Below are 262,336 nucleotides of genomic sequence, written 5' to 3'. Positions count from 1 at the left end.
CTATAGGGTTGAAAAGAATCAGACACGACTGAGTGTCTAAGCACATGTAAATAAAAGCTGAAAACATGTGGGGAGAGGTGAGATAGGGGCTGATTCTTGGGATACAAACATAGAAAAAAATGTCATAGAAAGTAGGATTCTCGTGCCCACAAAATGCCAGATAAATGGACTAAGGATTACTGGGAGGCCCTATGGCCAGCCAGCTCCCCAAGCCTTCAAAGAGGTAAACTTCAGGCCCCTACACACACAGATTCCCTTGGCGGGCATGCTGGCAGTGCCCCAGCTTGACAGCTGACTACGAACTGAATGCAGAGGTTTCACTCCATGGCATAAGCTTTGTCAAGGTCCCAGTAGGGCCTTTGGCCACCACCCAGAGTAATGAGGGTGCTAGCTTAAGAAAAAGCCACATTCCGTGCTCTACTCTGACATGTAGTGATGGCTACCCTTTCCTTTCCCAACACCTGAAAAGACAAAATAAAAAAGAAGAAAAAAAAATTCTTAAATGATGCATTTTAGCTACCTTACTGGATTGATTATTTACCCATAGTCTCTCAATCCCAAAGTGACCCTTTCATAGCTTCTGTAATGATGCCAGAACTAGAACTTTGTGAATTCCCAGACTCCTTTGCCAGCCGGCTGCTAAATTCTGCCAGTAGGAGGCGCTAGAATGAGACTAGAAGGTGGGAGAAAGAAAAGGAGACTGCTTTCCTGACTTCTTTTTTTCCTGTTCTTGGCTGTGCTAACCTAGCTTCTTTCAGCACCCTCAGCTTTCCGGTCCCCTCAGAGGTAGCCGGGCTTCCCAGATGGCTCAGTGGTAAAGAAGCTGCCTGCCAACACAGGAGACACAAGAGATGTGGGTTCAGTCCCTGAGTTGGGAAGAGAAGGAAATGGCAACCTACTCCAGTGTTCTTGCCTGGAGAATCCCATGGACAGAGGAGCTTGGCGGGCTACAGTCCATGGGGTCCCAGAGAGCTGGACACATGAGAGACTGAGTGCGTGCACACACACACACACATATACAGAGCTAGCCAGGCAGCATGCACTTCTCAGATGCTGGATCCCCAGTTCTAGAGGGACCCTTTCTCCTGGGAGGTGAATGGTAATCCCAATAGCCTCCCTTCTGTCTCCCCTGACCCATAGGCAATTGCTGCCTCTACTGTCAGCTCTGGGTATCTCCATCTGTGAAATTTCCTAGTGTTTTTCTTTTATCTTTCTTTCCCTAACTGGACTCCGACTGATACAATACCAAGCGCTGCTAGCTGTAACATGAAGAGCCACCCAACTCTTCCTTTACAAAGATATGGAAAGACTGAACTGAAAAAGAAAAGGAAAACTGGCAAGTTTCGTTCCTTCAGTTGCTCAACCTACATCATTTTCCTCCTTAAGTTTTGAATTCATCTCAGTTTGAACATGCCCTATATGTTTTTTCAACATGTATACCACCTAAACAGCTTCCACTGCTAGTGAATGAATTCCCATATAAACATTTGAGCTTCTTTTCCTTAGAGTATGTCACACATTTTTATAAAACTAAAATTTATTTTAGCAGTACATCATTTCCATTGCATCTGTAGAGCTAAAGGTCACTTAGTAATATATTTCCATGCGATTCCCCAGATCAAAGTAAGAGACTACCAAATTCTCATCATCAGTCATCTCTTCTAAATCAAAACAGCTTTTCTCATGGCAAGACTTTCAACCCTTCCTGTTACACTTTTAAGTAGTAACAGGAAGTCTCCTTTCACCTGGAGACTTGGTAGAATTTCCTTGAGGCATTATCTGCCCTCCTCCTTCTCTGACTAAGGTCTACTGGAGAAGAGCAGAATAAAGCTAATGGATAGTATTTCTTCAAAAATGGGTACTTCAGAAAATTCCATAGATACTTTGTGCCTGTGACCGATTCACTGCCTCTCAGCTCCAAATTCACATTTCGTTGCCTGTGCTGGTGCTCAGTCCTGTCCAACTCTTTGTGACCCCACCAGGCTCCTCTGTTCATGTGATTAACAGAGGCAAGGATACTGGAGTGGGTTGCCATATGCGCCTCTATGATAATGAAGCTGGACTTCCTCGTTTGTCAGTAGTGGGGGCTGGAAGAACACTGGAGCAGAAAAGAGTTTCTCTTGCTGGTTGCAGCATAGTCTTGTCCTCAGGCTCCCCGAGTGGTCATCAGCACCCAGGAACATTAGCATTTGGCACCTCCCTAGGAGCGGCTTCTCATGGTACCTGTTGGGTGACCTTGCAGCAGAGTGCTGAAGGCAAGGTGTTTCCCCATGAACAAGTTCTCCTGGAAATTCCAGGGGTAGGTTTCCAACAAGTTTCACCAGTATGGCACTTTTTTTAACTTTGTCATCTGATGAGCGAAGGTCATGCTATTTCCAAAGAAGTCGATGTCAGTGGCTTCCCTGGTGGCTCAGCAGTGAAAAATCGCCTGCCAATACAGGAGATGTTGGTTCCATCTCTGGATCAGGAAGATCCCCTGGAGAAGAAAATGGCAAACCACTCTCATATTCTTGCCTGGGGAGTCCCATGGACAGAGGAGCCTGGTGGGCTACAGTCCATGCAAAGAGACAGACACAACTGAAGTGACTGAGTATGCACACACACACATATATTAGAAGGGGGAGTGAAATTTTTAAAAGACTTGATTCATGTTAGTGTAGATTTTTAGCCATTGTCCTATCCCATTCCTGCTTCAACCTGACACAGACTTAGCTAGTTTTTTATTTTTTTTAATTTTTTTAATTTAAAAAAATCCCTGACCAGGGACCAGGCCCATATCCCCTGCATTGGAAGATGGAGTCTTAATCACTGGACCGCTAGGGAGGTCCCTTTAGCTAGCATTTAAACACCAGCTTTTGTGTTGCACATTGCAGTTTTCTGTCTGTCCTGCAACTGCTGCTGTCTCATTTTGGAAAATTATTTCTCTGGTGGGTCTGCTCCCTCCCATTTCTATCCACTGTTCTAAATGTATGATTCTAAGGAGGCAGGCAGTATACACCCTGTTAGAGGATTGGGTACAGAACACAAACCAGAGACTTTGCTTGGTATTTTCCTGAATTAGAAGTTAAGGAAAAGGGACTTCCCTGGTGGTCCAGTGGTTGAGAATCTGCCTTCCAATGCAGCAGATGCAGGATTGATTCCTAGTTGGGGAACTCAGATTCCCACGTGTCCTGAGGCAACTAAGCCCTTTTACCACAACTATTGAGCCTGTATGCCACAACTGCTGCTAAGTCGCTTCAGTCGTGTCCGACTCTGTGCGACCCCATAGACGGCAGCCCACCAGGCCCCGCCGTCCCTGGGATTCTCCAGGCAAGAACACTGGTGTGGGTTGCCATTTCCTTCTCCAGTGCATGAAAGTGAAAAGTGAAAGTGAAGTCGCTCAGTCGTGTCTGACTCTAGCGACCCCATGGACTGCAGCCCACCAGGCTTCTCCGTCCATGGGATTTTCCAGGCAAAAGTACTGGAGTGGGGTGCCATTGCCTTCTCCGTAACTACTGAGCCCAAATTCTGAAACTAGAGAAGCCCATGTGCTGCAATGAAGACCAGAAACAGCCAAATAAATATTTAGAAAAGAAGAAGCAGTTAAAGAATAAAGTCATTTTCTCTTTGGTCAAGGTGGGAAGATGTAAACTGGGAGATAGCAATAACTATGGGGCCAGCCTTATGGAAAAAGTCAATCTAAGAAAATGAAGTTGATATACAGAAAAAATATATATAAAGAAAAAAAATTTTATTGGCCTTTAAGCGCTTGGTTTTTGTATTATCAGAGGCACAAATGTGCCCGTGTCCTTCCCACAATTCAGTTAGTTTTTCCTAAGCTACTTTGAGTTAGGTTTTTATCACTTATAATTGAGTTCTAAAGTATTATCTTTTCTTAAGACCTCTGGTTACATTCTTACGTCCATTCCTTAATTCCTTCAGCGCACTTTATCTGTACTATTTACTGTACTACTTTATACTGTGCTTTTCCCCTAACTGCCCATATGGTGCAACTTAATATTTAGCTTTAGTACATGAGACCATATTTGTGTATATATATTCTGCTCTCACCAGTTAGATGGTAATCTTCATATGTTTTACAGTGCCATGCCAATGGGTTTGCTAATTAGCTGATGGATGGGAATTCCCTGGAGCTATACATGCAGTTATCTGTCTCTCATTTGGGATCTTGTTTAACTGCATATGTAACTGTGTATGTACCATATGTAAACAGTCCCTGGTGGCTCAGATAGTAAAGAATCTGCCATCAATGCAGGAGACCTGGGTTCGATCCCTGGGTCAGGAAGATCCCCTGGAGAAGGGAATGGCAACCCACTCCAGTATTCTTGCCTGGAGAATTCCATGGGCAGAGGAGTCTGGTGGGCTACAGTCAATAGGGTTGCAAAGAGTCAGACATGAATGAACGACCAACACTTTCAACTTTTCATGGTAAATGGTGCCTAGGATATATTCAGATAGCATACTGTGATAACAATAATCTCATTTATGTATTTTTTAAATTTACATGTTTTATTTATATATATATTTTGAGATATAGTTTATTTATGATATTAGTTTCAGGTGTGCAATTTATTGATTCAAAATTTTTATAGCTTCTATTCCATTTACAGTTACAGTAAAATATTGGCTATATTCTTTGTCTTATACAATATATGCTTTTAGGTTATCTATTTTATATATAGTAGTTTTTACCTCTTAATCCTCTAGTGCGTGCACGCATGCATGCTAAGTCACTTCAGTCATTTCCGACTCTTTACGATGCTATGGACTGTGGCCCACCAGGTTCCTCTGTCCATGGGATTCTCCAGGCAAATATACTGCAGTGGGTTGCATGCACTCCTCCAAGGAATCTTCCCAAACCAGAGATCAAACCCTGGTCTCTTATATCTCCTACACTGGCAGGCAGGTTCTTTACCACTAGAGCCACCTGGGAAGCCCTAATCCCTTCTGTACAGGATCTTCTAAAAGATGATCCTAAAAGATGATGCTGTGAAAGTGCTGTACTCAATATGCCAGCAAATTTGGAAAACTCAGCAGTGGTCACAGGACTGGAAATGGTCAGTTTTCATTCCAATCCCTAAGAAAGGCAATGCCAAAGAACGCTCAAACTACTGCACAATTGCACTCATCTCACACGCTAGTAAAGTAATGCTCAAAATTCTCCAAGCCAGGCTTCAGCAATTTGTGAACCATGAACTTCCAGATGTTCAAACTGGGCAGAGGAACCAGAGATCAAATTGCTAATGTCCTCTGGATCATTGAAAAAGCAAGAGAGTTCCAGAAAAACATCTATTTCTGCTTTATTGACTATGCCAAAGCCTTTGACTGCGTGCATCACAATAAACTGTGGAAAATTCTGAAACAGATGGGAATACCAGAGCACCTGATCTGCCTCTTGAGAAATCTGTATGCAGGTCAGGAAGCAATATTTAGAACTGGACATGGAACAACAGACTGGTTCCAAATAGGAAAAGGAGTACGTCAAGGCTGTATATTGTCACCCTGCTTATTTAACTTCTATGCAAAGTACATCATGAGAAATGCTGGGCTGGAAGAAGCACAAGCTGGAATCAAGATTACTGGGAGAAATATCAATAATCTCAGATATGCAGATGACACCACCTTTATGGCAGAAAGTGAAGAGGAACTAAAAAGCCTCTTGATGAAAGAGGAGAGTGAAAAAGTTGGCTTAAAGCTCACAGGGAAATAGATGGGGAAACAGTGGAAACAGTATCAGACTTTATTTTTGGGGGCTCCAAAATCACTGCAGATGGTGATTGCAGCCATGAAATTAAAAGACGCTTACTCCTTGGGAGGAAAGTTATGACCAACCTAGATAGCATATTCAAAAGCAGAGACATTACTTTGCCAATGAAGGTCCATCTAATCAAGGCTACGGTTTTTCCAGTGGTCATGTATGGATGTGAGAGTTGGACTGTGAAGAAAGCTGAGCGCTGAAGAATTGATGCTTTTGAACTGTGGTGTTGAGAAGACTCTTGAGAGTCCCTTGGACTGCAAGGAGATCCAACCAGTCCATTCTAAAGGAAATCAGTCCAGGGTGTTCTTTGGAAGGACTGATGCTAAAGCTGAAACTCCAATACTTTGGCCACCTCATGTGAAGAGTTGACTCATTGGAAGACTCTGATGCTGGGAAGGATTGGGGGCAGGAGGAGAAGAGGATGACAGAGGATGAGGTGGCTGGATGGCATTACTGACTCGTTAGATGTGAGTTTGAGTGAACTCCGGGAGCTAATGATGGACAGGGAGGCCTGGCGTGGTGCGATTCATGGGGTCGCAGAGAGTCAGACACGACTGAGCGACTGAACTGAACTGAACTGATGGTAACCCTGTTTTAGTATTTAACAGAATCTCCATACTGTTCTCCTAGCAGCTGCACCAACTTGCATTCCCACCAACAGTGTAGGAGGGTTCTCTTTCTTTATACACTCTCCAGCATTTATTGCTTATAGATTTTTTTTAATGATGGCCATTCTAACTAGTGTGAGGTGGTACCTCACTGCCACTTTGATTTGCATTTCTCTAATTATTAAGGATGTTGAGGATCTTTTCATGGGCCTCTTGCCCACCCGTATGTCTTCTTCAGAGAAATATCTCTTTAGATTTTCCATCTATATTGTGATTGCGTTCTTTTTGAGCTACATGAGTTACTTGCATATTTTAGAGATTAATCCTTTATCCATTGCTTCATTTGCAAATATTTTCTCCCATTCTGGGGGTTTTCTTTTTGTTTTTTTTGATGGTTTCCTTTGCTATGCAAAAGCTTTTAAGTTTAATTAGGTCCTCGGTTTGTTTGTTTTTGTTTTTATTTTTACTACTCTTGAAAGTGCATCAAAAGATCTTGCTGTGATTTATATCAGAGAGTGTTCTGCCCATGTTTTTTTCATTTTATTTACTCATTTCTTCTCTGTTTGCTGTGGTAGGACTTCCAAACCTATGTTGGTTAAAATTGGAGAGAGTGGAATGATCTTAGAAGAAACGCTTTCTGTGTTACACTATATTTTAAAAGAAAGATCTTTAGCTATATATTTTTACCTTTAGCTATAGGAAATGGTTTAGGAAGAATAATCGTTTAGGTGGAGTGCAATGTACCAAATAATCATTACTAAACATTGGACAACATAAAGACAACTTTTATTTTTTCCTTTAAAATTCCAAATCTACTCAAGATAGGGATTCTCTTTATTGGCCTATTTAATGACATATACATAATGAGATGGGGGCATTGTTAGGAATGTGGTCTTATCTGCCTGATTTGCCCTGAATGTTGCTCTGTTTTGCAGTAAAGAGAAGCCCTGATTACAGTCTTCAAATGACACTAGTGACCATTTAAAGCTAATTTTTTTCTTCTGAGAAATATAAAACAGATACACACAAATAGGCCTGTAGTTGTCTAATGTCTAATATCCACTGAACGAATTGCCTTCTCTTATTTTTGTTGAAATTTTTCTTCATATATAGAAGGAGATAACTTCAAGTATAGAAAATTTATATGCTTCAAATTTTATATCAAATTAAGTTTATACATTGATTAAGATATTCAGAGCAGCATTTTCTCAAGTAATTAGCACTTTTTTGGGGTGTGGGGTTATTAAAGTTTAAGTCATAAGTCAAAATTACTTTCAGTTTCAAGGATTTTTTTTTTGGTGAGTTGACTCAGCTAATTCCCTTTTTTCCTAAGCTACTTTGAGTGATTATTCACAATAATGTAGTAATACTTGCTGGAGTTTTTATTGCTAGTATTTTTTTAAGAGGACTATTGTTGATATAAATAAAGTAATCGCTAATTGCAATTCATTGCTGTAGTTCACATTTCAGCTTTACATCTGTTCCCGGGGAGAAGCCTGAAAAGATTGGAGGAGCGGTATTGACTATTTGCAGTCAGAAAATGTTTCAGTAGCTCTATTTACCATGTCAAAACAGAAGAAAAGCAACACATTTGTTACATCAGTCGCTTTTGTTCTCAAGTGTGGCTGGCAAATAACAACTTTGTGTTATTATCACACAATAGACTAGGGTTCTGCTTTTATTTTTCTCTTTTTTAACTGAAATTACAAGTCATCCAGAGTTCAGAGGCTAATTTTGTACCAATTACCAAGCAGCAAGGATAAAAGTTTCCCTCTGAAAGGCATCATAAAGCTGCAGTGGGTTAAATCAGGCCTCACTTAATACTGAATCTGACTTTACAAACAACACTGTTAAAGGCAATTCTAATGAGAGCGTAAAGCCTTAGAAGCTTTTCAGATACAATCCTATGGTTTGGCCTGTATGCAGAAGACGGTTAATCTACAGACAGGCACACATTCGTGATGGACTGCTCAGGGTTGCAAACACACACATTCAATCAAAACCTTTCTGCAAATGGGCAGATTTTCACATGTGAACTCCAAGTGACAGGAACACACACTTAACACGCCTCTCTGATGCTTCTGAAAGGATATCTTAAAGGAACTTTTCCCCTGTGACTAATAACACTAAGGAATTGTACACGGATTTACTTCTGCTCTGTGAGATTTTCCAATAGCTCAGTTGAATTTTTTTTTTTCCCGATCACTGCTGAAATTAAAAAGAAATTCAGACAAGCAGACAGACTTTTGTCCTTGAAAAACACTCTTTATTATAATCTTAACTCTTGAAAAGTATTTAAGTCATGAGGGCCACACCAGAAAACAGAGAACTTTTCTGCTCAGAGGGCCTGAAAATTAAGGTCAAATCTCTAAGTTCCCCACTCCCACCTTCCATGTTCTGCCAATAAAGAAAACAAACCAGTCTCTTTCTCAAAAGCTGGAGGGCAGCACTGCAGAGAGCCTCAGAGACCAGAAAAACACCTGCCAAAAGACACCAAGAAAAGGTCTAAACTCAACAAATCCCCGGGCCCGTGAAGCAGTGTGTGCTCCACTGTTTCCCTATGTGGAGGTTTCTTATCTCTTTCCTATTTAAAACATGGAGTGGGAAGAATGTTTTAATCCAGAGTTTTTACTGTTGTAACCTAGGAACAATAATTTGAGGTTTCTAAGTATGTAAGTGTCACCATGGAGACAAAAAGAAACCTCTCTGAGATACACTCTGCCTGGAGCTTATCTCTTAAAAAAAAAAAAAAGAAAGGACATCAAATTCAAAGTATATGTAGACTTATGGACTGTTGAGCTAGGTGAATCTTTGGTCTTTTACTAGCCCTGAAAATGGATTTTAAAATTTTTATTTATTGAAGTAACAGTGGTTTATGGGCTTCCCAGATGGCGCTAGTGGTAAAGAAGCTGCCTGCCAATGCAGGAGATGTAAGAGACACGGGTTCAGTCCCTGGGTGGGGAAGATCCCCCGGAGGAGGGCACTGCAACCCACTGCAGTATTCTTGCCTGGAGAATCCCATGGACAGAGGAGCCCATAGCCCATAAGTGACTGAAGTGACTTAGCACACACACAGCACATAATACTAGCTTATAATGAAAACAGATTTTTTTAAATGTCCAGATAATTGTTAGTTGGTTACAAAGTGCTATAACCGCTATTGGGAACAATTTACAAATCATCCTCAAAATTACAATTACACATACTCTTTGACCTAGCAGGACTTCTTTTAGGAATTTATCCTACAGATGTATTATAGTATATATTATAGTGTATATATATATATATAATATATATAGTATACTACATATATTATAGGATGACATTCCTATTAATAGGGCACTGGTTAAAATAAAGTATGGAGTACTATGCAGACATACTGATATGGGATCATATATAAGCTATACTGTGAAAGGTTGAAAGCAAAAGGAGAAGGGGACAGCAGAGGATGAGATGGTTAGATAGCATCACTAACTCAATGGACATGAATTTGAGCAAACTCCTGGAGAGAGTGAAGGACAAGGAAGCCTAGTGTGCTGCAGTCCCCAGGGCTGCAAAGTTCGGGACACAACTTAGCAACTGAACAACTACAGCAACCTACTATAAAGCAAAACTAGCAGGTTTTCCCTGGTGGCTAAGACTATGCTCCCAGTGTAGGAGGCTTGGGTTCGATCCCTGGTCAGGGACTTGGAATCCACATGCTGCAACTAAGTTCACAAGCTGCAACTGAATTCGAATGCCACAATTAAGACCCAGCACAGTCAAATAAACAAATATTCTAAAATAAACAAAAATAGCAAGTACAGTGTACAGTACACTACTATTTATGCGTGAGGGATGACTTTGTTATTTGTTTGTATATGTGTAATATACCTTTGTACAGATTCACCAGAGAGTGCTAATATTGGTTTCCTCATGACACATGGAGCTTAGTAATTGGGGGGAGGGGGGTGGGGGGTGCGGGTACAGGGAATGGGAGGGAGTCCCTTCACTCTATACCTTTTGCTGCTGCTGCTGCTAAGTCGCTTCAATCGTGTCTGACTCTGTGCAACCCCAGAGACGGCAGCCCACCAGGCTCCCCTGTCCCTGGGATTCTCCAGGCAAGAACACTGGAGTGGGTTGCCATTTCCTTCTCCAATGCATGAAAGTGAAAAGTGAAAGTGCAGTCGCGCAGTCGTGTCCGACTCTTGGCGACCCCATGGACTGCAGCCTACCAGACTCCTCCGTCCATGGGATTTTCCAGGCAGGAGTACTGGAGTGGGGTGCCACTGCCTTCTCTGTACCTTTTAGTACCTTTTAAATTTGAACCATGAAAAATGTACTATTTGAAAAAAAAAGTAAATGTAAACTATGTGTGTGCACGCATGTGTGTGTAATTTTTACTTTATATAAAACAGTAAATTTAAACAATGCGTGTGTGCTAAGTCTCTTCAGTCATGTCCGACTCTTGGCAACCTATGGACTGTAGCCTACCGGCTCCTCTGTCCATGGGATTCTCCAGGCAAGAGCACCGGAGTGAACTGCCGTGCCCTCCTCCCGGGTCTCCTGACCCAGGGATCGAACCTGAGTCAGGTGAGACAGAACTGTTCACTGACCTATAGAAGTTTCATTAGTTCTACCCACATTCAGGAATGTCTTAACATTTCTGTTTTTCATCTTGTATAAAAAGATTTTCTCTCGTGGAAAAAGTGTATCTGGAAAATGTATTAAAATAGTCATAGCTAATTGAACATATGCTATGCGCCAGGCAGGGTACGCATCGCCTCACATATGTGTTCTCAGTTAATCTCAACTCCATGAGATGGCCACTCTTCTTCCCTTCACGTTACAGAAGATGACACTGATACATCACAGCTACAATTCACACCCAATTCTTACTCACTCAAAAGCTTGTGTTTAGTCATTCTGCCATGCTATCGGTCTTAACTTCTTTCAATATACTTAAATTCGTCAAGGAATTTTGGCTGTATATCAACTCAATAAAATTGGATAAGTAGAAAAAAATGTCTAGGTATTATCTGGCAACTGGTTATCTCATTTGATCAGTATAAAAAAGAAAAAAATTGTTCCAGAATAAGGCCAAATATGTTGGCTGCGTTCTTGCATGCCGATGTGGTGTAATCTTGAGGCCATCTGGTCAAAATCTTAAGTCATTAAATATAATTTGTGATTAAATAGGAACTTTCAACAAGGATAGAACGAACCATTAGGAAAAAAAAAACAAAACAACCCACTCTTCTTTGGTGGCTTGGTATCAAGAGCCAGATGTGAAAACATCAGTTAGCTTTGGGTTGGTGCAGATTTAAAATTTCTTAGGTTCATTGGACTTTAGTCTTGTGTGGTTCAAGTTTCACTTAGCATTGGAAGTATGAAATTTTGGTCTTCAAAGGATAAAGATATTTGAAAAGCATCACAGGACTTCAAAAGTTTTATACCAAACAATGCTGATTACTTAAATATAAACAAATCAGTACCATCTGGATTATCTGCAAGTTCACATAGAATCTTAAAGGGAAAAAATTTAATGCCTGGAAGAATACACTGAGGGCTTGGTCAAATGTAAAAGTTGGAAAATAGATTTCTCTGGGTAGGTTTGTGGACTCTCCTCCACTCAAAAAATTATCTATATTCATTGTGTAAATCAGAAGACTAAAATTTAAAGGGTCATTTCTTTGCCATATTACCAAAAAAATTCAACAACATTCAAATATTCATGTAAAAAAATAACACCACCTACCTTTAAGAGCTTTGTTGTTTACAAAAGGACAAAGCTTTTTTCTTTTACATGGATACCTGTGACTTTTGAAAGAGATCATTGTGATACATCTTCAAGTACTTAGATGGCACTAATATCTTTTTTTAAACTCTTATTTACATCCCCCAAAGCTTGAGATAGTTTCTAATGAAATACATATATTGTTTCTATCAGAGTCCAGGCAAGAAAACAGAAACCACTCAAAGTCTTTCACAGAGGGAATTTTAATTCAGTGAATGACATGGTCACAAAAAAGTGATGGAAAAGCTGAGAAGGTAAGCATACGACACTGAGGCAACCCAGGAATGAGCAACACAGGACCTATAACCAGCCTAGATCAGGCAACCAGAGGAGGCAGAGTGATCAAATCTAGAAAACAGGCTAGAGTGGGCAGCCCGTTCCACTGAGCTGTCATTAGCCAGTGTCTGCCAGCCAGGAGGTGCTGCCCGGCAGAAACTGAAACCAAAAATGTGATGCAACCACTCCTGTAGGAGCTGCCTGGGACAGAGTTACAAATAACTTGCCTTCTCCCATCCTCTACTGCAGTCTTCTGCCAGTGCCTCTCATCAGCTAAACCTACCTGGAAGCCAGGGAAAGAAGGAACTGGGACAATAATTCCCTTTGATGTACAGAAGCGCATAGCAAGAGCAGAGAATGGATCCCAGAGTGTAGCCTTTTTGCTGGTGGCTCAGAGGTTAACTCGTCTGCCTGGAATGCGGGAGACCTGGGTTCGATCCCTGGGTTGGGAAGATTCCCTGGAGAAGGAAATGGCAATCCATTCCAGTACTCTTGCCTGGAGAATCCCATGGAGGGAGGAGCCTGGTGGGCTACAATCCATGGGGTTGCAAAGAGTCAGACACGACTGAGTGACTTTCACTTCACTAGACCAACTCAAGAGAGACTTCTACCTAATGTGAGTGCACTATCCCTCACGCAAGCAAGGATGCTGATGTCTTCAGGAGACACAAAGTCCTAGCAGCCATTGTGTCCATCTCAAGGTTCTCCGAGTGGTACATAATCCTTCCTCCCTCGGTGTGGCTCCCTGTGGTCCTGGTGACCTATGAACTCAATTGCAAAATTAAGCACTACCAACTCTCATTTGGGCTTCCCAGGTGGTACCAGTAGTAAAGAATTCGCTGGCCAAGGCAGGAGAAATAAGGCTTGAGTCTGATCCCTGGGTCTGGAAGATCCCCTGGAGGAGGGCATGACAACCCACTCTAGTATTCTCACCCAGAGAACCCCATGGACAGAGGAGCTTGGCGGGCTACTGTCCATGAGGTCGAAAAAACTAGAGCAACTTAGCACGAAACTCTTATTCAATGTAATGGGGAAGAGAAAAGGGAAAAAATCTGAAAGATAGAGAAAAAATATGGTGTATGTATATACGAATTTTATATACATAAATATAACTTAGGTGTGTGTCTGTGTATTTTTTAAAGGCACAGTTGCTACAGTCACTGTTTCTGTTAACTATTACAAGGTCAAGGGTGGTATTTATTACTTCCTTCACCACCCATTTTATAATCCTCTCGTTCGCATCCCTCACCTTGACTGGTTGGGATTCCTTACTTGATTGGAGGACTAAAACCTTATCCCACGATAGTCCATCCTTTATTGGGTTGTTTTGGCTTAGAGCTGTCTCCTCCTGGATCACACCTTGCTATTTCCTCCCTTGGGCATGATGGCATCTGCTTCCAGTTATGGACCAGGAAGCAAAGCTAGATGAACGACAGGAAAGGATTGGTAATTAAGCCATGCAGCATGGCTGTTCCTTCTCCAGCTAACAGTTCCTCTCTCTGTTGCTGGAAGACTTGAGAGCAAGGTCCTAGGTCTTGTTTGGCCTGTTCCTCTACCCCTCAACTGCAGCCACAAGTGCTGGCCTTATTTTATATTCCACACCAGGCAATCCTAAAGGAAATCAACCCTCAATATTCATTGGAAGGACTGATACTGAAGCTGATGCTTCAATACTTTGGGCACTTGATGTGAAGAGCCGACTCACTGGAAAAGACCCTGATGCTGGGTAAGACTGAAGGCAGGAGGAGAAGGGGATGACAGAGGATAAGATGGTTGGATGGCATCATCAACTTAATGGACATGAGTTTGAGCAAACTCCAGGAGATAGTGAAGGACCGGGAAGCCTGGTGTGCTGCAGTCCATGGGGCTGCAAAGAGTCGGACACGACTCAGCAACTGGAAAACAACAACTGAACAACTGGATCAGGTAGGCCTCTCAGGCTATTCTCACACATGGCCTCTTTCTACTTTGAGAACATATCATCTGTACACTGAGGTTCACACTGGGACGTTCTAGTTACCTCAAGTGTCTCCTACAAAGTCAATGACCAGCCTTACTACATGTGTGGTTGAAACAGAAATGGAACACAGAAATCAAATTTGGGAATCATAACTGTTGGGGATAGGCACAAAGAGGAAAGGGTTAACCTGCAGAAGAAGACTTGCAGAACAGTCTTCCAGAAAGAGTTGGCTTTCTGCAAAGTTCCACTGAAACTGATTACAGTTTTGTCATAAAGACACCGGCTAATGACAAGTGTTGGACCCAGACTCCCTCATCCTGATCATAGCAAGGAAGGGAATGGTGCTTCTTCAGCTGTGGCTGTAAAGGAGCTGAGTCATGCAACCGACTCACCACATTCAAGGCTTGACCTTTACTCCCCATTTCATGGCAGGAGATAAGGGAACCATGCTGAACTAGCAGGATAGAGCCAGAACCAAGTTTCATTTTGCTGTGTTATCCCAGGCTCTGATCATGCCCAGTGGTTGAGTAAGAAGGCTGACGCATTTCTAATAATGCAGCTTGAAAGCTTCATAACCCAAGGATGGGGGTCCATCTCCCATAGGCTAATTCAACTGGAAGTCTCTGCGCTGCCCTAGAACAGATGGGCTATGAGAGAATCTGTAGTCCTGAGACTTCTGGGGTCTGGGTTCTTCTCTTATAAATGTAACTATTTGTGTGTGCTGTGTGGTCAATTTCCTTGTTGGCTCTACACCCATCTTGAGGCCTCTGTTCTCATTTGCATATTGTTTCATTAGGGTTATTTCTCAAGTACTTTTCTCAGATTCAACACAGGAGTGATATATTCCTGGAATCTTAGATTATAACTTTCTTTCTCAGTCAGTTTTTAAAAAATCTATGTAAAGTATTGCAGAGTTTCAGTTCTTTATATAATAATACATAGATGTTATTCTACTAATTTCTAGCTTCTGATATTATAGATTTGAAGTCAGATAGCAGTTTGTCTTTCTTTGTCAGTAAAATCTTTCTTCTGGGCTTTCCTGGTGGCTCAGCGGTAAAGAATCTGCCTGCGATCCAGAAAAGGCAGGAGAGATGTGGGTTTGATCCCCGGGTCAGGAAGATCCCCTGGAGAAGACCACAGCAACCTACTCCAGTATTCTTGCTTGGAGAATCCCATGGACAGGAGCCTGGTGGGCTACAGTCCACAGTGTCGCAGAGTCAGACGCGACTGAGCATGCAGGCACATAAAATCTTTTTTCTACCTGGAAGCTTTTATGATTTTCTTAAAATCTTTGGAGTTTTTAGTTTACCACAATATGCCTAGTAATGTATCTTTCCTTATTAAGACCATCTGAAATTCAACAAGCCAGTTCAGTTTGCCACTTTTTAGCTCAAGGAAATTGTTCTTGTTAGGTTTAATTATTCCCTTTTTTCTATTTATTCTATTATTTCTTTTTGTTCCACTAAGGAATGCCTATTATTCATATATTGGGTCTTCTGGACCTAACTTTCAAATCTCTTATCATTTCCCTAATGATTTGCATCTCTTTCATTTTTGTTTTATGTTTTGAGATCTTTTACTTGAACTTTAGACCAGTAATTACTGCCGTTCATTTGCTCAGTTGTGTCTGACTCTTTGTGACGCCATGGACTGCAGCACACAGGGTTTCCCTGTCCTTCGCCATCTCTCCGAGTTTGCCCAAGTTTATTTCCATTGAATCAGTGATGCCTTCCAACCACCTCATCCTCTGTTGCCCTCTTCGCCTTCTGCCTTCAATCTTTCCCAGGATCAGGGTCTGCTCAAGTGAGTTGGCTATAGACCAGTAATTTGGGTCTTAACTTCAAACACCTTCTCTTTGTAATAGTATGTTGATTCCCAGTTATTTTGTGCAGTTCATGAAACTCTTTTAACGAGTTTTCATTATACTTTTAATTCTCTCCTGGTTCTCTTTGAATAAGGAATTATTCTGAGTATCCTGTTTATGCATCTTCTCTCTGGCTGCTGGACCTAGTTATATTGACCTTCTCCCCTTTAAGAATTGGAACTACAGATTTCAGATGCTAGCATCAGTATTTTCTAGTGTTGGTCTAGAGAGATTAATGAGAGATTAATCTCTCATCTGGCTCAGAAACGAGAAGGGCCTGCAGCCACTCCCTCCCAACCAGAGGTTATGTTCACTATTGGCTCCACACCTCCACTCCTCCCTATATGACCCTGTAACATGGAGGTTGGAGAAGGAAATGGCAACCCACTCCGGTATTCTTGCCTAGAGAATCCTATGAACAGAGGAGCCTGGTGGGCTGCTGTCCATAGGGTCACAGAGTTGGACACGACTGAAGCAACTTAGCAGCAGCAGCAGCAACATGGCGGTACCTTTCCATACTGGATGGGATTTTCTGCCTAAGTCATGTGACTTGATGTGACCAATGGGACGCTTGTAAGCAGAGGCTTGAAAAAGTATGAGCACATTTCCATTTGCTATGTGTTTCCTTTGCCTTCACCCCAGGAATGCCTCTGGGCTAACATGTAGAAGGATAAGACACATGGAACAGAATTATATCATCCAGTTGACCCTCCAAACACCACCTCATCTCATTCTGGTCTGCTTATAAAGCTAATAACATAGGCTAATATAGATAATGCTATCAAAGATATCTTTAAATTGTAAAAAATAAAATAATATAAATAGTTATTTATGTTTCCAGGCTTCACAGGCATTTATGTCCATTAGAAGTCAAAGTTCTTATAATGATCTCCAAGGAGGCCTTAGACTAGCATCTACTTTCTCCACCTCCCTGACCTCTGAAAATCTCTGATTTTCCTTCTTGTTCCCTCTGTTCCAGGCACACTGGCCTCCTCGATTTTCTTCCTTGGGTGAGGGTTAGGGGTGGGGGTGCTCTCCTGCCTCAGGGCCTTGGCATGTGTCTGGAACGCCCTCCACCTTTTTACCCAAATAGCCAAATACACGGCTTACTCCCTCGACCTTCCTATCTCCTCTGAGGTCACCTTCCCTCATTGCCCATTGATTACCTCCCACACTCTATTTTTTTTCTGTTTATTTTTCTCCATAGCACTTGTCATAATCTAACATACACTACATTTTACTTATTTTGCTAGTGTGCTCCCTTCCTCACTAGATTGAGGGCAAGGATTTTTGTTTTGTTTTGTTCTCTGCTACATCTAATATCTAGGCAATGCTTAGTAAATACTCATTGAATTGAGTAAAGCAATCAATACTTTAAAACATTATCTTTGGGAACTTCCATGGTGGTCCAGTGGCTAAGACCCCACGCTCCCAATACAGGGATCCTGGTCAGGGAACTAGATTCACACGCCACAGCCAAAGATCCCACACGCTGCAACATCGAAGACCGAAGATTCTGCATGTCACAACTAAAATCTGCTGCATCCAAATACAAATGAATAAAAACCATTTTTTTAAAAGAAAAGAAAAAGAAGAGGGTAAAATTAACACAAATAAATAAAACATTATCTTTGGCCTAGAGCCAAATGCTTATTTTTATTGTAACAGAACAAGCATTCTGTTAGTCGCAAAGTGGCATCATGTCATTTAAGTTCAAGCAAAATCTAATGGTGGCTGAAGAGAGATGGTCATTTTAGATACAGTTTATTTAATCTATTAAGGGCCTATCACTGTTCTCATTGTGGTAGATATGATGTGAATTTTTAATAAATTTGAATGTCCAGATAATTTTTTTCTCCGAAATAAAGGGCTAATTATGTCTCCACAAAAGCCTTAAAAATTCTTAAACACTCTCAACAGATTTCTCATCAAGTTAAAACAGAATATAGCTTTGGTCATTAGTGAGATGTGACATGAGTTATGCAGAAGCTTGGCTTAGATAAGTGAAAGTCGCTCTGCTGCTGCTGCTGCTAAGTCGCTTCAGTCGTGTCCGACTCTGTGCGACTCCATAGATGGCAGCCCCCCAGGCTCCCCCGTCCCTGGGATTCTCCAGGCAAGAATACTGGAGTGGGTTGCCATTTCCTTCTCCAATGCATGAGTCGTGTCCAATTCTTTGCAACCCCATGGACTATATAGTCCATGGGATTCTCCAGGCCAGAATACTGGAGTGGGTCGCTGTTCCCTTCTCCAGGGGATCTTTGCAATCCAGGGATCAAATCCAGGTCTCCCGCTTTGCAGGCGGATTCTTTACCAGCTGAACCACCAGGGAAGCTTAGATAAAATAACCTCATAATGTATTTCAAATAGAGAATTCAGCTTTTCCATGTTCACAAATTGTTGACACACAGGCTTTTTCCCCCAATTAATAGTGAGAAATGCTTATAATAGAATACTTATAAAATACACAAAAATAAACAAGAATCTCCCTTTTTCCATTTAATTCTGCATATTATTATGTATTCTTCATAAATGTGTTTATAATTGCAACAACCCAATCTATATGCTGCTGCTGCTGCTAAGTCACTTCAGTCGTGTCCAACTCTGTGTGACCCCATAGATGGCAGCCCACCAGGCTCCCCTGTCCCTGGGATTCTCCAGGTAAGAACACTGGAGTGGGCTGCCATTTCCTTCTCCAGTGCATCAAAGTGAAAAGTGAAAATGAAGTTGCTCAGTCGTGTCCAACTCTTAGCGACCCCATGGACTGCAGCCTACCAGGCTCCTCGGTCCATGGGATTTTCCAGGCAAGAGTACTGGAGTAGGTTGCCATTGCCTTTTCTGTATCTGTATGGGTCCTCCATAATTTATCTATTACCCTGTTATAGAATTTGTAAGCTGTTTTCTATTTTTCTTTATTATAAATAAAGCCTTGATGATCATCCTTGTACATAATTCTTTGAATGTATCTGTTATATGTATTTTGGATAAAGTCACAGATATAGAACTAATAAATCAACATTTAAAAATTTGTTGCTACATATTGTCTTACTATTTTCCAGAAATACTACATCACTTTTTACTTCCATCAGCAGTGAGTTAATGCATCTCATCCCTCTCCCACCAGCACTGAATTTTTTTCTATTGTGGTAAAATATATATAACATAAAATTGACCATTCCAACCATTTTTAAAGTGTACAGTTCTGTGGCAATCAGTATTCTTACATTGCTATGCAACCATCACCACATTCCTTTTCAAAACTTTCATCTTCCCAAAATGAATTCTGTACCAAATAAACAATAATTTCCTCTCTCCCCTCTCCTCAGCCTCCAGCAACCACCATTCCATTTTCTATATCTCTGAATTTAACTACTCTAGGTACATCATGTAAGTAGAATCACACAATGTTGTCCTAATGTGACTGGCTTGTTTTGCTTAACATAATGTCCTCAAAGGTCATCCATGTTGTAGCATGCATCAGAATTTCCTTCATTTTTAAAGCTGAATAATATCCCATCGCAAAGCTGACCATGGATAAACATTATCCATTCATCTGTCAATGGATACTTGGTTTCCTTCCATCTTTTGGCTATACAGCATTATATTTTAAAGACTTCTCCCTATATAGTTTTAATTATATTTATTTACTTTATTGTGATGCTAAATGTCATAGTCTGTGTGCGAGTCAGAAAAGAATTTCCAGACATGAGGCAGAATAGAGTTTATTAGAGTGGGAGATGCTGTTAGCACAGCAGGCCACCTAGTTGCCAATTTTGAGAAAAGTAAAACAGAAGAGTGAAAAAGCTGGCTTAAAACTCAGCATTCAAAAAACTAAGATCATGGCTCTGGTCCCATCACTTCAAGGCAAATAGATGGGGAAACAATGGAAACAGTGACAAACTTTATTTTCTTGGGCTACAAAAGAAATTTTGTGGCTGTCCAGGAAATTAAAAGATGCTTGCTCTTTGGAAGTAAAGCTATGACACACCTAGACAGTGTATTAAAAAGCAGAGGCATCCTTTTGCCAACAATGATCCATGTAGTCGAAGATAATGGTTTTTCTGGTAGTCATGTATGGATGTGAGAGTTGTACCATAAAGAAGGCTGAGCTCCAAAGAATTTATGCTTTTGAACTGTGGTGCTGGAGAAGATTCTTGAGAGTTCCTTGGACAGCAAGGAGATCAAACCAGTCAATCCTAAAGGAAATCAATCCTGAATATTGACTGGAAGAACTGATGTTGAAGCTCAAGCTCCAATACTTTGGTCACCTGATGAGAAGAGCCAACTTATTGGAAAAGACCCTGATGCTGAGAAAGACTGAGGGCAGGAAAAGAAGGGGACGACAGAGAATAAGATGGTTGGATTGCATCGCCAATGCAATGGACGAGAGTTTGAGCAAACTCTGGGAGATGGTGAAGGACAGGGAAGCCTGTATGCTGTAGTCCATGGGGTCGCAAAGGGTCAGATATGGCTTAGTGACAGAACAACAGCAGCCAATTTTTATAACCTCAAGAGAGAGAAAATTCCTACTGGAAGGGTGGCATTAGGTGATTGGTTAGGATGCTGAAGAGTGGGTAACAGTGTGGGTATTTTAACTAGTATGGGGCCAGGGAACTGGCCAATTTAGATTCAGAGACTCACATCAACAGTTGCTATGGGGCTTGATTTGTTCCAGAGATTTTTGTCCTGTGACCTTGGTACAGTACTCCACACTAAACACATAGACATTTTTTTCCCCTCTTGATTAGTTTCCTGGATTTTAAATTTGCTTATGCTGGATTTTGGGAGAAGAGCTTCACGTACTTTAATAAGTATTACAAAAAATCAACACAGGAATATGTTAAGCTAAGAACATCTCATGTATGTTTGTATCCAGAGTGAAAAGTTCTAATATTTAATCATGTGGGTTTTGTTTTTTTTTTTTTTGCAATTTGCCATAGCTGCCTTTAGATGGCATTAGATCCTTGGGGATGTGTTGTGGAGGTTTTTGGATACTGTATGGAAATGGGTATGTTTTGACAAGCATGGTGGATTTTAAATCTGGCCCAAATATTATTTGGGACCTAGAATACAGGAGAAATCAATATAGAAGCTGCACACCTGGAGGTCATATTCTGGCTATATTCTAAACAAGTCCTGGCCTTTCGCTTTTTCCTAACAGCAGATTTGTCCAGGTCTTCACCTTGGATTGCAATGTGGGAGACCTGGGTTTGATCCCTGGGTCGGGAAGATCCCCTGGAGAAGGAAATGGCAACCCACTCCAGTATTCTTGCCAACCTACTCCAGTATTCTTGCCTGGAGAATCCCATGGATGGAGGAGCCTGGTGGGCTACAGTCCATGGGGTCTCAATGAGTCGGACACGACTGAGCGACTTCACTTTCTTTCTTTCACTTTCACCTTGGATTAGTTTTAGAACAAAAATCTTAAAAATGTTTTGAGTTTTTTTCAATGTGAGTTCCTAAGCAAAGCAGAGACTATCCTCTCTCCCCACACATGGTACAAGTTTGGGCAGAAAGGGATTTTTTTTTTTTCATACACGTAAGTGTCAGAGGAAGCACACTGATTGAAACCACGCCGTCCAGGCACCATAGTAACTATTTGCATACGTTTACAACAGGAGGTCCTGGTGAGGAACATGGAACTAATAAGCCTCCACCAACTGGAAGAGTTTGGGAAAGGTCAAAAGGAGATACCACCTGTTCGATCACCTCCCAGAATCCTTCTCTCTGGCATCCATCTTGGCTGAACAAGGCATGCACCACCAGGAAGGACTCTGAGTCAGAATGATTGGCTAAAGACAATCCGGAAACTAATCCCATTTTGGTAAAACCCAAGAGTGTGAGCCACGTGGCAGAGCAGTTCTCCTGGGTTCCCTTACCCTACTGCTCTCTGCCCTGGTGCCCTTACCCAATAAAATCTCTTGCTTTGTCAGCACATGTGTCTCCTCAGAAAATTCATTTCTGAACTCTGTTAGAATTCAGATTCAATTCTGTTAGACAAGAGCCTGCTTTCGGTCCATGGAAGGGGTCCCCCTTCCTGCAACAAAAGGAATCCCTAACGTTCATTTTTCTGAATCAGCACTTCAGACAGCAGAGGTTCTCCTTGGTAGAATAGGAGCTTAAACCAAATACCTTGCAATGAAGGATGAAGGGAGCTGCTGTCTCCATGATTGTGATGTTTGGATTTTGATATTAAATAATGATGTTTGTATTCCTACTTTCTGCTACTACTTTCAGAGCTTGTTTTGCTGAAAGAGACTTTTTATTCTAATTTTCAAGTTGCTATAGTTTCCTGAAAAGATGCTTTACTCTCAGCAAAAGGGAACCTGACTGTAACACATTTCCCTTTTTTGGCATGGATGTGAAGGGCTAGTGGTAAAGAACTGACCTGCAAATGCAGGAGACTAAGAGATGTGGGTTTGATCCCTAGGTCTGGAAGATCCCCTGGAGGAGGGCCTGGCAACTCACTCCAGTATTCTTGCCTGGAGAAAGAATCCCATGAACAGAGGAGCCTGGCGGGCTACACTTCATGGTGCTTCACAGAGCTGGACACGACTGACTGAATGAGCATGCATTCACGCACACATGCAGGAGATCAAGGGACTCTCCCAGGGCTTCAGGTTGGTGGCTTTGTGGCCAGCCTTTCCTCCAGTGTGGGAACTGGCTGGCTCCAAGATCTTGGTTAAGTGGAGCCCCTAGACCATACTGTCTTCCAAATGAAACCAAAGTGCTGCTGAAAGCTGGAAGGAAACCTTTCAAACACACTAGATTGTTTGCACAAAGACTTCTTTTAAGGCAAGGGGGGTTGGGTGGAGACAATAAGAACAAGCAACAATATGTTGCTTTTTCATAAGCAAGTGCCTTGGCTCACCTCTACCTCTTAAACCATTAGCTGTTTCTTTAGTAAATTATTGCTAATAACACAGGGCCTGTTTGTGTTATTAGCAACAACCTACATCACATATGTGATAGTACTTTGAACCCTTTTAAAGAAAAAAGGGTATTTCCATTATAACTCTGGTGGAGAGCTAACAAATTTTGAAAACCTATTATGTACCAAGTGCCTCATATTTCCTAGTTAAAATATTATGTACAACAACCCACAATAACTTCACAATAAGTATGACTGTCTCCATTTTATTAATAAAGAACTGAAAGTTGGAGAGCTTAAAGAAAAAATATGCTCACAGCCACTATGGAAAACAGCATAGAGGTTCCTCAAAAAACTGAAAATAGATTTGACGTATGATCCAGAAATTTTCCTGCTGGGTATACACTCAGACAAGGCTATAAAGCAAAAAAAGACATGCACTCAATCTTCATAGCAGTACTGTTTACAATAGCCAGGGCATGAAATTGACTTAAATGTTCAATGAATGGATAAAGAAGATGTAGTACATATATACAATGGAATATTACTGAGCTATAAAAAGAATGGGATAATGCTATTTGCCACAACATAGACTAGAGATTATCATGTTAAGTGAAGTCAGAAGGAGAAAGACAAATGTCATTTGATATCACTTATTTGTGGAATCTAAAATATGACACAAATGAAATTATCTATGGAACCATAAACAGACTCACAAAGAGAACAGATAAATGGTTGCCAAGTGGGAGGAGAGGTAGGGAAGGGAAGGATTGGGAGTTTGAGATTCAGTTCAGTCGCTCAGTTGTGTCTGACTCTTTGCAACCCCATGGATTGCAGCACGCCAGGCTTCCTGCGCATCACCAACTCCCGGAGCTTACTCAAATTCATGTTCATTGAGTCGGTAATGCCATCCAACAATCTCATTCTCTGTGGTCCCCTTCTCCCGCCTTCAATCTTTCCCAGCATCAGGATCTTTTCCAATGAGTCAGCTCTTCATATCAGGTGGCCAAAGTATTGGAATTTCAGCTTCAGCATCAGTCCTTTCAATGAATATTCAGGACTGATTTCCTTTAGGATGGACTGGTTGGATCTCCTTGCAGTCCAAGGGACTCTCAAGAGTCTTCTCCAACACCACAGTTCAAAAGCATCAATTCTTTGGCACTCAACTTTCTTTATAGTCCAACTCTCACAGCCATGCATGACTACTAGAAAAACCATAGCTTTGACTAGATGGACCTTTGTTGGCAAAGTAATATCTCTTCTTTTTAATATGCTGTCTAGGTTGGTCATAGCTTTTCTTCCAAGGAGCAAGCATCTTTTAATTTCATGGCTTCAGTCACCATCTGCAGTGATTTTGGAGCCCAAGAAAATAAAGTCTCTCACTGTTTCCATTGTTTCCCCATCTATTTCCCATGAAGTGATGGGACCAGATGCCATGATCTCAGTGTTTTGAATGTTGAGTTTTAACCCAACTTTTTCACTTTCCTCTTTCACTTTCATCAAGAGGCTCAACTATACATCAGTAAAATTTAAAAAAATCTTGCTCAAGTTCATATAATTATCAGTGACAAAACCAAGATCATGGTTCATCAGACTGAATATATGGTGGATACAGAAACAATTTATTTAAACTTGAAACATAATTGGCTGTGTCGACTGAAAAAAAATGCACAGCTTAAAAGTTGGGAATTATGTTTTATTCAGCAGACTTCCTGAGGACTATAGCCCAGGATGGCAGCCTTTCAGATAGCTCTGAGGGACTGTTTCAGAGAGGTAAGGTAGGAGTCACAATGTATAGCAAGTTTTTGCAACAAAGACCAGACAGTTGGAACTTCAAAGAGTATTGTTAAATAAAGAGAACTAGACATCTGCTGGGAGGGATTGGGCAGGAGGAGAAGGGGGCGACAGGGGATGAGATGGCTGGATGGCATCACCGACTTGATGGACGTGCTTTTGAGTGAACTCCAGGAGTTGATGATGGACAGGGAGGCCTGGTGTGCTGCAATTCATGGGATCGCAGAGTCAGACACGACTGAGTGACTGAACTGAACTGAACTGAGACATCTCAAGTTAAGTAACTTAGTGCTTTTCTATCTATTGGAAGGTGCAAGAGTCTGGGCTTATTGAAATTATCCCTTTGATAAGCATCTTAACTCTCTAGCCAGTATCCTGGTTTTCTTTTTTCCCATCCTTAATTCCCCTCAGGGTGTACCGACAGGGTCCAGTGCAGTGGCTGATGGCTTTATGGTCACAATATCCTTTGTTTACTGAAGCAGCCGTCGACATTTTTTGTCCACACCTGCTTAGCCCAAATTGACATCTTTTGAATCTTTGTAAAATTTTCATACCTTTTCTCTCTTTAATAATCTCTGATCATGATAAACTGTAGATATATTTCACAATTCTTCTTTCTGTAGTTATATCTTAACCATAATTGACAGCATTTTACCTTTTATTCATTGAATTTGTAGTTAGTCTAGTCGAGGTTTGATCAATGGAAAGGATGACCAAGACAGACAGCAACACACACGTTTTACTGAGTAGTGCTTGAATAAGGATACAAGAGAGGTGACATCTGTCGAAGCAGGTGACCATCCAGAGGCTAACCACAGCGGCTATCGGCTGGAAGATGAAGGGTAGTTAGGCACCAGCTATCGGCTGGAAGAGGAAGGGTAGTTAGGCAAGGGAACTCCCAGGGGAGGGAGGGATGAAAGAAGGAGCTTACATGGAGCCTCTGGTGAGGCAGCTCCAAGGGCAGCATCAGCTTCGGGTCTTTTTATTGCAAGGCTGTCTTATCAATAGGTAACAACAGTTGGGCGATGTTTTAGAGGTATATGCAAAGCAAGTAGGCACTGAGTTGCTAACATTTGAATTGTTTAGGCTATTTTAAAAATAACTGGGGACTTGCCTGGTAGTACAATGGGTAAGAATCCACCTGCTAATGTAGGAGACACGGGTTTGGTCCCTGGTCTGGAAGATTCCACATGCCGCAGAGAAACTAAGTTTGTGTGCCACACTACTGAAGTCTGTGCTCTGCAACAAGATAAGTCACCACAATGAGAAACCCACACGCCACAACAGAGAGTAGCCCCCACTTGCCACAACTAGAGAAAGCCCATGCACAGCAAACGAAGACCTAGTGCAACTAAGAAGAAGTAAACAATTTTTTTGATAATTGGAAGTGTAAGAACTTGAGTTTGGTGCCAATGGGCTTTTTTTTTTTTAAGACATTTAATTAATTAATTTATTTGACTGGGCCAGGCCTTAGTCGCGGCGTGCAGTATCTTTAGTTGCAGCATGCGAACTCCTAGTTGCCACCTGTGGGGTCTAGTTCCCTCACCAGGGATGGAACCCAGGTCCCCTGCGTTGGGAGCCCGGAGTCCTGCCAATGGGCTTTTGAGCTAATGGAGCTCAGCCTGCGGGGAAGAAATAAAGAACCTGGGGGCCAGTATGCAGAGGCCATCTTTGCTTTGTTTATGTAACAATCTATCTCAAGGCACCAGATGCGCTTACTCGTTCTGGGAACACAGAATAGCTTCTTTTGATCATAGAAAGTATCTAATCCAAGTAAACTAACAGTTTATGAGTTCAATGATATTACCTATGCCTTTATTTACCTATACTTGTATAGAGAAAAAACATTATTTGTGCTAAGTAAAAGTAGGTGACTCTAGCTTCAGATATAGTTGCATTTTGAATTTGAATTTCTTATGATTACAAAGGACTTCCCTGGTGGCTCAAATGGTAAAGAATCTGCCTGCAATGCAGGAGACCCAGGTTCGATCCCTGGGGGAAGATCCTCTGGAGAAGCGAATGGCTACCCACTCCAGTATTCTTGCCTGGAGAATTCCATGGACAGAGGAGCCTGGTGGGCTACAATCCATAGAGTTGCAAAGAGTTGGGCACTACTGGGCTTTCTTTCACTTTCTTTCATGATTACAAATTTTGGTATCACTTTGGAACATTCAAATATTTCTGCCTCCAGCTAGAACCACCTAAGGATTTATGTTTAATTGCTTCTTATCCATATATATAAACTACATACACATGGATGAGAAGTCCAATGAAACTCTAAACTCCCCTTCCACCTTGTAGATGCGTATATATCTATCTTTAGTTTGTAAGGCAGTTCTTATTCTGATATGTTACTAGCTTTATTGTAACTCAGAATATTTACAACTGGAGTATACGTTGACTGCAGGTTTTCTCCTCTTGGCCTTGGCATTGCTGGCAGCTCCAGCCAGCCTCCTCTGCTCAAGTTCATTGAGGCACCAGCACCATTCTTTGCCCTCAAACTCCAGGGGACATATGACAAGCCTTCCTAAGAATTCTTAGTCTCTATACGTTGTATTGCAGCCTTGGGTCTACACAGCTGCCGTGCTATCTGCTCTCAAGATTTCCATGAAGGGAAATCTCGACGGAATCCCTAGGCTCTTAGTGGATGCTGGATGTTGGATGAGTTTAGTGATGTTGAACTAGACAGTTCCTTATTAGTGGTGAGCATCTTGTTTAGTACAACAGACCTTAATTGCACCCTTCTCTGGGCTTCCCTGGTGGCTCAGTGGTCAAGAGTTAACTTGCCAGTGCAGGAGATATGAATTCAATCCCCGACCGGGGAAGATCCCACATGCCTCGGAGCAACTAAGCCCGTGTCACACAACTAGTGAGCCTGTACTCTAGAGCCCACGTGCCGCAACTACTGAAGCCCAAACTCCTAGAGCCTGTGCTCCACAAGAGAAGTCACGGCAACGAGAAGTTTGCACATCCAGAGAGCAGCCCCTGCTCACCACCGCAACGGGAGGAAAGCCCACCCAGCAACACAGACTCTGCACAGCCAAAAAACAAATATAAATAAACTAGAAGAAACTGTGACTTCACTTCCTGTATATAACCATACACATATGTTCAGTGAAAGCCATAAATCGCAAAGTTGTTTGTCTTGCATTGTCTACATTTTTAAGCTGCTTTATTCAGATATAATTGACCTATGATAAATTGCATATTTTAAGGTATATACATTGGTAAATTAAAAAAAATTTTTATTTTATTTTGAAGTATAGTTGATTTACAATGTTGTATTAGTTTCAGATGCACAGCAAAGTGATTCAGTTATCCATATACATGAATCTATTCTTTTTCAAATTCTTTTCCCATTTAGGTTTTACAGAATATTGACCTGAATTCCCTGCGCTATACAGTAGGTCCTTGTTGGTCATACGCTTTGATAAATTTTATACCTATGAACTCATCGCCACAATCAAGACAATGAAAATCTCCATCACCCTCAAACATTTCCCTGTATACCTTGATAATATTTCTCGCGCCTCTCTCTCCCACTCAATAATCGACTTTATGTCACTAGAGATTAGTTTATATTTTCTAGAGCTTTAAGAAAATCAAAACTTTTAATATAGTCTCTTTTTGTCTGGCTTCTTTCACTCAGCATTTTGTTCATCTGTGTTGTTGACTGTATCAGTAAATCATTCCTTTCTATTATTGACTAGTATCATTGTAGAGATACAGTACATTTTGTTTATCCATTCACTTCTTGATGGACATTTGGATTGCTTCCAGTTTTAGGTTATTAAAAAAATCTTCTATGAACATCTGTCTTTGTTTGAACATATGTTTTCATTTCTTTTGGGTAAACACTCAAGGTTGGAATGATTGGATCACAGGGCAGGTATATGTTTAACTTTTTAAGGAACTGTCAAATTATTTTCCAAAGTGACTGTACCATTTTACATGCTATCAGAGGTCTATGAGAGTTTCAATTTTTGAATGAATTTTGGCCCACACTTTGCATGGTCAGTCTTTTTAATTTTAATCATTCTAGTAGGTGTGCGGCAGTATCTCCTTAGTAGTTTTAATTTCCTTTTCCCTAATGACTAATGCTGTTGAGCGTCTTTTCGTATGCTTATTTTCCATCCATATCTGTTCAAATCTTTGGCTCATTTTAAAAAATTTAGTCCTTATTTTTCAAAAATAAAAAGAAATAAAATAATATTGGTTAGAAGATCATTTCCTGAAGCAAAAAAGTAGATATCTGTGGATATCAGAATCAAAGGAAAATTTTAAATTTTAAAGTTATGCATTTCTGAATTTTTTTGCAGTGAGCATGTATTACTTATTAGGAAAAAATGATTTATCTTTCTTTCTTTTGCAAATGTACATTTAAGCCAATCTTTATAGATTTGATCATTTGGTGAAGAGGATCCAGAGAATCACCTTGGAATAATGAGAACTGAATTATATATAGCTGCTGTTACCGCCTCTCAGATAGCATTATAATGAACAGTACATCTGGGAACAGCTGGCGGAAGAAGGGTATCGCTAGAGACAGTGCTAGAAAGGAAGTTCTTTGATTAGTCTTTGTTTTGCTCTGCAAGCATGGGGGATTGGGAAAGAGGCTGAGCTACGCCTCTAGAAAGACAGGTGAGTCCTCTACAAAGATGTGTGCTCAGATGCTCTGCCGTGTCTGACTCTTTGGGAGGATGAGCAGTCTGCCCTCAGGGAAGAACTTTGGGAAGAGATGTCAAAGAAGGAGTATTTAGGCAAAATTGTCCTGTGCAAGGGTGATATAACCTTCTTCTTCATCTGTCCAGGAAAACATCTTTAAAACCAACATTATTCATTAATGCTTTCTGGAGTTCGACTTACATTTTCTGGGGAATCTCCAGGTTGATACGGAAAGAGGGCAGGGTGTGGACCAAGGAGTAACTTTATGACCTTCAGCTCACAAAACAGATTGAGAGGAGAAAGTGGTCCAAGAAAAGAGTGTTGAACAAGGACAAATTGAGTCTTTTTTTCTTTTAAGATTTATTTATTTTGTTTTTGGCTGCACTGGATCTTCACGGCTGTGCATGGGCTTTCTCTAGTTGCAGCAAGTGGGGCCTGCTCTTCGTTGTGGGGCACAGGCTTCTCTTTGTAGGTGGCTTCTCTCGTTGCAGAGCATGGGTTCTGGGGCACAAGGGCTTCAGTAGTTACCGATCCTGAGCTCTAGAGCACAGGCTCAAGAGTTGTGGCGCACAGGCTTAGTTGCTCTGAGGCAGCTGGGATCTTCCCAGGCCAGGGATCAAAACCATGTCACCCGAATTGGCAGGTGGACTCTCAACCACTAGACTACCAGGAAAGCACCACACATTTAGTCTTAAATCACTTAAAATAAATTTAAAAATTGTAAAGATAATTTTTAAGAGCAATTTTTGGTAGCTCTCAACAAAATTGAGAGGGAGGTACAGAGGTTTTCCACACACCGCTTTTCTCACACATGCACAGCTTTCCCCTTTATCAACTACAGTCTCCAGAATGGTATAGATTCTTACCAAAGATGAGCTTACACTGACACATCACTGTTACCCAAAGGTTATCATTTACTTTAGGGTTCACTCTTGGTATTGTCCTTTCTATGCTGCTGCTGCTGCTAAGTCACGTCAGTTGTGTCCAACTCTGTGTGACCCCATAGACGGCAGCCCACCAGGCTCCCCTGTCCCTGGGATTCTCCAGGCAAGAACACTGGAGTGGGTTGCCATTTCCTTCTCCAATGCATGAAAGTGAAAAGTGAAAGTGAAGTCGCTCAGTCGTGCCCGACTCTTAGCGACCCCATGGACTGCAGCCCATCAGGCTCCTCCGTCCATGGGATTTTCCAGGCAAGAGTACTGGAGTGGGGTGCCATTGCCTTCTCCTGTCCTTTCTATGAGTTTGGACAAATGTATAATGAAACGTATCTATCATTATAACACCATATACAGAATTTCACTGCCTTAAAAACAGCTCTGCTCTGCCTATTCATCTCTTTCCTCTCTCTACCCTGGCAACCACTAATAATTTCAATTGTCTCCAGAGCTTTGTCTTTTCCAGAGTGTCCTGTACTTGTAATCATGCAGTATGTAGCCTTTTAGGACTGGCTTCTTTCCCTGAGGAATATGCATTTAAGGTCCTCATGTTGCTTCATGGCTTGATAGCTAATTTCTTTTTTAGCACTGAAAAATATTCCATTTCCTGGACGTACCTCAGTTTGTTTATCCATTTACCTGTTGAAGGACATCTTGGTTGTTTTTATGTTTTGGCAATTATAAATAAAGCTGCTATAAACATCCATACACAAGTGTTTTACAGAATCAAGTTTCAGCTCCTTTGAGTAAATACTGGGGAACATGACTGCTGGATCCTATAAGAAGAGTATGTGTAGTTTTGTATGAAGTTGCTAAACTGTGTTCCTAAATAACTCTACCATTGTACTTTCCCACCAGCACTGTATGAATGTCTCAATTGGTCCATATTCTTGCCAGCATTCGGTGCTGTCAATGTTCTGAATTTTGGCTGTTCTAATGAGCTTGTAGTGGTATTTCATTGTTGTTTTAAATTGCATTTCCCTGGTGATATATAATGTAGAGCATCTTTTCATATGCTTATTTACCATCTGTTTATCTTCGTTGGTGAAGTGTCTGTGAAAATCTTTGGGTCATTTTTAAATTGGGTTCTCTTAAAAGAGATGGGAATACCAGACCACCTGACCTGCCTCTTGAGAAACCTGTATGCAGGTCAGGAAGCAACAGTTAGAACTGGACATGGAACAACAGACTGGTTCCAAATAGGAAAAGGAGTACATCAAGGCTGTAATATTGTCACCTGCTTATTTAACTTATATGCAGAGTACATCATGAGAAACGCTGGGCTGGAAGAAGCACAAGCTGGAATCAAGATTGCCAGGAGAAATATCAATAACCTTAGATATGCAGATGACACCACCCTTATGGCAGAAAGTGAAGAGGAACTCAAAAGCCTGTTGATGAAAGTGAAAGAGGAGAGTGAAAAAGTTGGCTTAAAGCTCAACGTTCAGAAAACGAAGATCATGGCATCTGGTCCCATCACTTCATGGGAAATAGATGGGGAAACAGTGGAAACAGTGTCAGACTTTCTTTTTCTGGGCTCCAAAATCACTGCAGATGGTGACTGCAGCCATGAAATTAAAAGAAGCTTACTCCTTTGAAGGAAAGTTATGACCAACCTAGATAGCATATTCAAAAGCAAAGACATTACTTTGCCAACAAAGGTCCGTCTAGTCAAGGCAATGGTTTTTCCTGTGGTCATGTATGGATGTGAGAGTTGGACTGTGAAGGAAGCTGAGCACCGAAGAATTGATGCTTTTGAACTGTGGTGTTGGAGAAGACTCCTGAGAGTCCCTTGGACTGCAAGGAGATCCAACCAGTCCATCCTAAAGGAGATCAGTCCTGGGTGTTCTTTGGGAGGACTGGTGCTAAAGCTGAAACTCCAGTACTTTGGCCACCTGATGAGAAGAGTTGACTCATTGGAAAAGATTCTGATGCTGGGAGGGATTGGGGGCAGGAGGAGAAGGGGACGACAGAGGATGAGATGGCTGGATGGCATCACCAACTCGATGGACATGAGTTTGAGTGAACTCCAGGAGTTGGTGATGAACAGGGAGGCCTGGCGTGCTGTGATTCATGGGGTCGCAAAGAGTCGGACACGACTGAGCGACTGAACTGACTGACTGACTGACTGCTACTATTGAGTTTTAAGAATTCTTCGTATGTTTTAGTGGCCCAGTGATTAAGAAGCACTCCAGCACTCCCAACGCAGGGAGCACAGGTTCAATCCCCAGTTGGGGAACTAAGATCCTGCAAGCTGTCTGGTGCGGCCAAAAAAAAAAGGAATTCTTTGTGTATTTTGGATGTGTGTGTGTTAGTCACTATGTCATGTCTGACTCTTTGTGACCCCATGGACTATGGCCCACCAGGCTTCTCTGCCCATGGAATTCGTCAGGCAAGAATACTGGACTGGGTAGCTATTCCCTTCTCCAGGGGATCTTCCCAACCCAAGGATCGAACTTGGGTCTCCCACACCGCAGGTGGATTCTTTCCCATCTGAGCCATGATGGAAGCCCATATTTTGGATAACAGTCCTTTATCAGATGCCTTGCAAATATTTCCTTCCATTCTGTGACTTGTGTTCTCATTTTCTTGACATTGTCTTTTGCAGAGCAAAAGTTTTAAATTTTAATGAAGTTCAATTTATTAATTATTTCCTTCATAAATCAGGTCTTCAGTGGCAAATCTCACTTAAAAAAAAAAAAAAAACCATTTAGAAATTCACGCTTCCAAGACAGGGCACCAGGGTTTGATCCCTGGTCAGGGAACTAGACCCCACACACTGAAACCAAGACCAGGCACAGCCAAATAAATAAATAATTTAAAGAAATAAAGTCCTCTTGATCAGGCAAAGTGAAAGAAGAGAGGCAGCATGCATCCATCAGAGTCCTAACAGAAAACACAGTCATAAAGTCACTGAGAAGATTATAATGAAGATACTACTTACCGAGATGTGGTCAGGGTTACGGGAAATATAAGATGATGACTGAGTTTCTGGAAGCAGTTGCCAGTCATAGACCCAAAGGGGCCACGGGAAGGGGCAGCTCCTAGATGCTAACGGAGAGGGGCTGCTGGACAGGAGTGTGGCCCTAAGTAGAGGAACCATCAGGGAGCCAGAAAGCAGGGGAGCCGTGATGTATTCTGCACAGATCAGTGGCCAGAGGTTCAAAGAAGAGCTGGGATGGACAGTGAAACTGGACGTGCCCATCCTCACACAGAGTCCCAGTGAAACCCCACTCTGTCCATCCATTCACTCCTTACCCCAGTCACTTCCAGCTAGAAAGTAAGAAGAATGGTTTCAACCTAGAGACTGGTGATTCCTAATTTCTTTTGGCTCACAGACTCCAAAAAGCACATTAAAGCACCTTCATAAATTTACATATTATACAATACTTTTTCTCCTTACAGACAGGGAGCCTTTATTAAACAAGTAGATTTTCCCTACTGATATTCTTGAATGAAAAAAAAAATGTGGCCAATATCTGAAAATCTTTTTGAAATAAATCCAGGTTGAATATTTAAAATTAGAATTCAATAGGAAATTTTTGCTCAAAAGGAAATTTCAAAAGTATGTGGCTTTTTTTTTTCTTTGCTTCAATAAGAATAATTTCCTTTGGAATGGTCAGTGGCATGCTGAAATGTCATCTTTGACATGTTCACATGTCAATTCTGACAGGTCTAAGTTATGAAATCCCTGATAACAAAGGTAGGTACTGCAGATGGAATGACAATTCCCATTTCTTGCTTTGAAAGAGAAAAAAGTCAGAATTCTCAAACAAGCTGTGAGTTGGATTCCTTTTGTATCATTTCTTTGTCCTCCAGTCTCAGAGGTCATTTTTGCTTTTGTTTTTTTGGCCAATGCAGCACAGCATTTGGGATCTTAGTTCCCCGACCAGAGAATGAACCCTTGCCCCCTGAGTGGAAGCACTGAGTCTTACCACGGGACTGCCAGGGCAATCCCCAGGTCATCTTTTCCAAGATCTGCTCCACTGATACTACTTAGTATTTTGAACAGAGGTAACATCCAGAACTCTGCAATGCTTCCCCGTTCTAGAGGTTTCTTCCTGAGGAGAACTTGCCACCCTGGATTCCAGCTGGCAGAAAAAACTTTCCCAGATCTATACTTTCCTTAGCTGTCTACCTCCAGTCTTCACTTCCAGAGAGTAGTCTCATCCAGAGAGTAGGTAGTTTTCTAGAAACTTCCCTCATAATAAGGGACTTTGATCAAGTGTGTGTGTCCCAAATTTAGACTGTTTGAAGCTGGAACCACCCTTTAAAACCTTGGGGACTTAGCCAAGTGACTTGTTTCTGTATGCCTCAATTTCCTCATCAGCAGATAATAACCACCTATTTGATAAGACTGTTGTGAGGATTAGATTAATTTAGATAAAACTTTACAATAGGGGCAGCCACCATTTTGGTATTATTCTAATATCCACATACCTTTGGAGAGTGAGTGTTAGTCACTTAGTCGTGTCTGACTCTTTACGACCCTACGGACTATAGCCCGCCAGGCTCCTCTGTCCATGAAATTCTCCAGGCAAGAATCCTGGAGTGAGGTGCCATGCTCTCTTCCAGGGGATTTTCTTAACCCAGGGTCAAACCCTAGTCTCCTGCATCACAGGCAGATTCTTTACCACCTGAGCCCTACCTCTGGAAGGCTGTGGAAAGGCTCTTCCCTGTACTCACTCTTCATTCATTCATTCATGTGTTTCTGAATATTTACTGAGATCAGCACTGTGCTCTGTGCTAGAGACATGATGATCAACTAAAACAGAATTAATCTCTGACCTCCTCGAACCCACAGTCTAGTAAGGAACGACTTATATGAATCAAAGAATCATAACTGCAAATATAAAATTACTATAGAAGAAAGGTAGTTTTATGAGAACCAATAATGGAGAGATATGACCCTAAAGAAGTGTGGTTTAATCTGAGATCTTAAGGCCAAGAAGGCGTTCTCTACCTTGAATTCAGTTAAGTGCTGTGAGATTTGCTTTTCAGACAGCTGAGATTTTCTGTATAGCAGAGGAGAACTTCATTCTGGTTTCCTAGCAAAACTTCAGAAAAGACAGAAGTTCAAGGTTCTGACATTGGATAGGTCGATGACTTTTGGGGTAGTAAACAATTTTAACCAGAGTTTGTCTTTGACATGAATGCAAAACAGTCTACAGTGGAATGAGTCTCGGTGATGTGTGGAATTTCTTTTTTCACCAAGCTAGAAAGCTCAGAGGTGCTGCCCAGTATGGCTGGGTCTCCAACCGTGCAGTGTCTGAGCTGAAGCTTTGTTCGGCAGATAAAGTTTTTACAATTTCAAAACCACAGGAAATCTCTGAACTTTCCAAAAGGATTCCCAACATAGGAATCCTCCTTTGATACTGACTTTGTACAAACAACATGCAAAATAGGACTTGGCTATGCTAAGAGGTGTCAATACTTTCATGAAGAGAAATGGTCCCCAGTGTTCACAGTGGCTCTATTCACAATAGACATGATGTCAAAATATCCATTGACAGAGGAATAGATGAAGATATGATAAATACATATATGTATACATGTATTAAGAAAGTTGAGCGCTGAAGAATTGATGCTTTTGAACTGTGGTATTGGAGAAGACTCTAGAGAGTCCCTTGGACTGCAAGGAGATCCAACCAGTCCATTCTAAAGGAAATCAGTCCTGAATATTCATTGGAAGGACTGATGCTGAAGCTGAAAATCCAATACTTTGGCCACTTGATGCGAAGAACTGACTCATTGGAAAAGACCCTGATGCCGGGAAAGATTGAAGGCAGAAGGAGAATGGGACGACAGAGGATGAGATGGTTGGATGGCATCACCGACTCAATGGACATGAGTTTGAGTAAGCTCCAGGAATTGGTGATGGACAGGGAAGCCTGGCGTGCTGGAGTCCATGGGGTCGCAAAGAGTCAGACATGACTGAGCAACTGAACTGAACTGAACTGAAACACATCTACACACACATATGTATATTCATACATACATAAAATGAAATACTACTTCATCCATGAAAAGACTGAAATAATGCCATTTGCAGTAACAGGAATGGATCTAGAGATTATCATACTAAGTGAACTAAGTCAGAGGGAGAAAGATAAATAGCATAAGTTATCACTTATGTGTGAAATCTTAAAAATCATGCAAATGAACTTATTTACAAAATAGAAACAGATACACAGATACAGAAAACCAAACAATACAAATACAGAAAACAAAACAGAAACACAGATACAGAGTTACCAAAGGGGTAAGATTGGGGGGGGAGGGCAATGAATTAGTAGGAGTATGGGATTAACAGATACACACTACTAGGTAAAAAATTGATAAACAACAAGCACCTACTGTCTAGCACAGGGAACTATATTCAATATCTTTTAATAACCTTTAATGGAAAAGAATCTGAAAAGATGTAGATAATACATATATATATTTAAGTGATATATAAAAAGAGAGGGAGAGAGAAAGGCAATTCCTCAATGATCTGCTCAAAATAGATTTTAGTGATTCTGCAATGGATGAGAATATTTGACACAGCATTGCCTGAGTTTAAATTTTCCTCCAAGGCATAAATAAGCTTAACCATTTCCAAGACATATTGCTTCATCAAAGTCCTTTGTCTGGTAACAGATAAAACTACAGTAAGCAGTTTTCTAGGATGACTGAAGACAACATTCTTTGGGTTGAAGCAAATCCAATTTTGGTGAAATTTTAATGTTTTTCAACTGAGCCTGTCCCTTGGGCAAAAAAGCAGACTGGGTGATAAATTCTCAGGATGGATGGACCACTTCGGCTCTGTGTTTTCCTACTTCCATAGGTAAGCATCTTGCCACACAAGACGCCTTCTGACTTTTGTTTTGTGTGCAAGCTCAGTCATTTCAGTCGTGTCTGACTCTTTGCAACCCTCTGGACGATAGCCTGACAGTCTCTTCTCTCCATGGGATTCTCCAGGCAAGAATACTAGAGTGGGTTGCCGTGCTCTCCTCCAGCGGATCTTCCCATCCCAGGGATTGAATTGGCATTTTCTGCTTTGTAGGAGGATTCTTTACCACTGAGCCACTGGGGGAGCCCCAACTTTCGTGTTCCATTGATACAAACAAACTAAACTATATATATGGTGATATTTCCTAGCCTAAGTTGGTTTCAAGGTATAGATAGATAGATAATAGATATTCATAGTCAATGACATGAAACGTTTGCAATTCATATTAAAGGAAGGCCTGATAAATATTATCACTGGTCAATGATGACAGTTATAAACGACCAAACAGTACTTTGCTTTACAGGTTTTCTTTTTACTTTAGTGTGAAATAAATGTTTTAGTTTAAAAAAAAAGCTATGCAAAAAGTTTTGCTCCCATAACTATAACTTTAAATATTGGAGAAGACATAAAAGAAAAATATATTTTCCCATAGGTTGGATCTTCGGTCAGAAAGCTCAGACTAACCTGGACTTTAAACCCCACCTGGGTAGTGTTTAATCTTACAGTACTAACCTCTCTCTGGTTTCTTTTCCTCTCTGTTTAATTTCAATTTCACCTTTACAGTACTTTATATATTAGACATAACTGTCTGAAGTGAGATACAGCATCATCTTAATAATTCAGAGCAGCAATTTATAAACTATGGTACAAATGCCACTGAAGCCCAGTAAGAAACCGCCTCACTTTCCCACCCTGGCCCAGCCTTTGCACTGTCAGTCCTTCTGCACCTCCTCCCCTCTCCTCAGACTTCTTTTATCCCCAATAAGTTTCTCAAGAGTTGTGTTCGTGAGTTTTTTTTTTTTTTTTAATATCAGGACTGATCATGTGTGTGCATGTCTCAGAGAATATTCTCTTCTCCTGGCAAGGTTTTTCGATCTATGTAGGATCTGAGAAGTCTTAGGGGATTCAGAGATGTCCTTTAAAGGAAGGGGTCTGGAGCCAAAACCTCCACATTCATTACTCTATTTGGAGTTGCATGTATCACAATTCTTTTCTTCCTATGACTATTTTTTCCTAACCTCACTCTTATTTTTCCAGAAGACTCGTTACTTTGGACCATCCACTCATCATCACTTTTTCTTGTATTCTTTTTCTTTCCTCATTCTATATCCTTATCCACTTAAGTTTCTGAGTTTGCAGCCTCCCAGTTAATGGCACCCCACTCCAGTACTCTTGCCTGGAAAATCCCATGGATGGAGGAGCCTGGTAGGCTGCAGTCCATGGGGTCGCTAAGAGTCGGACACGACTGAGCGACTTCACTTTCACTTTTCACTTTCATGCATTTGAGAAGGAAATGGCAACCCACTCCAGTGTTCTTGCCTGGAGAATCCCAGGGACGGGGGAGCCTGGTGGGCTGCAGTCCATGGGGTCGCACAGAGTCAGACACGACTGAAGTGACTTAGCAGCAGCAGCAGCAGTTACCCTAAATGTGGCCTTGTATGGAGCGTCCTTCACTTCATGTCCCCAGCAGGGGTCAGCCTAGTTCCTTCCCAGAGAGCCATATAGTTCAATTACCCATGATCAAGTTCAAAAGTTCCAGTTTCCACATAACATTATAAATACCTAAGAGTCAATATTCACATTGTACTCTTCTCTATTCTTATTTAATACTGGCTAGTGCTTTAAGCCTTTTTTGAAGCTAGTACTTTTATTTCAGAATTGTATTTATTTTTGCTATAATTCCTACAGGAAAGGCCAAATCATGCCTTAAGTATATTACAGAGTAAAATTACTGCACTTTTCTCTTTTTCTTCAATTCACGCTTTATCCTAATAAACTGGGAATTTTTTTTTCTATGAATGAATGAATTAATTAGCTGTGTTGAGTCTTAGTTGCAGCACACGGGATCTTCAATTTTGTTGTGGCATGCAAACTCTTAGTTCCAGCACGTGGGATCTAGTTCCCTGACCAGAGATTGAACCATTGGGAGCATGGAGTCTTAGTCACTGACCACCAGCGAAGTCCCACTGGAGAATTTTGTATGTATGTAATTGAAGCACTTAGCATCTAAACAATATAACAAAAATATAATTGAATTAGGATATATTTTGTTTAATCAAGCATTCTCTTTAAAATTCTTTTCTTTAAAATTATTCACTTTCTTTAAAATTATTTATGCCATTAAAAATGCATTGAGTTTATTATCTAAATAAAAAAGAATCAGGAAAAATTAGCAACATAATAGCTAGTTATGAAAACATAATAAAGTACCAATTAAAGTAATTATTAGAGTTGAGCTCAGGGAACAACTTGATTTAAACAGAAATATCACACCGATGATTCTATCAATACCTTTTCATTCTTGCTTCATTAAATTAGATCATTCCCTCAAGCATCAAACATGCTGTTGTTTTTCTCCTCTTAAAACATAAGCTTTTTTTGAGCCTTCTTCTCCAGCCATTATCCTGATTTTCTGCTCTTTGAAACAAAACTATGACTGAGTTGGTTGTATTTTCCGTCGTTCTCTCCTTTCATTCTGCCTTAAGTCCATTCAAGTCAGGCTTTCCCCAACACTCCTCTGAACTTGGCTTGTCCAGGTCACCAGTGACCTTGATGTTGCTAACTTCAATGGTCAAGTCCTGGTTCTTATCCTGTTTGACCTAGGAGCAGCATTTGACAATCACGCTTCTTACTTCAAACGTTTTCTTCACTGGCTCCCAGGATGCCACAAGACCTGATGTTCCTGCTACCTTGCTGATCCTTCACTGTCAGTCTCTCTTCCTAGACTCCCTGCCTCCTTCTCTGGATGCTGCAGTCCCATAGCTCTGTCTGTTGCATAATCTTCTGGCCTATAACTTCATTCATTTCCTAGATTATCTCTTCCAGATCTATGGCTTTAAATTCCATCTGTTCCCTAACGAATCAAGTTCCCCTGCTGATGACTGAGATTAATGACGATAGCTTACACCCAGAAGAGTTAGTTCACTCTCTCACCTACCAGGAGTCAGAAGGAGCCAGAAGGACCCAGTCCACAGCTGATGTGGCAGATCCACGAAGTCATCAGGGACTCAGGCTACTGTTAATTTTCTGCTCCGTCATCCTAGCATGGGACTTATATTCTCAGGTCCACCTCGTGATTTGAGATGGCTAAGTTAGCTCTAGACATCATCTACACACATCAGGAGGAAGGAAAAGAGAAAGGGGAGCTACCCAGCAGACCAGTTCTTCTAAAGAAGACTCTTTTCTGGAAGCCCCACCCCCCAACACATATATACATTTGCAAGTTTGTCTCAGTTCAATGGCTAGATTCAGTCATGTGCTTACCTCTCGCTACAAGGGAAACTGGTAGTTGTGGCCTTTATCCCAGGTAGCAATATGCTCAGCTAAAATTGAAGTTCTGTACTAAGGAGGAAGAGAAGAAAGAATATTTGATAAGCACCTAGTAATCTCTGCTGGGCTTCCTAGGTGGCTCGGTGGTAAAGAATCTGCCAACAATTCAGGAGACACAGGAGATGTGGGTTTGATCCCTGGGTCGGGAAGATCCCCTGGAGGAGGAAATGGCAACACTCCAGTGTTCTTGCCTGGAGAATCCCATGGACAGAGGAGCCTAGGGGGCCACAAAGAGCTGGACATGATTGAGCATGCAACAACAATCTCTGCTATAATATCAATATGTTGAAGGATCCCATGTAAATATCTCCCACCCTATACTCTTCTCTGAGCCTCAAGACTTACTTGTTAGCTCTGCTTTAATTTCTATGTAGCAACTCAACATGAGCAAAGTATTCCCTTTACAATGTAGTCTCAGGCATGAATGCCTGGTTGGGATGAGTTGAGGAAAGGAGGAATGAGAAAGAAAAGAGCATGAATATGGAGAATCCTTTCAAGGAATTTTGGTATTAAAAGGAGCAGAGGGGAAATAATTGCAGTAATGAAGTCCTCAAGAAGATAAAAGTGGGAATTCTCTGATGGTCCTGTGATTAGGACTCTGAACTCTCACTGCTGAGGGCTCGGGTTTGATCCCTGATGGGAGAACTGCCACATAGAATGGCCAAAAAAATAAAATAAAATAAAATAAAGAAGGCAGGGTGGATGAAATGCAGCGTGTAAGTGAGGAGACTGGCTTTTGATGGAAACAAGAGTTTACAGGTCCAGCTTTTAGTCAAGACAGCTCACTAAATTGAAGCTTTGATAACCTACCCTGCACCAAATAAATGGCAATAATATGTCAAACCTAAAGACAGAAAACAATCAGTATAAATCCTGGTTAAAAAAAAAAACAAGACAAACATTTCCTAGGTGGAAATAGAGCAAGTACGTCAAAGCAAGTAGGCTGAAGCCACAGACTTTATAGGAAATCCAGAAAGCGCAGAGCTCTGGCCAGAGGCATAGCGGACACTAAAACTGCTCCATGAGAAATCAGATTCAACTTTATAGCTTAAAAACTCCCTTCTCAGAAGTGAGAAAATATAAAAAAATGTTATATATTTATATTAAGTAAAAATACTGAAAAAGATCAAAACTCTAGATAACTTAAACTTGGAAAGGTGGCTTTTATAAAGCTACAGAACTAGGGAGATGGGGGTACCCAGATACAATTAAAAAATTGAGCCAAGCTGCCTAATTGCCCTGTGACCAGATCTGCAGAATCTACAATATTACCTTGGGTCAGGAATTCCAAGTTACTACTATAAGACTTGGCTTTTGATCAAGGGTCTGCTGACAGAGAGGGGTGAGCTCATGGTTGAAGGCATGGGGAAGGATAGAAAAATGTTAAAAGCTTTCAAATGCTTCAGCATGCGACTGTAACCTCAAATTCCAAAACATGTGGATGAGTTTAACACTGAGAAAGAAGGCCAACAAAATCAACAATTAGAATGTGAGTTGACTACAGATAAAATCAGTTTCATCTCTGGAGTAGTTTGATAAGATTTTAATATAAATATGATTGAAATGATCAAAGATTTAAAGGCATAGCTTTTACCAAAAAGAACAAGAGATTGTGGAATAAAAATGAACAAAGATGAAACATGAAGGAGATGATCAAAAATTTGTACATAAAAAATACAGTTGTTGAATCCAAAAGGGAGGGGGTATATGTATAGATCTAGCTGATTCATTTTGCTGTGCTGTACCAGCTAACACAACATCGTAAAGCAACTGTACTCCAATGAAAATTAATAAAAAATACAGTCATTGGAGTACCAATGTATTCGATTCGAATTCCAATACAGTCAAAGGGAAAATTAGTGACTTGCAAGACTGTCAAAAGGAATAGCCCAGAACTCAGAAAAGGGAGCAAAGAGAGAGGACAAGGTTATGGACAGAGGTAAGACGGTGTATTTGGTGGTGGGAGACCAGGCCAATCTTTTTGTATGACTTTATTTTCTCAGTAAAATTAGAGGTGAGGTATTCAGCCCTGGAGAAGGAAATGGCAACCCACTCCGGTACTCTTGCCTGGAAAATCCCATGGACAGAGAAGCCTGGCAGGCTACAGTCCCTGGGGTCGCAAAGAGTCAGACACGACTGAGCGACTTCACTTTCCCTTTCATTTTCATTCAGCTGAGGCGGAGGAGGATGTGCTGAATGTCAGAAGAGAAAGTGTAGCAAGTGACACTCCTTGTAGAGATTGGGGAGTAAATTAAGGAAATATGGAAGGATTGCCAGGAAGTACTGGTGGTCCTCTCCAGCCTGTGAGGAGTTTTAGGAGACCCCCTAAAAAGATCTGTTGCCAATGGGACAAATTCTGGGCAAAGGGCAAGAAGTAAATCAAGTGGAAAGACAAATGTTAGGAATATACTGAATTCATTCTGATTATTTACTTTCATACTTTTCATTGAGTGAAAAGGTTGATTCTGTCTATAAAAAGCCAGATTTTCAAATGAAAGTATAGAGAAAAGTGGAAATAGGTGACCTAAGAGGAAAGAAGAGCAAAGAGAGGGGAGAAAGAAGAAAGCAATAGAGATAAGTTACAGTCACGTGTAGCAGAAGCAGGTATAGTGACACGCTGCTGCTGCTGCTAAGTCACTTCAGTCATGTCCGACTCTGTGCGACCCCGTAGACAGCAGCCCACCAGGCTCTCCTGTCCCTGGGATTCTCCAGGCAAGAACACTGGAGTGGGTTGCCATTTCCTTCTCCAGTGCATGAAAGTGAAAAGTCAAAGTGAAGTCGCTCAGTCTTGTCCGACTCTTAGTGACCCCATGGACTGCAGCCCACCAGGCTCCTCCGTCCATGGGATTTTCCAGACAAGAGTACTGGAGTGGGGTGCCATTGCCTTCTCCAAGTGACACGCTATTATATATGAAATAGACAACCAACAAAGATAACCAACAGGGACCTACTGTATAGCACCAGGAACCAGCCTCAACATTTTGTAATCATTTATAAGGGAAAATAATCTGAAAAAGAATGTATGTGTATATACATACATGTATATACATACACATCTATATATGAATTGGGCTTCCCTGGTGGCTCAGACAGTAAAAAAAATCTGCCTGCAATGTGTGAGACCTGGATTTGATCCCTGGGTCAGGAAGATCCCCTGGAAAAAGGGATCACTACCCATTCCAGTATCCTTGCCTGGAGAATTCCATCGACCGAGGAACCTGGCAGGCTACGGTCCACGGGGTCACAAAGAGTTGGACACGACTGAGTGGCTAACACTTTCGTTCCATGGTATGGATAGATGTACTACTACATACACAAATCTCTGTGCTTACACCTGAAATTCCAACACTTATACATCACTTGTTACCCATGGTTGTTAACAAGCATCATAGAGATTGAAAGAAGTAATTCATGGACTTGTTGGCTATCTTAATAATGACACTAATCATTTCCTTGTTTTGATAATCATTTTCTTTTACTTGCTGGTTATTAATATACCTAAGGATATCCACAAAGCACAAAGTAACTTCATTAGTTCATATTCGTATGAAGCATAGTTTTTTTTACACATTGAAAGTGGAAGCTATTTCATTCTTTAATAGAAGACACATTTCTTTTGGTCAGGAGTTTAAAATTCACATTTCTAGCAGTCCCTTTGCAGTGAAAATCTAAGTACTATTCTTGCTTCATATCATTTTAGTCATTGTCTTCCTCATCCTTTCTCTCTTCTGTTTCACATTGAAGATCTGTGAAATTTGTGATGTTTATTCTTTTGCCATATGGTGTCATATGAAAATAAATTCTTAATATGTTTTTTTCTCAAATACTTGTATTATTTACGTTAAAGGTGGGAAGTTGCTGGCACTTTCTATGAAGTTACATTAAGCACTTGCCTAGAGTTTGGCGTTGCTATGGTTTGGCCATTGTCAGCCTCCCTATACGTTTGTCTAAGAAGGAAGGTCCTGGAACCTCCTTGGTGGTCCAGTGGATAGGACTCCGAGCTCCCAGAGCAGGGAGCCCAGGTTTGATACCTGGTCGGGGAACTAGATCCCATATGCTGCCACTAAGTGTTCTCATGTGGCAACTTAAAGACCCCACATGTCACAGCCAAGACCCACTGCAGCCAAATAAATAAAATAAACATGAAAAAAAGAAGGAAGGTCCTTTTCTGTTCAGGAAGATGGATGGGACCTTTGATGTACTGGTGGAGACGTGTATCAAACTTCAGACCTACAGGAGCCTGGAAAGGCGGTGAATGAATCTACATACGGATATAAGATGTCTCTGCTGAACAGGCAGGAGAGAGGGGAAGAAAATTGTGGGGATAGGAGCTGCCGTGTGATGTGGGGCTGAGGAAACACCGAGGTGTGTTACGTACAGTAAATTCTCTTAGCTGTTCCTTGAGAACACCTGTGAAGATCTACATTTTTCTTCAAGGCTCTTAGAGTTGAATTTGTATATATTTCAGATCTGTCACTGTGGGTCCTAGGAGCACAGCAATCTGATATTTGTATTATGCTGCTGCTGTTGCTGTTAAGTTGCTTCAGTCGTGTCTGACTCTGTGCAACCCCAGAGATGGCAGCCCACCAGGCTCCCCAGTCCCTGGGATTCTCCAGGCAAGAATACTGGAGTGGGTTGCCATTTCCTTCTACAAAATTTAATTAAACACATATTTATATACGGCCCTCTTCTAGGTGCTTACGTAAGAAAAAAAATTGTGTTTTGATGACAATGCAGAAATGTTCAGAACCTGCACGCTAAGGGGTTCCTTTTAAAGACCGACTGAACAGAATATGGACCAATTTTTAAAGATTATCTAGAAACTGCTAAAATGTTGTTAGTAGTCTTGAAAACTAGACGAATGAGCTTCTCTGGAAAAGTAATCAGTATCATAAATGTCACAGACTATGGGCTTTAGTTTAGAAATTTATTCACAAAGGTTCTTAGTTTTTCTGGAAATGAGATAGTAGCATTGTTTCAGCAGTTTTCCTGAAGTGTCTATGTGGTTGGCTTTACCACCCTGTTCGCTAGAAAGAGTTGGCCTGTAGTTCTCCCAAGTTAGCAGAATCGGTGAAATTTAGTACAAAGCTGTCATTTTTTCCAGTTAACCAATTTTGCTGTCAAGTGAGTGACTCTTTGCTGATTGGCTCCACCACAGACTTATGATTTCCAGCCTCAATTGGGTCTTCAGTGCTGTTAGGCAGTCATTCCTGTGGCAGAGACCATGGATGAGTTCTGCAAAATAATCCCTTATCTTCATCTATAACTGGAGCTAGAAAACAAGAGTCCTGTATTTCCCAGAGTCCTTTGCTGCTAAGAGGTGGCCACATAACATCGTTCTGGCCAATGAAGTAAAGGGCTTCTCTCTGCAAACAGAAAGGAAATGCTCTCGGGGACAATTTTTTTCCTTTAGACCATCTTTTCCTCCTTTATTTTTTCAGCATTGAACTTGTATGGGATGCCTGGAAGTGCAGCGGCCATCTTTTGGCCATGAGGTAATAATCATGAGAAAGGAATCCAAGTTCCAATCAGTGAGCCACTACACCAACATTTGATGGACTCATTGTGTTTCATTGAATGAAATAAATACCACCACTTCCCTTCCCCCCCAACTGCTGTCCATTTGCTCCATGTTAGGCTCTTGTTGATCAATTACAGTTTGGACTAAACCATTCCTTAGACTCAGTTGGCATCTCTCTTTTTTCACAGTGGCAGTTCTTAGTGGCCCCTCCAAACATCCCACAAAATTCTAATTTTTTTTTTCCAGAATATATGTGGTTTATGGGAAGCCATTCCCTTCCTGTATCTAGGGATGAAGCACTCAACCTAAGCTAAGCCAATTGATACATTTCATATTCCAGCCATAATGTTTGGCTCACTATTGATTATATGACCTAAGATAGTCCAATCCAATCGAGTTTCAGGGCTTTTACTGGAAACTCTGAAACATCGTCCCTCCCTTTCTCCAGCAAACATGGCGCACAGAGGCAATGCCAGGAACTGTGGCAGTCATTTTGCCACCATGTGGCAAGGCAGCCTGAGCACACAACTGTCACACTGAGAAGGACAAATCTTACACCCTCACAGCCAGCCTTCTGATTGGACCTGAAGCCTGTCCCATAAATCCTCTTCATTGTTTAATCATCTCAGGTGAGCTGAAGTCTTACTGATGCGCAGTTCTAGTGTGGCCGCTAACTCTTGGCAAGAAACGTCATGTCCAGGCTATCTTCCACTTTCGCCTCCAGATTCACTCTACCCACTTTCCTGTTCTGTGCCTCATGAAGCCGAACTGTTTTGACCACATCAGTTGGTATCCTTACCTCTGACTTCTAGTTGGATTTGACCAACAGGAAGTACCAGCAGGTGATCAGAGGTAAGCGGGGGGGTGGATTAAAATCAAGGTATCTAATTTCCTGGACCCCTCCTTGTGGGGTCACTGCAGACTGGCTGGGCCCCTTGGCTGAAGGCCAGGGCTCTGGTCAACCGGTCTCTCTGCACAGAGTATTCTCTCTTCCTGTTTAATAACCACATCCTCCTCTTGCCTTTCAGTCTTATGTGGGTATGGGTCCTCCGCGATGCAAACTAGAGGACTGCCCCATGTCTGCGGTTTCCCTGCACTCTGAGCAATTGAACCATGTCATCCGCTTCCTGCTGAGGCCCTGACTGACACATCTTATTCTCTACTTCACCAACAAAAAAGAGGTCACACCTCCCCACATCTTCAGTCATCACCTGGAGTCCCCACACATACTTCAGCTCTGTGCTTCCGAGATTGCTAGGGAAGATGCAACAGGTTCATGTCTCTGTTCTTTCTCATGGGCATAGCAATAACCATGCTTTTCCTGCATGTCTTACCAGGAGTATTCTAAGAATCAGATGGATGTAAATGTACTTAGAAGAGCTGAAAGTGAAAGTGAAGTCGCTCAGTCGTGTCCGACTCTTTGCGACCCCATGGACTGTAGCCTACCAGGCTCCTCCCTCCATGGGATTCTCCAGGCAAGAGTACTGGAGTGGGTTGCCATTTCCTTCTCCAGGGGATCTTCCCGACCCAGGGATTGAACCTGGGTCTCCCACATTCCAGGCAGACGCTTTAAGCTCTGAGCCACCAGGGAAGCCTAGAGGAGCTGAGTACTGTACATACATGAAGCATTGTTACCATTACTGTTGCTAGTACAGAGATAGATCAACCCAAGTTCTAACTGTGGTTCTAGTGAAAGATGTTTGCATGCTCTCTCTTTTTCTTTCTCTCAGTTTAGCTACTACCTAAGCACATACAGGCTTCTCTGGTGACTCAGCGGTAAAGAATCCACCTGCAAAGTAGGAGATGCAAGAGATAATGGGTTCGATCCCTGGGTCAGGAAGATCCACTGGAGGAGGGCATGGCAACCCATTCTGGTATTCTTGCCTGGAGAATCTCATGGACAGAGAAGCCTAGTGGGCTACAGTCCATGGAGTTGCAAAAAGAGTCGGACACGACTGAGTGACTAAACCACGTCAACAAATACATACGTGTGTTTTAGCAACAGCTGCAGATCTCTCTAATTCCTGGCCATGTACTCCAATCAACCACCATTTTCGTACAAATCATACTCGTCCTTCATGTCCTTTCTTCCATGGCTGGTTGTGCGATGGGATGAGCATAAACTTTGGAGCCTTCCGGATTTAGCTTCAGGTTCTGTTCTATCATTTACTCATTCTTGGTTAGCAGGGAAATCACCTAGTCTCTCTGAACCTTAGTTTTTTGTCAATGAAATGATGATGATGGAAAGCTTGGATTATTAAAATAATGTCTATAGAGGGCCTGCACTGATGTTCTTCCCTCTTCCTTACCTGGCTCCAGGAAAAGATGTTGAGCAATGGTGCAGCTCATGTTTCTTGGACCCGAACCAGCAGGCCGTGGCTTATCTTATGTATGAGGGACAGGAAACTAGAATGCCAAGAGATGGACTTTGTGCTGATTGTGGCAAAAGGCCTGGGAGATGACAGCATGTTCAGGTCAGGGAGGGGACACTCCCTTTGACTGAAGCTTACTGGAAATCACACACTGTGGGTGGGACTAACTGCCTATGGGAACCCTTCCCAGAAGTAATCCATGTGATCTGAGGATACTTTACTGATGAGATTAAGATGCCATCATGAAGCAGCCAACCTAAAGCACAATTAATGTCTAACCAGCTATAAACTTGGAAATTGTAATATTCTGTGGGTGTCGATGGAAGTGATGATATTGCGATGATGGAAATACTAGAATTTTCAGAACATCTACATTGGGCCTGGTCCCTTATATATGTTATCACATACATTATCACACTGAAGTCTCATATTAAGCCCATACAATGGACATTAAGATGTTTATTCCACTTGACTGATGGGAAACTTGGCATTCCAATAGCACATAGCGTGTAAGTATGGACCAACTTCTCAAACTCACAGGAGGCTGAAGTATGTAATATGCATGGTGGGTGTGACTCTTGCTGTTGTTCAGCCACCGAGTGCTGGACTGGAGCATGCCAGGCCTCCCTGTCCCTCACCGTCTCCCAGAGTTTGCCCAAGTTCATGTCCATTGAATCAGTGATGCCATCTAACTGTCTCATCCCCTGTTGCCTCTTCTACTTCTGCCTTCAGTCTTTCCCAGCATCAGGGTCTTTTCCAATTAAAAAAAGGGGTATGACTCTAAGGCCAAAAATTTAGGTGAACAAGATACATACCAACTTTATTCTTAAGTAACTTAGTTAAATTTCTATTCTGAGTCACCATTCCATAAGGATGGCAGACTCTTAATCTCTGCCAGTTTGGACTCTTGCCTCCTCCCTTATACATGGCATTTCCCCTGAGTACTGACTTGATCTGGCTTATGTAATTTTATTGGTTATATGGATTATATGGTTCCAAAGCATTGGTGGCAGCAGTTACGGTTGAAAGAAATTCAGTCTTCATTGAGGTGGGGGTCAGGGAGGAGTCTCTTCCTCCCTGAACGGTCCATGCAGGTTGTCATGGAGAGACAACTTTTGTTTTCATCTCTTCAACCCTTCAAATCTAGTGAGTTCCTCTCAACTATTCCTTTGCCTCCTTTGGATGCATGAGACTCAGTCTGTTACTGCCCCATCACGATAGCTTAGACACGGAGGCTATCTGCCTGCATAGATCACAGAGCTATTTAACCTCTGATATTATGGTACCTCCCAGGATTCTGCCCAGTTTCTTGGCCTCAGGTCTCTTCTGCTATTGGATTCCATCATCCCAGCTGGGGGTTTGGCCCTGGCTCATGTCCCGGTGCCCAACCTGGAGGGCAAGGCACAGACAACCACCTATCTTGGGTCATACTGCTGTCAAAACTCATCATTTCCCCTTCAGTTCTGTTCTTTCGCCAGATGTAGTGAATCCTTTTTTGTGGGGGGGGGGGGGGGCAGGATTCCCAGGAGGCGCTAGTGGTAAAGAACCCACCTGCCAATGCAGGAGATGTAAGACACAGGTTCCCTGAGTCGGGAAGATCCCCTGGAAGAGGAAATGGCAACCTACTCCAGTATTCTTGCTAGAGAATCCCATTGACAGAGGAGCCTGGCGGGCTACAGTCCGTAGGGTCACAAAGAGTCAGAAATGACTGAAGTGACTGAGCACACACACACAGTGAATCCTTTTTTAATTGCTAAGAAAGGTGGTCAGAGAAGGCCTGTTCTTCACTGCTCTCAAACCTTGCCATCATTGTTTTTTTATTCTAAGGAGCTAGTTTTTGAAACACAAACCTAAAAGACTTTCCATCTTTTTCCTATTTTCTGCTAGCACGTGTCTTCCCTGAGCTGATGAATTTCTAATGGTTCAGCTGCTTTCTGTGTTTTTTGTTTTTCTGTCTGTGCTGCTTGGCTTGCAGGATCCCCGCTCCGGGATTGAACCTGGGCCCCCAGCAGTGAAAGCACAGAATCTTAACCACTGAACCACCAGAGAATTCTCTAGCTGCCTTAATAGAAGGAAATGCTAGGAGTTTCAAAACTATTATCTTGTCTCTGTACAAATGACTTCATGTTTTAATTTAAATACAAGAAGAAATAGAACTGCAGAGTGGATCAGAATCACACCTTAGTCAGTTTTCCCTCTGCTGACTGAGACATGTTTCTCTGTGGGCAAGCCAAATGATCATTAGATTTGCTGTCAGAGTAATTAGAGACAAGTGGAGAATGGGCTGAAATGCCTCCTTGCTGCTGCTGCTGCTGCTAAGTCGCTTCAGTCCTGTCCAACTCTGTGTGACCCCATAGATGGCAGCCCACCAGGCTTCCCCGTCCCTGGGATTCTCCAGGCAAGAACACTGGAGTGGGTTGCCATTTCCTTCTCCAGTGCATGAAAGTGAGAAGAGAAAGTGAAGTCGCTCAGTCGTGTCCGACTCTTAGCGACCCCATGGACTGCAGCTTACCAGGCTCTTCCGTCCATGGGAGTTTCCAGGCAAGAGTACTGGAGTGGGGTGCCATTGCCTTCTCTGAATGCCTCCTTGAGAAAGATCTAAATGGGACAGAGACTTATATACTGACCTTGGGAGCTGGCCCTCAGGTGGGGCTAAATTCTTGATTTCCAAACCACACTTCCCTTGGCTCCACCATGCCCATCTCTCTCTCAGTTTTCCCATCACTCTTTCCTTGCCTCTCATTTTGGCCCTCAGGTCTCTCTAGGCAGGGCATGGTAGAGCTGTGTAGACCTTAATTTTCTGAAAGTTGTACATCTATTTCCTGCCTGCTAAAGAGAGACTGCATACAAGATAGCCTAGCTGAGCTTGGGTGTGCCCCAGACACCTGAGTCTTGCAATTCTGGGCAACCTTGTGTATTCTCGGTGTGTTTTGAAATGAAAATACGTGCACATGGTTAAAACACACACACACACACACACACACACACACACAGGCAGAAAGAGAAGAGAGCATAGCATCAAAGTCTGTTCTTCACCTTTGATCTCCCCACTGAACTTCAACTTAGTGCTTCCAATTTCTCGGAAGCAATCATTCTTGTTTGTTTTTATTTGGGTTTCTTGTTTGTTTGTTTTAATTTTTTAAACTGAAGTATAGTTGATTTAAATATTGTCTTAGTCTCTGCTGTACAGCAAAGTGACTCAATTAGACACATACATTCTTTTTTAGCATTCTTTTATAGTTTATCATAGGATATTCAAGATAGTTCCCTGTGCTATACATCAGGACATTGCTGTTTATCCATCCTAAATGTCATACGTTTGCATATATCAACTCCAAACTCCCCCTCTGCCCCTCTCCCTCTCCCCTTCCCTTGGCAGCCACAAGCCTGATAGGGTCATTTGTGCCAGATTTTATTTTTATTTTTTGTGCCGTATTTTAGATTCCACATATAAGTGATATGATTTTTTTTCTCTTTCTGTCTTACTTCACTTAGTATGATCATCTTTAGCTGATCCATGTTGCTGCAAATGGCATTATTTCATTCTTTTTATGGCTGAGTAGTATTCCATTGTATATAAGATTCCTCAAGAAAGAACTGAATCCCATATAAAACGGAACACTAGGTTTGTAAAGAATCTGCCTGCAACGCAGGAGACTTGGATTCGATCCCTGGCTCAGGAAGATTCCCTGGAGAATGGAATGGCAACCTACTCCAGGGTTCTTGCCTGGGAAACTCCATGGCCAGAGGAGCCTGGCAGGCTACAGTCCATATGGCCGCAAAGAGTCGGACATGACTTGGTGACTAGCCCTTTCATATACCAACCACATCTCCTTTACCCATTCATCTGCCGATGGACATTTAGGTTGTTCTCATATTCAGGCTATTGGGAATAGTGCTCTATAAACATAGGGGCGCATGTACTTTTTTGAATTAGAGTTTTGACCAGGTACAATCCCAGGAGTGGGTTTGCTGAATCACATGGTAATTCTGTTTTCAGTTTCCTGAGGAACCTCCACACTGTTCTCCATAGTGGCTGCAGCAATTTACATTCCCATCAACATGCATGAGGGTTCTCTTTTCTCCACATCCTCTTCAGCATTTATTTGTAGATGATATTTGTTATTTTAATAATGGCCATTCTGACTGTTTTAGGTAGTACGTCATTACAGCTTTGATATACATTTAATAATCAGTGATGTTGAGCATCATTTTATGTGTCTACTGGCCATTTGTATGTTTTCTTTGGAGAAATGTCTATTAAGGTCTTCTGCTCAATTTCAATTATGTTATTTTGTTTTTTTGTTGAGTTGTATGTATATTTTGGAGATGGAGCCCTTGTCTATTGCATCATTTACAAATATTTTCTCCCATTTCATAGGCTGTCTTCTCAATTTGGGGTGGTTTCCTTTGCTGTGCAGAACTTGTAAGTTTGTGTAGGTCCCATTTGTTTATTTTTGTTTTTATTTCTATTGACTTGGGAGACTGGCTGAAGAAAACATTGCTATGATTTATATCAGCGAATGTTTTTCTTATACACAGAGGCAATCATTCTTCCTAGTTTCTTGTGAGTCTTTCTAGAGACATTTATATCACACATGGGCTTCCCAGGAGGCACTAGTGGTAAAGAACTTGCTTGCCAATGCAGAAGACACAAGAGTTGTGGGTTCGATCCTTGGGTTAGGAAGATCCCTTGGAGAAGGACATGGCAAACCATTTCAGTATTCTTGCTTGGAGAGTCCTGTGAACAGAGAAGCCTGGAGGGCTACAAAGGGTAGCCTTAGGGTCACAAAGAGTCGGACGTGACTGAAGCGACTTAGTAGCAGCAGCAAATCTTATACGCTCCACAAATTGTAATATATTCTGTTCCCTGCTCTGCTCCCTGCCTTTTTCACGTCATAGCATATCTACCTACTATGTTTTGAGTGTCTCACTCTCAGTCCTACTGTTTGAAACTACTCCACAATCGCTACATATCTAATTGTCGCTCCTAACCTTCTCTTTACCCTCCATTCATCATTATATCCTTCTTCAGAGGAAGTTATCTTCCTTCCTATTTGAAGTCACCATTGTTTGAGGACAAACCACTTGATACAGGCCATTAACAAATCACTTGAAAAAGCTCCCATAAAACTTAACAGTACCACAAACATGCGGCTATTTACAAAATATCTTCTTAATGATGAACAGAGCATAAAGGCACTCACATCTCTTGAAAAGATAGAGACCTATCTTTGTCTCGTGTTTTTATTCCTGTGAAAAGTGAAAGTGAAAGTTGCTCAGTCATGTCCGACTCTTTGCAACCCCATGGACTATACAGTCCATGGAATTCTCCAGCCAGAATACTGGAGTGGGCAGCCTTTCCCTTCTTCAGGGTATCTTCCCAACCCAGGGATCGAACCCAGGTCTCCTGCATTGCAGGCGGATTCTTTTCCAGCTGAGCCACCAAGAAAGGCCAAGAATACTGGAATGGGTAGCCTATCCCTTCTCCAGAGGATCTTCCCTACCCAGGAATTGAACCGGGGTCTCCTGCATTGCAGATGGATTCTTTACCAGCTGAGCTACCAGGGAAGCTCTTTTATTCCTCTACCTATAATCTATGACCATGTCTAAGACCAAAATAATGTCCTTTAATGTGCTATGACTAGAAAATTTGACAGTCCCAAGTTCTGAAAATGGATGCTGAAGTGGCTTACTCTTTATATTTAAACTATTTCTACTCTAATAATATGAATTGTTTGTAAACCTACGCATCAAGATGGAAGACTCTGCTTAAAAAGAGACATTTCTTTTTAAGAAATATCATGGACTGTGCTTTATGGCATAGAAAGAAAGAGATCTAATTGTCTGGAAAGAACCTTTGAATTCCTGATTTCTCATGCTAGAGACACTATGGGACAGGGTGGTCCTCGGGGAGGGTTGTCTGGAATAATTGCCATATCTCCTTGCTGGACAAGAGAACCAACTGCTCTGTGGGCCCTTGGTACCTCCTTAGCTATTGGTGAAAAAGCCAGGCTTGAAAGATTCTGCTGTGCTTCTGCAAATCTACGCACACTTTACATGAGAAAACCTTGTTCTTGAGAACTTTATGTGAAGATTGATTACTTCCTCCTTCATGTCCTGCTCTATTTCACTCTAAACTTGGCCTTTGGGGTCCAGACAGACCTGAATTTGGATATCAGTTTTGCCACCAATAACTGTAAAACTGTATAAATTTGGACATGTTACTCAACCTTTCTTAGGCTTGGTCTGAATATCCATGATAATGGCATTAATGATATCGACCTCCCAGGAAATTTGTAGCACTGAATGAGATAATATACATACAGTTATTAACAGATAGCCTCAATACCTACTCAGTGTTTAGTAGTTCTTCTCAACACATATTCGTTGAGAGGATAGTATATGTCAGAAACATATTTCAGGAGGAAGCTGAACTTTGCATTATAAATAAAGACTAGGCACTGAAGGTGGATGGCAGGGCCCCGGAAGCAGGGTGAGAAGTGTTCTTCCAAACAGAGGGAACAGTGAGTGCAGATTACAGAACACGAGTGAGGTTTGCATTCTAGGAGTGGAAAGGGGACGGGGATGATTGACCAAGAAATGCAAGATAGGAGACGGCCAGGGTGAAGCTGGAGATCTTCACAGAGGATTTATAGGTCAGGCTAAGATAGTTCTATTTTATATATGTAATATAAAATATTTATAATATATTTAATATACTGTCTTTGGCTGGGCTGGGTCTTCATTGCAGTGTACGGGTTCTTTGTGGTGGTGTGTAGGCTTCTCTCATTATGGCATGTGGGCTGGGCCTCCCTGTGGCATGTGGCATCTTATTTCCCCAACTAGGGATCAAAGACATGGCCCCTGCACTGGAAAAAGAGATTCTTAACCACTGGACTACCAGAGAAGTCCCTGTGTTGTTTACTAAAAGCTGTAGCTAACCCTTATTAAGCCTATTCTTCAAGTGGAGAAAGAGATCCAGAGGAAAATATTTGCCTACAGCAAAATAATTAGTGCGTGGCAGAGCACCGAAGTGTTTTAAGTAAAAAGTGACGTGATCAGATTCTGCTTTAGGAGTAGCATGAAGGCAGCAGAGTGGAGTCTGCGTGTGTGGAGGGCCGTGGCGGTGGGTAGGAAGGCTGAGAGGCAGGGAGGCTGTGGAAGTAACAGACATGAAACACAATGAGATGAGACCCTAGGAATCAGAGAATGGGGGCGAGTCTGAAGTGTGCCTTCTTCCCCATGGGGCATGGCGATCCTGGATCCCTCACTGGTGACACATCCCTCAGCGTCCCAGGCTTCAGGGACTTGGGTGTGGACTGATGGATTCAAAGCAAGGGCAAGGCATGGGAATGACAAGGTGAGGAGAGGGAAAGACGAAGCCAGATACACCCTGTGGCAGGTCAAGCAGGAGGTGGGAAACAAGGGAAGGAAAACATCAAACTCCAAACACGTAACCATCTCCCTCGGGGGATGGGAAGCTGTTTTCAGGTGTGTGTGTACTTGTTTAACATAAAGCCACCGAAAAGGAAAGTCAACTCTACTTGTCCATGCAGAGGCTAAGGAGAGGCCACTTAGGCTAGCTGCCTTGAGTCAGGGACTTGGGAGGTTGCATTTTTGTTTGTATTTGATCTCGGCCGGTCCCCTTATTTCACTGCTCTCAATTTTCTTATCTCCACAATAAGTCTACTGAGTGCCTGTGTGTGCCAGATATTTTACATGTGTCTATGCATTTGCACAAATGAATCTCCTGTAAGGTAGATATATCATCTCCATTTTACAGAAAAAGGAAACTGTAAAATGTTTGTGGAGAGAGTAGATGGTTTTGATATGTATAATTATACCAGGAGAAATTCTATTACTTTATTGCATTGGAGAAGACCTTCCTAAGCAAAATTAAAACCCACAAGCTTATGGATAACCAACAAGGACCTACTGTATAGCAAAGGGAACTCTGCTTAATATCTATGTAACAATCTAAACAGAAAATGTATCCATTACAGCACAATGAATCACTCTGCTATGTACCTGAAACTATCACAACATTGTTAATAAACTCCAATACAAAATAAAAAGTTAAAACCCCACACACTTTTAAGAAAATAATTACAAATTATTCTCTATACAAATTTTAATTGCTGACATTTGAAAGACACATTCAGAAAATGAAGATCATGGCATCCAGTCCCATCACTTCATGGGAAGTAGATGGGAAAACAGTGGAAACAGTGTCAGACTTTATTTTTTGGGGTTCCAAAATCACTGCAGATGGTGACTGCAGCCATGAAATGAAAAGATGCTTACTCCTTGGAAGGAAAGTTATGACCAGCCTAGATAGCATATTCAAAAGCAGAGACATTACTTTGCCAACAAAGGTTCGTCTAGTCAAGGCTATGGTTTCTCCTGTGGTCATGTATGGATGTGAGAGTTGGACTGTGAAGAAGGTTGAGCGCTGAAGAATTGATGCTTTTGAACTGTGGTGTTGGAGAAGACTCTTGAGAGTCCCTTGGACTGCAAGGAGATCCAACCAGTCCATTCTGAAGGAGATCAGCCCTGGGATTTCTTTGGAAGGAATGATGCTAAAGCTGAAACTCCAGTACTTTGGCCACCTCATGCAAAGAGTTGACTCATTGGAAAAGACTCTGATGCTGGGAGGGATTGGGGGCAGGAGGAGAAGGGGACGCCAGAGGATGAGATGGCTGGATGGCATCACTGACTCGATGGACGTGAGTCTGGGTGAACTCCGCGAGTTGGTGATGGACAGGGAGGCCTGGCGTGCTGTGATTCATGGGGTTTCAAAGAGTCGGACACGACTGAGCGACTGAACTGAAGACAAGTTAAATGTCAAGTGACAGGCTGAGAGAAATCATCTGCTCATATATAACAAGCAAAGTGTCAGTATACAAAGAGCACTCACAAATAAATAAGAAAAATCACAAATGACTCAAGAGGAAAAAGTGAGCAAAAAATATAAACAGGCAGTTCAAAGAAAGAGTTATAAATAGTAAAAAACAAACAAACAAACAAACAAACCATGAAAAGATGTTCAACATAACTAAAAATCAAGGGAAAAATCTTATTTTTAATATTAAAATAGCTGTAATACTTTAAATTTAGATAGTCACATTTTAAATTTCCAAGAACAGTAACTGATTCTTTTTCACAGCCACCTATTCTAATAGGTGCAATATCTAGAACATTTCTCTTCTTCTAAATTAAACCAAGCTTCAAACTTAGGCCCACCTTTGAAAATGTATCTCTAGGGAAGGCTTTTCCCTAAACCCTCTAGATTACGTTAGGTTTCTTCAATGTATACCTTTGTCTTATGATTCAATGATTTGTCAAGTTTGCGTTCATAGTTGGGAATTGTTTTAAGGTTTATTTTATGTATATTTATTTATTTGCCTATTTACTTAGCTGCATAAGGTGTTGGTTGCAGCAGGAGGGATCTAGTTCCCCAGAGATGGAACCCAGGACCCCTGCATTGGGAGCACAGAGTCTCAGCCACTCGACCACCAGGGAAGTACCAAGAAGTTTTTTAAATGAGGTAATAGTGGAAGAAAATAATAAATTCCTTTTCAAAACAAGGAGACTCAAAACTCTGAAACTGCAATGGGCTGAGCTCAGCGTTTGAGCCGGCGCCTCTGTCATCACCTCATCGGACTTGCTCAGTTAGGCCTAAGTGAGCTTCTCCAAGAGGCAGCAGTCTTCCCGGAGACTGGAGGGGTTATCATGGGCACCTTCTTGTGGAGAGGGAAGGCTCATGTCTTGCCTCAGCGATTACTATTTCCTTTACTTAACTCTTCAATTTCATGGGGGGGTGGTGGGCAAGTAGGAAAAGCCTTTAGAGAAATGGTTAATACAAAATACAAAAAAAAAAAACCCCAAAATTACAAAAAACTGAACTGATCTTTCCTTTATGGAATTTTGAGTAAAATTGATGTTGCCTTTTAAATTATTTTTTAACTTAACTTTTTACAATTGAAGTATAATTTATTTACAATGCGTTCATTTCTGCTGTACAATAATGTGAGTCAGCTGTATGTATACATATATCCCCTCCCTCTTGAGCCTTCCTCGCACCCCTACCCCGTCCCACCCCTCTAGGTCATCACAGAGGACTGAGCTGAGATCCCTGTGCTATAGCCATCTATTTTACACATGGTAGTGTATGACTTTTTAATTATAATTGGTAATTATTTTACTATCACGATCATACCTTGAACAGCAGCATTAGGATTGAAACTATTATTACTCGTATAATGTTACTATTAAGATAAACCAATGTCTATATTACAGTGGGACCAAAGAAAGGATGCTTTCTCTCACATCAATTAGGTTTGAGTTTTAGAAACTTGAACTTGAAAGGTTTTCTCTAGCATGTAGAAACTTGAACAAATTATCTGAGTCACTAAGTTAAAATTGCTGAGAGTCATTTAATGATACCTCACTTACCTGATGAAGAATCTCCAAGTATGAGCATAAAACGTCAGAAAGTTTACTTGAAATGCATTGAAAGCATAGGTTTTGTGGTCCTCTGGATCAAATTGTACTTCCTGAGGTGGGGGGAGGGTGAAATTAGCAGTTTGGGATTAACAGATACACACTGCTCTGAATAAGCACAAGACCTACTATACAGCAGAGGCACCTATACTCAATATTTTGTAATAACTATAAGGGAAAATAATCTGGAAAAGGGGGTGTGTGTGTGTGTGCATACATATATATACACGTGTGTATATACGTGTATACATATATACACACACACACACATATATATAAACTGAATCATTTTGTGGTATGCCTAAAACTAACACAACACTGCATATCAACTATATTTCAATAAAAATTCTACCTCCTGTGTACATAGCAATATTGACCAAAATACTAAAATTACAGCCATTTATCACATAACGAGTCATGAGCTGACTGCTATTTAGCTTTTACCAACACTTGAGTTGAAAAGCTTGTTATCTGAGAGTAACAATCAAAGGGGGGATGTACTAGCTTCTATTTCTCTTGCTCTCCATGCTCTATCCCTGAGGAAAATTATATTCCCCAGGAAGCAATATAACTAGACTATATAATCTTACGGAGAAGGCAGTGGCACCCCACTCCAGTACCTCTTGCTTGGAAAATCCCATGGACGGAGGAGCCTGTTAGGCTGCAGTCCATGAGGTCGCTAAGAGTCGGATATGACTGACCGACTTCACTTTCACTTTTCACTTTCATGCACTGGAGAAAGAAATGGCAGCCCACTCCAGTGTTCTTGCCTGGAGAATCCCAGGGACGGGGGAGCCTGGTGGGCTGCCGTCTATGGGGTCGCACAGAGTCGGAAACGACTGAAGTGATTTAGCATATAATCTTAGCTTCCCATGGAAATAGCTTTCTGAGATACAATAATTTTACTCTCTCAACTTTTATAGAAGTTTGCTATACAAAGAACTTTTTTTTCCTTTTTTTAACTTTATTTTTTTAATTTAAATTTATTTATTTTAATTAGAGGCTAATTACTTTACAATATTGTATTGGTTTTGCCATACATCAACATGAATCCGCCACGGGTGTACACATGTTCCCAATCCTGAACCCCCCTCCCACCTCCCTCCCCGTACCATCCCTGTGGGTCATCCCAGTGCACCAGCCCCAAGCGTCCTGTATCCTGCATCGAACCTGGACTGGTGATTCATTTCTTATATTATACATGTTTCAATGCCATTCTCCCAAATCATCCCCCCCGCCTCTTAATAAGACCCTAATGTTAAAATATAGTCTAGATTGTACCTAATGTCCTTTATGAAAAATTTTTTATATTTAGTGAAAGGAAATTTCTGTCTTTAATACACTTTTTTTGGTATATGAAAGTTTATTACTACCATGTTTGAATCATCAAAACTTTTCATCTTAGTCTTTTCTTCTAGCTTTTGCATAAGGCCAAGAGAGACACTGGCTACTTTGACAACTTTAAAGTGGACTCTAGGAACGTCACCAAGAGCATGCTATTTTGCAATCAAATCCAGCAGTGGAAACGTCACTGTTTTTTGCAGTAAAGTTCAAGCAATCATCATTGGGTAAGAAACTGTTGAGTTTCTTGCTCTTATTGATCAGTTGGCCCCTGAAATACTTCCCAAAGCTAGAATTTACCTGTTTGGCTTCAACTCTGACATTTTCTAGCAAAATTCCCTTTGCATGTGAAGTGCCTCCAAAGGGGCTGATCTTCAGGGCTGGCCCAAACGGGCTTTCTTGTATCATTTATCATGCCACTTCTGGTCCTGATGGTGGCTGCAGAGTTTCCTGGCAATATGAAGATCTTGACACTTGCCCATCCCATTGATGCTGCAGGCCTAAGGAGAAAATCTAATATACATTTTTTTCCCCAATTGTGGTAAAAGGTCAGATCAGATCAGTCGCTCAGTCGTGTCCGACTCTTTGCGACCCCTTGAATTCCAGCACGCCAGGCCTCCCTGTCCATCACCAACTTCCCGGAGTTCACTCAGACTCACGTCCATCGAGTCAGTGATGCCATCCAGCCATCTCATCCTCGGTCATCCCCTTCTCCTCTTGCCCCCAATCCCTCCCAGCATCAGAGTCTTTTCCAAGGAGTCAACTCTTCGCATGAGGTGGCCAAAGTACTGGAGTTTCAGCTTTAGCATCATTCCTTCCAAAGAAATCCCAGGGCTGATCTCCTTCAGAATGGACTGGTTGGATCTCCTTGCAGTCCAGGGGACTCTCAAGAGTCTTCTCCAACACCACAGTTCAAAAGCATCAATTCTTCAGCGCTCAGCTTTCTTCACAGTCCAACTCTCACATCCATACGTGACCACTGGAAAAACCATAGCCTTGACTAGACGGACCTTTGTTGGCAAAGTAATGTCTCTGCTTTTGAATATGCCATCTAGGTTGGTCATAACTTTCCTTCCAAGGAGTAAGCATCTTTTCATTTCATGGCTGCAGTCACCATCTGCAGTGATTTTGGAGTCCAGAAAAATAAAGTCTGACAATTGACCATCTTAACCATCTTACAGTTCAGTAGTGGCAAGTGTATTCACACTGATATGCAATCAAGCTCCAGAATCTTTCATGCTACAGTCCCAGAATTCCATACACATTGTACTGGTATAGTATGGTATTTTATGCACCAATTTTTATGTGATGGTATTTTATGTGTCAACTTGAGCAAGCACAGAGCCTAACTATGTGATAAAACATTCTGGATGTTTCTTTGAGGGTGTTTTTGGATGAGACTTACATTTAAATTTGTAGACTGTGCCCAAGCAGACTGCTCTCCATAATGTGGGTGGGCCTCATCTAAGCAGTTGAAGGGCTACATGCAACAAAACATCGACCTCCCTCAAGAAAGAAGGAATACCTTCAGAAGACAGTCTTCAGATTTAAACTGAAATACTGGCTTTTCCCTGGGTCTCCAGCCTGATGGCCTACCCTGCAGATTTTGGACTTCCCAGCCTCCATAATCTCATGAGCCAGTTCCTTCAAATAGATCTCTGTTATAAACATCATATTGGTTCTGTTTCTATGGAGAACATAATACTCCCATTGAACAATAACTACCCCTTTCTGCCTCCTCCTAGCTCCTGGCAACACCATTCTACTTTCTGTAACTATGAATCTGACTACTCCAGATACCTTATATGAGTGGAATCATACAATATTTTCCTTTTTGCGACTGGCTTATTTCATTTAGCATTATGCCCCCAAAGTTCATGCTTTTGCCATGTGCCAGAATTTGCTTCCTTTTTAATGCTGAATATCATTCCACTGTGTGTATATACCTCATTTTATCCATCTGTCAATGGACACCTTGACTACTTCCATCTTTTGGCTGTTGTGAATAACACTGCTACGAACATGGGTGTATAAATATCTCCTAGAGACTCTGCTTTCCATTCTTCTGGGTATATATATATTCAGAAGTGGAATTGCTGGATCATATGATATTTCTATTTTTAATTTTTTGAGGAATCATCATACTGTTTGCATAGCGGCTGCATCATTTTACATTCCCACCAACAGTGTTCGAGGATTCCAATTTCTCCACATCCTTGCCAACCACTTGTTATTTCCAGCAATAATAATCCTGCAGGAACCCAAAATAACCCTCAGTAGGGGTCATTTTTGTTACAGGATGGTATTTTGTATGTGGGTGGTGGGGGGAATACTGATATAGATTTGATCTTAGAAACTATGATGTTAAGACTTGATTCCTACATAATTTAGGCAGAATCTACATGATACGAAAAGAAGTATTTAAACGTGAAAGATTGTGTCAACAAGTTACTTTGCCCTGTGGTACTAAATGATCAAAATGGCAGGTTTTCTTGTTTGGGATTTGCATTCAAGCAGCCTTACTCAAGGTTTTTCTTTAGAAAAGGTACATAGATAATTATAAATGTCACTGAGTCATTCTGAGTGGTAAGCATTTTTAAACTCAGGGAGAGTTTCTAATGTAAAGCAAAAAGGTGAGCCAAATCAGGCCTGCAGACTTATTTGACTTGGCCTGCACATTTGTTGGCCCACACATTGTTTTTAAAAATTTTGAATTAGTTGACAACTTTTTAAATGGAGCGAGTTAAGGCAAAAAATCTTGATTCCTCGCTTCTTGGGAAAAAACGAGCTGACCTGGCAAGATGGGGCCCTTCATTCCCACATGGCAACAGTTGGCTGAGGTTTCGCAGCAGCTGCCCTTCCGCCTGAGCCTCTACTCTCCAGTTCTGCACAGTCCCCACCCACCCTGAGACAGGAGAGTGTGTGGACACCCGGCCGCAGACTGTCAGTTCTGTCAGGAAGCGCTCATAACCTCCTGTAACGTCTAGTGGGACATGAGACCCCCGGTGGGTGCTCAGTGGTTATTCACTAGCTTATTCACTGAATCGGTTTCTTCATGTGCTAAAATTATTTAGGACCTTTTGCTTTCTATCTTGGTGGACAAAGAGACAGTAAGATGATGGCTTTAAATAAAGGGAATACAAAAGGAAAGGGACTTAGATAATGAGAGACAGAGAAACATGTGAAAAGAAAATAATCACGCGAATGTAACTTTTTTACTAAGGAATTCGTCTTTGAATTCTTTTTCCCATGAAGGAAACGGCACCCAGGAAATGATTCAGGCGAAGCCCTCTGTTTAATACAAGACAGAAGCAAGGGGCAGAAGTTTACTCAGCTGCCTTACAGTGGCAGAATTCCGGAGTTAACATAAATAGAAAGAGATACAGAAAACGAGGACCATATGGTTGGCTAGATCAGCTACGCTCAAGGCCACCCACGGAGAAAAATATTCAACTCATTGTGTCTTAGCACATTAACTCCTCCTTTTTAATTACTGAGGCACTTGGAGAAGTTCTTTTACACTTTCAGGTGATAGCAAATGAAAAAGGTGTTAAAGAAAAATGCAAGCAGCACTTCTCTGTCTTTGGTGATTGTGTGGACTGGGAGAAAATGAAAGTCTTATGGAAGATGTGCCCTAATCTCCAACTCGAAATATTGACCCAAGAAAACCGTCATTTGGAGACTTTCCTGGCGGTTCAGTGGGTAGGACTTCATCTTCCAATGCAAGGGGGTGTGGGTTTGATCCCTGGTCGGGGAGCTGAGATCCCACATGTTGCTGTTGGTGATTAGTTGCTAAGTCATGTCTGACTGTTTTGCAACCCCATGGACTGTGGCCCACCAGGCTCCCCTGTCCATGGTATTTCCCGGGCAACAATACTGGAGTGGGTTGCCATTTCCTCCTTCAAGGGATCTTCCTGACCAGGGGATTGAACCGTGTCTCCTGCACTGGCAGGCAGATTCTTTACCACTGAGCCACCAGGGAAATCCAGATCCCATATGCCTTGTGGCCAAAACCCCAAACATAAAATGGAAGCAATATTGTAATGAATTCAACAAAGACTTTAAAAAATGATCCACATTAAAAAAAAAAATCTTAAAAAAATAAATTAATTATTTAAATTTCCTCTTGCTATTATTCCACGGGCCAGAATAAGTCATACAGCCAACTCAGAGTTAGCCTGGAAAGGGACTATCTCAGGGTGTGGATCTAGCAGGGTGTGCTTTCAAGACCAAGGACCTGTTCTAGAATGGAAAAATAGAAGCTGGGTCAGCTCCCAGTCTGAAGAAACATAGTAGTTGACCCTTATTAAAATTAAGTTTTAATATTTTTATTCTTTCTGTTAAAGATAATGTTCACTTAAAACATTCAAGAAATATAGAAACTACCAAGAGGAAAGATAAAAACCACCCAAAGCCCACAATCTAATTAAAGTTATTCTTAAAAGGTGGTGTACGTGACTCCCGGAACCTCTCTGCCTATCTACCTCTCCACCTAGAAGTGGTTCTGACTCACTCACAAGCACCTCCAGAGACAGTAGAGAATAGTAGCCTGGACTGAACTTAAATCATCTTTTATTCTCCTAGAACAATTATTTTTAAAAAAATTTATTGATTTATTAGATAATAACTATTGGGCTTCCCTGGAGGCTCAGATGGTAAAGAATCTGCCTGCAATTCAGGAGACCCAGGTTCAATCCCTGGGTCAGAAAGATCCCCTAGAGAAGGGAATAGCTACCCGCCTCCAGAATTCCATGGACAGAGGGGCCTGATGGGCTATGGTCCATGGGGCTGCAAAAGAATCAGACACGACCAAGCAACTCAGCACGCAAACTGTATTGGTTATTTCCTATAAGCCAGGAACTGGGCTAAGAGCTTTCTGAATAGCAGCAGTTCACTAAACCCTGACAGTAACCACATTAGTCCATGTTTCTGTTAAGGGAATTGGAACTTAGAGAGGTTAAGAAGGTTGCCAGAGGTCACACAGCTAGAGAGTGGCAGAGTCAGAATTTGCTGAACTCAAACAGCCAGACTCTAGATGTTGCACTGTGTTGTACTGCCAGAGAGGAAACCAAATTTTTAATTTTAATTTTCAAAGAAATCCTTCCCTCCGTCCACTCTGGGTTTCAGCCACAGAGGCATTCCCTTAGTAGAACAGTGTTTTTTTTTAATAAAAAAATTTTAATTGTCATACAGTTGATTTATATTATATTAATTTAATGTGTATAGCATAATGATTCAGTATTTCTACAGATTATACTCCATTAAAAGTTATTACAAGAATAGCTGTAATTCCCTGTGCTGTACAATATGTCATTGTTGCTTGTCTACTCAGTTCTTGAACTCTGTCAGTTAGTACGCCTTGGCTCGCCAGAGTTGGGAACCTATGGAGAGAAGGGAAAGAGACGACCTGTACCCGTTGAAAATATTAGCAATAAAGAAAAAGAGAGAAGAAAGGAACAACAAAAGCAGTCAAGGATGGAGAAGTCTGATACATCAGTGGAGATTTTTCGATGTAAGCAGGGCTAACTTATCAAACAGGCACAGTTACTGAGGGCTCTTCGCTACTTTTAGAGCCCATGAAAATCTTTTCATTCCTTTAACGTCAGGAGAAAAATAAACTCTTAGGTCAAGGAAAATAGTTCAACTTAAAATGTTAATGTATTTATCATTATATCAATGCAATCATAAAATATATCTTATAAATGTCTTTTTATAAAGGAAGGGCCACGAAGGCAAATGTGCCTAGGGTCCACACAAAAGTCACACACAGCCCTGGATCCAGTGGCATGTCCTAACCTATTCAAATTTACTCAACATGTGTGTGCCATGCATTCTAGGATTTTTTTTTGCCACTAATGATATTATTATTCCAATTATAGAAATGAAGATTTCAAAACCTGGGAAGAAGTCAGGACACAGAAAGTGATGGAGTTGGGAACTGCTCCAGAAATCCTGATTTTCAGTTCAGGTCTCTGCACAAATGTCTCATAGGAAGGGACAGATGTGGGGTGGAGATCAATACAGGAAAGAATGCAATAAAAATTAAAAATATAAGAGGTTTTATCATTGGCCAAGTATTTCCTCAGGCATCAAACTTCCTTTCTGATGTGACATTTAGGTGCCAAAAAGAAGATTAGGCAGCTCAAGAGGGCGTGCGGGAAAGTGAGTGGACACTGCTGGGTGCCCAACCAAAACCAGTTTCATTGACAACCTATTAAAACGAGAGGAAATATTTGCAACTCATATATATGACAACATCCAAAATATATAAAGACCTCATAAAACTCAATAGCAAAACAAACAATCCTATTAAAAATGGGCAGAGGATCCGGACAGACATTTTCCCAAAGAAGATATACAGATGGCCAGTAGGAACATGAAAAGATGCTCAGCATCACTGATAATCAGGGAAATGCAAATCAAAACCACAGTGCGATATCACTTCACGCCTGTAAGAACGGCTTTAATCCAAATGAAAGGAGACAACAGATGCTGACAAGGATGTAGAGAAAAGGGAACCTTTGTGCTCTGTGGAGGGGAATGTAAATTGGTATAGCCACTATGGAAAACAGTACGGAGGTTCCTCAAAATATTAAAAGTAGAACTGCCACCACATGATCCAGCAATTCCACTACCAGATATTTATCAGAGAAAATGAAAACACTAACTCAAAAAGATATATGCTGCTGCTAAGTTACTTCAGTCGTGTCCGACTCTATACGACCCCATAGACGGCAGCCCACCAGGCTCCCCCATCTCTGGGATTCTCCAGGCAGGAACACTGGAGTGGGTTGCCATTTCCTTCTCCAAGGCGTGAAAAGTGAAAGTGAAGCCGCTCAGTCATGTCCGACTCTTAGCGACCCCATGGACTGCAGCCTACCAGGCTCCTCCCATGGGATTTTCCAGGCAAGAGTACTGGAGTGGGTTGCCATTGCCTTCTCCTCAAAAAGATATATGCATCCTCCATATTCATAGTAGTCTTATTCACAACAGCCAAACATGGAAAGGACCTAAGTGTCTGCTGACAGATGAATGGATACAGAAGATACGGTATGTACACACACACACACACACACACACAATGGAGCATGATTTAGCCACAAAGAGAATGAAGTCTTGCCATTTGTGATAATACAGATACACCTGGAGGGCACAATGCTGAACGACTTAAGTCAGACAGAGAAAGACAAATACCATATGATCTTATGATACGTGGAATTTAAAAACAACAGTAACAACAAAACACCAGGTTCACAGATACAGAGAACAGATTGATGGTTGCCAGAGTTGGGGTGGGGATAAGTGAAATCAGTGAAAAGAGTCAAAAGGTACAAACTTCCAGTTATAAGATAAACAAGTCCTAGGGATGTAATGTACAGTATGGTGACTGGAGGTAACAACACTGTATTGATTGCACATTTGGAAGTTGAGAACAGATCTTAAAAGTTCTCAAGAAAAGGAATTCTGCAACTATGCATGAAGACAGGTTAATTATACAGAGTGAAGTAAGCCAGAAGGAAAAACATAAATACAGTATACTAACGCATATATATGGAATTTAGAAAGATGGTAACAATAACCCGGTGTACGAGACAGCAAAAGAGACACTGATGTATAGAACAGTCTTATGGACTCTGTGGGAGAGGGAGAGGGTGGGAAGATTTGGGAGAATGGCAATGAAACATGTAAAATATCATGTAGGAAACGAGTTGCCAGTCCAGGTTCGATGCATGATGCTGGATGCTTGGGGCTGGTGCACTGGGACGGCCCAGAGGGATGGTATGGGGAGGGAGGAGGGAGGAGGGTTCGGGATGGGGAACACATGTATACCTGTGGCGGATTCATTTTGATATTTGGCAAAACTAATACAATTATGTAAAGTTTAAAAATAAAATAAAATTAGAGGAAAAAAAAAAAAAAAGACAGGTTAATTAGACTTACTGTCTAACATGTATCTCAAGATAATGATTTGATACTTGTATATATTGTCAAATGATTTGCAATACATATGAATATATACCTGAAACTGATATAATGATGTATGTCAATTATACTTCAATAAAAAAATAATTGAAAAAAAATTTTAAAAAAGGGAAAGAAACTTTGCCAAGTGGTTTACTATTAGACGTTTCACTTTCCTTTGGAATCATGTTCTCTAAAGATAAATAAGACACTAGAAAAACAGGATTGGTTTAGGCCTTTTGCAGAAGTTAAAGCTTTCTCATGAAATTTACTAATATTGCGTGCTGCTATTACCATATTTAAAGAAAGGTTGCAATAAAATGTAGTAATGGGTTAAGGTTCTTCACTGATAAATGTGTGGTTTCTAAAAATAGCTTCCCCATAAAGATTGCTTTTGTTTTTTATAAAACATATATACACAAATATCTGTATGTCTGCTATATACGTATAAATATGTATATACACATATACCCTTTTGCTGTTTATAAGTTAATTTTACCCTGAACCTGGACTTGTGATTAGATAGGTAGCACCACATGAGTCATGCAAACAAAAAAAGACATGATCTCATAAGCATTATTTAAAAGTTTACCCTATTATTCTAAAGTCTTCATGATTCTAGAAGCAGCAGTCTCTGCCTCCCAAACGGCCAACTAAGGGAAATGAGATAACTACCCTTGCAAAAGCGTAAGGAGAGGATAGTACCCCTGGGAGTCAAGATCTGATAATCACACCCCCAAAGTCATGATGGTCGAATCTGAGACAAAGCCCATACCCAAATCTAACCCTCCAATGTCAATGATCAGGTCCATATTAATTCAGACTGGGGTTTGCCTGAGGTTCACTTTATGTAGATCTGAGAAAGCTGTAACAGGACTTAGAAGAGACACAGAAGCATATTTTCCTTGTTAGCTGCAGGGGAGAATAATGTACAGGAAAAGGTGACGTAGTGATTGTCTCCCTTATTCTCTCCCAAATGAATAGCCTTGCACACCAAGGATGAGCTCACTCACTGTTAGTGGAACAACATCTGGTGAGCAAGAGCCCCCAGCCGAACATGCTGTTGGTTTGGGACTATATTTAACAGACAGAAACCTAACTATTGTTGCATGTATCACATATGCAGTCCAATTATACTGTGAAAAAAAAATCTCAAGTGGTAAGGAAATACTCCTGAAAGTATTTTAACATACAAGATTTTTCCTTATGAAGCAAGGCATTAACCTGTTCCAAAAGAGATCCTAGGCTATTATTAGAGGAGAATATCTTAGACATGTGACAGGGGCCTTCTCCTCTTTGGCTGAGGCATGGATGCCTGCCATAGCTATCTAAGTTTAAATTTCAAATCATGGATAGGAATCTCTCTCCTTCAATTTCCCTTCCCATTCTTAATTTCCAGGCAGGCCTGCCACACTGACGATGGTGAATTCTGCAATGTAATTTATCTAATAGATTTACTGTAAATGATGAATCACCCTAGTATTTAAATCTAATGAGTAATGCTGTAAGTCAATTTTGGTTTTTTAAAAATGCAACATAGCTAAGGTCATCAGTTAAATGTGCAAATACAGAGTAATGTGTTCGGAACACGCACAGTTGGTCCTAACAGTCATAAGGCTGGAATACTCTGGAATCTGCTGTATGCCAAAGCTTTTAGGGGAGATTGCTCATTTAAAATCATGACATTTGGAATAAGAGATAACAATTTTATTCCATCAGGACTTGGGAAACTCCCTCAAGTTTAGGCATCTCTCATAGTTTTGCCCTGTGAGATGTAGTAACATTTTGCTGTGAAGAGGCTACTAATAAGCTATTATTATTTGCATATAAAAGACTGATTATAAAAAGAAGGTCTATTTACTGAAGAAAATGTGAGAAATTCACAAAAGCACAAAGAAAATACAATTCATTCTGATTCCAATCACCCAGCCCTTTTTGTGTACGTCAGTCTTTTTCATTTGAGTATATGTAAGCGTTTTCTTATGTTATTAACAATTTTTCTACAATCTCATTCTAAATAGCCATGTTAATATTACATCATATGGCTATACCATAATTTATCAAATCAGTTCCCTATTGGACACTTGGCACACTTCTAATTCCTGTTGTTATACTAGAATGGGTTGCCATGTCCTCCTCCAGGGGATCTTCCCAACCCAGGGACTGGGAAGTTTCCCGCACTGCAGGCACATTCTTTACCCACTGAGCCACCAGGAAAGCCCCAAAACGCTATTATAAAGAAGACTGTGGTAAAGATCTATGCCACTAAATCTGTGCACACAGAGGTGATCATTTCCTTAGGATAAATCTGCAGAGATTAAACTGCTGAGTCAAAGTGAATGTTTTTAAGGGTTTTGATTCCTGTTGAGAAAGGCTTTATGAGAGAATAAGAGATTTGTTTCCTTCTTTGCACAGGGTATCCCCAAGACCGGATGCTCAGATCTTCTTCTTCAGTCTGCCTCTGGTTCCTCAACTACAATACAAAAAGGAAAACAATGATGCTTATTCCACTTAAGGACTTATATTTAGTTCCTTATTTAATCTGCGCAAGCATCCTGTGAGATGGGTCCAGAGAAGCCAGAACTTGAACCTGAATTTCCTGTCTCAGAAGTCCATGCTCTAAAACCACTAAGCTACAGAGTTTCTTCCACGTGTATCACTTATCCATTTGTATTTTGTTTAATTCAACAGACTGCACAAGACCTCCTGTTCTGGTATAGGAGATACGGTGGTGAACTGAATGAAGTCTTTGACCTCAGGGACTTTCTAAGCGAGGAGACAGATGTTAAGTTATAATATCAGGTAAATTCTATAAAGAAAGATAAGGCAGGGAAGAGGGATAAAGCATGACAGGAAAGCTGTTTTAGATAAGGTGATCAGAGAAAGCCTTTTGGAGTGGATGAAATGATGAAGGGAGGTCATGGGGGTATAAGGAGGACAAGCTCTCCAGAGAAGCAGCAGTACCAAGACTCATGCCTTGGGTGTGTGGGGGAACCACACAGAGACTGTTGGGGCTGGAGCACAGTAAGATGCTGGGGAGACTGTTTATACTGAATCTATGAGTTCAGGCTCAGCAGATTAGGGGCTGGGAGGTGTTAGAGATCAGAGACGCAGCTGAGAGACACAGTCGAGCTCCCAAGGCTAGGGGAGTTGACTGACATTGCCTCAACGGTTCTGAGGGAAAAACAGCCAACTACACATTATTCTTTTATTCTTGAATTGCTTTAGGTAGCTGGGTGTTTAGGCCACAGTATTAAAACTCTAGCCCTCTATGCATAAGAGCAACCCATGTGATCATATTCCTGGACTCAAAGGAAAATTTTAAACCTACGAATCATTCTGCCATATTTATTACCCCTCCTCTCCAGGCAAGGGTGATGCCTGCTCTCTATACCACTGCCTATAGAAAAGAAACAATCATTTTGACTTGAATGACCTTGCAGAATTAGGAAAACAGCCATTCTGACATTCCAAATGATGTGGTTATTAATCACTTTAGAGGATAAACACATCTATCTGGAGACCAGCTGTTTCCTGATGTCATTTAGCTTCTTCAGTTCCCCCTGTTCTGCTGCAGGAAGGAATCTAACTTCCTTTCCATTCTCGGGAATGTGTCTTTTGAAAATTAATTTGGGATTCAATTAATGTATTATGCATTATTAAAAATCCAAGTGTTCTTACAGACAAATTTCTAAGTGTATAGTGACAATATTATTGGTTAGCGGGACTTACCTGCAGCAAAGGAACTGGGTAACACAAGGCTCTCAGACGCAAGAGACGGGGAGTAAGTTGAGAGCTTTCATGGTTCCAATGTAAAAACCCAAGAGACGTAGTGCATGAAAAGAGCTAGAGTCCCTTAGAATCATCCAGCTTCAAAATTTAATTCATTCTGTGTATGCTATAGGGAAAAACCTTAACAGTGGGGTGAGAATCTGCTTTAGGGAAACACTCCATAAGTTACTTGGGTGGCAGGTGCATCCTGAGAGCCCAGGTACCTGGAGACAAAGAAAGAACAGTCCTAGCTATAGTTCTGTACAATAAACACCTACAGGTGGAGAAAACTGAACAGATAGGGAAAATGGGAGAGCGAAGGTGGAGAAATACAGGGATGTATCTTAAAATCTCTTAAGATGCAGACTATGCAGTGTTCTGTTTTATGACCTTTTTATTTCTGTGATGTAGATCCTACCTTTACCATCCAATCTTTAGTGAGTTCTGTTCTATACATAAATGCCTTGTGAGAATGCAGTGTATGTGTGAGACTGTGTTTTGTGGGAATATACGGACTGAGCTCCCCATTAGGGTTGATGTGGTGCAGAATAGGCAAAGTGTGTGCCACATGGCAAGATAATCTGTCAATTACACTAATCAGCAGAGGCAGGATTCAGAGCTAGAAACAACAATGAGAGTGACAGTCCCCCAGGAGTTTTCAGAAATTTGGGGTTGGGCACTGGGCTTTGGAAAAAATATGAAATGGGAGTTTGAATCGTCTTAAGAGGCAAAGGGACTCATCTAACATCTGGGTTACAAGGTAAGAAGTCATTTTGCTTTTGAAGTCTATGGCTGTAGTTAAGATATAAAATTTAGACACTGAAGTTTCTCATTTAACAACTTGGGTCTTGGGCTGAGTCTCTAGAAGTTACACAGCTCTGTTTTCAGTTCAGTTCAGTTGCTCAGTTGTGTCCGACTCTTTGCAACCCCATGGACTGCAGCATGTCAGGCTTCCCTGTCCATCACCAACTCCCAGAGCTTACTCACACTCAAGTCCATTGAGTTGGTGATACCATCCAACCATCTCATCCTCTGTCATCCCTTTCTCCTCCTACTTTCAATCTTTTCTAGCATCAGGGTCTTTTCCAATGAGTCAGGTAGCCAAAGTATTAAGAGTTTCAGCTTCAGATCAGTCCTTCCAATGAATATTCAGGACTGATCTCCTTTAGGATGGACTGGTTGGATCTCCTTGCAGTCCCGGGGACTCTCAAGAGTCTTCTCCAATACCACGGTTCAAAAGCATCAATTCTTCGGCACTCAGCTTTCTTTATAGTCCAATTCTCACATCCATAATGACTACTGGAAAAACGATAGCCTTGACTAGATGGACCTTTCTTGGCAAAGTAATGTCTCTGTTTTTTAATATGCTATCTAGGTTTGTCATAGCTTTTCTTCCAAGGAGCAAGTGTCTTTTAATTGCATGGCTGCAGTCACCATCTGCAGTGATTTTGGAGCCCAAGAAAATAGTCTGTCACTGTTTCCATTGTTTCCCCATCTATTTGTCATAAAGTGATGGGACTGGATGCCATGATCTTAGTTTTCTGAATGTTGAGTTTTAAGCCAACTTTTTCACTCTCCTCTTTCACTTTCATCAAGAGGATCTTTAGTTATTCTTTGCTTTCTGCCATAATGGTGGTGTCATCTGCATATCTGAGGTTATTGATATTTCTCCCAGCAATCTTGATTCCAGCTTGTGCTCTGCTTTAGCTATTGGTAAAAACTGCACCAAATTCTACATTTCCCAGTATTTCCTGATTTCTGTGACCTTAAAGTAGTTCTTCATAGGGTCAGAGACTTTGTCAATTGACACATGAATCTTACAGAAGTTACACGCAGTTGTAATATTCCTCCCTGCTCCACAAAAAAAAAAACAAAAAAAAAAAACCTACAGCAAAGCCTCAGGAAGTATCAGGCTGGGAGATTTGTGGAATGCGGTTCCTTGAATCTCCCCAGTTCTTCACAGGAGACCGGCCTAGTGTAGTGGCAATGACATGCTACATGACCATGGCCGTCCTCTCAGATAACAGGAAGCCCCAACTAGAGACCTACACAACTTCTCATCAAGCACCCAACTCTAAAACTTGATCCTAGGGTCTTTCTTGGTGGTCAAGACTCTGTGCTTCCCCCTGCTGGGGGCATGGGTTTAATCCTTGGTTGCGGGACTAAAATCCCACATGCTGTGTGATGCAGCCAAAATAACAAACAGAAAAACCCTCTATCCTACTTTTCATAAAGTTATAAGCAGATCTTTCTGGTGGTGATGATCTCCCAACAAGAACATGCCTCTCACAAAGGTTGTCCTTCATCCCTCTCCAGAGGAGAAGAGGAAACACAAGAAGAGGCGCCTGGCACAGAGCCCCAGTTCCTATTTCATGAGTGTGAAAGGCCCAGGATAGTGCACAATCACCACCATCTCCAGCCACACACAAATAGTAGTTTTGTGTATTGGCTGTTCTACTGTCCTCTGCCAGCCTACAGGAGGCAAAGCTTACAGAAGGATGCTCCTTCAGGCCGGAAGCCGCACTAAAAGTATCCTGTATCAAGATGGGTGGGAAACTATCCCCATAAACACAGTTTGGACACACACACAAAAAAACAGTTATAAGAAGAGAAAAAGCCTTCAGCAAGCTCTATCACTCGGCTAAAATAGATTCCAAGCACAGTTCTCAGTACGCCACATCACCTTTGCCCCACTGAGCAAAGGTTGCTGAATAATTACTAGACACCACATGTGTGGTTGCTTCGCAGTTACATCCTGAAGACAAGCACAAATTAAATCGCTTCAGTACTTGGGAGGGGATGAGCCCAGCAGGACTGGTCAGGGCCTCCCACAGAGCTCTAGTTAACAACCGGTTGATTGGGATATACAGGACCTGTGATACTATGCTAGCATGGTCAGACATCCTTTACCAAAGGGTTGCACTGGGCTCTCTGTAGAATAATGCTGTGAGCCAGAGAAGGACTTTCTGATTTCATATGTAGGATTTTCTTATGTTCACTGAAAGAGTAACTTTTCCTATCTTAACTCCTACCTTTAGAGAAATCAATTTGGTCTGGACAGGGTACAATCTCAGGAACATTTTGCTTGCAATTTGAACTCAATTCAATCCAATTTAAGTAAAATCGGAACAAAATTAAAAGAACTTTGAACACTTAAAAAAAAAAAAGAATACTGAAATATCTCAGAGAGTTGAGGCATGATTCTTAGGATTTATAGCAGTTCTGAAGACCTCAGTGACTGGAACCAGGCACTTAAACACTCAACACTGTCTGCGGTTCTTCTGGATCTCATTCTGCTACCTTGAGCATATTGATTTTATTCTGTTTTACTATAGAAAGTAGGCTCTTTCTTTGTGGTGGGAAACAAAGTTTTAGCCAGTCCTGGGCTTTCATCACGCCTGAAGGAAAAGGGGCTTCTCTTATCCACTACAAGGTTAAAAAAAATCCTGGGGCAGGACTCTGATGGGTTGGGTTTAAATCATGTTTCCAATCCTTGGATGAATTCTTGCAGCTGAAAATAAGAACCATGATTGGCTCAGACTGGTTGCAGGTCCACCCCTGAGGTTAAGGGGGTAGATTCCGTTACCCTAAAGAAGGGTGTGGGGTCACTGTGCTCCAGGCAGCTACAGTCCAGTGTGTGCTAAGTACTGTCTGACTCTTTGTGACCCTATGGACTGTAGCCTGCCAGATTTCTTTGTCCATGGGATTCTCCAGGCAAGAATACTGGAGTGGCTTGCCATGCCCTCCTCCAGGGGATCTTCTGTACTCAGGGACCAAACCCACACGTCTTACATGTCCTGCATCGGCAGGCAGGTTCTGTACCACCAGTGCCACCTGGGCTTCCCGGGCACCTATACCAGTTTGTACCATTCCCCCCATTCCATTGTCTCCTTTACTCTAACATAATTCCTTTAGCGGGAAAGGACTACCCATGAAGTCAACCTGGCCCAAAGAAAGAACTCTGAAAGCTTCCTCTTCATCTTGCTGTAGCTAATGTTGGCCATCAGGATGGATGGTCTTGTTGCTTTGTGAGGTACTATGGTAGGTTTTATGTCTGAAGCATAGGTAGGCTTCTGGAAATTACCTGAAGGTAAGAAAAAGAAATCAAAACTTCTTGGAAAACTGTAAAGTGCTATTTCCATTGTGATCAGGGGAATACATATAGGCAGACAGCCTCACATTTAGAAAAAGCTTGTCATCTTTAACATAAATTTAGAGGGCACTATCTTTGAAAAGTATTGTTTCTACCAGAAAAGGAACATGGGACATGTTTAATCCCACAGTTATCCACTGGGAAACTGCAAGAATGATGAGGGTGCAGAGGTTCACATTAGCCTGGCATGGAGACTTCAAATGAGTGATTGGACCTGTAGTGCAAAGCTCATCTTGGCTGCCCTTGAAGTCTCCCAATTAAAAGAGTGGATTGCCATAGCTATTGTGTCCTTGAGTTATCCATGCAGGGTTCAAGGACAAAGGATGGGGTGAGGTAGCAGTAAGGATTTGGCTTTGAAAGACTAAAGAACTAAGCCATTCTTAGAAGTGGCAAGAGGAGACTGAAGTTCAAGCAATGGAGCAAAGTTAGGAACTAAGATATTTTCACAAGAGGACACTTACAGAGGACTTACAATGTTTTCCCTTGGGCTGTGGGAAAATGATAATTTGTCTTCCCATTTTTCCTCTCCTCCTGTATTATAAACCTCCCTAGTTTTCACTGGATGCTTCCCAGGTGGCACAGAGGTAAAGAATCTGCTTGCCAATGCAGGAGACGCAAGAGACATGGGTTTGATCCCAGGGTGGGGAAGATCCCCTGGAGAAGGAAATGGCAACCCATTCCAGTATTCTTGCCTGGAGAATCCCATGGACAAAGGAGCCTGGCAGGCTGCGGTCCATGGGGTTGCAAAGAGTCAGACACAACTTCGTGACTGAGCATGCTAGTTTTCACCAGCCATTTAATTAAGCATATGAGATACACACAAGTTCTGCATTGGTATTATGGGGAATCAAAAAGAAGAGCCACAGAAGGAAGTGTGATTTTATATCCTTCCATGGAAACCATCGTCATTTCATGAGAAAAGGAATCCTAGATCATTCAGGTGGGAACCAGGATGAGAATCAAAGCAGAGCTGGGGGCCATGGGAAGCAGCAAGTGACTCACAGAAGCAGCTGCAGAGGGTGACTCAGGAGCAAATGCGAGGCAAACATCCTTTCTCTGAAAGAGTCTAGGGGAAGGTGACTCGGGTTGAGAAATGGGAATGGCGGGGGTGGGGAGGGAAATACTGATTTTATTCTCTGCTATTATATTAATAGATCCTTTCCTCCTCTTCCATACCTCCCACTCTCTTCCTCAACAGTTATTGAATTAATTCCTCCTCCAAAGATGGCCCAAATGCACTTTGCTTATACAAGTATTATAGAATTTGTTTTCTTATACCATGGATTTTTATTACTTATATCTGTTGTTCCCATTAGATTGCAATGGCAGAGACAATGATCTGTTCATGAGGGAGGAAAGTATCTGAGACAGTGCTCTGCATACTGTAGGTGCTTAATAAATGCTTCTAACTTGATTTGAAAGTGGTTTGCTGAGTTGATTTCCTTTTCTGCAAGAACCAATCAACTTCAGGTCTAATCCTATCTGCAAACTTAAGTTTCCATTTTATCTATAATATTTTAACAATTTCTGCTATTTTGAAATAATATTAACTTGAATGAATCTCTTGGTTAGCTTCTCAAGGAAGCAAAATCACAAATTTTTCAGGTGTCAGAAAATCAGAGGTACACATTGTTCTTCCATGAAGGGAAAAATAACACCAGGGTGTTTGCACTTCAGCAAAATTCCTGATGGTTTTAAAATGATCTCAACTTCCCCTTAGGAAGTTCGGCTGCTTAGGAAAAGAGTAATTGTTGGGTCAAAGGGGAGCCAGGTTTTCTAGTGATCCAAGCAGAAGGGTCAAATACTGAACAATTGATACTTTAAAAATTTCTGCTCGACAAATAGTCTGCAACCCCAGCCTTTTGTTTATGAAATTTTTTCAGTTTATTAAGATATACCTGATATATGACATCATGGGATTTTAAGTTATAAAATGTGGTGATCTGATATGTGTATATGTTGAAAATATACCACAATAAGTTTAATTAACACATCTATCATCTCATGTAGTTATGATTTGTGTATGTGTTAAGAATTTCTATGATCTACTGTCTCAGCAACTTTCATACACATGGTACAGTGTTATCAAATATACATAAAATACATTACATCCCCAGAAATTATTTATCTTATAACTGGAAATTTATGTATCCTTTAATCACTTTTAATTGGGGTATAGGTAGCTCAGCTGGTAAAGAATCTGCCAGCCTGCAATGCAAGAGATCCCAGTTTGATCCCTGGGTCGGGAAGATCTGCTGGAGAAGGGATAGGCTACCCACTCCAGTATTCTTGGACTTCTCTTGTGGCTCACATGGTAAAGAATCCACCTGCAATGCAGGACACCTGAGTTCAATCACTGGGTTAGGAAGATCCCCTGCAGAAGGGAATGGCTACCTAATCTAGTATTCTGGCTGGCAGAATTCTATGGACAGAGGAGCCTAGCAGGCCACAGTCCATGGAGTCTCAAAGAGTCAGACACACCTCAGTTACTTTCACTTTTTCATAATTGACAAAACACTGTATTAATTTTAAGTGTACAACATAATGATCTTATATTTGTATTTATTGAAAAGTAATCACAAGTTTAGTTAGCATCTGTTGCCTACATGTTTACAAAATTTTTTTTCTTCTGATGAGAAATTTTAAGATTACTCTGTTAGTAATGTTTAAGTATGCAAGGCAGTATGATCAACTACAGCCACCATGCTAAACATTATATCCCCGTGACTTATAACTGGAAGTTTGTACCTTTTGATTTCCTTCACCTACCCCCTATCCACTCCCACCTCCACCTATCAGTTCAGTTCAGTCGCTCAGTCGTGTCCGACTCTATGCGACCCCACGAATTGCAGCACACCAGGCCTCCCTGTCCATCATCAGCTCCCCGAGTTCACTCAAACTCATGTCCATTGAGCCGGTGATGCCATTCAGCCATCTCATCCTCTGTCGTCCCCTTCTCCTCCTGCCCTCAATCCCTCCCAGCATAAGGGTCTTTTCCAATGAGCCAACTCTTCACATAAGGTGGCCAAAGTATTGGAGTTTTAACTTCAGCATCAGTCCTTCCGATGAACACCCAGGACTAATCTCCTTTAGAATGGACTGGTTGGATTTCCTTGCAGTCCAAGGGACTCTCAAGAGTCTTCTCCAACACCACAGTTCAAAAGCATCAATTCTTCGGCGCTCAGCTTTCTTCACAGTCCAACTCTCACAGATACATGACCACTGGAAAAACCATTGCCTTGACTAGACGGACCTTTGTTGGCAAAGTAACGTCTCTGCTTTTGAATATGCTATCTAGGTTGGTCATAACTTTCCTTCCAAGGAGTAAGCGTCTTTTCATTTCATGGCTGCAATCACCATCTGCAGTGATTTTGGAGCCCCCAAAAATAAAGTCTGACACTGTTTCCACTGTTTCCCCATCTATTTCCCATGAAGTGATGGGACTGGATGCCATGATCTTCGTTTTCTAAATGTTGAGCTTTAAGCCAACTTTTTCACTCTGCTCTTTCACTTTCATCAAGAGGCTTTTGAGTTCCTCTTCACTTTCTGTCATAAGGGTGGTGTCATCTGCATATATGAGGTTATTGATGTTTCTCCCGGCAATCTTGATTCCAGCTTGTGCTTCCTCCAGCCCAGCGTTTCTCATGATGTACTCTGCATATAAGTTAAATAAGCAGGGTGACAATATACAGCCTTGACGTACTCCTTTTCTTATTTGGAACCAGTCTGTTGTTCCAGGTCCAGGTCTAACTGTTGCTTCCTGATCTGCATATAGGTTTCTCAAGAGGCAGGTCAGGTGGTCTGGTATTCTCATCTCTTTCAGAATTTTCCAGAGTTTATTGTGATCCACACAGTCAAAGGCTTTGGCATAGTCAATAAAGCAGAAATAGATGTTTTTCTGAAACTCTCTTGGTTTTTCAATGATCCAGAGGACATTAGCAATTTGATGTCTGGTTCCTCTGCCTTTTCTAAAACCAGCTTGAACATCAGGAAGTTCATAGTTCACATATTGCTGAAGCCTGGCTTGGAGAATTTTGAGCATTACTTTACTAGCATGTGAGATGAGTGCAATTGTGCAGTAGTTTGAGCATTCTTTGGCATTGCCTTTCTTTGGGATTGGAATGAAAACTGACCTTTTCCAGTCCTGTGGCCACTGCTGAGTTTTCCAAATTTGCTGGCATATTGAGTGCAGCACTTTCACAGCATCATCTTTCAGGATTTGGAATAGCTCAACTGGAATTCCATCACCTCCACTAGCTTTGTTCATAGTGATGCTTTCTAAGGCCCACTGACTTCACGTTCCAGGATGTCTGGCTCTAGGTCAGTGATCACACCATCGTGATTATCTTGGTCATGAAGATCTTTTTTGTACAGTTCTTCTGTGTATTCTTGCCATCTCTTCTTAATATCTTCTGCTTCCGTTAGGGCCATTCCATTTCTGTCTTTTATCGAGCCCATCTTTGCATGAAATGTTCCCTTGGTATCTCTAATTTTCTTGAAGAGATCTCTAGTGTTTCCCCTTCTGTTGTTTTCCTCTATTTCTTTGCATTGATCGCTGAGGAAGGCTTTCTTATCTCTCCTTGCTATTCTTTGGAACTCTGCATTCAGATGCTTATATCTTTCCTTTCCTCCTTTGCTTTTCGCTTCTCTTCTTTTCACAGCTATTTGTAGGGCTCCTCTAGCAACCTCCACCTCTAGCAACCACCAATCTGTTCTCTGAATCTATGAGCTTGGTTTTTTTTTTTTTGTTTTCCACACGTAACTGAGATAGTACAGTATTTGTCTTTGTCTCACTTACTTCACTTAGCATAATGTCCTCAAGGTCCATCCACGTTGTTGCAAATGGCACAGTTTCATTCTTTTTATAGCTGAATAATATTCCATTGTGTGTGTGTATATACACAGACACACAATGAAATATGTAAGCCACATTTTCTTTATCCATCCATCCATCAATATATACTTGTTTCCATACCTTGACTATTGTAAATAATATTGAAATGAACATGGAGATGCATGTGTCACTTTGAGTTAGTGTTTTTGTTTTCTTTGGGTAGACAACCAGAAGTGGAGTTGCTGGATCATATGATGCTAAAGCTGAAACTCCAGTACTTTGGCCACCTGATGAGAAGAGTTGACTCCTTGGAAAAGACTCTGATGCTGGGAGGGCTTGGGGGCAGGAGGAGAAGGGGACGACAGAGGATGAGATGGCTGGATGGCATTACTAACTCGATGGACGTTGAGTCTCAGTGAACTCCGGAAGTTGGTGATGGACAGGGAGGCCTGGCGTGCTGCAATTCATGGGGTCGCAAAGAATCGGACATGACTGAGCGACTGATCTGATCTGATCTGATCTGATGGTAGCTCTATTTTTAATAGTTTGAGGAACCTCCATAATGTTCTCCATAGTGGCTGTACCAATTTACATTCCCCCAACAGTGTACAAGCATTCCCTTTTTTTCCGCACCTTCAACAACAAATGTTATCTCTTGTCATTTGGATAACAGACATTCTAACAGGTATGAGGTGATATCTTATTGTGGTTTTGATTTGCATTTCCCTGATAATTAGTAACAGTAAAATATTTTCATGTACCTGCTGGCCACCTGTATGTATTCTTTAGAAAAATATCTGGTCAGATCATCTGTCCATTTTTTAATCTATTGAATTGTGAATTCTTTATGTATTTTGGATATTAATCCCTCATCAAATATATGATTTGCAAATATTTTCTCCCATCCAGTAGGCTACCTTTTGATTTTGTTGATTATTTCTTTTTTTGCAGAAGCTCTTTAGTTTGATATAGTTCTACCTATTTAATTTTGTTTTTGTTGCCAGTACTTTTGATGTTATATCCAAAAAATCAAGCCAAAGCTAGTGTGAAGGAGCTTTTCTTCTAGAAGTTTTATGGTTTCAGATCTTACATTTAAGTCTTTAATACATTTTGAGTTAATTTTTATGAATGATGTAAGGTAGAGCCCAGTTTTATTCTTTTGTGTGTAACATCCAATTTTCCCAGCACCATTTACTGAAGAGACTATCTTTTACCTATTGAGTATTTAGGCTCTCTTGCCAAATATTGGGCTTCCCTGGTGGCTCAACTGATAAAGAATCTGCTTGCAATGCAGGAGACCTGGGTTCAATCCCTAGGTTGGGAAGATCCCCTGGAGAAGGGAAAGGCTACCCACTCCAGTATCCTGGCCTGGAGAATTCTATGGACTGTATAGTCCATGGGTCTCAAAGAGTCAGACGTAACTGAGTGACTTTCACTTTTACTTTGGGGCTTCCCTGGTAGCTCAGCTGGTAAAGAATGTAGGAGACCTCGGTTTGAGTATTGAGTATTTTTGGCTCCCCTGTCAAATATTAGCTGACCATAGATGTATGGTTTTTTGGTGGTGGGGAGGGGAGCCAAATAGCCACATTTGAAGGAATGACACTAAAGAAAGAACTGAAGGATCATGGTATATGAACCTTTTAATGAAGAGAAGCAAAAAGCAAAGGAGAAAAGGAAAGATATAAACATCTGAATACAGAGTTCCAAAGAATAGCAAGAAGAGATAAGAAAGCCTTCTTCAGCGATCAGTGCAAAGAAATAGAGGAAAACAACAGAAGGGGAAAGACTAGGGATCTCTTCAAGAAAATCAGAGATACCAAAGGAACATTTCATGCAAAGATGGGCTCAATAAAGGACAGAAATGGAATGGACCTAACAGAAGCAGAAGATATTAAGAAGAGATGGCAAGAATACACAGAAGAACTGTACAAAAAAGATCTTCACGACCAAGATAATCACAATGGTGTGATCACTGACCTAGAGCCAGACATCCTGGAATGTGAAGTCAAGTGGGCCTTAGAAAGCCTCACTACAAACAAAGCTAGTGGAGGTGATGGAATTCCAGTTGAGCTCTTTCAAATCCTGAAAGATGATGCTGTGAAAGTGCTGCACTCAATATGCCAGCAAATTTGGAAAACTCAGCAGTGGCCACAGGACTGGAAAAGGTCAGTTTTCATTCCAATCCCAAAGAAAGGCAATGCCAAAGAATGCTCAAACTACTGCACAATTGCACTCATCTCACATGCTAGTAAAGTAATGCTCAAAATTCTCCAAGCCAGGCTTCAGCAATACATGAACCGTGAATTTCCTGATGTTCAAGCTGGTTTTAGAAAAGGCAGAGGAACCAGACATCAAATTGCCAATATCCGCTGGATCATTGAAAAGGCAAGAGAGTTTCAGAAAAACATCTATTTCTGCTTTATTGACTATGCCAAAGCCTTTGACTGTGTGGAACACAATAAACTGTGGAAAATTCTGAAAGAGATGAGAATACCAGCCCACCTGACCTGCCTCTTGAGAAATTTGTATGCAGGTCAGGAAGCAACAGTTAGAACTGGACCTGGAACAACAGACTGGTTCCAAATAAGAAAAGGAGTACGTCAAGGCTGTATATTGTCACCCTGTTTATTTAACTTATATGCAGAGTACATCATGAGAAACGCTGGGCTGGAAGAAACACAAGCTGGAATCAAGATTGCCGGGAGAAATATCAATAACCTCAGATATGCAGATGACACCACCCTTATGGCAGAAAGTGAAGAGGAACTCAAAAGCCTCTTGATGAATGTGAAAGAGCAGAGTGAAAAAGTTGGCTTAAAGCTCAACATCAGAAAACGAAGATCATGGCATCCGGTCCCATCACTTCATGGGAAATAGATGGGGAAACAGTGGAAACAGTGTCAGACTTTATTTTTGGGGGCTCCAAAATCACTGCAGATGGTGATTGCAGCCATGAAATGAAAAGACGCTTACTCCTTGGAAGGAAAGTTATGACCAAGCTAGACAGCATATTCAAAAGCAGAGACATTATTTTGCCAACAAAGGTTCCTCTGGTCAAGGCTATGGTTTTTCCTGTGGTCATGTATGGATGTGAGAGTTGGACTGTGAAGAAGGCTGAGCACCGAAGAATTGATGCTTTTGAACTGTGGTGTTGGAGAAGACTCTTGAGAGTCCCTTGGACTGCAAGGAGATCCAACCAGTCCATTCTGAAGGAGATCAGCCCTGGGATTTCTTTGGAAGGAATGATGCTAAAGCTGAAACTGCAATACTTTGGCCACCTTATGTGAAGAGTTGACTCATTGGAAAAGACTCTGATGCTGGGAGGGATTGGGGGCAGGAGGAGAAGGGGACGACAGAGGATGAGATGGCTGGATGGCATCACTGACTCAATGGACGTGAGTCTGAGTGAACTCCGGGAGTTGGTGATGGACAGGGAGGCCTGGTGTGCTGCGATTCATGGGGTCGCAAAGAGTCGGACACAACTGAGCGACTTATCTGATCTGATCTGAATGTGTTGTTGAATTCAATTTTCTAGGATATGTTGAGAATTTTCACATCTCTAGTCATTAGAGTTATTGGCCTATAGTTCTCCTTTCTTGTTGTGTCCTTATCTGGCTTTGGCATCAGAGTAATGCTGGCTTTGTAAAAGAAGTTTGGGAGTGTTCCCTTTCTCTTCAGTTTTGGGGAACAGTTTAAGGAATTTAAATCTTCTTCTTTAAACATTTGGTAGAATTCACCTGTGAAGCCACTGGGTCCTGTGCTTTCTTCATTGGGAGGTGTTCGATTACTGATTCAATCTCCTTACTTGTCATGGGCCTGTTAAAATTTTTATATTTCTTTATCACTCACAATTGGTAGGTTACTGCTGTCATTTTGTTAGTTGTTTTCTATATATAACATGTAGCATTTTTGTCTCATTTACTGCATTACTGTCTTCTGTTTTGTTTAGTGGATTTTTTTTTATAGTGAAATGTTTAAATTACTACAGCAGGGCTAGGCAGGCTCTGCAGCTCAGTGGTACTGTGGATTGCCCAGGGTCACTGTGTAGCCTCCCGGGTTATGGGGAGTCAGATGCATGCTCAATAATGTCGCCAGTGTGCTGGCTTGGCCCCTGCTCTACTGGGGCTGTAGGCTGGGCTCCGTGACTGCCCAGGTTCTCTGACCAGGCATCCTGGACTGGCGGGGACTGCAGGCTTTGCTCAGCAGTTGAGCAGGACTGCACATTTGCTTCAATGTCTGGGCTGGGTGGCATGACAGGCTCCAAGGCCAGTACAACTCCTTGACTGGAAACCCTAATCAAATGAGCTCCCTGACCAGATACAGCTACCAGCTCAGCCCTGCAGATGGGCAGATCCTCTGTCTGGAATCTCTGTTGAGGAGCCACTGCAAGCAGGATGGTGGTTTGTCAAGATCTGAGCAGTGGCTGCTGTAAGCTCCACCCTTTCTATATCTCTATTTGATCCCCAAGGGGTCGAGCCTGCAGATTCCCTCAGTGATCTCTGAGATCTGAAGCTTGAGTCAGCTTCCTAGGAAGCATCCTGCAATTGCTGGGGAAGCTGGATGTTCACTTTGGGCTCTCTTTACTGACTGGAGAAACCAGAGGCCAAAGGGGAATGTTTCCATGCATCACTGGGCTGACCTGGGAGAGAAGCGATGCAGTTGGTATATAGCCACTTCCTCTTACTTTATAAGTGGCCCTTCCCTGACTCTGTGGTCCAGGGTGCTTCAGCCTTACCCCTGGGCTCTGGGATGCTCACAGTGGTGTTCTGTCTATGGATAGTTGCTAGTTTGGTCCTCTTGTGAGGGGAATAAAGTTGGGAGTGACCCATGTCACTTATCATGACAGCGTCACTACCTTCAATCTTCTGTAATCACTATATACTGTGGATACAACAGTCACATAAAAAGAGAATCTCAAAAAAAAATTTTTTTTTTTGCCTTGTACATTCTGAGTGATTTTATTTTCTGTTTTAAAATAAATAACTGAAGATAATTTCATTCTGGATAATGGTTGTGATATGGGAAATGAAAATAACAGAGTGCAAAGTAACACCTTCACTGTGATTGCAGCTATCAAAAATATTGATACCCATGGAAAACAATATTACAGAAATGAAAGAGTTGTGCTGGGAAAGAACAAGAAAAAGAGAGAAGCTGTATTATCTGGGATAGACAAACCTGCTGTAAGAGAGACCCCTGGCAATACAGTGGTTTAGTTTTCTTCACATCAGTCCAGGGCAGCAAGGCAGACACCTCTGCTCTACGTGGCCATGTGGGGACCCAGGCCCCTTTGCCTTATTCCCGTACCATTCCCATGCCCTCACTGGCTGGGTTGCCCTCATGCCTCTGTTCAGCTCAAAGAAAAGAGGCAGCATGGAGGCATTTCTGCAGTGTCATTGGGTCCAGGCTTAGAAACAGCCCTCATTATTTCTGCTCTTGTTCCTCTGGTGAATATTGCTATGTGGCTAGACCTAACTGCAAAGAAGGTTGGGAAATGGAATCAAGGAGGGCAGCCTCATACCGTGAGCAAGGTAGAGAATGGATTTTGGTTGATAATCTTTTGCTATTGTAGTTATCAGTCAATGAGAACTGTGCTTGATGATTTACAAATACTGCCTCATTTAATCCACACAAGCCTCAGGCCCCCTCACCTGTAACAGTCATCAACCGTGTCTCCTCGCGTTGCACCTACTGTCATTAAAATATTTTAATGCTGTTATACAACAATTCCAGCCTAAAGAATCCATATGTCATTATCTCTGAAGCTCCTTTTGGCTTCAAAGTATCCCTTTTTCATTTCCGACAAAAAAGAAATATGACAGTACCTTATATTATCCATATGACAATTATATGGATCACTCACTGCAGTTGAATTACGAAAGAGGAGTAAAGACTCTGAAAGAAATTATGAGATGAAAATAACTGAGAGTGACTGATTCATGCCTTACGACTTTTATACTCTACATATTTTTATTTCATCCCCATCAATATCTACAGTAAATTTGCTTTTCACATACAAAAAATTCAGTAAGTTCCTATAACAGAAATGTGATTAGGGTCAGAACTCATATTTATTAAATAAGAGTATGGATTTGGAACATCAGAGAATCCACAATTTTTATCACGTTTCCTAGTGTTTAACCTATAAGAACACCTTCTCACATCACACACCAGCTAAGCAAAGTGTAAGTTTTAGAGTCATCCGTGGGTGACTGCTAAATCTGGTAATTCATCAGGTGCTGTCAATTTGACTCCTAAGTGTGTCTTTTTGTTCCTTTTCCTCTACTTCTCCCTCCCATAGCGTATGACGATAGACTTCTGCTTTCTTCATGTCTGGTCCTGCTTTGTTCTAATGCATTCTGCCACAGTGATATTTTCTTTTTTTAAAAATATATACACGTGTTTATTCGCTGTGCTGGGTCTTAGTTGCAGCACGTAAGATCTTCAGTCTTCACTGCGGCACGCAGACTTTAGTTTCAGTGTGCAAATTCTTATTAACAGTTGCAGCATGTGGGATCTAGTTCTCTGACCACGGGTTGAGCCTGGGCCCCTGGCACTGGGAGCTCAGACACAGTCTTAGCTACTAGACCACCAGGAAAGTCTCTAGAAAGATAGTTTCTAAAGCACAGACCTGATCAAGTAACTGCCTGGTGCTTCCAGTGGCTCCCCAATGTGTTCAGTGTGTAGACCACATTTTGTTTGTACTGACATTCCTCTACCTCACACTCCACCTTTACAAACTCTGTGCAGCTCTCAAAATACGTTTTGCATGCTTCTGCTTTGGGGCCTTTGTATATGCTGTTCTGTCTCACCTGGCTAACTCCCAGTGCACCCTCAGGTCTAAATTTTGATAACCAGTTTAATCAGAACTTCACCTTGATTGCCCCAAAAGAGTCTGTTGCCTTTTGTGCTTCCCTGGCAGTCTGTGCTTAAACCTCTCAGCATTTATCAATATTTTGGGTATCTTGTGGTTACCAGTTGACTTCTCGATCTTTCTACCTAAACTGTGCATGCCTTCTAAGTTGCTCCAGTTGTGTGTCTGACTCTTTGTGATGTTGTGGGTTGTAGCCCACCAGGCTCCTCTGTCCATGGGATTCTCCAGGCAAGAATACTGGAGTGGGTTGCCATGCCCTCCTCCAGGGGATCTTCCAAGCCCAGGGATCGAAGCTGAGTCTCTAACATCTCCTGCATTGATAGGCAAGTTCTTTACCAACTGGGCACCACACGGGAAGCCCAACTGTAGGCTCCTTGAACGTAGGGGCTACATCTGATTTGTCTAATCTTCAGTGCCTGGCATCAGTCTGACACCAGATAGGCACTCAATCAATATTGTTTGGAGAAAGGATGGAAGGATGACAAGCCCTGACATCAACTTTGCCCTTCTAGAAGTGATGAGGACTCTCTGTTTACTCTGACATCAGCCTTTACTAGGCCCGCTGAGTAATAAAGTGAACGATTCAGGGCTCTCTGACTAACAGAGATGATGGGAGTAATTGCTTGCCCCCACTGCAGGAGCCCATAAATAAATTGAATGAATCATGGCTAGGTTCCAGGTATGGATGCCACAAAAATGGCCTGAGAACGCGTGGCAAGACTCTCAAAACGAAGACAAATTTCAGAGTTGGCTGCTCAAAGTGCTTTCTGGCGTTTATGTTTCCGAGCAGCACACCTGGCAGAAAGACGGTCCCATAAAAGTGACCCTGACGGTGTTGGACAAGTCAGCTGTGCTTCTGGTAATTTAAGCATAGAAGCTGCCTTTCCAGGCTCTTCCTTTGAGGTATGTAGTGGTGACTAACGAAGACATATCTGAGATGGGTGTGAGTCGAGGGTAAGGTTAGAGCCTAAATTTGGCTGCTGAATACATGGCCAGTGACCTTTTCAATATCTGGCAAACTCTATTTTGAAAACAGATTCGATCTTTAAATTATGACTAGAAAAATCTTAGCCAGGCACAGGTTCCCACCCATTGCTCCACTCCCAAATAAGACAATAATGGTCTCTGTCTTTAAAAAAATTACAAACTATGCTCTGAATAGGTAGGCTCCACATGACAGATACTTTTTTAATTGCCAGAGCCTTCACTTAGAAATAATTGTGTAAGTTAGGGAATGAGTTCTGTTGTGAATACAAAAATCTCTGAATACACAGAGGCTTAGACCCATGGGGGCTTTATTTTCCTCATGAGTTCAGAGGGAGAAAATCCAGAGCCGGTGAAACAGCTCCAGAATGCCATTGGGACTGGTGTGGGTTGAATTATGTCTCCCCAAAGATGCTGAAGTCCTAATTTGTGACGGTGACCTTATTTGGAAAAAGAGTCTTTGCAGATGTTGTCAAGCTGAGGTCATTAAGATGGACCCTATCCAATGTGACTGGTGCTCTTACAAGAAGGATACGTAGGTAGAGGCACAGAGGAAGATGGTCATATGAAGATGAAGGCCCAGAGGGAATTGATGCTGTCATAAGCTAAGGAACACCTGGGGCCACCAGAAGCTAAAAGAGGTAAGGAAGGCTCCCCTAGGGGCTCTGAAGGGAGCATGGCCTCTTGAAATCTTGATTTCAGACCTCTAATTTACAGAGCAGTGAGAGAATAAGTTTCCATTGTTTTAAGCCACTTAGTCTGAGATTCTTTGTTATGGGAGCCCTAGGAAACCAACAGAGGGGCCCAGGCTTCTTACACTTTTCTGCTCAGCGGTGCTTATTGCCTTGTTTTCACATGATGGCTGCTCCACACCTAATATCCTGCTCCAGTTGCAGGCGGGAAGAAAAGAAAAGGCCAGTGAATGAAAGAAACTGCTGGGGAAGTCTACCCATTTTGAAAGAGCTTTGCTGGAAGCCTCGCCGAGCAACTTCTGCTTCCGTTTTGTCCTCTCCCCATCAACAATGACATCTGAAAACCCAGTATTTTAGCTGGATGCAATGTTGTCATACATTCAATCCGACTTCTTTTGGTGAGGAAGAGGGAAAACGGACGTCCACTGGACAGTAATGTTGCAAACTCTCCTTTACTAAATTAGAGGTTTATAAATAAATTGAAGATGGGGTAAAACTAAGAGATCCGAAATTAATAGACTCTGCTGTGCTTCCGTTAAAAAAATTAAAAATTACAGACTCTAAGAGCTAGAAGTGCATTTAAAGGCTGTCTAATCAACCCCCCTCGTTTTATGTATGAAGAAGAAGTGTCTGAGATATGTAAGAAGCACAGCCAGAGTTTACAAAGATAGTGGTAGCAGAGTCCTTGATCTTCATATGAGCTTTGGCCATTATACTTGCTTTAATAATTAACACAGTCACGCAGTTAGTTCTTCGGTAGGAGGTAAGACCCTAATAATCTCTTTACCAGGCTAAATGCTAATATTCTACCAGGCACACACACAGACACACACACACTGACCCTAATAGCTAAGTATGGCATCGACTCATTTTGCTTTTTAGGTCTTATTTCGTCGAAGCAGAAAATGACAGGTTTTCAGCTCTAAAACCACGGGGGCAGCAACCTTGATGCTGACCAACATTTGTGTAAAAAATCCAAAAACCAACAATAGTTTTCATGTGAATCAGTCTACTCAACTTTGTCTAATCCATGATTTGATTTCTAGACCAAGAAATGTAAGATGTAAACGTTCAGCTTTTTTCAGACCCTGCAGAAGGGTGTGGAGAGTAATTTAGTTGCATCTTTCCAGGAAAACTGTTTGTTAAAATTCAGTCATTTGGAGAACCCCACAGAAGGCCTTTGGATTGCTATACTTAGTGGCTCAGATGGTGAAGAATCTGCCTGCAGTGTGGGAAACCTGGGTTCAGTCCCTGAGTTGGCAAGATCACCTGGAAAAGGAGATAGCTACCCACTCCAGTATTCTCACCTGGAGAATTACATGGACAATACAGTCCATGGGGTCATAAAGAATCAGACACGATTGAGCCACTAACACTCTACATCCTTGAACTTGGTGTCTGAGTATTAGAAGTTCAGATGACTTTCTGATTACTGTATAGGAAGTACACTGCAAAGTTAATGGAGCTAGGCTGAAATGGCATGAAATTTTAGGTAAAATGTTTGTCATTCAGGTAAGATAAGATATGCTCATTTCATTAATGAAAGTTACTCCCACAATATACATGGTGGTCACATGATGAAATCTAACCTTCTCACTCAGTACCAGGATATAAACCTATCAGTTACTTTAGGAAAACAGGCCACAATCCTAAATCAGACGTTAATAGCAGTTTGCAGACCCAGTGAAACTTGCATGGAAAAACTTGCTTCAGAATGATATATGCACTAATGCTCAGGGGTACTATTCTCTGAGTCATTCTAATATTGGCTTATATTTTGCTGAATTAAGCATTGCCTCAGAATGAGCGGTCATGAGACAATCTGAGACCAGCAGGAGATCAGAACAGGCAGACTCCAGGAGAAAATAATCAGTAGCTTGTCTTCGGCGCAAGTCACTTCCTCTGCACATCTGCCAGGGCAGTTTAATAACTTTTGTTCTAGTTATGAATAGACAACACATTTCAAAAAAATGTGTTGTCTATTAATAACATGTATCTTTCTTGACGCTGAAAGATACAAAAGAGGAAGAAGCAGGGCAGAATCCCCTGGTATTCCTGTTCACAACCACCCTCTTTCTTAAGACAACTGATATCATCAATTTTAATGTATCGTCATTAGATCGCATTGATATACTTGTATATTTATTTCTGTATGTGCTTGTTCTTTATTATGCAAAACTTCTAACACATTAGAGTCAAGAGAACAGTAAAATGAATAGTCATCCTCCATTTATGATCACTTCTTATTCCTCCACTGGATTACAGTGAAGTGAATCTCAGACATCATATTTCATCGATAAATATTTTGCTATATATCCATGGAAATAAGAACTCTTTCTTTAAAAGCTAACTGTAATACCAATTTTGTATCCCCCCAATTCACAATAATTCCTTAATGCTGCTGCTGCTAAGTCGCTTCAGTCATGTCTGACTCTGTGCGACCCCATAGACAGCAGCCCACCAGGCTCCCCCATCCCTGGGATTCTCCAGGCAAGAACACTGGAGTGGGTTGCCATTTCCTTCTCCAAAGCATGAAAGTGAAAAGTGAAAGTGAAGTCGCTCAGTCGTCTCCGACTCTTAGTGACCCCATGGACTGCAGCCTACCAGGCTCCTCTGTCCATGGGATTTTCCAGGCAAGAGTACTGGAGTGGGGTGCCAGTGCCTTCTCCAATTCCTTAGTAATTCCTCACAATAGTTATCAAATGACTACTTATCAAAGAAAGCAACGTTTCCATTGCTCTGTCTCATATATTTTTTCTGTTTTACAGTTGGATCCAAACAGGGTCTACACATTGCATATGACTGATATGTCTCTTAAGTATCTTTTAATCTATGGGTTAACCAGCACCGTTTGTTCTTCTTCTTATTTATTTATTGAAGAACTTGGATTTTTCATCCTGTGGTATTGCTCACATTTTGGATTTAGCTGATTGCATCTTTCTAGAGAATCTTTTATATTTCAAAATCAAAGCAACTTATTACCTGAATTTTTCACTTCTGGATTTAAGTATTCACTATGTTTTGTCTTGTCTAGATAAAAATAATTAATTGGTAACAATAAAGGCAAGAATACCAATACTTCCAAATTGGTGATAAAAGAATATCTTTAAGTGAAAGACAAAGGGATGTTGCGGGGGGGAAAAGTGAGTATAAAATTGAAGTAGAGTTTTCACTGGTGATTTCCAAAATGAAAAGTTCATATAACAAGGCTTTCCAAAGGCTTCTTTTGTTGTCAGGATAAATATTCATAAGCCTCGTCTTCCTTCTGGCCCTCATCTAGAATAGTGGCAGCGGAACCAAACTAATAGCATTTGTCCCCTGTGAGCATGCTTCAATTAAGGCAAATGGAAGGACTTCACAGGTGGCACAGCGGTAAAGAATCTGCCTACGATGGAGGAGACACGGGTTCAGTACCTGGGTTGGGAAGATCCCCTCGAGTAGGAAATGGCAACCCACTCCAGTATTCTTGCCTGGAATATTCCATGGACAGAGGAGCCTTGTAGGCTACAGTCCATGGGGTCTCAGAGAGTCAGACTTGACTGAGAGACTGAGTGTTCGTGCACACAGATCACATTAGTCCTCTGCTCAGGACCTTCCAAGATGTCTTCCTTTACTTAGAGAAAAGCTGAAGTCCTTACAAGACCTGCAAATCCTTTTATGATTGGCTGACTATGTCTCTTTTACCTTATTCACCAGCTCTGCTTTCACTGTCTCTCACTCTGCAGCCACACTGGCCTCTGTTTCCTTAAATGCATCAGCCGCACTCCTAGCCCACTAGTTCTTCCCTTTGCCTGCAACCCTCCTTCACCAGATCCCCCTATGTCTTGCCCTCTTGTGGCCTTCAACTCCTTGTTTAACTGTTACTTTCTAAGTGTAGCCTCCCTGACCACCCCATTAAAAATTTCAGCCCCTGCTCCAACCCCATTCCCCATTCATCTTACCCTGTCTTGTTTTTCTTCATAATGCTTGACACCTACTAAATTACTATATGACTTGTCTATTTCAAATTTTTCCTGTCTCCCTCCAATAGAATATACTCTTCATGAGTTCAGAGATTTGTGTCCATCTTGTTCAGTTTGGCTCTATCCTCAGTGATCAAAACCAAAACATTTGTTAAATGGATAAATTTCAGACACTCAAGGAAACCTTCCTACTTTCTTCTGCATACAAAGTTTCTCCTAAATTATCCCGGTTCAGAACATGTTCAGACCAAAGCTTTTAGTTCTTGAGAGCTGGCTTACATTTATAATCACTCTGTCTATTCTTACTGTCATTCTTTAGACAGAAGTTGCTGAAGTGTCCCTTGACAGATGGATGGATAAAAACAATATGGTACATATACACGATGGAATATTACTAAGCCATAAAAAAGAATAAAACAATGTCATTTGCAGCATGGATGCACCTAGAAAGCATCATACTAAGTGAAGTAAGTCAATAGAGAAAAATAAATATCATACGATACCACTCACCTGTGGAATCTAAAACAAGATATAAACGAGCATATTTATAAAACAGAAATAGACTCGGAGACATAGAAAACAAATTTATGGTTACCAACAGGAAGGACTGGGGATAAATGAGGAGTTTGGGATTAACGTATACATACCATTATATATAAAGCAGATAATGAGCAAGGACCTACTGTGTATCACAAGGAGCTATGTTCAATATCCTGCAATAGTCTATAATGGAAAAGAGTCTGAAAAAGAAGACATATATATGTACATATGTACGCCTATATACGAAGAATATGTATATGTATAACAGAATCACTTTGCTGTACACCAGAAACAAACGCAGTACTTCAAATTAACTGTCTATTAAAAATGATTTAAAGATAATAAAATTTCAAAAAGAAGTAAAGTTGTTCTATTTTTGGGGCAAAGTGAACTGTTCTGGAAATATGACCACTAAGGACCTGTTGTAGATTGAACTGTGCGTCCTCAAAATTCACACATTGAGGTTCTAACCTGCAGCACCTCATGTGGCAATAGGATTGTTGTAGAGGTAATTATCGATAGTTAAGACCAGGTCAAACAGAAGTAGGGTGCATCCCTAATTGTATATGACTACTGTCTTTATGAAAAGGGGAGATGTGGACACAGACACACATCCGGGGAACATGCCATGTTAAGATGAAGGCCGAGATCTACAAGCCAAAGGCAGTTAAAGACGGTCAGCGAACCAGGAGAAGTTAGGAGAGAGGCATGGAGCAGAGGCTCCCTCAGAAGAAACTGACCTTGCCAACACTTTGATCGGAAATTTCTGGCCTCCATAGCTGCAAGACATTACATTTCTGTTGTTGAAGTCACTCAGCTTGTGGTGCGCTGTTCTGGGAACCCTGGGAGACTAACACAAGACACACGGAACCATAGCATCTCTGTTTGGATTTGCAAGTGGTTCACATAACTGGTGCAGATCAAGCACTCAACACATATATTTGAATGAGAAATGGGACAGTGATGCCATGAGACTGCTTCAAGGAGGGCAAGGAAGATGAAAGATAGACAATCATCACCAGATGGTAATTCCCACCAAGGCAGTGGTCATGTCATCTAATTATTCACTTCCTAGCATAAAACCTGCTTCTTGATACACATTTGTTGAACCAAATTGAAAAGTGGGCAGAAAAGGTGGATCACTTATGCCACCAAATGATCTTAGGTGGGAGAGGTTTGTGTGGGCTGATGCATTCACAAAGTTTAACCAACCATCCTGATTTCACACTGTCAGGAGTCTCAGTGTTGATAGATTAGCATGGTTCTGATTGCTACTTTATTTCACTGTATTTGGTATATAGTACGTGGTCTTTGAACTGTGGTGTTGGAGAAGACTCTTGAGAGTCCCTTGGACTGCAAGGAGATCCAAGGAGATCAGCCCTGGGATTTCTTTGGAAGGAATGATGCTAAAGCTAAAACCCCAGTACTTTGGCCACCTCATGCGAAGAGTTGACTCATTGGAAAAGACTCTGATGCTGGGAGGGATTGGGGGCAGGAGGAGAAGGGGACAACAGAGGATGAGATGGCTGGATGGCATCACTGACTCGATGGACGTGAGTCTCAGTGAACTCCGGGAGTTGGTGATGGACAGGGAGGCCTGGTGTGCTGCAATTCATGGGGTCGCAAAGAGTCAGACATGACTGAGCGACTGATCTGATCTGATCTGATCTGATGTGGTCTTTAAGATATATCTCTAGGACTATTGGTAGACACATTTATTTTATCTTAAATCAGGTGGTTCAAGCATTTCTTCAAACTTAGATGTGTTATTCTGTTGACAAATTACTATGATGTGCTTCATGATTTTTTTAATGCCCCCAAATTTCAAATGTCTCCATTATTCACCTGTAGTTGACTAAAAAGAGCCACGGATTCCTTGATACTCTGCCCTTTGAGAGATGTGATCTGGTTTCCCTCCCTTGACCTTGGGCTGAGCAGAGATGCTGAGCCAGTCTTGGGTCTAGGCATTAGGAGTCTACAAGCTTTGGTCTGGTCCTCTTGGACTCTCAGTTTTCATGGAAGAAGTCTGACAGCCCTGAGGCTAACACTCAGTAGCCTCATGGAGAAGGGACAGGTTAAGAGAGAGAAAGAAATCAAGGGAAGAGAGAGAGATGCCTAGGCTGCCCCCTACCCATCTCTTCCAGCTGCGGCCTTTTGAGTCATCTCAGCTGACTCCCCGGACACTGTGGAGCAGAGACAAGCTGTTCCCACTGTGTCTTGTCTAAATTCTTGACCCACAGAAGAGTGAGACATACTAGGAATAAATTGTTGTTTTAAAACACTAAAGTTTGGAATAGTTTGTTATGCGTAAGTCAGTAATTGAAACATCACCTTTCATGCATGTATAGACAGTTTCAGGTATATCTTGTAACTTTTTAGGTGTTCTTTCTATGGCATCTAATAATACCTCCAAATCTTCAAAATTCCTTCTTTAGTCATATTTCAGTATGTACCAGCAATCATCTGCTCAAACCATTATCACTCAGCAGCCATCTGTTCAAACCAGAGTGCCATTTACTTGGGGCAAAAGGTGCCAAAGCACACTTCTGTGCCCTTTTTTTCTTGGCATAGCATGTACAATTAGGCTCACTAAATTATTTAGAAGAAAGAACTTGTGACTCTGCTCATGGAGATTTTCTTTAATTGATATCAGGAAAAAGCAGACTTCTTGTTAGCACCAACAAAATATTAAAAACATTGATGCTGGCTTCCAAGAAGTACAAAATAATATGTGTTTTGATAACTGATTAATGACTGGACTCGTTACTCTCCTTTGTGTGGCTACTGGAGACTATATAATGTGCCTTTAAATTGGCATACTAAATTTTCAGTGAGTACTATTTATCAGCACCCCTCCTTTAAAAAATATTTTTGCTGCTAGGTCATATTAATACCTTTGGAAACCTAATGCCAATTAAAACTATAGTCTATCATACACATATATTAATATGACCTTAACAAAACAATTGCTTTCAGATCAGATCAGTTGCTCAGCCGTGTCCGACTCTTTGAAACCCCATGAATCGCAGCACGCCAGGCCTCCCTGTCCATCACCGACTCCCGAAGTTCACCCAGACTCACGCCCATCGAGTCAGTGATGCCATCCAGCCATCTCATCCTCTGGCGTCCCCTTCTCCTCCTGCCCCCAATCCCTCCCAGCATCAGAGTCTTTTCCAGTGAGTCAACTCTTCGCATGAGGTGGCCAAAGTACTGGAGTTTCAGCTTCAGCATCATTCCCTCCAAAGAAATCCCAGGGCTGATCTCCTTCAGAATGGACTGGTTGGATCTCCTTGCAGTCCAAGGGACTCTCAAGAGTCTTCTCCAACACCACAGTTCAAAAGCATCAATTCTTCGGCGCTCAGCCTTCTTCACAGTCCAACTCTCACATCCATACATGACCACTGGAAAAACCATAGCCTTGACTAGACGGACCTTTGTTGGCAAAGTAATGTCTCTGCTTTTGAAGATGCTCTCTAGGTTGGTCATAACTTTCCTTCCAAGGAGTAAGCGTCTTTTCATTTCATGGCTGCATTCACCATCTGTAGTAATTTTGGAGCCCAGAAAAATAAAGTCTGACACTGTTTCCACTGTTTCCCCATCTCTTTCCCATGAAGTGGTGGGACCGGATGCCATGATCTTCCTTTTCTGAATGTTGAGCTTTAAGCCAACTTTTTCACTCTCCACTTTCACTTTCATCAAGAGGCTTTTTAGTTCCTCTTCACTTTCTGCCATAAGGGTGGTGTCATCTGCATATCTGAGGTTATTGATATTTCTGGCTAGCAATTAAGGAGAAACTGGAAGCACAGCAGATTATTGGTAAGGGATTTGCAAAGTTCCTCCAGAAATTTGCATTTAAATGCCTTGTATTAGAAGCTTCCATTGAAGGCAGTTCATTTTCCTTTTAAAAGAGATTTATTTAGCACATGAAATTGAATTTATTTTTAAAATTCACTCTCTATCCCCAGAATTATGCCAGACATATGGTCATAGTTGTTTAATGTGCCAACAAACTAGGGTGTTTGTTTGTATTTAGTATAAACAAACTACAAACATCCACATGAATATGTGAAAAAATTCTCTTTGGATGAAGTCAATCATGCTTTATATGTTAAGGGTCCCTTTTATTAAATGAATCTCTGATGCTTTGACAAAACAAAGGGTGAGGAAATTCCACACAAGGAAAATTGCTTTTAACGTGAATATAAATTGTGTGGTAAAAGAATACCAAATTATTCCACGTCTCTTAAAATGGTATAATGAAGGACTTACACATACTTCATGTCTCAAGCAAAAAGAAGTTCATAGCTATAATTTCAGCTGCATTTATTTTCAATCACAAAACCACTACAGGCTTCAGCACAACTTATAATACTGGACAGCCAAGACGAAGCTCCAATACTTTGGCTACCTTATGCAAAGAGCCAACTCATTGGAAAAGACCCTGATGCTGGGAAAGACTGAAGGCAAGAGGAGAAGGGGACGACAGAGGATGAGATGGTTGGATGGCATCACCGACTCAGTGGACATGAATTTAGCAAACTCCAGGAGACAATGAAGGACAGGGAAGCCTGGCTGCAGTCCATGGGGGCTCAAAGAGTCAAACATGCTGCTGCTAAGTCACTTCAGTCGTGTCCAACTCTGTGTGACCCCCTAGACGGCAGCCCACCAGGCTCCCCCATCCCTGCGGTTCTCCAGGCAAGAACACTGGAGTGGGTTGCCATTTCCTTCTCCAATGCATGAAAGTGAAAAGTGAAAGTGAAGTCGCTCAGTCGTGTCCGACCCTCAACGACCCCATTCGACCCTCAGCCTTCCAGGCTCCTCCATCCATGGGATTTTCCAGGCAAGAGTACTGGAGTAGGGTGCCATTGCCTTCTCCGAGTCAAACATGACTTAGCGACTGAACTGACCTGAAAAGGAAGTTCAGGATTGGCATCCTGGCTAGGCTAAGAGGCAGGTGTAGTTGCTGGAAGCCTTCACGGGGCTTTGCATCATATGTGACTCAAATGATGCTACAAGTCACAAAATTTATACTCACAAATGACTGTGGGACTTTGAGTAGCAACAGAAAGGGTTTCATGGGAATTTACAGTAGTTCTCTAAGCTTGCTCAAACTTTGATTCTGTTTACAACATAAACTAAGTCAAGACCCCAAGGAAACATGGCTGTGGAGTGTGTCAGGCTTTCAGTACAAAGGTAACAAGCTCACTTTGTCACTGGCGAGCTCAAAGGAAATTTATGGAGATATTTCTTCCATTCTTTGTCTTCTATTTCTGAGACAAAACAATTGGCCCAAGTTCCTGTAAATACCTCTGACCTGGAGACACACCACTGTTAACTATCTAGAGATGCTATTGGAATGACACTCATTCCACAGATTTTATATCATGCTATTTACATGAGTGCGCAAAGCAGTGTATATAACTGCAAAGCCATCTAGAAAGTGACCCAGGAAATTTGATTCACAGTGGGGGCAGCTGATCTAAATCACATTTTGTTCCTCATCTTAAAGCCTGCCTCATAAAATCTACATAGTTTGGCCAAGCTCTTCAGATAGACTTTTAGCCACCACATGAGTTAGGTTCCTGCCTCTGTGACTTGACTGAGGGCTCAGCCACGGCTACGTGGGTGGCTTCAGAGTTGCACTGAGCGCTTTTCTGTGGTTTTCTTGGGCTATTTCAACTGCCTTGCCCTTCTGGGTAGCATCTCCAATTTGACTGGCTCTGATGAACACATCTTTTAGTTATTTAAGAGAAACTTAGGGAAAATTATTTGTGATAGAAATACAAATTTGTCTCCCTTTCCCAGCATGGAAAGTTTTCTGCCTCAGAAAACTGCAGAACATTTGGAAGAATTTGATTGTCTCATTTTAATGAATAAGAAGCCAACAAAAACATCATCATCCTTGCTGCATTCAAGCCTCTAAAAGTTTGATGAACGGGAAGATAAAAGTTAAAGAAGGCAAGAAATTCTGTTTGCATCTGCTGTGTCACCTGACCATGACTAAGCATGTGGTTTATCCAAGGCCACAGTAGACAGTTCAGTCTTATTTGCCAAGTATTTATTGGGCATCTCTTCTGTTCCAGGAGCTATACAAGGTAATCCAGTTACAAAAATGAATAAAACATGGGTTGCAAGTGGAGTTCTCTGGAGTGCAGTGACTGAGATGGAGTGAGGAATGCAAAAAAAGAGGGGACACATGTATATGTACAGCTGATTCATTTTGCCATATAGTAGAAAATAACAACGTTGGAAAGGAACTATACTCTAATAAAAATTAATTAAAAAAATAGTACAGACCTTTTTTTTGCAGGAAAGTCAGCCCTGGAAGGAGACGTGGAAGAGGCAGGACTGAAAGAAAAGGGTTATCAGACACAGTGAAGATCTGACAATGTCTTGGCCAGCCCAGCAGAAAGTTCCAGAGCAGATCCCTGTTGGAGGAGTGTGTGCAAAGGTGTGCAAAGCTCCAATACTTTGGCTACCTTATGCAAAGAGCCAACTCATTGGAAAAGACCCTGATGCTGGGAAAGACTGAAGGAAGGAGGAGAAGGGGACAACAGAGGATGAGATGGTTGGATAGCGTTACTGACTCAATGGACATGAGTTTGAGGAAACTCACAGGAGACAATGAAGGACAGGGAAGCCTGGCTGCAGTCCATGGGCTGGGGGCCACTTCATGGATGCTCTGACCTCTTGTTCCCCTGCCTTTGCTCAGTCATTCACTGGGGACTTCTCAGAGGAGAGAGCATGAATGCCACTTAAATGCTCAGGGAAATCCCAAAGAAGCCAACAGTTTGGAACCTGTCAGGTAATCACCTTCGTCCTCCTGGTCATCAAGTCCCTTCTTAAAGGAGAGCTGAGTCCCACATCTCCATGCCTGCCCTCATCCACCCCATGTGCCACACAGATCTATGTCTCCATGATATATGGAGACAGCTCCTCATGGGCTCTGATGGACCTCACTTCCTGGAGGGAAACATGGGTAGAAGGAGGTTTGTGTAACAAAATAGAGCCCTCATCTTTGCAGTTAACTCAGCGTCACAACTGGCACCCATTATCTCCCTCCTCCTTGCTCCATTCTAAATTCCCTCCACCCTCAGCTACCACCCAGATTGGTCTTGATCTTGGTAGTTTTTCCAAAGAACCTGGCTCCGTATGAAATACAAGCTCCTCCTGCCAGGCTTCTTGCATGTTTCCATTCACGTGGGTGAAGAGTACCAGGAGGTGCTCCCACTGGGTCACCTAAGCCCACACATTCTTCCTTGTCTCCACTGGGTATCAGAAGGCTTCCTCCTCATGGTGTTCAGGGTCAGTTACTTTTGACAAGATGATGATTCCTCTTTCTGTTTGCCGGTCCCTGCACATGAGAATCCCAAAGGGCTCAGGGGGAAGCTGTAGCCTGAACTTCAGTGAGACCCTCGCTGTGTCCCCTGGTGACAGCCTGCCCACTCTGGGAAAAGGGGCTTCTTATCTTGCAAGGCCCAGAATTGTGGAGACAGGAATCCACAGAATACCCAAGTAGGTCACTGAGGGTAATAGGAAGCAGGGCCAATTCTACTTCTATCGCTTGGTTCCAGATCCATGGATTCTTCCTGATGGGAACACAGCATCACTGAGAGATTTCTGATCTAGCGAATGTACTGCTTCCTGATGGATGGGCGATATCTTACAAGGCATTGCCTCTGAACTAGTGTTTCATCTGCCCCTTCGGCAGGCTGCTTATTACTCTAACAGCCTGGTGACTTCTGGGTGATATGGGTAAAATCATACATGATATGACTAGTCAATCCTATGGTCCTCTTGTTCAGTCACTAAGTCATGTCTGACTCTTTGTGACCCCGTGGACTGCAGCACGCCACGCCTCTCTGTCCCTCATCATCTTCCAGAGTTTGCCCAAGTTCATGTCCATTGAATCAGTGATGCCATCCAAGCATCTCATCCTCTGCTGCCCTCTTCTCCTTTTGCCTTCAATCTGTCCCAGCATCAGGGTCTTTTCCAGTGAGTCAGCTGTTTGAATCAGGTGGCCAAAGTATTGGTCGTATGCCTACTTTTTTGCTCCACTATTCATGATAAAATGATGTCTGCGGGGTCAAATGGCCCTGCTGCAGAGCCCTGTCCTGCTCCTGATCCTACTCAAATATGGCAGCATTCTGTGTCACCTAGTTAATAGACTAAAGTACACCTAGGTGTGGAATGTGGTGCCCTGGAACCCAAAGAAGCCTAGTAAGCGCTGACTCCTTTGCAATAGGAGATATTAGATTAGTTTAGAGGAATAACACAGAATATCCCTGACCACTGGATCTCCTAAAGATTCTCCTCAAATGGTAGGCCCCTCAATCTTCATGGGGCTTATTTCCATCCTCCAGAGCATATGGATCATAGCAAAGCCTCCAGTGTGCTCATCACGCTTTGTTCATTTTGCTCCATCAGCATGATGTCACTGACATAATGGACAGATACGATGCTCTGTAAAGAGGTCCAAAATGGTCCAGATCACGCCAGATTATATTATGACTAAGGCTTGGAGAGTTCACATAGTCTTTGGGGCAAAACTCTATATTGTTGTCCTTTCCGTGTTAATGTAATGTGTTTCTGATTCTCTTTCCTGAATGGGATATAAAAAAAACAAGTTTTCCAAGCAAATAATTGCATAACATGTTCCTGTGGCCATATTAACCTACTTAAGTGGAGACACCACAGCTGGCATAGCAGCTGCAATTGGAGCTGAGACTTAGTGGAGCATGCAGCAGTCTCTAGCCACTTTCCAGAATCCATCCAGTTTCTGCAGGGATGACAGTGGCAACTTAATCTGAGATATGGTAGGATTCACCATCCTGGAATCCTTTAGATCTTTAATGGTATCATTAACCCTCAGTGTCCCCCCCCCACCCCAGAATGCAACATTGGTTCTGATCCACTCTCTTGGCTGCAGGGAGGTTCAAGTGGGATTGCAGGGATTTGCACTTGGCCTTCCCCTCTAGATTTACCCCACAGGCCAGAGACCCAGTAGAGCCGGGCTTCCAACTGCCAGGTGTGTCAGTCACAATAATACATCCAGAGACAGGAGAATTAATTTAGACTTCATTTATTAACTACCAGATCCTCATTTATGAACTCGCCCCATTTGCCCCCACACTAACAGGATGATGATGCTTCAGGTTTCTGAGCATCAGTGTCAACTTGGACTCTACGTCCCATGGATCTTAAAAAGTCTGAATCTATTTCATTTCCACAGTGTATAGCCCCTAAGGTATTGGGTGGGCCAAAAACTTCTGTAAGATGTTACAGAAAAACCTGAACAAACTTTTTGACCAATCGAATACATGGCTGAAGGTTGCTTTGAGGGTGGACCCAGGGAATCTATATGGGACACTCTTGCCATGGTGTAGCAGGGCATTTCTTCCTAAAGATCTAGACACTCCTTCAGTCAAAGGGTTGCAGATCTGAAAACTGGCTCAGGTAGGAAACTGAGCAAAGGATTGTGAATTTTTATTTGGACAGCTATCCCCATCTTCTTGCTTCTCCATTCTGCTTTCTTTTTACTACGAATGTTAAGCAACCCTTTTGTTGGGTACCTATTTTGCCCCTTGGGACACCATCTTCAATTAGCCATCTCTACAACTCTGAGAGTCAAAGGCTCCTGGCTGCCTCTCTTACCTAGCTTCCATCTAAGTGCCATCACACGGCCTCTACTGTTATGAAGGAGTCCTGCCGGGTGACCACCTACTGGCCTACATAGAGAGCCGTCACTGAACCTCCTAGTGATGCTGGTGTTCCTCCCTCGCCAGCACATTCTGGATTGTCTAGGTGAACGGTGTGTCCTCTGATGTTCTTTGGACCCCACTAAATATATCCATTCCAGCATATTTCATCCCTTCCTCTATTGCTTCTCCTAGAAGCTCAGGCATTTCAACTTTGCTCAGGGTGGGCAACTGCTTCCTTCAGTCACTAGAGGCCACATTAGCAGTGAGTTTGCCCCCTAGGTATATACTATATGCAGGTTTGATCCCTGGGTCAGGAGGATCCTTGGAGGAGGAAATGGCAATCCGCTCCAGTATTCCTGCCTGGAAAAGCCCATGGACAGAGGAGCCTGGAGGGCTACAGCCCATGGAATTGCAGAGCCAGACACAACTGAGCATACACACATGAGCATCATTATCATTGCTCCTAGGGTCCTTTCAAGGGTATCAAATTCTTCCATATCCTGAGAAAGTGCCCCAGGTCTCTGAATTGTTACTAATACACTCTTCAGATCAATAAAAACAGTACTCAAGGATCTGCTTTCAGGGAACTGCCCCTGAGAATCTTAAGCGCACCTGGTTCTGATTTAGATGGGCTCTGAGCCTGACTCCTAAAGGCATGCGACTTTGGGAAGTCCTGGGGAGAGTGTCAATTGTATTTTGTATGTCAGAAAAATGGGAATAACTGTAAATAATAATACTGAGGCCAAAGGGCAGGCTTTGACAGTTTTGAAATATGCCTGGAAATGTTACAATAGTCTTCCCATCAAATGGTGGGATCGATGTCCTCTACTCTTACACTGGGTGGGCCTCGGGGCTGCCTTGGCTTATTGATGCTATGGGACATCCAAGACTTAGTCATAAAAGGCCTGACCACTACCTTCTCAGCTTCTGATGATCTCAGACACCATATTGTGAGGAAGCCCAAACTAGCCCATAGGGAGAGACTGAACAGAGTGGCCCCTATAGGACTTCTGAATGAAAGATCAGCTGAGGTTTCAGTCAATGCTGGTAGCAAGCGTTAGAATGAAGGCACCTCCAGATAATTCCAGCCCTTGCTGTCTGTCAAGTCACCAGCAGCCATGAAGTCTTCTTAGCTGAGGTTCCAGACATCGAGAAGCAGAGATAAACCAAACTGTTCTTTGTCAAAATTTCTGACCCATACAGTCCATGAGCAGAATAAAGTGGTTGTCTTATGCCACTAAGTTTCCAGTGGCTTATTTCCCAGCAATAGTAAATAGAGCAAAGATCAAAGGGACAGATATCAAGTATGCTTCTTTCTTTCAAGAGCAACTAACTAGAAAATATAATGTGAAATAAAGCATCCAGAATAGCAAGAAAGAAACTAGGGTAGAACCTAACAATGACTGCAAAAGACCTTTATAGGAAAAAAAGTTACCTTTAATAGGGGACATATAAATTAGATCCAAATTAACCTGATTTAAAAGCAAAAATTAAGCAGCCAAAGGTCACGGATTTGACAATGTAAAATTAAAGATTTCTGTTCAGAGAACTACATTGGACAAAGTGAACGGGCAGATAATAGACTGGGATAAACATTTGTGAAGTCTAAAATTGACTAAGGTTTAATATTTATATTCTACAGCTAACTTCTGTAAGTCAGCAGTTTAAACATAGAGAACACAGCTGAAAAAAATAAGTAAAGGAGATATACTGGCAAGAACATGAAGTCTGCATGAGTGATAAACTTATGAAGAAAACTATAACGCTCTAAGAATCAAGGGAAAAGCAAATTAAAACCAAGATGATGGACTTGCCTGGCGGGTCAGTGGGTAAGACTTCACCTTTCAATGCAGGTCCCATCCCTGGTCAGGGAACAAAGACTCCACATACTTTGCCACCAAAAAACCAAAACATAAAACAGAAGCAATACTGTAACAAATTCAATAAAGACTTTAAAAATGGTCCATATTAAAAAAATCTTTAAAAAAAAGATGAAATAGCACATTATGGCCCCCAAATTAAGACAGTGCTGCTGCTGCTGCTACTAAGTCGCTTCAGTTGTGTCTGACTCTGTGCGACCCCAGAGACGGCAGCCCGCCAGGCTCCCCCGTCCCTGGGATTCTCCAGGCAAGAACACTGGAGTGGGTTGTCATTTCCTTCTCCAATGCATGAAAGTGAAAAGTGAAAGTGAAGTCGCTCAGTTGTGTCCGACTCCTAGCGACCCCATGGACTGCAGCCTACCAGGCTCCTCCATCCATGGGATTTTCCAGGCAAGAGTACTGGAGTGGGGTGCCATCGCCTTCTCCGATCAAATATTGATAAGACTGCAACAAGCTGGGGCCTCTCATGCACTGAGGGAGTAGAAGTATGAAAGCCATGATGGTAAAAACTGTAGAAGTATTTTTGAAGAATTAGGGCAGCAGAGGATGAGATGTTTAGATAGCATCACTGACTCAATGGACATAAGATTCACCAAACTCCAGGAGATAGTAAAGGACAGGGAAGCCTGGTGTGCTGCAGTCCATGGTATAACAAAGAGTTGGAAAAGACTTAGTGACCCTACAACAACAACATCCTATAAACCAAAGATCCCACCCCTCTCTCTATAAGGACTGCGCAAGGAGGTAGATGATGAATCAGGCAGAATCCAAACAAGAAAATAAAAATTCTGCTAGCATTGCAAGTGGGATATTTAACACAGGGAGTTGATTAAACAGGTGTAGGAAGGATAAAAGAGGTCAGAAGACGCTGGGGTAACTCAGAGATTAGTAACTGGGGGTAGCAGCTGCCATTTCTAGAACTAGGGGGACAAAAGGAAAAGGCGGTATGACATCAACATAGGGGCTTTGTGGAAGGGCTCCTGGGGTTGGTACTGAGACCTCCGAGGGGAAGCTGCCATAGAAAGGTGTGTGGACCACTTAAGAGGTAGCCAGCTACCGCTCAGAGCAGTCCCAGGACGTGTGATGCTTCTGCTGCTTAAACCTCCAAGAAGAGCGCTGGGCTGGAGCCCTAGCTGCCGGCTGTTGATGGAAGAATGCCAGGAGGAGCTGTAAGCGAGCAGAGGGGCCTCTTTCCCTTCCTCATGCTTTGTGTGATCTTCTGCCAATACCTTCCATGGGAAGAACAGAACCAGAAGGCAGCTGGCAAGGGAGTCTGGGAAATGCAGCTTATAGAACCCAAGCTTCAGGACGGTTGGCTAGAGTGAAAGGCAATAAGCGAAAGATTTACACCCCAGTGGTTCCCCAAAGGCTCAGTGGGAAAGAATCTGCCTGCAATGCAGGAATGGCAGAGACTTGAGTTCGATCCCTGGGTAGAGACAATCTCCTGGAGGAGGGCATGGTAACCCCCTCCACTATTCTTGTGTGGAGAATCTCATAGGCATAGGAGTCTGGTGGCTACAGTCCACAGGGTCACAAAGAGACACGACTAAAGTGACTGAGCATGCACACACGTCACTGTGGTAGCAGGAGACTGCAGCCAAAGTAGGTGGCCATGGCTAGAAGGGTATTAAATCAAATGTCATGGGTGCATACAAATGTCATGGGTAGCTGTGAAGAGCAGACAAATACATGTGAGTAAGCAATATGGATATACCCCAAGAACACCGCTGAGAGGAAAAAAGCAAGGAAAAAGCATGAGATTTAAAGCATTCCAGCATATATGTAGGGCTTCTCTGGTAGCTCAGGAGGTAAAGAATTTGCCTGCAATGCAGGAGACCTAGGTTTGATACCTGGGTTAGAAAGACTCCCTGGAGAAGAAAATGGCAACCCACTCCAATATTCTTGCCTGGAAAATCCCATGGACAGAAGAGCCTGGCTGGCTACAGTCCCTGGGGTTGCAATGAGCTGGACACGACTGAGCAACTAACACTCACTCACCATGTATGTACATTTAAAGTCGTAACAGAAGCTTCTAGGTTGGGGGGCACAGGAACGTGCTGTGAGGATGGGACGCCTGCAGAAGGCATGGAGCCCGTAGAGCCCCGCCCTGAACCGTGCCCACTGCGTCCCTTCCATCTGGCTGTTCCTGAGTTACATCCTTTTATAATAAAGTAGGAATCTAGTAAACAGATTAATTTAAAAAACCATAACAAAACCATATTATATATCTAAGAAGTTGAACACATATTTGAAGATATGGGAGTGGCAGGATGGGACAGAAGGAGAGATACTGAGATGGAAATTACAGAGTCAAGCTGCCAGTAGGGGAGCAGTAGTTAGTCGGTCAGTCGTGTCCAACTCTTTGCAACTTCATGGACTATAACCCGCCAGGCTCCTCTGTCCATGGAATTTTCCAGGCAAGAATACTGAAGTGGATAGCCATTCTCTTCTCCAGGGGATCTTCCTGACCCAGGGATCAAACCCGAGTTTTCAACATCACAGGAAGATTTTTTACCGCCTGAGCCACCAGGGAAGCCCCCTTTGAAGATATAGATGTTACATATTAAATGGGAGCCACAGCTGCTGCATAAAGCCCAATTCCTGGAATTATGCAATACAGTTGCTCTGGTGGTGGCCTATGCTATGGAGAGAAACAGAAGTGGCACTTAAAAAGAAGGGCAAGAAAATAAGTAAAATCAGAGAGGTTCATTAATAGACGGGGGAAAATAAAGTGCTATGAATCAAGGGACATAACAAATCTCTATCCTTGAACATTTTAAAGAAAGCTTTATTAATCATATTTATTGCAGATTTTTTTTTTCTAACTTTGCCCTTTATTTTATCGTTTTACAAGGCATCTGACATTCAGAGGTTTTTTCCTGTCATTTTAGCAATTGATCTTTTCCTTCCTTATTTCTGCTAGTGATGGATTAAAGAGGCCACTCCTACTGAGAGATGGTGTCTCCTCTTTCTGCTTCCCTTGAATCTGGGCTGGCCTTATGATTTACTCTGACATGCAGTGTACAGAATACAGGGAATGATACTATATAACTTTCAACATTGGGCCATTAGAGATTTGCAATTTCCATATAAAATAAATAAGCTACAAGGATATAATGTACAACACAGGGAGGATAGCCAATATTTTATAAAAACAACAAATGGAATATAACCTTTAAAAAATGTGAATACTGTATTGTACCCCTGAAACTTACATTGTACAGCAATGATACCTCAATAAAAATAAAAAATAAAGAGATCTGCAATGCTCATCTTCATTGGTTCCTTGGAACCCAGCTGCCACCATGTTGTGGGGTGCCCCAGCCACATGGAAAAGCCCCACTGGGGAGAACGGAGTCACTCCAGTTCACAGCCTCAGCTGACCTCCCGGCTAGCAGCCATCACCAACTGCAAGCCGTAAGAAAGAGACGCTTGGGAAGTGCTGGCACTGTGGAGCCTCCAGATTTCCTCAGGCTTAGTCAACACCACTTGGAGTGTTAGCATTCCTCAGCTGATCCCAATCAACTCGGAGACTCTCGGGTAGATTGTTTTAAGGCCTGTTTGTTAAGGAGCAATAGATAACTGAAATACTTTATCGCTTTGATACTGAGAAAATCCAGATATCAATGAAACGTCTTATCTATATTCTATTTTTCAAAAGTCACACAGGGTTTTAGCTTAGACAGTATGTTTTCAGTCAGCCCATTGACTCAGCTCCATTTGTTAGATAATCCATTTGATAGTTTATCCACTCATTTTTTTGTAATGCTTTTTTCTAAGATATTGAAAGAAGTTTTAGTCTCTTTTTTAAACACAACTTAAATATGTTTAACATATATCTGTTTTATGAAATGGAGGGAGGCAGAGCTTGTCTGCTGCAAAGACGACCCCTATTCCCACTATTACTTTTCGCACACATTTTTCTCTATATTTTTATATAAGTGCTATCACTCAATATATCTCACGTTATAGATCAAGAATACCACATACATGGTAGAGTTTATTCACTGTGCACAAGTACCCTACTGAGAAAGTAAACGGGCACTAAAGCAGGCTGCCCCACCCCAGAGGAAGAGGTGTCTTTTGCTAACAGAGATCCTACCACTTTATCAAGCCCTGTGTTCTTTTTGTTTGTTGTACTGAAATAAGTAAAGTGTTTATTAAGAGGAAAAAGGGTACGTGTAGTTCAAAGAAAGAGTGGGTTCAGAGAAAGAGTGGGTTCAAGCCCTGTGTGCTTGGGTCTGTTTTCGCTCAATGGGGGAGCCGTTTTCCGCTTTGACTCTGCTGAGGACCTGCCTGGACTGTTAATTTTAAATTTTATTTATTTAGTTAGGCTGCACTGAGTCTTCACTGCTGCACAAGGACTTCTCTTGCGGCAAGTGGGTTCTTCTCTTGGTTGCCGTGTGGGGCTTCTCACTGCAGTGGCTCCTTCTGTTGTGGAGCACAGGCTCTGGCTTGAGCAGGCTTCGTGAGTTGTGTTGCACAGGTTTAGTTGCCCTGTGGCGATTGGGATCTTCCCAGACCAGAGACTGAACCCGTGTCCCCTGCCTTGGCAGATGGATTCCTAACCTTTCGGCCACCCAGGAAGTCCCGCTCGCTCTATTTCGCTTAACACAAACCCCTGTGACAAACATCTGAGAGACATTTTGAAGAAGGCAACCACTAGATTTGGGCACAAACGGATACAGTCGTCCCTCCTCCTCTGCAGTTGCCATGGTTCCAGTCACCTGCAGTCAACCTCAGTCCAAAAACATTAAGTGGAAAATTCCAGAAATAAACAACTCATAAATTTTAAATGGTGGGCCATTTTGAGTATTGTGATGAAAATGTGCACCTTCCCTTCCGCTCTGTCCTGTGGGGACGTGAATCATCGCTTTGTCCAGATGATCCTTCCCATTCGTCACTTAGTAGCCGTCTCAGTTATCAGATCAACAGTGCTTGTGTGCAACTCACCCTTATTTTACTTAATAATGGCCTCAAAGCATAAAAGCGGTGATGCAAGCAAAGTTGAATATGCCAAAGAGAAGCCTAAAAGTGCTTCCTGTAAGTGAAGAGGTGACGGGAAAAAAATCAAATGCTGAGGTTGCTAAGGTCTATAGTCAGAATGAATCTTCTGTGAAAACGTGAAGGAAGAAAACATTTGCACTAGTTTTGCTTTCACACCTCAAACTGCAAATGTTGTTTCTACAGCGCATGATAAGTGCTTAGTTAAGACGGAAAAGACATTAAATTTGTACAATATTTTGAGAGAAGAGAGACCATATTCACATAACTCTTATTACCATATATTTTTATAACCACAGTTCTATGTTATTATCGGTTATTGTTGTTAATCTCTTACTGTGCTTAACTTAATGAACTTTATCATAGATATGTGTGTTATAGTATTTGGTAATATCTGTGGTTTCAGACATCCACTGGGGGCCTTGGTATGTATTCCCACAGATAAGGGGGGATAACTGTATATAACCAATATGGGAGGGTGAAGAGACAAAAGTGCTACCAGTGTCACCAAAAGGGAGGAAGGAGGAACTCTGTACTGGTGTAGATTAGAGTTCCCCCTGCAAATTTCTGTTCACCCAGAATGTGACCTGATTTGGGGAAAGTATCTTAAGAGGAGGTGGGCCCTAAATCCAAAGACAGGTGTCCTTCTGAGAAGAGGGGAAGACACCCAGATGCACAGAACAGCATGTGAAGATGAGGACATGGGCTGGGGCGTCCACAAGCTGAGGAGCTGCACGGATGGCAGGCAGTCCTCAGAAGTGAGCACAGACAGATGGAACAGTCTCCCTCAGAACCTCCAGAAAAAGCCATCCCTGACAGCACCTTGATTTCAGATGTCTGGCCTCCAGAGCTGTGAGAGAATAAATGTATACTGTTTTAAGCCACTGAGCTAGGAGTGGTTTCCTATGGCAGCCCTAGAAATTTATATGAGTAGCTATAACCTACTGTTTATTTACAACTTACTGTGGTAAAGAATCCGCCTGCCCGTGCAGGAGACCTAAGAGACGCAGGTTTGATCCCTGGGTCAGGAAGATCCCCTGGAGAAGAGATTGGCACCCCCCTCCAGTATTCTTCCTGGAGAATCCCATGGACAGAGGAGCCGGGTGGGCTGCAGTCCATGGGGTCTCAAAGAGTTGGAGACGACTGAAGCGACTCAGCACACACATGCCAGGTAAAGTTGGATCACAGGAAGTTGTCAACATCTGACCGTTCAACATAGTAGGTTATATATCTAGTTCACTTAATTTTCTCTGACACACATACACACTTCCTTAAATATGTTTGCAACAACCATTTAAAGTATCATTATCCATATTTTACAGATGAGGAAATTGGGGTTCAGAGACGCTAAGTAATTCACTCATGATCTTACAGAAAATAAATCACAGAAGTGGAAAATAAAACTCCAAATTGTCAGACCCTAATGTCTCAGTGGTAAAGAACCTACCTGCAAATGCAGGAGATGCAGCCTGGGTCCGTGGGTGGGGAAGATCCCCTGGAGAACAAAATGGCAACCCACTCCAGTATTCTTGCCTGGAGAATCTCATGAACAGAGGAGCCTGGTGGGCTAAGTCCATGGGGTTGCAAAAGAGTCAGACGCAACTTAGCAACTAAACAACAAAAATCCATGTAGTCTAATTCAGTGCTTCTCAAATGTCAATGTATAGGAAAATTACCTAAGTATTACCTAAAAATGTATTGATCATAATTCAGTAGGTCTGGGGTGGGGCCTGAAAGTCTGCATTTGTAGGAAGCTCCCTAATAATATGTTAGCTCTGCTCACAATTGGATCACAGTAAGTACTGAGAGCAAGCATCCTGCCTTCCTTGACACTAGATACTTGATGATATAATTTCTTTTGGAGCAATTATTATGAGTTCCTGTCAAATCCAGGTGGAGTTATAATACAGATGGTTGAAAATATGGGGCTGGACTATTTTGGAGAAATGAGTGTTGGAGGCATAGCTTTTGAGTCATTTGCAAAGGTCAGTAGTGGAAACGTGACTGGAGGAGCTGAAAGGCTGTTCTGTTTAAATTTTTTTCCATAGGTCATACTTTTTTGAAGGAACTGATAAAAAAGAAAGGAAAAACCTAGGTATTCTCTGCATAATAATTTAAGGATATTTTCTACTCATAATGGAGAAGGCAATGGCACCCCACTCCAGTACTCTTGCCTGGAAAATCCCATGGATGGAGGAGCCTGGAAGGCTGCAGTCCATGGAGTCGCTGAGGGTCGGACATGACTGAGCGACTTCACTTTCACTTTTCGCTTTCATGCATTGGAGAAGGAAATGGCAACCCACTCCAGTGTTCTTGCCTGGAGAATCCCAGGGACGGGGGAGCCTGGTGGGCTGCCGTCTATGGGGTCGCACAGAGTTGGACACAACTGAAGCGACTTAGCAGCAGCAGCAGCAGCTACTCATAATATATATTCTCAAAGTAGCACTTTAAAATGTCCTAACTGGATAGATTTAAGTGCTATAGATTAATATTGCCTCTTCAGGCCTTCCCAGGTGGCACTTGTGGTAAAGAATCCACGTGCCAACACAGAGGACACGAGACAGCTATTCAATCCCTGTGTCTGGAAGATAACTGTGGAGGAAGAAGTGGCAACCTGCTCCAGTATTCTCGCCTGGAAAACCCCATGGACTGGCGGGCTACAGTCCATGGAGTTACGAAGAGTGAGACATGACTGATCACACATGAATCCATAATGACCCACAGGCCTAATTAACGAAATTCTTAGGATCAGAAGTTTAAGTGAATGCTTAACTTACTTCTTTCACAGTAGAGTTTTGGTTTAGTGGAGCAACTAAAGGAACTGGGAAAAGGTTAAGAGTACTCACATTTTCTATGGCCATGAAGGAATCTGAGCTCAAAAGTGTCCAGATACCTGAGATGTCTCTAATATACAGCAGCCACACCACAGACCAAGAAATAAGAAAGTGGAGGGAGAAATATCTTTAAATTTTTTAAGAATTTTTTTTCTTGAACACTTGCAGAAAATTCTGGGATTAGCCTGTCTTTGTGAGTCAGTAATGAAATTCACATTAGACTCAGATCTGCTATAAAGGATTTACTTCATTTGCAATATTTTAAGGGCTAATTTGTAACATCTGCCTAAGTAAACAGAACTTACTTGGAAAGTAGAGAAGCAAAACCATGTGTCTGAAAAACTGAATACAAGTACTTGATAGATTAACTAAAATCAATCCCAGATGGACATGTGGCCCGGCAGAATCTTGGGAGTTTTCTTGCACACTATTTGACAAAGGTCACACTATTAAAGTCAAGTAGAATCTTTAAGGACAAGGAATCCCTAGCATTGAATATATGAATAAGAAAATAATGGATGGTTTCCATTGCATTGCTGGCTGAAGATTTGTAGAGACATTTTCTCTGAGTCTTGTGGCTAAGAGGTTAGTTGGAAGAAACTAGCCATAGTACCCCAGATTTTGGCTGACTTAGAATATTGTTACTATAAATTGTCATTTGTGAGTAGTTGTTTCCTAGCGATTTCATACAAGTGTCAAATATTTGAGATCTTTCTCAGATCCTAAAACCTATAACCACCCATTATGACTTGATACAATTATTTACCTTTAAGTAATGCATATTTACAACCATAGTTATTGTTTTATAGAATACATATGTATATTCTTTTCATTAACTCAGAAGGGGAAACAGATCTGGGGGAACCAAAATGAGAATGATTTCTTCATAACATATTCTAGGGAAATCCTTCAAGGTGATTTAATAGTTCAATTGAAAGGGATCTTGATAGTGGCTAATTAAGACTGCTCAAAGAGTGAAATTCACTTATCTCTATCTTAGTGTGCTGTGTTGTAATATTCAATAATAAAACAAGCTATTGTAGAGAACTGTGATCTATTCAGTAAACAGATTTGAATGCTTAAGTCAGTGATTCTTCTACACGTGTAAGGTAAAGCAAGATGCCCAGACTGAAACGAAGATAATCAGAAAAGTATGTGGGAAGTTACAAAACTGATATTCTGCCTCTAAAAGAGAGATGATAGGTTACTATTTCTTTAATAGGGAAGAGCAAGTCAGACTCAATATTGGATCTGTTTCTTTTAACCTCTGTATTCTATTGCTTTTGCTACAAGTTAATCACTAAAAGAAGCCTGCCCACAGGCTGAAAAAAACAGTATAGCCTACTCTGATGGGCTATATAAAGGCTCTGACACTTTCCCATTCATACAGAGATTAAAAGTTTTGAATAATATTTGTCTTGTTGGTTCATTGGAAGGACTGATGTTGAAGCTGAAACTCCAATACTTTGGCCACCTGATGCGAAGAGCTGACTCATTGGAAAAGACCCTGATGCTGGGAAAGATTGAGGGCAGGAGGAGAAGGGGACGACAGACAATGAGATGGTTGGATGGCATCACCGACTCAATGGGCATGAGTTTGGGTAAACTCTGGGAGTTGGTGATGGACAGGGAGGCCTGGCGTGCTGTGGTCCATGGGGTCACAAAAAGTCGGACACGACTGAGCAACTGAGCTGAACTGTTGGAGGTTTATAGGAACATGGTAACCAGACTTGCATGGACAGTGAGGCAACCAAAAGATTGTACCAAGAAGTTTGCAAAAAACAACCACACTCTTTCCCCTTTCAGTACAAAAGAAACCTGAATTCTCAGTTAAGTTGGTTCTTTAGGACACACTAGTCCACCATCTTCTTGGTTTGCTGACTTTCCAAAGAAAGTCACTATTCCTGCCCCAACAACTCATCTCGCAATTTACTAGCCTGTTGTGTGGCCAGTTGTATGAGCTTGAACTCAGTAACATTTCTGTATTGTCATCTCTTTTTTTTTTCTCAACTAAAATATGATCTTCTTCTGTAATTTTAAAATTCCAATAAAGGAAAAAAGTTCCAGTAAGTTTATAATGACTCTAGCAGTTGCAATTTGAAGGACTAGAGCAAGAGTTTTACTACAGGATGGCTTATCTAGAAATTACAATGATTTATTGACTATCCCAAACTCATAACACATTTCACAATAAAGTTTCTTTTTGTTATAAGGACCATGCTAAGCATAAGCACAGTCTCTTGATAAAAACTTTCTGATGATTGTTTTAAAATCTATTACACCCTTAAAATTGAGTAAGCATAAAGTATTCTGCACTAAGACATTTTCTTGGCTTTCTATGAAGAACAAAGCCAAGAAAATGTCTTAGTGTAGAATGAAAAATCAAATTAGTCTCCACTTTGGCTAAATACTTCACCATTTGTGGTTGGAAGATGCCAAACATCATTTTAGTTCTTTTCATTTAGGGATTAAAAGATAAATTGACCCTCTGTGAATGCACTTATTGTACACAGTATGGTCTTATTTCAATCTTTCAAGTTGACATGCTAACTAGGAGGACAAGATGATGACCAAGACCCTGAGAAATGGTCTTGATTCGAGTCTTCACCCCCACTTTATCCCACCCGTTCACTCCTCCACTCCGCTATGCTGAGTTAGCACTGTGCATTGTGCATACCATGCTGAACAGAATCACACGCCAGATGGCTGTGCCTCACACCGGAATACAAGCTAGGATAAGAACTGCACAGTGGCAGAAACAGAGATGTATGGTTCAAATGCTTCAAGAAAGGACTCACTGCAGTTAGCTCTCTCAGGATCTGATCTCAGCATTTAGGTCAAGGTCACCTTTTACTTCAGGAAGATTCCGGTTACTGACTGAGCAAAACAGAGTGACTGCGCCCTCTCCTTGGTCAACACCTACCTTACCACCATACTGCTGCTGCTAAGTCGCTTCAGTCCTGTCCGACTCTGTGCGACCCCATAGACGGAAGCCCACTAGGCTCCTCTGTCCCTGGGATTCTCGAGGCAAGAACACTGGAGTGGGTTGCCACTGCCTTCTCCAATGCATGAAAGTGAAAAGTGAAAGTGAAGTCGCTCAGTCGTGCCCGACTCTCAGCGACTCCATGGACTGCAGCCTACCAGGCTCCTCCGTCCATGGGATTTTCCAGGCAGGAGTGCTGGAGTGGGGTGCCATTGACCATACTAGGAGGTGCTAAAAGGGAGTGTAACCATTCTCAGGACCCCTGTCAGAGGTAATCTTGCTCTGGAGTTCAGACCTCCCACTGGGCCGGCAGATTTGTCACATCTGTATTGCGGTTTGCTGTTCACCCTGCCTGATCCTGTTTACATCCCTTACCTTTCACCACTGTTGCATCTCATACATTTTTGCACTCCCCAGTCCAGCTCACATCTGTTTTCTGGAGAACCCAACCTGTGACCCTTGGTGTCAGAAGTGGGCCAAGAGAGCGGGTAGTGGGGTGTGGGAGCCAGGTCACTCACTTCTTTGCTGGTAATGAGGAATCAATTCCTGCCTGGAACAGGTGGCAGGCTAATTGTTGAGACTTTTCAAGGCAGAACTAGGCTGTGCCTGGGGAGGGAGATGCAGCAGTCTCAGAGACGATTCAGGCATTTGAAAGGTATGTGGGAGATGAGAAATACACTGACAGGGGGATTGAGTGCTTGTTTTTAAATTGAATTGAGACTCTACCCATTGATACTGAAAATCTGACAGCAATTAACCAATTGAAAACTAAATGTAAAAGCCACAGTTCTCCTTGGTAGCTTTCAAGCAGGTCTTCCTCTCATGCAGTGGGCTCACAGAAAAACAAGATCCTATGCAGGATTTGGTTTTCAGATTGGCTAAGCTTCAAAGAAGGTTGAAACTCAACCAAGGTAGTCATGACTCTGGCTGGGGAAACCTGAGTCCCTGACAGGTAAGATGAGGATGTCTAGTTGTATGCCTTGATAGATTTCACTGCTCAGGCTACTCTGAACCTTATAAACATGCAGAAGCAGCTTCCCCTACTTGAGTGTTAACTGGCCGTGGGAATAGTCTGCTGAAGGGGCAGCTGAATTTGGCACCTCAGCCAAAATCTGGCCAACTTATTCTCCCTCACCCTCACTCTATCATTATAATGACATCCATCTCTTTGGCTAAAATCACAACTTTTTGCTTTACATGTTTTGATTGTCAATATTGTTTTACAGACAGCCAAGTAATGTAGTATGATTATAGATTTTCTTTCACAATCTATTGTTTTTTCTGGAGTTACTACCTAGCTCTTTATACACAAACACACACACATCACCATGGTGAGTATGTACTGTGAAGCTTACCCCAGTCTTTCCTCAGAGCCCTACAACCATTTCCTTGAGTAACAGTATATTGGGAAAGTGGGAATAACTAGACATTGTGAGGTGCTGTTGGACACTGTATCCAAGTCAACACTGGTACCCAGAGGCCCAGCGCATCATCATACCTGCCTCCACGCCCCCACCCCGTTAGAGAGAGGGCTCAAGTACGACGTTCTGGCCAAAGTCTGGCTTACAGTGAGGGTCCATACACCTGCCAGCTGGTCATTTCTTTGGTCCCCAAGGGACAGCTTGGCAACTGGAGTAATCTCCACCTTGTGGCCCTGGTCTTTTTCACCTTTGAACAGAAGGGAGAGCCAAGAGCCAGTGGTCTGTCTGCATAGTATTCCCACTGCATCATTTTCAAATCTTCAACCTATACCTCTATTTCTACTGTTCTTCTTCTTTGTCCTCTGCGATACTAATACTTCCAGGTCCTTTTGAGCCTCGCAGAGGTGTGACTTGTTTTTCATCAGATGCTCTTCTGTAGGCACTTTATAGCTAAATCAGAAACATTTTTAATTTATGGTTTCCAAAAATTTTCTTAACTTTCTCATCTGCAACACCTCCCCTTACAATCTGTTTTATTTACATTTGCTTCTGAATTTCTGCAACTTTAAAATCCACATTTTATCAGTCTTGGAGAGAAAAGAAATTTCTAACCTTCAATATTTGAATAAGCATCCAACTTTTTTCATACGTAGAACAATTACCTTTCTCAGCTTCATTACTTTAAACTTGTATTCTTGTGCTTCATTCTACTGGATTGTTCTTGGAATCTATGCCACATAGAAGGCTAAGATATTTGTAATTAAGAAAAAGTGTTTAAAATGAAGAAACAGTAAAATACTGTTGTGTGTGTTCTATATGCATGTTTATTTTAATATATATTTCATTTTTCAATTTTTGTAATAAGCAAAAAAAGAAGTTTGAGAATTAAAATGTAACTGGAATACAGAGGTCTTCACGTTGAATAGGACCATGGAAGACAAGTAATAACAGCTAATAACAAGTAATAACATTTATTGAGAGCTTTAGTTCAGTTCAGTTCAGTTCAGTCGATCAGTTGTGTCCAACTCTTTGCGATTCCATGAATTGCAGCACGCCAGGCCTCCCTGTCCATCCCCAACTCCCGGAGTTCACTCAGACTCACGTCCATTGAGTCAGTGATGCCATCCAGCCATCTCATCCTCTGTCATCCCCTTCTCATCCTGCCCCCAATCCCTCCCAGCATCAGAGTCTTTTCCAATGAGTCAACTTTTTGCATGAGGTGGCCCAAGTACTGGCGTTTCAGCTTTAGCATCATTCCTTCCAAAGAACTCCCAGGGCTGATCTCCTTCAGAATGGACTGGTTGGATCTCCTTGCAGTCCAAGGGACTCTCAAGAATCTTCTCCAACACCACAGTTCAAAAGCATCAATTCTTCGGTGCTCAGCTTTCTTCACAGTCCAACTCTCACATCCATACATGACCACTGGAAAAACCATAGCCTTGACTAGACGGACCTTTGTTGGCAAAGTAATGTCTCTGCTTTTGAATATGCTATCTAGGTTGGTCATAACTTTCCTTCCAAGGAGTAAGCATCTTTTAATTTCACGGCTGCAGTCACCATCTGTAGTGATTTTGGAGCCCCAAAAAATAAAGTCAGACACTGTTTCCACTGTTTCCCCATCTATTTCCCATGAAGTGATGGGACCAGATGCCATGATCTTTGTTTTCTGATGCTGAGCTTTAAGCCAACTTTTTCACTCTCCACTTTCACTTTCATCAAGAGGCTTTTGAGTTCCTCTTCACTTTCTGCCATAAGGGTGGTGTCATCTGCATATCTGAGATTATTGATATTTCTCCTGGCAATCTTGATTCCAGTTTGTGCTTCTTCCAGCCCAGCATTTCTCATGATGTACTCTGCATATAAGTTAAATAAGCAGGGTGACAATAGACAGCCTTGACGTACTCCTTTTCCTATTTGGAACTAGTCTGTTGTTCCATGTCTGGTCCTAACTGTGGCTTCCTGACCTGCATATAGGCTTCTCTAGAGGCAGGTTAGGTGGTCTGGTATGCCCATCTCTTTCAGAATTTTCCACAGTTTGTTGTGATCCACACAGTCAAAGGCTTTGGCATAGTCAATAATGCAGAAATAGATGTTTTTCTCGAACTCTCTTGCTTTTTCGATGATCCAGCAGATCTCTGGTTCCTCTGCCTTTTCTAAAACCAGCTTGAACATCTGGAAGTTCACAGTTCACGTATTGCTGAAGCCTGGCTTGGAGAATTTTGAGCATTATTTTACTGGCATGTGAGATGAGTGAAATTGTGTGGTAGTTTGAGCATTCTTTGGCATTGCCTTTCTTTGGGATTGGAATGAAAACTGACCTTTTCCAGTCCTGTGGCCACTGCTGAGTTTTCCAAATTTGTTGGCAAATTGAGTGCAGCACTTTCACAGCATCATCTTTCAGGATTTGGAATAGCTCAACTGGAATTCCATCACCTCCACTAGATTTGCTCATAGTGATGCTTTCTAAGGCCCACTTGACTTCACATTCCAGGGTGTCTGGCTCTAGGTCAGTGATCACACCATCGTGATTATCTGGGTCATGAATATCTTTTTTGTACAGTTCTTCTGTGTATTCTTGCCACCTCTTCTTAATATCTTCTGCTTCTGTTAGGTCCATACCATTTCTGTCCTTTATCAAGCCCATCTTTGCATGAAATGTTCCCTTGGTATCTCTAATTTTCTTGAAGAGATCTCTAGTCTTTCCCATTCTGTTGTTTTCCTCTATTTCTTTGCATTGATCGCTGAGGAAGGCTTTCTTGTCTCTCCTTTCTATTTTTTGGAACTCTGCATTCAAATGTGTGTATATTTCCTTTTCTCCTTTGCCTTTTGCATCTCTTCTTTTCTCGGCTATTTGTTAAGGCTTCCTCAGACAACCATTTTGCCTTTTTGCATTTCTTTTTCTTGGGGATGGTCTTGATCACTGCCTCCTGTACAATGTCACTAACTTCCGTCCATAGTTCTTCAGGCACTCTATCAGATCTAATCCTTTGAACCTATTTGTCACTTCCACTGTATATACATAAGGGATTTGATCTAGGTCATACCTGAATGGTCTAGTGGTTTTCCCTACTCTCTTCAATTTAAGTCTGAATTTGGCAATAAGGAGTTCATGATCTGAGCCACAGTCAGCTCCCAGTCTTGTTTATGCTGACTGTATAGAGCTTCTCCATCTTTGGCTGCAAAGAATATAATCAATCTGATTTTGGTGTTGACCATCTGGTGATGTCCATGTGTAGAGTCTTCTTTTGTGTTGTTGGAAGAGGATGGTTGCTATGACCAGTGCATTCTCTTGGCAAAACTCTATTAGCCTTTGCCCTGCTTCATTCTGTACTCCAAGGCCAAATTTGCCTGTTACTCCAGGTGTTTCTTGACTTCCTACTTTTGTATTCCAGTCCCCTATAATGAAAAGGACATCTTTTTTTTGGGCGTCAGTTCTAGAAGGTCTTGTAGGTCTTCATAGAACCATTCAACTTCAGCTTCTTCAGTGTTACTGGTTGGGGCATAGACTTGGATTACTGTGATATTGAATGGTTTGCCTTGGAAACGAACAGAGATCATTCTGTTGTTTTTGAGATTGCATCCAAGTACTGCATTTCAGACTTTTTTAGCAGACTCTTTTAGAGTCTTTTGGCAGACTCTTTTAATGGACTCTTAGAACTAATATTAGCGGCATTTAATATTTTCTTTGTATTTTTTCTAAGTTGGTTTTAATAAAAAATTCACCACAAGTAAATTTATATAGAGAGTATAACAACAACAACAACAACAACAAAATAGCTACATTCTACAGATGACTTTTACAGAGACTGAGGTGCAGGGAGATTATGTGATTTGCCTAAGACTACACAGCTAATAGATGGTGGGTGTGGATTTGAAGGCAAATGGTCTGGCTCCACTGCCAGTGATCCTGATTATCACACTATGCTACATTCTAGTGGGGAACCTAGACGTCCCAGAGTTTAGGAAGCTCTACTGTATTCCACCATAAATCACTCATCACATGTGTCACCAGGTGGTAATTACCTGTATACTAGTCTTCCTCCTCCGCTAGACTTGTGAGTCCCTTTGAGGTTATACACATACATGTCTCAATCTTTTTTTTGTTCACTTCAGTGCAATACCCACCAAAGTATAAATGTTCAGAAAAATGCAAGTTAAATGAATAGTGGCTCCTGATTTCAAACATTAGGAAGAAGAGCTATTTGAAACAGAATAGTTTTGTGGAGATGAAAAATAAAGGGATTTCTAACTTTGTTTTAGTACTATGGGAAAGGGAACAGGAGAATTTTACCCCGAGCTTGTGCAGAAATTTATTGTTAACTTAGAGGATTCTTAACCCTACCTTTAAAAGAAATAATCAAAGTCTGGCTGTGTTTTAAGAGTCTTGCTATAACTAGTCATGAACTATGACCAAAAATGACAGCTCTATATTTAAAAACTGTGGTGGTTGATGGGATGGCAGATGGGAAAGGAGGAGAAAATGGAGGAAGTGAAATTTACAGTTTTGTAAATTACAGCCTGTGGCAGGACCAAGATGCCTTACTAATGTCGGCCAGAGAGAGAGTCAAAGGATAGTTACTCACACTTGTATAATTAAGGCTGCATTTTGATGTGATAAAAAGGCTTATTTGTTTTTCTCCTTAAATGTAAGTTATTTAACCTATAACCTATGTAGCCCTTATTTTCCAATGCTTTAAGCTCTAAAAATGTCTTTGGAACTTCCTTTTTTTCCTCTGAAATTATTTTAAAAATTAAACTATAGTTGATTTACAATTGTTAATTTCTGGTATATGGCAAAGTGATTCAGCTATGTATTAGTGTGTGTGTGTGTGTGTGTGTGTGTGTGTGTTGTTGTTGTTGCTGCTGTTTAGTCACTAAGTCGTGTCTGACTATTTGTGACTCCATGGACTGTAGCCCACCAGGCTCCTCTGTCCACGGGATTCTCCAGGCAAGAATACTGGAGTGGGTTGCCGTGCCTTCCTCCAGGAGATCTTCCTAATCCAAAGATTGAACCCAGGTTTCCCACATTGCAGGCAGATTCTTTACCATCTGAACCACCAGGGAAGCCCAAGAATTCTGGAGTGGGTATGTGTGTATATATATGTACACCCACATTTTTTAGAAATATCTTCTTATAAAAAATACATTATTTTTCAGATTCTTTTCCATCATAGGTTATTACAAAATACTGAATACAGTTCCCTGTGCTATACAGTAGGTCCTTGTTGTCTATTTTATACATAATAGAATGTATCTGCTAATACCAAATTCCTAATTTGTGTGTGTGAAAGTTGCTCAGTTATGTCCAACTCTTATCTGCTAATCCCAAATTCCTAATTTATACCTAAAAAAGCTTATAGTTTGGTTAGTATTTCCTTTATTAACAGTTATGCTAACAAGCAATTTATCCCTAAGGGCAGTTGCCAAGACAGCCCTGATAATGGGACTACAATGACCCAACTTCAAAGATGGATGGAAAAGTGAGCAAAAAATACAACTGAAGATCTAAATCTTCTGAGGAGAGAGAAGCCCAGAATTAAACACTGAGATACAAGACCTTCTACCTCTACTTTTGCCACTCAGAATTATTTACCTGTCAGTAGTAAAGTTTAAGGGAGACATCAAGAAATCCTCTCTGATACTTTGAACACTGGGTACCAAATAAGCTATAAGATTGCCTGCTCCAGGACCTTTTAAAGAGGATGATTTAGCTGTCTCTTAGGGAAGTTGGAAACACACAGATTTTTCTAAGATGTATGTTTCTTGGTAATATGCTTGCATGTGTGCTAAGTCACTTCCATCATGTCCAAGTCTGTGTGGCCCTAAGGACTGTAGCCTGCCAGGCTCCTCTGTCTATGAGATTCTCCAGGCAAGAATACTGGAGTGGGTTGACATGCCATCCTCCAAGGGATCTTCCTGACCCAGGAATTGAACCTGCATCTCATGTCTCCTGCAATGGCAGGCAAGTTCTTAACCCCTAGAGACCCCAGGGAAGCCCAAAAGATCTTCATGAGATTATTGACTACAGTAAGCTAAGTAAGCAAATATATATATATATATGTGTGTGTGTGTGTGTGTGTGTGTGTGTGTGTGTGTATCCTTAGGGATCCAACATTGAGCACCACCTCTGAGATAAAGGCTAAGTCTTCATTTGCATCTTATATCCTGTTCATATAAGAGTAAGGAAGTCGCCAACATTTGTAACCAATCCATGCATCCTGAATACTTTTGATGTCATCAGTGGTGTTCAGTATCTAACAATGAACACCCATCATGCCAATCAACACAAAAACCAGAGATTTGTTTCTGACATTTACTATGCTGATTAGCAGGGTACAGGTTGTTGATCTCAAGATACAGAAAACTGAACAAACTGCCATGGGCCCCTCTGGAATGTGGGCTGAACATCCCTTAAGTGATACATTATTAAGATACTACAGCTTAACCTAAGACTATTTTAAACTATACTATACATCCATGCATGCTCAATAGTGTCTGACTTTTTGTGACCCCATGGACTGTAGCCCACCAGGCTTCTCTGTCCATGGGATTTCCCAGCCAAGAATACTGGAGTGGGTTGCCATTTCCTCCTCCAAGGTAGGAGGAAATCTTCCTGACCCAGGGATCAAACCCATGTCTCCTGCATTTGCAGGTGGATTCTTTACCACTGAGCCACCTGAGAAGCCCAAAGTAACTACAGACCATTTTAATACTGTATTGGCCTAGAGCAACCACTCAAAGTTTGGAGAATTGAATAGGATATTTTGAAGAGCTTGTAAGTTGGAGTTATGGGTATGTCACTTGGTTACTTTTTCATAAGCAGTTAGGGTATTCAGATTACTACAACTCACAGGATTTAGTTTTATCTCCCAGTTCTTTGGGGGCACTCTGGAGAAAACCCTTGGTTTACTTCAGGCTCCTGGTGGGAACTTGATAAAATTTTATCACGATTCCAATGGGAAGGCCTCAGAAGGCCATTTATTAGTTAACTCTATGAATAATTACTTTGAAGTGATGGTTAAAATTGTTGATTTCAATAATTGCTCATATATTTGTAGGTAACATGTTTAATTGTTTATCAAAGAGTGAAACTTTTGGGGAGGGGCAGTATCCATCCACCCCTGAGAAATGGGCCAAACCATCTTCACTATCTTCCCCTGGGTTGCTTTGGGAATCCAAAGTGCATGTTGTAGAGCTAACAGTGGCCCGAGTGCACTGTGAACCACTGTGTACGCCCTTTTCTGAACAATACTAGGTGGAAGAGGTCAGGAAGAGGCATCGCAAACCTCCCACCACAACCTTAAGTTGATCCACAGAAGTTACACTCCATGGCAGAGTGGAGCCCTCAAGGTGTAGTTCAGAGTGACGGAATAGGATAAAGCCATTTAGGTACTCCTGTAAAACTATATTCATTTAAAATTACTTTCAAGGGACTTCCCTGGTGGTCCAGTGGTTGGGACTTTGCCTTGCAACTCAGGGGGTGCAGGTTTGATTTCTGGTTGGGGAGCCAAGATCCTACATGCCGCAGCATCAAAAAAATCAAACATAAAACAATATCATTAACAAGTTCAAAAAGATTTGTAAAATGGTCCACATCAAAAAATCTTTAAAAGAAAATAAAATTACTTTCAAGAAATTCACAAAGTCATAAGCCATTTGCAGTCATCTCTTCTGAACGCACTTTAGGTTGAAAACCCCACTCCCAGGCTGGCTGGCAATGTCTCTTTCATTAAACAGGCTTTTCTGATAACATCAATCCCATTTGCCTCCTCCCCACCCTGCAACACATAGTTTTCACCCCACACCCCTGTCCCTGGAGAAAAATCTGTGACTGTACCTGTACTGATGTATATCAGGTGTTTCCAACTAACGAATGTTTGGTTTATCAGCTTGGAAAGTCCCCTTGCTTTTTTGCCCCTTCACTGAAGAGAAAACAAGCATTTCTCCACTTGAGCTTTCATTTCTTGCCATCTGTGGCTTACTGGAATACCATATGTGCTTGCTCAATGTCATTATTTTGCCAACAAAACACCCACAGTCTCAATGATATTTTCAACCCCTTGTATCGTACCCTGATGTCTATTTATATTGACATCCAGACATTTTCATTTCACCACTGGCGCAGAAATGACATTTTTGTGCCTAATTATTACTGTGATAATGTAATACAATCTCCCTCTAGACAAAACCCCCTTACTGCCAGCCACAGCTCAAAATCTTCTGATGATTGTCTTTGGCTTCTAAGAAACCACCCACTTAATATTGTGTGATTTCAGGAGTTTCTGAAGAGCAAGGGGCCAACCATTCCTCTTTAAACTCAATGTGTGTACCAGCCATCAGAAGACATGAGTTATTAATCATGAGACAAACACACTTGACATGTATTCCTGGCCCTGGTATTCATGGTTTACTGTGGAGTCATATATATTATTACAGAATGTGGAATAAAAGCAACTCTGACTTCTAAAATATTTATTTGCCTCTGTTCTTGCCTGGAGAATCCCAGGGACAGGGGAGCCTAGTGGGCTGCCATCTATGGGGTCGCACACAGTAGGACACGACTGAAGCGACTTAGCAGCAGCAGCATCTCTTAGATAGTTTAGGATATGGGTCGGGGAGACAAGCACACAGGGGTTTAGGAGAGTAACACCCCATGATGCACAAATTAATGCAAATTTGCATATTATCCAGTTAGCTCCAGTTCTCTGTCCAGTGACAATTTCCAAGTTCAAGTGGGTTCCTCTTCTTATGTTCTGGGTAGTAGGCTGAGACTGTGCAGGGGGCAGTGGGGGGATGAAGTCTGATTGGGGAGATGGCAGGTAATCCCTACTAGGAAGCAGGAACCTAGAGGGTAGGTCTACAGTATCCCATTGGTTCATTCTTTCAGATGGAAGATGGTTTGACAGAACATCTTTCAGCAGAGCAGCAGATTCCTGGAGTCTCTCTCACTGACCTGGAAGTCCCAGGCTACATAAGACCAAGAATTATCCCCTTTGATATTTGGCTGGCGAGGGGATGGGGGCAGGGAGGACTCCCATCAAGTAGCTCCAAAATGCAGCAAGGATCGGACTGGATTTAGATGACACTAAGAATTCCCTAGTAGAACTACCTCCTGGCAGCCTGGGTAATGTTATTAACCACACACTAATATAACTCCATATGTTACACAGTCTATAGGAAGTCTTTTTAGACTCCACTTGTCATATTATTGTGGGATTCTCCCATAATTCCCTATTTTCTATTAAAATGTGATTGAGGTTTCCTGAACACTGATAAACTTAGATATGTGTATTATGACATTAGTGCTTCAGCTCATATACCTTCTCCCTATCCTGAAATATATTCATCATATAAGGTTAAGACCATGCCTTTTGGTCAGCTTTACAAAACAAAGGCCAACCATATTTCAGACTCTGGCACCAGGATATACATCAGTAACATTTGTGCTTGCACAGGCGTGTGTGTATTCATACATTTAAACATGCTGTCATTTTTACTGATTGAAGGCAAAGGCATAGGTACATTCAGTTTTGTACTTAATATGCAGAACTGAGAAGCTAACACGCAGGATGCAAGTGAACCAACAAAGCATGAGGGCATCTGCTATGGGCACCATATTGAACAGATGCCCCACTTGCAATTAAATTTGAGCATTTTAGTTTTTTCTCCCATTTTCAAAAGCAGAACTTGGCAGCTGTTTCAGTGTACAATGATTGGAGCGGAGAAAATACAATGAAGCAGATCATTATTGTTTGGGGGAAGAATCCGATAAGTGGTCCCCTCACTTACGTAAGTATGGTATGAATAGGCTCCACTGTCCTGTTGGGCAGTGTCATTTTGAAAAGATATTCCTTGTTCTGGGAAGAGTCACTTAAGTGGCCTTGCTGAGTCACTTAAGTGTAGGGTGAGCTGGATGTTATTCTGGGAGAGGAATGTAGCCAGAACTTTGATGTTTGAAGTGTCTTTAAAAACTTGTGAGGTCATCATTGCAGAAAAAAGGTGGGAATTTCCCTGGCCAAGCTCTCTTGGGGCCATGCTGGGTTCTGAGAAATGACTCTGAGGATGAATGGAAAGAGTTTGACCACTAAGAGATCTTTGGAATCAGGAATCAAAGGGCACAAGGCTCCTGTAACAGGACAAGGTGCTGGGGGTGGCCTTTTTCCATAAAGAATTTCTGTGGAAGGCCTTGACTTTGAACCACCAGTTATAGTAGGAAGAGAGCATAGCAATCGTACCTCCTCTGGTGAGCTCTAGCACTGCTCTGGAGGTGGTTTCCAGGCTGTGGGCATCTCTTCATGGTCTTCTGTTGTTCCAGAGGACTCAACACAAGTGCTCTGAGACATCTCTGACCCTGGATCTCTTAGCCTTCAGTGCTCTGCTTCGCTGGAGCCAGAATTTGTGAAGCCTCAGCTTTGTGAAGCAATAGAGCAGTCAGACGGAGAAGGCAATGGCACCCCACTCCAGTACTCTTGCCTGGAAAATCCCATGGATGGAGGAGCCTGGTAGGCTGCAGTCCATGGGGTCGCTAAGAGTCGGACACGACTGAAGCGACTTAGTAGCAGCAGCAGCAGCAGAGTAGCCAGAGAGCTTTGAGCGGGCAGGTCCAGGCTAGTTGGATGGAAAGCCCCTGCCCTGTACGCAACACTGACCCATGGGTTCCTTGGCTATTGCAGGAATCAAGTACTGCCCCCAGCTCTGCCTTCTGGCCATGACTCCCCAAGATGAACCTCTACTCAGCAGTCAAGACCCCCATGCCACAGGCCTTGGTGTCACTTCAACTTGGCCCTTCTTCTTAAGTCACTTCTGTGCACTGTGAGGCCTCTGAGGGCCTAATAAAGAGGTGTGTGGGAAGAGAAAGGATGGATCTCTGGAATTGCAGTCATGAGGAAGCTCAGCGATTACACTCAGAGAATGAACTAGGATGAGCTCATGGTACTGGGCCAAGGGTCACCCCAACTCCACATAAGGTAAGAAGTCACATGTGGAGAAAGGTCATGAATGGAAAAAAGAAAGAGACTGAAACATGCCAAGGTACACACACACACGTGTCTCTATGTATGCATATACGCTCCTTTGTTACTGTTCTGGTGCTGTGTCTGTGCTCAGTCCTGTCTGACTCTCTGCAACCCCATGGACTATAGCCCGCCAGGCTCCTCTATCCATGGGATTCTCCAGACAGGAATACTGCAGTGGGTCACCATTTCCTTTTCTAGGAGATCTTCCCAACCCAGGGATTGAACTTGCATCTCCTGCATTGCAGGCAGATTCTATATCACTGAGACACCTGGGAATTCTAGTTATATAAATCTTAGGAAAGTAAGCAGTAAATACCCAAATGAAGTTAAGAGTGGAATAAAGAAAAGGCCAAAGAATAATTTCTTTTAGGAAGCAAATCCAGAGCAGAGTCAAGTAGCTAGACATGTAAGCTCATAAGGAGATCTATGTCCATAACAGAAAGAGACGCTTTCTTCTCACTGGCCAAGCTGGCAGGGTTTCCCTGAGTCATACTTGGCTTTGTCATTAGAAGAGGTCAGTTTATGTTAGGGTAATAGAAAGTCTATGATCTTATTTTAACATTACAGACTCAACCTCTAGGCAGAACATGGTGATTCCTTTCTCTGTGATTCATTACCTACAGGTCTTCAGTTTCCTGAAATTCTTTAAAAATTCCAGTATTTTTCAGCAATATGTTATAGACCACAATTTTGGATAACACACTTCTCTTGCAGAGGAAGGAATGAATCCTCTCAGCATTGAAATAAAGCTCTTTGTCTTTTGTGTCCCTGCCCCAAGTAGCAGTGATACAGGTTTATTTCTGAATTGCATAAAAATATACTGATTACTTTATTCTACATGTTACTAGTTTTCTTTCTGCAAAGTTGTGCCCTTCTTTTTATTGTTGTTATAGCTACCTTTCATTCATAAGCATTAATTAAATAATTACTATGTGCTGGGCAATATTCCAGGAGCTACCCGATTGTCACAAACAAGGTACCTTACAGATATGTCTAACCCTCACAACAATATGGACAAGCGGGGACTAGTCTTCACAAAGGAGAAAGCAGGGAAGATCAGCGAGCTCATGTAACTTGCCCCAAATCAGACAGCTAATAAAAGGCCAGGTACTTTGGGACTATCTGATTATAAAGTACTTTCTGTTAAACTAGAACAAATCTTGAGGACTTTTTCTCATTTTTTCCTGTTAATCTATCAAAACTTTTTGTTGTCACTCTATATTGCTCATCACTACTGATGGAATCAGCTGTTTGACCAGTTAATATCTAATTTTCTTCTATTTATTTCATGAACAGGAAAGCTCTGATACCCAAGGACTTCACCATCTTTCTTACTTTAGGAAAGTTCCAGATAAAGTAAACGCAACCTTCAGTGGAGAAAGATTCTTGGGAAAGCTTGATCAAAGGACTCTGGGGGAAACTAGGAAGTTTCGGAATCAGATCTTCCTAGTAAATATTCACTACTATCTTTAAAATAAATTCAAATAGAATTATTATAGATTGTAATAAATACTAGAGTATCAGCTAGTTCTATTGCTGGGTGTCATTCCAGAATGTATTTTGAAATCAAATATAAATAACTTTAAACTTGTTGTTTAAGGTTACCCATACTTCTACTTCATTTAGCACAGTAATTATGACTTGGCTGTAATTAGGCCAATATGCACAGTTCCTTGTAACTCAATGCTTTGCTGGAAAGATAGGCGAGAGGTTGTTTTCATTTTGTTTTGGCTTTGATCATTGTGAAACAGGAGGGAACAGGACAGCGCACAACCTTCAGAAGAATGACATAGCCCAAGGACATGATGTAAACTGATTAGACCCAAATGGGTCCCAGAGGGTGAACGAGACCTTGAGCCTCAGTATACACTCGCTAACACCTCAGAGTTGGACTATAAAGAAAGCTGAGCACCGAAGAATTGATGCTTTTGAACTGTGGTATTCAAAAAAAACTTGAGAGTCCCTTGGACTGTAAGGAGAGCCAACCAGTCCATCTTAAAGGAAATCAGTCCTGAATATTCACTGGAAGGACTGATGCTGAAGCTGAAACTCCAATACTTTGGCCACCTGATGCGAAGAGCTGACTCATTGTTCGGAAAGACCCTGATGCTGGGAAAGATTGAGGGCAGGAGAAGAAGGGGACGACAGAGGTTGAGATGGTTGGATGGCATCACCGACTCAATGGACATGAGTTTAAGTAAACTCTGGGAGTTGGTGATGGACAGGGAGGCCTGGCGTGCTGCAGTCCAAGAGTCAGACATGACTGAGTGACTGAACTGAACTGAACACATCAGCAAGCTAAGTGACACTCACAGTTCCAAAACTGACCATAAAAGTAAAAAAGTGGGCAGTGACCCAATTCCTGGAACTCCCCACTTGTTTCACCAAAGAGCTGGAATACTCCTCCCACTTTTTACACTATGAAATTACCCAGTCCTATGAAAACTGACAACCTCTTACCCTGGGATGGCTCTGGCCTTCTAAGATAGCCTACATTCTGTCTGTGGAGGATGTTTCTCTCTAAAAAATCTACTTCCTATTACTTTGTCTCTCACTGAATTCTTTCTGCCATGAGACATCAAGAAATGGAGCTTCATAAAGTCCTGAGACCAGATACAATCTCAGTTAAAAGACAGTGGGTTCAAGTCTCAGTCTGAAGTGCACAGTTTCAACTGGAGACTCAAAACTCAGCAAATACATCTAAAATGGGTTAAATTTCTTATGGAGATAGGAAAAAGACTGGTTGACCCTAGAGGCATAACTATAGGAAAGCATCACGTGAAGGATAGGAGAGTACGCCATCCCCAAATATGCTACTTTGGCTGAAGGATTACTGTGAGCTGAAGGCAATTAAGAAGAAGTAGATACAAGAGAAGTTCTCCATCCTCCCTTCTACTTGCCTAAAAGCAGGACATAAATTTGTAAAGAGGTTTCCCCTTTCCTCTCTATCAGGAAAGACAGAAGTTAATCGCCAGAGATAACTCAAGACCCTTATCAACCCAGCACCAGAGGTATCTACATAACAACCTTTACTCACTAGCTTTTATCTTCTTTTAGTTCTCCTACTTTGGCCATCTGATGTGAAGAGCCGACTCATTGGAAAAGACCCTGATGCTGGGAGGGATTGGGGGCAGGAGGAGAAGGGGATGACAGAGGATGAGATAGTTGATGGCATCACCCATTCAATGGACATGGGTTTGAGCAAACTCTGGGAGATGGTAAAGGACAGGGGAGCCCGGCGTGCTGCAGTCCATGGGTCACAAAGAGTCGGACGTGACTGAGCGACTGAACAAGTTCCCCTATATATTTGCTCTTGTTTATTCACTTTGTGACCTCCATGGACTACAGCTCACCAGGCTCCGCTCTCCATGGAATTCTCCCGGCAAGAATACTGGAGTGGGCTGCCATGGTCTCTCCAGGGGATCTTCCTGGCCCAGGGACTGTACCCAGGTCGCTTACATTGGCTGGTGGATTCTTTATCACTGAATAACCCGGGAAGCTCCCCCTACATGTTTATCTCCCTATAATTTACCACCCTAAATACAGTCTTTTTCCTGTTTTGCCAGTTCTTTAAAAATTTATTGTTCTTTTTTGAGATGGTATATAAGCCCAAATTCTGGCCACCCCTTTGAGTAACTCAGGGCTTAGTGTTCCTGTGTATGTGAGATGCACATGTTAATAAATCTGTGTTTCTTTTTCTCTTGTTAATCTGCCTTTGTCTCTTAAATTTACAGGGCCCCAGCCAGAGAACCTAGGAGGCAATAGAGAAAATGTTTTTTCCCTCCCCAAAGGCCATGAACGTCACCTGAATAGTTAAAGTGTTAGTCACTCAGTTGTGTATGATTCTTTGTGACTCTATGGACTGTATCCAGCCAGGCTTCTCCATTCATGGAATTCTCTAGGTGCAAATACTGGAGTGGGTAGTCATTCCCTTCTCCAGGGGATCTTTCCAATCCAGGGATTGAACACAGGTCTCCTGCACTGCAGGCAGATTCTTTATCATCTGAGCCACCAGGGAATGTCACCTGGCCTGTGTGCAAAAGCAGAAAAAAGCTTTTGACCTCCTTTGGCTGTGTTTTCACTTTAAGACTTGAAATCTGACTCTTGTTGAGAAATAGGTGCTTAAAAACAAAAGAAATTTGAATAAATTGATAGTTTGGGGGCCCAGAAGGATATTCCTTCTAAAGCACATGGTTATCAGCCCCCTTCCAGATTCAAGGTAGATAACTTGTCAGCATGCTCACACAGTAACTTAAAATATTCATCAAAAGATTCGTGCTTCCTCCTGAAGCTGTAAGTTCTATGAAGACTGGGACTGCTTCTGCAGATTCTGTATTGTGTTTCCACTGCCTACAACAGCTAACGTCTAATATTATCCTAAGTGCACAATAACAAAAATTGAGCAAAAGGAAAAAAAAATCATGTTTATGGGAATACCCTGACAGTCCAGTGGTTAGGATGCTGTGCTTCCACTGCAGGGCACATGGGCTCCATCCCTGGTTGGGAAACAAAGATCCTGAATGCTACACTGCATGCCCCCCACCAAAAAAGATATTCGTGTTTATGCCAAAAATAGGGCTTCCTTGCCCTGTGTTATTTATAAAGTAAACAGACCTTTGGGATGTAAGATCCCACTTATTCTGGCTTCCATCTTCCATTCAAGTTATGTTTGGGTAGTATTTTATATACATGTGACCCTGACATTATACTGATTATTATACTATTATCCTAATTCACAACTTTATAGATCTAAGAGGACTAAACCAAAAAGTAGCTAGTGGCATTCAGTGTAGTTTAGCTGGGAACCATATAAACTCTTGGTGGGTGAGCTCATCCAAGCCTGACAAGAACTGTCTATGTGTTATCTATGTTTGCATTTCTAGCATTTATCACAGTGAGACAGGAAGGGGGAAGGGCACAGCCTTTAAAAGAATGACACAGTTGTTGAGGATACAGCACAAACTGGGTGGAACCAACTAGGTCCAAGATGGCAGGCGAGTTGACGTCCACTAGACCTTCAGTCTCAATATACACTCATTGTAATACATTAGCATGTGCTAAATGACACACCCACAGGCACCATGATAGTTTCAAGGCTGACCATAAAAGGCCAAAAAGTGGGCAGTAGCCCAGTTCCTAGAAATCTCCACCGCTTTCCCAAAATAGTTGGAATAATCTTCCCACTCATTAGCCTATGAAATTGCTCTGCCCATAAAAGTCAACCACACCATATTTCGGGGCGACTCACCTTCTGAGATGGACCGCGTTCTGTCTTTGGAATCTGTACCTCTCTAGATGAAACTGCTTTCACCTTACTATGGCCTACATGAAGCCAAAGATCTACATTTGGTGGCCTGTCCCAGGGACTCGCCTGAGACCTAGGATGTGACCATCCTCCAGTGTGCTACATTTTCCTGCAACAGGATCTAGCATATAGCAGTCATTCACCAACGTTGTTAAATATTAACATACCAAGAGCATCAGCCGTGTGGATGCCTTCCATCTGTTGGAGGGGGTCCCTTGCTAATATCTGCAAAACTAGGCAGTTGAGGACCTCATCTGTGCAACTATCCTGACAGTTTCCCCTGGATATATGCAGGTCTGCTCAGCAAACCTCCATTCACCTCTGTAGATTCCGCTCAAGTTTTCTCTCTTCCTTTTTCTTCAGTTGGTTAAAATATTGAGAACTTGTTTAGGTACTTGTGCCTGGGACCAAATAAGACTATTTCTTCTGTGAAGGAGTTTAACTTCACCCTTGAGTTTCATCTGGGCACTGTGTGAGGGAGAGGGCCATCAGGCTTTGGGCCGGTGACCACAGGGGTCATCTCACCTTACTCTCTTGGAAATTCTCTTTCACTAGACAGTCAGAGCATGCCGTCTTCACCTTTGTCTTTGAGGATGAGGTTGGGGGAAGAGGCAAATGTTTAGATGTCAACTTTTTGTCTTTCTGCCAAAGACAAGCCACTGGATACTTCTTGATGCATAATCAACTCACTGGTCACCATAGAACTGAGGAAAGATGGTCTGCCGTGTATTCCCAAGGGCCATTCACTTTTGACTTTTGATACAAGGATGCTGCCTTGGAAACTGTTGCTCCCTCACCTTCTTCAGTTCTTTGCTTAAATGTTTTGTACTCAGTGAGGCCCTCCCAGAACGCACTATTTAATGTTAACCATATCCTGGATGGGGAACACGTGTATACCTGTGGCAGATTCATGTTGATATATGGCAAAACCAATACAATATTGTAAAGTTAAAAAATAAAAAAAGAAAATGTAATTATGGAAATAGAAAAAATGAAAGAAAGGAAAAAAATAATGTTAACCATATATGTCTATGTCCTTACATATATATTTCTTCATGGAAAGGTTTAGGAATATGATAGATATTTATGCAAAGAGCTTTATTTACTAGAACATGATGTTAATGAGGTCATGACTGCAGGTTCAATCCTCAGATAGACCAATCACACTGATCTAACTGCTCAGCATGTACCTCTACATCTAGCCATTGCTTAAAAAATTAATTGTTTAAGCACAATGGTGATGGGGCAAATGTATGAGTATGGGACCACAGATAGATGGCTGCAAATCCATTACTGCTCCTGGAGAAGCAGCTCAAATTTCCTCACACACTGATCTTGGGTCAAAAGATCAGTAGCTCTTTACTCCCAAAGGCCTACACGCAATTTCCAATTTTCTTTCCAGATTCAGAAATACAACTTGCTTTTCAAACCAGCTTGTTGATTCTCAGAAGTCAATTCAGAGAAAAAAGAAATGACAAACGTCTTTCACGTAAGGACAAAACTTCCAATTATCAGATCCTTCTCTTCTAATAGGCAGAGGCAGATAGGCAAACTTACAGAAATACCTTGGTGGGCACAGTTCCTGCCTCATGTACTGTCGGCTAAAAGCTACAACCTTGAGATACCCGAGGTTTATTTTTTTCTATTAATATTATTCACTTAGTTCATAACTTTTGGGGTAATTTACTACTTGTAAGGTATGGCACTTGTCTTGCAAGACACCAAAAATGAGTCCGACACAGACACTGCCTTTAAAGAATTTATGGACTAATAGGAGAGAGAAGACAATAAAGTCTTGTCAACATCCTGGTGTTTGGCACATTTACTATGTGATCCAAAGCAGTAAGAGTAATTCTGTCTTTGCTTTCTCACACAGCTTGCACAAATATGCAGAATTTGTTCTTTGAACAAAGAAAAACTGGGAGCATGCCAGGCAAACTATTTTCAGTTTCCCCAGTCAAATTCATATACCTCTGTGCTCCACACTCAAAAATCTAAAATCCTGCAGGAGCTGTGCTGCGGTCAAAGCAGTAAGGCTCACAAAAACTGCCCAAGAAGCCAGAACAAGGCATTGCAAGGAGCAGCCCCGGCACTTAATCTGAGTTTTCTGAATATAAGATAAACTCTAGGCTGCCTGATGTGAGGTCCAGTGGAAAGCCCTGCTGGAGTGAACTGATCCTCTCCAGAATTTTGATCAGCTTATTAGCTGGGAGAGCCAAAGATAGAAGACTTAAAAGGTAAGGTTGACTTCATTTTCTAGAAGTCTCCGAAGGGGACATGGCTTCACAGGTAGAAACAGATATCCCCATTGGGGTTTACCTGAGGGTTTTCGCAAGCATGGTGGAGATTTCTATTGCCCTTACTTTAAAATTTAAAAATTTTTATACAATTTAAAAAATAATATCATATAAGAAATGAATCACCAGTCCAGGTTCGATACAGCATCCTTGGGGCTGGTGCACTGGGATGATCCGGGGGGATGGTACAGGGAGGGAGATGGGAGGGGGGTTCAGGATGGGGAACACGTGTATGCCCGTGGCGGATTCATGTTGATGTGTGGCAGAACCAATACAATATTGTAAAGTAATTAGCCTCCAATTAAAATAAATAAATTTAAATTAAAATTTAAAAATTATTTTTTTTACAATTTTTCCATTTACAATCACTACCAAATATCAACTATATTCCCCATGTTGTCCAATTCACCTCTGAGTCTATGTTATACCCAACAGTTTGTACCTCCCAGCCTCCCTCCTCTGTATTGTCCCTCCTTCAGGCTGGTACCACTAATTTGTTCTCTGCATCTCTGAGTCTACTTCCTTTTTGTTATATTCATTCAGTTTAGTTCAGTTCAGTCACTCAGTCGTGTCCGACTCTTTGCGACCCCATGAATCGCAGCACGCCAGGCCTCCCTGTCCATCACCAACTCCCGGAGTTCACTCAGACTCACGTCCATCGAGTCAGTGATGCCATCCAGCCATCTCATCCTCTGTCGTCCCCTTCTCCTCCTGCCCCCAATCCCTCCCAGCATCAGAGTCTTTTCCAATGAGTCAACTCTTCACATGAGGTGGCCAAAGTACTGGAGTTTCAGCTTCAGCATCAGTCCTTCCAATGAACACCCAGGACTGGTCTCCTTTACGATAGACTGGTTGGATCTCCTTGTACTGTTATAATTTTTTAAGATTCCATATTTAAGTGATGGAAACCAGTCAATCCTAAAGGAAATCAACCCTGAATACTCATTGGAAGGACTGATGCTGAAGTGGAAGCTCCAATACTTTGGCCACCTGATATGAAGGGCTGACTCATTGGAAAAGACCCTGATGCTGGGAAAGATTGAATGCAGGAGGAGAAGAGGGTTGCAGAGGATGAGATGGTTAGATAGCATCACTGATTCAATGGACATGAACTTGAGCAAACTCCAGAAGATAGTGAATGACAGAGGAGCCTGACATGCTGCAGTCTGTGGGGTCTCAAAGAGTCAGACACGACTGAGTGACTGAACAGGACATAAGAGAACATACAATATTTATCCTTCTCTGTCTGACTTATGTCACTTAGTATACTGTCTTCCAAGTCCAACCATGTTGTTACAAATGGCAGGCTTTCCTTCCTCTTGGGTCTAAATAATATTCCAGATGTGATATGCATACTGCATCTTCTTTATCCATTCATCTGCTGATGGACACACTGAGTTGCTCCATACCCTGACAACTGTAAATAATGCTATGAATATTGTATCCCTCTTATTTTAGACCAAGGCTTCCTCCTGAAATGTAGAATTGGGTGTTACAACAGCTTCCAAATGCTTATTGGTGATTTGAGAAGTGGCACGTGGCAAAAAGAATCTGGGAATCAGGAGAGTATCCACCCCACTAACTCTAGCATTAACACACACACGCACGCACAGTGTGAAGGGAGGGTCTCGGTTTCCGTCCTTGGAAAGCATCAGGAGGGGTGGCAGCAGATGCGGAAACTGGTCCCAGTGGGAAGGCAGCGGTCTCCTGGTCTCCTTCACAGCTTTTCATCCAGCTTTCACTTTCAGCACTCTTGGCCTTTTCTTGCATGGTGTCCTAGGTCCAAATAATCAGGGTATGAAGAGAATTCTTTTGCTCAGCTCCTCTGGAAAGAAAGTTCCCTGCCAGAAAGTTCCATAACCCCCTAACATTTGCTCTAGATGTTCCTGCAGTAAGCTGAATTTTGTAGGAGCTTTTTGGTTTTTGTTGTGGTTTCTTCTGTTTAATTGAAATCCTTACTGTTTGGCTTTTCAAATGACCTGAAATTCCTATCAGAAAAATTGAGATTGGTGTCTCGGAAGAAACAGATAAAGGGACCATTGATACAACTGAGAAAAATAATTACTGACAGACCTCTTGCCAGATGAGGCAGCTTGGAAGACTACAGTGTTCAGATTTTTCTGAAGATAAAATCCTTTTTTTATGTGCGTGTGTATGTGTGTAAGTATATGCGTGCATGCTAGGTCATTCAGTCATGTCCCACTCTGTGCAACCCTATGGACTATAGCCCACTAGGCTCCTCTGTCCATGGGATTCTCCAGGCAAGAATACTGGAGTGGCTTGCCATGCCCTCCGCCAGGGGATCTTCCCGACCCAAGGACGGAACCCCCATCTCTTGCGTCTCCTGCACTGGCAGGCAGGTTCTTTACCACTAGCGCCACCTGGTTGGTGTATATGTATACATAAACTCTCCCAAGTCTTTCCCCTTCCATCTAAGGTGCGCTCATCAAGTTTTTAAAACTAGTTCCATTCAACAGGATGTTCTGTCAAGAATGGGAGATCAGGAAGACTAAGGCACATTCATCCCTGCCCCTCATGCCTTGAGATTCATGCCTCAATCTCCTGCTTCGCTGGACACCTCCCTGTGTTTCACACTCCACACGGCCTGTCCTGTGGTTGGTTTCCCTCTGCAAGAATACCTTTCCTGCCCCATGCACCAGCTGAACCATATCCCTGCTGTGAAGGGCTCTGCAGACAGGAAACAGCCCTCCGCCCCTACCCGGGTGGTGGGCTCTCTCAGGTTTCTATAGGCTGAAAGCCTGGCGCATGATCATTGCCATCTTGTACACTTAGGAGAGCCCCCTGTGAAAACACAGAGGCACAACACTGCCCAGCCCCTCCATCCCTCTAGAACTGTAATCTTGCTTGGCCAACTCTACTTTCCCTGCTCAAAGGAAAAGAAGGGGAAGTACTCATAACTCCCCACTGAGCATAGTCCAGCTACATAAAACCCACTCAATAAAAATATGTATTTAGTGCTAGAAGGTCACCGTCAATCATTAACTTAGCTACCCTTGAGTGTTGATATCTTATCTTATGCCTGTCCTGATCAAGACACTAGCTAGCAGGAATGGAGGACCAAGTCCATTTGGGTGTAAAGCTGGGTAATTAAAGATATGATCTGCACTAAGATTTGACATTCCTAAGGAAATTTAAAAAACACATAATATGTAGATATGTGGAACACAAATATTATTTTTTACTGCAGTAAAATAACATAATGGAATATTTGTCATCTTAACCAATTCGAAGTGTAGAGTTCAGGGGTATTACGTATATTCACACACGTGTGTCTGCAATCAGTGTCCAGAACTTTTCATCTTGCAAAACTGAAACTCTTACCCATTAAATTACAGCTTCCATTTTCCCCACCCCATTGTACCATCTGCTTGTTAACTGACTGCTCCAGAAACCTGGTATCGTAGTCATATAATAACACTTGTCTTCAGTTACTGGCTTGTTTCACTTAGCATAATGTCCCCAGTGTTCATCCTTGATCTAGCGTGTGTCAGAGTTTCCATCCTTTTTAAGGCTGAATAATGTTCTGTTATATGTTTACACCACGTTTTGTTTATTCATTCAGCTGCCAATGGCTATTTGGGCTGATTCACATCCTAGCTATTGTGTATAGTGCTGTTGTGAACACGGGTGTACAAATATCCTTCTGAGGTTCAGAAGTGGAACTGCTGACCATATGAGAATTCTATTTGTAATTTTTTGAGGCAACATCATGCTGTTTGCTATAGCAGTTGCCTCATTTCATGTTCCCACCGATAGTGCAAAGAGTTCCAGTTTCTCTATATGTTTGCCAACAGTCAATATGTTCTGTTTTTTTGATAGTAACTACTCTAACAGGTATTATATCATTGTGGTTTTGATTTGCATTTTCCTAATGATTTACGATGTTGAGAATCTTCTTATGTATTTGTGGTTTGTAGATCATCTTGGAGAAATGTAACCCATTTTTAAATTGGGTTACTTTTTTTTAGTTGCCATTGGGTTTTAGAAGCTGTTTTTATTTTTTTAATATATTCTGAATATTAATCCCTTATCAGGTATTTGAGTTGCAAATATTTTCTCCTATTCCATAGCTTATCTTTTCACTCTGTTTGTTGTGTCAAATATTCAGTTTGAATACAGTCACAATAAGTCTCAAGGGCCAGGATTTTAAATTTTCTGAAGATTATAGAAAACAGACGCGTTCCTCATACAAACAAAACTGTTTCTGAATTTCCTAAAACCTCTGGAATATTGAGATTAGAAGATCAGAGGGCAGGGTTTGGAAATTTTCAACGTATGTAAATTGTGGTGCATTTTTCCCCAGCAGGAGCATGGTTTGTCTGATAAAAGAGAAGTGGTATGCAAAAGATGTCAGATATCAAGCAGGTGCACACCCTCAGGCAGTAGCAATGCAGGGAATGCAGAACCAACCCAACCGTCCAAGTGATGACGTCCAAAAATCAGGATTCTCGCCTGGAAACTAAAGAGAGAAGATCCTAACCCACCTACACTAGAGCACGAAGGAGGACAGAAGTCAAGCAGCAACATAATTTCATTCCAGATTTAGATCTGTTCAAGGGATCACGCTTTCAGCTCAGAGTGAAGCTGATCAGTAAGGTTTAGAGAACAGTCCCATTGAGTTAGTCAGAACACAGTACGCTTTCGGATGACTGCTTGATGCCTCTAAAGGACTGATGACGGCAAATACCACGGAGAAAAGCAATAACAAAACTTATTCCATACTTTTAAATCTTAGCCCACAGAACAAAGCTTTACTTGAAAATTCAGAACCTAAGAGGTTTGGGAACTGGACTCGTCTTGACTGCTGAGTGCCAGGTCCAGCTCATGCCCACTGGCAGAGCGTGCTGCCCAGCGTCCTCCGTGCTTCCAGCTGGAGGGCTCGTCTGGAGCCTCGGGTGACCCTGCTTGTACAGCGACAAGATGGAAAGCTCAGAGGAGTCTCACCCTGTTGCCACAGTGGAGGCCTACCCGAGGCAACAGGCAGGTGCCAGAGCAAATAGAGACATCAGATATTGATTTTGGAAACTCATCCCAGAACACTGACCTGGGCCAAAGGGAGCTTAGCATTCTGGATATAAACGAGGAAGGCAGCGGGCTGTCAGAGGAACGCTAACATCCATCCACCCAGCAGCTCAGGTCAGGGAGGCCTGGAAAGAGAGGCTTCCAAACTGGCAGAGTCAGGCCCAGCATGCCTGGTGGACAAGGAACATGATGATTAATGAGCAGACCCTAAGGCACAAGCAGACACTGACTTAAGTTTCTATTAGGTGAGGTGAAAGTCGCTTAGTCATGTCCAGCTCTCTGTGACCCCACGGACTGCCAGGCTCCTCTGTCCATGGAATTCTCCAGGCGAGAATACTGGAGTGGCTTGCCAATACCTTCTCCAAATTTCTATTAATCTTTATACTGATAAAAAATCCAGCTGAAGCAAACAAAATGGAGCAACTATTTCAGACTTGTAGGAGAATCAAGGAAATATAGGTCACCTAATTTTCCACTGCAAAGCATTCCTAGAAACTCATGTAAAAAAACAAATAGATCATTACATAGTGGACTGTTCTTTCCTGTAGGGATGAGAGTGTTATTTAGTATTGACTTCCTAATCCAGCAATAAATTAGAAGGCAAGGCTCCATGTATAAATGTCTATACTTTTAAAATAAGAAAAGTGTGTTCCACGTTCCTATAAAATGCATATTACATATTGATTATATACAAGCCCCATGAACTATAAACTATCAAGTACACAAAAATACAACTCTGTCACTTCGGATTTATTATGCACTGCTATAATATAGGTAACAGCAATTGCCTGCATTTATTGAGCACCCACTGCATGCCACCACATGCTAAGAGCTTTACCTGCATTATATTATTTAATATCCTCTCAAAAAAGTTATGAGGAAACTGAGGCTTCCAATGGTAACACTGCTTCTCCAAAGATAACTCTTAAATAAGTGATTCAACTGGGATTTGAATCCAAGGTATCCACTTTGAGAACAGGTGTTCTTAAAGCTGTGCTATACAACCTAAAACAGTAACATTTAAGCATTTCACATGTCCATGGAATTTGAGAGCCAGACAAGGTACTGGATAGGTCAGTTCCTTTATGTTAGAAATAATGAATGACAAGATCAGGAGAAGTGTAATTATTAATATTTATAATGGTCTCTTAGTGACAGAGCCATGGCCAAAATTTTATTGATTCTGAGATCCAAATTCTTTCCATCTCACTCAACTGACTCAAGATAGTCTCTTTCCCCTTTACTCAAACAATTTTAAGACCTAGTATGAGTTCCATATACAAAATGAACACTCAAGTTGCATACACAAAATGAATACTCAGGTTTCCTGAAGAATACCAGTAATGATTGGTTATCTAACCTATTGGAAATGGCAACCCACTCCAGTATTCTTGCCTGGAAAATTCCATGGACTGAGGAGCCTGGTAGGCTATAGTCCATGGGGTCGCAAAGAGTCGGACATGACTGAGCGACTCCACTTCCACTTTAAAACTTTGTGGTTTTTTTAAAAAAAAAAAACAAAACAAATTTTGGAGAGAAGGAGTTCAAGAGTTGGGTCTGGGTTGTCCTGACTCAGGATCTCGCATTTATTTGCAGTCAGGCTGTGGATGGGGGCTTCAGGCATCTGAAGGCTTGACTGGAGTTGCAGTATCCACCATCAAGATGGCTCGCTCACACAGCTGTTGGCAGGAGGCCTCAGTTCTTCACTATGGCAGCCTCTCCACCAGCTACTTGGTGGCATGGCCCTCAAGTGGAGGGGAACTGGGTTCAGATCTTGAAAAGGGGGGAGTATCAAAGAATCTGTGGACAGATTTTAAAACCGTATCCACCTAGCAGAACTCCTCCTCTTCTTTTCCTTTCTTTTTTCCTTCTTTCTTTGTTTTTCTTTGGCTAACAGTTGCCTTTGTTTTGTCTGGTGTCCTTCCCTCCTTCAGTATGACTCAGAGATGAATCCTGATTAGTCTGAGTCATGGAGAAGGCAATGGCACCCCACTCCAGTACTCTTGCCTGGAAAATCCCATGGATGGAGGAGCCTGGTAGGCTGCAGTCCATGGGGTCGCTAAGAGTTGGACACGACTGAGCGACTTCACTTTCACTTTTCACTTTCCTGCATTGGAGAAGGAAATGGCAACCCACTCCAGTGTTCTTGCCTGGAGAATCCCAGGGACGGGGGAGCCTGGTGGGCTGCTGTCTCTGGGGTCGCACAGAGTCGGACACGACTGAAGCGACTTAGCAGCAGCAGCAGCAGGTCTTGATGATGTTGTTGCCAAATGGCTGCATTTACCAGCCCTGGAGGACATTCCCAACCTCCGCAGTTCTTGTTACACGAGATAATACAAGTTCTTTATTGCTTAAGCTATTCTGAGCTGTGTTTTCTGTTATTTCCACCAAAGGCCACACATACTAACCTAATATCTTGTATAGGATTAATTCTTATTCCAAAAGGTGGAGGTAGCTCTTTTCTTGATGTAGTGCCAGGCCAGAGCCACAAAGCACTTATTAATTCAGAATCTGCAATGAATAACACAGACTCATAAGGACTTTCCAGAATAAAAGACAAAAAATCCTTTTCCCTATCCAGTCAGGACAATATATCCCCTCAACATTTTCTAATTATGTTCCATTATTTTCTGATTATCTTTGGAAGCTTGTGCTGTGCTTAGTTGCTCAGTTTGGAAGTTTAGAGTTGGCAAAAAGGGAAGGAAAGCAAGACAGAAGCTTGACCTCCTCGTATTCCCCTACACACTCTGGGCCTAACACCTAAAACCATCCTCTCCCTTCTATCTCCTCTGCCCAGCTAGATCTTGCATCCTTTTCAGGGGTTTTCAAGTCCCATCTTAACTTGAGAGAACTGTCATTCATTTCGCTTTCATCTGTAATTCCTCTGGAGCCATAGTAACACATTTGCCAACCACCTGGAGATGTCTCTTGGGTTACATATTCCATATTGCTTTGTCTCTGGGTTCTTTCTTGCCTTCCCTAGTATATTCTAAACTTCCCTGAGTTTAGGGACCTTATTTCATTCTTTAAAGATTCACACGGAGGGGCTTGCTGGCAGGCCAGTGGTTAAGACTCCACATTTTCACTGCAGGGGATGTGGGTTAGATCCTTGGTTGGAGAACTAAGATCCCATGTGCCATGTGGTGCGGCCAAAAAAAAAAAAAAAAACCAAAGATTCATATGGTGCTTATCTACCCATGGATGTTTATGACTAGGACTTGATATACTGATTTAAAAGATAAGCAAATATATGAGGGTAGAAGGAAGAGAGAAAGAGGAAAACCGAGGAATGTGTGTGATTCTGATTTGGCTTATCTTGGAATTTACAAAGCAGTGGTCTGGGTGCAGTGTGATGTGGATGGTTCAGGATTCCTAACATAATCAGGTTATTTTCTCCATCGTTCCTGCACCTGGGTATCAGGCGGGGAGGATGGAGAAACTGAATGTGTTCATGGGTGTAGGTTTGTGGGGCTTCCAGACTCAGCCCATATCCTCCAGGTTTCTGTAGCCCCAGGTGCTTTTAGTCATGGCTTGCTTGTCTCAAATGTATTTTCAGTCTGGTCCTTTAAACACTTGTGTTTCCAACGACTGCTCCTCTGGGGCCAAAATAACAGTAAAAGCAGTTGATAAAACTGTCATTTTTGTCAAGGAATTTTTAAGCAAGTTCCAAATAGACCTGATGAATTCCCATAACACAACACAAGGTAATTTCTAAGGACAGAAATCTCTACTGGAACTTCCTTCAGGCCTAAAAAAAAAAAATGTGCCATTTATTCTATAGTCCCCTGCCAAATGCCGCATTGCTCCCGAGAGTAATGTAAATTTACCTTCAGCATTGTAGCCAGAGCTGTAAATTCTGTCTGTGGTTGCGCGCATCTATTTTCAGAAGTTCTAGAAAGAGAATGTCTCAGTAGAAATACCTAGAATTTTTTTTTAGGGGGACTCTTTTCTAAAATTTTTCCTTCAATTTAAACCATCAGATATACAGGATGCAGAAAGACAATTCAACCAGATATCTTAGAATTGTTTCCTTATATGAAAAAAATGGATGGAAAATTACTAATAGAGTCATACTTCTTTCTGGACAACTGCTGGTGGTGATGTATTTAAAAAAACAAAAATCTCCAAGCAACCAGAGATTGCTTTCTTTGTTCTTTTCTTTTCCTAGTCTTTGTCCCTCTTTGTTTTTCTCACTTTGAACTTTTGTCTCAGCTTCTTTAAAAAATATCGAGTCCCTTGGGCAGCAAGGAGATCAAACCAGTCAATCTTAAAGGAAACCAACCCTGAATATTCATTGGAAGGACTGAAGCTGAAACTCCAATACTTTGGCCACCTGATGCGAAGAGCCCACTCATGGAAAAGACTCTCATTTTGGGAAAGATTGAGGGCAGGAGAAGAAGGGGACGACAGAGGATGAAACAGTTGGATGGCATTACTGACTCAATGAGTTTGAGCAAACTCCGAGAGATAGTGAAGGACAGGGAAGCCTGGTGTGCTAAAGTCCATGGGGTCACAAAGAGTCAGACACAACTTAGCAACTGAACAAACTGGCCCCAAATGAAGAGATGTGTAAACAAGTAATATGCTCCTTGTTTCAGCTTTTCTATACTAGCCGGGCACTTGAACTCCCTTTAGAAGCCATGATTGTAAGAGCACATACATTTTTGGAGAAAATTTTTAGGGTTTCCCTTGTAGTTCAGTGGTAAAGAATCCACCTGCCAATGCAGGAGACACAGGTTTGAACCCTGATCCAAGAAGACCCCATATGCCCATAGGAAGTAAGCCCGAACCACAGCTAATGAAGCCCGTGTGCCCTCGAGCAACACGGAAGCCACTCTAATGAGAAGCCTGCACAGCGCAACTAAAGAGTAGCCCCTGCTCACTGCAACTGGAGAAAAGCCTGAGAGCAGTGAAGAAGACCCAGAACAGCCAAAAATAAATAAATTAATTTCAAAAGTTCTTTTGAATTTGATGTTTTATATGGGCACCCCAAAGCAATTGTAAAGTAACATCAAAGATCACCATAACAAATATAATGAAAAAATTTGAAATATTGCAGAATGACCAAAATTTGACACAGAGACACAACGTAGGCAAATCCTGTTGGGAAAATGGCTTCTGTAGACTTGCTTAATACAGGGATTTTACAATTTGCAAAAAACACAGACAAGCACAGACACTTTTGATGTTTTCATTGTGTGAAGACATGAAGATTTCATTATGTTTCTTCATGAACCCTCGTATTCTCCCAAATGACTTCCGTAGTGAACAAGTATTTGGGCCTCACTGTCTCCCACAGCCAGCCATGTTCATCTATGATGTTAGGTCTGGCTGGGCGGTGACAATCAGGAAGAGACTGAACAGTTCTTGCCCTACACCTTTGGTTTAATTGATGCACAAACAGAGACAACAGATGAAATGGGCCCAGATGCTGTGTCCAGGGTCGTTCCCCTAAGCCCACCTCTCTGATCCCTCGAGAAACGGGATCCCATGACTGCTAACATCTACTGCAGCCTGATCGTGATCCCCACTGGTCCTCATTGCAGGCTAAACGAATTTCATTTCTTTTGAATGCTGTGAATGTAAATCCATGTATAACCAAACTCTAAATGTGATGCCAAGAACAGCCATCATTTGAAAATTGACAATTACTGCTTCTTAACTGCCAGCTTTGACTCTCAGATCTTAGTGTGTTTGGGAATCATCTGAGGATGCTTGGTACAATGCAAACTCCCGTGTCCCACCTCAGACAACTGAAACAGACTGGGAAAATCATTTCCAAGAATCTGTATTCTCAGTAAGCATCCCTACGCACTCACGATGAAGGAAATGTAATAGATTAGGCTATGAAACAGTGTCTTAGAGAATATAATCCTGGTTCTAATGATAGGAAAAACATGTTCATTTTAATGGGAGAGATTATTCATACAATAAACTATATGCCTGCATTGTGTTCTGTACTGAATACCATATATACATGTATGTATGTATGTATGCATATTATATATATATATAAATCCTTACTTTTTAATTTTCATTCATTTCATCTCACATGCATTAGAACTTCAGTAAAAGGACATTTGTGGGTATATGTTGTCTATGGGTCACACAGAGTCAGACACGACTGAAGCGACTTAGCAGCCGCAGCAGTACATACTTATGTATCAACTTACTGCAATAATATAGAAATTCATCATCCTAGAAAAAATTAGAAGCTTCTCTCTGTAAAATATTTGTATCCACTAATAAACACATTAATATACAAAAAGAATTTAGAATAATGCCAGTGAAAGTCGCTCAGTCATGTCCGACTCTTTGTGACCCCACAGACAATACAATCCATGGAATTCTCCAGGCCAGAATACTGGAGTGGGTAGCCTTTCCCTACTCCAGGGGATCTTCCCAACCCAGGGATCAAACCCAGGTCTCCTGCACTGCAGGCAGATCCTTTACCAGCTGAGCCACACTAGATGCTTCATCATCATTATTAGCATTATAATGAGTTGTTCACAATTTAACGGGGCTTCCCATGCAGCTCTAGTAGTAAATAACCCACCTGCCAATGCAGGAGAGGCAGATGTGAGCTCCGGGTCAGGAAGAACCCCTAGAAGAAGAAATGGCAATGCACTCCAGTATTCTTGCCTGGAGAATCCGACGGAGAGAGAAGCCTCCATGGGCGGGCTACAGTCCAGAGAGTCACAAACAGTTGGACACAACTGAAGCAACTTAGCACGCACACTTTAATAATCATTACCTCAATTTTGTATAGGTTCTTCACACCTCATCCTAAATTCTGTCATCTGTTGATGACACATTCCATAATTAATGCTGAAATAAGAATTTTAAAAATGTCTGTGATCACTTTGGCTGAATGGATTTTAAAATAGTCAATGTAAATTGGAGAATTTTCATGCAAATTGGTCATATCTAATTTGAATATCTTCAATATTTTCAGGACCAATTATAATCTGTTTAACACATCCTCTTAAATACAACATATATTAGTCTAGGTCTACTGAGATGTGGACACCAAGACCATACCAAACGTGCAAGAATTATTATCTTCTCTTTAGGGAAATAGGGAGCGGCATCAGAATGCAATGCAAGACACCCCCAAGTGAAGGTGAGAGGAGGCCATCAAGTAGTAGGGTCTTAGCCTCAGGGTCTGGGGAGCCCCTGAGTTGAGGTCAGATATCAGAGGAGCCCCGGGTCACCCAGGGCAGGGCTGCTTTAGTCCGTGGTTGGCTGGGAGTAGCCCTGGTAGCTTTCAAAGAATGTTCTTCTGCAGATAGTTTCGTGGATTCTCTGCAAAGCATTTGGGAGAGTTTTCTCATGGCCACATTCCAGAAAGTTCCCAAGAAGGGAACTATGTATGGATCTCATGTTGCTATGTATGGATCTCATGGAAACAAGTGGGGAAGTTCCAGGGATGGCTCCTGGCTGAGTAGATGCTGATAATACAGTTCTTTATTCTTCCCTTTCTCATATTCTCTTGTTCCATCAATCCAACCACTGCTCTCCCACAAAATAAAGTGAGAAGATCCTGCCTTTGTTTTGTTGGAACCCGAGGAGAGTCAGGCTCACTTGCTCACTCTGGCCACTGCCCTGCACCCACCCTGTCAGGCCTGGGTCAGGCACCACTTCTGCCTGCATCTCCTGAGCTCTGGCTCCAGCATGAGCCTTGCACACAGATCTCATATATATACCTAGAAAGTGAAGTCACTCAGTCATACGCAACTCTCTGCGGCCCCATGGACTGTAGCCTACCAGGCTCCTCCATCCACAGGATTTTCCAGGCAATAGTACTGGAGTGGGTTGCCATTTCTTTCTCCAGGGGATCTTCCTGACCCAGGGATCGAACCCAGGTCTCCCACATTGCAGGCAGACGCCTTTAGCATCTGAGTAACCAGGGAAGCCCAACACATATATAAACACATAATACACATATATGTGTAAAACTGCTGGAACTAAAGATGAAAGCTCCTTTTCCCCGACAGACCTGGGACCATCATGCAATTCACCTGCCACTTCCCAGCCCTTGACCTCCTGACCCCTCTGGGTGTTGCCTTGCCGCCACCCTTGAACTCGAAGACATCCCTTCCGCTCCCCTCTCTCCTCCGAGTCCCCTCCCATGTGGATTGGAGAAGAGTGGAGAGAGATGGGGGTCATTGAGACAGGGAACAAACAAAATCTCTGTGACAACTTCCAGGTATCCTGACAGGACTGGAGCGACAGAAGGGACTCAACAGAAGGGCGAGCAACTGGGTCCCTGCGTGCCAAGGGCAAACTGCTCCAACCTCCCACCTGCGCTGAGGCTACCAGCACACTGAGGAGTTATTCTGCTGAAGGGCATGGAGGCAGAGGGCTGGCCAGAACTGCAGCAAGCAAGGCTTCCAAGCCTTCAAATTCAACATTTCTGCATTGAGGTTCATCCCTTGAAAGAAAAGTTGCCTTATAAAACCTTTTTGTCTCAGAAAATTTTTTATTTAAAGGCAGAAATATTTTTACTATTATTATTATTTTTTTCAGTCTTCATTGCAGCACACGGACTTCTCTAGTTGAGGCTCCATAACTCACAGGCTTAGTTGTTCCATCACACGTGTGATCTTAGTTTCCCATCCAGGGAGTGAACCCACATCCTCTGCACTGGAAGGAGGATTTTTACCCACTGGACCACCAGGGCCATCCCTTTACTATTATCTTGAAAGCAACACCTGATTTGCCTGCTTCTAAAGAACTGAAAACTAGTCTTGCATGGTATATCGCTGTCTTCAGCAAAGGGTAAGTTGAAGAGCAGCCTTGTAAACAGCAGAGATTTCACAACATTTCATGCTTCTGTAAAGCAGGGTGGACACTGCCAAATATTGCATAAAAAAACCAAATTTCCATCCTTCTCCACCACCTCAGATGCATCAGGATTGCAAGCATGGGGGTGGAAGTGGAGGGGAAAGGACAGGGCCATGGTGAGCGAGAGCTGAGGAACCAGGAGGTCTGAGGCTGTAAATATTCAGGGCCACCACCGAGGTCAAGCCAGCGTTGGAGAGCCTCGGAATTCCAGGTTGAAGGGCAGACCTCAGAATGCCTGGGGTTTCTGTTCAGACATGCTCATTTCCTCCCCTCCCCTCAGTCCTGGCCAGCAAGGAGATCCTTCAGGCCATTTGCACATAGGAAAGCTTAAGAAATCCCACTGGTTCTTGGTGTGGACCAGGTTAGCAGTTAACAGAAAATAAAGAAAAAGAGGAGTCTTCTAGAACCCAGAGCTTGAGAGCTGTCAAACAAAACTGAGAAACGCGGAGGAATGACACAGCTCTTACACAGAACTTTCCTTCCTCCAAGGACATGATAAAGTGAACTAGGTTTCACAGCAGTGCTATGGAGAAGATAGGTCCATCTCTTCATCTTCTTTGTGTGGCTGGAGGAACCAAGAATGAGGAAAAGACACCACTCTACAGAGGCCGATGGAGAAGGCAGTGGCACCCCACTCCAGTACTCTTGCCTGGAAAATCCCATGGATGGAGGAGCCTAGTAGGCTGCAGTCCATGGGGTCGCTAAGAGTCAGACACGACTGTGCGACTTCACTTTCACTTTTCACTTTCATGCATTGGAGAAGGAAATGGCAACCCACGCCAGTGTTCTTGCCTGGAGAATCCCAGGGACGGAGGAGACTGGCGGGCTGCCGTCTATGGGGTCACACAGAGTTGGACACAACTGAAGTGACTTAGCAGTAGCAGCTACAGAGGCCGAAAAGAAGGTTTGGAAGACAGCTCTCACGGGCTTCACTGGGTGTGGCTGGTCTGGCGGTGCTCATGCTTCTCCCTGAGTCACCTGGACTTCACCGTTAGCCAGCATTCTCAGGCACCTGCAGGGTCACAGCCCTGGCGGCTCTGAAGTATATCCGCTCCTCACACAGGAGGCAGCTCTTTGCAGCAGACGAGGACACAGGCTTGAGAAGGAGACAGGCCTGGATAAGAATCCCAGCTCTCTTACCTGCTCTATGATCATGGCTCAGGCTCAGTTTCCTCACTTGTGACACAATGAGCCACAGCAGCTTCCTCTTCCTCTAGCCAGTAAAACTTAAAATAGCCCTGCCATATCTTAGCTGCTCTCCAGATTTCTCAAAACACAGCCTCCTCTGTCCCCCTTCTTTGCTCACCCCAGATCCATTGGTTCCCAGTGGGGATGAGGAATGAGGAGCACTAATTTGAAAAGGCTGATCTCTGGTTGAAAGGGAAGCAGCAAGCATGACAGTGACAAAGTGGTTGTATTCTAGGACACTGGAGCGTGGACGAAAAGAAAGTGAAAGTGACGGTCACTCAGTCGTGTCCAGCTCTTTGTGACCCTATGGACTATAGCCTGCCGGGCTCCTCTGTCCATGGAATTCTCCAGGCAAGAATACTGGAGTGGGTTGTCATGCCCTTCTCTAGAGGACCTTCCCAACCCAGGGATTGAACCTGGGTCTCCTGCATTATAGGCAGGTTCTTTATGGTCTGAGCCACCAGGGAAGCCCCTGTGGTGGGAAGCAGAGTGATAACAACGATTGTGAGGGGTAATGAGAAGGGGCAGAGAACAGGGTTGATGCTTTTGCAAGAGGAAGGAGGCTCCTGTGTCCTGTGCAAAGGACTCAAGTATCCTCAAAAATCAACCTTGACTTCTCTATTTGTACATATCATTGAATTCTTTTTCACTTAGCAAATAACTGTTGAGCATGTGTTATACTCTGGGCACCATAACAAGCACCAGGAAACAAGAAGGAATGAGACAGTGCCCGTCCTTGGGGGCTCTGAGCCTAGGGGAGCCACAGGCTGAAACATGATCTAAAAAAAGTGTGTGTGTAATTTTTTAAAAGGGTACAAACAAACTTGTCTACAAAATAGAAATAGAGTTACAGAAGTAAAAAAAAAACTTAGGTTACCAGGCAGTGGGGGGACAAACTGGGAGACTGGGATTGACATATACACATGCTGCTGCTGCTGTTGAGTTGCTGAGTCATGTCTGACTCTTTGCAACCCCATGGATTGCTTATATATAAAATAGATAACTAATAAGGACCTACTGCATAGCACAGGGAACTCTCCTCGGTACTCTGTCATGACCCATATGGGAAAGGAACCTAAAAAAGAGCGGATATATGTATAACTGATTCACTTTGCTGTATGCCTGAAACTAACATGACATTGTAAATCAACTTCTTGTTGTTCGGTAACTAAGTCATGTCTGATTCTTTGCAATCCCATGGACTGCAGCACGCCAGGCTTCCCTGTCCTTCTCTACCTCCCAGAGTTTGCTCAAACTATGTCCACTGAGTAGATCAAGTACACTCCAAAAAACTTTTTTAAAGGTATATGCATCAGGAACACAGAGAAAGCAGCAATCACAGAAGGAGAATAGAGAAGTGATGGTGGATAAGATGTCACTTGGGTCCAGGACTTGAAAGCTAAATTCATTGGTGATAGGGAAGCATGTGACGCAGAGGAAAAGCCTGAGCGAAGTTCCTGAAGCCTGAAAATGCAGAGATCTCAACATTCATCTACACCATTAGCCTAGCCCTGCTACTCGTGGGGAAGATGCCCAGTCATGTGGTACACTCATGTTGAACTAACATCTTTTTTTCAAACTTTTGTGTTTTCAAAATGATTTTCAGCATCACATTGAAATTTCAGATAAACTATTTAGCACTTCTATTTAGGATTCTGCTTTAGTAACAGTTATTATGTGATTAAGTGAGTCATTAATAACTTGCTATAACTTTCCATCTTTTATGAAGTACTTTGCTGGTATGTGGGTGGCTCTTCTTTGTTTTGGTTGGCTATTCTTTACATTCTTTTTAGTGCTATCATTGGCTTTTTTTTTCTTTTTTTATAGGTGAGGCAACAGGCATGAAAAGTTCTGGAGACTTAAATTTACAAACAAGTATTACATAAGAATCAAATTAGAATTATTTATTGATATATCCCATCTCAGTACACAAAGGAAGTAGTAAATTAAGAGTTAGAAATTTGATTTTAGCTTTATCACTTCTATAATCTCACTGAAGAAAAACCTTTTAAATGTCTTCAACCTTATTTTTATCATTTGTAAGATGGGTTAATGTGTCCTTAATCCCCCTCTGATAAACCTTGAAAAGGTAAATGAGATAACATCAGTGTGATGTTCTGCATACAGAAGTAAAGCACAAAATAAATGCAAGATACTTTTTATCGCAAACAATGTATTGTTACAACTAAGCCAGAACATCGAAAGAACACCATGGCCAATTTAAGAAAAATAGAAGATATGGCTTCAAATGTAACTAACAAGAGGTAAGAAATTTTATTTTAAAAGAACAAATGACTTTACCTATTTAAAAAGGAGAAATCAAACAAATTAAACATAGAATTATCATATGATCCAGCAATTCTACTTCTGAGTATCTGCCCAAAACAAGTGAAAGCAAGAACGTGAACAGATATTTATACACTAATGTTTATAGCGTCATTATTCACAATAGCCAAAAGGTGGAAACAACTCAAGCGTCCACTGCCAGATGCATGGATAAAGAAAATGTATACACACAGCGGACTATCATTCAGCATTACTGACACATGGTATAAATGGGTGAAGCTCACAGACACTAACCCAGGGGAAATAAGCCAGTCACAAAAGGACAAACACGGCAGGATTCCACCTTCATGAGGTATGGAGCGTAGCTGAATTCACAGAAAGCGGGATGGCAGTTGCCAGGCAGATTAGGGGAGGAGGAGATGCAGAGTTAGTGCCTAATAGTTTAGAGCTTCAGTTGGGGAAGGTGAAAAACTCCTGGAGAAGGATGCAGGTGATAACTGTGCAACAATGTACTTAATACCATAGAACAGTACACTCAAAAATGGTTACAATGGTGAATTTTATATTTTGAATATTTTACCACAATACCAAGAAAAACTGTTCCCCTCCCTGACAAAAAGAGAAAGAAAATAAAAGCCTGCCCTGAATTTGATACCCAGGGATCTAAACTGGGTTGCAGCTCAGTTTCTAAGAGTTATATGATCTTGGGTAAGATATATCATTTCTCCTCAATTTTCATTTCTATTGTAAAAGTTAATGATACCCTCCTTACATGTTATAAGGCTTAAGTGTATATGAAAGCATTTATATACATTTACATATAACATAATTCAGAGAAGGCAATGGCACCCCACTCCAGTACTCTTGCCTGGAAAATCCCATGGGCAGAGGAGCCTGGTAGGCTGCAGTCCATGGAGTCCCTAAGAGTCGGACATGACTGAGCGACTTCACTTTCACTTTTCACTTTCGTGCACTGGAGAAGGAAATGGCAACTGACTCCAGTGTTCTTGCCTGGAGAATCCCAGGGACAGGGGAGCCTGGTGGGCTGCCGTCTATGGCGCAGCACAGAGTCGGACATGACTGAAGCGACTTAGCAGCAGCAGCATAACATAAATATTATATATATTTATATATAATATAACCCCCGTGTTATATTAAAAAATATAAAATATTCTATGCTACTTCACAGTAAGTTTTGTGAGCCGGCTATTTTAGAAGCAAAGAAACCAAAGCCCAAAAGAAGACTGTGAGTCGAGTGTGAACTAACACCCAGGTCACCTCAGAACATTCCAGGTCACCTGCTGCCTGGCTGTGTCCCCAACTCTGGGGTCTCAGGAGAGCAAAATGAGGTGTAGCTGACCTCAAGCAGAGCACCAGGTCACTTACAGTCCTCCTCCAAGTGCTTCTCACGTTGGCCAGGAATTTAAAGAGACAAAACTGAGAAGGGAGAACAACACTTCATGGGGATGCTTGGAAACAGCTATTCTCTTGCTCACCTGGATCTTTTATTCCATAAATTACATCTTTCATATATCCCAGGTGATATACCTAGTTACAGAGAAGGCAATGGCACCCCACTCCAGTACTCTTGCCTGGAAAATCCCATGGACAGAGGAGCCTGGTAGGCTGCAGTCCATGGGGTCGCTAAGAGTCAGACACGACTGAGCGACTTCACTTTCACTTTTCACTTTCATGCACTGGAGAAGGAAATGGCAACTGACTCCAGTGTTCTTGCCTGGAGAATCCCAGGGGCGGGGGAGCCTGGTGGGCTGCCATCTATGGCGCAGCACAGAGTCGGACACGACTGATGGGACTTAGCAGCAGCAGCAGCAGCAGCAGCATACCTAGTTAACTCCATTTCTCATCCTAAAGAAGGTTCCTGCTCTCTTGGCTGCTGAGGACAAACGTTTTCCGTGGGGAGAGACGCTGAGCTTTCTCAGTGCCAAGCATGGGAGCAGGGCCAGGGTGAGGTGAACTCTCACTTCGCACTCTGTGGCCACAGTCTGCTGTCAATCAGCCAAGGGCTTGAGACTTGGGGCAGCTCCACATCTGCACTGGCCTCCTCATCCCCAGGCCCATCCAAGCCAGGTCATGTTTAATGTTCCAACTCCCAGAGCAGTTTTAAATTTCTACAGAAAGGGGAACACTCGGCACAGCTGAGAGATGCCACTGCGCGTGTGACGCTCTTCTGCTCGTGGGCCTTAAGGAGCCGCTGAAAATCTCACAGAACCAGACTGAAAAGATTTTTTGTTGTTGTTGTTTAAAGAAGTCTTTTCAAACAAACCCCGAATCCATCTTGTAGAGTCTCTGACGACAAGAAGCACCGCACTAAGGACTAAGTCTTCCTAGTGCCGAGTCTGCGTGGTTGGAGGCCCCAGCCAGCCTGCTTAGAGACCTTGGCCCAGGGAGCCAGCCAAACCCGCTGGAAGCTGGCCCTGCCACAAATGGAGCCAGGGGTGGGATTATTTCAGCTGGAATTTTCTCTTTCCAAAAGACTGGAATGCAGTAAGGATAAGAAGTCCTGCAGAAGACAGGTCACTGATAATCTATGTTACGATTACCTGTTAATCATCGTTTTCATCATCCCTGTGGCAAAAATCGTCATTGGGTGGTGGTGATATACTAGACATTTACCAGGTGATACTGCCAACCAAAACAACAACAAAATAGACCACTTTTATTGAAATGTCAGCAGCCCCAGATGTTTATTTTTGTGTGCAGTGTGTGGGGTGTGCATGTGGAGCTCAGGAGAAAAAGGTGGCATTTAACTTTCACCCCTCTGGGCCTAATAAATACACCATGCAGCCATTAGTTACAACCTGGACGGTGCTAAACAGGACAAAACTAAAAGGCTGAAGAGCTGAGTGCAGCTTCTCTGTTTAGGATCTCGGATTCAGATTATCCACCTAAGAAAAAGTCTGAATAAACAATATTTCAAAGGATGGCTTCTGTGATATGGATGGTATGTCAAGCCTGGAAATGGATTTATTGTAGGCAACTGAAACAATGGCATCCTGAATCTTGTTAATACTTAGTTTTGCTTCAACTTCCATTTAAATGTGTCAATTTTAAAAATTCATTTTGAACCTGTTTTAATATTTTTTATTACAATTGAGTTGGTGGCTCATGTGGAACATTCACCAACATAAGCCACATATTTTGTACATACAAAAATTAAAGACGCAGTATCAAAATTTGTGGAATGTAGTGAAAGTAATGATTAAGAGGAAAATGTATAGCACTGTATGCATACATAAGAAAAGAAGAAAGGTCTGAAATCAATAGTCTAAGCTTTTACCTTAGGACACAAGGATGAAAAAGAAGAGCTTAAGGCTAAAGCAAGAAGAAGAAAAGAAATATAGATATTAAAGTAGGAATTGATGGGATTAAAAATAGGAAACCAACAGAGAACTCTTTGAAAAGATAAACTTTCTAAACTTCCACTAAGACTAATCAAGGAGAAAAAAGACACATTAATAATATCAGAAACGAAAGAGTCTCATTAAAAGGAGACTCTTACTTAGTAGTCTCATTAAAAGGATAACTCAGGAATATTATTAACAATCTGTCCTCCAATTTGATCACTTAGCTGAAAAATTCTCTTTTGTATTTGAGAAACTAACAACGTTGTGTTAGTTTCTGCTGTACAACAAAGTGCATCAGCTAAATGTATACACATATCCTCTCCCTCTTTGTACCTTTTTCCTACTCCCCCTCTCATCCCACCCATCTAGGTCATCTGAGCTGAGTTTCCTGTGCTTTACAGCAGATTCCCACTAGCTATCTATTTTAAAGACTGTTATCGTTGTTTACTCTTGATAAAGACTGTTTATTCTCATAAGTAGTATTGGACTCTTTTGCAACAACTCCATGGAGTATAGCCCTTCAGGCTCCTCTGTCAATGGGATTTCCCAGGCCAGAATCCTGGAGTAGATAGCCATTTCCTTTTCCAGGGGACTTTCCCCACACAGGATCAAACCTGCATATCCTGCATTGGCAGGTTGGTTCTTTACCACTGAGCCACCAGGAAAGACCATTTAAAAAATACCAACTGCCAAAATCAACACAAGGAGAAACAGATTATCTGAATAAGCTCACGTTAGGGTTTTATAGAACCCTATAAATTACATATATCTCCCTAGAAGGAGATATATATGATTTATATATTTACATGATTTTTTATAAGGCATTAGCTAACATGATTATCAAGGCTGGCAAGTTCAAATCTGCAGGGTGGGTCACCAGGCTGGAGACCCAGGAGAACTGATGTGCCACTCCCAGTCCTAAGGCCGTCTGCCATCAGGAAAGACCTGCAGAAAGGTCTGAAGTCCTGGAGAATTTTCTCTTGCACAGAGAAAGGCTAGTCTTTTTGCTCTATTCAGGTCTTCCACTGATTGGATAAGTCACGTTCACACTATAAATGACCATCTACTTTACTCAAAGTCCACAGATTTAAATGTTAAGCTCACTTGGAAATACTAAGAATAACGTTTGGCCAAATATCTGGGCACCCCTTCACCCAGGCTGGGTGACATGTAAAATTAACTACCACAGTCTATAATTGCTGGAGAGACTGAAACAACAACCTTGAAAAAGGAAGCACCAGCCCCAGATAATTTCACTAGTGAAGTCTGCCCAGAGTTTAAGGAAGAACTCACATCAGTTCTCCACAATCACTTCCAAAAGACAGAAATAGAGGAAAAGCTTCCTAATTCATTCTAAGATAATGCCAGCATTATCCTAATACCAAACCAGACAAAGACAGTACAAGAAGGAAAACTATAGACCAATATCTCTCAAAAACATATATGCAAAAATTCTCAACAAATATCAACAACTCATATTGCAGGATAAGGGGAAGAAGGGAGATGTGGGAATTCTAATAGCCTAGGACTCTAAGATTTCTAACAGTTTTCTGTTAGATTTCTAAGAAAGCTAAAAACCCATTTGTAACATTGCACTGTCATACCAGTGCAATATGTACTATTGTAACATTTTCCAAGATGCTAACTATCTTCATTTGCCAAAATGAAGACAATGAAAAAGACTTTAAATTGTTTCAGAGTACATAAAGAGCACCAGGCTTGCATGAGCTCCATCAGATACACTCAATTTTGCCTTATTGTCAAGTATCTACTTTCTGGGCTCTTTGGTTTGATGTGATTTTGTACAATTTGAAATTCTCTGGGGCTCCTAGGAAATGCATCGATCCTTTTGCAAAGGTGGAAACTAAGTCTAGCCCATTAGTAAATCTGCTTCAGGCTGATGCCCCAGGACTTGGCAGGATAGCAGATTCTACGAAGACAGAAGAAAACCAAAAACCTAGAAACCTACCCTTTGCAGAATTTCCATATTTGTTAGTGAACAGTCTTTGGTGGCCACTTCACAAGTGTGCAAACTAAGCTCAGAACATACACAAATAATACCCATTTCACAGAGCCAACTAGGAGTGTGAGCATAATCCTCGAGTCAAGAGATAAAGACACTCTCTGACACCCAACCCAAGGGCACTTTTCCATTTCACACTGTCTCTTGCTGCCTGCATTCATGATAGGCAGAGAGACCAGAGATTAAATTGCCAGCATCCACAGGATCACAGAAAAAGCAAAGAAATTCCAGAAAAAAATCTGCTTTATTGACTATGCCAAAGCCTTTGACTGTGTGCATCACAACAAACTGGAAAATTCTTAAAGAGATGGGAGTACCAGACCACCTGACCTGCCTCCTAATAAACCTGTATGCAGGTCAAAAAGCAACAGTAACTGGACATGGAACAATGGACTGGTTCCAAATTGGGAAAGGAGTACGTCAAGGCTGTCTATTGTCACCCTGCTTATTTAACTTATATGTAGAGTACATCATGAGAAATGTCAGCCTGGATGAAGCACAAGCTGGAATCAAGATTTCTGGGAGAAATATCAATAACCTCAGATATGCAGATGATACCACGCTTATCACTCTTTGCAGAAAGCAAAGAGGAACAAAAGAGCCCCTTGATAAAGGTAAAAGAGGAGAGTGAAAAAGCTGGCTTAAAACTCAACATTCCAAAAACAAAGATCATGGCATCTGTTCCCATTACTTCATGGCAATAGACGGGAAAACAATGGAAACAGTGACAGACTTTATTTTTTGGGTTCCCAAATCACTGTGGACGGTGACTGCAGCCATGAAATTAAAAGACACCTGCTCCTTGGAAGTAAAGCTATGACAAACCTAGACAGTGTATTATAAAGCAGAGACATCACTTTGCCAACAAAGGTCTGTGTGGTCAAAGCTGTGGATTTTCCAGTAGTCATGTATGGATGCGAGAGTTGGGCCATAAAGAATGTTGAGCCCTGAAGAATTGATGCTTTTGAATTATGGTGTTGGAGAAGACTCGAAAAAGATTCTGCACACAAGATTCTGTATGGACTATAGCATGAACTCCAAGCTCCTAACATGCTGTGTTGGATAATCCTCATTTATCCTCCAGATCCACTTTCCATCTTTCTCACCACTGCTCTGTATCCCGGGAGTCTGATTTCCATACTCTGCCTCACCTGGCTCCCTTATTCTCCAACCTCCAGTGGGGTTTTGCCTATGGGAGACATGAATAAGAGATCAGAAGGTGAAAGAAAAGAAATGGTTGGTATTTATTCCCTAATGACTGCCTTCCTCTATTTAAATCTATAGTTGGTTTTAGGCAGCCCCTCCCATGCTGAGTTCCCATAAATCAGTGGTTCTCTATCAGGAATGATTTAGAGAAAGTGACCTTCATGGGGAAAATACCAACTGAGTAAAGACCAGAGAGGGGAAATAACATCTTTGAGAACTTTCCCGTTTTATGAACATTGGAGATTGAGGTTGAGGATGGACAGATTTGAGGTCATAGGGCCAGCACATGGTCCAGTTTAGGAGCACAGTACTTCCAACTCTGCTCTAGTGTCCTTGCCCCACACCACAATCCCCAAGGGAGCCAAAAAACAGACAACAGTGCATCCATCATTTTGCCAATTTTTCAAGTGAACTTTCTTGCCCAGCTTTAAATGAAATTCTTCAAACATCAACTACGAGCCCAAAGAATGTCAGAAGACAGTCCAAAGTGTATGCTCTCATAACAAAAGACAGGTAGAAGCTTTTCCCAAATCAAAAGAGAAGGAATAACTAGGTTATTATCATACACCTCTATGCAGACTCTGTATTTTATGATAGTAAGGCCTGGAAGAGTTAAATCCTCCTTACATATCTTACAAAACCCACCTAACTTGTGTCAGTCTTTGAAAACGAACTTAAGATCAGAGGTAAAAATATGTGAAGTGCTCTGATTTCACAAAAGTCCTGAGTTACCAGACCAGAATACTAACATTTTATTTTCTCTCCCAATAAACTAGATTGATCTTCTCAGTCTCCGAGTTTCAGATCCATTAGCCATGACCACTGGATGGGCTCCAATAATCATATTTATATGGTCTTTTTCCTTAAATGTTGCCCAAAAATCTAAAGAAAAATTGGAGTGTCTAACATCTTTTAAGTTTACCTGACTGTGGATAAGCTGAAATGGCAGCCCTAGATTCCAGTCCAGGACCTATAAAAAAAAATTGGTTCAAATTAAAATGAATTGAGGCAGCAGTTGAGAAAATCCATTAACAAAGATCCTGAAGCTGGGAAAGACTGAAGGCAGAAGGAGAGGACAACAGAGAATGAGATGGTTGGATGGCATCACCGACTCAATGGACATGAGTTTGAGCAAGCTCTGGGAGATGGTGAAGGACAGGGAAGCCTGGCATGCTGCAGTCCGTGGGGTCGAAAAGAGTCAACACAACTCAGTGACTGAACAACAACAAAATTAACAAGACCAGTACTCTTGAGACGCTGAATTTTACTGCCTTTAGCCATAATCCAGGTCAAACTGTTATCAGCGAGCATAATTGCTTTGTCCTTTCAATGTGTGGAATGGACTGGTGGGAATTCTATATACTAGTGAATTATTCATGAATTATTCATCACTAGTGAATATATCAACAAACTACATTTTGAAGCAATAAAAAATTAATGTCTAACTTCATTAATTAACAGATTTTTAATTAATGTTTTGTCAAGGACATGTCCAACACTTCAAGATTATCTGGGCCTCAAGTATTTGAAGATGCAGTGCTCACTGTTGTCTTTCTACATGTAAGGACAAGGAAGGAAAAGGACTGGGGAGGGTCAAAAAGAGAATGTGTGGCAGAGAAATTACAATCGTGGATCCATATCCAGGTGTCACATTACCAAACAAGAGGAGATAAAGATGGATATTCTATCCAGGCTGAGCCTGAAGGTGCCATTTCAATGATTTGGGAAGAAATTGACTTTGCAAAAATGAAAGTAACGTAAGAGGCAAGAAATAAGATAGAGGAAACTCAGCTTTCATCATGCAGAGTTATGTACACTTGGAGGTCATTTGAATGTGCTCCTTATATCTAAGGGAGCAAAAATCTCAATAAGGCCATTAAACCTATGAAAAGGTAGGTCTTTACTTGAGAAGCCAGTATGAAGAGAAAAGATAGTTCAAAATTCTTATTTAGAAACCAGAGATTTATCTTGGTCAGACAGACTGGGTTCAGATTCCAGATCTGCCACTGGCGAGCTGTGTGACTGTGGGCAGACTTGGTACCTCTCCAAAACTCAGCTGCTAAGAGGACCAAATGAGGCAATGCAAAGAAAGTAGCTGTCATTCTGTTTGGCACACAGCATGCATTCAATAAATGGTAGCTGCTGCAGCTGCTACTGTTATTATTATTAACTTCACCATGTCCTGACTCACCTACTTATATTTTCATCCTTTGCATTTATTCAACTACATTATAATCTAGACAGGGAATGATGAAGTCAGAAAACTGACACACCCAATTCATCCTCAGATCAGAAAGTTCAATTGCTTCAAAACCCAGAGTCTGCATTTTTCATGATGTGATTCTTATGTAAAAAAAAAAAAAATGGCTTCACTGGAAATGACCTCATCTCCTACTTTTCTAAAATGATAGAACTCGTCTGAACATCTGGTGTGAATGCTAACTATCCCTTAACATGGATTTATTTTTTCGCTTTCCACAATTACCTTTTTATCCTTTTATCTCAGGGAAAAAAAAAAAAGGTATTCTTCCTCCTCCTCTGAAGTTACTGTCCCTCAAGTTTCCAGTATCCTTGAGAAAATTACTCCCACATTTCCCCTATTCTTCTATTTACCCTAAAAAAAAAATCACAAAATGTCTTTAAAATTTTTGTAAAAAGTGATACATACAAATATCCAATTAGAATAAGAAAGAAAAAAGTCACCCAAAATCCTACTACATGGAATCATTATCATTAACCTGCATCCATTATTTTAGACATCTCTTATATTAACATGTGGAAAGAAAGATCTAAATATAATTCCTATTATATCTATTTTAAAATTCCTATTTTAAAATTTAAAATATTGTTATTTTTCTTTGAAATCCATAGATAATATAAAAATGAAACTGAAGGAATTGAGAAATTTTACATAAATGTTTCTCACTAATGTAACTACTATTTCTTCAGAAAAACTTCAAGAGTTTTGAAGGAAAAAAAGAAAAGAATTTTGAGACTTCTGTTCCTAGCCCACATGGAATAAGAGGAACTAGATTTATCCTCCTACATTAAAGAAATAAAGGACGGAAGGAAACCTATGAAACAGGAGCTTTTGGGCACCAGAAGACAAGCAGTACAAAAGAGTGACTTCTGAGAGAAGGAAAACAAAGAAGCTAAGCCTTGTGATGGCCCCGGCTCATTTCCTGCAGAGTCTCAACCTCAGGACAACGAGGATCTACACAGAGTCTGGCAGCCTCTGTGGGAAGAGATGTCCAAGTTCTCAGTTCATGGAGATCAAGGTACGTAATTCATGAGACAGAGTCACAGGGAAGGGAAATTTTCAGAAAGACCTCAAGGCCCACCAGGGGTTTTCTTTGAGTCTTTCCCGAGTACGGATAAGTGCCTGTGTTGAGGAAACTTCATGGCAGGGACAGAACTACCAGAAAGGAGCAGGTGGAATGATTCCTGGAAATCACACAGATTTGGAAAGACTGTATCTTCCCATGAGCTAGAGTGGAAAGATTTTCCCTTTACTTTTTTTTTTTTTTAATTGGAGGATAGTTGGTTTACAAGGTTGTGTTGGTTAACATTTTCCCTTTATTCTTGAATTACATCTTGTTGGATAAAAATTTCTGGGTTGATGGTTCTTCTCTTTCAGCACTTAAAAAAAAAATGGTATCAAGTATATAGACAATAGTACCTAAGATGATATTTCACAAATCAGAGTGGATTAAATGTTAGTACATCTGATAATCATTTTTTTTTATTTTTTTTTGATAATCATTTTTATCTGGATATCTTGATTCAATTTCCCATGAAAGTGAAAGTCACTCAGTCGTATCCGACTCTTTGTAACCGCATGGACTGTAGCCTGACAGGCTCCTCTGTTCATGGAATTCTCCAGGCCAGATTGTTGGAGTGGGTAGGCATTCCCTTCTCCAGGGGATCTTCCCAACCCAGGGACAGAACTCAGGTCTCCCCCATAGCAGGTGGATTCTTTACCAAATCGCATAAATGAGCTGAGGACAGCAGAATAGAAACAAACACTTCTACAGTAATTCTTCTGAATCCAAATAATGTTTTACCTTTTTCCCAAATATTTAGTGTTCTGAAATTACGGCTAAAATATATTCACCAGGGAACATGGATTAATGGGAACAGTTTGATTTGCTGGTGTAAGTAAGCTTGTGGTTGACTTTGTCTTTCTTTCATTTAGAATTCCATTAATAGTAGTATAATTTTTTAGGAGAAAAAAAATGAAAAAAGCAAAATATATTTATAGTTTTATTTTTTTAAACTGGAGTCAAAAAGCCTGGGGATGTTTTCTTCTATAAATGGACACAGACATGTCTGCAATAAAAACATTGTCCAACATCATCTAGGTTGTCATCCAATTAAGTGTCAGGGATCAATCTTTCTTTTTTTTAAAGGAAAGACACTTGATAGCATTGAGTCTGGCCTTAAAATCCAGCCCCAAAGAAGACTCAAGTTCTTTCAGATTTCCTCTCCTGTGAGTCCTTCCCTAGTTCACCAAAAGTGAAGGAGCACAAACTATCTTAAGGAGGTGGTGCTTTTAGGGGAAGGTGTTGCTTAAAGCTGTGCGGAAGCCTTCCCGCTTGCAGCCCCATTTCACTGCACTCTCCCTCTCCTTCCTTTTATTACAGCCTCACAGTCATTTCAGTTCTTCAAACTTCATGGTTACTTCCCATCTCAGAGAAGGCGCATGCACTTTCCTTTTCTAGAATGTTCCTCCACCTGCCCCTACTTTTAGCTGCTTTATCCATCTATTTCTGCTTGCCCCTCATATCTTAATTTAAATGTCAAGATGGCATCCCACTCCAGTACTCTTGCCTGGAAAATCCCATGGACAGAGGAGCCTGGTAGGCTGAAGTCCATGGGGTTGCTAAGAGTCAGACACGACTGAGCGTCTTCACTTTCGCTTTTCCCTTTCATGCATTGGAGAAGGAAATGGCAACCCACTCCAAGGTTCTTGCCTGGAGAATCCCAGGGACAGGGGAGCCTGGTGGGCTGCCGTCTATGGGGTTGCACAGAGTCGGACACGACTGAAGTGACTTAGCATAGCATAGCAAGACCTGTTAGAGGCTTAGAAGTGGTGAAGTAAGGACAGGATTGCCCCCGCCGGCAAAAGAAGTCATTTAACAACAAGGAGAGAAAAAGCCCCAGAAATATGAACTTCATCTTACACAAATCCAATAGATACAGGTAACTCTAAGATATGTGGGTGCTAAGTAGCTTCAGTCGTGTCTGGCTCTGTGCGACCCAACGGACTGCATCCCACCAGGCTCCTCTGTCCATGGGATTCTCCAAACAAGAATACTGGAGTGGGTTGCCATTTGCTTCTCTAAACTATAGTTAACCTCTAAAGTGAGGAAAGCATGCCAGATAAAGGAAAATAAAAATGGAAGTACAAAAAGATGCTGAGAGATGACCTTTTAAAAGGTGCTCTTTATCACATTCCTACAGTGCCTGGTCAACATGCTTTTTCATGTATTAATGGTGGCTTAGATGGTAAAGCGTCTGCCTGCAATGCGGGAGACCCAGGTTCGGTCCCTGGGTTGGGAAGATCCTCTGGAGAAGGAAATGGCAACTCACTCCAGTACTCTTGCCTAGAAAACCCCATGGACGGAGGAGCGTGGTAGGTTACAGTCCACGGGGTCGCAAAGAGTTGGACACGACTGAGCGACTTCACTTCATTAGCTCTCAAAGCATTCAATGAGATAAAAACTGTTATTATTATGATTACCTGTTTTTCTGCAGAAGTAAAATCATGCAGCTATTATGGAACAGAACTACAATTTGAAATTAGATCCATACTATACTGCCTCAGTGCTGTGAGCAGCCTGCAAATATCCAGTTCATGAAGAATTTTCCTTCATTCAATGGTAAGAGCCACAAAAGGGAACCACACTGAATCTGTGGAATGCTACTTTTAAAAAATGTTGAAGGAACAGGAAGAACAAATGGCAGATAAAGAATATACCCTAGAATTTTGCTATGAACCAAATGAGAATTATTACCAAATACATTGCCATGGGTTGAAAACATTTAATGAAGGCAATGCCTATTTAAAATGAGAACTCAAAGTAGGTCTACAAGAATTTGGGGAAATAAGTGGTGAGAAGACAGAAAAAAATGAAAGCTGAGGGAAAGACAAAAGTATCATGTTATCAGGAGGGAGGGTCACATTAGAATAAAGGAGGAAAGTCACAACTACAAGTATGAGAGAGGAGAGGATGGATAAAATAAAATGCAATTGATTAACAAAAGATGATAGGTGGGGAGATACAAGTTAAAATTCAACATGCATAGTTGGTATCCTTGAAGAAAAGAAACAAATAATTGAACATAAACATAATTTAAGAAAAGTTCCCAGAAATACAATAAGAATCAAAAGGCATAATGTGCCTTGGGAAAAAATTGACAAAAATGACCAAGGGCAATGATATCTTAAGCAAAGTATCTAGGTTTCAAATCTAGAAAAAGAATCCTTAATTTCAAGATTAAAGTGTTACATGGTATATCAACTCAGGTTTTCCAAACAGCAGACATCAAGACAAGATTTTAGGGGTGGGTCATGGAGGTGGGGAAATACCAGTGAGAGAGAATAAGGAGGCTGGGTGAGCCCTCAGACCATAATGCAGTTGTGACCCCTGTAAAGGAGAGAGGGAAGGAAGGCAGGCAGGAACTCAGTAAGTCAGGCCTCAGACTGTAATCCACTTCTAAGAAAATTTTGGCAAGGCCGATGAGCACCTGACCTTCAACCAACACATCCATTTGAGGAGCCTCATATCTTGCAGGATGGGCCTGCCTCAGCATCCCTGCTGCCCTTCATCACTGACCGGGAGCAGCTAGTGGAGAAACTTGGCCTCCTCACATGGTATTGGATTTCAGAGCATAACAGCTGTGCCTTCAGTCAATTATACTCCCTGCAGTAGGGCAGCTGAGTAGTGCGTTTTCATGGCCACCACAGATGAAATTTCGTATTTATCTCCATGTCCTCCCCAAACTTCATTGAAAGGATGGTAAATAAGTAAAAAGGCAAAACCCCATAAAGACAAAAAGAATGGGAGGAGAGGATGATTTACGTCAACAACATTTTAAAACTGGAAAGCACGTGGTAACTGACCTAGCAGAGCAAAGAAAACTGAACTGTGGGCCCTTGCGTGTATAAAGCTCACAGAAACAGAACCACTGCTCTCATGCAAACTCAGATGTTGAAGGCAATAGATACTTCTGAAGACAGAAGTTCAGGAGGCACTGAAAACAGGAAAAATCATAATAAATGTTTAAAAAGAGAAGCCAAACCCCACCTCAGCCACCTCTTTAGGATCCCCAAAAGCCATGAGATCTCTTCTAAGGAGCCTCAGCAGAAGGCTTGAGAACCCAAACCAGACAAACTGACTCTGGACTTGAGGATGTCAGGAACCCCTTACAGCTGGGGGTGACACAAATCTACTTACTAAGAGGTGACAGCCACTGGCCGACCTTTTTTTTCTCAAGTGCCAGATCACTATATCATGCTTAACCCTGATCCTATCCCTATTTGTAACCGGGGAATTTCTTTCAGATGAAAGTCACTGATTATAAGAGAAAAGACCCTCCAAAGAAAGACCAAGTCTCTTCTAATTACTGCCCACTGAGGCTCACCAGTTTCCAAGCCCCATCATGCAGTAGAGTTCCAATCCACTTTTTAGTGCTTCATTCTTTAATTTTTTAAATTTATTTTATTATTTTTAGTTAAAGTACAGTTGATTTACAACATCATGTTAGTTCTAGATATACAGAATAGTGATTCAGTTATATATTCTTTTTCAGCCTCCTTTTCCTTATAGATTATTACAAAGTATTGGGTATAGTTTCCCTGTGCTACACAGTAAGTCCTTGCTGGCTGCCTATCTTATATATAGTAGTGCTGCTGCTGCTGCTAAGTCGCTTCAGTCGTGTCCGACTCTGTGCGACCCCATAGATGGCAGCCCACCAGGCTCCCGAGTCCCTGGGATTCTCCAGGCAAGAACACTGGAGTCAGTTGCCATTTCCTTCTCCAATGCATGAAAGTGAAAAGTGAAAGGGAAGTCGCTCAGTCCTGTCTGACTCTTAGCGACCCCATGGACTGCAGCCTACCAGGCTCCTCCGTCCATGGGATTTTCCAGGCAAGAGTACTGGAGTGGGGTGCCACTGCCTTCTCCAATATAGTAGTGTGTATATGTTAAATGAGTCACTCTTAAATATGAACTGACAACAAAGAATCTTACACATTGGAAGAAAGTTTCTAATACCAAGAAGAAAGCAAACAAAACAACTGCAGAAGTAAAAAATGAAAAGAGTAGAAGACTTTAATAAAAACTTTTTTAAAAAAATTAAGAATTCAGAAAACTAAGAGAATACATCATATTCATGAAACAAGAACATATAGATAGATATTTATATGTGAAACATTCAAAGTGCAAAAAGGAATTCCTCCAAATTAATCATCAGAGAGCAGAAACTAACATTTCCAAAAGAAGAAATAAAAGAATAAAAAAAAATTCCTAGATATATAGGGAAGGGAGAAATGAAATATGGGTAGAAAATTAATAAATTATTAAGAATTCACATGCAAATATTTGGAGTTTCAAAAAATAAAGAAAATGAAAGGGAGAAAAATTATTAAATAAACGGAAAAAACTTCCTCATTATTCAAGTACATGAGTTTTCAGATTCAAAGGGCCTAGCATGCTAAATAGAAACATGACTTCCCCTGAGATAAATGGCTACAAATTTCCAAGGAATCAGGGATAAAGAAGAGTTTCTAAAAGAGTCCAGAGAGAACATACATATAAATGTTTGAGAATCAGACTGGCAAAGAACTTAACACTAGCACTAGAGGACAATGAAACAATTCCTTTAAAAAATTTATGTAATTATCTCCCACTTAGAATCCCATATCCTGTCCAAGGATAAATCATGAGGGTGAAACAGAGGTCATTTGAGAATGCAAGGTCTCAAGAACTGTCCTTCCAAGCACACTTTCCCAGAAGGCTAACAGGAGTTTGTGACCTGATAAAATGAGGACATAACCAAGAATAAAGAAATCCTGTGGTTCAGGAGGCCTCCAGGTAGGAAAGGAATTCCCAGAATGATGGAGGGAAGTCCTAGGTTGAGAACTGACCACAGTTGGGGATGCACACGGTCCAGGCTGGAGTAGGGCACAGGAATACAAGGGAGAGATTTTCAAGAAGGATCAGAAGTGTAGAGAATACTTTATACATTTGACTATATTTAAAGGACATTTTCAGTTCTGGTAAGGGTTTGGAACTGCTGCCTGAAAAATTACACAAAAAGTAGACAATTTTTAACTTAACAGAAGAAAAAAATCAACACACAAAAAGTGAAATGTAATCATTGCATACCACATAGCCGGGATGTGAGTAATAGTTACATGGTCATAATATGACCACTGGCTATGGATTTAACTCCAAATGGTGAGAAGAGGAAAGGAAAGGAAGTGTACAGTTGTAGGTACCTGTGTGTATACAGATGGTGTGAGTTGGGGTTGGGTTGTAGACGAGCTAACCCTCCATTGTAGGAAATCAATACATAATATCTATGTCTGAAAAACTGTGAAACGCCATCATTTATTAATACAGAGATACCTACCAGAAGAAATATCTGAGAAAGTTGGAAATTGCTGCCTCAGAGTAATGGAACTTGAGATGGTGGGGTAAGCAAAAATTAACATTTAGAAACAAGTGAAGAGTCTGAGTATTCAATCAAAATGTATAAGGAGAAATCAAAAGGTGACTTCAAACCTCTCTGTATCAACATTCAGTACTAGAAGGAAGTGGAATCAGTTCAGTTCAGTCGCTCAGTCGTGTCTGACTCTTTGCGACCCCATGAATCGCAGCACGCCTGGCCTCCCTGTCCATCACCAACTCCTGGAGTTCACCCAGACTCACGTCCATCGAGTCAATGATGCCATCCAGCCATCTCATCCTCTGTCGTCCCCTTCTCCTCTTGCCCCCAATCCCTCCCAGCATCAGAGTCTTTTCCAATGAGTCAACTCTTCACATGAGGTGGCCAAAGTACTAGAGTTTCAGCTTTAGCATTATTCCTTCCAAAGAACACCCAGGGATGATCTCCTTTAGAATGGACTGGTTGGATCTCCTTGCAGTCCAAGGGACTCTCAAGAGTCTTGTCCAACACCACAGTTCAAAAGCATCAATTCTTCGGCGCTCAGCCTTCTTCACAGTGCAATTCTCACATCCATACATGACCACAGGAAAAACCATAGCCTTGACTAGATGGACATTTGTTGGCAAAGTAATGTCTCTGCTTTTGAATATGCTATCTAGGTTGGTCATAACTTTAGTGCTTACCAAATATTTAAGAAAAAAACTGTTATCCCCAATTTTTATTCCCAAGCTATCTTAAAGGTATAAAGGCAATAGACAAATATTTTTGAACACATAAAAACTCAAGGAATAAAGATCCCATTATCTCCTTCAAGAGGTCAAAACTCAGCCAATCAAATGATAAGTGAAACTCTACAGTCAAATGGAGAAGGCAATGGCACCCCACTCCAGTGTTCTTGCCTGGAGAATCCCAGGGACGGAGGAGCCTGGTGGGCAGCCATCTATGGGGTCACACAGAGTCAGACACGACTGAAGTGACTTAGCAGTAGCAGCAGCTACAGTCAAAAGATTCATTCAATCCACTTAATTGATAAAACTAAAGCAAACTCTGAAGATAATGGTCCAGAAGAGACTGTGAATGTTATATATAAATCATGACAAACATAAATGAAATAACTAAACAAGTTGGAGGGAAAAAAGAGCTAAGATGTAAGACAAAGCCACAGATTTCCCCATCTATTGTAACCAGGGGTAAAAAGATTAAGTCAGTTCCATTCAGTTGCTTAGTTGTGTCCGACTCTTAGCAACCCCATGGACTGTAGCACACCAGGCCTCCCTGTCCATCACCAACTCCCGGAGTTTACCCAAATTCACGTCCATTGAGTCGGTGATGCCATCCAACCATCTCATCCTCTGTCGTCCCCTTCTCCTCCCACCTTCAATCTTTCCCAGCATCAGGGTCTTTTCAAATGAGTCAGCTCTTCGCATCAGGTGGCCAAAGTATTGGAGTTTCAGCTTCAATATCAGTCCTTTCAATGAATATTCTGGACTGATTTCCTTTAGGATTGACCGGTTGGATCTCCTTGCAGTCCAAGGGACTCTCAAAAAGTCTTCTCCAACACCACAGTTCAAAAGCATCGATTCTTTGATGTTCAGCTTTCCTAGGACTTGTTTAGGACTTCCCTAGTGGCTCAGATAGTAAAGCATCTGCTTACAATGTGGGGGAACTGGGTTTGATCCCTGGGTCGGGAAGATCCCCTGGAGAAGGAAATGGCAACCCACCCCAGTACTCTTGCTTGGAAAATCCCATGGACAGAGGAGCCTGGTAGGCTACAACCCCCAGGGTTGCAAAGAGTCAGACATGACTGAGTGACTTCACTTCACTTCTTCAGCTTTCTTTATAGTCCAACTCTTACATCCATACATGACTACTGGAAAAACTATAGCCTTGACTAGACAGACCTTTGTTGGCAAAGTAATGGCAAAATAATTTTACTTCAAGGTATAACAATGAACACTAAGGAAATTAATATAATCAATTAAAACAGGTGATTGAGGGTAGTGGCAAATTATCTCCCCTTTGACTAAATTTATGTCAGACTATTCTGAGTCCTCTGATTAATCCCTGACTTTGGACCCTGTCTACAGCCGTTTTAGTCCAGTTCCATCAAGAATCCTGCTGGTTCAGTGTTAGGAAAACTTCCACTCTTGATATCTAATCAAATTCTTCATTCCCTGCGCTTGGTATCTTATCAACTAACCTGCCTTCAGCAAGAAACATGTTGGCCCAGCTTGAATTCTCTTAGCCCTGATGTTTTCTGTTGGTAATCTTCCATGCACTGACCTCCCACCCCGCTCCTCAGCTGTAAATTCTCACTTTTCCTTGCTGCCCTTGAAAACAAGCCCGATCTCTCTTCCCTACTGTAAAACCTACTGCAGTAGTTCTTGATAAACTTGGCTTTACTGTCTTCAGCAAGTGTCATAATTTTTTATTTAACAGTAGGAGATAAGGAAGTAGAGGAAATATGCTAATTTTGCCATTACTCAGAGTGGCTTCAGGCCAGTTTTCTAAAGGTCAATCAACAAACTGGTACTAAAGCAAACTTACTTTTGGTGATAACGGCAGCTTCTAGAAGGTAGAGAAGGTGAGAAAACCGATTCCCCTCCTATAACCTCTGGAAATGAACAACGTCCTTGTAAAACCTTGATTTTAGCCCTGGAGACCCACCTCAGACTTTTGACTTCAAGAACTGCACTATAATAAACCTGTGTTGTTTTAAGTCACTAAATCTGTAGCAACTTGTTACAGTAGCAAAAGGAAGAGCTAATACCAGGGCTGATTAAATCAATTATGTATAATCCATACAATGGAATACCACTTTTCCTTGCCGCCTTTACAGAGGAATGAGGAAATTCTATATCATGGAACAACCTCTGGAATATATACCAAGTAAAAACAAGAAATAGATCAGTACACATAATACTGACAGCTGTTGTGAGGATGTTTTAAAACAAAGAACTAGGAAGAGCAGGAACTTCCAGGCAGAGAAGCTCGGAGGCTGGGACAGAGGTGGCAGGTAGAAAAACACTTTTCAACCTGGTATCTCAGTGGTTAAGAATCCACCTGCCAATGCAGGAGATGCAAGTTTGATCCCTGGGCTGGGAAGATCTCCTGGAGGAGGAAATGGCTACCCACTCCAGTATTCTTGCCTGGGAAATGCCATGGACACAGGAGCCTGACAGGCTATAGTCCATAGGGTTGCAGAGTCGGACATAATTGAGCAGGCACACACCCAGTGCCCAGCACTTACCAGGACTTAAATAAATACTCATTGAGTGAGTGGACAAATTAAATTCATGAATGCAGACAAAGTAAAAAGAATAAGAAAGTTTCCTGATCCAGTCAATGATGATTTCCAAAACTAAACAGATAACGGATTCTAAAACGCAAAATTGAGAAATAAAAGCATATAATAAAGAGACTATTATCCAAAGATATGTACATGTCTAGCTATAAATAACTATCCTTCTCATATTGAACTCTAATAACTCACAGCTAAATCTGGTTCTCCAGCTTGCTTTATCCAGAGAAAAAAGTTTCAACTATTTTTCAACTCGTGGTGTTAAGATCTCTGGACCGTGTTCACAGATTGAAGCCATTTAACACAGGGGTTGCCTTTTTACAGCTGTCGGAGGCTTCAGCTGTCAACCGAGAGGCCTTTCATTCACAGGCTCTCCCTGTTTGCTCCCCCTCCCTCACTGGATCTGCTTCTTGAAGCTTCTGCTTCTCTCTGCACCCTCAGCTTCTTTCTTTTGTTTCATGAACAAACATGGAAGCTGAGAGAGAAGGAGAGAGGGATCACTTTCCTATAGGTCTGGTGATCCGTGACTTCCTACCATCAGAACAATGATACCACACAAACCGTAGGCTCAGAGAGAACGCTCTCTGTTCACCACCATCAGTTTTTTCTCCTGGGCACTCAGCGAGGCTGTATTTTTCAGGAACATTAGCTGTTACGTGGAACCATTTAACTGTGTTCTGGCCAATGGAACATGGGTCAATCATAAGTCCAACGGCTGGACGTAGAGACCCGATGAAATCCAAGGCCCTGGAGAAGGGTGAGGCTCTAGGCTGGAAGCTGCCTGGATTCCTGAGTCGCTACGTGCGAGAAAGCTACCTAGAAGATCCATCCAACCACAGACACCTGTGCTGGACTGCTTCAAGTCAAAAAATATTCTATTACTTTAAACCACTTCAGTGGGACTTCTCTGGCGGTCCAGCGGTTAAGAATCCACCTGCCAATGAAGGGGACCCAGGTTTTGATCCCTGGTCCAGGAAGATTCCATACGCTGTGGAGCAACAAAGCCTGAGCGCCACAGCTACTGAGCCTGTGCGCCCTAGATTCTGTGCTCCGCGGCAAGAGAGCAGCCCCAGCTCGCCACAACTGGAGAAAGCACTTACACAGCAATGAAGACCTGTACAGCCAAAAATAAGCTACTTAGTTAAAAAAAATAATAGAGAGTCTAACCAAGATGTTTAAAAAAAAAACCCACTGGAATGTTGGTACTTCTATTATAATCCAGAAACTGGTAACTTGGGATGCTGCCACAGCATAAACCTAAAATATGTGAGGTGGTGAAGGTTAAGAAAACCGATGGTAGCAGCTGGAATGATGGATACTATGCTCTAAAGTGGCAAGACACTTTGAAAAACGGTGGCCTGCAGAAACCTGAAGGACGACCATGTGCATGTGGGGAAGTGGCTGGAAGTAATTTGAGTGCTAGTGTGTGTTGGGTATTGTTAGCTGTCTTTGGTAATGTTTCATAGGGGAAAAAATGAGCTCAGAAAAAAACTAACTGGTTTGCAAGCTGAAATGAAAGAGAATTAAGGGTCAACAAATCTGGGGTATTAAAATATTAGCATAGCTGATGCTTTTCGATTCCCAAGTATTAGTAGATAAGGCTCTGCGTATTAAAGGGAAGTAGTTGTTGTTCAGTCAGTAAGTCATCTCCGACTCTTCGTGACCCCATGGACTGCAGCACGCCAGGCTTCCCTGTCCTTCACTCTCTCCCGGAATTTGCTCAAACTCATGTCCACTGAGTCAGTGATGCCATCCAACCATCTCATCCTCTGTCAGCCCGTTCTCCTGTCCTCAATTTCCTCAGTTAAACAAAAGACTTAGCCGGGGCAAAGATCAGATTAGGAATGGGGCCTTTCCATGTATTCTTTCAGTTGGACATAAAGTAGAGACCATTAAATTGCAGAAGAATGGCTTAAGAGGAAGAAACAAAGAAAGTAAGACAATTTATGTGTAGGTAGAATTTGAGGTGTTTTAATGGTATAAGAAACTGGCTAGAAGCTTATTAAGTTTTAAAAGGAAATTTATTGTAAAGATATTAGGACCATCTGTTGAATGTCTTTGAAATGTAAAACAAGGTTGAGCCCACAAGTCAATCCAACAGGAAACAACCCACAGAGCTGTGAAGACCCTAAGGAGACCACTTCAGATGTGGCCAAAAAGATGATGGGCAAGATGGGACCTCTGAGAGCGTAGTGATAGAGGTCAGGGAGAACAATGGATAAGTGACCTTTCAACAGAGGGATGACCCAGGACCTCTCACACAGGGTGGAGAGCTTACACAAGGTCTGAAGGGCGGCTTTTATAGATGCGTGGGACAGTGCCTGCTTTGTATCTTCTGTTCCCATCCCTTCCCAGACAGGAGGGTTGTGTTTGCTTGTCTGTGGATGTACCACCCCGGTCTCATCATTGTTCCTTAGGGAGGGGAGAGGCACAACCATGACGAACCACATCTGGATGTGGCACAGAAGGCCTGCATCGCCAGGAGGGCCTGGATCTTGAGCTGGATGCGAAACCTGGCTGGGATTTTGGACTGCTTCTCTGGGAGAAGGCAGCGTGTGCTCTGTATACGGCAAGAGGTTAACAGGTCCCTACGAGTAGAAGGGAAACTGGAGCAAAGATGGTGCTAAGCACTCACAAAACCTAGTTTTCTTTTCCTCCTGGTGGTGGCTGTCAGTCACTAAGTCAAGTCCAAATCTTTGTGACCCCATGGGCTACAGCATGCCAGGCTTCCCTATCCTTCACCATCTCCCAGAGCTTGCTCAAACTCAAGTCCATTGAGTTGGTGATACCATCCAGCCATCTCACCCTCTGTCATCCCCTTCTCCTCCTGCTCCCAATCTGTCCCAGCATCAGGGTCTTTTCTAAGAGTCAGCTCTTCACATCAGGTGGTCAAAGTATTGGAGCTTCAGTTTCAGCATCAATCCTTCCAAAGAATATTTAGGATTGATTTCCTTTAGGATTGACTGGTTTGATCTCCTTGCAGTCCAAGGGATTCTCAAGTCTTCTCCAACACCACAGTTTGAAAGCATTAATTCTTCAGCACTCAGCCTTCCTTATGGTCCAACTTTCACACTCATACAAGACTACTGGAAAAGCAATAGCTTTGACTATATGGACCTTTGTCGGCAAAGCGGTATCTCTGCTTTCTAATTACACTGTCTAGGTTTGTCACAGCTTTTCTTCCAGTACAGCTAAACTGAATTCCCCAGCCCTCTTTACTCCAAAGTTTGTTGGCATCAGGTAAACAGAGTCATGGCCAGTGAAATTGCCACTTAAAGGTCCGGCTCATAACAATCTCCCATACGAGCGCCCACACCCTCTCTTTCTTTATTGGCCAGAAGCTGAGATCTGAGGTAGGTTTCAATACCTTGAAGCCTGTGTTACTACAATCTATGGCTGCTTTCATTCCACAGAGTTGAGTAGTTGTGACAAACACTTCATAGCCTACAAAGCCTAGAATATTTAGTAGCTAGTTTTCTACAATAGACCGTGTTCTAGGAATAGCTGACCCCTGTCCAAGAGAATGATTGAACCACTGGATAAGAGGAGCTTGGGCTTCTCATCACTCACAACCACCACTTGGAGGAGGCCCAGTGGACCAGACACACCCATGTTGAAGCTAGACAGAAGCTTTTGTTGTAGTCAGCCACTGAGATTTGGGAATAATAACATTTTAACTCACCCTACATACAATTATGAAGGCTTTTGTTCCCCTGCTAAAAGCTTCTCACTCACTGCAATACTTTGGAACATGTCTTCTGCCATGATTCAGGTCTACAAATCTGGTATCCACCCATTCATCTATCCCCAAGCATTTTTTTTTAATTAATTAATTTATTTGAGGTTCCCTGGTGATTCGGGGGTAAAAAAAAATCCGCCTGTAATGTAGGAGACTCCAGTTCGATCCCTGGGATGGGAAGATCCCCTGGAGAAGGGAATGGCAACTCACTCCAGTATGTTTGCCTGGAGAATCCCATGGGCAGGGGAGCCTGGCGGGCTCCAGTCCATGGAATTACCAAGAGTCAGACATGACTTAGCAACTAAATCACCATCACATTTACTTATTTATTTGTTTATTTGTGGCTGTGCCGGGTCTTTGCTGCTGCACTTGGGCTCCTCTCCTCTTGTGGAGCATGGGCTCTCGAGTGCGCAGACTTCAAGAGCTGTGGCGCATGCGCCCAGCTGTCCCGCGGCATGTGGGTTCTTCCCGGACCAGGGATCAAACTCATGTCCCCTGCACTGGCAGGCGGATTTCCCACCGCCGGACCCCCAGGGAAGTCCTCCCCAAGTATTTCTTGAGTATTTATTGTGTGTCGGGTACTCTGCTCAGGATACACTGATGGATAAAAGCACAATGGAACTCTGCCCTCAAGGAGCTTGGAGTCTAATGCAACAGACAGTGGGAAGAAAGGAGAGCTGCTACCCTCTTCAGACCTGACATGAGCTTTCCCAGGTCATCAGCCCACCCTGCTTCCCTCGTTTACCTGCCTGGCTCCTGTAGCATTTCAACCCCCACATCAGAATGGGTGAAAGGTCAGCATGGCTAAAGCACAGCCATTGAAGGAGAAAGTATAGCAAGATGTAGCTGAAGACCTGGTCAAGGGACAGATGCAGAAATACTAATAGCAGCAATAACTAACTCACCCAATAAATATTTAAAGAGCCCAGAAATAAGATCAGCTCTGAGCAGAGATATGTCCCTAGACCTTAACTCAGGGCCTGCTTGCTTTCCACCCAACTGTTTTGCTCCTTGATCTGCGTTCAAGGAAGAACCAGTGGAAGGGAAGTGTGACAGCCCTGGGTTCAAATCTTAGCTATCTTTATTAGCTACATGGTTTTGGAAAAGCTACTTTTCAATTCATTGATTGAGGAGTTGGGTTTTGTTTTTAATTTCCCCATGCCTTTGCTCATCACACTTGAAATAAGACCTCTTAGTATCTTGTTCCCTGTTCCCTATTGACTGACGTGCACAGTCTTGGACTTAACTTGCCTACCAGCCTACCAAGACCCATGGATAGCCTCGGTAATCAAACCTCCCTAAGCACTGTCTTGTAAGCCTTCACAGATATCCCAGACTCTGCCTACTAATTCAAATGTGTGGCACCTACCTTTCCATAATCATCAAGGCAAAGTCCACCAAAGTTTGGCTGTGACATTTTTCTTCCCAGACCTCCTCCAGATCACCTATTTTTCTATTGTGTTTTCTTGTCTCCCCACCCCCACCACCAGCCACCCTCATCACTCACTTGACCTCCCACAAATCTCTCTCCTCTGTTTCCATTTTTTTCTATTCGTCTAAGCTTTTGTATGGTTCCCCTTGGCTCTTAGGATAAAGTCCACACTTCCTTACATGGCCTTCAGGACTCTCTAGGTGTTAGCAGTTCACTTACAGAAGTAGAACACACTAGGTATTTCAAGATTTTCAAAATTTTTCTTTAAATTTTTGAAACACTGAAAAAGACAGGTTTTTAAGTATATTTCCTTTTAGCATTGCACAGGAAATGTAGAAATATTAGACATACAAATGAGCAAAATGAAAAATATATGTTGAAATAAAGCCAAGCAAAAATCCAACACTCCCAAGGGGGAAAAAAAAAATCACTATTAACATTTTAGTGTATACCCTTTTAGATTTTACCCAAGCAAACATGTATATTTTTCAAAATTAGATTATAAACCACATTCTCTTATTATCTTTGTTATCATTTAATATGATATGAAAGTTCATCAGTATCAGTTAGGGGTACAATATCATTTTGAATGCCCATAAATATTCCATTGTATGGATATGCCATAATTGAACTAATCCTCTACTGTCGGGTATTTGAAGTGTTTCCATTTGTTGTTAAGGTTAATTTTATGTGGTTATTTATAAGGTTATTTTATGTGAGCCAAGGGGTGCCTAGATCTGGGTGTGTCTGTAAATGTGTTTCCAGAGGATGTTAGCTGACTGAGTAAGGTAGACTGCCCTCCCCAGTGTGGGTGGATATTTCTTTATCTATTGAGGGCAGATGGTGGAGCAATTTATTCCTGTCTCTGTCTGCCTGCTGGAGCTGAGACATCTCATTTTATTTCATCTCATCTCATCTTCTCTGGCTCTTGGACTGGGATTTACACCATCAGCTCCTTTGGTTCTCAGGCCTTCAGATCCTGACTAAATTACACCACCAGCTTTCCTGGGTCGACAATTTCAAAGGGCAGAATGTGGGACTTTTCAGCCTCTGTACTCATCAGCCAATTCCTCATAATACATACATATATACCTTATATATATATATTGATGATGATATGGACATTTATATATATATATCATATATATACATACATCTTATATGTTTATATATATGAGATATATAGATATATCCTTTGGAGAAAGATATGTATATATATTCTTGAGAAACTCTTGAGTTGTTGCTGATGCTGTTGGCATTTGCTGTACTAAACAGGTAAATTGTCTAGTATATCAGGGGTCCCCAACCCCCGGGATCTAATGCCTGATGATCTGATGTGTAACTGATGTAATAATAATAGAAATAAAGTGCACAATAAATGTGATGTGCTTGAATCATTCCCAAACCATCCCTCCCCACCCCCGGTCCATGGAAAACCTGTCTTCCACAAAACCAGCCCCTGGTGCCAAAAAGATTGGGGACTACTGAAGTACATATACTTCTTCCCAATTTGTCTGGTTGTGTCCCTTAGATGGAGTCCTAGGTCCTATTAATAGAATTTCTCGGTCAAGGGGCATGAGCATTTTTAGGGCTTTGCTACATACTGCCTAACTGAACTCCAAAACAATTATAAAAAATGAAAACAACTCTTAAGGAGACATACATAAAAGCAACATCTAAACTTCTGGCCAATGTTTCTCGAACTGAATTTCTCATCCAGTTATTTAGTTTTCTCTAAATGTGATCTCTTAGGATTGACATATTGCCTGGCCAGGGATTCGTTAGGGAGAAGTCCTCCTTCTGCCCGTCTTCCAGCTTTCCAACCCGGGGAGCAACCCTGCTTCAACAGTGCCCAGCTTCCCCCTAATATCTCCAGGGCTCTTGCATCATTTCCAGCTCTGTTTTCATGAGTCAGCTGTTTCCTCGAAATGGTATGAAGTCAAAGCAGGGCTCCCAGGCAGCCAGCATGGTGACATTTTGAAACCACCACAGCTTAGACCCCGGAGCAGAAAGAGAATCCAGGAAACCATCTGGCCCAGTTCTCTGGCTTGGGGCAGATGAGATATTCCATTAGCAGAGAGTCTGAAAAGACCTAGACTGCTTCTGGCAAGGAATGGTGTCTCTGCAATCACTGTGTTAAGATAAAACAGAAAGCACTATACAAGGAAAGTGAATTGCAGTTAGAATTAAAGTGTTATGCCTGTGAAACAATGGCCCACAGTGGAGGAACCACATCTACAGACATTTCCCTTTTCATTACTGGCTTTGCATTTGCCTCCAGCACCGTATCTTTTCCCCATAAACTGGGGCCACAGCTGCCATCGATTCATTTAGCACGCAGCGTCCTATCATCCAGCAAGGTGTGACGCGTGTTTTCTTTTTTTTTCCATTTTATGTTCTCTACAAAGAATGCTTAAAAAATAAGGGAAAACCATCCTCCTAACACCATCTGAACCCATACTCTACCATTTTAAAACAACCACTGTTAGTGTCTTGGTACATTTTGATCTTTTGGGAGTACATCCTCCCAAAACTGGTTTTAATCTTAATATATCCATATATGTACTTTAGATGGGTTTTTTCCCCTTAATACTGTTTCATAACAATTTTCATGTGATTAATAATCCTAAAATTATTCTTTTTTTAATGACTGCAAAATACCATAATTTATCCAACTTTTCTAATTTCTTTTGTTGTTTTTAGGCTTTAGATCATGACACGCAGCATGCACGATCTTAGTTCCATGACCAGGAATCAAACGTGTGGCCCCCTGCATTCAGAGTGCAGTCTTAACCACTAGACCACCAGGGGAGTCCCTCCAGTGTTTAATTATAAACAACATGGTGCTAAAGATGTTTATGCATAGAGTATCCCCACATTTTGGATTATTTTACAAAGGCAGACTTCTAGAAATTGAATGTCTCATTCAGGGCACATGTGTAGTTAAATAGTATGCAATGAGGATACCCACGTCACCCTAATGCAGGGAGCTTTCCAAACCTATTTTAAAAAATCAAAAGGTAGATGTGGACTGGGACTGTGAAACTGTGAAGACAGAAAAACAGATCAACATTCTGAGAGAGATTTCTTATCTGTAAATAGATGTGTATGTGTGTGTTAGTTGCTCCATTGTGTCTGACTCTTTGCAGCCCCGTGGACTATAGCCCACCAGGCTCCTCTGTCCGTGGGATTCCCCAGGCAAGAAAACTGGAGTAGGTAGCCATTGCCTTCTCCAGGGAATCTTCCTGACATTGATTAAATGTGGGTCTCCTGCATTGCAGACAGATTCTTTACTGTCTGAGCCACCAAGGAAGCGCACACAGGTATAGTTGCCACTTTTTATTTAACTTCTGTAGCCTCGGAGCTGGCTTAGTCCCTTTCTGTCACTTTCAGTTGATGGAAGGTAGATGTGGGCAGGCACCATCACTATTCCTTCTCAATCTATTTTTCAGGTTATTTGACCTCTATTACGCAGTGCCTGATACTTAGTGAATGATTAATAATGCTCTGTCAAACAGGTGAATGAAACAACATATATGGAAAATTTTGAATTGCTATGTTCTACACCTGAAACTAACAGTATATTGTAAATCAACTAGATGTCAAGTTTTTTTTTTTTAAAAAAAGAATGCATATGGGCTTTGAACCTGAACAGAACGTGGTTCAAAAACTGTTTCTGCCACTTACTAGCTGTGGTACTTGTTAAACAGATAAATTGCTATGGAACACAATAAAGGCTGTGTCCTGGATAAATTCCAGATGTCAGTGCCAAACCCTTTAGTAGTTCTTATGTGAAACCTTACATTAAATTATTAAGTAGAAAAGGTAATGCTCAAAACATATCTCAACATGAAATCTAAAGGTTCTGTTATGATACAATAAGAGATTATTTATAGTAGGAAATCACTGGAGCTAAGATGATTTTTGAAAATCAGCATTTATTTCCTTTAATTGTTGACAATTCTTACAGTTGCTAAACCCTTACATGCCAAGTGGCTCCCTGGTGGCTCAGCTGGTAAAAAATTCACCTGCAATGCGGGAGACCTGGGTTCAATCCCTGGGTTGGGACGATCCCCTGGAGAAGGGAACAGCTACCCACTTCAGTATTCTGGCCTGGAGAATTCCAGAGACAGTCCATGGGGTCACAAAGAGTCGGTGACGAGTGAGTGACTTTCACTTTCACTACATGCCAAATCACTTAGTGATCTCATCTACTGAGGGAGATAGTTAAGAATTGTGGAACGGACACTAACCTTGGTTTTTGATAAGATGAATTACCTTGGCTGGGCAAATAATCGCTGACCTATGATGCTTCTTTCTAAGATTTCTATGGCTGTCAGCACCTTCAGGCACCTAACGGGTACAGCAAACAAAGGCAACATCTCTGACCCAATCCCATGTCAATAAGATGAGTTTTTAATGGGCTGTGCTGTAGAGAGCAGGTTTAGGGAACCACACGTGATAAGATATTTCTGGATTCTAAGGTTGACAAATCGATGCTTTTGAATTGTGGTGCTGGAGAAGACTCAGGTGAAATAGAACTCTGAAGGTTAGTTCACCTACTATAAGGAAGATTTTCAAAGGGAAGAAATTTAATAGATCTCTTTTGGCCTTTAGGAAAACTGAAGTTTTGTTTTAAAAGCAACAACAACTACTAATCTTTGGAACTATTAGGGAAGTGGAGTCAGAGTGTACACGTCAGTGTCCCGGACAGTGACCACTGTGACCTAATGGTCCACTGATGGTTTGCAGTCCTATAGATCCTTCCTCATACGATTCTACAAATGAAGGACGCTTAGACGCTAGGACAGAGCACGAGAATAACACTCAAGTTAGGGTAAGATGGCATCTCTGGGAGGCTTGTCGGGAATAAAGGCGGCTATTTGTCCATAAAGAAGGCTGAGTGATGATAAATCGATGCTTTCAGATTGTGGTGCTGGAGAAGACTCTTGAGAGCCCCCTGGACTGCAAGGAGATCCAAGCAGTCAATCCCAAAGGAAATCAACCCTGAATACTCATTGGAAAGACTGATGCTGAAGCTCCAATACATTGGCTACTTGAGGCAAAGAGTTGACTCATTGGGAAAGACCCTGATGCTGGGAAAGACTGAAGGCGGGAGGAGAAGGGGGTGACAGAGGATAAGATGGCATCACCGACTCCATGGACATGAGTTTGAGCAAACTTCAGGAGACAGTGAAGGACAGGGGAGCCTGGGGTGCTGGAATTCACGGGGTCCAAAAGACTGACTTAGCAACTGAACAACAACAAATTTGTCCTTCAACCTAAGAACTCTCGTTGCTCTTCCAGAGCAAGGAGCTCACTTCCTCATGCACCCCAGCCCTCTCCCTCAAATGCAGCAATGGGAGGGCCAAGGCTGTGGGATTCTTCTCCCTCTTTAGCATCATTCCCTCCACCACCTCCCCGCTTCTCTCACCTCCCTTTTGTTAAAATAGGAAGGGAGAAGTTTGTAAGATGATGTATCATTCAGGGTTCTCCAGAGAAACAGAACCAGTAAGATATAATGGTACACATCATACATAATACAAAGGAATATTATAGGAGAGGTTAATTTCAAGAAATTGGTTTACACGACTGTGGAGGATCTGGCAAGTCTGAAGGTTGTAGGGCAGAAAAGCAGAAACTCTGTCATGCCAGGAGGTGATGCTGCAGTCTTAGGGCAGAATTCTTACTATCTCAGTGAAACTTCAGTTTTGCTTTTAAGATCTTTCAACTGATTGGGTAAGGCTCACCCAGGTCCTAAAAACTAATATCCTTTAGTTAAAGTTAACCGATTTAACCACGTGTACAAACACCTTCACAATGACACTGGAATTAGTCATTTATTAAATAAGTAGGTACTGGAGCCTCATCAAATTGTCACATAAAATTGACTATCCCAGACAGTTTTAGGAATATATATACATTTGAAATTGAACTATGCTGCTGCTAAGTTGCTTCAGTCGTGTCCGACTCTGTGAGACCCCATAGATGGCAGCCCACCAGGCTCCCCCATCCCTGGGATTCTCCAGGCAAGAACACTGGAGTGGGTTGCCATTTCCTTCTCCAATGCAGGAAAGTGAAAAGTGAAAGTGAAGTTGCTCAGTTGTGTCCGACTCTTGGCGACCCCATGGACTGTAGCCTACCAGGCTCCTCTGTCCATGGGATTTTCCAGGTACTGGAGTGGGGTGCTACTTCCTTCTCCAATTGAACTATGAGAGACACACTAAGTTGACGAAAATTCCTGTTCTCAAGAGTTTAGGAGTAGGGTGGTTTTTTTTCTTTTTCGTTTCCCTTCTCCCCCCATTCCATTTTTTTCTTTAAAAGAGAGGAAACTAATACGATTAATTCACACCAAAATGAAATTGACTGATGCTTCCTCCTGAAATCTAGCAAAGAAAGTTACATACTGAAAGATTTAAGCATATTTAATCAAAGTTACATACTGAAAGACTTAAGCATATTTAATCAAATGAATATTGATTCTTTGGTGTGACTAATGGAAGGATTTCATCAGTATCACCCACCAGGTATTCCTACATTATGGGAATTTGCGATCCCTCAAAGCCTCTTCATTCTCCTATAAATATTGAATGCATTCACTGAGTTTCTTGAACCCAAACCAGTTTCTTCAGGCCACTATTTAGTGGACTTCTCCCTAGACTTCCGTGTACCAAAGAATGACCTTCAAGGATATTAAGATTGTTGATTTCAAGTCCTATTTCTAGGGATTCTGTATTAGCAAATTTGGGTATATCCAGGAATTTTTATTTTTTATAAAAGTCATGCTAGGTGACATCCTCTGAGAAACACTATACCGAGGGCAAAATACAGACACTCCCTTGAGACTTTACCAAAGCAAAGTTAAATCAGTTAACTTTAACTAAAGGAGATTAGTTTTTAGGACCTGTTAGACCTTCCTCATAGAAGATGGGGATGCTTGTATCTCACTTCCACATCCTGTGCCTGTGCTGTCTATCATTCATCCCCACCACTCTGCAAGTTCCATCATGGAACTTGTCATTCAAAGAACTGGCTTCACAGATACTTGACTTCTATGTTACAGGCATAGAAAACTTTTTGAGAGGATGAACTGTCTTGCTTACTCCTTTATGTCCTCAAAAAATAACAACATCTTGTTTAAATATTGTAATTCTTGCTATCTTATAATAGGGAAGAAACTTTATATTCTATTACAAGTTAATCACTAAAGGGATGTTGTCTATAAGCTTAAATTATACATAATGACTCATCTCTGGGAACTCTGCCTCCCAGGTAATGAGCATTAAGCTAAAAATACCTTTGTTTAACTCACAAGAAACATCCTGACCAGGCCCATCTGTGAATGTCTGCAGGAAGGAAGAAATGAACACATCCCCTTCAAAGGCTGATGGGAATCAGGAACTCTTTCGCTTTACTCTCTTCCCTTTGAGTATAAAAGGAGCCTGAGTTCTAACTCAGGCAGGATGATTCTTTGGGACACAAGTCTCATCTTGTGTTTGCCGGTTTTCCAAATAAAGTTGCTATTCCTTGCACAAACAACTTGCCTCTCAATATGCTGGCCTGTCGTGCCGTGAGCAGTACCATCTCAGACCCATTACCACTCTTCCCGTGGAAATAGAGAACAATGACTTAGATACACTTTTTCAACTTCTCATTAAAAAAAAAATAAAAAGTTTAAGACTATCTAATTCATCATGATGTAGATTTATGCTTTAGACATTTAAAAGACTGAGGCATAATGAGCCAAATACTAATGAGACAGGTATCAGAGATGAGAGTTAAAGGCAACCTTAGTCATTACCTTGATCTGCGATGTTCAGTGCAGCAGCCACCACCACTTGTGACTATCAAGCACTTAAAACTGAAGCACACTGCAGGCGCAAAACACAGCAAAGATTCGGCATGAAGAAGTATGTAATTTATCCCAATTTTTAAGTTGAGTGTATGCTGACAAGATACTATTTTAGATACACTGAGTTTAAAAATTATATTAAGAATTTTAAAATACCAATATCATACTGAGGTGTGGGAGACAAGGAAGGAGCACTTACTGACAAGCTGACTCTGGGAAGACCTCTCATTCAATAGCACATGTTGGGAAGGACTCATTACACCATAGCTTGTGGCATAAATTGATAGAAATCAGTTGCCTTTTTGCTCTTCCAAGAGCTACAAGAATTTGAGTTTAATTATCCTTGATTAATCCCAATATGCTGAAAAGCTGCTACTGCTAAGTCGCTTCAGTTGTGTCTGACTCTTTATGATCCCATAGACGGCAGCCCACCAGGCTCTGCCATCCCTGGGATTCTCCAGGCAAGAACACTGGAGTGGGTTGCCATTTCCTTCATTTACTCAAATGTTAGCAGGTGAAGAGTTGCTTGGAAATATATATAGGTATTATTTTAAATTATATTTATGAAGAATGTGGCCACAGACTTATAAATCCCCATTTGCTTTAAATGATGCCAGTGATTCATATTTAAGTCACACGTGGAATTTTCAGACAGAGGACTCTAGGAATCAAGACATAAATTTTACCAACATTTCCCCAAACTGGTATTTGAGCAAAGAAAATTAGCTCTTACGGCTGTGAGGAATGGGACGCTTTTTTATATTTAGCGAGAGAACTGCCTGAGCAAGTTGTACAATTCCCAACACGTCTGTTTTTAGCTAGCAAGGGAAAATCTGATAGAATATTTGAGTTCTTTGATGAAAAAGGTGATAGGACACATTTAGAGAGTGCTCTCAGTAACAAAGGGGCTCCCAGGACACACAGCTGCTCGAGACCGAGTATGTCCGGGGAACAGTGCAAACATTACTATTCATCATAATAAAATGTTTCGTTCTTTCTCAGATGCCAAGAAATAGTCAGATGTTTCAGGCCAATTCCAGCTCCTTTTGGTCAGCCCTCTCTAACCTCTTGTGGATGTTCTTTTAGCAGCAATGAGAAAGAAAAAAAAAATGTGAGCTAGGAGATGTGCCCTCCAGGAAGAAGAGGGAGTGAACATACCAACAGTTCCTGTGTTAGGTGTGGAGGCAGCTGCTGAGTCTCAAATACACACAGAGGCGAATTGAAAGACCAAGGACACAGTGCTCTATCGTGTTTCCCCCAACTGCATTTGATACCTCGTATTTTTATTGCTTTTTTTAAGAGTAAATATAAAATTGATCTTCACGTGGCTCTTTTAGAGCAGGTCCTGGTTTCGCCTTTCAGATTAATAGAGGAAATCATTCTATTCTCCCAATCTTGAAGCATAAAACTTGGGTCTACAGGAGCCCCAGGAGTGAAAGCTTTGTGTGCTTCAATCACCAAAACAAAGTTAGGCAAAGTTCACTTCATTAACTGAAACCTAGTTATGGTCTGCTGCTGCTGCTAAGTCACTTCAGTCGTGTCCGACTCTGTGTGACCCCATAGATGGCAGCCCACCAGGCTCCCCAATCCCTGGGATTTTCTAGGCAAGAACACTGGAGTGGGTTGCCATTTCCTTCTCCAATGCATGAAAGTGAAAAGTCAAAGTGAAGTCACTCAGTCGTGTCCAATTCTTAGCGACCCCATAGACTGCAGCCTACCAGGCTCCTCCATCCATGGTATTTTCCAGGCAAGAGTACTGGAGTGGGGTGCCAGTTTACACATATATTTTTACACACTGACAACGATGTAATATTGAGGAACTGTCTTTATTAAGTATATTTTAAAACATGATGATCAATTTTCACAAATCACTCATTTGTCTCCTGGATCTGTTGACAGGAGAGAGTACTATCTGAAAGCAGGAGCATTTACAATAGAAAGAGATCCGAACCAGTCCCTCAGGGATACCACAGGGTGAAATTCCATGCTTAGCCATGTCATCCGGAGAAGGCAATGGCACCCCACTCCAGTACTCTTGTCTGGAAAATCCCATGGACAGAGGAGCCTGGTAGGCTGCAGTCCCTGGGGTCACTAAGAGTCGGACACGACTGAGCAACTTCACTTTTACTTTTCACTTTCATGCTTTGGAGAAGGAATTGGCAACCCACTCCAGTGTTCTTGCCTGGAGAATCCCAGGGATGGGGGAGCCTGGTGGGCTGCCGTCTATGGGGTCACACAGCATCAGACATGACTGAAGCGACTTAGCAGCAGCAGCAGCCATGTCATCAAGGGCCTCAGAATACCTGGAGGAGATAGGACTGGACCATACAGAGAGTGAATTGGTGGCCACAAAACTGATGTGATGATCTGAAGGACTGCTTCACCACAGGCTGTCAAAATACCTGGATTCCACCTTCAGAGCCAAACTATGACCTCCAGAAAGATCAATTAATGTGCAAGTGTTTAACCTGCAAGAAGTGTCACATTACTTTATTAATTCCACACTTGGCATGGATAAGATAAGCAAACTGTGATGTTCCCTAGTGAAATGGCTCAATGGGGGAGAAGAGTTTGAAGATGAGATGGGAGTTACAGATTATCCTGAGTAGGGACCTTGCTTGCGTTTGCGGAGAGGTGGCAGATGGCAAGCCAATGGTCAAGTGTGTGGACCCTGACTAAGGGTGGGTAGAAGTTAGAGAGGGATAAGGGAAAAGTCTCAGGGCCTGGCACTCTGGGTCATTTGATGATAAACCCTACCAAGTGAGGGCAGAAGGTTTCAGATTCTGGAAACTGAGAAAATGTCTCACCATTTGGTCAGGTGAGGCTGAAAGGAAAAATCTACGTTGAGGGAGCGGGGATAGTGTTTTTAATGAGAAGTGCAGCTCTAGGGAAAGCATTGCAATTCTCGCTGCTGACAAGCTCAAGGAAAGTGTTTTTGAGATGGTGGAATGTGAGTCACTGTGGAAACAGATGGAAATTTGTATTTTAATAATTATATATGTTTAATATCTATTAGAAAAATATAAGTAGCATACCAAACCTATGATTTCATGAAAACTACAGTTTAGAAAGAAGCTGAAGTAAAAAAAAAAACAAAAAACAGTTAATTTAGAGGAAAACATTAACTGGATATGAAAAATCATAAAAGCATATGAATGAAGTGTGTAAAACACGGTTTTAGAAATATTTGGAAATCAATGTAACACTGGTCTATTTAAGAGTTATGGTATATTTTTCTGTTGTTTAGTCACGAAGTCATGTCCAACTCTTTTTGCAACCCCATGGACTGTAGCCCACCAGGCTCCTCTATCTAAGCAATTCTCCAGGCAAGAGTACTGGAGTGGGTTGCCATTCCCTCCTCCAGGGGATCTTCCAAACCCAGGGATGGAACTCTAGGCTCACGAATTTGCAGGCAGATTCTTTATGGTCTGAGCCACCAGGAAAGCCCACAAATGTAAAGTGCTTTGCAAACCTGAAAAATGGTTAAGATCTCAAAAAATGGTTGTTTTGATATTCTTGTTATCCCTTTTACCTCTGTCGTTTTTCAATATTTTAAAAAATACCTCTAACTAATCTTTATCACTCCTCTGTAGACATGATACATATTTTGGTTTTGTATGTCATGGTACTGTTATAAAACATCAAGGCAAAGTAGAGCTTACTCCCAGAGGAACGCCTGACAAAATGCCTCCCTGGGTGATTCAACCATAACCGTTCTCTGCTCTTGATGCATTTCTAACTCTTTTGATTCTAATCCCAGAAGATCCCAACAGTCTACCTTTTTTTCTTTTTTTGGAAGCCAAAATTCCAGGAAGGCTTCATGATGATCCTTTACGCATTTGAAACTTCCATAAGAGCAGACCGACCTTGTAACCACATGACACATTCCTTAATTTGTGGGTCATCCGCCTCTTTCAGAAAGACATTGAAAAGGAGTCTTCTGTTTCTTTATCTAGATTCTATGTGCCAGTTGCGGGGCCCACATAATACCAGGAGAGGGCCACAAGGAGACATTGCAGACCCAACATTCTCTAGAGTGCCAAGCTGATCAGGGGAAGCTTTCTAGAGCTGAATCCTAACACTCATTATTTAAACTGTTAGCCTAACCTAACAGGAACCTAAACTATCAGATAACTAAGGCAAGGCTATACTATTTTGAAGCAGCCTTTTGCAATCCCTTCAGTGTTTTTATAATACACTTTCAATAATGAAGATATAATTGTCATCACGATCCTGCTGATCACCATTGCCATCATGATTTGATTAGCAGAATACTGTCTTTGTAACCAGCACGGGTTCTGGTGTGAGTCCCAGCCCTACTGCATACCGGGTGGCCTTTAACCAGTTTTTTTTGGAGGCAGGGGGTGGGGGCAGAGGGTGGGGTGGGGAACGCCACGTGACTTAGGGGATTCAGTTCCCCAACCAAGGACTGAACCTGGGCCACAGCAATGAAAGTACTGAGTCCTAACCACTGACTGCCAGGGAATCCCACAGCCAGTTCCTGTATTTCTCAGTTTCCCTGACTAATAAATGGGAAGCACATGTAAAATGCACAGCAGAGTATCTGTGTGTTGTGTGTGGCCAACTGTGGGCAAAACATGATATAAATGTTGAGGCTGATGATGCCACACACATACCAACAGGGTGTTAAAAGGTCTATTGTGATGAGGTTTGGGGGAGGGCATGGCAGGCCTCCCAAGCTGGTCCAAAAATATCTTGGGAGAGCAAGTGAAGGAGGCTGGGTGGGGGTTTCACTGTGGTTAGTAGGTAAGGCAGGCTGAGGGTGGGACCTTTCTGGTTTGAGTTTCCCACTGGTGCCAAAGGAGGGAGCACTGGCTGTCTTTATTTCCCCCAGATGAGGGACACAAGGGAGGGAAAGGCTTAAAAGCTGTGAGCAGTAAAACATCAAAAAAAAAAAAAAAAAAAAGCACTGGAGCAAGTGGCCAGTAAACAATGCCCATTACTACGTTTCCCTTTCTCTAGTCTCGACGTTCTATTACACAGTTCTCAAGGAGTTTGGCCCTAATCATGTGACAGTTATAAAAAGGTCTTTCACTTAAACCTCACTCGGCTATACACTACAGGTTTTTGAGTTCCTGGGTGCCATTTACTGACAAATAAAGCATCATCCTGAATGCATTCCTATTGTCTCCAAAAGACCAAATCCATGTCCCTATGTGAGCACTTCATTAGCAATGGAAAATATCTTAAGAGAAGTGAAGAAAAGTTTCTATCTTTTTAGATGTTAAGAGTATGTATATGTACGTATGACTGCACAATATATGTCTCTGTGCATATCATAATAAAACATAATTGATTATAACATTACTATCAGTATATTAGAATAATTTTTCCATTATTATCAGTCTTTGAGATGGTTCGGTTTAGTTCAGTCGCTCAGTCGTGTCCATCTCTTTGTGACCCCATGAACCGCAGCACGCCAGGCCTCCCTGTCCATTACCAACTCCCAGAGTTCACCCAAACTCATGTCCATCAAGTTGATGATACCATCAAACCATCTCATCCTCTGTCATCCCCTTCTCCTCCTGCTCCCAATCCCTCCCAGCATCAGGGTCTTTTCCAATGAGTCAGCTCTTCGCATTAGGTGGCCAAAGTATTGGAGTTTCGCCTTCAACATCAGTCCTTCCAATGAACACCCAGGACTGATCTCCTTTAGAATGGACTGGTTGGATCTCCTTGCAGTCCAAGGGAATCTCAAGAGTCTTCTCCAACACCAGAGTTCAAAAGCATCTATTCTTCAGCACTCAGCTTTCTTTATAGTCCAACTCTCACATCTGCACATGATTACTGAAAAAACCATAGCCTTGACTAGACAGACCTTTGTTGGCAAAGTAATGTCTGCTTTTTAATATGCTGTCTAGGTTGGTCATAACTTTCCTTCCAAGGAGTAAGCGTCTTTTAATTTCATGGCTGCAGTCACCATCTGCAGTGATTTTGGAGCTCAGAAAAATAAAGTCAGCCACTGTTTCCACTGTTTCCCCATATATCTGCCATGAAGTGACAGGATGAGATGCCATGATCTTCGTTTTCTGAATGCTGAGCTTTAAGCCAACTTCTTCACTCTCCTCTTTCACTTTCATCAACAGGCTCTTTAGTTCTTCTTCACTTCCTGCCAAAAGGGTGGTGTCATCTGCATATATGAGGTTATTGATATTTCTCCCTGCAATCTTGATTCCAGCTTGTGCTTCTTCCAGCCCAGCGTTTCTCATGATGTAGTCTGCATATAAGTTAAATAAGCAGGGTGACAATATACAGCCTTGACGTACTCCTTTTCCTATTTGGAACCAGTCTGTTGTTCCATGTCCAGTTGTAACTGTGGCTTCCTGACCTGCATACACGTTTCTAAAGAGGCAAGTCAGGTGGTCTGGTATTCCCATCTCTTTCAGAATTTTCCACAGTTTATTGCGATCCACACAGTCAAAGGCTTTGGCATAGTCAATAAAGCAGAAATAGATGTTTTTCTGGAACTCTCTCGCTTTTTCCATGATCCAGCAGATGTTGGCAATTTGATCTCCGGTTCCTCTGCCTTTTCTAAAACCAGCTTGAGCATCTGGAAGTTCACAGTTCACATATTGCTGAAGCCTGGCTTGGAGAATTTTAAGCATTACTTTACTAGCATGTGAGATGAGAGCAATTGTGTGGTAGTTTGAGCATTCTTTGGCATTGCCTTTCTTTGGGATTGGAATGAAAACTGACCTTTTCCAGTCCTGTGGCCACTGCTGAGTTTTCCATATTTGCTGGCATATTGAGTGCAGCACTTTCACAGCATCATCTTTCAGGATTTGAAATAGCTCAACTGGGATTCCATCACCTCCACTAGCTTTGTTTGTAGTGATGCTTCCTAAGGCCCACTTGACTTCACATTCCAGGATGTCTGGCTCTAGGTGAATGATCACACCATCATGATTATCTTGGTCGTGAAGATCTTTTTTGTATAGTTCTTCTGTGTATTCTTGCCACCTCTTCTTAATACCTTCTGCTTCTGCTAGGTCCCTACCATTTCTGTCCTTTATTGTGCCCATCTTTGCATTAAATGTTCCCTTGGTATCTCTAATTTTCTTGAAGAGATCTCTAGTCTTTCCCATTCTGTTGTTTTCCTCTATTGTTTTCATTGATCGCTGAAGAAGGCTTTCTTATCTCTCCTTGCTATTCTTTGGAACTCTGCATTCAAATGGGTATATCTTTCCTTTTCTCCTTTGCTATTTGCTTCCAGTCTTTTCACAGCTATTTGTAAGGCCTCCTGAGACAGCCATTTTGCCTTTTTGCATTTCTTTTTCTTGGGGATGGTCTTGATCCCTGTCTCCTGTACAATGTCATGAACCTCCATCCATAGTTCATCAGGCACTCTATCAGATCTAATCCCTTAAATCTATTTCTCACTTCCACTGTATAATCATAAGGGATTTGATTTAGGTCATACCTGAATGATCTAGTGGTTTTCTCCACTTTTTTCAATTTCAGTCTGAATTTGGCAATAAGGAGTTCATGATCTGAGCCATAGTCAGCTCCTGGTATTGTTTTTGCTGACTGTATAGAGTTTCTCCATCTTTGGCTGCAAAGAATATAATCAATCTGATTTCGGTGCTGACCATCTGGTGATGTCCACGTGTAGAGTCTTCTCTTGAGATGGTTAAAACTATTAATCTCAGGAATATAGGAGTATGAGTGATAGGTGTGCTATTACTTTAAATTTTGATGCAAAAGTCAAGGAGAGCTTTAGTGTTGTGTTTTGTGTATCAATTTTATTGTAGCATGATTTACATGCAATAAATGTAATAATTTTGGTGTGCAATATGATGAATTAGGCTTCCCAGGATGGCAGTAGTGGTAAAGAATCCACCTGCCAATGCAGGAGACTTAAGAGACACAGATTTGACCCATGGGTCAGGAAGATCCCCTGGAATAGGAAATGGCTGCCCACTCCAGTATTCTTGCCTGGAAAATTTCATGGACAGAGGAGCCTGGCAAGCTACAGTCCATGGGGCTGCAGCCAGTCAGATACAACTGAGCGCGCACGCGCGCGCACACACACACACACACACACACACACACAATGAATTCTATAAATGTACAGTCATGTAACTACCACAAGTAATCATCATATTGCATCACCTTATAGAATTCTCTTACAATCCTTGGAGTCAGTCTCCTTCCCAGAATGCCTAGCAACCAACCACTGATCTGATTTCTATTACTGTAGGTTTACCTTTTGCAGAATTTTATATAAATGAAATCATACAGTATGGTGTCAAGTTCCTTGTGTTGGTTTGCTATGGCTGTTGTAACAGATTACCACAAAAAGTAGCTAAAAACAGTGCAAGTTCTCTGGGTCTCAGGTCCAGGTGTGGTGTGGCTCAGCTGGCTCTTCTGCTTAGATTTCACAAGCTCAAAACCATAAGGCAGTGCTATGCTCCTGACTGGAGACTCTGGAAGACAATCTGCTTCCAAGCTCATTCAGGTTGTTGGCAGAACTCAGTTCCTTGCAGCTGTGGGACTGAGGTTTTCCTGCTGGCTGCCAGCTGGGGTTCTCCTTAGCTCCTTTCTCTAGTGGTTGCACATGCCCCTCCGATATCTCAGAACCAGCAAAGGCACATCACATTCTTGTCAAGCTTGGAGTCTTTTGGACTCTTCCCTTTCTGGCTGTATCTCTATGACTCCAGCTGGAGAAAGTTCTGTGCTTCTAAAGGCTCATGTGATTAGACTGGGTCCACCTGGATAAGCTGGGATAATCTCCTTACATGTTAAATCCTTAACCTTAACAAAAGGGATTCTGCAGATGTTAAGATTATTTAATGCAACATATTCCTAGAGTCCAGGGATTAGGGTGTGGACATCTTTTGGAGGGCATTCTAGCTACCTCACTGCTTTCACTTTATATAATGCTTTTAAGGTTCACCTACACTATTGTCTGTATTGAACACAGTTCTTAAGTTTTCTCGGTTGAGTACTATGCCGTTATAAAGATGCACCACAATTTGTTTATTCATTACTAGTTGATGGCCACTTGGGCTATTGCCAGCGGTTGTCTAAAATTAATGAAGTTGCTATGAGACATTTGTATACAAGTCTTTGTATGAATATATATTTTAATTTCTCTTGTGTAAGAATATTTCACTTTAGGGGAAAATGCCAAATTATTTTCCAAAGTTGCAGTGCCATTCTGCATATCACCAGTAGTAGTTGAGAATTCTTGCTGTTCCGCATCCTCAGCAATAGTTTGTATTGTCAGCTAAAAATACAAACAGTTTCTCTCATGAGTGTGATGGGTATGGAGAGGTGTTTCACTGCAGTTTCAATGCCCTATGATGTCAAATAAGGTTGCATGTTTTTCTTCTGCACATGGATGTTTAATTACTAACATCAAGTCTTTAAAGATTATCCCTTCCCCTGTCACCTTTGGTGACAACCAATTGGCCATGCATCTATAAGTTTATTTCTGGATTCTTCTGTTTTACTGGATTGTCTATCATTATGCCAAACCACGTTGCTTTCATTACTGTAGATGTCTATAATACTCTCATAGTATGTCCTCTAATTTTATTCTTCTTTCAAAATTGTTTTGTCTATCCTAATTTCTATAGAGTCAGCCCATCAAGTTCTACCCTCGAAAAACTGTTGGGATTTTGATGGAGATTATACGAAAACTATAAACCAATTTAGAGAGAACTGACTTCTTAACAATATTGAGTCATTAGATTGATGAGCATTGTATATATCTCTATTTAGTGAAGTCTTTTTAGATTTCTATCAGCAATGCTTTGTAGCTTTTAGTGTAGCATCCTACAAATTTTTTCTTAAATTTATCCCTAAGTATTCCAACATTTTTAAGCTATTGTAAATGGTTTATAACTTCAATTACTATTTTTTAAAATCAGTATTGGCTTGGTTGAATTATTTAACTCTTAAGTTTCTGTTTCCTAATTTATAAATTGAATATGTCAGGTCTGTTTTGTAAGGTTAGCACAAATATTAAAGAAAATATACCTAGAAGTAAAAAACTATTATAGGATAGATACTCTAGAGAAGTCATCTTATTTAAGGCATAAAACAACACTTTTAGGTAAATGCTTGTCAGTCAAATGATGACATACCCTCCCCTCAAAAAAAAGTTTGTCCACATCTAAATACCTGGCACCTTTGAATGTAATCTTATTTGGGGAAAGTGTCTTTGAATATGAAACTAAAGATCTCAAGAGGATATTATCCTGGCTAATCTAAGTGGACCCCAAATCCAATGACAAATGTCCTAAGAAGAGAAGACAAAGGCAGAGAATGGAGTTTTACAACCACAAGTCAAGGAACACCCTGGATAATAAGAAGCTGGAAGAGGCAAGGAAGAATTCTCTGCTAGAGGCTTCAGATGGACCTGCTAATACCTTACTTTAGGATTTCTGGCCTCCAACAAAACTCTAAGACAATAAATCTTTGTTGTTTTAAACCACCTGGTTTGTGATAATTTGTTATGGCAACCCTAAAGAAAGGAATGCCAAAGACTATGCTTTCACATTGTGGTGTTAGACAAGCCTCTTCAGAGTCCTGTGGACTGCAAGGAGATCAAACCAGTCAGTCCTAAAGGAAATCAACTCTGAATATTCATTTGAAGGACTGATGCTGAAGGTGAAGCTCCAATACTTTGGCCACCTGATGCAAAGAGCTGATTCATTGGAAAAGACCCTGATGCTGAGAAAGATTGAATGCAAAAGGACAAGAGGGCAGCAGAGAATGAGATGAGTAGATAGCATCACATCTAATGGATATGAATTTGAGCAAACTCCAGGAGATAGTGGAGGACAGAGGAGCCTGGCGTGCTGCAGTCCGTGGGGTCGCAAAGAGTTGGACACAACTTAGTGACTGAGAAACGACAACAAATAAATGAATACAGTACTATTATCCTTGTTTTACAGATAATGAAACTGGGTGCCAGAGAAATCAAGTAACTTTCAAGGTTCCACAGCTATCAATCAAACAATTTTTCCTGCCTGAATCTTCTGTGATTAATCATTTCACTATATTCCACCTTATACATGCCAGGTTTTGTGGTCATCACAGAAAAAGGCACTGGTCTCCTTCCCCTTACAACCTTTAAAACATCATTCCTAAAAATAAAGAAACTGGATTTATAGTACAAAAACAGACTGACAGCCTCCTAAGTACCCAAAGCTGTTGTCCAACTGTCTCTTGGTTTTCTCTTTCAATTGGGCTTTTTCTCTTGTTTCTGATGCTCTTTAGGATCTCTATATAGATATAGCAGAGCTAAAATTTAGTTTGCTTCCTACACAAAGGGTTGAGCAGAAGAGAAGGAATAGTGTCCAGAGCAAAATATATTTAACTTTTGATAACCAAAAAGAGAATAATTAATTATAATCAATTATTAAGAGAGGGGTGTTGAAATCCTCAACTATAAATTATGTAGTTGTTATTTTTTCATTCTATCAAGTTTCATTTAAAGTGCTTAAAAACTCTAATATTAGATTAAATATTTAGAATTTTTAACTATTGATGAAATGATTATGACATGACTCTTGATCCCTGATCTTCTTTGTCCTAAAATCCAATTTGTCTGGTACTATAAAATTTATTTCCGCATGGTGCATATTTTTATATCTTTGTACTTAATACATCTTTATATTTAAAGAGGGTTTCTGGTAGACACTGTATAGTTGGGTCTTGCTTTTGACAACCTTTGCCATCTAAATTGGATGGCTAGACTAGTTACACTTAATGCAATTATCAATACAGTTGGTTTTAAATCTACCATTGTCTTGATTTAGACTGCTTTAACAAAATACAGTAGACTAGATGACTTACAAGTTATAGGAATTTACTTCTCACAGTTCTGCAGGATGGGAAGTCCACGACTAAAGTATCTGGTGAGGACCCACTTCCTGGTTCATAGACTACTATCTTTTCACTGAGTCCTTACATAACGGAAGGGGGCAAGGAAGCTCTCCTGGGCCCCTCTTATAAGGGCGCTAATCACATTTATAAGGGCTCTACCCTCAATCTAGTTGATCACCTCCCAAAGGTCTCACCTCCAAATATTACGTTGAGGATTAATTTTCAACATATGGATTGCGGGAAGGGCACAAACATTCAATCTATAGTAATCACGTGCCTATTATTTTTTTCTGGGTTTTGTTACCTTTTCCTTCTTCTCCTTCCTTCAGTTGGATTATGTTTTTATGGTTTCATTTTCTATTATTGGTTTGTTTTTTGGTTTGCTTTATTTTCTGGGTTTTGTGGGATTTTTGTTTTTTGTTTTATGATTTTTCTATAATTTACAGTGTACATCTTTCACTTATAATTTACTTTCAAATATGTCATTTTTATATTCAGTATAAGAAACTTACAGCAGTATATGTTCATTCCACACCCCCATCTTTGTACTACTATTGTAATACATTTCACATTTACTTATGTTATAAACCTAGAGTACATTACTACTTTCACTAATCAATTATATTTTTAAAGAGATTTAAAAATTAGGGGAAAAAATCTAATATACTTAATCATGTATGTACCACGTCTGGTGCTCTCCATTCATTCATTTGTAAGATGTGTATTTCCATCTGAAATCACTTTTTCCTTCCACCTGAAGGACTTTTCTCTTTCTTGTAGTGACAACATACTAGTAACAAACTCAGATTTTATATATATGAAAAGTCTTTTGAAAGATCTTTTTGCTGAGCTTAAAATTTTTCCTGTGAATGCTTTAAAGATGTCAATCCACGTGTTCTTTCTCTTTTTTTAATGAGAAGACTACAGTTATTATTAGTTTAGCCACAGACTGAATTGTGTGGTCCCCCGCCCTCCAAGGAGAAGGCAATGGCACCCTACTCCAGTACTCTTGCCTGGAAAATGCCATGGACAGAGGAGCCTGGTAGGTTGCAGTCCATGGGGTTGGGGTCTCGAAGAGTTGGACACAACTCAACGACTTCACTTTCACTTTTCACTTTCATGCATTGGAGAAGGAAATAGCAACCCACTCCAGTGTTCTTGCCTGGAGAATCCCAGGGACGGGGAAGCCTGGTGGGCTGCCGTCTATGGGGTCGCACAGAGTCGGACATGACTGAAGTGACTTAGCAGCCACCCTCCAAATTCCTATGGTGAAGCCAAATGTGACTTTATTTGAAGATAGGCATTTAGGAGGTAATTAAGGTTAAATGAGGTCACAAGGGTGGAGTCCTTATCCCATAGGATTGGTGGCATTATAAGAAGAGGGAGATCTCTCTTTCTCTCTCTTCCCCTCCCTGTGTACATGCACAGGAGAAAGACCATGTAAGCACACAGCCAGGAAGCTGTCATCCACTAATCAGGAAGAGATCCTTCACCAGAATTCAACCATGCCCCCATGTGATCTCAAACTTCCAGCTTTTAGAACTGGGAGAAAATTAATTTCTGTTATATAAGCTACCCAGCCTATGGCATTTTATTATAGCAGAGAGAACTAACAAATATATCCTAATTCTCCTACATGTAGAATTTCTGTTTTCTATTAGTAGTTCCCAGAAATTTGCCTATGTTATGCCTAATGTGGTTTCCTTAATGTTTTCTGCTTAGAGTTAACTGAATTTCTTGGATCTTAAGGTCTGTGCGGCGGCGACGGGGGCGCTCAAGCGCGGGCGGCTGCGACGGGCGCGCTCAAGCACAGGCGCCTGCCACGGGGGCGCTCAAGCGCAGGCGCCTGCCACGGGCGCGCTCAGCGCGGCCGAGAGGCGCCACCCCATGTCCGAGGTCAGGGGCAGCAGCCGGGAGGACCCCATGCCCGAAGGGCGGCAGCCAAGAGGAGTTACCCCACGTCCGAGGTCAGGGTCAGCGGCCGAGAGTACAAGACTGCCACGGCGGAGGAACGGCCGAGAGGAGCTACCCCGCATCCGAGGTCAGTGGGGGACGGCCGAGAGGAGATACCCAGCGTCGGGAGGTCAGGGGCGGTGACGAGAGGAGATACCCCACGTCCGAGGTCAGGGGCCGCGATGAGAGCAGTCACCCCGCGTCCGAGGTCAGGGGCAGCGGCTGGGAGGAGATACCCCACGCCCCAAGCCTGAGGCCAGGGGCTGCGGGTAGGAGGAGCTACCCCACGCCCAAGGCCAGGGGCGGTGGCCGGGAGGACCAACCCCACGTCCAAGGAGCTGCGCGGGCGCAGGAGGGCCTAGAGGAGCTATCCCATGTTGAAAGTCAGGAAGGGCAGCAGTGAGGAGATACCCCTCATCCAAGGTAAGGAGCAATGGCTGCGCTCTGCTGGAGCAGCCGTGAAGAGATACCCCATGCCCAAGGTAAGAGAAACCCAAGTAAGACGGTAGGTGTTGCAAGAGAGCATCAGAGGGCAAATACACTGAAACCATACTCACAGAAAACTAGTCAATCTAATCACACTAGGACCACAGCCTTGTCTGACTCAATGAAACTAAGCCATGCCTGTTGGGCAACCCAAGACTGGCGGGTCATGGTGGAGAGATTTGACAGAATGTGGTCCACTGGAGAAGGGAATGGCAAACCACTTCAGTATTCTTGCCTTGAGAACCCCCTGAACAGTATGAAAAGGCAAAATGATAGGATACTTAAAGAGAAACTCCCCAGGTCAGTAGGTGCCCAATATGCTACTGGAGATCAGTGGAGAAATAACTTCAGAAAGAATGAAGGGATGGAGCCAAAGCAAAAAGAATACCCAGCTATGGATGTGACTGGTGATAGAAGCAAGGTCTGATGCTGTAAAGAGCAATACTGCATAGGAACCTGGAATGTTAGGTCCATGAATCAAGGCAAATTGGAAGTGGTCAAACAAGAGATGGCAAGAGTGAATGTCGACATTCTAGGAATCAGCGAACTGAAATGGACTGGAATGAGAGAATTTAACTCAGGTGACCATTATATCTACTACTGTGGGCAGGAATCCCTTAGAAGAAATGGAGTGGCCATCATAGTCAACAAAAGAATCCGAAATGTAGTACTCGGATGCAATCTCAAAAACGACAGAATCTCTGTTCGTTTCCAAGGCAAACCATTCAATATCACAGTAATCCAAGTCTATGCCCCAACCACTAATGTTGAAGAAGATGAAGTTGAACGGTTCTATGAAGACCTACAAGACCTTTTAGAACTAACACCCAAAAAAGATGTCCTTTTCATTATAGGGGACTGGAATGCAAAAGTAGGAAGTCAAGAAACACCTGGAGTAACAGGCAAATTTGGCTTGGAATACAGAATGAAGCAGGGCAAAGACTAATAGAGTTTTGCCAAGAAAATGCACTGGTCATAACAAACACCCTCTTCCAACAACACAAGAGAAGACTCTATACATGGACATCACCAGATGGTCAACACCGAAACCAGACTGATTATATTCTTTGCAGCCAAAGATGGAGAAGCTCTATACAGTCAGCAAAAACAAGACCAGGAGCTGACTGTGGCTCAGATCATGAACTCCTTATTGCCAAATTCAGACTTAAATTGAAGAAAGGAGGGAAATACTAGACCTATTAGTATGGACATACTAGACCATTCACGTATGACCTAAATCAAATCCCTTATGATTATACAGTGGAAGTGAGAAATAGATTTAAGGAACTAGATCTGATAGATAGAGTGCCTGATGAACTATGGAATGAGGTTCGTGACATTGTACAGGAGACAGGGATCAAGACCATCCCCATGGAAAAGAAATGCAAAAAAGCAAAATGGCTGTCTGGAGAGGCCTTACAAATAGCTGTGAAAAGAAGAGAAGCGAAAAGCAAAGGAGAAAAGGAAAGATATAAACATCTGAATGCAGAGTTCCAAAGAATAGCAATAAGAGATAAGAAAGCCTTCTTCAGCAATCAATGCAAAGAAATACAGAAAAACAACAGAAGGGGAAAGACTAGGGATCTCCTCAAGAAAATCAGAGATACCAAAGGAATATTTCATGCAAAGATGGGCTCGATAAAGAACAGAAATGGTATGGACCTAACAGAAGCAGAAGATATTAAGAAGAGATGGCAAGAATACACAGAAGAACTGTACAAAACTTATCTTCACGACCCAGATAATCATGATGGTGTGATCATTCACCTAGAGCCAGACATCCTGGAATGTGAAGTCCAGTGGGCCTTAGAAAGCATCACTACGAACAAAGCTAGTGGAGGTGATGGAATTCCAGTTGAGCTATTCCAAATCCTGAAAGATGATGCTGTGAAAGTGCTCCACTCAATATGCCAGCACATTTGGAAAACTCAGCAGTGGCCACAGGACTGGAAAAGGTCAGTTTTCATTCCAATCCCAAAGAATGCTCAAACTACCACACAATTTCACTCATCTCACACACTAGTAAAGTAATGCTCAAAATTCTCCAAGCCAGGCTTCAGCAATATGTGAACCGTGAACTTCCTGATGTTCAAGCTGGTTTTAGAAAAGGCAGAGGAACCAGAGATCAAATTGCCAACATCTGCTGGATCATGGAAAAAGCAAGAGAGTTCCAGAAAAGTATCTATTTCTGCTTTATTGACTATGCCAAAGCCTTTGACTGTGTGGATCACAATAAACTGTGGAAAATTCTTCAAGAGATGGGAGTGCCAGACCACCTGATCTGCCTCTTGAGAAATCTGTATGCAGGTCAGGAAGCCACAGTTAGAACTGGACATGGAACAACAGACTGGTTCCAAATAGGAAAAGGAGTACATCAAGGCTGTATACTGTCACCCTATTTATTTAATTTATATGCAGAGTACATCATGAGAAACGCTGGACTGGAAGAAACACAAGCTGGAATCAAGATAGCCGGGAGAAATATCAATAACTCCAGATATGCAGATGACATCACCCTATGGCAGAAAGTGAAGAGGAACTCAAAAGCCTCTTGATGAAAGTGAAAGTGGAGAGTGAAAAAGTTGGCTTAAAGCTCAACATTCAGAAAACGAAGATCATGGCATCCGGTCCCATCACTTCATGGGAAATAGATGGGGAAACAGTGGAAACAGTGTCAGACTTTATTTTTCTGGGCTCCAAAATTACTACAGATGGTGACTGCAGCCATGAAATTAAAAGACACTTACTCCTTGGAAGGAAAGTTATGACCAACCTAGACAGCATCTTCAAAAGCAGAGACATTACTTTGCCAACAAAGGTTTGTCTAGTCAAGGCTATGGTTTTTCCTGTGGTCATGTATGGATGTGAGAGTTGGACTGTGAAGAAGGCTGAGTGCCAAAGAATTGATGCTTTTGAACTGTGGTGTTGGAGAAGACTCATGAGAGTCCATTGGACTGCAAGGAGATCCAACCAGTCCATTCTGAAGGAGATCAGCCCTGGGATTTCTTTGGAAGGAATGAGGCTAAAGCTGAAACTCCAGTCCTTTGGCCACCTCATGCGAAGAGTTGACTCATTGGAAAAGACTCTGATGCTGGGAGGGATTGGGGTCAGGAGGATAAGGGGACGACAGAGGATGAGATGGCTGGATGGCATCACTGACTTGACGGACGTGAGTCTGAGTGAACTCCGGGTGTTGGTGATGGACAGGGAGGCCTGGCGTGCTGTGATTCATGGGGTCGCAAAGAGTCAGACATGACTGAGCAACTGATCTGATCTGAAGATCTGTACTCCTCAACATATTTTAAAAATTTTGGCCATTGTTTTTTCAAATAACTTTTCTGTTCCTCTCCCCAACCAAACCTTTCTGGGACTTTACTTACAAATATAGTGGGCTGCTTGACCTTGTTCTATAACTTACGGTGCCCTATTCACTTTATTCCAGTCTTTGTTCTGTTTTATTTCAATAGTTTCTATTTCTAGGTCTCCAAATTCACTATTTTCTTTTCTTCTGAAGTATCCCATCTATTGTTCACTCCATCTATGCTGTTTTTGCCTCAGGTATTGCGTATTTCATCTCTAAAATTTCCATTTGGGTCTTTTTTATATCTTCCATTTATGATTTCCTCTATCTTCTTGAATATATTCAGTATTTTTATAGATTGATGTCCTTTTCTGCTAATTCTATAAATTGTAATTACATTTTATAAATATATTTTGTCCAGTTTTATATTTATTTAAGATGGGGATATAAACCCAATCCTTATGATACTATTGTGTTTAGAAGTGGAAGTCTCTCATATTGTTGGGACAATTGTTGAAGAGAGTTATCTGCTTTATGTCCTAAGGGTATAGGCAATAATTAATCAATTAGGAAAATACAAAAACTTATCACTGAGTTAATTCCAACTTGGTGAAAACTAGTGTTTGCTACAATTGAGCAAAAGCTATGATTAAACGATTAGGAACAGACATTGAGTATGTTTTGAAGGCTCTAAATGTTTGCTTTAAATACAATAAAACGTTTTTATATCATTGTTTTTCTTATTTGATACACCACCACAATCACTACATTTCCATAAGGCTGATGGCATTTCCTAAGTTTGTACTCTTCTGTACCTCAGAAATATGCCTATACTACTGGGAGTAGTCTCCCTGTTAGATTCCAGCCATTTGGGGATCTTCACTTGCAAGTGCCTAGCCTAGTTTGCCTGCGGAAATCCTACAGATGGAGTTTACCAACTCTGGTTAGTATCTAATAAATGCTTAACATCTCTAGGCATATCCCAAAACTGATAAATGAAAAGGGTGTTGTAAAACGCTTCCCTTTTTGCATAAAGCTCTATTACTTATTTGAGATAAAAGTACTTGCTTAATTACTTGCTATACGGTAACTTCTTTGGAGAAAGCAATATGTCTTGATGTATCACGTGCTCACAGAGCCTATGCTGGGCACATGATCAGTGCTGTGAATATTTGTAGAAACAAGTGAATAGACTGCTGTTTATACTGAATGGTGACAAGAAGCATCTTGATTGTTTTGCTCTTATCTTTCAGAGTCTACACACTTGTGAATTCTTACACTTTCAGCTGAGCATCGAAAAAATTGAAAGGTAATAAATATGACAAACTATTAACAAAACCTTAGATGTTGATGGTTATTGACAAAATGTTTTAGTCAGAGGCCCATCTGCAGTGGCCTATGAAAGCCAACATGCAAAATTTTAAAAGCCCAGGTTACTAGCATCAGAATAAATTCCCAAAGGTGAATTCTTACCTTAAAGGCAAAACTTGACTCTGGTAGCATGAATTTTCATGGAAGCATACAAATTTAGCCCATCTTAGGACTATATGCATAATTAAGAGTCCTTCTTTTACACATTATTCTGTATTTCACAATTTAATTTTACAGAGGAGGAGACAGTAAACATTTTGGCACAGTCGTAAAATATCTGTGGAAATTTACTTGTCAGCAGCTGGCCACTGCTGTGTACTTTGTGTCCTTTTAGCCAAGCCCAAATTTGAAGGAAAATAACAGATGTTCAGTTAATCATTTTCCCGTGTGTGTGTGTGTGTGTGTGTGTGTGTGTGTGTGGCTGCCTTCCAAAGACATCAAACATAGGCATTGCTTACTGATGGCCATTATGTTCGGTTCCAGACTACTCAACTGGCAAAAATAAAGTCAATCCTACAGAGGGCATTTGGAAAATAGTTTATGACAAAAGTTCCAACAGCCATGTTCATCAGCAACTAGATCATAATTTATGTTGTGTGTTCTGGGAATAAACAATGATGCTAGGTAGCTGTGTGATCTTAAATGACTAACGTTAATGTGCTGCATGACTAGGGAAGTTAACCAATTGGTCTTTCCCTCTAGAAAGCTTGGTTCCACTATATTCTGTGGGTCATAGACATACTACAATGACTTCTGCATCTAATTTATTGCAATTATCTGTAAATCTAGATTTTACAGTTACATTAGTTAAATAACTATGTAACAGTTATTTCATCTTTTTCAATGTTAGAGACTTGCATGATACCTATGTAACAATTTGTTTTTTTAATTTATCTATTTTTGGCTGTGCTGGGTCTTCATTGTTACGTGTGGGAGCTACCCTTCCTCGCATTACTTGCGTCTCTCACTGTGGTGGCCTTTCTCTTCTTCTAGAGCACGGACGGGTTCTGGAGCACACAGGCTTCAATAGTTGTTGCACGTGGACTCAGTAGTCGTGATCCATGGGCTCTAGAGTGCTCAAGCTTAGTAGTTGTGGTGCATAGGCTTAGTTGCCCTGCAACATGTGGAAGCTTCTCGGACCAGGGATTGGACATGTGTCCCCTGAACCGGCAGGAAGACTCCCAACCACTGGACCATCAGGAAAGTCCAAGTAACAGAATTTTAAATTAGTATTTCAATTTAGCATTCAAAGGCAACTAACTAGCTGATAACTCAGCAATATACATAACTATAATATTTATATAGGCCAAAATTACCTTAAGTGATTTGCAAACTTGATTCACACCTTGAAACAGGGTAGGATTAGGGCTAAATGAGTTATGACTGTGATATAATGAGTTCTACATTTGTCAAAGAAGCAGATGTTACTAAAATTAGTGTTTTCCACTTTAAAGTGGGTACCATAAAGACCACATTTATTTCAATTGTCTCACCATTCAGTTCAGCTCAGTTCAGTCGCTCAATCATGTCCAACTCTTTGTGATCCCATGGACTGCAGCACACCAGGCCTCCCTGTCCACCACCAACTCCCTGAGCTTGCTCAAACTCATGTCCACTGAGTAGGTGATACCATCCAACCATCTGATCCTCTGTCATCCCCTTCTCCTCCTGCCTTCAATCTTTCCCAGCATCAGGGTCTTTTCCATGAATCAGTTCTTTGCATCAGGTGGCCAAAGAATTAGAGTTTCAGCTTCAGCATCAGTCATTCCAATGAGTATTCAGGACCGATTTCCTTTAGGATTAACTGGTTTGATCTCTTTGCAGTCCAAGGGACTCTCAAGAGTCTTCTCCAACACCACAGTTCAAAAGCATCAATTCTTCAGCTCTCAGCTTTCTTTATATTCCAACTCTCACATCCATACAAGACTACTGGAAAAATCATAGCTTTGACTAGATGGACCTTTGTTGACAAAGTGTGTCTCTGCTTTTTAATATGCTGTCTAGGTTGGTCCTTTCTTCCAAGGAACAAGTGTCTTTTAATTTCATGGCTGCAGTCACCATCTGCAGTGATTGTGGAGCCCAGAAACATAATCTCTCACTGTTTGCATTGTTTCCCCATCTATTTGCCATGAAGTGATGGGAACGAAGGCCATGATCTTAGTTTTCTGAATGCTAGGTTTTAAGCCAGCTTTTCCACTCTCCTCTTTCACTTTCATAAAGAAGCTCTTTAGTTCTTCACTTACTGCCATAAGGTTGGTTTCATCTGCATATCTGGAGTTATTGTTATTTCTCCCGGCAATCTTGATTCCAGCTTGTCCTTCATCCAGCCCAGCATTTCTCATGATGTACTCTGCATATAAGATAAATAAGCATGGTGACAATATACTTGACGTACTCCTTTCCCTATTTAGAACCAGTCTGTTGTTCCATGTCCAGTTCTAACTGTGGCTTCCTGACCTGCATACAGATTTCTCAGGAGGCAGGTCAGGTGGTCTGGTATTCCTATCTCTTGAAGAATTTTCCACAGTTTGTTGTGACCCACACAGTCAAAGGCTTTGGCATAGTCAATAAAGCAGAAGTAGATGATTTTCTGGAACTCTCTTGCTTTTTTGATGATCCAACAGGTGTTGGCAATTGGATCTCTGGTTCCTCTGCCTTTTCTAAAACCAGCTTGAACATCTGGAAGTTCATACTGTTGAAGCCTGACTTGGTGAATTCTGAGCATTACTTTGCTAGAGTATGAGGTGAATACAACTGTGCAGTAGTTTGAACATTCTTTGGCATTGCCTTTCTTTGGGATTGGAATGAAAACTGACCTTTTGCAGTCCTGTGGCCACTGCTGAGTTTTCCAAATTTGCTGGCATATTGAATGCAGTACTTTAACAGCATCATCTTTTAGGATTTGAAATAGCTCAACTGGGATTCCGTCACCTCCAATAGCTTTGTTCATAGTGATGCTTCCTAAGGCCCACTTGACCTTGCATTCCAGGATGTCTGGCTGTAGGTGAGTGATCACACCGTTGTGGTTATCTGGGTTGTGAAGATCTTTTTTGTACAGTTCTTCTGTGTATTCTTGCCACCTCTTCTTAATATCTTCTGCTTCGTACATACCATTTTTGTCCTTTATTGTGCCCATTTGCCTGAAATGTTCCCTTGGTATCTCTAACTTCCTTGAAGAGATCCCTAGTCTTTCTCATTCTATTGTTTTCCTCTGTTTATCTGCGCTGATCACTGAGGAAGGCTTTCTTATCTCTCCTTGCTATTCTTTGGAACTCTGCATTCAAATAGGTATATCTTTCCTTTTCTTCTTTGCCTTTAACTTCTCTTGTTTTCTCAGCTATTTGTAAGGCCTCCTCAGACAACCATTTTGCCTTTTTGCATTTCTTTCTCTTGGGGATGGTCTTGATCACTACCTCCTATACAATATCATGAACCTCTGTCCATAGTTCTTCAGGCACTCTGTCTATCAGATCTAATCCCTTGAATCTATTTCCCACTTCCACTGTATAATTGTTAGGGATTTGATTTAGGTCATATCTGAATGGTCTAGTGGTTTTCCCTACTTTCAGTTCCCCTACTTTCAATTTAAGTCTGAATTTGGCAATAAGGAGTTTATTATCTGAGCCACAGTCAGTTCCCGATTTTGTTTTTGCTAACTGTACAGAGAGAGCTTCTCCATCTTTGGCTGCAAAGAATATAATCAATCTGATTTTGGTATTGACCATCTGGTGATGTCCATGTGTAGAATCTTCTCTAGTGCTGTTGGAAGAGGGTAGTTGCTATGACCAGTGCATTCTCTTGGCTACCATTCTCTGGTAGTCTTTGCCCTACTTCATTTCATACTCCAAGGCCAAATTTGCCTGTTATTCCAGGTGTCTCTTGACTTCCTACTTTTGCATTTCAGTCCCCTATCATGAAAAGGACTTCTTTTTTGGATATTAGTTCTAGAAGGTCTTGTAGGTCTTCACAGAACCATTCAACTTCAGCTTCTTCAACATTACTGGTTGGGGCATAGACTTGGATTACCGTAATATTGAATGGTTTCCCTTGGAAACAAACAGATATCATTCTGTCGTTTTTGAGATTACATCCAAGTACTGCATTTTGGACTCTTTTGTTGACCATGATGGCCACTCCATTTCTTCTAAGGGATTCCTGCCCACAGTAGTAGATATAATGGTCATCAGAGTTAAATTCTCCCATTTCTGTCCATTTTAGTTCACTGATTCCTAAAATGTCGACATTCACTCTTGTCATCTCCTGTTTGACCACTTCCAATATGCCTTGATTCATGGACCTAACATTCCAGGTTCCTATGCAATATTGTTCTTTACAGCATTGGACTTTACTTCCATTACGAGTCACATCCACAACTGCGCATTGTTTTTGCTTTGGCTCCATCTCTTCATTCTTTCTGGAGTTATTTCTCCACTCTTCTTCAGTAGCATACTGGGCACCTACTGACCTGGGGAGTTAATCTTTCAGTGTCATATCTTTTTGCCTTTTCATACTGTTCATGGGGTTCTCAAGGCAAGAATACTGAAGTGGCTTACCATTCCCTTCTCCATTGGACCATGTTTTGTCAGAACTCTCCACCACCATTAATTGATGCATTTTTGATAGTTCTTTTAAATTATGTTTATAAACTACAAAAAACAGCAGTATTAGTATTATCATCATACCTTAAATATAAGTATATAGGTCAGTCACACTCATGTATTTACTGCACTTGATTATTTTCCTTAACCATATTCATCTTAAAATTTGAACACACTGAGCACATAAAAAGGGATGAAGTAGGGACTTACCTTGATAGTCCAGTGGTAAGACTCTGCACTCCCAATGCAAGAGGCCTGTGTTCAATCCCTTGTCAGGGAGCTAGACCCCACATCTTGCAACAAAAGATCCCACACACTGCAACTAATACCTGGTACAGCCAAAATAAATAATTTTTATAAAGTGAAAGTGAAATTGCTCAGTTGTGTCCGACTCTTTGCTACCCCATGGACTGTAGCCTACAAGACTCCATCCACAGGATTCTCCAGGCAAGAATACTGAAGTGAGTTGCCATTTCCTTCAACAGAGGATCTTCCCGACCCAGGGATTAAACTGAGGTTTTCTGCCTTCCAGGCAGATGCTTTACCCTCTGAGCCACCAGGGAAGCCCTTTAATTTAATCCCATGGATGGAGGAGCCTGGTAGGCTACAGTCCAGGGGGTTGCAGAGTCGGACACGACTGAGCGACTTTACTCACAATTTTTTTTTATAAAAGGAATGAATTACAGACTCCAAACAAATTTCTATTGAAAAAATCTGAACACAGGTATAATTAAATGTCTTCTGTAGAGAATCCCTTCAAGTTTCAGATATTTTTATTGTTCAGTTCAGTCGCTCAGTTGTGTCCGACTTTTTGCGACCCCATGAATCGCAGCATGCCAGGCCTCCCTGTCCATCACCAGCTCCCGGAGTTCACCCAGACTCACGTCCATCGAGTCAGTGATGCCATCCAGCCATCTCATCCTCTATCGTCCCCTTCTCCTCCTGCCCCCAATCCCTCCCAGCATCAGAGTCTTTTCCAAAGAGTCAACTCTTCACATGAGGTGGCCAAAGGACTGGAGTTTCAGCTTTAGCCTCATTCCTTCCAAAGAAATCCCAGGGCTGATCTCCTTCAGAATGGACTGGTTGGATCTCCTTGCAGTCCAAGGGACTCTCAAGAGTTTTCTCGAACACCACAGTTCAAAAGCATCAATTCTTCAGCACTCAGCTTTCTTAACAGTCCAACTTTCACATCCATACATGACCACAGGAAAAACCATAGCCTTGACTAGACGGACCTTTGTTGGCAAAGTAATATCTCTACTTTTCAATATGCTATCTAGGTTGGTCATAACTTTCCTTCCAAGGAGCCAGCGTCTTTTAATTTCATGGCTGCAATCACCATCTGTAGTGATTTTGGAGCCCCCAAAAAATAAAGTCTGACACTGTTTCCACTGTTTCCCCATCTATTTGCCATGACGTGACGGGACCAGATGCCATGATCTTCGTTTTCTGAATGTTGAGCTTTAAGCCAACTTTTTCACTCCCCTCTTTCACTTTCATCAAGAGGCTTTTTAGTTCCTCTTCACTTTCTGCCATACCATACTGTCTTTTAAATTCATATGCACACGTATGCTAAATTGCTTCAGTTATGTCCGGCTCTTTGCAACCCTATGGGCTGTAGCCAACCAGGCTCCTCTGTCCATGTAATTTCCCAGGCAAGAATAATGGAGTGGGTAGCCATTTTCTTTTCCAGGGGATATTCCCGACCCAGGGATCAGACCTCAATCTCTTACATCTCCTGCATTGGCAGGCAGGTTCTTTACCACTAGCACCACCTGGGAAGCCCTTAAAATTCATATATTAAATAAAAATTAATCAGAAAAAATTATGCTAAAAGAATAAGGCATGGTGTAAATTATCTGGCCTTTTGAGTTAGATTAATCTACTTTGTCACCTATTCTGTTATCTTGATAAATTATTTAACCTTTAAATTTCAGTTTCTTAATTTGTAAAATGAGAGTTATAATGTCTACTTTGCAAGGTCTTTCCGAAGATTAATAAAGATGAGTTACCCCAAAGCATCTATAACTCAAAATGTATTATAGATCAGTTACATTAAGAAGGTGGTAATTTTAGCCTCAAAACAATCCTTCTTAGAGATTATATAATGGCCAAGGTAGCAATTCAAGAAGAAGATATAACAATAGTAAATATATATTCACTCAAATAGAAGCACCTAAACACATACACATTAACAGGCATAAAGGGAAAAATTGATAGCAATACAATTTAACATTCCATCAGTGGACAGATCATCCAGACAAAAAATTAATAAGAAAACACTAGACTTAAATGCAGAGAAGGCAATGGCACCCCACTCCAGTACTCTTGCCTGGAAAATCCCATGGACGGAGGAGCCTGGATGGCTGCAGTCCATGGGGTCGCTGAGGGTCAGACACGACTGAGCGACTTCCCTTTCACTTTTCACTTTCATGCATTGGAGAAGGAAATGGCAACCCACTCCAGTGTTCTTGCCTCGAGAATCCCAGGGACGGGGGAGCCTGGTGGGCTATCATCTATGGGGTCGCACAGAGTCGGACACGACTGAAGTGACTTAGCAGCAGGATCAGATGGACTTAATAGATTATATATAGAATATTTTGTCTAAAAGCAGAAGAATACATTCAAGTGCATATGAGACATTCTCCAGGATAAATCATACGCTAGGTCACAAAACAAGTTTCAATAAATTTTAAAAAACTGGTATCATATCATGTATATATTCTGACCACAATGCTATGAGATTAGAAAGCAAGTACAAGAAAAAGTTACAAACTATACAAAAAAGTGGAGGTTACACAACATAAAAACTAAAGAACCAATGGATCAAAGAATAAATAGAAAAATACCTGGAGAAAACTTAGAACAAAAATACAATGGCCCAAAATTCTCGGGATACAGCAGAAACAGTTCTAAGAGGGAAGTTTACAGTAATACAAGCATACCTCAGGATAAAATGAAACTATCAAATAAATAACCTGACACCTAAAAAACCTAAAAGAATAAATAAAACCCAAAGTTAATAGAAGGAAATAAATCATAAAGATCAGAGCAGAAGTGGAGATTAAAAACAATAGAAAATATCAGTGAAATTAAGGGTGGGTTCTTTGAAAAGATAAACAAAACTGATAAATCTTTAGTCGGCTTTATGAAGAAAAAATGAGAGGGGGCCTAAATCAATAAAATCTGAAATAAACAGAAGTTACAACCAACACTCCAGAAATATAAAGAATTTTAGGAGATTACTATGAATATCAATACACCAAGAAATGGACAACCTACAAGAAATAGGCAAATTCCTAGAAACAATCTCCCAAGACTAAACCAGGAAGAAATAGAAAATTTGAAAAGACCAATTACCCGTGATAAAATTGAATCAGTGATTAAAAAAAAAAAAAAATCCCAACAAATGAAAGTCCAGGACCAGATGACTTTAAAGATGAAATCTACTAAATATTTAGAGAGTTAATGCCTATATTTCTCAAAAATATTCCCAAAAATTACAGTGGAAGGCATACTTCTGAAATCATATAAAGCCTATAAAGCCATCATCATCCTAATACTAAAATCATACAAAAATACCACAGAAAAGAAAATTACATGCCAATATCACTAACTTAGACAAAAAAGTCTTCAACAAAATATTACCAAACCAAATCCAATAATATATTTAAAGGATCATACACCATGATCAAGTGGAATTTACCTCAGGAATAAAAGGGTAGTTCAATATCCATATATCAATGTGATACACCACATTAACAAAACTGAAGAATAAAAATTATACAATCATCTCAATAAATGTAGGAAAACTTTTGACAAAATTTAACATCTATTTATGATAAAAACTCTCCACCAGGCAGGTATAGAAGGAATATGCTTTAACATAATAAAGGTCATACATAAGCCCACAACTAACACACTCTATAGTGAAAAGCTGAAAGCATTTCCTGTAAGGTCAGGAATAAGACAAAGATGGTCACTCTCACCATTTTTAGTCAATATATACTGGAAGTCCCAGCCATAGCAATCAGACAAGAAAAATAAAAAGAATCCAAATTGGAATGGAAGTAAAACGGTCATTGTTTGCAGATGACATGATACTACACATAGAAAATCCTCAAGATGACACCAAAAAAACTACTAGAAGTCATCAATGAATTCAGTAAAGTTTCAGGATATAAAATGAATATACAGAAATATGTTGTATTTCTATACACTAACAATGAGCTATCAGAAAGAGATACTAAGGAAACAATCCCACTTATCACTGCATCAAAAAGAAAAAAATACCTATGAATAAATCTAACTAAGGAGTTAGAAGACCTGTACTCAGATAACTATAAGACACTCATGAAAGACGCTGAAAACAACACTAACAGATGGAAAAATATATCATGTTCATCATTTGGAAGAATTGATAGTTACAATGACTGTCATACTATCAAAGGCAATCTAAAGATTCAATGCAATCTGTATTAAAACACCAATGGCATTTTTCACAGAGCAAGAAGAAAATAATTCTAAAATTTGTATGGAAACAAAAAAGGCCCCAATGGTCAAAGCAATCTTGAGAAAGAAGAACAGAGCTGGAGATATCACATTCCTATATATCAGACTGTCCTACAAAGCCATAGTAATACAAACAGTGTGGTACTGACATAAAAGCTGACAGACAGCTTAATGGAATGGAATAGAATAGAGAATCCAGAAATAAACTCATTCACTTATGGTCAATTAGTCTATGACAAAGGCAAGATTATACAATGGGAGAAAGACAGTCTCTTCAATCAGTGGTGCTGTGAATACTGGACAGCCACATGTAAAACGATGAGATTAGAACATTTCCCTAAACCCTCAAACCATATATAAAAATAAACTCAAAACTGATTAAAGGCCTAAATGTAAGACCTGAAATCATAAAACTACTAGAAGAGAACATAGGCAGAACACTCTATGACATAAAAAATAGCAGTACTTATTTGGATCTGTCTCCTAAGTTAAAAACAAGAGCAAAACTAAAAAAAAAAAAAAAAAAAAAGACCTAATTATATTGAAAAGATTTTTCACATCAAAGGAAACCATCTACAAAATGAAAAGAATATCTACTAAATAGGAAAAAATATTTGCAAATGATATGACAGATAAACTATTAATATTCAAAATATATAAATACAAATCAAACTAATAAACCCAATTAAAAATGGGCCAAAGACCTGAATAGACATTTTTCAAAAGAAGACATACAGATGGCCAAAGGCACATGGAAAGAATGCTCAACCTTGTTAAACATCAGAGACATGCAAATCAAAATCATGAGATATCATTTCACACCTATGAGAACAGTTATCATCAAAAAGACTACAAACAACTAATGTTGGCAAAGAGGTGGAGAAAACAGAACCCTTGTACACTGCTGGAGGGAATGTAAATTGGTGCAACCACTACAAAAAACAGTACAGAGATTCCTCAAAGAACTAAAAATAGAACTACTGTATGATCCAGCAATGCCATTCCTGGATATATAAGTAAACAAAAACACTAATTTAAAAAGATACATGCAGAGCAGTCCTAAGATGGTGGAGGAATAGGACAGGGAGACTACTTTCTCCCCCACAAATTCATCGAAAGACCATTTGAACTCTGAGCAAATTCCACAAAACAGCTTCTGGACGCTGGTGGAAGATACCAGGCACCCAGAAAGGCAGCCCATTGTCTTCGAAAGGAGGTAGGACAAAATATAAAAGACAAAACGAGAGACAAAAGAGTTAGGGATGGAGACCCAACCTGGGGAGGGAGTTGTGAAGGAGCAGAAGTTTCCCAACACGGGGAAACCCTCTCACCAGTGGGTCTGTGGGGAGTTTTGGAATCTCAGAGGGCAACATAACCAGAAGGAAAAAAAAAAAAAACACCACAGATTACACACCTAACTGCAACTGCCAGCATAGAAGTAGCCCAGATGCTCCCGTCTGCCACCAGCAAGTGGGGGGCTGAACAGGGAGGCATGGGCTGCATTGCTTAGGGAACGGACCAGGCCTGAATGCCCTGAGGACAATCTGAGGGAGCTAACTTGAGATAGCAATCCAAATTGTGGGAAAGCCAGAGAGAGAGAGAGGAAAAAAAAAAAAAAAAGGAGAGGGAGAGAGAGCACTTTCCCGGGGAAAAGCTTTAACCTAAGGCACTGCCAGGCCCTCTCACAGAACAAAGGACTGAGTGAATAGCAGAGGAGAGTTGGCTGGCTGTGGACTGGCCCATCCCCTGCCAGAGGCAGAGAGGCAGGTGGGCAACAGCCAGAGCTGGAAGGCGAGGGGCAATCTCGGCCCCAGAGATAGCATCCTCTACCAAAGTGTGAGCAGGCTACTAGTTGCTAACCAAGTCTTCCTGGGATCCTGGACAGTTGATATCCACCAAAAGGGTCACAGCCAAAGATCAGCTCTCCAGAGAAGACACATGGCACACCTGAGACGGCGCTCCCACTGCACACCCAGGAAACCGATCGGCTGGGACCAGGGAGGTGATAAGATGCACCGCCCTCCTGGGGAGAGTGCGCTCACCAAGCACCTGGTCACCTGAGCTGCTTGGACTTGGGAAGGGCACGAAATGCAGGCCCAACCAAGTCTGTGCCTTTGTGGAGCACCCGAGAAACCTGAACCTGAGTGGCTTAGACTTGGGAAGTCCAAGCAACCCAGGACCCGCTTTAGACAGTTCCCCTGTAGAGCACCCTGGAGCCTGAGCAGTGTGGACCAGGAAAGCACACACGCCATGAGCGGGGGCAAACCCAGTGCGGCCCAGACACTGTGAGCACTCCCCACACATGCCAGTGATATTTGTTTGCAGTGTTCCTCTCCACAGCACAACTGAACAAGTAAGCCTAAATAAGTGACCACCTTCACTCCCTTGTGTCAGAGCAGAAATTAGACACTGAAGAGACTTGCAAACAGAGGAAGCCAAAATAAACAAAGAAGAGGGAACTGCTTTGAAAGTGACAGGTGCAACAGATTAAAACCCTGTAATTAGCACCAGCTACACTGGAAGGGGCCTATAGACCTTGAGAAGAAGTATAAGCTGGAACAAGGAACTATCTGAAACTGAACTGATTCCACACTGCCCTCAGCAGTTCCAGAGAAATTCCTAGATATATTTTACTATTATCACTTTTTTAATTTTTAAAATTTTTATTAAGTTCTTAGTTAGCCCTTTTTCATTTTAATAACATACTATTACCTTGCAAAAAAAAGACCCTATTTTAAAACCAAATTTCATATATATTTTTTATAATTTTTGTGATTTTGCTTTGCTTTTTTAATATTGTATTTTTGAGAGTCTAACCTCTACTCTACATTTTTAATCTTTGCTTTTTGGTATTTGTTATCAATTTTGTACCACTAAGAATCCAATCTTCAGTACCCACTTTTACTTAGGAGTGTGATTACTGGCTTGATTTCCCTCTCCCCCTTTTGACTCTCCTTTTTCTCACCTAGGTCACTTCTATCTTCTTCCCATTCTCTTCTCTACCCAACTCTGTGAATCTGTGTGTGTGTCCCAGGCCGTGGAGAACACTGAGGGAACCAATTACTGGCTAGATCTGCCTCTCTCCTTTTGATCCCCTCCTCTTCTCCTCCTGATCACCTCTATCTCCCTCCACCCTCTTCTCTTCTCCATGTAACTCTGCGAATCTCTCTGGGTGTCCCTCACTGTGGAGAATCTTTTCTTAATGTAGATGTTTTATCATCGGTGTGATATGGAGAAGTCTTGAGCTACTGTAAGAATAAGACTGAAAACCAGAGGCAGGAGGCTTAAATGCAAAACTTGAGAACACCAGAAAACTCCTGACTCCAGGGAGCATTAATCAACAAGAGCTCATCGAAAAGCCCCCATACCTACACTGAAACCAAGTTCCACCCAAGAGCCAACAAGTTTCAGAGCAAGACATACCAAGCTAATTCTCCAACAATGCAGGAACATAACCCTAAGCATTAAAATACAGGCATCCAAAAGTCTCACCAAACCCATAGACACCTCAAAACTCACTACTGGACACTTCATTGCATTCCAGAGAAAAGCGATCCAGCTCCACCCACCAGAACACTGATGCAAGCATCCCTAACCAGGAACCTTAACAAGTCATTCGTCCAACCTCACCCATAGGGAGGAACCTCCACAATAAAGAGGAACCACAAACTTCCAACATACAGAAAGGCCACCCCAAACACAGCAATCTAAACAAGATGAAAAGGCAGAGAAATATTCAGCAGGTAAAGGAATGTGATAAATGCCCACCAAACCAAACAAAAGAGGAGGAGATAGGGAGTCTACCTGAAAAAGAATTCAGAATAATGATAATAAAAATGATCCAAAATCTTGAAAACAAAATGGACTTACAGATAAATAGTCTGGAGACAAGGATTGAGAAGTTGCAAGAAATGTTTAACAAGGACCTAGAAGAAATAAAAAAGAGTCAATCAATAATGAATAATGCAATAACTGAGAGAAAAAAACACTCTGGAGGGAATCAACTGTAGAATAACTGAGGCAGAAGATAGGATAAGTGAGGTGGAAGATAGAATGGTGGAAATAAATGAAGCTGAGAAGAAAAAAGAAAAAGAATTAAAAGAAATGAGGACAACCTCAGAGACCTCTGGGACAATGTCAAACGCCCCAACATTCAAATCATAGGAGTCCCAGAAGAAGACAAAAATAAAGGCCATGAGAAAATACTTGAGGAGATAATAGTTGAAAACTTCCCTAAAATGGGGAAGGAAATAGCCACCCAAGTTCAAGAAACCCAGAGAGTCCAAAACAGGATAAACCCAATGCAAAACACCCCAAGACACATATTAATCAAATTAATGAAGATCAAACACAAAGAACAAATATTAAAAGCAGCAAGGGAAAAACAACGAATAACACACAGGAGATTCCCATAAGGATAACAGCTGATCTTTCAAGAGGAACTCTTCAGGCCAGAAGGGAATGGCAGGACATACTTAAAGTGATGAAAGAGAAAAACCTACAACCTAGATTACTGTACCCAGCAAGAATCTCATTCAAATATGAAGGAGAAATCAAAATCTTTAGAGACAAGCAAAAGCTGAGAGAATTCAGCACCACCAAACCAGCTCTTCAAAAAATACTAAAGAATCTTCTCTAGACAGGAAACACAGAAAAGGTGTATAAACTCGAACCCAAAACAACAAAGTAAATGGCAACAGGATCATATTTATCACTAATTACCTTAAGTGTAAATGGGTTGAATGTCCCAACTAAAGGACAAAGACTGGCTGAATGTATACAAAAACAAGACCCCTCTATATGTTGTCTACAAGAGACCCACCTCAAAACAAGGGACACATACAGAATGAAAGTGAAGGGCTGGAAAAAGATATTTCACACAAATGGAGACAAAAAGAAAGCAGGATTAGCAATACTCATGTCAGATAAAATAGACTTTGAAATAAAGGCTGTAAAAAGAGACAAGGATACTATATAATGATCAAAGGGTCAATCCAAGAAGAAGATATAACAATTATAAATATATATGCACCCAACTTAGGAGCACCTCAATCTGTAAGGCAAATGCTAACAAGTATGAAAGGGGAAATTAACAGTAACACAATAATAGTGGGAGACTTTAATACCCCACTCACACCTATGGATACATCAACTAAACAGAAAATTAGCAAGGAAACACAAACTTCAAATGGTACAATGGACCAGTTAGACCTAATTGATATCTATAGGACATTTCACCCCAAAACAATGAATTTCACCTTGTTCTCAAGTGCACACAGAACCTTCTCCAGGATAGATCACATCCTGGGCCATAAATCTAGCCTTGGTAAATTAAAAAAAAAAAAATGAAATCATTCCAAGCATCTTTTCTGATCATAATGCAGTAAGATTAGATGTCAACTACAGGAAAAAAAACTATTAAAAATACAAACATATAGAGGCTAAACAACACATTTCTGAATAACCAACAAATCACAGAAGAAATCAAAAAAGAAATCACAAGAGGCATAGAAATGAATGAAAATGAAAACACAACAACCCCAAACCTATGGGATTCAGTAAAAGCAGTGCTAAAGGGAAGGTTCTTAGCAATACAAGCTTACCTCAAGAAACAAGAGAAAAATCAAATAAATAAACTAACTCTATACCTAAAGCAACTAGAAAAAGAAGAATGAAGAACCCTAGGGTTAGTAGAAGGAAAGAAATCATAAAAACTAGGGCAGAAATAAATGCAAAAGAAACAAAGGAGACCACAGCAAAAATCAATAAAGCTAAAAGCTGGTTCTTTGAGAAGATAAATAAAATGGACAAACCATTAGCCAGACTCATCAAGAAAAAAAGGGAGAAGAATCAAATCAACAAAATTGAAATGAAAATGGAGAAATCACAACAGACAACACAGAAATACAAAGGATCAGAAGAGACTACTATCAGCAACTATATGCCAATAACATGGACAACTTGGAAGAGATGAACAAATTCTTAGAAAAGTATAACTTTCCAAAATTGAACCAGGAAGAAATAGAAAATCTTTGTTAACCCATCTGTTATGGTTAATCTCTGTTGACCCATCACAAGCATGGAAATTGAAACTGTAATCAGAAATCTTCCAGCAAACAAAAGTCCAGGATCAGATGGCTTCACAGCTGAATTCTACCAAAAATTTAGAGAAGAGCTAACACCTATCCTACTCAAACTCTTCCAGAAAATTGCAGAGGAAGGTAAACTTCCAAACTCATTCTATGAGGCCACCATCACCCTAATGCCAAAACCAGACAAAGATGCCACAAAAAAAGAAAACTATAGGCCAATATCACTGATGAACATAGATGCAAAAATCCTTAACAAAATTCTAGCAATCAGAATCCAACAACATATTAAAAAGATCATACATCATGACCAAGTGGGCTTTATCCCAGGGATGCAAGGATTCTTTAATATCCCAAATCAATCAATGTGATACACCACATTAACATATTGAAAGATAAAAACCATATGATTATCTCAGTAGATGCAGAGAAAGCCTTTGACAAAATTCAACATCCATTTATGATAAAAACCCTCTAGAAATCAGGAATAGAAGGAACATACCTCAACATAATAAAAGCCATATATGATAAACCCACAGCAAACATTATCCTCAATGGTGAAAAATTGAAAGCATTTCCCCTAAAATCAGGAACAAGACAAGGGTGCACACTCTCACCACTACTATTCAACACAGTTGTGGAAGTTTTAGCCACAGCAATCAGAGAATAAAAAGAAATAAAAGGAATCCAGAGTGGAAAATAAGTAAAACTCTCATTGTTTGCAGATGACATGATCCTCTGCATAGAAAACCCTAAAGACACCACCAGAAAATTACTAGAGCTAATCAATGAATATAGTAAAGTTCCAGGATATAAAATTAGCACACAGAAATCCCTTGCATTCCTATACACTAACAATGAGGAAACAGAAAGAGAAACCAAGGCAACAATTCCATTCACCATTGCAATGAAAAGAATAAAATACTTTAGGAATATATCTACCTAAAGAAACAAAAGACCTACATATAGAAAACTATAAAACACTAATGAAAGAAATCAAAGATGACACAAATAGACGGAGAAATATACTGTGTTCAAGGATTGGAAGAATCAATATAGTGAAAATGAGTATACTACCCAAAGCAATCTATAGATTTAATGCAATCCCTATCAAACTACCAATGGTATTTTTCAGAAAACTAGAACAAATAATTTCACAATTTGTATGGAAATACAAAAAAACCTCGAATAGCCAAAGCAATCTTGAGAAAGAAGAATGGAACTGGAGGAATCAACCTGCCTGACTTCAGACTATACTACAAAGCTACAGTCATGAAGACAGTATTGTGCTGGCACAAAGACAGAAATATAGATCAATGGAACAAAATAGAAAGCCCAGAGATAAATCCACTCACCTATGGACACCTTATCTTTGACAGATCATATCAGATCAGATCAGTCGCTCAGTCGTGTCTGACTCTTTGCGACCCCATGAATCGCAGCACGCCAGGCCTCCCTGTCCATCACCAACTCCTGGAGTTCACTCAGACTCACATCCACCGAGTCAGTGATGCCATCCAGCCATTTCATCCTCTGTCGTCCCCTTCTCCTCCTGCCCCCAATCCCTCCCAGCATCAGAGTCTTTTCCAATGAATCAACTCTTCACATGAGGTGGCCAAAGTACTGGAGTTTCAGCTTTAGCATCAGTCCTTCTAAAGAAATCCCAGGGCTGATCTCCTTCAGAATGGACTGGTTGGATCTCCTTGCAGTCCAAGGGACTCTCAAGAGTCTTCTCCAACACTACAGTTCAAAAGCATCAATTCTTCGGCGCTCAGCCTACTTCACAGTCCAACTCTCAGAAGAAAAGACAATCTCTTTAACAAGTGGTGCTGGGAAAACTGGTCAACCACTTGTAAAAGAATGAAACCAGAACACTTTCTAACACCATACACAAAAATAAACTCAAAATGGATTAAAGATCTAAACATAAGACCAGAAACTATAAAACTCCTAGAGGAAAACACAGGCAAAACACTCTAATGTAAATCACAGCAGGATCCTCTATGACCCACCTCCCAGAATAATGGATATAAAAGCAAAAAATAAATGGAGCCTAATTAAACTTAAAAGCTTTTGCACAATGAAGGAAACTATAAGCACGATGAAAAGACAGCCTTCAGAATGGGAGAAAATAATAGCAAATGAAACAACTGACAAAGAATTAATCTCAAAAATATACAAGCAGCTCCTGCAGCTCAATTCCAGAAAAATAAATGACCCAATCAAAATATGGGCCAAAGAACTAAACACATTTCTCCAAAGAAGACATACAGATGGCTAACAAACACATGAAAAGATGCTCAACATCACTCATTATCAGAGAAATGCAAATCAAAACCACAATGAGGTACCATCTCATACTGGTCAGAATGACTGTGATCCAAAAGTCTACAAGCAATAAATGCTAGAGAGGGTGTGGAGAAAAGGGAACACTCTTACACTGTTCGTGAGAATGCAAACTAGTACAGCCACTATGGAGAACAGTGTGGAGGTTCCTTTAAAAAGTGGAAATAGAACTGCCATACGACCCAGCAATCCCACTGCTGGGCATACACACCGAGGAAACCAGAATTGAAAGACACACGTGTATCCCAATGTTCATCGGAGCACTGTTTATAATAGCCAGGATATGGAAGCAGATGAATGGATAAGAAAGCTGTGGTACATATACACAATGGAGTATTATTCAGCCATTAAAAACAATACGTTTGAATCAGTTCTAATGAGTTGGGTGAAACTGGAGCGTATCATACAGAGTGAAGTAAGCCAGAAAGAAAAACACCAATACAGTATACTAATGCATATATATGGAATTTAGAAAGATGGTAACGATAACCCTGTATGCGAGACAGCAAAAGAGACACAGATGTATAGAACAGTCTTTTGGACCCTGGGAGAGGGCAAGGGTGGGATGATTTGGGAGAATGGCATTGAAACATGTATAGTATCATATGTGAAATGAATTGCCAGTCCAGGTTTGATGCATGATACAGGATGCTCAGGGCTGGTGCACTGGGATGACCCAGAGAGATGGTATGGGGAGGGAGATGGGAGAGGGATTCAGGACGGGGGACACATGTACACCCATGGCAGATTCATGCTGATGTATGGCAAAACCAATACAATATTGTAAAGTAATTAGCCTCCAATTAAAATAAATAAATTTATATTAAAAAATTAAAAATAATAAATAAAGTAGTTGCCATATGGAAAGAGCCAGATCTGACATTCACAGCATTAATAAAACAGTATCTAAAGTGTAAAAATAAAAAAATAAAGATGACATACAGATGGCTAATGAACACATGAAAAGATGCTCAACATCACTCATTATCAGAGAAATGCAAATCAAAACCACAATGAGGTACCATCTCACACTGGTCAGAACGGCTGCTATCCAAAAGTCGGCTGCTGCTGCTAAGTCGCTTCAGTCGTGTCCGACTCTGTGCGACCCCAGAGATGGCAGCCCACCAGGCTCCCCCATCCCTGGGATTCTCCAGGCAAGAACACTGGAGTGGGTTGCCATTTCCTTCTCCAATGTGTGAAAGTGAAGTCGCTCAGTCGTGTCCGACTCTTACAAACAATAAATGCTGGAGAGGGTGTGGAGAAAAGGGAACCCTCTTACACTGTTTGTGGGAATGCAAACTAGTACAGCCACTATGGAGAACAGTGTGGAGATTCCTTAAAAAACTGGAAATAGAACTGCCATATGACTCAGCAATCCCACTGCTGGGCATACACACCAAGGAAACCAGAATGGAGACATGTGTACCCCACTGTTCATCGCAGCACTGTTTACAATAGCCAAGACATGGAAGCAACCTAGATGTCCATCAGCAGATGAATGGATAAGAAAGCTGTGGTACATATACACAATGGAATATTATTCAGCCATTAAAAATAATGCATTTGAATCAGTTCTAATGAGGTGGGTGAAACTGGAGCCTATTATACAGAGCAAAGTAAGTCAGAAAGAAAAACACCAATACAGTATATTAACACATATATATGAAATTTAGAAAGATGGTAACGATGACCCTATATGTGAGACAGCAAAAGAGACACAGATGTATAGAACAGTCTTTTGGAATCTGTGGGAGAAGGCGAGGGTGGGATGATTTGAGAGAATAGCACTGAAACATGTATATTATCATATGTGAAATAGATTGCCAGTCCAGGTTTGATGCATGCTACAGGGTACTCAGGGCTGGTGCACTGGGATGATCCTGAGGGATGGGATGGGGAGGGAGGTGGGAGGGGGGTTCAGGACGGGGAACACATGTACACCCATGGCTGATTCATGTGAATGTATGGCAAAAACCACTACAATATTGTAAAGTAATTACCTTCCAACTAAAATAAATTAGTTTAAAAAAAGATACATGCACTCCAATGTTCATAGCACCATTATTTTTAACAGCTAAGATAAGGAAGGAACCTAGGTAGTATCCATTAACAGATGAATAGATAAAGGATCTGTGACACACACACACATAGACAAACAATGGAAGATTACTCAGCCATAAAAGAAGAATGGACGTTTGCTATTTGTGACAACATGGATGGACCTGGGAAGATTATACTCAGTGAAATGAGTCAGGCAGAGAAAGACAGATATTGTATGTTACCACTTTTATGTGGAATCCAAAAAATAAAACAAATTAATTATTTAAAAAAAAAAAGATACAGGAAACAGACTAGTGGCTACCAGTGGAGATGGGGAAAGGTGGGCAGAATAGAAATGATTAAGAGGTATATGCTGCTGCTGCTAAGTCACTTCAGTCGTGTCCGACTCTGTGCGACCCCATAGATGGCAGCCCACTAGGCTCCTCTGTCCCTGGGATTCTCCAGGCAGGAATACTGGCGTGGGTTGCCATTTCCTTCTCCAATGCATGAAAGTGAAAAGTGAAAGTAAAGTCGCTCAGTCATGCCCAACTCTTAGCGACCCCATGGACTGCAGCCCACCAGGCTCCTCCATCCATGGGATTTTCCAGGCAAGAGTACTGGAGTGGGTTGCCATTGCCTTCTCCAAGGTATATGCTACTATGTATAAAATAAATAAACTCCAAGGATACATTGTACAGCACAAAGAATATAGCCAATATCTTATAATAACTTTAAATGGAATATAATCCATAAAATTTTGAATTACTACATTGTACAAGTAAAACTAATATTATAAAATCAACCATATCTCAACTTAAAAACATGAAAAGGGAGACATAATACAAATATAGGAACAATTGTTTAATTTAGCAGAAATGGAAAATTCTGTTTAAAATGTACACTACCAAAATGTGTTTAAAAATTAAAAAAAAAAAATCAGTAACTGTTACCAAAAAAAAAAAAAGCCCCACCCTTTCCTATGTAAATACTTACTATCTCCCCATTTTACACATAATGAAACTAGGTGCCAGAGAAATTAAGTAACATGTCCAAGTTTCCATGGCCAATCAAACAAAACTATTGTGCTTAATCACTATACTCTACCCCTACCTGATACATGCTAGATTTGTGGGCATTGCAGAAGTAAAAGATGCTGGTCCCTCATAGGATGCTTAGAATTCCCAAAAATATAGGAACTGGATTCATGGCACAGAAACAGACTGAAAACCTCCTAGGTATCCAAAGCTATATTATCCAATTGTCCCTTGATTTTTCTCTTTCCACTTGGAGTATTTTTTTTCCCTTTTGTTTGTGCTGCTCCTTAGCATTTCTACATGATATACCAGAGATGAAATTTAGTTTTGTTTGTTGTACAAAGAGCTAGGTGGAAGAGAACAGAGACTGCCCAGGATGAAATTTATCTTGTTAAGCAAAAGAGATTAAGTCATCATAATCATGTTAGAATAGGTAACTAGATACAACTTCATATTAAAGCAATCCTTCTGGAAGTCCTTGCCACTGGACAGGTTAATGGAACTGACATGGAGCAAGTTTCTCTTGCTATATCAGTGAAAACTATAGTATATAAGATAGACCTCATTTTTTTTTTTAGTGCCTTGTATTTTGTTAAACAGTGTTATTGAAGTATAATTGAAATATGAACTACATCTATTAAAGTGCAAATTTTGATTTGTTTTGATATACATAAACACCTGTGGAACCATTAGTATAGTCAAGACTAATGAACATATCCATCACTATCAAAAGTCTCTTACTGCTCCATTGCTAGCCCCTCCTTCCTTCCCTCCTCCATACTCCCCTAGCCTCCAAACACCCACTGATTTGCTTTCAGACACTATGGATTTGTTTGTAGCTATTGAAATTCTATATACCTGGAATATGCATACTGTATATATTATTTCGGGGCAGGGGCTTAGAGGTTTATTCAAGTTGCTGCATGTACCAACAGTTTATTCCTTTTTGTTGCAGAGTAGTGCTTCAGGCATGCTGTACCATAATTTATCCATTCCCCTTTTGATGGACATTGTGGTCTCAGTTTTTGGCTACTACAAATAAAACTGTATGAACATTTATGTATAAGTGGACAGATGTTCTCATTAAGAATGTCCACTCATTTCAGAATGGACATATGCTTTCATGCCTCTTGGATAAATACCTGAAAGTAGAAGAGCTGAATCATTTGATAGGAGTCTACTTAATTTTTAAACTGCTTTTCAAAGTGGTTGTATAGTTTTCCATTTCCTTCAGCAAAGTATGTGAGTTTCAGTTATTCTGAATCCCTGCCAGTACTCGATACAGTCAAACCTCTTAGGTTTTGTTGTTGTTGTTATTGTTTTAGTTGCTTAGTCATATCTGATTCTATTGTGACCCCATGGACTATAGCCTGGCAGACTTGTCATTCTAATCAGTGTGGGACGAATAATGATGAACATTATTTCATGTACTTACTTGCCTTATATATTAAGTGCATCTGTTTCAAATCTGTCCAAATCTTTTGCTGTTTTTAATCTGATTGTGTTTTCTTACTATTGAGTCTTGACAATAATTTATATATTCTGGTTACAAGTCTTTATTAGATGTAAGACCCCACGAAGATGCCCACGTCTCAATCCCCAGAACCTATAAACATATTACCTTCTATGGCAAAAAGGACTTTGCTGATGTGATTAAGCTTAAGGACCTTGAGATGGGGAGCTTACCCTGGATTATCTGGGGGACCACCAGGCACTGTTTCCTCTAATCTTTTCAGCCGATTCTTTTCCCAGATTTGATTGGTTTCCTCCCATGCATTCATGCTATCTCTGGGACTTTTCTCTGCCCTCTTCTGTCTTCTCTGGTTCTCTGTCTTCTGAACTCTAACCATCTTGATCTATCTGGACTCTCAACTCCATCTTCTCAACACAGTTTGCCAGGCTCCACATAGGTTTGCCCTTCCTGACCCACAACCTGGAATTTCTCACAAATCAGTAAATGGAGGCAAGCACAAGGCCCACCTTTTTATTTTCTGGGTCTCAAGGATCATCTCCGGTGAAAAAATTATGGTCTCATATATTTTGTACGGTTTTTCGGTTGTTCAAGTGGAAGAGAAATATGATTTCTTTTTCTCCATTTTGGCCAACAGCAGAAATCCAGTTTCAAGTGTCTTAAAGGCACAATGTTATGGCAGGACTGCAGGCTACTTCAGCAAAGTGTGTATATTACCTTATTCCATAGCAACAAAGAGGTACCTAAAATAAGTGTGTAAGACATAAGCAACTATGTCTTATTCATTCTTGCATACTGAGACATACATCATAGTTTCTGGCCTATAGCACATAGTAACTGCTTGATAAATATTTTTTTAATTACCATGATCAAAATAAAGTGAAAAGATATCATAGGAACATTAGATTCAGATGCTGCCTCCCCGACTTCCGAACTTTCTCACTTTGTATATGCTTGACTGTTAGTCTTTCTTACAGAACCAGGCTTTCTCCATACATCAGGGAAGATTTTTCCAAGCAGCTACACTTGCACATTCTTCCAGCTATGTTACTCTAGAGACAGGATCCCTTTTCCTCCAGTTTCAAATGGAAAAATCCTTAGGAAGAACCATAGGCAGCCCAGATGATCATATGCCCACCCATCTGCCAAGGGAGAGCAGGATGCTGTGTTTACTGCTTAACAAGGCACTTTCCCATTAAAAGGGCTTTCCTGGTAGCTCAGTTGGTAAAGAATCCGCCTACGTTGCAGGAGACCCTGGTTCGATTCCTGGATTGGGAAGACCCGCTGGAGAAGAGATAGATAGCCTACCCACTCCAGTATTCTTGGGCTTCCCTTGTGGCTCCAGCTGCAATGCGAAGACCTGGGTGTGATCCCTGGGTTGGGAAGATCCCCTGGAGAAGGGAAAGGCTACCCACTCCAGTATCCTGGCCTGGAGAATTCTATGGAATGTATAGTCCATGGGGTAGTAAAGAGTTGCACACGACTGAGAGACTTACACTTTCACTTTTCCCATTAAGATGTCATCTGGAGAAATGTTATACAAGTAGAAAAAAGACAATCAATGTATCTCATCATTCACAGACAGACAGTATTAAACTTCTAGAACAGTTCTTTCCTTTTCTGTGGGTAATTTCCTTTGGGAGGTGGGTAGCAGGGTCACCATGTTATTTAGCCTGGAATTTCAGTTTCTGCTTGTGAAGGCTTGGTTTCACTTTTTCTGAGGAAAGTCAGATGGAATTAGAGACCAATCAGACCCTATAATTTACACCATAAGTCTATGTTTTAGTTGAACACTAGGAAATAAGGAAAGAGAAGAGGAACAATTCTACCTCTTCACTTGTATTAAGAAATGCTGTATCTTTAAGAAACCCACAAACCATGCTGTTCCCATTGCCAGGCTTGACTCACCTGCATTAAGAAGCACCTGTATACCTTCGGGGGAGTCTCTTTTGAACACCTGTATAAAGATTTGCCTTTAGATATTCCAAAGCACTGTGTCAAAAGTTACATTAAAAAGGAGAGTCTTGGCAAATCAGCTCCAGTAATTCTCAAATGGCATATGCCTTATGACACAGGTTTTAAAACAAATTCCCCATTTTATCTGGATGAGCCATGCATCAGTGTTTATTGAATATCTAGTTTGGGCATAATACTATACATGTTGCTTTGGGGATCATAAAAGAAGTGGATACATGATTCTCAATCTAAAACAACAAACCACCCATTTAGTTGGGGAGGGAGGTAAAATGGGTTTATCATCTTTATTGTGAGTGTACTCTTGGAGGAGGTATTAGGATTTTAGAACCACACATCCCAATTTGACAAACATTCGGTTCAACAATCTTGTATTTTATTGCCCAACACCATGTTACTCACTGCACTTTTCACTGGTCCCTACAGTTAAAATTATGGTTTTTGCAGTAGTCATGTACAGATGTGAGAGTTGGCCATAAAGAAGGCTGAGCACTGAAGAACTGATGCTTTCAAACTGTGGTAATGGAGAAGACTCGAGAGTCCCTTGGACTGCAAGGGGATCAAACCAGTCAATCCCAAAGGAAATCACCCCTAAATTTTCACTGGAAGGACTGATGCTGAAGCTGAAGCTCCAGTACTTTGGCTACCTGATGTTAAGAGCTGACTCATTGGAAAAGACCCTGATGCTGGGAAAGACTGAAGGTGGGAGGAGAAGGGGATGACCGTGGATAAGATGGTTGGGTGGCATCTCAACTCAATGGACATGAGTTTGAGCAACTCTGGGAGACAGTGAAGGACAGGGACACCTGGCGTGCTGTAGTTTATGGGGTCGCAAACAGTCAAACATGAATTAGCATCTGAACGACAAAATATGAGAGGCACATTGTCTCTCCCTCCAGGGCTCTTCCTAGACCATGAAGTGCCTCTCAACAGAGGAGATGGAAATCTCATCCAAATCCCTCCTGGTGGGGCTTTACAAAAATGTGCCCTCTTCTGACTGACCAATTAGAAAAAGGTGTCCCTCTGCTTGGACTAAATAGGGAAATGTGTCCCTTCCCCTAAAGCCCTGGGCTGAGCAGAGGGGTCGGTGGAATTTGGACACTATTTGTTCGCCAGCAGTACAATCTACAGGCAGAAACCACAGCTCCTTATTCTCTGCTCCTTACATTTTAAAATAATAAGCATATCTAATTCTTTGAGCCAGGTAAACAAGAGCTGTGGGCTTCCCTGGTGGCTCAGTCATAAAGAACCCACCTGCCAATGCAGGAGATGTGTGTTCCATCCCTGGGTCAGGAAGATCCCCTGGAGAAGGGAATGGCAACCCACTCCAGTATTCTTGCCTGGGAAATCCCATGGACAGAGGAGCCTGGCGGGCTATAGGCCATCAGGTGGCAAAAGAGTCCGACATGACTTAGTGACCGAACAACAACTTAGAGCTGTAGAACTCTGTTGCCTTAAGTTGTTGCTATGACTTCCTGTTAATCTCTTGGATTTTCTTCAGATTGCCCAGGCTTGGTGGGGCGCTTATTATTTCAAGAGATATAGGTACCTCTGCTTTTCCCATGTATTGTTAGATATGATGGCAGAAGATCTAAAGAGTTTGTCATAAAAAGCCCCGGGCAGCTGCAGGAGCTTCTGCCAACGCATGCATTTCAGTGCTGTGACTTATGGGTAAAGACAAGAGGGTTAGAGAATCTTTGAGCAAATACACAATCCTTCAGTGACCCCTCTGGCAATACATCAGAGGTTCTGCAGTGTAGCTCCAGGCAACAAACTGAGGCCAGCCAGAATTGATGTGGGGGCGGGGGTCTTGGCTGTGCTCAGCTTTTGAAAATACCTTCACTATGTGCAGCACAACTGGCTTCTGATTGAGTGCATTTGATGACTCCAAACTGGGCCTGATTGCTATTCAGGCTGGAGGGTCTTCGGGAGTGCTTTGGGGAGATCATTATTGTTGCAAAACTTTCTTTCAAGTAAGGGTTGTCTCAAGGGTATAGTAAGGGTGTTCCCATAACCAACTCCAAATAAATGAAAGCTTAATGCTCAGAACATTTAGCCTTTTTATAAGCTTTGTTATAAATTACCTTGGATTTGTTGGGACTACCAATTTTACTACAGTTTGTACCTTGAAAATGAATATTGTTTTGTAGTGTTAGCCTCTTTGGTTAGAAAATAACTGGATTCCTGGCCTTCTTCAGGTCTGGTATCCAACAGCTATTTGGAAAGCATGAGATTTTCTCTTCTTTCATCTATACGTGTTTACTCTACTCAACCTTTCTAAATAAATAATCATCTCACCAAATGAGAAAGATAATTTAAGCTCCTTGAAAGAGAATTAGGTTGTTTGTTGCCACAGTATTTATACTAGTTGGGAGTTGGAGGTAGCCTCAGGATCTATTACTAGGTAATGAAATGTGCACCATGAAGTGGTTAGAAGAACTTAAATGTACACATAGCAGCATAAATGGGCCTAAACCACAAACTAATGTGAAAGGGAAAGTGTTAGTCACTTAGTTGTATCCAAGTCTTTGCAACCCCATGGACTATAGCCTGCCAGGCTCCTCCATCCATGGAAATCTCCAGGCAAGAATACTGGAGTGGGTAGCCATTCCCTTCTCCAAGGGACCTTCCTGACCCAGGATGGAATTCAGGTCTCTGGCATTTCAGGCAGATTCTTTACCATCTGAGCCACAAGGGAAACCCAAACCACATGCTATTTCATGGAATTTCATGGAAAAAACGAAAAGCGGGAGCATACATCATCAAAAGTCTATGAATAATAAATGCTGGAGAGGGTGTAGAGAAAAAGGAACCCTTTACACTGTTGCTTGGAATGTAAATCAGTATAGCCACTAGAGAGAACAGTATGTAGGTTCCTTAAAAAGCCAAAAATAGAGCTACCATATGATCCTGCAATTGCACTCCTAAGCATGTATCCAGAAAAAAACATAATTCACAAAGTCACAGGATAAAAAAATCAATACACAGAATTCACTTGCATTTCTATACACTAACAATGAAAAATCAGAAAGAGAAATTAAGGAATCAATGCCATTCACCACTGCAACAAAAATAATAAAATACCTAGGAATAAACGTACCTAAGGAGACAAAAGAACTGTATCAGAAAATTATAAGACAATGATGAAAGAAATCAAAGATGACATAAACAGATGGAGAGATATTCCATGTTCCTGGGTAGGAAGACTCAATATTGTGAAAATGACTATACTACCAAACACAATCTACAGATTCAGTGTGATCCCTATCAAGTTACCAACGGCATTTTTCATAGAACTAGAACAGAAAATTTCGTAATTCATATGGAAACACAAAAGACCCCGAATAGCCAAAGCAGTCTTGAGAAAAAAGAATGGAGCTGGAGGAATCAACCTTCCTGACTTCAGATTATACTACAAAGCTATAGTCATCAAGACAGTATGATACTGGTACAAAAACAGAAATATAGACCAATGGAACAAGATAGAAAGCCCCAAAACCCATGCACCTATGGGTACCTTATTTTTTTTTTTACAAAGGAGGCAAGAATATACAATGGGACAAAGACAGTCTCTTCAATAAGTGGTGCTGGGAAAACTGGACAGCTACATGTAAAAGAATGAAATTAGAACACTTCCTAACACCATACACAAAGATAAAATCAAAATGGATTAAAGACCTAAATGTAAGACCAGAAACTATAAAACTCTTAGAGGAAAACATAGGCAGAACACTCGATGACATAAATCAAAGCAAGATCCTCTATGACCCACCTCCTAGAGTAACGGAAATAAAAACAAAAGTAAACAAGTGGGACCTGATTAAACTTAAAAGCTTTTGCACAGCAAAGGAAACTATAAGCAAGGTGAAAAGACAACCCTCAGAATGGGAGAAAATAATAGCAAATGAAGCAACTGGCAAAGGATTAATTACCAAAATATACAAGGAGCTCATACAACCCAATACCAGAAAAACAAACAACCCAATCAAAAAGTGGGAAAAAGACCTAAACAGACATTTCTCCAAAGAAGACAACACAGATGGTTAACAAACACATGAAAAGATGCTCAACATCGCTCATTATTAGAGAAATGCAAATTAAAACCACAATGAGATATCACCTCACACTGGTAAGAATGGTCATCATCAAAAAACTTACAAACTAAATGCTGGAGAGGGTGTGGAGAAATGGAACGCTCTTGCACTGTTGGTGGGAATGTAAACTGATTCAGCCACTATGGAAGATGGTATGCAGATTCCTTTAAAAACCAGGAATAAAACCACCATCTGACCCAACAATCCCACTCCTAGGCATGTACCCTGAGGAAACCAATATTGAAAAAGACACATGTATCCCATTGTTCACTGCAGCACTATTTACAATAGCTAGAACTTGGAAGCAACCTAGATGTCCATCAACAGATGAATGGATAGAGAAGTTGTGGTACATATATACAATGGGATATAAAGGCCATACAAAGGAATGCATTTGAGTCAGTTCTAATGAGGTGGATGAACCTAGAGCCTGTTATATAGAGTGAAGTAAGTCAGAAATAGAAAGATAAATATCGCATACTAACACATATATAAGGAATCTAGAAAAATGGTACTGAAGAATTTATTTGCAGGACAGCAATGGAGAAACAGACATAGAGAATAGACTTATGGACATGGGGAGAGAGGAGGTGAGGGTGAGATGTATGGAGAGAATAACATGGAAACTTACATTACTACATGTAAAATAGGTGGTCAATGCAATTTGTTGTATGTCTCAGGAAACTCAAACAGGGGCTCTGTATCAACCTAGAGGGGTGGGATGGAGAGGGAGATGGGAGGAAAGTTCAAAAGGGAGGGGATATATGTCAGAGAAGGCAATGGCACCCCACTCTAGTACTCTTGCCTGGAAAATCCCATGGATGGAGGAGCCTGGTAGGCTGCTGTCCATGGGGACGCTAGGAGTTGGACACGACTGAGCGACTTCACTTTCACTTTTCACTTTCATGCATTGGAGAAGGAAATGGCAACCCACTCCAGTGTTCTTGCCTGGAGAATCCCAGGGACGGGGGAGCCTGGTGGGCTGCCGTCTATGGGATCGCACAGAGTCGGACACGACTGAAGCGGCTTAGCAGGAGCAGCCTTTCCCTTCTCCAGGGAATCTTTCCAACTCAGGCTTTGAACCCAGGTCTCCCACATTGCAGGCAGATTCTTCACCAACTGAGCCACAAGGGAAGCCAAGAATACTGGAGTGGGTAGCCTATCTCTTCTCCAGCGGATCTTTCCAACCCAGGAATCAAACCAGGGTCTCCTGAATTGCAGATGGATTCTTTACCAACTGAGCTATGAGGGAAGCCCTGGCATATGCCAAAGACTAGTTCAACATAATGCGATTTCTGCTTTTTTCCCCTGAAGAGTTTCAGACAAATGTGTTGGGATTTCATGGATCAGTATTTAACAAGCACTGTCCTTAAGTCTTGTGATCAGAAAAGCTTGTGGAACACTGCTCTAAAGTCTAGAGCAATCATTGGAGCACCGGATGAGAGCCTCTTATGAAAGGTGAAAATGTTGTAGGACAGGGATTCAAGGAAGAGAAAGGAGATATTGCCATGCACAAGAATATTTGGGGAAAGCATCCAATCAGCTGCTGGGAGGTCTAATGTTCTTTGAAGCACACATAGCGTGGACAATTAGAAGGGGGGATTGTTGGCATTCTAGGAAAGAGTGCTGAGCCAAGTTTCAGAAGTAGGCAGCACAGAATGAGGTGCTTAATATGAAGACTGCATTTTGGATTGGCATGCAGAAGGCTGTTGAACAAATAGTCTGAAGAAAGATTTTTCAGTACTTTGGAAGCCAGGGGGAGGTTTAGACTGAGCCCTGAATAACAACAGAACTTAGAGGTGAGGTAGAAGAAAGAAATCCAAGAAAGGAGTTTGAGGAAGTTCCTCCTCCTATCTAGGAGGAAAATGTAGAGGAAGGAATTTCAAGAAGGTGGGTCAACTATTTGGAATGCTGCTGAAGTGTTAAGTGGGAGGAGGATTAGAGGGTCTTCCTCAGGTTCAAGAGCACAAAGGTCACTGGAGATGCAGAAACACAGCTGCCTAATGGATCCTGAGCCATTCCCCACTTTTTCTTTCTGGACACACAACCAGACTACCTTTCAGCCTTTTGCAGTTTGGTTGTGGTCAAAGTGAATAGGAGTTCTTGGGCAACTTTTGCCTCATTTACTTAAAAGAAAACTCCTAGCCTTGAATGTCCACTTTTCACACTGCCTGAAATGCAATGACTAACCTGACTTTCAGAGAAGGCAATGGCACCCCACTCCAGTACTCTTGCCTGGAAAATCCCATGGATGGAGGAGCCTGGTAGGCTGTAGTCCATGGGGTTGCTAAGAGTCGGACACGACTGAGCGACTTCCCTTTCACTTTTCACTTTCATGCATTGAAGAAGGAAATGGCAACCCACTCCAGTGTTCTTGCCTGGAGAATCCCAAGGACGGGGGAGCCTGGTGGGCTTCCATCTCTGGGGTCACACAGAGTCGGACACAACTGAAGCGACTTAGCAGCAGCAGCAGCAGCAGCAACAGCAACAACCTGACTTTGGAAGGTAGAAGTTGAGGATGACAGAGCCACTGTCATGGTGCAAAGGTATCCACTAGCTCTCACAGTCACCTCAACAGTGTGATTGATGTAGGAGAGAAATACAGTTCTTTGTTCTTTAAGACACACTGTTGACTCTCTTATTACAGCAGTTTAGCCTGCTATCCTAATAGAAAATTGGCACCCAGCACAGGGTGGGTGTGGTACCACTAAAACAAAGAATTAAAATTCTGTTGCATTGGCTTAAGAGGCTGGTTGCAAGTACTCAAAACAGACATCACTGTCTGGAAAGCTGATGACCCTTATATATCACAGTAAAACATTTAGTAGAAGAACCACCTGCAATAGTTTGGAAGGCAGCATCCCTAAGGAGCTAACAGCTCTAGAAGAAGGGGTGGTAAAGAGCCAGAAGATGGATTTCAGTTGCCTACTTCTCAAAGAGGGATTCACCAAGAAGCTATTAAAGCTTAAGGGCCCCTCACTGGATGCACCGCTTCCATGGGCCTGGAGCAACATGTTCACAAGGGCCTAAGACAGTACTTGTGCGCGCTCAGTCATGTGCAACTCTTTGTGAACCCACGGACTGTAGCCCGCCAGGCTCCTCTGTCCATGGGACTTCCTAGACAAGAATACTGGAGTGGGTTGCTATGCCCTCCTCCAGGGGATCCTCCCATCCCAGAGATCAAACCCAGGTCCTCTGCATCTCCTGCGTTTGGCAGGCAGATTCTTTACCAGTGAGTCACCTGGGAAGCCCCTCTTCACAAAGGTTTATGTTTTGTCAATTTTTCCAAATTAAGATTTTTTAATCCTAATCAGTTAAGACAATTCTGTTTCTACTCCAGCTTCCGCTGTGTCACATGTTCCCTCATGGGAGATGATGAAGTAACGGCCGCATTTTAGTTGATGGTACATTAACTTGGGCTAAAGTGAAACATAATTACATGGTTTGCTGGTACTTTCACATATGGGCAGGTTATTGCTAGCCATCCCAGAGTAAGAACAGCTTCTAAAAATATCACTGCTGCTTGGTGGGCTATCTTACGGAGAATATGGCAGGAAGACTTGGCATTACTTTAACAGTGAATGCCTCCTACAGTACCCAACATCACATGTATGTAGACAGTGGAGAAAAAAAAAATAGATGAGGTGGTTGAAGCCAGAAGCTAGTGTGTGGGAGACTCTTCCAATCATTACACAGGTCTAATTGTAAACACAATACAGCTCTGTTTGGTATGGAAAATTTAGCACATTTAAAATATGTGTGTTATTCTGTGTGTGTGTGTGTATATATATATATATTATATACAAATTAAAAGTTTAAATATTTTAAGCAGGAAATTTGTTTCTTATCAAGGCCTAATCAAAGCTGAAGTTCTTTTATGCTAGAAATATACTCACTAATGGGTACCAAGTCACTTTAGTCGTGTTCAACTCTGTGCGACCCCATGGGCTGTACCCTGCCAGGCTCCTCTGTTCATGGGATTCTCCAGGAAAGAATACTGGAGTGGGTTGCCAGGCCCTCCTCCAGGGGAATCTTCCCAATCCAGGGAGTGAACCCAGGTCTGTTACGTCTCCTGCATGGCAGGTGGTTTCTTTACCACTAGAGCCACCTGGGAAGCCCCTACTCACTAATATATGAGGTACCATTTCACGCCAGTCAGAATGGCTGCGATCCAAAAGTCTACAAGCAATAAATGCTGGAGAGGTGTGGAGAAAAGGGGACTCTCTTACACTGCTGGTGGGAATGCAAACTAGTACAGCCACTATGGAGAACAGTGTGGAGATTCCTTAAAAAACTGGAAATAGAACTGCCTTATGATCCAGCAATCCCACTGCTGGGCATACACACTGAGGAAACCAGAAGGGAAAGAGATACGTGTACCCCAATGTTCATCGCAGCACTGTTTATAATAGCCAGGACATGGAAGCAACCTAGATGACCATCAGCAGATGAATGGATAAGAAAGCTGTGGTACATATACACAATGGAGTATTACTCAGCCATTAAAAAGAATACATTTGAATCAGTTCTAATGAGGTGGATGAAACTGGAACCTATTATACAGAGTGAAGTAAGCCAGAAAGAAAAACACCAATACAGTATACTAATGCATATATATGGAATTTAGAAAGATGGTAACAATAACCCTGTGTATGAGACAGCAAAAGAGACACCGATGTATAGATCAGTCTTATGGACTCTGTGGGAGAGGGAGAGGGTGGGGAGATTTGGGAGAATAGCATTGAAACATGTATAATATCATGTATGAAACGAGTCGCCAGTCCAGGTCCGATGCACGGTACTGGATGCTTGGGGCTGGTGCACTGGAACGACCCAGAGGGAGGGTAGGGGAGGGAGGAGGGTTCAGGATGGGGAACTCGGGTATACCTGTGGTGGATTCATTTCGATATTTGGCAAAACAAATACAATATTGTAAAGTTTAAAAATAAAATAAAATTTAAAAAATAATAATAAATAAATGGACCACACAGTTTTCACCTTTTTCACTTGGAACCCATTTCATGACCATGAAAACACACTATTCAGGTCTTCTGGTGCAGAAATCACAATTGGTTGACAGCCCCAACTGCTGTTCCATCGGTTCTACCACTGCATTCACCAGCCGATGAGCAAGCATGGCAGGGGTGCTCAGGGTACCAGGGCTCCCTATCCTGGGAAAGGCAGGACTCCTCCACTTGCTGACTGTGGCCTGACGATGCCCCATTAGCCAGGACAAACTGCACTATAGTCCAAGGCCCTTCTTCTTGTCCTTCCCCTCCTTTTCCTTCCTATCCTCTCTCCTTCCACAGATGCCAAACCCACAGCATGGTCTGAAGGCTCTCCCTGCCTTCTCCCTCCCCCATAAATCTCATGTAAATTTCATCTTAGCATCTGCTTCCTGGTGGACTTGAACTAAGGCAAGTGTCATGAGAATGGTCCAAAAAACAGGCAGGAAGGAGAAGATTTGGGGGGCTGATTTACCTACCACCCAGCACAGCATCCACTCCAGTATTCTTGCCTAGAGAATCCCCATGGATAGAGGAGTCTGACAGGCTACAGAGCATGGGGTCACACAGAGTCAGACACAACTGAAACGACTTAGCATTGCACGCACAGCAGGCAATGAGTGTAACATCCCAAATGATAAAGTGAGGCACCCTGGCCCAAGGTGGCAGCTCAGTTGTTAAAGATTTTAGTGATGACGACCTGGGGAAATGTTTTCCTCTGAAGGAGGAAAACAAACGTGCAGGGCAGTGAATCAGCCAGACATGGAATCTGACAGAGCACAACATACATGCCAGAGGCGCTGCTCACGGGGCAGGATGAGAGTGGGCCCACAGCCACGGGGTTCAGCGGTCTGTAAGGTGCCATCATCCAGACGGAGCCAGCCTCATGGAACAGTGGAATAACCTTTCCAGGTTATTCAATGCCAGCTCTAAGACTTTCCTCTGGAAGGGTTAGGTACTGCTCTCCAGGAGATATCATATGTACTTAATCAAAGAGCCTGCTATGTCCCCATGAGGAAGAAGACGTGATCCTAGAAACCAAGGGGTGGAAGCATAATGACCCCACCTACCATGCGTCCCATGACCCAACTGAAAATCATCTGGTATTTTATTCGACAAAAGGAAGCTCTGGACGATTACAACCTGCTGTTGAACAACAGCCACTGTCAGGCTTAGGACGACACTCCTGTTGTGGAGGTGAGGACCGAGGGATGTGAGTGTGACTTATGTCCCTTATGTTAATATACCTGCGTGTACGTCACGTAAGGCTCATTCCTTTCATAGGAGTCATGTTTTGCACAGCGATATCTTTCCAGCTTGCCCCAAAGATGGACTGTTCTAGACACAGAGGCTGTCATGGGCTGAACTGCCACCCCTCCAAAATTCACACGTTGAAGTCCCAAACCCTCAGTACCTCCGAATGGGGCTGCGTTTGGAAACAGGGCCTTTAAAAAGGTGGGTAAGTTAAAATGAGGCTGTTAGAGTGGGTCCTAACCCCACTGACTTTATAAGAGGAGGCAATTAGAATACCGACACACAGAGGGGGGACTGGGTGAGGACATAGGAGAAGACGCCATCTACAAGGCAAGAGGAGAGGTCTCATCAGAAACCAACCTTGCCAACACCTTGATCTTAGACTCCAACACTGAGAGAAACTTGATTTCTGTTCTTTAAGCTACCTAGTCTGTAGGACTTTGTTATGGCACCCTGAGCACACTAATGTATGTGCTTACCTAGATTTTTCTGTAAAGAAACTAAATGTAATCACAAGGTCTACCTCCTATAAGGTTATTCAAGGCTTACTTTTTTTTTTGGCCACACTGCATGGCATATGGAATTTTAGTTTTCCAACCAAGGATCAATCCTGTGCCCTCTGCAATGGAAGCATAGAGTCTTAACCACTAGACTTCCAGGAAAGTTCCAAGACTTGCATTTTAAGGAAAACCTATATTTTCAAAGATTTGGACAAGAAACCCAAATCCATTTTCCTTTTTGAAAAATATTTACACAATATATTGATACAGTAAATTATGTCATTTTAATTGCAATTTGCACAGATATTTGAACACTACAAATGCCTGATCTGGACATATATGAAGGGTATTTTCTTTTGTCATCTATAACTTTATACATTCAACAATAGAAGTAAAACTCAAACTTACTAGAATGTGAAAGTGATAAAGATAATTGATTAAATCAATAGGAATTATTTTGACATAAAGCAAATTATAACCAAAAACTTTTCAGATCACGCCAAAAACCATAATGCGTTGAGAATTACAGATCCATTTGTATGTCTCCTTTGGGAAACTGTCTATTCGGCTTCTCTGCCCATTTTTAAATATGGTTGTTGGGGTGGAGGTTGTTGTTGAGTTGGATGAGTTCTTTATATATTTTGGATATTCACCCTTTATCAGATATTTTGCCAAAGACATACAGATAGCCAACAGGCACATGAAAAGACGTTCAACATCACTAATTATTAGGGAAATGCAAATTGAAACCACAATGAGATGTCACCTCATGCCTATTAGAATGGATATTATCAAAAAAGCAAGAAATACTAAGTGATGGCAAGGATATGGAGAACAGAGAATCTTCCTACACTGTTGGTGGGAATGTAACTTGGTACAGCTGCCATGAAAAACAGTATGAAGATTTCTCTAAAAATTAAGAAGAGAATGACTATATGATCTGGCTATCCCATTTACAGGTATTTGTTCCAAAGAATACAAAAACACTAATTCAAAAAAAGATATGTACCTCTGTGTTCATTGCAGCATTATTTACAAAATGCAGCCAAGACATGGAAACAACCAAAGTGCCCATTAATAAGTGGATAAAGAAGATAAGATATTCATATTTAATATGTATATTATAAAAGATACATTATATATGGGCTTCCCAAGTGGTACTAGCGGTAAAGAATCTGTCTGCCAATGCAGAGACACAAGAGTTGCAGATTCAGTCCCTGGGTTGGGAAGATCCCCTGAAGTAAGATATGGCAACTCATTCCAGGATTCTTGCCTGGAAAATTCCATGGACAGAGGAGCCTGGGGGCTACAGTCTGTGAAGCTGCGAAGAGTTGAATACAAATAAGCAACTAAGCATATTATATATGCACACACAGTGGAATATTACTCAGCCTTTAAAAAAGAATGAAATCTTGCCATTTGTAACAATACAGATAGAGCTTCAGTCTATTAGGCTAAAGTGAAATAAGTCAGATAGAGGAAGACAAATATCATATTATTTCACTCATATATAGAGTATAAAAACAAACAAACTAAATGAACAACCAAACAAAAACTAGACACATAGATACAGAGAACAGAGTAGTAGTTACCAGAGGGTAAGTGTTGGCAGGAGACCAAAATGGATAATGGGAATCAACTGTATGGTGACAAGTGGAAACTAAATTTTTGGTGGTGAGTACACCATAGGGTATACAGCAGTAGAAACATAATGTTATGCACATGAAATGTTACCTCAATAAAAAATAAATTTAAAAAAAATTTAAAGAAAGAAAACTAGATCCATCTCAAACAGAAATAATGAATAAGTTCTTTGATTATTTGGTAACACAATTAATGATATATACAAATACATGGGAAAAATATAAACTGCTGCTGGTTTAACAAAATTCTGATTCCATCCAAGACACTACTAGAAAATTTGTATTGCTCTGCCTAAACAAGTAATCACTTTTCAGTGACAAACTACCTACTGAGTGCTGTCAATTCAAAGATTATTTAAAAGTTGACCTGCACTAGAAATCTTGAACTACTCTGCTATCTTATAGCCCATACATGAAAGAAACCAGATTGAGGTTTTCCCTCAATAATCATGAAAATAATCAATAAAGTCATCAAAAAAGAGATGCGACCATATTGATAAATGAAAAGAAACATAAAATCCACATACCCTTAGAAATTAACAGACTATTAAATCATAGTTGAAAAATAAAAATTTAAATTTAAAACACTTAGAAATGAATAAAGCTTGAACATATAACTTGCAGAGTGAGGTGCAATTGGCACTTCCAATGAGGGAGTGTGGTAGAAACGAACAGAGATTGAAAATGAATGTGTTAAATGTCCATCTAACAAGTTAGAGAAAACAGGATAAGTCTGCAGGAAGAAGATAACAACGACAAGAGCAGAAATGAACAAAACAGAAAAAAATTACGAAAGAGAAAAATCAATAGAACCAAAGTTGGTTCTTTAAAAATATTTACTAAAAGGTCAATCTCTCATAAAAGTGATCAAGGAAGAGAAGGCGAGAGACAGCATGATTAATGCTAGCACTGAAAAGGGATGCATCATTTATCTCTGTTGTATCCATGGTTATAATATTAACAGAACCATGAACAAACATATTAATATAAATTGAAAATAAATACAAAATGCAGAAATCCTTAGAAAATATATCCCAAATGTAACTCAAAATAAGTATCTACTATATATGCAATAGGCAAATGCTACCAGATTTTATGAAATGAGTAATTCTAATCTCATACAAGCTTAGAAATGTAAAAAGGGGGAAAACTCAGGAATATATTCTCTGGGGCATTTTTAACTTTGATACTAAAACTCAAAAAGATTGGTACAAGAAAATTATAGGTCAATCTATTTGGGGAATATGATGCAAAAATTTTAAATAAAACATTAGCAAAATGAATCTCACATGTACAGAAAAACAAAATATACCATGACCAAGTTGCATGTTTATCCCAAGATTGAAAGACTGCTTTAATATTAGAAAATCTATATATGTCAGTTACCACATAAAATAAAGGAGAAAAACAGTGTGATCATCTCAACAGATGTAGAATAAAAATTGCGTAACTTATTTTTGATAAAAATCCCTAACAAATTAGAAACAGAAGAGAATTTTCTCAACCTAATAAAGGATAGCTACCAAAAACTTATATAAACTATCATTTTAAGTGTGGAACATTGAAAATATTCCCTTTAAAAGTGGGAACAACACAAAAAGTTCCACTGATAGTAAACACTGCGATAGATATCCAAGCCAGTGAAATAAAGAAATGAGATACAAGGAATGGAAAGGAAGAAAAACAGTCATTTTCCACAAATGCTGTATATATAGACATAGAAAACCCCAAAAAACCTATAGATAACTTATTGGAACTATGAGTTTGATGAGGTAGCTGGCCAAAGATCAATACACAAAAATCAACTGCATTTATATATGCCAGTCCACAAAGAGTAAATGGACTCCAAATACCCATTGAAAATGGCACCAACAATGGCTGGTGTTATGTGGCCCAGATTTCATGAAATGTATCCAAAGATTATTCCAAATTTAATCAAAATACCTGCAATTCAAGACACGCACTCAGTGTCCAGGAATGAATGAATGAATGGATAAAGCAAATGTGGTGTATTTATACAATGGAATCTTATTCAGCCTTGAAGAAAAAGGAAGTCTTGCCATTTATGACAACATGGACAAACCTTTAGGATAGTATGCCAGGCGAAATAAGACGAAGACAAGTACCGCACGGAATCACTTGTATGTGGAATCTGAAAGAAACTCAAAAAACGAACTCACAAATACAGAGAAGATACTGGTGGAGGTGGGGAGTGGGCAAAATGGGTGACGGTGGTCAAAAGGCACACAGCCTCACTTGCTTTTAAAGGACAAAAATAGGCTATCTTTCAAAATTGAGGTCCTGGGAATATAATGTACAGTACAGTGACTATAGTTAATAGTGTATTGTGTATCTGAAAGTTGCTGAGAGTAAATCTTAAAAGTGCTCATCATAAGAAAAAAATTGTAATCATGTGAACTGTGATGGTCATTTTGCAATACATGCAAATATTGAAGCATGTTGTACACATCAAACTAGTGTAATTTTATCCGTCAATTATATCTCAATATAAAGAAAGAAATTCAACAGAAGTTCCAGTGGGTTCTTTCTTGAGGCCCTTCAAGACAATCACTGCTGCTGCTGCTGCTAAGTCGCTTCAGTCGTGTCTGACTCTGTGTGACCCCATAGATGGCAGCCCACCAGGCTCCCCCATCCCTGGGATTCTCCAGGCAAGAACACTGGAGTGGGTTGCCATTTCCTTCTCCAGTGCATGAAAGTGAAAAGTGAAAGTGAAGTCCCTCAGTCGTGTCGGACCCTCAGCGACCCCATGGACTGCAGCCTTCCAGGCTCTTCCGTCCATGGGATTTTCCAGGCAAGAGTACTGGAGTGGGGTGCCATTGCCTTCTCTGAAGACAATCACTAGAAACTTCCAACACAGAGAACCTGACTTTTACGCATTCGTAAGAAGACGGCAGTTTATAGTTAACCGACGGTGGGGATACACAAAAATGGCAGGTGTTTCCTCCTCCTTCAAAACAGACTGCAGGTGATTTGGTTCGAAATCACTGATGATTTTAGCCTGGGAACAACTTCCAGACATTGTCTTACCTATTTCCTCTGGTTACACATATACATACAAGAACTGAGAACCAAGCTGTTAGCCAAGTAAAATGACTTGTCCAACGTGATGTAAAGTGTTACAGAATTGCCACTGGCAATTTCTTAATGCCCAGTCTTGAGGACTTTCCAGTAAGTCAGAGGAAAAACTTTTTTGTTTTCACTAATCCCCTGTACCCTGGTAAATCATAGGGTACTCCCAACAAACAAACAGAATTGACCCAAAAACTTCTTTCAGAGAAGAGCCAAGAAAATGTGAATACGATTTGGGGTTAAAGAAGAGTTTAACTGGAATGAGAGGATTCACTGAAGAGACATGAGGGAGAAGGCATAGCATGGTTCTCAATTCATGGTCTGGGGACCTGGAACACTTTTCATAGAGTCTGTGAGGTCAAAGCCATTTCCCATTTATACTGAGATGTGGTTTCCCTGTTCACTCTCCTTCTCTCTAAGCATACAATGGAATTTTCCAGGGGCTACATGACCTGTGATATCACAACAGACTCAGTGCAGAAGCAGATAGGAGAATATAGCTGTTTTCTACTAAATCAGACACTGGAGAGATTTACAAAAATGTGAAATGATGCCCGTCTCCTCACTAATTTTTTTGAAAAATAGTTATCTTTTCATAAAATGTGTTAAGATTATATCAACATACATTTGTTATTGTTATTTTTAAATATATAAGTAAAAATATCTTGGAAATTTCTTCAGTCTTAACTTCCAATACAGTAAATGGTGACAGATGTTACCTGTCTAAATGAAGGCTCTTTGAGGTTCTCAAGAACTTTTAAGAGGGAAAAGGGATCCTGAAACAAAAATGTTTGAAATCACTGTTCTAGACTTCTAAAACTATGCTGAAGAATTTATCTCTCACTCACAGGGAGTGGCTTGTCACTGGAGGGTTTTGATCAGGGAAGCGCAAGGTCAGAGGCAGGCTTTTGGGAAGACTTATCTGATTTACTTGTGGGTAGATGGACAACGAAGGGGGGTTGAAGATACAACTATTAAGAGGCCATAAAAATGCAGTTGAAAATCAGTGACACGGTGGGACTAGACAGAAGTAGGCAGAAGGATACAGTAGTAGGATTCATGAGTGAGGCAACCGATAGGACTCAAGGGGTACTGCAGGGAAACTGATGGATGTGTTCCTGAGTTGACCAAGATTGTGGTGGCATCCTTAACGGAAGCAAGGAAACAGGGAAGTAGATGTGTTTCTCGGTGTTGCGTTTATGCTCTGACGTGTTCACCTCGAGGCAAAACTGTAACTCTGATGAGCAGATAGCTGGAAACATGGAAAAGAAATTTGAGAGAGGTTCATTCACATTGGACATGTGGAGTTGAGTGGGTTTGAAATGACGAAGACATTCCCCAGCAAGATATGGGGGGAGATAAAGATGGGGAGCAAAAAAACCCAGAGGGGCAGCAGTAGAGTGGTGAGGGAAGCTTGGATCCTAAAGGCAGAGAAGAAGTTGGACTTTGCAATGTCTCAGAAGACAGGAAGGATCACTTCTAAAAGAGAGTAAATGGCACCCAGAAGTCCATAGGGTTGAGGGGCTAAGAGAACTAGAAGACCCCCAGGAGGAGGGCATGGCAACCCACTCCAGTATTCTTGCCTGGAGAATCCCCAAGGACAGAGGAGCCCAGCAATCTGTAGTCTTTGGGGTCGTAGAGAGTTGAGCACGACTGAAGTGACTTAGCATACACGCACAGGAAATTTGACATGTAATTTTATTGGAGAGGTGGCTGTGAGTCAGACCACAAGGGACAGAGGAATGAGTATAGGTCGAGAAAGCCTAAGAAGTATGCCAGCAAGAGAAAAGAGAGAAGGTGGTAGCCTGCTCAGAGAATGGAAAAGCTCTCTGAGGATGAAGATATTCAGAGAAAAGAGCAGAGGTACCAAATAAATTCTCTCTTTGGATTCAGTAAGAGGATGTCTGAAAAAAAGGGAAAAGACTGATTAGTATGGTAGAAAATGAGCGGACAGAATGTGAAAGAAAAAAAAAGAATGTATGACAGTGTTAAAGGTAGCAGAAATGTAGGGCCACCTGAACTGGGAGAGATGAGTGCATGCCAGGATTCTACGCCTGCCAACAAAACAACACACAAAAAGGTTCTACTTCCAGCAAACTCCCGGAGCTTTGGCAACAGTGAACATTCAACTCAGTTTCCTCTGAAAAGTAGAACTTGGGGAGATCTTATTTTTGCATATTCTTCTTTATAACTGGAAAGTCATCAATTTTTTGATCAGGAGTTTGTATTTCTTTTATAATTAAAAACATTCATAGTTTTTAACACTGTGTCAAGGCCACAGTTTTATTTTTAGTTTTTTTTAAGGCTGCACTGCTCAGCATTCAACTTCCCTGGTGGCTCAGATGGTAAAGCATCTGCCTACCATGCGGGAGACCCGGGTTCGATCCCTGAGTTGGGAAGATCCTCTGGAGAAGGAAATGGCAACCCACTCCAGTACTCTTGCCTGAAAAATCCCATGGATGGAGGAACATGGTAGGCTACAGTCCATGGGGTCACAAAGAGTCGGACACAACTGAGTGACTTCACGATCATTCACAATCTCAGTTGTGAATCAAGAATCAAACCCATGCCCCCCACATTAGGAGCATGAAGTCTTAGCCACTGGATTGCCAGGGAAGCACCAGGACCACAGTTTTAAACAATCTATTCCTCAGGAATAGGAAGGAAATATTATTACTTACTACTCTATATATTACTTATTGCTCTCTCTATATATTCTTACTTATTACTGTATATATTTATACTTTAGAATTTCAAATGTGCATGAAATTAAAACATTTTAAGACTTTCAAAATACTGTCACAAAGAGGAGAAACAAATAGTTGATGTTGCATTCTCTGATGTTCACCATTCAGTGCCAGGCACAAGGATATAAAGTCCTTGCCCTTGGAGTGTAAAGAGATGGGACATAATGCAAAATAGCTTCTAAGTGCTAACCCAGTGTACAAAGTAAAAATGTCATGGCACAAGTTATAAGGCCATTGGGACTGATAAGAAACAAAGTAATTCAATACTTTCTAGAGCAGTGGGCTTCTGGGGACACCAGGTTTTAGAAATTAAGGAAAGACTGAATGATGGTAAAAAGAAGGCATCAAGTATAAACCACTCACCTGAAATCATGGCTGGGACAAAAAGCACTTTATAGTAAAGTGCTTAGGAGTCCATGCTCTAAAGTCATTAACACGTGGGTATGAATCCTGGCTATCTCTTCACATTGTGTAGTCTTGGGCAAATCACTTAATCTTAAAAGGGGATAACTGTAATATTTGCTACATAAAAGTTTCATGAGAATTAACTGTGAAGCTACATGTAAAACATTTAGTTGGGTACCTGGCCTATTGTCAGTGTTCAATAAATACTTGTTATTTTTACTTGTCAAGTTGCATTTATGTCTGTTATAAAATATAAATGTAGCAAACATGGGCCTCCATAAATTCAATTAATATTTACAGTCTACTCCTAGTTGTTTATGCTAATATAAAATAACATGGCATGAAAATAAAAATTCATTACAATAAATGCTTGAGAACACCATGCCTGCAGATACACCACAAAATGTATGAGATATTATCCCTGCCTTAAACACTAATTTGCAAACAAGATTTTAAAAGATATGTAATGATACAGGTCAGCTTATGCCGTGTTTCAAATGCGTGATTTGGATCAAAGTGGTTCTGGAGTTTGAGGGTTAAAGAAATCACTGAGCACAGAAAGAATTAGGAAAGATGTTTCAGGGATAAGATTTGAATTGATCTGAAGACTAGGTAGGACTTATGAACGTCAAGAAAGGAAAAGGGCATCCTGGGGAGGGAAAATGTGATAAACAGAGCTAGAAACAAAAAAAACGCACCTCATCTAAATGAACATGGTGTCCTGGACTGTATCCTAGGAGAGCCAAAGGACATCAGCAGGAAAATGGGTGTTAGTTAAGAGTAATATATTGATGTTGTTTTGTTAATTTGGGAAATGGCACAGTATAATGTAAGATGTCAACATTTAGAGAAATGAGGTGGGGAGTACAGTCTATTCATCAGTATCCCAGGAGACTGGTTCCAGAACAGTATTCCTGGGGATACCAAAATCTGGGGATGCTCAAGTCCCCTATATAAAATAATGTAATATTTGCCTAGAACATAGGTACAGCCTCCTGTACACTTTAAATCACCTCTAGGTTATTTGTAATACCTAAGCCAATGGAAGTACTATGTAATTACAACTGATGGCTTGTGAGAAGTTCAAGTTTTGCTTTGGGGAATTTTTTGGAATTGTTTTAAAAAGTATTTCCATTCATAGTGGTTGAATCTACAGTTGTAAAACACCCAGATTCAATGGGTGAACCATATGTAGAAACTCTACCATCTCTGCTGCTTCTCTATAAATCTAAAATTACTCCAAATTAAAGCTTATCTTTAAAAATGAGTTTGTGGAAAAGTAAACAAATATAACCAAAGCTTAGAATTTGGTTAGGAAAATACTGGTGAATTAAAATGAATGGGTGGAATAAGGGACCAAATAGTAGACGACTATGCAAGTCTGGCTAGAGATTTTGGACTTCTGCAGTCCTTGTAACGTCACTGAATGTAGAAGGATGGTCACGTGTTTGAAGGAGAAAGGAGCAGAGCCAGCCTTGAAATGGGTGCTCTGTCCCCACAGAGGCTTGAATGTCATCGTTATTAGTTTGTACTTGTTCAATCCCATACTCCCTGAAAAACAAATAACACACATTTTCACTTTCATATTTAACCCGGTTATTAAAATCCTAATGCTGGGTTAAATGGAACCAGAACTCACAGAACCTTTCAGAGTTCATAGAAGAAACTCTGAATCAAAACGGAACCAGGACATACAGATCCTTCTGGAGTCCATGGAACAAACTTTGAAAAAAATGGCACCAAGGTGTACAGATCCTTCTGGCAATCAACTGAACAAACTCTAATTAAATGGAACCGGAACTCACAGAACTTTCCAGGGTCCACTGAGCAAACTCAATTCAATCACAACTCACAGAATCTTCCAGAATCCACTGAGCCAACTCAGAATTAAATGGAACCAGAGCTCACACAACCTTCGGAAGCCCACTGAGCAAGCTCAGAATTCAACCTCACCAGAACACACAGAACCGCCCAGAATCCACCAAGCAAACTTTAAACAAGCAGAACTCACCTGGAAGCTCTGGGCTCGCAGAACCTTCGGCAGTCGGCCAGGCATCCCTCCGCACCGGCCGTGTGCTGCGCTGTCCTCACCAGTCCCGGCAGCCCGGCTGCTTTGACTCCTACCGGCCCCCAGAGACAGCAGACACCGCACTGCTTTGCGTTGCTGCCTCTCACTGAAGCGGGGTTGGGGCTGAATGCTCCTCCTCCTTGTGGACCACGAGCCCACCCATTGGCACCACCTGGATCTTGTAAAAGTCCTGCATCCTAGGCCTTCTTCAGCAGATGGTTAAAGGATCTGCATTTGACAAGGTTTCTCAATTATCTGCAGCTACATAACAAACCACTCCAAAATGGAGATGCTAAACCAATAAACATTTATGATCTCACACCTTTGCAGAGGGTCAGGGATCACCTTCACTGGAGGGCTCCTGCTGAGTGCTTCCTAAGGCTGCAGTGGTGGTGGTGTACTTGCTCAGTCGTGCCTGCCTCTGGCGACCCTGTGGACCGTAGCCTGCCAGGCTACTGGGTCCCTGGAATTTTCCAGGCAAGAATACTGGCGTGGGTTGCCATTTTCTTCTCAGGAATCAGACACAGGAATCCAACCTGGGTCTCCTGCACTGCAGGCGGATTCTTTACCAACTGAACTAGGAGGGGAGCCCCTGCAGTAGGACGTGGCCAAGGTTTTCCTTGGTGGCGGGGGAAAGTCCACTCACTGCCTGGCCAGTTAATACTAGTGTGACCAGGGATGACAGCTCTTCATCATGGGGCCTCTCCACCCCACAGTACAACTTGAGTGTCCTGACAGCATGGTAGCTGGGGTCCCACGGCAATGGTCCAAGAGGGAGCCAGGAGGACATCCCAGTGCCTCCGAGGTTGCCTGCGTCGTTACATAGGTCATGTGTAATGACATGAGCTGCCTCACTCAGCCTGGGAGGGACTCCGGGACCGTGACTGCCGACCAGCAGGCTCAATGGGGCCGACCTGAGGCTACCGACCCTGCCCAGTATAGTCGGGGAAGCACCAGCTTCACCCAGAGCTCAGAGCCCTGATGCGTGGGGGCTGGGAAGGGTTTTGAGATTCCTTGGCGTTGGCAGGATGCGGGGCCTCCTTCAGGGCAATGGGCTGCTCATGCTGTCCAGTCTGGAAAAGCCTCACCCGGCCCTTGTTGCAGATGCGAGAAGGATGAATGCATCGAGACTCACTGACCTGCTAATTGAACACCATGGTGGCTTGTGAGCACCACTGTCTTCCCAAGGAGCCTAGGTGACTGGCTCTCCCACTGGCATCTCCATCCCTCTGCCTCCCATCAACACAATTTCTATGTTTACCGCTTTGGTGGGTGTGAAATGGATCTCATAGTTATCATGTGAATTCCCAAGATTAGTTACAAAGGCTTACTAGCCTTTGTGTGAAATGCCCATTTTTCTACTACAGGGTTTCTTTCTTGACCATTGACATCTTTTATATATTTTTGGATATTAATCTTTAACAGTTACATGTGTTACAAACAAATAACAATTCTGATCCTGGGGTAAACTACAAGACGCTGAGGAGATGCAGATAACTGACTGACTCCTCCCCATCCCTACCTCCCAACCCTGATCATTCAAGCCTTCATGACTTGGCCTCACTCAATAGCCATAGTCTTGGAGCGGACTTTTTCTTTATGAAAAATTAGCATTGGAATGAGGTGCCACTTCTGCTGTATAGCCAAGAACAACCCCTTGGAGGATACTGCTTCCTTGTAGAGAAGGATTAAAAATCAACAAAGCCCTAAGTTATGAAAATGTGAAGCAAACAGGCAGTCCTGCCAGTGAAAGTTTATGCGTAGGTGTAGGTGTGTAAAATGACTGTGCTTGCTGCTTACCAACATTTGACTTTCTCCTTTAGGTGCAAGGAGAAGATCCCTTGTTGGGAGGAGTCGAGGTGGTCCCATCCAGAAGGAGTGAAGCCGGCTGTATGGGGAAGATTTATTTCAACACCTCAGGAGGCTGGGGCTGGGTTTTTTCCAACATGGCCCGCCTGGCACTGTGCTAAGCTTTAAGGGGAAATGGCTGGGCGTGTGACTGTGATCTTAAAGAGAAGTGTCCTCAGGGTTCAGGGGGACGCTACTGGGGTGATGGAAAGAACAGAGCTGAATCAATAGGAGTCTCTTAGCAAGCCTGAACTGGTTTCCTGCCATCAGAGTGTGCAGGACCACCTGTAACCTCACATGGCAGAGACCCAAGGCCTAGGCGTTTGCGGACTGGTCACGCTTCCTGGTTTTCTCTCTCTTCCTGGCTTCTTGCTGCAGAACCGATCTGCTTTGAACTAAGTTCTAGTGTCCCAACCCAAGTAGGGTGGTTGGGGGAGGCTTTGGGAAATAAGGAGACTTCCTGTCACTGAGGGCAGGAGGGTGCTTGAGCAATACACTGAATAAATAAAAGGTGAGGCGTTTATACTTCAAGCTAGTATGTGGGTCATTTCAGATACACTACTGACATGGATTTCTACCCAGTGAGTCATTTCCCTTACGGTCTTTCTCTAAGTTTCTTAAATGTATTCCCACAACACCTGCAGTTAAGCTCAGTGTTTCTGGGAATGTAAGAAGCAAAACACATCTCTGAGAAAAATGGACCCACAGGGTAATAATGAGGGCTTTGAGAACAGGAAATCTGCATGTGCTGGTCTGGTTCTTTATGTTTCTTCTTGCTCACCTCCCAGCAGGCTGCCTGTCTGAAGCCATCTGTAAGGACACTTGCAGGATCCTCTAGGTTAGCCATTCCATGAAAGCGGGAGTTCTGTGTTCCTTACTGACCTACAGGAGGGCCAGTTAGAAGCTCAGTAAATATTTATTAAAAAAGACGAATCTAGAGAGCTAAGGGACATGAGAGTATCTAAACACTACCATGCAGGATTGAAGATGAATGACGGTTCATTTCTGCCCATTGAAAACCCTATAGGGAGGGACCAGTTTCCTCGGAGAAGATTTGGTGCAAGGAAGGAACACATTAATATAGACACCCTGGGGAGAAAGCCTGTGTGATGGAGGGCTTCAGTCTAGGTCTCTCGGAGTTAAAATGAGCCAAAGAACATTTGCTTACTGACAAGTATCCATACCAAGAGGAAATAGAGAGCTTCAAAGAAAGGGAAGTAAACCTCAATATTCTGGGCCTGATGCCAGATATTCTAGCGCATGAAAGATGACAGACAAAGGAGACAACACCTCGAGACCTATTCCAGACTGTATATTTTCCTCCCTTTGTGGGTCAGCCGCTGTTGAGTAATGTGTGTCCAGGAAGTAATAGAGAATGTGAGGAAAGATGTTTTCTGCTGCGCTGTCTGTAATTCTAGGAGCCACACTGTCAGGAAGGCTTGAGGTCTAAGTCATGTTGTGATGTCTAGACTGTGTGAGAAGAAACAGGATGATGGTAAGATGTAGCTTATCCAAGGATGCTTGTGGCTGAACGTGTATTAATAGTTTGATCCCCCTCCCCCTAGAGTGACTGGAAAGATCAAGGCAGCCTCTGTGCTGTGCTGCGCTCAGTTGCTCAGTCGTGTACGACTCTTTGCAACCCCATGGACTGTAGCCCGCCCGGCCCCTCTGTCCATGGGATTTGCAAGGCAGGAATACTGGAGTGGGTTGCCATGCCCTCCTCCAGAGAATCTCCCCAACCCAGGGATTGGAACCCAGGTCTTCCACATTGCTGGTGGATTCTTTACTGTCTAAGCTACCAGGGAAGCCCCAAGGTAGCCTCTACTTACTGGGAAAGAAGAATATTTTATCTTTTTTGTTTTTTAATTGTTGCCAGGTTAGGAAACTCTATTGTTGCAGGTTTTCTGGGACTTTGTACCATGTTTTTCTCCTTAGGCTAATATAGAGAATGATCTAGTAAATCACCTGTATCTTGCTACTTGTTCAGGTTTCCCTGGTGGCTCAGAGTCAGACATGACTGAGTGATTAATACTAACTCTTGCTACTTGTAGCCGGGGAAGAGTTTTGGAAAACGTAGAATTTTGAAAAGGCACAGGGTTTATCTGATCTGAAAGGTTTATACCTAATTCAGGCAAAGTGGGGAGGCTTTCTGCAAAGATGAGAATTGCAAAGCATGGGAGTCTGAAAGACTGAAAGAGCTATGGGCTCTAACACATTTAGAAATTTTATTCCAGAGAAGGCAATGGCACCCCACTCCAGTAGTCTTGCCTGGAAAATCCCATGGACAGAGGAGCCTGGTGGGCTGCAGTCCATGGGGTCGCTAAGAGTCAGACACGACTGAGCGACTTCACTTTCACTTTTCACTTTCGTGCACTGGAGAGGAAATGGCAACCCACTCCAGTGTTCTTGCCTGGAGAATCCCATGGATGGAGGAGCCTGGTAGGCTGCCATCCATGGGGTCGCACAGAGTCGGACATGACTGAAGTGACTCAACAGCAGAAAATTTACTCATGCAGGCTGGGTTCTCACTACTGTAAAAGTAGAAGTAAGACTTAGCAGGCCACAATATTTTTACAGTTTACCTGCTTTTCCTTATTAGTGAAAGGACCATTTAAGAAAAGCAATTTTGGCAAAAGAATAAACTTCGTAGTGAGGCTGTTTTACACAATTAGCATTATTGACGTTTAGGAAACTTAAGTAGAATAAAGTCAATAAAATTATAACAGGTACTCATCATGTTCTTCAGTTTTGATTCAATGTATTCCTTTATTAAATAAATATTTCAGCATAAATAGTATATTGCTCACTTAAGAAAGGAAACCCAGAGCCCAAACATCTGAGTTTAAAATAACGCTTGGGGAGTTGCTTCCTTTGCAAATGTGTGCTGAGTGTCTGTGACGGGGCCGACCCTGTAGTGGGTCTCTTGAACACGTGGCTGAGCAACACCCAGGCACTTGCCTCGTGAGCAGCTCGCATAATCCAGGCAGGAGATGCTCACACAAAGGCAATTCACAAAATAGGGGACACTGAGCTTGTGCCGAGTGCCAGCCAACACTATATGTAATTCCCACAATCTTACCATAGAAGGCCTATTAATCCATTTCCTAAATGACACAGTGTCAGCTCCTTGCCCAATCTCACAGGGCTAACCTGGCTCCAGAGCTCTTGAAGCTTTCCTCTGCTTATGTGTAATATATACAATGATGGGCCTGTAAGTGATGGACACACACACAGTATTATAAAAGCACAGAAGTAGTACTTTTGACTGGGTTGGTGGGAATAATGAGGGAAAGCTTCCTAGAGGAAGCCAGGCCAGAAGGAAATCTTAAAAGATGTATGAGTATTAATGTCACCAGCCAGGGTCCTCGGCCTTCCCCAATCGATAGAAATTGACTAGAGGCCAGACAAGAAATTGAGGCAAGGCTTTACTGGGGCCCCTGCTGCAGCAAGTGTGAACTCAGACAGCAGGGTCCCTTGCTTGCTTGCTCCCTGAGGGGCCTGAGCTTGTTCCTTATATGGGGTGAGGGTGAGCGTGTGCCGGGCATTGGGCTGCAGGCGAGCTTAAGGTGTCTTGCCCACCCCTCTGGTGCTGTCGAGAGCAGGCGACGATGTGCAGTACCCTGCCTTTACTCCTGGCTCCTCAAAGGTGCAGTTGGGGTTTTTGGTCTCTTTGTATCTTTTAGGTCAAGAATTTGCTCCAACTATGCATGTACGCAATTGTTTTTCTTCTCATACAGTTTCTTTGTATTTTGTTGCTCAAGGAGTGGTGTGTCCAGGTGCAAGCATTGCAGCACAGCAGCCCAGGGCCCCAGGGCCCAGCCTGTCTCATTAAGCTGATGGTTGAGGGGAGGTGGGCAGGAACAGATGCTGGAGAGCCCTGTGAACCTTCCCATGGAGCTTGGACTTCTCCCTGTATTCAGGGAGAGTCTACCGAAAGGTTTTAAGCTGAGAAACAACACGGCCAGACTTATGTTTTAGATCCATTTCTCTGATGGCTTTTCAGAGCAGTGGATCTCAGAATTAAGCATTTCCCTGAGGGCTTTTGGGTTTCCCTGGTGGCTCAGCTGGTAAAGAATCTGCCTGCGATGCGAGAGACCTGGGTTCGATCCCTGGGTTCAATCCCTGGGTTGGGAAGGTCCCCTGGAGAAGGAAACGGCTACCCACTCCAGTATTCTGGCTGGGAGAATTTCATGGACTGTAGAGTCCATGGGGGTCCCAAAGAGACATGACTGAGCGACTTTCACTTTCACAGAGGGCTTTTAAAACAGAGGGCTGGGCCCCATTTCCTGAGTTCTCATCCAGTCACCTTGGTGTGAGGCCCGAGAACTTGCATTCCTAACCAGCGATACTGCTGTGGCTGCAGGAGCCACACTTGGAACCTCCACTACTGTGCAGGATGTATTTGAAGGGGGTGAGGCTGGAGAGCATTTAGGAGGCTAATATCAGTAATTTAGGAAAGAGAAAAGGAACATCTAAAACCTAGAACTAGAATATAAGCTCTATGAGAACAGGAATTTTGTCTCTCTTATTTAATTCTGTATTTCCACCATCTAGATTACTGTCTGAAAGTGAAGTGCTAGTCGCTCAGGCGTGTTCGACTCTTTGTGATCCCAGGTACTGTAGCCCACCAGGCTCCTCTGTTCATGGGATTCTCCAGGGAAGAATACCGGAAGGGGTTGCCATTGCCTTTCCTAAGGGATCTTCCCGACCCAAGGATCAAAACCGGGCTCCTACATTGCAGGCAGATTCTTTACCACCTGAGCCAACATAGAAGCCTCGATTACTGTCTAGCACATAGGAAGTGTTCAATAGGCGTTCACAGAAAAAAAGATAGAGTTCCAGGTTCCTAAGCTGGATGATTGTGAGTGATGCCATGAATAGTGGTAGATACTACAGGATGAAGGACAGCTTTGGGATGAAGATGGTGATATGTTTTGGATATGTTGCATCTGAAGAATGAGTGAGAGTTCCAGGGGAATATAATCATATGACAGTTGGGTGTGAGAATCTAAAGCCCAGAGCGTGAGAGGTCTGGGACAGAGATACCCGTTTGGACCCCAGTGGCAAGAGGATAGCTGGTAGTTAGAGCCAGGAGATTGGTCAATGAACTTGCTCGAGTGGAGCAGTTGGAGTGAGAAGAGCCAAGAGTTAAGAGTGAAGCACCACAATTTACGGAACAAGTACAGAAGAAGGAAGACAAGGGAGGTGGTCAGAGAGGCAGGAGAGAGCTAGGGGAGTGCAGTCATGGGAGTCAGGGGTTTTAATTATTTGCTTTACTTTTTATTATATAAAATTCCACACATAAAAAAGAGTGGAAAGAGTAATATGATTTCCCATAGAGCCCTCAACAATGGTCAACTCACAACCAATCTTATTTTACTTATATTTCTACCCGCTTCCTCCTGCCAACTAAATCGTAGTATTTTTTAAACGAAAAACACACATCATATTGGTTCATTAGCAAATATTTCAGTACATGTCTCTAAAAGGTAAGCTCTCTTTGCACAAACAGCACCATTATGTTAATTCAACTGGTCCTCTATTGAGTGGATATTTGGGTTGTTTCCAGTCTTTTACAAAGTTTTTGAGAATGAAGGACTGACTTGTAGTGCCCGGTGAATCTGAGCCGTCTAATGGAAGACATTAAAGAATTCACTGGATTTTGCAATACAAAGGTCACCTTAACCAGGGCTAAGGTGGGCATACACAAACTACCCAGCAGTATGCAGTACCGAGCTTGGTAAGGGTGACATCATGGTGCAAACGGAAATCAGAACACAGTGGGTCACTGGGTGACTGTAAGAAAATGGAGACGTCGGGACGTACAAACTACTCTTTGAACAAGTTGGATAGGAAAGGACACAGAATTGTAACTGGATAAGCATTTGGAAACAAGGGGTTTTATTTGGGGGGAGCTCTGTTTTCTATATTTATGAATGTATTAGAAGATATACAGCGTGTATGGAGATATAGAGTTAAAATGAAAAAAGAAATGTTGATGGCAGAGAAATGCTGTAATTCTTCATTTTTGAAGAGAAGACTTGCAGTTGTTGAACGTATGGTTGGAAAATTTAAATATGTAACAAGCATCTTTAAAAAAAAAATACATTTCCTGAAATGTATAGGAATTCAAGTCGCCATGAAAAGGCAACTTTCACTGGCCTGATCCTTGTCCCCTTGAAGCTTATTATAAAAGAGGCATTTATCCTTAGAACAGCGTTCTATGATCTTTGCTACATTTCTATCACTACTGCCTAGCCGAAACCACCATCTTTTCTTGAGACCTCCATAGTAGCCTCTGAACGGCCAGCCTGCTTTCTTTCTTTATTCTTATGTGGGTCCCTTTTTCTACAGACGACCCAGGAAAATGTAACTCAAATCCTGCCTCTTCCCTGCTTTAAACCATTCAGTGACTCCCTATTGCAGTTGAAAAAGACTCCAAAGTCCTTGGAAGAGTGTGCAGATGATGATCTGTAACTTTTTCTGTCTCCTCTCTCTGTCCACATCTTAGCTCAAAGCTCTTCCCTTAGAGGGGCCATCTCTGGCTGCCCTACCTAAAACAGAACGCTGCCCATTCCTTAAAGTCACTATTTATCGCCACGTCCCGTTTGTCTCCCTGGCTTAAATGATCACATCTTCACTCACCTTGTGTTCATTGTCTGTCTCCTCAATTAAAACACAGACCAACCGAAAGGAAAAGCTTTTAGTTCACTGTAGTAACCCCGAGGTTACTTAAACAACGCCCAGAACACAGTAGCCACTCAATAGACATTTGCGGACTCTATGAATACTGTTCTTTGACTCTTGCAAGGAACTGCTATCTTTGTACCACTTATTTTCTCTCCTTTGCTTTTACACAAAGCATTTCAACTGAATAGTTATGACTTTAGGGAATCAAACTTTGAAATGGACATAATGGATTATGAGTTCCTTAACAACCAAATGCAAACTTTAGGGAGCTTTATATAAGCAGAGTGGAATATCCCTGAGTTAACTGGAAAAAAAAAAAATCATGATCACCTTGTCTCAAGTGGAAAAGTGCAACATTAGCCTTTCTTTTGAAAGATGAGATAACTTGGAGTACGTGCACATGCAGAGTGGAAGACTCCTTTAGGGAACCTGAAGAAGGGTATTCTTGGTGAAGGAGTAACCCTTTTAATCCAGCTGTACAGATAAATCACAACCCACAATGCTAATGCCTGAGACTGCCTAGTTTGGAGGCAAAGTATTAGCAAGCCAATTTGGCTACAGATCTATGGCTAAATATTCCAAGCTACTTTATAGATAATGAAGATTGTGTTTTGAGTTCCATGTCCCTGACTTTTGGGTTTGGTTATTGTTTGTCCCCATACTCAGGAGACAAAGGAAGTGTTATTTATCAGCTATCCTCCAAAAATTCTTGAGAAGACAGTGGCTAAAATGTGATTGATTCAGTTGGATATCTAAGCCTTATAGATCAATTATTGCTGATCATTGTTTTAATTTTCAAATAAGTTTCCTCATAACAATGGCTATAGTCAGAAAACATTAGCTAGAGTAAATTATAAAAAGCAAGATTTTTTTAAAGAAAAATCTCTTATACAAGAAAAAGGTTGACTGTATTTACACAACGGACTTTAAAGGTGATGCCTGTGCCATGCGGCGCTCACTTGTTTCAGTCATGTTCGACTCTGTGAGACTCTATGGACTGTAGCCCTCCAGGCTCCTCTGTCCATGGGATTCTCCAGGCAAGAATACTGGAGTGGGTTGCCATGCCCCTCTCCAAGGGAACTTCCCGACCCAGGGATCAAAGCTACATTTCCTGTGTCTTCTGCATTGCAAAAAGTTTCTTTTTTCTCTCTCTCTTTTTAAAAAAATTATTTTAAATTGAAGGATAGTCATGTATGGATGTGAGAGTTGGACTATAAAGAAAGCTGAGCACCAAAGAATTGATGCTTTTGAACTGTGGTGTTGGAGAAGACTCTTGAGAGTCCCTTGGACTGCAAAGAGATCCAACCAGTCCATCCTAAAGGAGATCAGTCCTGAATATTCATTGAAAGGACTGATGCTGAAGCTGAAACTCCAATACTTTGGTCACTTGATTCGAAGAACTGACTCATTTGATAATACCCTGATGCTGGGAAAGATTGAAGGCGGGAGGAGAAGGGGACGACAGAGGATGAGATGGTTGGATGGCATCACTGACTCAATGGACATAAGTTTGAGTAAACTCCAGGAGTTAGTGATGGACAGGAAGGCCTGGCGTGCTGCAGTCCATGGGGTCACAAAGAGTTGGACACGAGTGAGTGACTGAACTGAACTGAATTGCTTTACAATATTGGTTTGATTGCTGCCATATGTCAACATGAATCAGCCATAGGTATACATATGTCCCCTCCTTCTTGAACCTCCCTCCCTTCTCCCATCCTTTCCCACCCCTCTAGGTTGTTACAGAGTCCTGGTTTGACTTTCCTGAGATACAGAAAATTTCCATTGGCTTTATATTTTATATACAGTAGTGTATATACTACTTATATATAAGTAGTGTATATACACCTTATTAGCAGTCTTTGTGCCTATCAATGCTGTGTTCTCAAGGGCCTGGTTGTGTTCAAAAAGGGCAGCAAAAACAGGACTTACCTAAGGAGTCTCCTCTTTTAAGGGAAACACCATCAGTTCCTCCTTATAATCAGGAGAAGAAAATGTTCCCCCGTACTGTTTTTCCAGGAATACATTTTGAAAGAAGAAATTATTTTAAGACATTTTTATACCTCAGTAGAGTTATACCTTAACTCAGAAAATCTGGTCTGTCTTTGTGACAGCTTGATATGATAGTTCTCTAAACACAAAACGCAGGAGCTGATTCTGCACGTGTGTGAGTCTTACCAGAACAGAATATTTTTACATAAAACTTTTTCAAGTTCCAGGACAGAAACTTATAAGTGTTTTATGACATCCTTAGTTTAATACCAAAGAAAAACTTTTACAATTTCTAGGAAAATAATAAAACCTAATATAAACGGATACACCTAACATCTTTACACGGAGAAGGCAATGGCAGCCCACTCCAGTACTCTTGCCTGGAAAATCCCATGGATGGAAGAGCCTGGTAGGCTGCAGTCCATGGGGTCGCTAAGAGTCAGACACGACTGAGCGACTTCACTTTCACTTTTCACTTTCATGCATTGGAGAAGAAAATGGCAACCCACTCCAGTGTTCTTGCCTGGAGAATCCCAGGGACGGGGGAGCCTGGTGGGCTGCCGTCTATGGGGTCGTACAGAGTCGGACACGACTGAAGCGACTTAGCAGCAGCAGCAGCAAGGTGTTCAAAGCAATGCCTGACAAACAGTAAACACTAAAGAAATGTTAGCTATTATTAGCATGATTAATATTCCCCACAAACGCTGTTGGATAGGCACTGTTATTACCAGCAGATGAGGGTAAGGGCATCTGTTTCATAGGGACGTTGTGAGCCCACCAGGAGACGATGCCTTTCACGTGTTTAGCACTGTGCCAGGCAAACGCTCAATAAACTCCAGCTATGACGAGTTCAGTACAGAACAGCACTCAGATGAGACTCTTCAGTGAGATCTGTGCCAAAATAGTGTGAAGGAAAAGAGTAGTTACCTGGGGATGGGAGTGGGTGGGGGGGGTGGGAGAGAAGGTTAATGTTATTTATCTATCCCTATGATGTACTTATGGTGCCTTGTGATAGATAATTAAGCTGTCAGAGGATGAGTGATATTTGACATGCAATAGATATGAAACAAACATATGGACATGGCAAGAAGGAAAAGCAGCAAGAAGGCCTCAGGTTGCGGGCTTTGGCATAGTGAAGACAGAACTCAGGCTCAGGGAACCTGGAGTTGGCCCTGATTCTGCCACTTACTGGTTTTTGACTTTGGGCAAATTATTTAACTTTTCACTTCCCTCA

At 41.6% G+C, this 262,336-nt stretch overlaps 1 long non-coding RNA gene and 2 pseudogenes across 1 annotated transcript; 1 reads left to right on the top strand and 2 right to left on the bottom strand.

The window, feature by feature from the left end:
* Nucleotides 1-60,561: 60,561 nt before the first annotated feature.
* LOC147355034 (small ribosomal subunit protein uS12 pseudogene) lies at nucleotides 60,562-61,050 on the bottom strand (annotated as a pseudogene).
* A 13,530-nt stretch (nucleotides 61,051-74,580) lies between these two features.
* Nucleotides 74,581-74,869, top strand: LOC147355033 (small ribosomal subunit protein eS27 pseudogene; annotated as a pseudogene).
* A 34,436-nt stretch (nucleotides 74,870-109,305) lies between these two features.
* Nucleotides 109,306-250,698, bottom strand: LOC147355032 (uncharacterized). Its single transcript, XR_015144170.1, has 3 exons — nucleotides 250,519-250,698; nucleotides 138,392-138,556; nucleotides 109,306-109,478 (listed from the first exon to the last, which is right to left on the bottom strand). It is a non-coding gene; the product is annotated as an uncharacterized LOC147355032 (long non-coding RNA).
* Nucleotides 250,699-262,336: the final 11,638 nt, after the last annotated feature.

The sequence above is a fragment of the Bos grunniens genome, chromosome 17 (assembly GCF_055505025.1).
Source record: "Bos grunniens cultivar Pamir isolate PY7600 chromosome 17, Bosgru_T2T1.0, whole genome shotgun sequence".
NCBI classification, from domain to species: Eukaryota; Metazoa; Chordata; class Mammalia; order Artiodactyla; family Bovidae; genus Bos; species Bos grunniens.
This window is presented reverse-complemented; position numbering and strand designations above follow the sequence as displayed.